Genomic DNA, 275,755 nt, shown 5'->3' on the forward strand with positions numbered 1-275,755 from the left:
AGGCAGCGGCTTAAGAAAACATCAAAAAAATCAGGGCAAACATGGAGAGGTAGAGCATATGCATAGGGTTGCCAGGTCCCTCTTTGCAACTGGCGGGAGGTTTTTGGGGTGGAGCCTGAGGAGGGTTTGGGGAAGGTGGGGACTTCAATGCTATAGAGTCCAATTGCCAAAGCAGCCATTTTCTCCAGGTGTACTGATCTCTATCGGCTGGAGATCAGTTGTAATAGCAGGAAATCTCCAGCTAGTACCTGGAGGTTGGCAGCCCTACATATGTGGCCTAGGGTTGCCAGCTCCGGGTTGGGAAATACCTGGAGATTTTTGGGGTGGGGTTTGGGGAGGGGAGGGACTTCAATGCCATAGAGTCCAATTGTCAGTGTGGCTATTTTCTCCAGGTGAATTGATCTCTATCGGCTGGAGAGCAGTTGTAATAGCGGGAGATCTCCAGCTAGTACCCGGAGGTTGGCAACCCTAATGCAGCCTTATGGTGGGGGGGGGGAGGGCTGCAGACCCCAGGGTGGGGCTGACCAGCAAAGAAGGAAGACAAAGCAACCTGTTCCACAAATAGGGTTGCCAGATCCCTCTTCGCCACCGGCAGGAGGTTTTTGGGGCAGAGCCTGAGGACGGTGGAATTTGGGGAGGGGAGAACTTCAATGCCATAGAGTCCAATTGCCAAAGCAGCAATTTTCTCCAGGTGAACTGATCTCTTTAGGCTGGAGATCAGTTGTAACAGCAGGAGTTCTCCAGCTAGTACCTGGAGGTTGGCAACCCTATCCACAAAAAGAATGGAGAGGGAGGAAGGAAAGGAGGCAGAACTGAGTCTCAACTAGGGTTATCAGCCATAGGGGAGGGCAGGGTTTGGGGAGGGGAGGGACCTCAGCAGGGTATAATGCCATAGAATCCACCCTCCAACACCGCCATTTTCAGCGGAACTGATCTTGGTTGTCTGGAGATCAGTGGTAATTTTGGGAGCTCTCTAGGCCCCCCCTGGAGGTTGGCAACCCTAGCTAAGTCAGCCAAATGCCACAACCAGATCCTGGAAAAATGTGCAAGGAATAGTGGGTATTTGGGTATTTTGAAAGTCTGCCTATATATTTTAATTGAGTTATTTATCCACCGTATTTCAACTATTAATGGTGGCTTTCTTTCCTACTGTAAAGCCAGTTTTATGCAGATGTAATTTTTTTTCGTAGGGGAAGATGCTAGACCTTTAAAAAAAATATTGTAAAGCAGCAAAGAGAGCCAAATTTCTTGCTTTCTTATGCAATAGCACCACCATCGGTTCATCTCTGATCAGCGAGGATTTCCTTCTGCGAGTAACATTTCTCTGTCCAGTAGAGTAACGTCTGACCGATATTACTGAATCCCTCGTCGTCTCACAATGTCTTCCTGCTGTCTGTTGCGAGTGAAGGATGCTGTGGCGCATGGGAATGGTGCATTGCTGGCCTTGGATGGCAGCCACGAATTGCGGAAGTAGGTGGACAGCTTTAACCACCTTCCCAAATTAACCTCAAAACAAAATGGAAGTCTCTTGCAAGAGCTGTGGCCTTGGAACAGTGCAGAGGTGGGACCTCTAGAGTTGCCAACCTCCAGGTAATAGCTGGAGATCTCCTGCTATTACAACTGATCTCCAGCCGATAGAGATCAGTTCACCTGGAGAAAATGGCCGCTTTGGCAATTGGACTCCTTGGCATTGAAGTCCCTCCCCAAACCCTGCCCTTCTCAGGCTCCACCCCAAAAACCTCCCACCAGTGGCAAAGAGGGTCCTGGCAACCCTAGGGACCGCCTCTCCTGGTGTACCCCCTATAGAACATTGTGTTCTACTAATTTCAATCTGCTGGTGGTCCCTGGCCCTAGGAGTGGGTGGCTGTCCTTGACAAGGGCCAGGGCCTTTTCAGTCCTGGCCCCAGCATGGTGGAACTCCCTCCCTAATAACATCAGGGTCCTGCCGGACCTTGAAGAGTTCTGCAGGGCCTGCAAGACGGAGTTATTCCACCAGGCCTATGGTTGAGGGCAACCACAAGTTGTCTTCAATTTGCTGGCCTCCCCACCTCCCCCCACCACTTAATTATTGAACTGCTCTGAATCTTCTAGCAACTGGTTTACTGATTGTATGCCATCGGTGGGTTAATTTCTTCTTATTATTGTTGTTTTAATACTTTTTATTAGTAGGGTTGCCAACCTCCAGGTACTAGTTGGAGATCTCCTGCTATTACAACTGATCTCCACCCAATAGAGATCAGTTCACCTGGAGAAAAGGGCCACTTTGGCAATTGGACTCTATGGCATTGAAGTCCCTCCCCCCTCAAAACTCTGTCCTCCTCAGGCTCCGCCCCAAAAACCTCCACATATTTCCCAACCCAGAGTTGGCAACCCTAATTATGAGATTGACTGTTTTTATCTTTTTATTGTAATGAACTTGTTGTGACCCGTCCTGAGCCCTGCCTTGGTTGGGGATTGAAGGCGGGCTAGAAATCAAAAAATAAAATAAAATAAATTGAGTAATGTGCATGCCTGGGATTGATAGAAATCAGGTGGAACCTGGATCTAGAGATAAAGGGCGAAAACGCATGGTTGCTTTATCCTCGTTTAATCCCTGTTTCATCCAGGGTTCAGCCTGGATCGATTGCGTGCGTTTCGCCTAATGTGCGTTCGATCCTGGCTAAAACAGGGATTAAAGGGGGATAAAAGGACCATGCGTTTTCGCCCATAATTAGCAGCAGATATAGGGTTAATTCAGGTTGAGTTCTCACAAACCCACATCAGGCTGTGATGCTTCAGACTGCAGGTGGGAGCACAAATGGCTGAACTCTTTTCTGGACAACAGAACTCCCCATTGTTTAGCACTCTAGAGGGAAGGAAGACTAGACCACAACCCTTTTCTCTAACATCGGGGCTTTTTGCCAGGGAAGCGATTTTTTTTCACACAAAGGATAATTTAATCATGACCTCCATCAATACTCCAAAACAGTGCACAGGTTTACCACTTTGGGGCCGAACTACAAAGGAGTTGGGAGTAGGATTGTTAAACTCCAGGTGGGGCCTGGAGATCTTCTGGAACAACCAACTGATCTCCAGACTACAGAGATCAGTTCCCCTGGAGAAGATGGTGGCTTTGGAGGGTGGATTTTCTGACATCACATCTCTGCTCTGAGGCCCCTCCCTAAACCCTAGGCCATTCCACAAAGTTGGGGGCTGCACAGAGAAAACTCAACTGCTGGCCACTGTTATAATTAACCCATTTGTAGGGTGGCACCTCAGAAGGCTTTGCTCAGATGGGATGCATTCAGTATCAGCTGGAGCCTCCAAGTTTAATTCGAGAGGAGCCACATGCAGAGTGCATTACAGAAGTTTATCCTCTAGGTTACCCTGGCATGGAGCCACCTGGCTAGGTTAGCCAAGTCGAGGCAGGAAGTGCGTGGTGTAGGGGTTAGGAGTGGTAGATTCTAATCTGAAGAACTGAGTTTGCTTCCCCACTCCTCCACATGAGCGGTGGACTCTAATCTGGTGAACCGGGTTGGTTTCCCCACTCCTCCACATGAAGCCAGCTGGGTGACTTTGGGCTAGACACAGCTGTCTTAGAGCTCTCTCAGCCTCACCTACTTCACAAGGTGTCTGCTGTGGGGAGAGAAAGGGAAGGTGATTGTAAGCCGCTTTCTTCTTAAAAGATAGAGAAAATCGGCATATAAAAACTACTCTTCTTTTTCTGCAGCTTCTTTAACTTGCTTCTCCGGTGACAATGCTGAGTCAGCTATAGCACCTGGGCTCTTAACTGAGTCATCAAAGGTCGGCTAAACCCCATGAAATGCAAGGAGCGCAGTAGCATTCAAGACCACAGCCTTTGCAACCAGCATCACCTTCACCTTGTTAGTATTCTTACCTTGCAAACGGTGCCATTTTGTGTATCTTGTTTGATCTTCCTCTGTACTATTGATTTAATTTTATCCATATTTTTGAACATTTCTGTAAATTTACAGGCACAAGTACCCACATTTTTGTACTACAATCAGTGGGGTTTTTTAAAAGGGACTTTTTTTTGTAGCTGAATCAGGCTGCTTTACGATCTTGTCTTGAAGCAGTCCTCTTGCCTCCCCCATTTTTAAACCAAACATGTTAACTGGTTTGTGCAGTCACAGGAAATTTTAAAATAAATGCAGGAGCTTGTTTAAAAGAAGAAGAAAAAGAAACAAGCCTTCCTTCAGAACCCGTGCTCCACAGTGATGCAGCTGCCAGACACTGAAATCAGAGTGAATGCCAAGCGTGGACCTAGAAATTTCCCTAGAGCACGGAATCCAAAGATTCTGTCGACTTTCATTATTTCCCATTCCAAGCAAGCAGCACTGTTCGACAGGAGTGGATCAACCTGGCCATGCCCCTGGAGTCTCCTTGACGTTTTTCCAGTGGGCAGACTTCTACTTTCTTACTCAACAGGCATAGTTATTTCTGGAGGTCAGCTGAAGATGATGCTGATATCTCTGTCATTGTTTATATTCAAGAAAAGGAGTCTCCCAAGACATACCTGGTTCAAATTGTACGGCACGTTCAAGGAGATGAGACAAGTACATTCCTCTACCTACTCCTGTATTTTATTTCATATTGGCTGCTACTGTTGCTGTACCCATGGATAGGGCTGTGGCTCAGTGGCAGAGCATCTGCTTGGCAGGCAGAAGGTCCCAGGTTCGATCCCTGGCATCTCCAGTTAAACGGACTAGGCAAGTAGGTGATGTGAAAGCCCTCTGCCTGAGACCCTGGAGAGCCGCTGCCGGTCTGAGTAGACTATACTGTCTGATGGACCAAGGGTCTGGTTCAGTATAAGGCAGCTTCATGTGTTCATGTGTTCAAGAACATGAGTGATGCCCTACTGGATAAGACCAAAAGGTCTGTCTAGTTTAGGGTTGCCAGACTCCAGGTGGGACCTGGAGTTCTTGTAGGATTACAGCTGATTTCCAGACTACAGGGATAAATCTCCTTGGAGAAAATGGCAGCTTCAGAGGGCAAACTCTATGGTATACCATAGATTCTAGGTGAAATCCTTCCCAAATTCCCCCTGCTCCAAATTTCTTAAAAATTGTTTCAATATTTTGTTTCAATTCCTGTGTCAAATGTTGATGTTGAAAGCATTTTTAGTGTCATGGGTAATCTATGGACAGATGAATGCTACAGATTAAGTGTTGTGTCAGTAAAAAGTTAACTTTGTGCTTGTTTTAATAAACCTTTCACTTGTTTAGAAGCAAAAGATGAGCTATTTAAAATTATTGGTTCTCGCAGGTTATCCGGGCTGTGTAACCGTGGTCTTGGTATTTTCTTTCCTGATGTTTCGCCAGCAGCTGTGGCCGGCATCTTCAGAGGAGTAACACTGAAGGACAGTGTCACTCCTCTGAAGATGCCTGCCACGGCTGCTGGCGAAACGTCAGGAAAGAAAATACCAAGACCACGGTTACACAGCCCGGATAACCTACAAGAACCAATGAACTCTGACCGTGAAAGCCTTCGACAATATTTAAAATTATATTTAAAATTATATACAAAACTGCGCATTCTAACATAGGGGTCCTCAGCATGGCACCCATGGGCACCATGATGCCCACAGACTCCTTTCTTGGTGCCTGTTATGATTGGGGACCCTGAACCCATGACAACTGTTTCTTTTCTTAAGAGGAGAGAGGATTTGGGGTGGAGCCTGAGAAGGGTGGGGTTTGGGGAGGGGAGGGACTTCAATGCCATAGAGTCCAATTCCCAAAGCAGCCATTTTCTCCAGGGGAACAGATCTCTGTCAGATGGAGATCAGTTGTAATAGCAGGAGATCTCCAGCCAGTACCTGAAGATTAGCAACCATAGTCCCTCCCCACCCTAAACTCCATCTTACTCAGGCTCTACCCCTAAACCCTCAGGAATTTTCCAACCCAGAGTCTGCAACCCTAAGTCGAGCCCACTTTTCCAGGGGCATCTGAATTTATTTATTTAATTCATTTATTCCCTGCCTTTCTCCCCAGTGGCGACCCAAAGTGGCTGACTTCATTCTCCTCTCCTCCATTTTATCCACACAACAACTCTGTGAGGTAAGTTAGGTTGAGAGAGTGTGATTGGCCCAAGGTTGCCCAGCAACCTTCCTTGGCACGAGTGGGGATTCGAACCTGGGTCTTCTACATACTAGTATGACAGTCTTAACTGCTACACCACACTGGCTCTCTGAAGAAGTGGTCTGTGAAAGCTCACGTTCAAATAAAATTAGTCTTGAAGAAGAAGAAGAAGAAGAGTTGGTTTTTATATGCCGACTTTCTCTACCACTTAAGGAAGAATCAAACCGGCTTACAATCACCTTCCCCTCCCTACAGCAGACACCCTGTGAGGTAGGGGGTGCTGAGAGAGCTCTATGAGAGCTGTAACTAGCCCATGGTCACCCAGCTGGCTTCATGTGGAGAAGTGGGGAAACCAACCTGGTTCTCCAGATCACCACCCCAAATCACTGCTCTTAACCACTACATCATGCTGGCTCACTGCCTGAAGACTCCAGTTTATTTTGCCAAGTACATCCTGCTGAATATTTCACTTTAGGTTTTTTCCCCCTCCTCACTGCAGCAGTCTGCCACCCCAACAAGCTACGCCATATTACAGACTATTTTCCCCTCAATTTCAAAAGCAATTTGCTCTATGGAAGGGAGAAAGACTGTTTCAGAAATAGTAATCTAAAGGACTCCTTGGGTGCATGGAGCTAATAATAATAATAATTAGCATTTATATGGGTCTTCTGAGTGTTTAAAGCACTTTACACTTTCTAGCAGTAATACTGTAGGGTACTTCAGCGTTTTTCCCGTATTGCAATGACAGGATGCTGCTGAGGCTGAAAGTTGTTATACTAAAGCCACCGTGAGAGTTCATGGCAAAGGTGAGATTCAAACGGGGGGCGGGGGGGCTCCGCCTGATTTGGTAGCTCCATTCTCTTAGCCGCTATGTGACACCATCCTGGCCAATGACTGGAAAATGACTGCGAATGACTTCTTGATTTCCCAGACTGCATATTCAAAGGAGGGGTGAGCATGGATTCCAGCAAAGGCCAGCAAGTAGATTTTTATAATTTAGAAAACTTACGCCACCCCCCCCCAAAAAATAAAGAATTGTGCATGGTCTAATCTATGGGTCCCTTGGCTTGCATAACACTCCTCTGATGTCATTGAGTTAATTACCCTGCTGAACATTCATTACAGTTAATGCCAAAAAAAAAAAAAAAGGCATCTCAGTTCAAGCTGAATTCATTTTTGTATATTTGAATAGCAATCATGAACTACTTGTCATGGTAACTGTGAGTGGAAAAAAATATGGGCTGATTATTATTTTTTTGCCTCAAGTTGCAGATGACTCACATCGACGCTTTAGGGTTTTTAAGGTAAGAGACATTCAGAGATAGTTTGCCATTCCCTGCCTCCGCACTGGCTGAGAGAATTCTGAGAGAACTGTGACTGGCCCAAGGTCACCCAGCGGGCTTCATGTGGGAGAGTGGGGGAATCAAACCCAGTTCTCCAGATTAGACTCCACTGCTCTTAACCACTACACCACACTAGCTCAAGTCTGTTCATAACGACCTTTAAAAGTGAAATACACAACTTTTTGCAATTAAAGAGCACTTGCAGTTATGTATGTGTTAAGTGCCGTCAAGTCGCTTCCGACTCATGGCGACCCTATGAGTTAAAGTCCTCCAAAATGTCCTCTTTGACAGCCTTTCTCAGATCTTGCAAATTGAAGGCTGTGGCTTCCTTTATTGAGTCAATCCATCTCTGGTTGAGTCTTCCTCTTTTCCTGTTGCCCTCAACTTTTCCTAGCATGACTGTCTTTTCCAATGACTCTTGTCGTCTCATGACGTGACCAAAATACGATAGCCTCAGTTTAGTCATTTTAGCTTCTAGGGTCAGTTCAGGCTTGATTTGCTCTATAACCCACTGATTTGTTTTTTGTTTTTTTTTTGGCAGTCCACGGAATCCGTAACACTCTCCTCCAACAACACATTTCAAAGGAATCTACTTTCTTCCTATCAGCTTTCTTCACTGTCCAGCTTTCACACCCATACATAGTAATAGGGAATACGATGGCTTGAATTAATCTAGTCTTGGTGGCCAGTGACACATCCTTACGCTTCAAAATATTTTCTAGCTCCTTCATGGCTGCCCTTCCCAATCTCAATCTCCTTCTGATTTCTTGGCTGCAGTCCCCCTTTTGGTTGATGGTGGAGCCAAGGAATAGAAAGTCTTGAACAATTTCAATTTCCTCATTGTCAACCTTAAAGTTGTGTAATTCTCCTTTAGTCATTACTTTTGTTTTCTTGATGTTCAACTGTAGTCCTGCTTTGGCACTTTCTCTTTTAACTTTCAGCAGTTGTCGTTTCAAATCTTTACTATTTTCTGCCAATAATGTAGTGTCATCAGCATATCTCAAATTATTAATGTTTCTCCTTCCAGTTTTCACTCCACCTTCATCTAAATCTAATCCAGCTTTCCTAATTACATGTTCTGCATATAGATTGAAGAAATAGGGAGATAAAATACATCCTTGTCTGACACCTTTGCCAATTGGAAACCATTCCGTTTCTCCATATTCTGTTCTGTGGCCTCTTGTCCAGAGTACAGGTTGCGCATCAAAACGATCAGATGTAGTGGCAGACCCATTTCCTTTAAAACCAGCCATAGCTTTTCATGATCCACACAGTCAAAAGCTTTGCTGTAATCTATAAAACACAAGCTGATTTTCTTCTGAAATTCTCTCGTATGCTCCAGTAACCAGCGTATATTTGCAATATGATCTCTAGTGCCTCTTCCTTTTCTGAAACCAGCTTGAACATCAGACATTTCTCGTTCCATATATGGTAACAGCCTTTGCTGTAAGATTTTGAGCATCACTTTACTTGCATGAGAAATTAATGCGATGGTCCGATAGTTGCTGCAATCTTTGATGTCTCCTTTCTTGGGAATTGGAATGTAAATGGATCGTTTCCAGTCTGTGGGCCATTGTTTTGTTTTCCATATCTGTTGGCATATTCTTTTATTCGGAACCTGACCAGAGTTAAATAAAGCAAACAGAGCACACCTCATTCCTTTCTGAAGATTTGTGCCTCTACCAAGAATTCTTAAACACATAGGGTACTAGGGCTGAGGTTCCCAATGGTAAGGTTGCCAGGCCGCAGGTCTTAATTATGTAAACTTCAAATTATCTGAGGGAAGTATAAAGGCCATTCACTAGCAAGCTGCCAACAGAACTGAAGAAAAATGTTCTGTTCCTTTAATACAGTATTACTGTGTAGAAATAGCTGACAAATTTGTGATGGGGAGGCAAGTGACATCCCATTAAACTTCTGTTAAAGAGATAGGAATATTTTTAACCTTCTGGTAGTAGGGTTGCCAGATCTCCTGTGGCCACTGGTGGGGGAATAGTATCATATCATTGGAAGGGACCATACAGGCCATCTATTCCAACCCCCTGCTCAATGCAGGATCAGCCACCCTATAGCATTGTTGACAAGTGTTCATGTGAACACATGAAGCTGCCTTATACTGAATCAGACCCTTGGTCCACTGAAGTCAGTATTGTCTACTCAGACTAGCAGTGGCTCTCCAGGGTCTCAGGCAGGGGTCTTTCACATCACCTACTTGCCTGGTCCCTTTAACTGGAAATGCCGGGGACTGAACCTGAGACTTTCTGCATGCCAAGCAGATGCTCTACCACCGAGACAGCTGCTGGTGAGACTGGATGGGGGGAAGGTTTGCAAGATCCAGTTTGACAAACTGGAGATTTGGGGACGCAGCCTGGGGAGGACAGGGACCTCAGTGGGGTACAAAGCCACCGAGTCCACCCTCCAGAGCATCAATTTTCTCTGTAGAAACTGATCTCTGTAGTCTGGAGATGAGCTTTAATTCCAGGGGATCCCCAGGTCCCACCTGGAGGCTGGCATCACTAGGTAGCTGGAAAGTTGAACAGGTTAACACTTGCAGAGTCTGTGTATTTATTAAACAAATGGCATTCCTAAACATCCCTACTAAGAAGTAAAGTCCCTCCGAGCACAAGTCAGGATTAATTCTTTTTTAAAACATATTTTATTATAAATTTTATAAAACAAACAAGACAATATCAAACATAAACATTCACAGTCTTTTTCACCCTTCTAGGCGTTCCAGTAAATAATTGCCTTTTCAAAAATTTGCATGTTATATCTTAAAAAGAAGTTAATCTTCTTAATACACTGTTCTATAACCATTGCTATTATATCTGCTTTAGTTATAATTGCATTCATGACTATTCCAAGTGCTTTCACATTCTCCACTTAAAGATTATACATTATTTATTATAGCTATTCTTAAGCTTATTAGTTAGGGTTAAGTCTGAGTAAAGATGTTTAGACTCCAGCAGTGCAATCCTAAACTGTTTTATACTCTTCTAAATCCATTAGGCCAAGAAAGGTGTAACTTTGCTTAAGACAGCACTGCAAAACTATTTCTATGCAAAGAATTTACGCCCAACAATTCTGTCAATCTTTAACCCGGAAGCTCCTCATCCTTCATTAGCCCCACATCTCTCTCTCTCTCTCTCAAGTCTCCATCTCCCAACTATACCTTCTTCCTGCCCCGCCCCACTCTCCCCTTATTGGTCCCTTCCCCCGCCCCCACCCAGCAGTCTCTTCCTCTATTGGTTGCCGCGCGTCGGCAAAGTAGCCGAGCCGGCTGGTCCAATTAAAAGAAAAAGCGCGAGGCGCGCCGCGCTTGGTCCTCGCCGCTGATTGGCCGAGGAGGGTGGAACGTCAAGGGAGGGGGGGGAGAAAGTTCGTTGGGAACGAGACGTTTAAAGATGGCGGCGGCGCAAAGCGAGCGGCTCTTCTGAGGGGGCCCAAAGCTGAGGCGGCTGAGGGAGAGCGAGAAGACGGAGGCGCCTCCGGCCCGTGCCTTCCCCTCACCTCGGCCCGGGGGCGGGCGGAGGAAGGCGACCAAACTAAGCCAAACAAAAAAGGGCGAGCCATTGAGGAGCGACTGCGGGGAACTCCGGGCATGGCCCAGGTGGGTGCCGGGCCTGTGGGGTCCGGCAGGGCGCGGTGAAGGACGGGTCCCGCGCGGCCTTCCCGGAGCGGCCGCTCCGCCTTCCTCGACGGCGGTGACGGGAGCGCGCGCCCAGGCCCGGCTCCTCTCACGTAGCCGGAAGGGGGGGTTGCGGCCCCCGTATCCGGCGGCGCCCGATTTGGGGAGCGGAGAAGCACCCTGGGGGCTTCTTTCTCTAACCCCCGGCTCCCGTCCTCAGGGAGATTCTCTCCCCCCCCCCTTTCTTTCTCCCTCCACCCCCCTTTCTTTCTCCCTCCACCCCGGCAGTTTTATACGGAAAGTGGGCTTGTCGCTGCCCTGTGCCTTTTCACGACTCTTGCAAACACGGGCTTTGCGTGCAAGCGGGCTCAGTCTGTTCGCTTGTTTATTCAGTCTCGGGTTTTTCTAAACAGACTCTTGTGGCACCTTTAAAGGCGTTAAGGCCATTTGTGCCTGGGAGGTTTGGCCTTGGGTTTGCCTCTCTGTAGATGCACATTTCTCCCCCATCCAAATTATCAAAACTCAAAAATAAGCCCCCATACAGAGTTTTGAGAACTCAGATGGGGGGGGGGGGAAATGTACATCTAGAGAGGGGCAAGTCCAAGGCAAAACCTCCCATGCATAAATGACCTAACTGATCTCATTTACAGCGAATACGCACAGGAGGTTTTGCCTTGGATTTGCCGCTCTCTAAATGCACATTTTCCCCATCCAAATTATCAAAACTCAAAAATAAGCCCCCATGCAGAGTTTTGAGAACTCAGATGGGGGAAAAAATGTACATCTAGAGAGGGGCAAGTCCAAGGCAAAACCTCCCATGCATAAATGACCTAACTGATCTCATTTACAGCGAATACGCACAGGAGGTTTTGCCTTGGATTTGCCCCTCTCTAAATGCACATTTCCCCCAGCTGAATTATCAAAACTAAAAAATAAGCCCCCATGCAGAGTTTTGAGAACTCAGATGGGGGGGGGGGGGAATGTACATCTAGAGAGGGGCAAGTCCAAGGCAAAACCTCCCATGCGTTTTTGCCCTTATACATTTTTACCTCACTTTGGTCCCACACTGGATACTCAAGATGAATGAAATAGACTTTTTTTAAAAAAATGCCACTTGTACAGAAATATACAACCCCACAATATAATTTAACGACAGGTGGTGAGCCTGGCTCGTTCTAGTTCTTGATGGTGCAGTTTAGGCAGGGCTGCTTTTTAAGTGCCCTTAGGCTGGAGTCTGTGAATGAGCCAGAGCTTAAAGTACCTGCTAAAAGAGGAGTGGCAGATGCTCAGGTCAGGTGTTCCTAATTTCCTCCCTTCTCAATTGTAATCTAACATTATATTGCATTGTAGTTAGTTCTGTTAGTATTTTACGGTTATTTAGCCTATAAGGTTGTGGAGTTTGTGCTTCAGTGACTCTGCTAAGTGTAAGATGCCACAATTTTAAAGAAAATTGCCACAGTTCACACGGCTACTTTTCTGGCTTTTCCAATTAAAGGGCAAGACCTCTGTACTAAGGCTTGAAGAGCCATCGCCAGCCAGAGTACACAACGCTGGTCTAGATGAGCTAGTGGTTTGACTCAGTATAAGAAGTGCTGTTGATGTTCCGGCTAAAGCAAACTGCGGCTGTTTGAGAAGGAATGCTGTCATTATTTTACTTTTCTTGAATTTATAGGCAGGGGTGGATGGGGCTGAACAGATGGTGTCACCCTTTCATTGCATGCTTTTGGCAAAATTGAGAATTCTGAGCTACAGTCTGGAATCTCAGGCTCTGTTTCTGACATCTCCGGGTTAAAAGAAATTTCATAACAAGGTTGGGGAGATCTTTGCTGTCATTCACACATGAGCCCGCACATACCTGGCTGTCATCTGAATTCTTGGCATGCAAGTGGTGGTGCTAATGGATATCAGATTATTACCACAGTGATTCTGCAGTCTGCATCACAGACTGTAAATGCTACTGGGTAATGCTACAGTACTTCTAAAATGAATGGCCTTCTTTGTATCCATCCCCACCTTTTGACTTTTTATCTAACAGCAAACAGGATGTTGTCGTTACTTGGTGGTTCCAGGGGTATTTTCCCAGCACTCAAGTTAGCAACCTCTTCTTTTTGCTACCTAGGAAAAATTACATTTTGCCACCCCCCCAAATCATGTTTGTTCTACTATTGAATGCTATTCAAATTGTTCAGAGACCTGCCAGTTCTTAGCTATATCCCTCAAGCATGGGAAGCCCTTCACTTAATTTTTCTACAAGGTGATGAACATCAATAAGGATATGAGCAACCAAAGCGATGTCATATCCAGAACCACTTCTGTGCTTCTCTCTAGTACTACTGAGGCTGTTGAATACTGCTCTCCTTAAGCACAGATGCATGTCTTTTTTAAAAAAAAACAACACAAATTTCTGCTTTTATCCTATATCTCTTGTGTTCATGACGTGCGAATGGGCTATTTATTTAATTTGCACCCCATCTTTCTCCCCAGTGGGGACCCAGAGTGGCTTACATCATTCTCCTTCCCTTCATTTTATTATCACAACAAATATGTGAGGTAGGTTAGGCTGGGAGAGTGTGGTTGGGCCAAGGTCACCCAGCAATCTTCCATAGCATGAGTGGGGAGTTGAACACAGATTTATTGCATCACAGAGATGAGATTGTCATTGTACCCCCAAAAAATCACCCAGATTTTAAGGATACTTATTTTAAAACAATACATACTGCCTTTTTCTGTCCTAAAGTGGTAATAGGTTACTTTGCCATTCTCCAACAATGGAAAATAAGGGTTTGCTAGATTGCGCCTTTATCTTGAATTATTATCTTGAATTATTATCTTGAATAATTTTTCCTCTAGCTTGCTTCCACCTTTCTTTGAATAAATTACTGTCCTTTCTGTGCCTCTTTCCCGGTCAGGTTGAGGCCACTTTCCTGTTCTACTAATGTCCCTCATGAGTGGCAATGTGAAGATTATTGGTGATCAGACTTTTAAAATCTGAATCTTGCAAAGTGACACCTTCTTGAGCACAAAGGGAGATTGCTTTGGTCCTGCTCTGGGCATATACACTTAGGGGTTACCTCAGTTGTATTCCCAGCGATGTATTAAGAGTTTGAAAATGTTATAAAAATACTGCTCGCACTTTCTATGTATTCCCACAGATGTATTAAGAGTTTGGAAACATTATAAAAAATACTGTTCTTACTTTGGCCCCTTTAGCTGTGAAGACATCTTCCAACCATTTATAAGCCGTGGTATCCAAAAACCCTTTTAAAATGATGTTGTTTATAACATTTTCAAATTCTTAATACATTGCTGGGAATACAAAGTGCAGTAACCCTGTTTGTCTCACAGGGACTCAAGGCAGATTACACATAGTTACACTGAGGCACATGTCCAAGTTTGTACTGAGCTTCAGGGCTGAGGGGGAATGTGAACTTGGGTCTCCCTATCGTAGCATTCTAACTACTAAACTATACTGGTTCTCATGGGGAGCATCATTGAAATATATCACCTCCTCCCCCCTACAAAGTTGGAAAGGCATCTCTTGTTGATGCTCTTCCTCATTGAGAGCAGGGGGCGAAATACATCTTTAAATGCATGCTTGCAACTCAAACAGTATTGGATCTTCTCCAAGCAGGATATTTCTTCAATTCTGCCTATATCCGAACAGCTGCACAGGTGTTAAAACAAAAATGGAAGCAGGCTCTTATCCCCTCTTTTATCCTTTTTTCTTCCCCACCTACCCAGGGTGACATTTGTGACTCCTCCCTCTCCCCCCCCCTCCATATGTTACTGTCATCTTTTCAAATGAATAAATTAATTTGTGGAAGGAAAACAAGAAAGAGGGATGGGATGGGTTGAGGTTGCTCCCCCCCCCCCGCAGTGATTCTTATGAAATATAGGGTAGTAGGTCTGCTTGGTAAGGGTTTGAGTTGAGCAGATTCCTCCGTCTGGGTTTTGCAGTATGGATGAGGAGAGTTCATTCCTTCATTCCCTGCTGGTAGGAAGACTTAGAAACCCTCCATTCAGGTTTCTATAAAGGGATTTGGAGAAATCAGTTAGCAACAGGTAAGAATATCCCGTCTATTTCCATGGTCACTGCAGGGAGAGTAGAAATACATATTTATTTAAAACTCTTTAAGGATCTTCTGTTCTGATGTAGGCTTCAAAAGTAGCCTTTTGGTAGAATTAGTTTTCAGAATTAGTCTCCTGGGCAAGATGCATAAAATATGTTTGCTTGATTTCACCCACTGAACATCAGTCAGTAGATAGAAGTCCTTCATGCAAGATAAATTTTATACACAGGCTTTATTACTTCCAGTTGGGCAAAGCACATGTAATTCATATGTACAATGTTGCCTGCAATATGCTGAGTACATAATGAAGCCCAGGATGGAGATTCTTTGGGTATTGTAGAGAATAGCATTAAGCATTATTTGTGCATTTCTTCTTTTAAACTGCTCAAAGTACCAGGGCATATATCTTCTATAATCTTTACAACAACCTGTAAGGTGTTGGCTTTTGTTGCTATGCCCTGGCATATTAAATATGGTGGGCTGAATCTTAGTGGATTTTAACTAGTACCAGCCAGTTAGTTCATAGCTGGAGCCCTTAACCACTGTGTGTTGCTGTTGGATGGTGTGCATTTTTGCACGTCAGGTTGGTGCAGTTTGAAAAGTCCAAATAAGAGACTTCTAGAATGGAGTGGCTGTGGTTTTTATACTATTGCAGTGAGTCATTGAAGTGCCCCTTTATGTAGGTTCTGAATTTCAGACTTCAGAATAAATAATCGTTGAGCCATTAGCTAGGTTTGCATGTCTGCCTACAAGTGTTGTATTTTGCTAATGAGTAGTCAAATGTTTCTTTGAGAAGAACATTTGTTTTGCTTTGAATTGTAAAGGAAATGAAGGTATCTTTGTAAAGCAAGATGATATATATGTGTGTCATTAGTTTTCCACAGTATTGTGGGCCAGTGATAGTTATTTGAAGTACATTTAGTGATCTCTTCTAAAGAATGGGAAAGAAGGCTTCTGCTGCGGCCTTATTAAAATGTTATACACATCATCTGCTTCAGTTGAATTCAGGAAGCACAAATGTCTGTAGAAGACGCTGCTGGTTGTGATACTGTTTAACAGCATGAAGGTAAAAGGGATGTCATTCTAAATTCTGTATTGTGGAATTCGCTTTACAATAGAACAATAGAAAGCTGAAGCTTCTCTGTGACAATACATTTTTGTCTTTATAGGTTGAAAGAAGACAAGGACACCTGCATGCGGCCAGTGAAGATGCTCTCTACTTGGACTTCAGCTATTTAAGCTGAATACATTGTGATTTCCAGTAATTGAGACAGTGATTCTGAAAGCTGTCTACATTAATGAAAAGAACAATGTAGTCAGCTTAACTGAATCATCAGTGTTGCATATTGAATAGAGCATGACAAAAATCTATCCTGACGGACTTCTGCATGTTAGGAATATAGATTAAAGCCTTGTTTTTTTAAATAAGTTTTAACTATGGAGATGTATGAAAATGCACCTCCCCTTCCAAAAGAGCCAGCAACAGAAGCCAGTGTGGAGAATGATTCTTGTCCCCCACCACTGCCGCCTAATGAACAGCCTCCACCACCTCCCCTGCAAACGTCCAGTGACGCAGAGGTAATGGACGTTGGCTCTGGTGGTGATGGACAGTCAGAGACCCCTGCTGGGGACCCGGGCACTGTCGACAGAACGCAGCTTCTCACAAAAGGATCTTCATGCTACAAAAGTCGTCTTATTGTAGATCCTAATAGTGACCAAAGTCCAAGAACTGCTCGTCATGCGCCTCCAGTTAGAAAGTTCACCCCAGATCTTAAGTTGCTTAAAGATGTAAAGATTAGTGTTAGCTTTACAGAAAGCTGCAAAAGCAAAGACAGAAAAGTTCTGTACACTGGAGCAAAGCAAGATTATGAGACAGATTCAGGCTTAGGTATTAATAATGTCAATGGTGATTTGCATGTTTGTCCTTTTGGGGGTAGTAATGGTCAAGCTATGCGGGTAGCTGGTGAAACTGATGACAAAAAAGATGATGAAAATGATATAGATCAAGAAAAGCGAGTGGAGTATGCAGTTCTGGATGATTTAGAAGACTTTACTGACAACTTGATGGAAATAGATGAAGAAGGAGGGTTTACATCAAAAGCAATTGTTCAGAGAGACAAAGCGGATGAAGAGACCTTGAATTATTCTTACGAGGTGAGATAATTTGATTTCTGAATAATGTATAGAAATGTACCTAAGGCAGGCATTTATCCAGGATTTATCCATGTATAAAATGTCTGTTTTCATAACTTTAATCTTGCAGTTAATTTTTCCTGTGCAACTTTTGTGGCTTAAAAATTCCTTAACAATACAAAAAAAATGCATTTAGAAAGTGCTAAAAGTGTATGATGTGCTGTGTTACATCTCAGTATACAGCCTTTTAAAATCTCCTTTGAGTAGTGGTAGTATTTATTAACATGGTCAACAACCAGCATAATTTAAAAAACACAAAGAATTGATAATAATTGTAAGCCTTTGAGCTTAAAAAAGTGCAAAGCTAGTAAAAATCAAAGTGGCCAAGTTTTCAATAAATTAATTACCTTGGAATTTGTGGGTGTCTAAATAAATCTTGTCTGGTCAGCATGGTTTCAAAAGGGGAGTAACTAGGGGCACAAGTATCTGACAATGTATCTTTCAGGATGAGTTTGATAATGATGTGGATGCTCTGCTGGAAGAGGGCCTTTGTGTTCCCAAGAAAAGGAAAATTGATGAGAAATATGCAGGGGAGAGTGACCATCAGTCTGATGGAGAGACGAGCGTGCAGCCTATGATGACCAAAATAAAAACTGTTCTTAAAAGTAAGTTGTACACATTAATTATTTCTAATGATGTACACGAAGGCAATGGCAAACCACCTCTGCCTTTCCTGTGCCTTGAATGCCCATGTTGGGGTCCCCATACATCGGTTGTGACTTGACAGCACTTTATATAAATATACACACACACATACACACACACGTAGGTATGTCTTCAGTTTGTAAACATATGGGAAGACAAGTTCTTAAAGTGAATGGATTCATAAGTTACATACATCAGGCCCTTCCAACTTCAGGCCCGCCATCTGTGTATTGTAGCTTGCTGGGTACTTGACGACAGGCTTGCAGCAAAAGAGGTCAATGAGATCCATGAGTGGAATGCAATACATGGCTGGTGGGATGTGTGTGGCTTGGCTGGTCATAGGTTGTGTGAGGCTTGCATTGTTGTGGTCTGTCTTAAAGATGGGTATTTCTGGTGCATATTGAGCACCAAGTTTGTGGAGGTAAAGATTCAGCAGCTTCAGTGAAAGCTGTGAGGGCACCATTGTTATGCTGTTACCAACGTGGTGTAGTGGTTAAGAGTGACGGTTTGGAGTGGTGGACTTTAATCTGGAGAACTGGGCTTGATTTCCCACTCCACATGAGCGGCGGATGCTAATCTGGTGAACTGGATTTGTTTCCCCACTCCTACACATGAAGCCAGCTGGGTGACATTGGGCTAGTCACACTCTCTCGGCCCCACCTACCTCCCAGGGTGTCTGTTGTGGGGAGGGGAAGGGAAGGTGATTGTAAGCCGGTTTGATTCTCCCTTAAGTGGTGGAGAAAGTCGGCATATAAAAACCAACTCTTCTAAAAATACAAGGAATTCAGAAAGCCATACAGGCATTGAAGCCATTCTGCTAAGAGAGCTATCTGTGGAATAAAAAAAACCTCTTGAAGATTCTCATGACTAACCACGATCCACTGCATGTTTACTTAGAAGTAATTCTTGCTGGGGCTAAGCAGGATTGCTGTCAAATAAACGTGCGTACAATTGCAGACTAATTAAAATTGATCTGTGATGTGGAAAAGGGTTGTAATGATCCGTTAATGCCTTCAGTCCTGCCAAAGAAGGCCATATAATACATACAGAAAATGAATGAACACATGTGAATGATAGTAATGACTGAAATAAGAAAACTGACTTCATTTTTCTCCTCCATGATGAAGGAACGATAGGTATGAAAGCGGCAGATGAAAAAGGATGATTAGCAAGGAGAAAGTTAAAAGCTTTAATCATTCACTGTTATAAGTAGTATGATTTAGGCTCTGGTAAAAGTAAAGTATAGAAAACCATCTAGCATTTGAACATTCATTTTTAAGCTAAGATGGTGATAAACCTCTCATCCACTGAACCATCTTGGCAGCATAACCTAAACTATCTGAAAGACACCTCAGATTCTGCTACCTTAAAAAAGACACATATTTTGTACTTCTTGAGAGAATTTTCAATTTCCCCCCACAGTCCTGGGTTGCAGTTGCCTTTTTCATTATGTTGCTCCCTTTTCTCTACTGGAACGAACATAGAGATGAACAATCTTAGATGTTCTTATCAGCATTCTAAAGGGAAGGGGTTAGTTTCTTTTGAGTGAAATGATTTTAGCTTTTTATGCTGCAGTTACTCTCACTGCTGAGAGGTAAAGGCCATCAAAGGTTTGGCTTCATCAAGTTTTGGAATCTGGAATACTTGTTTCAGTAATATACCAGAGCTAAAATAGTATTTGGAAAATATTTCAGATTTTAAAAATAAGTAGAGAAATCTTCAGTATTGTGAAAAATAAGTTTTCCACTATTTTGATTGATTTCTGTTTCATCGGTTTTGCTTTCATATGCTGCTTGCTGTTCAAAAGACAGTTTCACTCTGAAAGGCAAATTACCTGCCAACTTCAAATACCTAGTGGAAATAAATGTCATTTGAAGTGCTTTGTGAAGTAAAGTAAAGATTTATTATTACGGTCCTTAGACCAAAGATAAATTTTTTGCAGTTACATTGCCTTACCCAAGCCGGCAGTATAAAACAATGCATTTTGGTGCTTAGTGAAATTTGTCATGAGGCATTGGTGCCTTTGTATGAATGTGGAACCCTTTAATAGTTCTCAGTGCATTCCTAAGGAGAGTTACTCCAGTCTAAGCCCATTTATTTCAATGGGCTTAAACTGGAGTAACTCCTTGCCCAGTCTGAGTTGTAGAAGCTGCTTCTTGTTAGCACTGCCTGTTCTTTTGGGAGATCTTGGTATTAGTAACATGTTGGTTGGTCAACTACAGTGATTGGTTTAAAGGTACATTAATTTAGGACTGCAGCCTTTTAGTGTGTTTTTCTAAGGTTCCCCCCCCCTTTTTTTTTTTTTGGAAGCTGAGCTTGTTAAAAGTGAAGTTTTAAACAATGGGAGAAAACTTGAATTTACAAGTGGCTTTCTGTTTTATTTTTTAGGTCGTGGCCGCCCTCCTACAGAGCCCTTGCCTGATGGATGGATCATGACATTCCATAACTCAGGCATTCCTGTATATCTCCACAGAGAATCCAGAGTTGTTACCTGGTCCAGACCTTACTTCTTGGGAACAGGAAGTATAAGGGTATGGATCAAAACTCAGTAATTCTTTAAAAAATGAAATAACTAGGTTTTGAATGTTACTGTTCTTTGCTGGACTCACCAAACTACTTGGGTTACAAAGGTTTGGGCATGTCTAGTTTGGTATTGGGTCGTCCGTCCGTCCCCAGCAGATACATACATCTATGCCATATAACATTCTGCTTTGGGGTCTTTTTGAGTTCATGTGGAATGGTGGACTATGCAAGAAATGCCAACTGAAAGTCCCCATGGCATAAGGAGGGAAGGATCAGGTCTGTGAAATTTGACTTTGGTTCAGAGAGGTGGCATCATGAGGCATTGGTCATGAGGCATTGGTGCCTTTTGTATGGCTTGTATGAAGGTGGAACCCTTCAGTAGTTCTGAGTTGCAGCAGCTGCTTCTTGTTAGCACTGCCTATTATCTTGGGAGATCTTAAGTTTTTAGTAACATTTTGGTTGGTCAGCTACAGTGATTGGTTTAAAGGAACATTTCTTTAGGACTGTAGCCTTTCTTTCAAGAGAGTTTAAAATTTCATTTAATCATAACATCAGTTTCTCAGACATTAGTTCAAGGGTTAGCGTATTAGTTTTCTCCTTAGAAAAATGGTGACAAAACACAATCAAATTAGTTACCAAGATTAAAAAAATATAGGGTACAATCCATGAGATGCTGTCTTCATTATAAAATGAGCTTTTTTGGATGGCACTCTGATTACAATTCAGTAGCTGGACCTTCACTGAAAGGATGGGGAGAAAACTTGTCCCCATATGTCTGAGGGTAGTTCCTCATTTGTTTATATGTATGTTTTCCTTCCAGAAATTGCTGAAAATGTATGATCAACACACTTGAGAACTGTGGAGACCCAAACGCTATGCTAAAAATTCTCAGGATTTTGTAATGTTGCTAAATGATGGGGCAGTGTGTACAGCAACCTTTCAAAACCATTGTCAGATACTAGGCTTGGGCTTTGTGGTTCTCAGGTTTTGACTTGTACAATTATATTTGCAGAAACACGACCCTCCTTTGAGTAGCATTCCTTGTTTGCATTACAAGAAAATGAGGGAAAACGAGGAAAGGGAACAAAACAACGACATAACACCCAATGGTGAAGTATCGCCTGTAAAACCCGTGGATAAAACTTTAGAATCGGATTGCCAAGCAGAGGAGCCAGACTCCACCGGTGCTGATTCAGGAACTGTAGACGAGAAAGACCCTTCTGGGGGAGATGCAGCACAAGGCGCCTTAGGCCAAGTTAAGGCCAAAGTGGAAGTGTGCAAAGACGAATCAGTGGGTGAGTGCTGAAAACCGAGTGTCTTGGATCTCATTCACATTGGCAAACAGTGCTTTTGCGGACTTACTTATTTAGGATATTCCTGCGCCGTGGCTTCAGGGTCCTGTTCGAGGCGTCTTACAATTAAAACAACATCATAAAAACAAGCCATTGGCTACAAACAGCCTAAATACTATCCATACAGCAGAAGCAGACCATTGGAAAAGGTGAAACAGTAAGCCCCCTAATTAAAAGCCTGGGTAAAAAGATACGTTTTGGCCTAGTGCCTAAAAATAAGATAGGCACCAGTTAAACCACAAGGGGGAGGGCGTTCCAGAGGCAGGGTGCCACTGCAGAAAATGCCCTGTGTCTAGTTGCCACATGCCTCACCTCTGAAGGTGGGGGCAGAGAGAGACTTGAGAGGAGGGCAACAAAGATGGTGAGGGGTCTGGAGACCAAGTCCTATGAGGAAAGGTTGATGGAGCTGGGTATGTTTAGCCTGAAGAGGAGAAGGTTGAGAGGGGATATAATAACCACCTTCAAGTATTTGAGGGGCTGTCATATAGAGGATGATGCCAAGTTGTTTTCTGTTGCCCCAGAAGGCCGGACCAGAACCAACGGGTTAAAATTAAATCAAAAGAGTTTCCGTCTAGACATTAGGAAGAATTTTCTAACAGAGCGTTTCCTCAGTGGAACAGGCTTCCTCAGGAGGTGGTAAGCTCTCCTTCCATGGAGGTTTTTAAAAAGACGTTACATGGCCATCTGTCAGCAATGCTGATTCTGTGACCTTAGGCAGATGATGAGAGGGAGGGCATCTTGGGCATCTTCTGGTCACTGTGGTGTTGGGGGGGGGGGAGGTAGTTGTACATTTCCTGCATTGTGCAGGGGGTTGATGACCCTGGTGGTCCTTTCCAACTCTATGATTCTATTATTCTAAGTGGATCTTAACTGACAGTCTGGATAGTACAGGAGGAGGCAGTCTTTCAGATACCCTAGACCAAAACTATTTAGGCCTTAAGAGTAAGAATTGTATCCTGAAATAGATGGGTAGCCAGTTCAGATTCAGCAGAGGGCTGATATAATCGCTGTAACCAACCCCTGACGGCAATCTGGCTGCTACATACTGGGCCAAATGAAGTTTCCATACAATTTCCAAAAGCTTCCCCACATACAGCACATTATAATAATCCAACTTGGATGCAATCAGATCACCATCGCCAATCCAAGGATGTAATATGAGACACTAGGCAGTAGTCGTTTAGATCATTTGGGTCAACAGATTATTGCCTTTTCCAGGTAGGGCCTCACAACTGCCTGCTTGAAAGCATTTGGAACTTCTCACACTTTCAAAGAGTGCAATATTATCTCCTGGACTGGGTCAACCAACCCAGTCCATGCCCCCCCCCCCCATTGTGGCGGTGTGGGGCTGTTAGATTTCTAGTCCCACTGCAGAATTTTAATTTCCACGATTAAGAACATATACAATCCCTGCTAGAACAGTCCATCTAGTTGGGGTCAGGCAGAGCCACTCTAAGGGTATGGTGGCCAGAGTGTCTCTATTGTTTTCAGCAGGAACTGGTACTCGGAACTGTAATGCCTCCATTTAGACATGGCGGCTAATAGCTTTTGATGTGCCTATGATACATGAATTTGTCTAATCCCCTTTTAAAGCTGTTTTAACTAGTTGCTATAATTACAACATATAGCAAGTTAATTATGCATTGTGCGAGGAAGCACTTCTACCTGTGCAAGTATCATTGTTATAGAAATAATTACGCTTAAATTAGGCTAAGATTTCATGTGCAGAAGAGAGCTGTCAGGTTTTGGATGTGAGGGCTTCCAGTAGGTAGGGAAGAACTGAGCTGGTGGATCATATGTAACGTGGAACAATTGGATGGGTTTATTATTCTAGATCTGGAAGATTTCAGACACTACCTTGAAAAGCGTTTTGATTTTGAGCAAGTAACTGTAAAAAAGTTCAGAACCTGGGCAGAGAGGCGACAGTTCAACCGTGAGATGAAGAGAAAACAGGCAGAGTCTGAGCGGCCCATTCTGCCAGCCAATCAAAAACTGATTACCTTGTCTGTACAAGACGCACCTACAAAGAAAGGTAAGCTTTGAGGCTGTGGGAGTCTTGTCATGAGCTTCAAGATTTATTTGCCATTCACTGGGAGACTTCTGAGCACCAGATTTTTTTGTCTTCAGCTTTTTAGATTTGTGATGTTTGACTAATGAGAGTCCATTCAAATAGAAATGTCCTGGCTTGTAAAAAAACGCTTAGATTTGCAACCTTATGAATATGGTGTGTACTTTTGGAAACGACCTGAACCATTTAATTGCCAACTTGGAACTGAGAATGGGTAGTTAGGCTTGGCACATTTAGCCATTTGACTGGTCAAACTGTCAAACTTTCCATAATACCAAGAAGCCCACTACGTATGTGACAGCTTACCTTTTTTAATTTCATCGTGGTGTCATTTATTGGCAAGCGCAGAGAATGCTGCTTACTCCGTGCCCTGCAGCAGTCAGGAGCAAACCTGAGCAACATAGCAACATTTTCCTGATTCAGAGATACTTAAAATTATAGCAGGGTGACCAAGCAGGAAGAATTGATTACCTGCCCACCGATAACAGCTATCTTTAAAAACAGAATAGTTGCTGTTTAGCATTATTTTCCTCTGGAAACCGAAGTGAGCTGAGTAAAAGAACATGTCTATCTTAATTTCCAGAAATTTTACATCTCTAAGCATGACCTACGTGTAGAACTTTATTTTGAGGAACAGGACATGGTGGGGAGACAACTTGTTTAGATGGTTCTGCTCAGAAACAGGCATGAAACAAAGTATACCCCAATTATTGAACTTTACAGAAACAGGCATAATGATGTATCCAGATTATTGTAGCCTCTAGTCATCAGAATAGGTGCTTGCAGAAGATCTTCTCTTACTCTGAAGCAGGAAGTATTCTGAAAGTAAGGGACTCACACCCAGCTTACTGTCTTTCTGTACGATGGAACCCTCTTCTGTCTTGCATTTTAAGTTAGAACTCATCCTCAAAGTTGCTCTTAGTTTAGCATGCATTTGGCTCTGCTCCAAACAAAGAGGCTTGGCAGCTGAGCATGATCTTTCCCTAGTAACCTGTGTGTGAACAAGTGGTATTAGACTGACTTTGCGCTTAAGTACAAATAAGACGTTTAATCTGATGTTAAAGGTTGCTCTGCTGTTTGCAGCAGACATCTCGGAAGGACTCAACAGCATATCTGAAATGTCTTTCTCTAGAGTTTGTTATTAATCCCAATGGGAAGTCTGAAGTTTGCATCCTGCATGAATATATGCAACGAGTCCTAAAGGTTCGCCCTGTTTACAATTTCTTTGAATGTGGTAAGTCTTCAGAACAACATTTTTATAGACTGAATGGTTGACTGCAGTGTCTAGATTCTACCCTGTCATGGCGGATATCTTAATGGGCCAAGTATTTCAGAAAAGCTGACTGTACTGTGTAAGACTTTCTCGTTCACAGAATATATTCACATTCTAGTATAGAGGTGGGCAACTTTTTTGGCCCAGGTACCAAAAACATGGCATCTGCCTGATGGCAAGCAAAAAAAGATAGAAGGAAGGGACATACTTGGGAGAGGCTGCCAGCATCCCAGGGGCATGCCTTGGTCCTTTGGGCTGAGAACCAGTGCTGAGTAAAATGGTGTGCCATGCCGCTATTCAGCATGTATGGCAGGGGCTGCCTACCCCTGTTAGAGCATGGGCATTGCACCTAGAATATGCACGGTTTCATTTAAAAAATGATGGAGGTATGTCAGGAGAACATGACTCACTAACATGCAGGGTTCCCAATTCACAATATTAATGGCAAGTAAATTGTCTTTAAAGCTGCAAGGCATCAGGAAATTGACCTAATGAATATAGGGGCTACTAAATAATGAAATGTGCTCATTGGTAGCGGTAACTGGTATTACATCGTTCTCAGACTGTTCAGGTGCTAAATTATAGGCTAGCTGTTTTTCAAGAAGTTCTGTCACATGGCTTTGAAGAATGGTAATCATCTGTAAACCTGTGACAGAAGCAACTTGTTTGCGTAATATTATGGCCAAATGATGCTTCTGCATCACATGGGAAAGTTAATAAAGATCAGACACCTTGGCAATGTAGGTTGGGGTATGTTAAAATATTGTGGTTTCCAATTTTCTCTCTCCCTTCGTTGAAGAGAATCCAAGTGAGCCTTTTGGAGCCTCTGTCATTATTGATGGAGTGACGTATGGAGCAGGAACTGCAAGCAGCAAAAAACTGGCCAAGAATAAAGCTGGTAATGTAACCATATTGAAGTAACAGTAATTGAATATAGATGAATGAAGCGGTTAGGCTGCAACCTAAAGCGTGCATACTTTGCATATGCGTATAGTAACTTCAAGTAGTATCAATGGGGCTTACTCCTTAGGAAATGTCTGGTAACTTGCCCAATGTTTAAAATCAGCCTTTACCCTTAACTGGCAAAATTACAGAACTTATAAATGTTGAAGAAACATAGCGTTGTATTTGTTTGGTTAAAATCTGGAAAGTGAACGGGATTTCTTACAAGAGAGGACCTCTACTACAAAAAATAGTTCGAAAATTACTATTATCTGCCTTCTTAGGAGAAATCCAGATGTGCAGAATCCCATATTACAGCAGATCCCTAACCATTGCAATAACTTGTTCTACAGCCCGAGCTACACTGGAAATCCTCATTCCTGACTTTGTAAAGCAGACTTCTGAGGAAAAGCCCAAAGATAGTGAAGAACTAGAGGTATGATTTCCAGCACAGTCATATTGCTTTTAGTGGGACTTGACTCCGAAGTAGATGTACAGTGAGGGGAAAAAAGTATTTGATCCCCTGCTGAATTTGCCTGTTTGCCCTCTGACGAAGAAATGACCAGTCCATAATTTTAATGGTAGATCTATTGTAGCTGTGAGAGACAGAATAACAACAGGAAAACCCCCAGAAACCCAGAAGACAAAAGTCAGAGATTGATGTGCATTATAATGAGTGAAATAAGTATTTGATCCCTTTGCAAAAGATGACTTAGTACTTGGTGGCAAAACCCTTGTTGGCAATTACAGAGGTCAGTCGTTTCTTGTAGGTGGCCACCAGGTTTGCACACATCTCAGAAGGTATTTTGTCCCACTCCTCTTTGCAGATCCTCTCCAAGTCAGTAAGCTTTCGAGGCTGATGAGTAGCTACTCGAACCTTCAGCTCCCTCCACAGATTTTTGATGGGATTAAGGTCTGGAGACTGGCTAGGCCACTCCAGGACCTTAATGTGCTTCTTCTTGAGCCACTCCTTTGTTGCCTTGGCCATGTGTTTTGGGTCATTGTCATGCTGGAATACCCATCCTCAACCCATTTTCAATGCCCTGGCTGAGGGAAGGAGGTGCTCACCCAAGATTTGACGATACATGGTCCCGTCCATCGTCCCTTCGATGCGGTGAAGGTGTCCTGTCCCTTTAGCAGAAAAACACCCCCAAAGCATAATATGTCCCCCTCCATGTTTGACGGTGGGGATGGTGTTCTCTGGGTCGTAGGCAGCATTCCTCCTCCTCCAAACACGGCGAGTTGAGTTGATGCCAAAGAGCTCGATTTTGGTCTCATCTCATTTCACCCAGTTCTCCTCTGGGTCATTCGGATGTGCATTGGCAAACTGCAGACGGGCCTGTACATGTGCTGTCTTGAGCAAGGGACCTTGTGGGTTCTGCAAGATCTCAGTCCTTCACGGCGTAGTGTGTTACCAACTGTTTTCATGGTGACTATGGTCCCAGCTGCCCTGAGATCATTGACAAGTTCCCCCCGTGTAGTTCTGGGCTGTTTCATCATTGTTCTCATTATCATTGCAACTCCACGAGATGAGATCTTGCATGGAGCCCCAGACCGAGGGAGGTTGACAGTTATTTTGTGTTTCTTCCATTTGCGAATTATTGTACCAACTGTTGTCACCTTCTCACCAAGCTGCTTGGCAATAGTCTTGTAGCCCAGTACAGCCTTGTGCAGGTCTACAATCTTGTCCCTGACATCCTTGGACAGCTCTTTGGTCTTGGTCATGGTGGCTAGTTTGGAATCTGATGGATTGATTGCTTCTGTCGACAGGTGTCTTTTGTACAGGTACTGTAACGAGCTGGGATTACAGGTAAGACCTCTCCCTTACAGCAGGTGCTTCTAATCTCAGCTTGTTACATACAGTGAAGATACCAGGTAGCCTGACTTCTGGCTGGTTGATAGGGGATCAAATCTGGCAGGTTGATAGGGGATCGAATACTTATTTCACTCATTATAATGCACATCAATCTCTGACTTTTGTCTTCTGGGTTTCTGGGGGTTTTCCTGTTGTTATTCTGTCTCTCACAGCTACAATAGACCTACCATTAAAATTATGGACTGGTCATTTCTTCGTCAGAGGGCAAACGGGCAAATTCAACAGGGGATCAAATACTTTTTCCCCTCACTGTATGTATGATAGTATTTGTAATGGGTCTTGACCCGTGTACTTTCAAAAATTCAGTGTGAAAGTTGACTTTATTAAGGTTCTGTTTTTTTTATGTTGCCAAACATAATACATTTTCAAGACTGTCAAAAATTAACTTAAAACCAAATAACAAAGAAAAGCAGCTTTCTGATGAACAGTTTCTATGTACCGTTATCTTGGTGTTAATACTTAAATCCAAAATATACTAACCCTTCTGTCACTGGAGTTTGCAGATGCTTTCCTTTGATTCTTTTTTACTTCTAAAGATGTCGAAGCAAGAAAAAGAAAAGTCTGATGTCATTGCTTTACAACATTCTCTGCTATTGCTGTTTTTATCCAGAACCACCAAGAAATGTATAAATAATAGTACATGTAAACAAGTAATATTAGGTTTGCTTTTCTTTAAAACGGAGGATGGCATGGAGAACAAACTGATTGCTTACCTGAAATCTGGACTTCCCAAGTCATAAAGGACATCCAAAAAGCATCGGTATCATGTGGATATCTCAGTGGCACAATCCTTAGACTGTGTTGGGGCTAAGCATGGTGCCTTAGGAGTTAGTTCATTTAGGCTTTGTTTAACGTAAAAATTTAAATGTCTACCTTACTTCAAATCATTGTTGAAATGATTTATGATTTACCAATTTTGTTGTAGTATTTTAACCATATCAGTATTGAAGACTCACGGGTATATGAACTGGCCAGTAAAGCTGGACTCTTGTCTCCATATCAAATCCTTCATGAGTGCCTTAAAAGGTAAGGTTTGGCGAGCTGATAATGTGGCTTTATACATTAAGAGGTGCTAGTACATTAAAAACGGGAGAGGGTTGGCTCTTCCCCAAATGAGCTTCCTTTGCTCTTCCATCTGCCTTTAACCTGGCTGAAATAGTATCAGCCTCACACTTGGGAGACGTGTATGTGTGTCCCACGACCAATTTAAAAACCAGTGTTTCAGCTTTGATTGGACTGTAATACCAGTGCACTCCACATCGGAAGCGGAGTTTCAATAAAAGTGAACCTTCAGTCAATAGTCTCTTCTCTGCAGTCATGGAAGGTTACTTCACTGAGTGTGTGGGGTGATGCACCGGTATTTAAAAAAAAAAATGTTTACCTCTGGCACAGCTGTTTGAAAAGTTCAACATTTCAAAGTCCTGTTCAAATCAAAGTTGCGCATATTCTAATCTTCCAGTGAGATCATTGGGCTTTAATAGTGCTCAGTTTTGCCTGGATTCCTACAATGTCAGTCTTTGATTTTGCTGCTTCCTAATAATAAGGATCCGGCATTTTGTGGCTAGCTTGGTTCTGCACAAAAGGCAAGCTTTAGTGTTTGGGGGTGTGGTGGTGGGGAGGCTGTTTAAAACGTTGGGTTAAAAAAAAGTAATTGTTTAATTGGCCATATCCTAGACTGGGGGTGTATTTGATCAGACATACTCCAGTTATTGTTTATAAATTGCTTGGCTAAGACCACCACCCCTTATTCAATCTGTCTTTAAGAAACCATGGAATGGGTGACACATCCATAAAGTTTGAAGTGATTCCTGGTAAAAATCAGAAGAGCGAATATGTCATGACTTGTGGGAAGCACACTGTTCGTGGCTGGTGTAAGTATAATGGCTGGTTTGAATGCCTTTTAGAGGCGCTTTGTTCTTTTTGTTTCATAACACCTGCTTGTAAAGTTCTCGTGACTCAGGTTGCCAGTACTTTGGATGGAGGTTAGTACTTTAACTGCAGCTGTTTATCTCATGCTGAGAGACTAAAATCTTCTTGGTAAGACTTTGGTAATGCCCTGAGATCAGGAACAGAAAGGTGCAATACTGAAATTTTGACTAGATTACCGATAGTAGGTTTGCAAGCATTGTCTGCTCAGCCTGTAAATCGCTACTAAATGCACACACGACCCCTCCTTGACAAATGGCTCACTTGAAACCTTTCTAGTGACTGCTTTGTAGGGGCTGCTAAACCAGTGATTGAATCCTGTGGGGAGGGGGTTTGTTGAATTGAGGGAGAGTTTGATTACTATCCAGCATTCATTGATTTTTCTCCTGCGACTCTTGATACTATAATCAATGCGATTACCACTGCCAGCAGTCACTGTGGTTTGGATATTGTGGCACTGTTCTATCGATGCAACCTGTAACTCATCCAATAGAATGGCTTTTCTGTTTGTGAAAGAGGGGAAGGGTGGCTTTTGGTGGGTTCTGCTTCTGCCAGCTGAAGACTCCCAATTTATCCCTCATACTGTTCCTTTGGACCCACTGAGCCGGAGATAAATTTAGTCACGAATAACAGTAATTAAGCTTCTTCACCGGCTTACAATCACCTTCCCTTCCCCTCCCCACAACAGACACCCTGTGAGGCAGGTGGGGCTGAGAGAGCATGACTGGCCCAAGGTCACCCAGCTGGCTTCATGTGTAAGAGTGGGGAAACATCCAGCTCACCAGATTAGCCTCTGCCACTCACGTGGGAAGGAGTGGGGAGTCAAATCCGGTTCTCCAGATCAGACTCCACCACTCCAAACCACCACTCTTAACCATCACACCACTCTGAGCAAGAAGAGGCAGGCACAGCCTCGGAATTGCTCAGGAATTTTTATGAAGGTCAGCGAAGACTGAAGAGTTAGCTGTCTGCTTCATGCTTGTAAAAAACTGCCAGTCCTCTTAAAAAGTCCGATTAAGGCCTGATATTTCAACTCTGTTTTCATGGTATTTTTACGCAGGTAAAAATAAGCGAGTTGGAAAACAGTTGGCATCTCAGAAAATACTCCAGCTGCTTCACCCGCATGTGAAAAACTGGGGCTCGTTATTGCGCATGTATGGTAGAGAGAGCAGTAAGATGGTGAAACAGGTAAGGGTGATACACTTAGCTCTTCTTGCCTTCTCTTTGAAGATGGGTGTTCTTGGGGGGGGGATGCTTGTCTTTCTGCTGTCTCCTCTAAAAAATTAAGCTTCCATTAGGCTACCAAAACAGCAACTCCATCCCCTCTGCACAAAAGCTGTTTTGTTGTGAGGGTAGTGAATGTGATGCACCCTCCTCATGTGGCCAGTGTCAGATATCCAGTGTGTGTGGGGGGGGGGGTTCCTCTTAGTTCTCGCCTAAAATTGGATAGTCGTTACTGCTCTTCATTTTAAAATTGAGAAGCGGCAGAGCAGCTCTTCCTTTGCCTTTTTTTGCAGGAAACCTCTGATAAAAGTGTGATTGAGCTTCAGCAGTATGCCAAAAAGAACAAGCCAAATCTACACATTCTGAACAAGTTACAGGAAGAAATGAAGAAATTGGCGCAAGAAAGGGTGAGGGTGTTCTTACTGTTGACTTCTGAGAGCCCACGTGAATCTTTTGTTAGTGTAGATCCGTTTAATGAATTGCCTTCAAGGCTCAAGCACCGTAAATGTCCTTTAAGGGTTGGGTATTTACTTGGCTGTGTTTGTTTTACTCTTCCGCATGATATTTTTCCAACTATACATTTTTAAAATGTTTTTGCTTAGGTTTTCAAGTATTTCAGAAATGTGCGTCTGCTGAGGCTTTCGTCTGCGTGTCAATCAACCTCAGTAGAAATCCCTTATATATTAGGTGATAGAATCATAGAGTTGGAAGGGATCACCAGGGTCATCTAGTCCAACCCCCTTTACAGTGCAGGAAATTCACAACTACCTCTTCCCCCACACCCCCAATGACCCCTACTCCATGCCCAGACGATGGCCAAGATTCCCTCCCTCTCATGGTCTGCCTAAGGTAATAGAATCAGCACTGCTGACAGATGGCCGTCTAGCCTCTGCTTAAAACCTCCAGGGAAGGAGAGCTCACCACCTCCAGAGGAAGCCTAATTCCACTGAGGAACCGCTCTAACTATTAGAAAATTCTTCCTAATGTCTAGACGGGAACTCTTTTGATTTAATTTCAACCCGTTGGTTCTGGTCCAACCTTCTGGGGCAACAGAAAACAACTTGGCACCCTCCTCTATATGACATCCCTTCAAGTACTTTAAGATGGTTATCATATCACCCCTCAGTCTTCTCCTCTTCTGGCTAAACACACCCAGCTCCTTCAACCTTTCCTTATACGACTTGGTCTCCAGACCCCTCACCATCTTTGTTGCCCTCCTCCGGGCACGTTCCAGCTTGTCTACATCCTTCTTAAATTGCGGTGCCCAAAACTGAACACAGTACTCTAGGTGGGGTCTAACCAGAGCAGAGTAAAGCGATACCATCACTTCACATGTTTCTGGTACTCGCACTACATACAGGTAGTTTTAAGCAATCGGAATCCAGTTGTGTTTGCGAATAACCTTGCTGCGCAGCGGCTGCTTCCACAAGGCGATTACAGCAGTCACCCGCATGATAAAGCGGACTTTTACTGCTGCATTAAAATGATAACTCCTATTAAGAGACAGGGGTCCTGCATTTTTCAAGGCAACAACGTTGGTCCCCTCTCTGTCCTAACCTGGTGGGTGTTATGGACCACCTGTACCAAATTCCAGCTGTCTCCTATAGAAGTTAAAAATGCTGATTGCCCGTAAGGACCAAGATTGTGTATAACCCCGGCTGGCTTCTTATATTTTAGGAGGAAACACGAAAGAAGCCCAAGATGACGATTGTAGAGTCTGCTCAGCCTGGTAGCGAACCTCTCTGTACAGTTGACGTGTGACCAGAAGACACAAACAATTGGGGAGCAATAAACAAGCAGCAAGAGCTATTTTTTTTCCAACTATTATTTAAGAATTGGTTTGCTTCAGAATGCAAAACAACACAACAGTCCAAGCTGCTTCAAATATGCATTGTTCTTCATCAGGGCAATAGTACTTTTTTTTTTTTTGAGCTTTTAACCTCTGAGAGATGCACTTATACGAGAGAGCAAAAATCCCCGTTTGCGCCAGTGGACAGAGGGGCAAGCAGGCACATACGCAGGATAAGCTGAAGCAAGCCCCCCCCAACTATACATGCTGTCTTGAATGGATGTTTAAGTATCAAATTCAGAATGTCTATGTAAAAGGTGGAACGAATGTATAAGATAGGAATATAAACTGTACATGCTCTTGTATGAACGTGCTGTCATCTGTTTTTCTGAAGAGCTCCACTGCCTTTCAGCACATAACATGCACTGATAAGACACTTTTTGACAACTACAGTGAAGAAGTCGAAAAGCAATGTTCCTCTTGCCATAAAGGTTAGGCCAGTAGCACTGCTTTATTGTATTGTGGCAGGCTTCAGATTTCGAACATCCTGCTGCACCAGTGTTCTTTAAAGAAGGGTGCCCAACAGCACTGAAGCCCGCCTTTTAACTGGGATATCTCCCCCCCTTTCTAAAGCATAGTATGCTTGTTTACATACAAGACAAACTGAAAGAGTACCTGGCTGTTCATTTGCCCCCTACGATGAATTTCAGATGACTTGGGTGGGATTGACAAAGCACCCTGCATTCCTTCAGTCAATACATTTGGTGAGGCTTGTGGAAGCATCTTCCACAAAATGGTACAGCCATGTTTGGTGACTTGCCTCTAGCCAATCTTAAGCCCCCTCTTTAAAAAGCAATCTAAAAATGTACTGACAGTACAACACTTGAATAGAAATTTAATCCCACCCTCCTGGTCACCCTCCAATCGTATTGAATCAGGACTTCATTCTTTTGTTTTACATGCTCTTTTAAGAAAGAGAGAAATTCTTTACTTTGTGGCCTATCAGTGCTCATTTTTAAAAAAATCACTGGATTAACCTTTAAACATTATTTTAAAAACCCATCACAGGTTTTGTTTTTACTAAGTGTTTTTAGCATTGGCAGAGTAATTTCTGCTGTGGAACTATTAGAATGTAAATTTGGGATACATCAGAGAGGACTAAAGACTTTCTAAACAACTTGTATCAAGATGAAATAAAGAACACGAATATGCAAATTTTGTCTTGTATAAACTTTCTTAAGATGTGTAGTACTTGGTTGCATAAGCTATAAAGGGGCAGTCTATACCAGAGGTGTCAGACTCATTGTTACAAGGGCCAGATATGACATAAATGTTACTTGGCCGGCCTGTGCCATGCCTTGCCAGCCCAGATCAAGGGGGTGTGTGGCTGCCTTTGCTGGCTTGCAGGCCGATAAGAGCTCTCAAGGGACCAGATTCGGCCCGCGGGCCTCATGTTTGACACCCCAGGTCTATACAATCCAATGATTTACCCTAGAAATACCTCCTGTGCTCACTTTTCCACTCCAAAGAGGCTAGCAGGGGGGATCGGCAACTAATTCCACGCTGCTGATCTCAGCCTGTTTTTCTGAAGAACTTCTTAATACCGTATCTAATTGGCAGTAGGCGCATGCTTGTGAGATGAACATCTTTGCTAAATGGGTCCTGTTTTCAAGTTCTCCTTGCAGCAACGCGTAAGGAAAACAGTGCAGGAGAAAATGGTGGTATGGAGGGATCTTGCCTAAGATTTCCAGTAGGAGGCCGCCTGCTTGCATGAAGTGATTGGTACCAGCTTCTTAAAGAAGGTATGTTAGTCCTAGGAACCTTTCAAATTATACACGCCTTGTTGCTTTCCAGTCCGGAAGGCAAACCTTTATTAGTAGCTGCCCCCTACAATGAAATTTCAGATGACTTTGGGTGGGAAGGAAGCATCCTGCATTCCTTCAGTCTATGCATTTGGCGAGGCTTGTGGAAGGATCTTCCACAAAACTACCGCCATGTTTGGTGAACTCACCAAATTTCAACCCATTTGCCAGCGGTCTACAGTGCAGTGTATCAAATTCAGCCCAGCAAAGTATTTTCTAGGAGGGCCACTGTTCAGAATGCCAGGAGAGATTTTCCTCCCTAAATGGTTATGCATTTCTGGCATAAGTTACCACTTTTGAAATGGCTTTTTGAGATTCGCCTAATGTCTTCATGCCACTGGCATTGATAAAAAACTGCATGGCCTTGGGTAGGCTATGTGTAGATTCAGAAATCTTTGCATTTAACACAGTGCTAATGAACATTTGTCCAAACTGCTGAGCTGCATTTTGGGCCTCAGTAAGCAGATCACTTGCAAAGCTCGCTGGTGGAAGCTTACTGTTGGTGACTTTGGCTGTGTACTCCAGCACTGGCATATGCAATATACTTGCATTACCCTGAAAAAAAGTGTGTTCCTTTTATAGCATCTTTATCTGGCATCTCTCTTCTGAGATATGATGGCAGGTCATGTGACTATACGAATACTGCCTGTGTTAAATGCTTTTCTGAAAGACACCACGCCGATGCAGTAGTAAAATCCAGTTTGGCTTTTATTCAGTAGCTTTTTACATATTTGCATCATGTCTGGCTTGGGGGGGGGACTTTTAGGCAGTGCTTTTGCAACTATCCCCTTTGAATATTTGGAATGTTTTGCAATTACCTGTGCATTTTCCATGGAGGCCTCAATTCTAGAAATAATATTTTTAAAGTTTTGCCACATTGACCATCTTGCTTTTAGCCTTACCTCCGCCTGCCCGCATCTGACTCTTAGAAAGGTGGCCGCTGCCCTTAAAACATCAGACATGTCATTGTGAACCAAAGGCTAGTACCGATTATGCATTCTTTTACAACCAAGGGTATTTACTTGATGTGCTGCAGCCTCTTTGGGCAAGATGTTCAGATAAAGCGCAATAACTCCAGGAACAAACAATGTAACTGCTGTTGTCACTGTGAAGTATTCCTGTACTCTGATGTTTACTATTGTTTGAAGTGTACCTGTCTCGCATTTGCACATAAGCACAAGCTGCTACGATAGAGGGTAGATGGTTGCATTTAACTTACGCTTCTGCATGAATACTTATGCAGTGTGATTCAAGACATATCTGAAAAAAGTATGTATCTCTTGTAACGTGTGTGGGGGTTTTTTTCTAGTTAATCTTGAGTACCTAAAAGAAACTACTTTCAGTCTTGTTCTCTCTTCCCTCTCGTAAGATCCCTGTTTCTTGTGGATGGGAATAGGTTTTTTGCTTTGACTTGCGTTCTTGACAGGTGTGATGTTGATTTGAAGGATGAAATTGGTACTTCTCTGAATGTTTAAAGACAGGAAGTTATTAGAGCAGGCAAATCATATGCTACCTATTTAAATAAGCTGTAGCTCGTCTGAACATTAAATTTAAACTTGGGTCCTCAGCTACTGAAAACCGGCCTTGAAATATGCATAAGTAGTCCTGCTCCATTCTGACTCTTGTAGATTTGCTACCAGTGATCACACTTGCAAAACCTTTCTTTCTAGATATGATTACACCTCATACTAGTCTAATGCTTGGTTTTGGTAAGAATCCCAGGAATTAATTCGCTACCTAAAACTTGTATGGGAAAAGTTCCAAATTAGTCCTGTGCCATTTGGAACAACTTAGTGATCAACTGCAGTATTGTAATTCTTTTTTAAAAGAATGTGACCAACTCAATGTTACTGGTTGCTGTACGAATTGTATGTCGAGTGCAATTGCTTGATGCCAGTGCTCAGTTGGTACAACTATAAAGCCTCTCATTAAGCCTGTTCTAGGTCTTTTGAGTACATGTGTTTGGAAAAAAAAATTAGTTTCGAGCAATAAAGGTTGATTATTACATAAGAGTTTCTTGACTGGTACTACAGGTCTTTTCTTTTAAAGGAACAAACACTAAAAATTGTCACCCTACATTTCGCTGGAACATTTACCAGTACTTGATGTATACAGTAAAGGCTGTTGTCCAACATTCATGGGGAATGGGAGTTGCCAGTTAATCATACGCACTTGATCCTTCAGCTTATTCCTCTGTCTGGCCCTCTATCTGGAGAAATTTGCAGCCAACCACACATAATCCCCATTGGGACTGCCAAGGTGGCAAGCCTACATGCCTGGCAGGACCCTCCCATCCATGCAATGCAGCAGGTAGTGAAGCAAGCCAGCTGCCTGGGAGCCCTCTAGCTCCTGGCAGGCTGAGGGGAAAGGAGTTGGTTTTATATGCCGATTTTTCTCTACCACTTAAGGAAGAGTCAAACCAGCTTACAATCACCTTCCCTCCCCAGAACAGACACCCTGTGTGGTAGGTGGGGCTGAGAGAGCTCTAACAGAGCTGTAACTAGCCCAAAGTCACCCAGCTGGCTTCATGTGTGTAGGAGTGGGGAAACAAATCCAGTTCACCAGATTAGCCTCCGCCGCTCATGTGGAAGAGTGGGGAATCAAACCCGGTTCTCCAGATCAGAGTCCACCGCTGTTAACCATTACTCCATGCTGGCTCTAAGAAAAAACTAACAAGCCCTCTGCTTCTCACCTCATTGTGGGGGATAGGCTATTGTGCTATTTTTAATTTACAACTTCCATCATTATCCTACACAGGTCAGAACAAGGTAAGGGGAAGTTTACATCAATCCCCGCTAAGACCTAGGGAACACAACACACCTTTTTGGTAATGTGTATTATTTATTCGCCAGATGTTTTGCAAGAATCTTGCACTGCAATACAAGCTTTTGCAATGGTCCTTTAAAATTGGCACATCCTTCACATTCAAAAATAAAAATCACTTTGGCATCAAAGTTCAATGCCTGCTCATCCATAAGTATATATATACAAATATCTATATGTGCTAATAATAGGCATGATCCTCTGCAGGGGTCCTGGGACTTCAGGAAGATTATGTATCACCCCTTCAAGGGAAAAAGTGGTCTCTGGTACATAGTATTGACAGTAGAGTATAGCCATCATTTCAGATCTCCACAGATTAACTGCTTGTTCAGATTTTCCTCAGAGGCAACGTTTTGAAATAAGATGGCAAAAGAGTGATATAGAAGGAAACGGGTAATCATGCAAACGAGCACGCCTCTTTACCATCATTAGCTGGAAGATTCTTTTGCTGCGTTCTTTTCGGTTAAGTCAGTATCATCCTCTTCCATGGAAGCTTCTCTTAGTTTGATAGCTGGAATGTCAGCAGAATCTACTGATGCCTCAGAAGGTTTATCGCTAGAATGTTCTATTCGTTCAAAGTAGAGTAGCAGTTCACAGTGCATCGTTTGAGGGAAGAGGTCCACGGCCGTTGCTCTGACCGGACGGAAAGGGCTTCCCTTGACACGGTTTGAGGGAGCTCGACAAAGGCTACCAGGGAAAATAAAGCAGAGTATTAGTGCTTTGCTATGATAATTAGTGTATTCTTTCTTGGGCCTTGCATCTCCTTCAAAGCCCCTTGCAGTTAGCCCGGAAGACTCAATTGCCACTTAACCAATCCCAGAAGATTGTCACGATTAACCGCTTGAGAAACTACAGCCCCAGATCAACTTCTGGGATAAAAGTCCAGTAGAATTCAATGGAAACGCTGCCCCATTTGTACACTTACTCCACAAAGTTGTTCATGGCAGCTCGAGGATTGCAGGACACATAGATGAGCTTTTTTAAGTGTTCGGCTTTTCGGATTGCGAGAATTACTTTGGAATCTAGAAAACAGCATTCAAACAAAAACTGCAATTACATTGTTTAACTGCAACAGCAGTGCCTGAAATTAAACAGCTCCACCCTGTCGTTCTGCTCTGAGCATGTCTTCTAGCACTGCACTCATCCAACCTTCGCAACAGAACAACAGACAAAAGGGGTCAAAAGAAGACTACCCTACTAGCTACCAATGGTCTGCATTAACCAGTGCAGAGGAAGGTGGGGATGTGAGCAGGTGGCCAGCGAGCAGTTCTAGAATGATAAATTGCTACTGTTGCCAGGTTACAGCCTCTCCTTTTAATGTGTAAAATGAAGGTGGTTTGCCCTCTGGTGTTTGGCTAGCAAATTTCAATTATACCCTTTGAAGTCAGCCGGTCTTTCCAGGCCAAATGGAGTGGTGATGTTACCCTTTCCACCACAGTGTAAAGTGGCAAGGGGCCTGACCTGGATGCCTCAGGCTGGCCGGATCTCATCAGACCTCAGCAGCAAAGCAGGGTAGGCCCTGGTTAGAACTTGGAAAGGAGACCGCCCAGGAGGTCCAGGGTCGCTACGCAGAGGCAGGCAATGATAAACCACCTGTGTTTGTCTCTTGCCTTGAAAACCCCATGAGAGAATCACCATAAGTCAGTTGCGGCTTGACGGCACTTGACATACAACAAAGTTCTACTGCTGAGACACAGGGCAAGAAACAGCTTCCTTTAGCTCCCTTGCCAATGCTTAGCTACGTTTGTGTCCTGGAACGGGCCTCCACGGGGGTGGAATGACGGGGCGCGGGTGGAAGACTGGGCAGCCGGGACTCCTGCTTCTCCCAGGCACCTACAGGGACAAAGGAAGAGCCAGCAGAGCTGGTGCCACGGCCGCAGTGATGCCGAAGCTCCAGGGCCCCGCCCTAGCCAGGAAGATGCTCCCAGAAGCGTCCCGTGTCAAGAAACAGGACTTTCATGTTTTTTGGTGTCCTGAAAAACAATGGTTCAGGCTTAACAGTGAGAGGCAGAACATCAGGCCTCGGCTAATTTGGCAAGTTACACCTTATTGTAACGGTGAGAATGGTTTCACTTTTGCGTGAGGTATTTAGGGAGTGCAAAATGCTCTCACTTGGAGAAGGTCGGTAACTCCCTTTTTGCCTTGCCTTGGAGACATCTGGGGGCCATTTGTCTCCTAGCAACAAAATACTTTTAGTTCAGCTGCCAGGCCAGGTGCTTTCGATACTGCAGAGTCGACTTGCACTTCTGGCGTGGTCAGCTGAATGGGATTTACAATTTAGCAACATAGTGGTTTAGAATAATTGTTTTGACCTTTAATGGTACTGGCCAGGCCTTGGAGGTTTTTAACATAAAATAGACCATACGGCCATACAGACCGTGTGTCTTTGGGTAATGGCTGGTCCATTCCTGGAGTTCACCAAACGCTTGGTTTTCTTATCATCTGAGGGGGAACCTCTGCTGGAATGATTTTTGCATCCTGATACAATCAACTTGTTGCTGACAAAAAACGTCTTGTGAACCTGGTATTGTATGCCTTGCCAAAATTTGCCTAATTTTGAAATGTGTAGTAAGAATAAGTTTTATTATTTTCTTGCTTGTTTGCTTCTCTGAAACTTGGCTGTGGAATTGCAGCATTTGTGAATAAAACTTGTTAGCCTTTAAGTTGGCTTTTGTGACTTTTGTTCTGGTGGTTCCAAGCTAAATCTGAGTGCCTGAGGCCTTAAGGTTCGCTACCGCAGTTTTGTAATCTTGCTAGCAGGTAAAACCTCCACCTGCTGGGTCTCTACCTTGCAGGGTGAGCTTGTTTTGTGTTGCTAAGGAGCTGGCAGAAGCTTTGCCCTTAGGCTCTGCCGGCTGGAAAACCTTTTGAAGGGCTGGTGGCAGTTCTACCCGTTAAGCTCAGAGGGGAAGCTCTCTGAGCGAAGCGTTTTGTGTTGGCAGCAACTCTTGCCGGTTTGCATATTAGGGACCTTTGCCTGGCGGAGGCTGGCAAGGTGCCTTGCAGGGGGCAAGGTTGTTTGCATTTAGTTCCAGATAAAGAGTTCCTTCCTCGGGGCTAGGCTTTGAAGGTGGGAACTCTTTGACACCCCGCCCCGACAAACAGCTGAGAGTTGGGAGAGCGCGCAGGTCGGCCTACACGTGCCCGTTGGAGGCATGGACTCCTGAGGGGCGTGTCGGGGGCGGGTCCTCTCTGGCCTGGAGGAGATATAAGGCCAGAGAGGAGCCACAGCCAGGGAGGAAGGCAGCAAGCTGTTTACAGGGCTTAGCCCCCACAACAACCTGGCTGCATCCGAGGGAGAGGCAAGCGCTGACTCTCCCTCGTACTGGTCTGAGGCTGAGGAGGCTCCCTTGGCCTGGACCCTCCCCAGGGCAGAGACCCCAAGGGACACGGGGGCACAGGGGAAGCGTGACAATTTGCAGTGATCCCCAGTTGTATTAGTGAGACAGGGGAAATGGCAATGCCCCATTGACTGTTGCCCAAACAGCTCTTTATGTCACACACCTTCACTTCAGTTCAAACCACTCTACCAAAGGGTGGGGGGAATGAAGGTTAAACTCACGCAGCCCAGCTCGTGGTGGATCCACGATTGTAACAGAGTCTTGTAGCACTAAGGAGTTGACCAGGTAAGGAACAAGCTCTTCCGCCTTTCCCCTGTGGAATTCAACATTATTCAGTTCTGAAATAAAAAAAAAGAATTTCGACTAATCCTTCAGCATAAACGAGGCTGCGCCATTAGTTGCAGATACTTTTCTCTGCACTACCGTTCAATCAGCCCAGCTTTTCATTGTAGGTGCTCAAATCAATGGATCAAGGATCTTCTAAGGCCGTGTTGGCGAACCTATGGCACGCGTGCCAAGTCCGGCACACCGAGCTCTCTCTGTGGGCACGCGCGGGGGCGGCGGGGGCTTTGAAGGGAGCGTGGAGCCCCCCCTTCCCTGGACTCCCCGCTGCCCCCCCTTGCCGAGCTGGGAGGAAACCTCAGTATTCAGGTTAAATTGCCGTGTTGGCACTTTGCGATAAATAAGTGGGTTTTGGGTTGCAGTTTGGGCACTCGGTCTCTAAAAGGTTCGCCATCACTGTTCTAAGGCATAAAGGAAAGGTGCTGGATGGAAGTATAGAGAAGGCTTCCTTTGAAATACTTTGTTGCCTGGAAGAGCTTCACTGCCCCCACAAAAACCGGCATTTGCTACATTCAACCTACTCTGCATCCTTTACAGGACAATCTGCAGATTCACTGAAGATTCCAGCCTCCAAAGGTGCAAGCGCTTAGAGCCCTATCAAAATCAGGGACATGGTTCCTGAAGATTCCCATGTCTTAAGCTATAAGGCAAGGACACAATACAGTGGCCTTAACTGAAGCTAAGCCGGCCTTGTTCTGATCAGAGCTTTGATGAGAGGCTACCTGGGAACCATATGATAAAATAGTTCCAAGCTGCATTTAGGACTCGGTGTTCATAATCCTTGCACATGGGACACAAAATCCTTGAGCCTTATTTCATACATTGTAAACACACTGAAATCTGCCCTTTGATTCAAGTTTGAGAGATCAGCATGATGGATGTTTTCTTTTACCAACCATTAAGCAGAGCGTTCGCCCTGGCGTCTTCCACAGCTTCTTGGCAAAGCTCGATCCCAATCACCTTCTTCACTTTCTGCAGCGGAACCAAAGCAACAATGTGCAGTTTAGCAGCTGGTGGGGTAATGTAAGCGTACAGTGAATGTGGACCGCAGCCATCTCCCTGGACCCCAAGCTCAGCTCTCCCTTCTCTTGCAGCTTCTCTCTGTGAGGACTGCAGCTAATGACCCAATTTGCCCAGCCAGGCACCCAACAGCTCCTCAAAAGGTCAGGCCATTTTGTTTGGCAAGCTGTAACTCTAGGAGACGGGATGACTGGTTCACAGAGGTCTTTTAGCTTTGCTGTAAATTGGAACCACACACAGGGATGCAGTTCCAAACCAGGCGGTTCAACAGTCAGCTGCTGCAGTAATTCTTTGGATTGTAGGGGGGGAAAGGTGACTTTCTGCACTAAACCATTAAAAAAAAAAGGTGAGACTTTCCTGGGAAGCTAGAACAGCAGGAAAGAGAGATTGGTTGCATTTACTTCAACCCAAGATGCACAAAAAGAAAATTCAAGGGCCAGTTCACAGGTGAACCTCAGGTGATAATCTTGATTCAATTAGAAGCAGCACCATCTCTTTAACTGCTGGGAACCAAAATGAATGTTTGGAATTTTTCCAAACTAGAATCAGAGTTGGAAGGGACCACCAGGGTCATCTAGTCCAACCACCTGCACAATGCAGGAAATTCATAACTACCTCCCCCACACACACCCCAGTGCCCAGAAGATGGCCAAGATGCCCTCCCTCTCATGAACTGCCTAAGTTCATAGAATCAGCATTGCTGACAGAAGGCCATCTAGCCTCTGCTTTAAAACCTCCAGGGAAGGAGAGCTCACCCCCTCCCGAGGAAGCCTGTTCCACTGAGGAACCGATCTAACTGTTAGAAAATTCTTCCTAATGTCTACATGGAAACTCTTCTGATTTAATTTTAACCCATTGGTTCTGGTCCAACCTTCTGGGGCAACAGAATACAACTCGGCACCCTCCTCTATATGACAGCCCTTCAAGTACTTGAAGGTGGTTATCATATCCCCTCTCAATCTTCTCCTTTTCAGGCTAAACATACCCAGCTCCTTCAACCTTTCCTCACAGGACTTGGTCTCCTAAAAACTAAAAGAGCTTTAGCTAGCGAATCCTCTCAATACAGCCAGATGACTTTCTTACTAACATTGTCATCTCAGCCTCTTGAGAAAAAATTAGATTTAGGACTACATTTCTTTAAGAGGCTAATTCTCACCACCTCATCAAGTGTTATATGTCAGGAAACTGAAAAAAAAATCTATTCAAGGGTCAAGTCTGGAACCCCTTTTAAACTATATTGGAGTGATCCAGTATGTTTACTGAACTACCATCACCTGCATTTGGCTCACCTTGGCGAGGGAAATGCCAATCGATCCTGTTCCACAGCAGATGTCGAGCACTGTAGTATCCTGGCTGACCTGGGCCCAGTCTTCAATAGTAGAGTAGAGAACCTCAGCAGCTGCTGTATTTACCTAAGCATTCCCAACACACATAGACAGGCAGCGTTCAAGCAAGTCAGAACCTAAAACCATCAAGTTTTTAAATAAAAACAGCCCTTTCAAATGACAATCTGTGCAGAACTACAGAGAATAAAAATAAATCTACAGAGAAACAACAAATACAACGCACATGTATAAAAGATTTTAAAACATGACTACCCACACTTCTCTCAAGCAATGTCATTTCCAGAGGCTTAAAAAAGTAAGCAGCACACCCCTAAGGAATATGTGCAAATGCTACATCAGAAGTTGATGGGAAAAACCTCTTGAGAGCGGGAGCTGCAGTCGCTCGTCTGTTGCACAAGTGACTCTGTGCTCAGCATATACAAAGAAGACAGCATCAGCATGCCTCTGAGAGGGCCAGCTTAAGCACCACCCTAAAAGCACGCCGGGCACCCCAACTCCAGACACGCTGCTACAAACTGGTATGGCCAATATATAGGAATCCAGCCACTTCAAGGACACTGCAAGAGAGGTGGGTGGCATGAAAAGGGAGGCTCACGCCACGTCTTTCCCACAGGATGCTTCTGCCCCTCTCTCAGCGCAAGCCAGCCTGTGCATGCCGTCACATCTACTTCAGATATCTGGGAGCACCAGGTTAAAAATGCTTCCTTCAACTGGTGCTCAGAATTTAATCTATGCCAGGGGTGTCAAACATATGGCCTGGGGGCTGGATCTGGCCCCTTGAGAGCTCTTATTTGGCCCACAAGCCAGCCAAGGCAGCCCCCCACCCCCCATGGGCTGGCGAGGCATGGCCTGGCCCAATCAAGTGACATTTATGTCATCTGGCCTTCGTAACAAATTAGTTCAACACCCCTGATCTATACTCTATATCTACAGACACTCATTGCCTCATTACATTTCAAACGTTCTGTGCAAGTTGCTTCTCCGCTTGCTCACAGGGAACCATTAATTTCAGCTGCTAGTAAACGATTCTACAAAGCATTATCATTTACTTGGAAAAAGGCATGAGGAGAAATCCGGAACTTGAGCCCGAGAAGTTCTTCATATATGTACTTGTCGCCAGCAATGTGCTCTAAGGCCAAATCTTCACAATTAGGAGATTTTCTGGAAGGTGGAAAAAAATCAGAATTTAATGCCTCCTAATCTATTAACAGCATTCGGGTATAAGAGCTCAGATAGCCAAATAAAACAGAAAAGCTATACAAAAAAAATCTAATACATTTCCAGAATGCATTCCCTCCCATTTGTTCCGTATGTCTATAGATTCCACTGCATCTAATGGGTGCAGGACAGAACGGAGTTAAGCAAGCTCCAGTAGCATTTATTTCCACAGGGCTTAAGCAGGCACAGCTATGCACTGGCATGTCCATCAACTGTCTGACGCGATTGTTAAAACAAGCTTTTCGCCGGGGGAGTAGAAGCATCTCACACCAGTCAAAGGAACTGCATGTTGTTCCCACAAAGCAAGCACAAGGCCTGTAGCTGGAAGGACTTGGCCAGCGTGGTGTAGTGGTTAAGAGTGGTGGCTTGGAGCGGTGGACTCTGATCTGGAGAACCGAGTTTGATTCCCCACTCCTCCACATGAGTGGCAGAGGCTAACCTGGTGAACTGGATTTGTTTCCCCACTCCTACAGACGAAGCCAGCTGAGTGACCTTGGGCAAGTTACAGCTCTGTTAGAGCGCTCTCAGCCCCACCTACCTCACAGGGTGTCTGTTGTGGGGAGGGGAAGGAAAGGTGATTGTGAGCCGGTTTGATACTCCCTTAAGTGGTAGAGAAAGTCGGCATATAAAAACAATCTCCTCTTCTTCTTGGCAATGTTTCTGAACGTTCCTCCACAATCATTCTGGCCGTTTTGCTTAAGGATACAAGGCAGCCTTCTACCTGCTCCGGAAGTAGGAACACCTATTCCTGACTAACAAACATTAAATTGCTGGGAAGTTGGAACTAGGCTTCCATGAGATTTACTTCACATTGACCCAAAAAACCTTACCAAGTCACGTAATATTTAGTGTCCCCCCATCCCCCTAATATTTCTAGTTACTAGCCTAGAGAAATATTTTATCTCTCAGATTTTTATTCTGGTTTTCATTCAAAAACATTCAATTAAAATCCAGTACAGTGAACAAACAAAACCCAACAAACCTAATAATTAATACAAAAATAAGAGAGATAAACTATGCAGCCGGTTTCTCCAAATACAATCAGCAGTGTCAGTCTAGACAAGGAGTCCTCAACATGGCGACCATGAGCACCCTGGCCCTCCCGAGCGTTTTCAGAAAGCGGGTGGGGCCAGGCGGAGCTTCTGCCTAGCAGGGCTTCTGATTGGCTGTACAGATTTCTTTAAAAATGCTTTTGGCAGCAGCTGCCACCACAGCAAAAAGAATCTTCACTACATGACTGAAGGTAAGCCGTGTGTATGGAAGAAAATATTTTAAACTGTATGCTCATTTTAAAACAGTTTCTGCCTGTAATGTTGAAGATTTGTGCATAACCTCACTTTCTGATATTTTGTGACGGGCTCCACCTCCTGCAGCAGCCATTTTGTGGTTGAACCCACCACTCTGTGTCAGAATGCCAGAGGTGCCAACTAGCCCAAAAGGTTGGGGATCTCTGGTCTAGACCTTAGAAGCTTTCTGAAAAGGAGAACTCCTCACTTGAAGCAAGATGGCCATACATTCCTTCCAGGGAAAGCAGCTTCAGTTTTAAACATTTTTATTTTCCTTCATTTATACCCTGCCTTTCTACCTGGTGGGGACCCAAAGTGGCTTACGTTGTTGTCCTCTCCTCCTCAAAACAACCCTGTGAGGTAGGCTAGGCTGAGAGTATGTGACTGGCAAGGTCGTTACTATAGTAAAGATTCTACTTCCAGTACCAGGCTAAAATTTCAGATAGCAGGAGGCATACCTTCTGATATCCAGGGTTCAGACTGTTGAAGATTTTCAACAGCAAAGAGATCAGCACAGAGGCTGGTAACCTGCGCAACTCCTTAAGAGCCAGCCGGTATCTGGTCTGATGAAACGCCTCTGGTCAGACATTCTAATGCATTCTGGACTCCTAGTGGTGTCTGAACGCTCTTCAGAAGTGAGTTCTCGGTCGCACAAGCTGAACGTGCAAAGGGAAAAAGCAGACCTTAGCCATGCCAGCTTTCATTCAGCTACGCCTGGTTATTCTTTCAGCGAATAGCCCTACAGCCTTTCATGGCCAGGCTCTGAGCAGGCTGCGCTAGTGATGTTTCAAGCCACCCAAAGGAAGTCCCAGGAACAAAGCAGGACCAGAAACCAGATACACCTAGCTATGTTTGCATTGGAAATATGCAAGGCAAGATATATTTCCAGCGTCGCTTGAGCTTACTGCTCTTAGAAATGAATTTGCCAAGAGCATCAACAGTTGCTATTATGATGATGCTTAACTGTTGCTGAATTTACTTACTTTCACATTTAGCAACCTACTGCTGGCAAACTGACTGGTAGAGTCTCTGGGGCTTTGGTCAGATCCGGCAAGGCTCGCATTACTAATAGTCCTAAAAGGTAAATGTCCCCTGTGCAAGCACCGGGTCATTCCTGACCCATGGGGTGACATCACATCCCGACATTTACTAGGCAGACTTTGTTTTACAGGGTGGTTTGCCAGTGCCTTCCCCGGTCATCTTCCCTTTACCCCCAGCAAGCTGGGTACTCATTTTACCAACCTCGGAAGGATGGAAGGCTGAGTCAACCTTGAACCAGCTACCTGAAACTGACTCCTGCTGGGATCAAACTCAGGTCGTGAGCAGAGTTTGGACTGCAGTACTGCAGCTTACCACTCTGCGCCACAGGGCTCTTACCTCTAATAGTCCTAAGGGTGCTCATTTCACAAATGGCTGTGCAGTGTTTTGAACCGTTACCATATTTTATTACCATTTGATGGACCGCTGCTGCTGCACAAAATATACCCCAAAATTGTTGCCCATGCACTACAGCATCACAAGAAGAAAGGCTGCAGAAATTCTCTGTGAGACGCAGTGCTTACCTCTGCCCTTCCTCCACAAAATACAGAGAGGTGATTCCGCTATCTTTGCCAACGCCTTCTGTGAAGTACTTTGCCAAAGAGCTTTGTAGTTCAGTCAGCTCTTCTTTATTTAGTTTCTAGACGTTTCAGAAATAAAAAAGGGGAGAAAAGATGGTCGACCACCTTCCACGCTTAGAGGCTGCTGCTGCTAGTGCTGCGAAGGGTAACTGCATATGCAGATTTGTGCTGAAGAAGCCCCTGTGCATCCCAGGGCACATCTTCCTTTGGGGAGGGGCTGTGGCTCAGTGGTAGAGCATCTGCTTGGTTTGCAGACGATCCCAGGTTCAATCCCCAGCATCTCCAGTTAAAGGGACTAGGAAAGTAGGTGATGTGAAAGATCTCTGCCTGAGACCCTGGAGAATTGCTGCCGGTCAGAGTAGACAATACTGACTTTGATGGACTGAGGGTCTGATTCAGTATAAGGCAGCTTCATGTGTTCCTTTGAAAACTATGCCCCTGGAGTTCTCACATTGTAGCCTCAAGAATGTTAAAACCTCTCCAGCAAGACAAACTGAACCGTGAACAGTTTGGGAACTGTATTCTTTATTATAAACCCGCAATGAAGACTGTCCCTTACTACGAAAATCCTACTCAGTACCTGAGGATTGAAATAAGCAATAGCCATGATGTGAGCATTCCGGCTGGTGCGAACAGTTAGCTGTTTCCAGTGCCCATTGTAGGTTTCTGGGCTGTAAACGCTGTAAGGGGTGGACCTGCAAATTTCAAAGCCTCCATTACTAGACCTGAATTTGACACACACACTTCTGCTAAGGTGTAACATTATAAGTAGACAGGCTCTGAGCATGACCAAGAAACATTTCTTCTCAGCCTGACAAGAAAAGCTTCATGATTTTCAGATTACAATGCGTACAATCGTCAAATCACTTTGCCACAAATTTCTGTCTTGCACATTAATCAGATAATGAAGGATTCCACATACTGTCAGATTCAAGTGTATACTATTCTACAGTTTCCCTGCTAAGAAACTGGTATCTAATAGAAAGGCTCCTAGCTAGATTTCTTACCCCAGGGGTGGTGAACGTCAGGCCCAGGGGCCGTACAAGGCCCGCGAAATCCATTTGGTCAGGCCCTCCATGGGTCCTGGCTTATCTCTAGCTCAGAAGGATGCTGCCCTGCCTGAATCTCTTGGGCCCAGCTGGGGACGGCAGAACTCAAAAGCAAGTCGCTCTACGTGGCAGACACTTCGAGCCATCTCCGGCCGTGCCTCTTGGCTAAATGTTTGACCAAATATAGCAGGCTAATTTTTAAGTTGATAATTTTGTATGGCCCGCGAATGATGTCATAAATATCCAAATGGCCCTTGGCAGAAAAAAGGTTCCCCACCCGTCTTACCCTTTTTACATTTCAAGGGAGAGAGAGGAGGGGAAAGTTACCTGTCAGTTTCTGTTACTCAAGCTCTCCTTATATCAGATTTGAAGCCGAATGGTGGAGAAGAGCAATGGTTGGAATGAAACATAGAATTAGCACCATTTTAATGCATGATGCAGCTCCTTACCATGGATTTATAACCTGGTTAAAATCAGAGTTTCAATCCTTAAATTAGGAATGCACCACGCTTTGCATTATTTTATTTTACTTTTTTTGCCGCATGGTGACCCGTAGGGTTTTCAAGGCAAGAGGTGTTTGGAAGCGGTTTGCTATTGCCTGCCTTTGTGTAGCAACCCTGGACTTCCTTGGTGGTCTCTCATCCAAATACTAACCAGGGCCAACCCTGCTTAGCTTCCAAGATCAGACGAGAAAGGGCTAGCTTGGGCTGTCCAGGTCACGGCACAGTCTGCGTTAATCATAGCTAAAGGTGCTGTGGGAAGGAGAGTGCAATCTCACAATCCAACACTAATGCTAGTCAAGCATCAACACGTGAGATTTCCTATTCAGCCTCACCTGATGTAATCCTGAAAGGCCTTCACTACCTTTTTGGCAACCGCAGGAATGTGAACGGTCTCAAAGGGCTCCACGACTGCGCATGTCCCGCTTTTGTATTTGCTGAGGCGGAAGCCCACACTTTTATCTTCCTGGTTGGGGCCTATGCCAATCAAAAATTCACACTTGTTGCGATATTCGGTCTAAATGTAAAACGGGAGAAAGTTTAGAGTAACCCTCAAGAATTTGGTTTGCTGCTTCCCTTCTGAAACATCTGTTGTAAAAACCTCCCGTTTTTAATATTAGCAAGTCACGCTAAAGTCCATTAACTCTGTACTAAATTAGAAGAAGAAGAGGAGTTGGTTTTTATATGCCGACTTTCTCCAATACTTAATGGAGAATCAAACCGGTTTGCAATCACCTTCCCTTCCCCTCCCCACAACAGACACCCTGTGAGGTAGGTAGGGCTGAGAGAGCTGTGACTAGCCCAAGGTCACCTAGCTGGCTTCGTGTGGAGGAGTGGGGAAACAAATCCAGTTCACCAGATTAGCCTCAGCCGCTTATGTGGAGGAGTGGGGAATCAACCCTGGTTCTCCAGATCAGAGTCCACCGCTCCAAACCACCACTCTTAACCACTACACCACACTTTAGTTTAGGATAGATGTAGTTGTTATAATAGTATGTTAGATTCCTTTTCATTGCATTATTGTGTAGCATATTTAATATACCTTTTGCACCTTCTACATTTTTCGGATTTGTGCTAATTTCCAAAGCCTCCAGGTGGTGGCTGGAGATCTCCCGCTATTACAATTGATCTCCGATGACAGAGATCAGTTCCCCTGGGGAAAATGGCCGCTTTGGCAATTGGACTCTTTGGCATTGAAGTCCCTCCCCTCTCCAAACCCCGCCCTCCTTAGGCTCCACCCCCCAAAACCTCCAAGTATTTCCCAACCTGGAGCTGGCAACCCTAGTAGTGAGAGATGTTATGCCCAACCTGTGACGGTGATGCTTTCACCCCTTCCAGACAGCAACACAGGCCATTGTACTTCTCCTTCTGCACGAAAAGCCAGGGGAGCAGAGCTCTGTTGTTGTTTCCGATTTCCCTGGGGGGGGGGGGAAATGTTCTATTTGTTTATATTACACATTTGTATACCACTTGATAGTTATAATTGCTCATTATGTTCTCTAGATCTAATGAACAACGGAACATCTTGTCTTAGTGGAACAGTCATAAAGCAGTATGTGCCGCTTACACACGTACTGGAGAGAAAAGATGCTTCAGGCAGAAAAGCCACTGGCAAAATGATCAAGTGCACAATGCTAAGAAGAGTCAAATCCAGTAGCTCTTTAGAGACCAACAATATTTTCAGGCATGAGCTTTCGAGTCAAAGCTCTGATATCTGAAGAAGGGAGCTCTGATTCTGAACAGCTCATGCCCTGGAAATCTTGCTTTAACTAGCAGCCTTACACTTTCCAACACTCTTGTGCTATAGTTTAGCAACAGGGTCATAGTGCTATTAGCTACAAGGGCAGAAACTGGGGTTGTAGTTCTCCTGATAAGTCAGTATGATGCTGACCACGTTTGCTCAGAAGTCAGCCCTAACAAGTTCAGTAGGACTTCCAAGGGACCAGAGTCAGTTTACGATTGCAGCCTTAACCAGACTCCTCTGGCTTAGCAGTTTGGGGACTGCACTTCCCTACGTCTCAAAAGCCTCGAAGACGGAAATCAAACCATTATTGCAGCAACAAAATTAGGCTTACCGTGTCAATTTCAGCAGCACTTGCTCACATTCTTGCTTCTTCTTTGCCAGCTGTGCCTCATATGGTACATTCCACAAAGGAGTCACCACATCTGCTATCTGTTTACTAAGAGGCTCCTCTCTGCCATCTTTTGTCAAGGATGGGCACTTCGCTGCCTTCTGCTCTTTGACCCCCTCCCCTTCCTCTTCCTCCTCCCTTCTTCTCTTCTTCATGATGGGATCAGCCTTAGGCTTTGCAAGTCTGACGCTTAAGTTTCGGTTCTTCCACAAGACTCCGTGAAGGACCTTCATGGCTTTGTCTCGTTCCTCCTCACTCTTAAAGGTGACGAAAGCAAAAGTCTGTTTCCCCAACAGTTTTATCTTGTGAGGGTGAAGACCATACTTAGCGAGAAATTTCTTCACTTCATTAAAACCAATGTATTTTGGAAGGTTCTGAATTTCTACTTTATAAATCTCCGAAGTAAACAGGTCATCTTTAATATACCTGTACATGTTGGAAGTATCTGGTGTACCCTTTTTGTTACTTTCTTCCTCATCTTCCTTAGTTTCCTTCTCAGTCACGCTCTCTGTTTCCACAAATGGATCTGTACTTTGTTCATCAGCTAAGGGGGTGCCATTATTGTTTTCTTCCATAATTTGATTTATCCTGGGGAAATCATTTACAGAATTAACTCTCTGTATATTGTAGATGGGGCAGACCCTGGAATCAGTGTCTTTTTGCTAGGATTGACAAAAAAGGGAGAAATTAGCCATTTTCCTACTCGATGGTTTCACCAAGTCAGATTCGCTTTAATACTAAGGATGCCATCAACCATTTTTCCACCCGAGCCTTCTGCCTCCATTTTCAGTAGGCTCCAGTCCACTGGGAGGCAGGGTACATACACAACAGGGTAATACACTTACCTAAAGAAATGCAACCATGATTTAAAAAATAACTGCATTAACAGAAAAAAGAAGGGAAAACCAGAGAGAGCAAGGGTGGCAAAAAATCCCAACTTCACATATACACTGATGGGATCTGTGCTGGCAGCGACAGACCAAGAAAGAGATCTTGGGGTGGTAGTGGATAGCTCAATGAAGGTCAACCCAGTGTGCTGCTCCTGTAAAAAAGGCAAATTCCATGCTGGCCATAATTAGACGAGGAATAGAGAATAAATCTGCTGATATCATACTGCCCTTGTACAAATCTATGGTGAGACCACACCTAGAATACTGTGTACAGCTCTGGTCACCACACCTAAAAAAGGATATTACAGAGCTTGAGAAGGTGCAGAAAAGAGCAACCAAAATGATTAGGGGACTAGAGCAACTGTCCTATGGGGAGCGGTTAAGACGCTTAGGGCTGTTTAGCTTGGAAAGAAGGCGGCTAAGGGGAGACATGATGCTCATGTGGAGGAGTAGGGAATCAAACCTGGTTCTCCAGATCAGAGTCCACGCTCTTAAACACTAAATCAAAGCTTCTTAAACTGTGGGTCACGACCCCATATGGGGTCGCGTAACTGAATGTGGGGATCGCGAAAGATTTGGCAACAGTATAAATTTCTTTATGATTTATTATCAGCAAATGTTTGATGTGTATACCTATTTCTCGGGTGAAAAGGGGTCACGAGTGGGAAAATGTTTAAGCAGCCCTGCACTAAACCACGCTGATAACCTTTTTATCAGGACCAACCAAAATGACGCAAAAGGGGCGCAAAAACCAGTTGCGCCAAGCAGATCCTCACCACACAGCCTTCAAGGCGGCACAAGGTCTTATTTTTGCCGCCAGGGGCTAAACACGGGCTACCCTCCCCCCCAGGCCACAAACCGCGCCAGCAGAAGGCGTGGACTTAAAACCCCGCAACCACACTCCCTTTTTTAAAAAATAATTTTTATTTTTCTTCATTTAATATATCCATAAAAACAATATTATAATAATAAAGAGAAGAACAAATAGTATTCTAATTTAACAATGAAATGACTTCCCCCCTCTCCCTCTAAAATTAAAGTGTATAACCTTTTGCTAATCCCAATGTTATTTTGAATTAATCTGTTCTTGTCGTATCCAACATTATGAAATCAATACCTAATATAAAAATTAATGCAAATCCCTTGGCCCCTCTGCCCACCCCCTCGACCAGAGGCGCAACGCCACCCCCTTCCCCCCCCCCCAAAAAAAAGACAGGCCGCAGAAGCCGCGACAGGACGGGCGGAAGGGGCAGCCCCCCTCCCCTCCCCTCCCCTCCTCTCCTCTCCCCTCCCCTCCTCTCCCCTCCCCTCCCCTCCCCTCCCCTCCCCTCCTCCTCCGGCCCACCTGCTCTCCTCGTCCGCTCGCAGCCCCTCTGCGCGAGGAAAGGCCCGGCGAGCGGGGAAACGCGACGGGCAAGAGGCGGAGCTCTCGAGGAGCGGGCGGGGGGGAGAGACGGGGGAGGTCGCGTCATCAGTGTCGTCACCGCGCGACGGTTGGAAAGACGTTACTGGCGACGGTTGGAAAGACGTTACTGTCTCTTTGGTTGTTGTTGTTTTTTTAACGAAAAATGTCGTGTGTTTTTTTTTTTTAAGTGAAGTTTGTCCACCCATCAGTTTTTAAAAACCGACCGTAACTGCACTGTTTTCTTTCGGTCCTTTCTCCCTGCTCCGCTACCGCCCCCTCCCTCCCTCCCCTCCCCCCCCGGGCACAGTTTCTTTCCCCCCCACCGACTCCCCTTTCGCCACACGCGGGCGCCATTTTAAGCGACAGGAGAACCGGAGAAGCTGGGGCATGCGCCTTGGCCCCGGCGCAATGGCTGATGGGTAACATCCGGGAACTGAAGTTGAGGCCTACAACGCAGGCTGGGAAGGTGCGTAGGGTCGCCCGCCTCCAGGTATGCTGCCCTAAACTCCTTGGAGGAAGGACAGCATTTAAAATGTGATACAGGGGAACGTGACCTGGCTTGGACAGTCCATGTTAGCCCAATCTCATCACCTCTCAGATTACCCTTCGTGGGATATCTGATGTAACCTACAATTTGAAAATGAAGTATGTAGAAATATATGAAGGATGCTTAATGAAGGACTGGAGAATTGCTTAACTGCCAAGAATTTGAAACAGCCGTAAATTGGTGGCTTCTATCTGACTACATGATAATTGCCTTCAAAAAGAAGAATTTGTACTCACATCTGAGACAACTTTGAAAGATTTGATAAATTACTCTTATTGTACGTATGAACACTTATAGATGGCTTTTGTAGGTCTTTTTTGTACACTTTGTCTTGTGTTGACTTTATATTCATGTAGTAGCTTATAAAAAAAATTCGCACTTTATTTAAATTATTTTCGCTCCTGTACTGATTTCTAAATCTCCAGATACTTGTACAGTGGTGTCTTTGTTTCTCCCACCAGCCTCCAGGTAGCGGCTGGAGATCTGCTATTACATCTGATCTCCAATTGATAGAGATCAGTTCACCTGGATAACGTGGCTGCTTTGGCAATTGGACTCTATGGTATTGAAGTCCCTCCCATCCCCCGCCCTCCTCAGGCTCCACCCCAAAAACCTCCCGCTGGTGGGGAAGAGGGACCTGGCAACCCTAGGTATGTGTGTGTTTTTGTCGTGACCTGCCTCTCTTTTGCGTGCATGCAGATGCGCTACATTAGGTGGGGGAGGAGGCGATAATAGTCACGGAGTACCTTGCATGGTTCACTATAAGGGCCCAAGCACCAAGTGGGACCTGGAGATCTCCCGGAATTAGATCCGATCTCCAGGCGACAGATTACTTCCCCTGGAGAAAAATGGCTGCTTTGGAGGGCGCACTCTATTGCATTTTACCGTGTTGAGGTTCCTCCCCGCCCCAAACCCTATCCTCTCCAAAAAACAAATCAGTGGGTTATAGATCAATTCAAGCCTGAACCGACCCTAGAAGCTAAAATGACTAAACTGAGGCTATCGTATTTTGGTCACATTATGAGAAGACAAGAAGTTGAGGGCAGCATGAAAAGAGGAAGACCCAACAAGAGATGGATGGACTCAATAAAGGAAGCCACAGCCCTCAATTTGCAAGATCTGAGCAAGATAGGACATTTTGGAGGACTTTCATTCATAGGGTCGCCATAAGTCGGAAGTGACTTGATGGCACTTACACACACACATTTCCCAACAGGGATTTGACAGCCTCGGCTCACACAAGCTAATGTGTATGTTCTACTTTAAATTATCTGAACTCTTGCTAGAAGGTAAAATGACCAAACTGAGGCTCTCATACTTCAGTCACATTATGAGTCGCTGGAAAAGACAATGATGCTATAAAGTGGAAGGCAGCAGGAAAAAAAGACCCGACCTGAGATGGATTGACTCAATCAAATGAAGCCACAGCCCTCAGTTTGTAAGACCTGAGCAAGGCTGTTAATGACATTATGGAGGACATTGATTCACAGGGTCGCCATAAGTCAGAAACAACACTTAAAACATATACACAATGTGTATGAAATGCATTCAGCTCAGTGTTACTAAGAAAATAATAATATTGGCCTACCTTACAGGACTGCTGAAAGGTTTACAACCTAATATGTGGAAACAGCTTTGAACACTCTAAGGGCTATACAAATGAATTGTAAATATTATTCAAGCAAACATAGGTTTTGCTTCCTGCGCAGTCATACTTGCAAGTAAGCTCCCTTGAATTAAGTGGGGCTTGCTTCTCAAGTAAGTACACAGAAAGGATTTCAGCCTTCAGATCCTTTTGCATGTATTTACAGTGCCATCCTCAGTGGTTCTGATTACACCATTTTAAAACCATAGATTTAGAAGGACATAACTCTGCTTAGGATGGTTAACTACCATTTACAATGTGATCCTATGTATGTTTAATTGGAAGCCTGAGACCCTGGAGAGCTGATGCCGGTCTGAGTAGACTTTGATGGACCAAGGGTCTGATTCAGTATAAGGAGCTTCATGTGTTCATGTGCTGGGACCTGGAGATCTCCCAGAATTACAACTAATCTCCAGATTACAAAGATCAGTTCCCCTGGAGAAAATGGCTGCTTCAGAGGTTGGACTCTATGGCATTATAACTTGCTGAGCTCCCACTCCTCCCAAACCCTGTCCTCCCCAGCTCCACCCCCAAATTTCCTGGAATTTCCCAACCCGGAGTTTGCAACCCTATCCCCACTGCTTGTCCATGGCCCAGGCTTGTACACAGTGCATTTGCCCTCTTTTTGCTAACATCCTTGAATCAATTTACTCCTAAATTTGAATGGGAACAAAATATTGTCGAAGGCTTTCACGGTCAGAGTTCATTGGTTCTTGTAGGTTATCCGGGCTGTGTTGACCGTGGTCTTGGTATTTTCTTTCCTGACGTTTCACCAGCAGCTGTGGCAGGCATCTTCAGAGGAGTAACACTGAAGGACAGTGTTATATTCAGTGTTACTCCTCTGAAGATGCCTGCCACAGCTGCTGGCAAAACGTCAGGAAAGAAAATACCAAGACCACGGTCCACAGCCCGGATAACCTACAAGAACCATTGAATGGGAACATTTTCTGATTCAAATTTTCCCCGGGGAAAACCCCCTCCCATCACTGCTGACACCCTGAAGACATTTATGCACGAGAGGTTTTGCCTTGGATTTGCCGCTCAATGATGCACATTTCCCCCATCCAAAATATCAAAACTAAAAAATAAGCACACACACACACACACACCCCATGCAGAGTTTTGAGAATTCGGATGGGGAAAACGTGCATCTAGAGAGCAGCAGATCCCAGGCAAAAAATTTCCTTGCATAAATGGCCACTTACTCTAGCGTAAATTTGCGTGATCTTTGAAGTGCCGCTGTGCGTGTGTGTGTAAGTGCCGTCAAGTCGCTTCCGACTCACGGCGACCCTATGAATGAAAGTCCTCCAAAACGTCCTATCTTTGACAGCCCTGCTCAGATTCCTGCAAATGGAAGGCCGTGGCTTCCTTTATGGAGTCCACCCATCTCTTGTTGGGTCTTCCCTCTTTTCCTGCCGCCACTAGGCTCCTGTTTAATTTCGCCTTAAGAGAGCGCGGTTTTGGACCCTCGTGGAAACCCCCTTCGCTTTTGCAACGCCCTTGGGCAGTCGTCCGACACACACACACACACACCCAATCTGGAGAGGGAAACAACGACTCGACCCCTCCCGTCATTTGCTTGGCCTACGTTTCTCTCCTCTCCCTCCCCCGGCGGACAGGACGGCGGGCGGGAGGGACCAAAACCGCGAGGGAGAGCCAAGCGGGCAGAGCCAAGCCTCCTTTCCCATCATCCCTTGCGGCAACGGCGCGGGCAGCGGGAATGAGGTAAAAGTGGGCGGGGTCGGCGAGCGCGAGCGGAGCCCCAGCAGCGCGTAGCCGGCGAGCTAGGCCGCACGGAAGCCGGAGGAGGGAGCGAGCGAGCGAGGCGCGAGCCGGCCTGGGAAGCGACCGACCGACCGCCGACATCACCACCACCATATCCTCCACCTCAGCAGCGCCGCCATCTCTTGCTCTGCCCCGCCATGGCCGAGACGAAGGTGAGGCGAGAAAGCGGGACAAAAGCCCGAGCGGGGGATATATGGGGGGGGGAAAGAGAAGACCCCTGAGGGCGCGACCCTGAAGATGAGGAGGGGGAAGAGAGGGAGAAATTGGAGATCAGGCCCGAATCTAGGCCCCACCCCGTGCTTACTCCATGGCGGCGCCTCCTCCTCCTCCTCATCTTTTTAACGAGAAACGGTTCTTCTCAGTCACGAACCCGAAATAATATGTTGGGGGGGGGCTTCCGGGTATGTGAGGAGCGGCTGTGGGCGGCCTCGTAGGCATTTTGTGTCTCTTTCTTTCCCCCCCCCTTAAAAAGGAAGGCCTGAGCCGCTGCCTCTTAAACCCCCCCCCCCGGACACACGCGGGCAGCAAGGCCGCGGCGGCAACGTGTGCTGCGCGCGACTCGCGGTGTGTTGCTGCTGCTCTCGGAATGCGGAGCTCCCTAACGGTTTTTTTAAATGGGGGGGGGGCGCTTCTCTTTCTCTCCCCCCTCCCCTTCCAGAGAGGCGGCTTTGGTTTGTCCTACAAAACGCCTCCAGCAGAGCCTCTTCTTGGAACAGCTTAGCCAAATTTTTGTGCAATCAGCACATATAAAGTTCGGCCCCCCCGATGTTGGGCGACTGCAGTGAGGTTAGATCAAATCACAATTTGGTCGATTTTAGTCTATTGTAAATTAGTTGGAAATTTTAATTAGGAACGTTTTTGGTCGAGCTGCTGTAATTTTTTTTTTATCTTTTTGTATAAATGACGCATGTGTTTTACTGGCTTGTGCTGTATTAATAATCTGAAATGTGATATTTAAAAAAAAACACTGTGGCAAAAGGTTGGGAAGGATGTAGAGCTAAAGTGGAGATGTCTCTGGAAAATTCAGGCAGGGAATCCTGATGGCATTTGGTGCGTGTGTGCTTTTATTGTTGGGGGGGGGGCTGTAGGTTATGTTAAATCCATCCTGATGAACCGTTTTTTGAGAACTCCTGAGCTTGCATAGGGGTTGGGTTGGCTTTGGTAGAAGATATATGTGCCCGGGGGGGGGGGAGTTGCTTTGGGTGGACACGCATACCTGCGATCTGTGTGCAATTAAAAGCAGTGCATGTGCTGAAGAAGGAAATGAAAACTCTTTTTTTCCCCTCCCCAGGCAGGTGAAATGCATATGCTTACATGCACGGCCTTGTGGTACTGGCCAAAAAGGTTGATGGAGGCATAATTGTAGCCCTTGTAGCTGGATAGAAAATGCTGCATTTTGAAAAGTTGGATGCATTCCATGGAAGCTTTTGCCACAGTACATCTATTTGGATTTTAAGGGGTTGCACAGTTCCTGTTTGTGTGTGTGTGTTCTCCCCCCAGAATCTCCCCCTGCCGTTCAGGATGGGAAGAAGCAGCCAGCCCCACGTGATTCATAGCCCGTTCATGACTCGGAAAGTAATAAGAGAAGGCGGGGAGATGGTCTCTTTGCCCATCATTTGCTTAATTTTCCTCTTAACGGTATTCCTGCATGTTAGATGTAACAATTTCTAAGCCAATATGCTAGTCATCTGGAGTGCTTCTCTTTAATATTCTTCCAGCCCAATCTTGTGTGCATGTTGGTCAAAAGTAAGACCTTTCTGTCAAGTAATTTTACATAGGATTGCAGCATTGGACACTTGTTTTCTTTTCTGGGCATTTCTGTGTATATAAACACACTAAACAAAACACGGGAAGCTATTTGGTCTTGGCATGGTCATGTTCCTGCTTTAAACAGTTTGCCATAACACCGTTGTAGTTTTGAAAATAACCAAGATTTGTTTGCTTCCCAGAATTGTTTTACTGAGCTGCAAAATGTTAAATGTTTTCTGTTGAGCTTCATTTCTGTGTTAACTTTATGAAGACAGGTTCAGAGGGTAGCTGTGTTGGTCTGCAGTAGAACAGTTAAAATTGAGTTCAGTAACACTTTAGAGACTAACAACAGTTTTGGGGTTTAAGCTAAGGTGCTACAGGACTTGGATCTAACTGCTATAGGATAAGAGTAACTGTGATGTCATCCAGTTGTGTGGATTAAGATGCACTATGTTCTATACCATTGGAAAGTATTGGATTTGGACTTTCACTGCAAGAATAAGTTTATTTGAACAGGAAAACCTTCAGCTTCCGTTTTTGGACACTGGTAGCATGACCAAAGGAGCCCCGTGGCGCAGAGTGTTAAACTGCAGTACTGCAGTCACAAGCTCTGCTCACGACCTGAGTTCGATCCCGACGGAAGTCGGTTTCAGGTAGCTGGCTCAAGGTTGACTCAGCCTTCCATCCTTCCGAGGTCAGTAAAATGAGGACCCAGCTCGCTGGGGGTAAAGGGAAGATGACTGGGGAAGGCACTGGCAAACCACCCCGCAAACAAAGTCTGCCTTGGAAACGTCGGGATGTGTTCACCCCATGGGTCAGGAATGACCCGGTGCTTGCACAGGGGACCTTTATCTTTAGCATGACCAAACTTACAAAGTTACAAATGTTACAGTGAAAGGATAAAGCCCTTTCCTGTAAAACTATGACCTTGCGATCACACAACAGAATTGATTGGTAAAACGAAATAGTTTCACAAAATGCACCGTTAACTTTTGAAATTGCGCTGATATTTGCTGGGTTTAAAATGCATTAAGATAAGTTAATGAGAAGTAGGCCTTCAGCTATCTTTGCTGAAAGCTATTGGAACTTCAGTGCTCAGTAAACGTTGTACTTTTGTGCTGAGGCTTACGACTGTGGGAGCTGGTGCCTTCCTGCTGTGCTTGAAAGTTGAAATGGGACCTTCTCTCTGATACAGCAGGACTGCTTTTATGTTCTTAGAATACTGTGTTGAAACATTTCAGAAGCATCTATGTGGTCATGCGCGGGTTTGGTATAAAAACTCGAAGCTATATGTTAGGTTATATATAATCTGATGTGTTAGCACCCCAGAATCCTAGTTGAAATGTGCTTATTTCTAGTTGTAATTATGAACAGCTGCAGAGGTTAAAGCAAAGCGTGGTTACAACCTGTGAGGCTGGGCTTTGTTTCTTCCTGCACACCCTGGTTTCCCTTGACAATCTAAGAACAATTTCCATGTGTACCTGCTTTTACTTTCACCCTTTTTCTCTGATATGGCAGTATCAGTCCCCAAGTGCAAATTCTTTAACTGGCTGTTATGATCATGGAAGGCAAAGATATACAAATTTCCAGATATACAAATCTTTCTGGTCACAACTTTTATTGTTTCTCTGACTACATCATAGACTAGATGGGTAGAGAAAAGAGAATGGAGATGGGACTAATTACAGTGTTCTTTGGTATGGGCTGTGTTGATGTCATTTTGGCATTGATCAAATAGAGGATAGATCCTACATTAGTTCTGTCCTTTGACACAGCTATGGATCTATACGGAGGGAGGCATTGTGTTTTGGTATGTCGGGATCTGTTATAGGCAGGAATCCCAAGCTTATTAATGTGATATTTGGATATGCTGTTCTGTTTTGGAAAGTTTCAGCTAAGAGATGCAAAGCATTATAAATTAGTGAGGAAATGAAGTGTATATACTTATAAGATTGAATAGTAAAATAAAGGAAATGTCACTGATTCCAGAATGAAGTAGAGAAGTGTTTAATCAATTTACTACTCAATAAAATATGTCTGCATTCATAACTTGTTACATCTTATCTGAGAAATTGTAGAACATAGTAGTAACTGTTTTAAATGTTCTGTTAATGGCCTGTTATATTTGTGTTAAAAACAAATACATTGGGCCTTTAGCAGAATATTTGGAAGAACATATTAGCAGCTTTGCTTTTAATGCACCTTGTATGTTATGTTCCTCTTGAAAAGCCAGGTTCGCAGCTTGGGAGTGCCGTTGGACACAGCAGTCCCCTTAGAAAATCAGGTGGCTGCTGTGGTGCAGGGTGCTTTTGCCCAATTTCGGCTAATGCATCAGCTTCATCCGCTCCTGGCTCAGTCAGATCTAGCCACAGTGATCCATTCCTTAGTTGTATCTCGATTTGACTACTACAGCATGCTCTACTTGGAGCTACCCTTGAAGAGTGTTTGGAAGCTGCAGCCAGCGCAGCATGCTGTGATAAGACCACTGGTCAAGGGCAGCTACCAGGAGCACATGACCCCATAGTACAGCAATTACACTGGCTACCAGTCTGCTCCCGAGCCCAATTCAACAATCTGGTGGGCACCCGTGACAGGGTCTTTTTGGTGGCAGCCTTACATTTAAAGAGCACCCTTCCCATCCCCCTCACTTTTGATCTTCAGAAGGCAGTTTTATTTAGGACTGTATTTGACTAATTTAGTTTTTATTTATTGGCAGTCCTTATTGGAGATTTTAAATTGTGGTCTTCAATGAGTTTTTTTAAATAATTGTAAGCTTCCTTGAGTTCAGCAAGGTAGAGAGGTGGCTAATAAAATTTTGTATATAAAATAATAAATAAATAAATAAATAAATGTACTCTTTCCACAGGATGCACATGAGGAACATGACTCAACAACTGACAATGTAGATGATTCTAACCATGACCCCCAGTTTGAGCCCATAGTTTCCCTTCCTGAGCAAGAGATCAGAACTCTTGAGGAAGATGAGGAAGAACTCTTTAAGATGTAAGTAGAATGATGGTGGTATATTAATAACTCTCAAGGTGTTTTGGCAGAAGGTACTAATATACTGTGTGGGAAAGTATTCACCTGTAGGTGAGGCTGGCCAGTATGTCTGTTTGATTCACTACTCTGGTGTTATCTCTTTCTAAGCTCAGGGTGGGTGATTCTGCCTCTCTCCTATATTGGGTGTGATTGGATCATTCATCTATTCATAATGCAGAGGTTTGGTGGAATTTCCTGCTTTTGGTGGAGGCTGTCCATTGCATCTCCTCATGTATTACTGCTCTGGGCTGCCTCCTGAAGAGACGGATAACTGTGTTTTGTCTTATGGCTATTTGAGTGCTGGGTTTTGACTGTAACAAACATTTCAGTTCAATACTTTCCCATTTTTAAAATGCTGGTTAAATTTTGTTTCTGCTGTTGCGTTGGAAGCTCAGTGTAAAACTGCAGAACATTAAATAAAATAGTGCCAAGACTATACATGCATGAAAATGTTGTCAGTTCAATCTCCAAACAGTATAAGCCAATGTCATATTTTCATTTGGGTCACACTTGACAAAATTATCCTGAGTGCATCCAGGTACGCTAATAAAACAAAGGAAATAAGAAAGTAGAAGGAAAAAGCAAACAAGGATAGAAATTGGTTCTGTCACTGAAGGACAGTGTTACTCCTCTGAAGATGCCTGCCACAGCTGCTGGCGAAACGTCAGGAAAGAAAATACCAAGACCACAGTCACACAGCCCGGATAACCTACAAGAACCAATGAACTCTGGCCGTGAAAGCCTTCGACAATATTAAGGATAGAAATTGCTGCTGAAAAGGTGTTAGTGGACTGAGATGGAGGGGCGGGGAGCATTTGTATGCTATCCAGAGGACAATGTTAAAGTAGTGCATTGCAAAACAGGGTAGTGTGGTCATGCAGTAGAGGGTATTCACCAGTTTAAGATTTTATTCTGTCACAGTTCTCAGTCTGAACTCAACACTTAATCTTTCACTGTTGAATGTCAAACAGTTGGCTGTTTCATAATTGCAGTGTAAACCTCTTATCAGACCCAGAAAGACATCACATTTAAGGATGTTAAAGGCAGACTTGGATGCCTCCATCTTAAACCAGGAAGTCTACTACTGCTGTCCTAGTAAAGATTTAGTACAAAACGTGTATATACTCCATTGAGAGGAAATACTAGTCAATTCTTCTGGAGACTGGCTAAAAGACCCCCTTCAACATAATGCCTGGATAGAAGTTCTGCATAGAAACTAATTCATGGCTTTTTTTTCCTCCCCTGAAGGCGTGCAAAATTGTTCCGGTTTGCATCAGAAAATGATCTTCCAGAATGGAAAGAACGAGGCACTGGTGATGTAAAACTCCTGAAGCACAAAGAGAAGGGGACCGTTCGCCTCTTGATGAGGAGAGATAAAACCTTAAAGATCTGTGCAAATCATTACAGTATGTGATTTGGTACACTGTCTTTCTAGTATGGTATACTTATTAATTTCATGTATATACCTCTGTACAGTAAAAATAACATAACTGCAGTGACCTTTAAAGAGGCAAATATACGTGAGGCTTGGAGAGCACAACAAACATGTGAGAGGTGCATGTGAGGAAAACTTCTTTCTGTGCATATAACTAAAATATTTGCTGTACTTACAGAGCTGCAACAGAAAGGGGTCAAAAAGGTATTAGCAGAGGCCCTGCAGGTGCCAGTTTCTCATATCAATGCACAGAACCCAGATCACCCTATCCCTCAAGTAGAAAGGCTACATAAGCCTTTCTGCTTACATAGAGATGGGGCAGAGGGTGCCATTCTTTGCTTTTCTGGGGTTTTGAGGGAGGCGTCCTTTGGTTTGCAGGGAACCTATCCGTGGCTTCCATATATTTTCTGACCTGAATTAAAATATGCACAATAAATAGAAATGGTGACGTGGAATAACACAGTCTGAAGTTCAGAGCAGCTCTGCAGAGTATATAGGTACTAAAAATAGCGGCAACATATTGGGATGCAGATATGCATGGGTAATATCCAAATAGTTGTGTGTGTTTTTTTCTTCTTCCAAAAGTCAAGACTAGAGCCTTAACACTAACAATCTTGTGAAGTTAACTGACATGGTGAATTTCTGGGATAGAGTATGGATTTGTTTTAGTACTACCTGTCCCCAGTCAGTTTTATTCCCTGCTTTTCCTCCAGTTACGCCTTTAATGGAGCTGAAGCCGAATGCTGGCAGTGACAGGGCATGGGTGTGGAATACACATGCTGACTTCGCAGATGAGAGCCCCAAGCCAGAACTTCTGGCAATTCGGTTTTTAAATGCGGAAAGTAAGTTACGACAAAGCTATTTAATGTTGCAGTGCGTATATAAACTGTATTCCCTATTGCATTTTATTCTTCTAGCGATTGTTCCCTGTTACGAATGGACACTTTGACATGCAAGGTTGACTGTGGCATGTGGAGCACGTTGCATACCAAACCACTTACTCCTAGAAACCAGGCAGGCTCAAAGGAATAGGGATAAGAATTATGATGGACCACACGAGGCAGACGGAGAGAAGCAGACAAAATGGTTGTTTCTCCTTTTCTGTACCATGTTTGTTTTTTGCACTAATAGGACATGAGAAACTTAACAGCATCAAAGAAATGCTAATCATCGGTTTTTGTTTTGTCTTCTGTGGCTACCTCTTTTCCTGCTCTTGTTATTCCTTTCTTTTACTCAAGCTTTTATTTGTGTCCTGGCGTTCCATAAAGCGTGTCTAGGTAAAGGTAATCCCCTGTGCAAGCACCGGGTCATTACTGTCACATCATGACATTTACTAGGCAGACTATGTTTACAGGATGGTTTGCCATTGCCTTCCCCACTCGTCTACACTTAACCCCCAGCAAGCTGGGTACTCATTTTACCAACCTTGAAACCATGTTTAGTAGTGAAGATTTTTTTTACCACATTTTGAGTCTTGGAAACTCTGAGTTACCTATGGATGCGTAGTGTTAATGTTGAGTTGTGAGCTGCATCAGCTTCCAACAAGTCTGTCACTGGATCTTGCCGCTGTCACTGGGATACCATCTGAAGCATCTCAGGAGATTCACCCAAAATCTTAGTATCACTTAATGGAATGTATATTTGGTGTACTTTATTTGTATTCAAAATACAGTTTTTAATATAAGCATTTTGTATTATTTGTGTGCTTTGATGATACCTTTTAGGGGTGGATCTCTTGTATACTGTTACGAGAGGCATAGCTAGCTGTTGTATATAGGCCATACAGATGTGGGGGTATGTTCAGGAGCCTGTATCCCATTCTTAGTCTGGGCATGTTGCAAAACTTGAAGCGGGGCAGTAAACCTGACACAGACCTTCTAAGTAAACTGCTGCTTCTAAGCTTCTAGACCAGGGTTGTCCAGACTGCGGCCCCCATGCCACATGCGGCCCAGGACGGCTATGAATGCGGCCTAACACAAAATCGTAAAGTTACTTAAAACATTTTGAATCAGTTGGTGTTAGTGTATTTTATGTGCGGCCCAAGACAATTCTTCTTTCAGTGTGGCCCAGTAAAGCCAAAAGATTGGACACCCCTGTTCTAGACTATCAATGTAGCACTTGAAATAAAAAATACATTTTTTCTGATGAATGGTGTGCTGCTTCTGTCTACCATTGAACAACAGTGACCTCCTGTGGCCATGTATGCTACTAACAGTGGTATAACAGTAAGCCATCGGACAAGTCGGGTTTTTGAAGGTCATGTCCTTACCATATAAGAATCGTAATGTGTATTCAAATCTCTAAGTTACAGAATGGTTTGGAATCTTAAGCTTTACTGCACAAGTTTCCACTGCATTTGCTTGCAGGGAAGAGGCAGCCTACAGTTGATACTGAAAATGGCTTGCCTCTTAAACTCTGAGCGTCCGTGAAAGATGCCTTTTTTGCATATGCAGTATAAGATGATAGTTCAGTTTTCATATAGACACGAGTGTTTTCCCAGGCAATCTAAGATACTAGAAACAAACATTTTGAGTGGCTAGATTCATTGCAATGTGTTTGACTGTTGCTTTCTTAAACAGATGCACAGAAATTCAAGGCAAAATTTGAGGAATGTAGGAATGAAGTTGATAAAAAGTTAAAGAAAGGTAAGAAATTATTCTTGGCTGTGTCATTCTAATGAAGGAACATACAGTCAATTCTGAGTCCCTGTCTTTCAACACTAAGCCAAGCCTTTTGATCTCTCTATGCACTAGAGCCTTGCCCAGTGTAACCCATTATCTTCTTGCTCATACTTTGCAGATCACCAGTATCAGAAAGTTGCATGTTCTGTCATTTAAGTGTCCCTGGTTGCCCAGTTTTCAGCCTCCCAGCATTCTCTCCTTATAAAAAAAAAATTACTGGCAGGCAAATTGATGCATTGCAGAAGATAAAAAGCAAGTCTACAGATTTTTACACGCTGGTTTTTGAATAAATGAGTCAGCTTTCAGACTACATATTAAAATTACATGTATGAGCTTGCAAGAAGATGTTAGCAAGTTAAAGTGAAGTATGGTCAGGTTGGGGCTTCCTCTTAGCAACTGTTGTGTGTGCAGTGCCCACAGCTAACACATTAAAAGTCTTCAGTAATTGTAGGCAGGCTCACTCTGTGCTTGACTGCAATATTCAGTCAAGGTGCTTTTTCAGCCTGCTAGAGAGAAAATCCAGGATATTGTGAACACTTCTCTACTTGTGGAAATCCGTTTCAATTGATCTTGGTACATTTCTAATATCGGAGGCACTAATTCTGTAAACTTAATATTCTGCATTTCTGAGTTACTTTTGTAAAGTATTCAGTTTCAAAACAACACTGACTATAAAACTAACCATTTCAATGTAGTTGTGCCATAGATGGGTATGAATGTAGTAATAAGATGTTCTAAAATGGCTCATAGTTCTTTGCACCATTCTTTTTACAGGAATAGTCAGCTGCCACAAAGTGAAATTAAATCACTCTTGGCTGTTATTTCCAAAGCATTTTGAATGAGAATAAAAATCCAGCTTTTCTTGAGTTCGCAGTCACAGAGGGTTGGATCCAGCCAGCCTTTTCACTGTATCGCACACAATTCCCCTCCCCACTACAACCCCCATCCCATGTGGCATTTGTCCAAGCAGTTCCCAACACAGTATTTTTGGTGGTCAAATGGGACCCTCTTTTCCCTTTTTTAACAGTGGAAAAGCTGGTTGGTTCCAGCCCAATATTTGTTTTTAAGTTGTGACGTAAGGGGTTGAGCATATAGAGGCACACTGGAAGAAGTACATGCATTACAGAGATTAGTATTATCTTGAAGATACCTGGGGGAAAGCCACCATTTGTAATCTCGGTGCAGAGCCTATGGAGTCTGCAAAGCTGAAGGTTCCAGAACAAGCAGATCATAGAATCATAGAGTTGGAAGGGACCAATCATCTAGTCCAACCCTCTGCATAATGCAGGAAATTCACAACTACCTCCCCCCACACCCCTAGTGACCCCTACTCCATGCCCAGAAGATGGCCAAGGTGTCCTTCCTCTTGGGCCTTGTATTTTTTTTCCCTTAACTTTTAATTTTTTTTCTTTTAATTTTTTCTTAACTTTTTAATTTTTTACAAGGGACTTTATAAAGAACTGTATTTCACCATTCAAAGTTTTTTTCTAAGCTTTTGCCCTTTTTTGAAGAGGTCTTCAGAAGCAAACCTGATGGGTGGCACCAGTCTAGTGCCTGCACTGAATATCCGAGTTAATATGACAGCAGAGGCTATGTCCACATATTCTTAGATCCTGCGTTATAGCAGTCATCCACTTCTTGCATTGTCTTATTTACACAGGAAAATCCCACTGCATGTGATTGCCGTGACAGAGCTGTAGCACAATATCCAGTGATGTGAGGATGCAGCCTTAGTATAGCAGCTCTGCTTTTAGTGTGGGTCCTCCAGCTTCAGCTGGCTTTCATTTTTTGGGGGGGGGACTGCCCCTTCGTTCCTCTTACCTGCAGCGATACATTTTTATCTAACTCATATGTCTTACTACATTTAGACCCTTCCCTTTCTCTAAGGAACTCAAGATGCCTACATAGAGACATTTTATGACACCACCGTAGAGAGGTTATGCAGAAATGCCTTGGGTCATCGTATAAGTGATAGCTGAGCAGAGACGTTTCGATACGAGCCATGCTCACTAGCATCAGCACCATACAGGAATAAAATATATTTCTCTTGCATTTTTATTAACACACTTTCCTGGTGTCTTAACACCTCTTTTAGCAGGAGCAGACAAAAATGATAGCGCTGATAAGGTTGCTGAGAAATTAGAAGAACTTTCTGTAAAGGGAGAGAGCAAAGAACCTGAGAAGAAAGAAGTGAAGGAGGAAACTGAAGAAAAGCAATAAATCATCTTGGGCCTTGTATTTTTTTTCTTTTTCTTAACTTTTTTAATTTTTACAAGGGACTTTATAAAGAACTGTATTCCAACATTCGAAGTTTTTTTCTAAGCTTTTGCCCTTTTTTGAAGAGGTCTTCAGAAAAATTCATTCCCCAGTCATGAAAATGTACTGTGCTAAACTTTCTTTTCCATAGTGGAAACACTTATTTATAGTCATCCAAGAGAGTGAATAAAGCTTTGAAAAATGGGACAGAACTGAGTTTTCTATATGCTTCAGATGTGTGACTGCAGTTCTTACATTTTGGGTTTCTATTTTTGAGTGCATATCTTTAGATGAAATGTGGTATAACTGAATTCTTACCAATAGGAAAGGTGCAAGTAATAAAGATGTTTCTTGTATGTTGTGTCTGAAAGCTGTAATGACTGAAACAAGATACTTTTAATGCTAAGATTTGTTTTCCTTGTCATTAAACCTTGAGTGGCCAGCTATGTAAGTCTTGGATTCTCCGCTTGAAATAACTGTATTTTATTTTTGAGGTGTGCTCACTTAGTTTCTTCCTGTTCTTTTCAAAATCCTAGTGGCATACTGTTAGCTATACAGTATTTGCTCTGTGATGTTTGACTCTTTCAGACATCCACGACAGAATATCTCTGGACCTTTACATTAGAACAGGGGAAATACCTCAACCCTTCTTCCCTTTAAAAGACTCTTGCCGGTGTATTTGATATCAGTGTATTTGAAGGTTCAAGGGTCTTCTCTGTCTCTCTTTAGATACCTCCCCCTGTGAAAAGCCACCATAAGCGGATTCTTATATTGTCAAAGGGAAAGGTGATGCTCACCAAACTAATTTCAAAATAAATTAAACTTAATCATTACTGTCGGCTTGATTTAGTTCTTGGAACCACAAGAAGTTGTTTTTACAGAAAAGAGGGGACAGTACACTGAATTTTCACGTGCTTTTATCAGTCCTCTTGTGAATGGCAAATGCTTTGCTTCAGCCCTTCAATGTGCTGCCTCAGGACACATTTGCCCACTTCCCCCATGGTGCTGTGGAACACAGACAGGATGCTGCTTTAGTTGTCTTGTTTGTGGGCTTCCTAGAGGCACCTGGTTGGCCACTGTGTCAACTGACTGCTGGACTTGATGGGCCTTGATCTGATCCAGCATGGCTTTTCTTATGTTCTAATCCTTCTGCACCCTGACTGTTCATGCCTCTTCCACACATTTTGGGTACTCCACAACTGTAATTTGCTGCTGAAATCAGCAAATTAGGGCTCGCTTCTTGCACATGAGCCTGGAGTCTTTTTTGTGTAGAATGAGGGGGAAGGGGGAGGTGTCATACTATGCTACATTAAACAGGTGGAAATATTCTGTGCTTCTGGAGTTGGTTTTTATAAAAGCAAGAGTTTGCCCATATTTAACGTAACACATCATCTGTCCATCAATTACATAAGCTCAGAATCATGACTGATACAGATTTGTTCCAGAATTGAACTGAAGCCATATTGCTAGCCATATTTGAGTAGTAGTTCTAGAACTATAAATCATTAACTTATCTATGAAAAACGAGTATATTCAATGAGATGCTGTAATTGTGTATGCAGAAATCTTTTTAAACTGGAAATGAGCGTCATTCTTGGAATTCAGTTAACTGCAGATGGAAGCAGTAACCTTGCCTCTATTGAACCTGTATTATTGACATTGCTGTGAGTATCCATTTTGAGTGTACGAGTGCATTATGTCTTTATTGCTCTAGGAACAATGTACAATAAGACTTGTCTCCCTACATATGGCCTGAAACATTCTTTAGTTAAAACATCCTCCTTTTTAAAATGTATTTATAAAATACAAATGCGTATTTCCCAGCCAATGCAGTATGCATTTGAGAGCCAGTGTGGTGTAGTGGTTAAGAGTGTTGTGCTGGTATCTGGGAGATAGAATCCCCACTTGTACCATGGAAGCTCACTGGGTGACTTTTGGCCGGTCATACTCTCTCAGCCTAACCTCCCTCACACGGTTGTTGTGAAGATAAAATGGAGGAGAGAATGGTGTAAACAGCTTTGGGTCCCCACTGGGGAGAAGGGTGGGGTATGAATGAAGTAAACAAGATAAAAGTAAATTAAAAATTTGCCTGTGTGGTCCACCCAAAATTAAAATTCATGTCATATCAACGGTAGTGCTTGCATGTGCCATCCTCATTCTGCTCACCATTTGTGAATGTAAAATTTGAATTAAAATATGTGTTATGAATAGGAATTTCAAAATCATTATACTCAATAATTAGATAACAATAAAAAGGCAAAGTGTGCTGTTGAGTTGCAACCCACTCATGGTGACCCCAAGAAGTTCTACCTCATGGGGTTTTCAGGACAAGAGATGAGGAGAGATGGTTTGCCATTGCCTCCCTCTGCATAGCAGCCCCTTTTTTCCTTGGTAGTCTCCCATCCAAGTACTAACACCAGCCAGCGTGGTATAGTGGTTTGGAGCGGTGGACTCTGATCTGGAGAGCTGGGTTTGATTCCCCACTCCACATGAGCAGCGAACACTAATCTGGTGAACTGGATTTGCTTCCCAGCTCCTACACATGAAGCCAGCTGGGTGACCTTGGTCTAGTCACAGCTCTCAGCCCCACCTGCATCACAGGGTGTCTGTTGTGGGGAAGGGAAGGTGATTTTAAGCCAGTTTGATTCTTAAGTGGCAGAGAAAGTTGGCATATAAAAGCCAACTCTTCTCAGCTTCCAAGCTCTGATGAGATCAAGCTAGTCTGGGCTGTTAGGGCTCCTGTAGGTAACAAAAGTTGCAAGTATTGGTGGAAGTTTGAAAAACTTCTGAGGTGCCAGACTAACCAAGAACTGAAACAGATTGAAATTAAAATTCATTAATGAATTAAAAACTCGCTGTTATTTGCAAAGGTTCATTGACTCTTGTTGCCAAGTAATATCACTGTTCAGTTTCTAGAGTACATAGTCTTCTGACCGTATTGCGATTATGTAAATAAGAGAAATGCTGCAGAGACAATATTAAGCCATGTATGTAATGGAACCTTACAAATGGAATACAATTTGATGACAACAATGCTAATTGTTGCTCAGGAGCTCTTCACAATTTTCAACAACAAGTGAGTTGGGAAAAGAGGCATTCATGTCTGGCTTACTGTTTTTTTAAACAATTCTTTATTTTAAGTTTAGTTTATAATAACAGCAACAACAAAAATAAAAATACAACAGCAGTAGGTTAAAATACTACTACAGTCGAAATGTGTTCCAATACTTGGTCTATAGTGCATTAGTGCTTTTTATAGAAACCTTACCATTTGTTATATTCACTTAGCAGAAAATAAATGCAAATCATATGATAGTTTTGTGGGCATCGTTTACTTTGTGATGCCCCCTTCTCCATGTATTCTAAAAAAGGCAGCTATCTATTTTAAAAGTTTATAGAGTAAGATAAGTTATCTACTCGTTTAAGTTGTGAAGATCTAAAATTAAAAGGCCCCACACCTCATACCACTGCCCAATGGAAGGTATCTTAGATTTTTCCCATGTCTGGCTTACTTTTGAGCAAACGCTTGGGTCTGGTTCTTACACAAAAATACGTTTGGTGCTTTTTTTTTTTTTTAAGTAAACTTCAAAGAGCCTTTATTCCAGGATTTACAAAGAATGAAACAGTACAGGAATGGTTCTGGTAAACTAATTCAAAAAGATTTTAAAGTATCTTTTCATTATGTTTATCCCCTTAAATGCTCAAATAAGTGGTGCTAGGGTAATGGTAATACCAAGGCCCATCTGAGTCTAGGAATCTTACCATAACATTTCATAACCAAAAGGTGGTTCTGATCAATAAAATGGTTAATTTAGAACTAGATCCGAAAGAGCCTAATGCAGTATTGTAAGATTAGCTTTCCCCCCTTGTTCTTCTACTAGAACTATTGATATCATTATGAGGTGTTCATTATCAAGGGATTAACTTTCCTGGAGATCAGCTTATCTTTAATGCTCAACACAATCAAAACCTGGACATAGGCACAGAACAATGATGGAGGCCCACCACAGTGATTCACTACCTTCAAGTAGTTCAGATCACTGTAATAAAACAATTTTTGGTCTGTGAAAGATAATGCTTGATCCATGTTTTCTTATATTGATAATTAAGGGGGCAGCAAGAAGACATGGGAAATCTGAGCTTGTGAGCTGAAACTTTCATAAAGCTAGTGTGATTGTAGTCACCATTTAGTAGGCATAATTACAACAATCTGACAAAGGGAGCTTTGACTCTCAAAAGCTTACACCCGCAAAATCTTGTTGGTCTCTTAAGGTGCTACTGGACTTGAATCTAGCTGGAACTTAACATTCTCTCAGCTTAACCTGCCTCACAGGGTTGTGAGGATAAAATGGAAGAGATGAGAATAATGTAAGCCACCTTGGGTCTCTGTTGGGGAGAAAGGCAGGGTACAAATGAAATTAAAGTATTACAATTTTTATCCAGTTTTTCCTCCAAGGTGCCAGAAGGGCATACATAAAATTCTCTCCCATTTTATCCTTACGACCTCTGTGAAGTGGGTAAGGCTGAGAAACAGCGACTAGTCCCAGGTCATACAGTGAACCACATGGCTGAGTAGAGGTTTGAACCCATCTGCCTGGCCCGATGAAGCTTATACCCCAAAAATCTTGTTGGTCTCTTAAGGTGCTACTGGACTTGAATGTAGCTGGAACTTAACAGTCTTAAAGGTGAGTATCTCGGATTCTGAAAAGGAATGAATCAACATTGGTAATGTTGGGAGTTCATGGTTCTTTAGCACGGACTATCTGCAATGTTTTCTGCAGGTGGGTGTGCTCAACAATTTTCTTGTCTACCCAAGGTGGCCATTGTTAGCTTGAGGTTTTGTCCTGTTAGGGCGTCAAAAGTAAGGGGATCAGGTTGCACATACATGTCTGTCATGTGATGACTGGCATGTGAAAATGAGTCACTGCAAATGTCCCCCTTCCCCATTCCTTGTATTCTCCAATACTTCCTCAGACGCAGTGCTTCCAGTGGGTTCAGTTCCCTAGTTGTACTGGAGGTTTCTGGTGAGGTATCATAATTTACAGGAAGAGCACATGCTTCGAATGCAGAAGAATCCTAGTCGAGCTGGGCAAAGCTTTTACCCAAGACTTTTTATCAGGAGCCAGCGTGGTGTAGTGGTTAAGAGCAGTGGTTTGGAGAGGTGGAGTCTGATCTGGAGAACCGGGTTTGATTCCCCACTCCTCCACATGGGCGGCAGACTAATCTGGTGAACTGGATTTGTGTCCCCACTCCTACACACAAAGCCAGCTGGGTGACCTTGGGCAAGTCATGCTCTCTCAGCCTCACCTACCTCACAGGGTGTCTCTTGTGGGGAAGGGAAGGGAAGGTGATTGTACGCTGGCTTGATTCTGCCTTAAGTGGTAGAGAAAGTCAGCATATAAACCAATTCTTCTAAATAGCCAGTGTGGTTTAGTGGTTAAGAGTATCGGACCAGTATCTGGGAAACCTGGGTTTGAATCCCCACGTGCCATGGAAGCTTGCAGGGTGACCTTGGGCTAGTCACATTCCCTCAGCCTTTAATTTGTGTATACTGTTGTCAAGTGTATCTTAACTCTCCTGTTATAAACCACTATGAGAGTGTTAATGTAAAGAAGAGGATACAATTTTTCAAAAATTCAAAATAAAAACTAATGATTTAGTATGTTAAATAAACAGTGCCTGGCACACCCTCCATCATTTCACAAAGGGAGAAAGGAATATGCTTGCACTAGGTAAAGGTAGTCCCCTGTGCAAGCAGGGGCTGTAGCTCAGTGGTAGAGCATCTGCTTGGCATGCAGAAGGTCCCAGGTTCAATCCCCGGCATCTCCAGTTAAAGAGACTAGGCAAGTAAGTGATGTGAATGACCCCTGCCTGAGACCCTGGAGAGCTTCTGCTGGTCTGAGTAGACAATACTGACTGATGGACCGAGGCTCTGATTCATTATAAGGCAGCTTCATGGGTTCACTGGGCCATTACTGACCCATGGGGTGATGTCACATCCCGACGTTTACTAGGCAAACTATGTTTACAGGGTGATTTGCCGATGCCTTCCCCGGTCGTCTACACTTCCCCCCCCACCCCCGCAAGCTGGGTACTCCTTTAACCGAACTCAGAAGGATGGAAGGCTGAGTCAACCTTGAGCCGGCTACCTGAAACCGACTTCCGTTGGGATCAAACTCAGGTTGTGAGCAGAGCTTTTGACTGCAGTACTGCATCTTACCACTCTGTGCCACAGGGCTCTTGTACTACCCCATGCTTAAAGCAAAGATCGGCCCCTGTGTTTCCACTCCTCTCCACGCTATTTTGTTAGACTTAACTGTATTGAGCTGGTGGAGACAGCATCATGGGTGCCTGCACAAAATGCCTGCCATAAAGGTGGACTCAAAATGGTGGGAGATTCCAAGCCCAGCATCATCCTACAATGGAGGCCTCTACTTCTGAATGTGTGGTCTCTGAAGATGCAGGAGTCTCCCAGGCTCTTCTGAAGCATTATCCTCACCAAGGAGATGGATGAAAACTGGGATCGTCCCTTTGCTTGAAATAAGAAATGACTTGGGTTCAGTTTCAAAAGGAAGAAGAGGAAGTGGTTCCCAAGCCCAGAGATGTAAGAAAATCTGAGCCTATAGGCAAGTTGAGGGTGTATGGTGGGATACCCATGCTTCAAATGAGTTCACCACTTTGCTAATAAAGAAGAAGGGTTGGTTTTTATCTGCTTATTTTCTCTACCTTTTAAGGAGAATCAATATAAAAAAAAACCAAGGTGGCCATTAAAAGCAGCACACATATATCCGTAAGAGAGACCTCAGGCTATAAAACAGCTAAAAAAGTTTTTAAAACCCTTCAATAAAAGCCTGGGTAAAAAAATGCTTTGACCTGGCACCTCTGAAGGCAGGTCACATTATCTTAATGTGTTTTTGTAAGCTGCTTTGAGCAGGACTCTGGAGAAGAGGCATAAAAGTTCCCAATAATAAATAAAATGTATGCTACCTGGGCCCTGACCTGGATGGCCCAGGCTAGCCTGATCACATCAGATGTCAGAAGCTAAGCAGGGTCGGCCCTGGTTAGTATTTGGGTGGGAGACCACCAATGAATACCAAGGTTGCTGTGCAGAGGAGGAAGGCACTGGCAAACCACCTCTGTTAGTCTCTTGCCATGAAAACCCTAAAAAGGGGTTGCCATAAGTCGGCTGCGACTTGATGGCACTTTACACACCTACACACGCTACCCGGAGCTTCTTCAAGGAAAAGTGATATAAAGCAGACAGGTAGATATATAGATATATATTGTGTTGATTTAAAGCCAAGAGGAAGAGGGGAATTCTTTGGGCTACAGATAAATTTGGGGGGGGGGATTGTTCTGCATTATTACCAGCACTTAAAACATTTTCAGCACCCTCCTGCTGTGCTCTACATTGTGATGTAGAAGTCATGTGCACGCATGTCAATGCATGGCCACTGGAAGTAAGATGCATCTCTCCCCAGGCTCAGAAATGGAACTTAATTTTGAAGAGGGAGTGCGGAACCCTAAAGAATGGCAAGGCAAGCAGGGGACACTAACTGCATTTTAACAAAGCCTGCCCTCCTCCCCGCCAGCAAAAAGCAAGACAATCATTTACCAGAGATGGATGTCGGAAAAGAAGGACTGTCCCTGGTCATTAGTGATTGTTGGATTGTGGGGCGGCATACTTCACTGCTGTTGTAAGTGACTGCTGTTTGAGAGAGTTATGCGCAAAAAAGGTCTAGTCTGTGGCAGAGGGGATTATTCCAGATAAGCTCATTGCAGAGTTCCACCCTGGGACATGATGTATGCAGTGGAAAAGAACAGAAATGGTACCAGCAAAACAGTACTACACACATTTATTTATTTACTGCATTTATAACCTGCCTTTCTCCCAACGGGGGCCCAAAGCAGTTCACACTGTTAATTACACAATTCCATCCTCTGTTTTCTCCCTGTAAAGTAGGTTAGAATAAGGACATCCTGAATCCCACAGCAGTTTCCTTTTCCACTGCTGTGTTCTCCGGCATAACTTACCTGTCACACTTTTCCCAACATGAACTTACACTATTGCAGTGGGACACCCCCTCCCCCAGCGACTGCTGGTGGTTACCCTCATCTGTGCAAGTTATTCATGTATAGCTTCTCAGCTATACGCTTGCTGAGAAGCAGGAACTAGAAGCGAATGTTTTATTGTCCACCTTAATAGGACGCTTTTACACCCTTGTATTCCAACATGTGACTGAGTATGTGGGTACACAGGAATGTGGAGACTGACCTATGCACATAGGATTATATGTACAAGGTCAGGCTGTGATGATTTGGGATTAGGATACCGTACTTAAAGGATTGCCTGCTCCCATGTGTTCCTGTTGAACAATTAAGGTCTTCTAGACAGGTCGTTCTCTCAGTTTCCCACTCTTCTGAAGTCAGATAGGTGACCACAAAGGGATACAGCCAGTGTGGTGTAATGGTTAAGAGTGCTGGACTAGTATCTGGGAGACCTGGTTTCGAATCCCTGCTCGTGCCACGTGGGAACTCGCTGGATGACCTTGGGCCAGTCACACGCTCTCAGCCTAACCTACCTCACAGGGTGGTTGTGAGGATAAAGTGGAAGAGAGGAGAATGACTTAAACTGCTTTGGGTCCCCGTCAGGGAGAGAGGTGTGGTACAAAGGAAACAAACGAATACAATTTTGGATGTGGCAGCCTAATTATGCATCTCCTCCTATGGGCAGGCTTCCTTGGTGTCTACTCTTGATAGTTTTAGGTTCCAAGGTAGAAGTTTTCTCTTGGCCCTTTTTCTCTTTGATGTGGGGTGTGTTTCTAGAACCCACTGGCCAGCACCACTGAAACGGGCTTTTAATTGGGGTCTGACGTTCTTACATTCGTGTTGTTTTAATGTATTTTATTGTCCCCCCCCTCCCCAATTTATTGTCATCCAATTTTTGACCCTCTATGAGTTGTGGGTAATAAAAAAATTTAAATTGCTAACCCAACAAGAGATGGATTGACTCAATAAAGGAAGCCACAGCCTTCAATTTGCAAGATCTGAGCAAGAGGGTCGCCATGAGTCGATCCCCCCCCATGCACATTTCCCCCCACCTGAATTCTCAGGACTAAAAAATGAGCCCCATGTAGAGTTTTGAGAATTCGAATGGGGGAAATGTGCGTCTGGAGAGGGGCAAACCCAAGACAAAATCTCCTATGCATAAATGGCCTTCTTCATGGGAGGTTGTGCCTTAGATTTGCCCCTCTCTAGATGCACATTTCCCCCCACCTGAATTCTCAGGACTAAAAAATGAGCCCCCATGTAGAGTTTTGAGAATTCGAATGGGGGAAATGTGCATCTGGAGAGGGGCAACCCCAAGGCAAAATCTCCCATGCATAAATGCCCTTCTTCATGGGAGGTTGTGCCTTGGATTTGCCCCTCTCTAGATGCACGTTTCCCCCCACCTGAATTCTCAGGACTAAAAAATGAGCCCCCATGTAGAGTTTTGAGAATTCGAATGGGGGAAATGTGCGTCTGGAGAGGGGCAAACCCAAGGCAAAATCTCCTATGCATAAATGGCCTTCTTCATGGGAGGTTGTGCCTTGGATTTGCCCCTCTCTAGATGCACATTTCCCCCCACCTGAATTCTCAGGACTAAAAAATGAGCCCCCATGTAGAGTTTTGAGAATTCGAATGGGGGAAATGTGCGTCTGGAGAGGGGCAAACCCAAGGCAAAATCTCCTATGCATAAATGCCCTTCTTCATGGGAGGTTGTGCCTTGGATTTCCCCCACCTGAATTCTCAAAACTCTGCATGGGGGGCTTATGGTTGAGTTCTGAGAATATGGTTGGGGGGGGAAGCGCATCTGTGCGTGTTAAGCGCCCAGAAGTCGCTTCCGACTCCTGGCGACCCTATGAATGAAAGTCCCCCCAAAATGTCCTGCCTTTGACAGCCTTGTTCCGATCTTGCATCTCAAGAGCGGCCAGTCCCAGGCCAAACCTCCCGTGCATCAATAGCATCTCTCCCTCTCCGCAGTTCTACCTTAAGGGGCTGGTTGACATCAGCCGAGTGGGCCGGCCCGTGTGGGTGGGATTTCCTGCGCTGGAGAGGTCAGCTGTTCGCGGCCCCCTCTCCTCTCTCTCTCACTCCCTCCCCCCTTTCTGTCTCGGTCCCTCTTTTTTTTCTCCTCTCCCTCCTGCCCCCCGTCCCCCCCACCCCCCGGTCCCCTGCCTGCTCTCTGCATCGCCCAGCCCTGCGCGGCGGCTCCCTTCTCCCTCTTCCTCGGGCGGATCGGGCGGGGGGCCCCTCTTGGACTCTTTCGCGGGGGGGGGGGGATCTGGTCTAGTGATGTGTAAGCTACAGGATGCCCAACAGCATTGGAAAAAGGTTTAAACCCACGAAGTACATCCCGGTCTCCACCGCCGCTGCCTTACTAGTCGGATCCACCACTTTGTTCTTCGTTTTCACGTGAGTCGAAGGGGAGAGCCGGGGGGTGATGGGGGGCAGGGGAGGTTGGGGGGGGGGGGAAAGGCGAGAAGGGTGCAGTTGGCTGGGATGGATCCTGGAGGCCCTTTTCTTGGGGGGGGGATTGATGCTCTGAGCTTCCTCTTCTTGGGGTACCAGACTTTGCAGAGCTTGGTTCTGAGAGAGGCTGTTGGCTGGGATGGATCCTGGAGGCCCTTTTCTTGGGGGGGGGGTGATGCTCTGAGCTTCCTCTTCTTGGGGTGTCAGACTTTGCAGAGCTTGTTTCTGAGAGATGCTGTTGGCTGGGATGGATCCTGGAGGCCCTTTTCTTGGTTTTTTTTCTTTTTTGATGCTCTGAGCTTCCTTTTCTTGGGGTGCCAGACTTTGCAGAGCTTGGTTCTGAGAGATGCTGTTGGGTGGGGTGGATCCTGGAGGCCCTTTTCTTGGTTTTTTTTTTTTAATGCTCTGAGCTTCCTTTTTTTGGGGTGTCAGACTTTGCAGAGCTTGGTTCTGAGAGAGGCTGTTGGCTGGGATGGATCCTGGAGGCCCTTTTCTTGGGGGGGGGGTGATGCTCTGAGCTTCCTCTTCTTGGGGTACCAGACTTTGCAGAGCTTGGTTCTGAGAGATGCTGTTGGCTGGGATGGATCCTGGAGGCCCTTTTCTTGGTTTTTTTTTTTTTTTTAATGCTCTGAGCTTCCTTTTCTTGGGGTGTCAGACTTTGCAGAGCTTGGTTCTGAGAGATGCTGTTGGCTGGGATGGATCCTGGAGGCCCTTTTCTTGGGGGGGGGGGTGTTTGATGCTCTGAGCTTCCTCTTCTTGGGGTAGTAGAAAAGAGCAAGAGTCCAGTAGCACCTTAAAGACTAACAAAAATATTTTCTGGCAGGGTATGAGCTTTCGTGAGCCACAGCTCACTTCTTCAGATACAGCTAGGTACACGAAAGCTCATACCCTGCTAGAAAATATTTTTGTTAGTCTTTAAGGTGCTACTGGACTCTTGCTCTTTTCTACTACTGCAGACAGACTAACACGGCGACCCACTGTGAATTATCTTCTTGGGGTGTCAGACTTTGCAGAGCTGGTTCTGAGAGATGCTGTTGGGTGGGGTGGATCCTGGAGGCCTTTTTCTTGGGGGGGGGGATTGATGCTCTGAGCTTCCTCTTCTTGGGGTGCCAGACTTTGCAGAGCTTGGTTCTGAGAGAGGCTGTTGGCTGGGATGGATCCTGGAGGCCCTTTTCTTGGGGGGGGTGATGCTCTGAGCTTCCTCTTCTTGGGGTACCAGACTTTGCAGAGCTTGGTTCTGAGAGATGCTGTTGGCTGGGATGGATCCTGGAGGCCCTTTTCTTGGGGGGGGGGTTTTGATGCTCTGAGCTTCCTCTTCTTGGGGTAGTAGAAAACAGCAAGAGTCCAGTAGCACCTTAAAGACTAACAAAAATATTTTCTGGCAGGGTATGAGCTTTCGTGAGCCACAGCTCACTTCTTCAGATACAGCTAGATACACGAAAGCTCATACCCTGCCAGAAAATATTTTTGTTAGTCTTTAAGGTGCTACTGGACTCTTGCTCTTTTCTACTACTGCAGACAGACTAACACGGCGACCCACTGTGAATTATCTTCTTGGGGTGTCAGACTTTGCAGAGCTGGTTCTGAGAGATGCTGTTGGGTGGGGTGGATCCTGGAGGCCTTTTTCTTGGGGGGGGGGATTGATGCTCTGAGCTTCCTCTTCTTGGGGTGCCAGACTTTGCAGAGCTTGGTTCTGAGAGAGGCTGTTGGCTGGGATGGATCCTGGAGGCCCTTTTCTTGGGGGGGGGGTGATGCTCTGAGCTTCCTCTTCTTGGGGTACCAGACTTTGCAGAGCTTGGTTCTGAGAGATGCTGTTGGCTGGGATGGATCCTGGAGGCCCTTTTCTTGGGGGGGGGGGGTTTGATGCTCTGAGCTTCCTCTTCTTGGGGTAGTAGAAAACAGCAAGAGTCCAGTAGCACCTTAAAGACTAACAAAAATATTTTCTGGCAGGGTATGAGCTTTCGTGAGCCACAGCTCACTTCTTCAGATACAGCTAGATACACGAAAGCTCATACCCTGCCAGAAAATATTTTTGTTAGTCTTTAAGGTGCTACTGGACTCTTGCTCTTTTCTACTACTGCAGACAGACTAACACGGCGACCCACTGTGAATTATCTTCTTGGGGTGTCAGACTTTGCAGAGCTGGTTCTGAGAGATGCTGTTGGGTGGGGTGGATCCTGGAGGCCTTTTTCTTGGGGGGGGGGGGGATTGATGCTCTGAGCTTCCTCTTCTTGGGGTGCCAGACTTTGCAGAGCTTGGTTCTGAGAGATGCTGTTGGGCAGGGTGGATCCTGGAGGCCCTTTTCTTGGGGGCGGGATTTGATGCTCTGAGCTTCCTTTTCTTGGGGTGCCAGACTTTGCAGAGCTTGATGCTGAGAGATGCTGTGTGTGTTTGTCTATGTTGGAGGGGGGGTGCTCTTCTCCTCTCCCCTCCCTCTCCTTGCACACTCAAGATGTGCTTTCCCCAGAAGCCGCCACCAATACCACCATTTCGTGGCACAGCAGACTTCGGCAGCGGCTAGCTGTGTACATCCACAGCACCCAATTGGAAGCCCTTCTCCTGACTCAACCCTTTCTCTTCCCCCCTCCCCAAACCTGCTCCTGTGCGCAAAAGAAAGGGGGGGAAAGAGGAGGGAGGTGTCGGTATCTATTTGAGTGAGCGAGATGCTGGGAGCTGCAGAAAAGGTTTGGTGCAGTTAGCCCCAGGATCAGGTCGACGGGGGCCGGATTCTGCCTGGACCGCAAGAGAGAATCGGCCTGCCCTCCCCAGGAAATGTAGTGATGGGTTGTTAAGACTGAAAGGAATCCTTCCCAGACATGGTCAGAATAATTTGGCTGGATTGGTGTTCGAAACTCTGGGATGCATACACCACACCTCGCCGGGGGTTCCTTTGCTCTTTTGGACAATGTTTTTTCTTTGGGGGGGGGGAATCCTCCCGCCTCATAGAAACTGAAATGGTCCCCCTTGCAGCCCCAAGGCAGATGCATTCGTATGTGGTTCACGTAACCGTCTCCCTTTTCTGGTTTTTATCATCTGTGTGCTGACTTGACTGACAAGGTTTTTTTTAAAAAAATAAGCCAATTAAGACAAACCCGCAACGGTGGATGGCAAGCATTACCTTTTGCTTTGAAAAAGAAGATCTCTCCATGTATAATAACTTCTTCCGATCTCAGTAGCCCAACAGCCTCTTTAATGGGTCTAGAAAGTCTCCTAATGCATTCTTGAAAGTGTGCTTAGAGATGGGAATGCTTTCCAGTGGATATTCCGGGGGTGGGGGTGGGGTGGGGAGATTGAATCTTTGCTTATTATCCATCTGTGTGCAGTCTCAGTTTTTAAGGGTGATCTCGGGGGTGTTGCTAGCAATACCTAGGTGTGTGTGTTATTAAAAAAAAAACCATTAGCTTGGCTGCAAATAAATGTATGTGTGTTAGCGCCCAATACGAGTTGGAGTAATCCTTGGAGTAATCTTTCCTTAACGCTAAAATGGCATGTTTGGCTCAGGAGACGTTGGTGGCCTTGTCTGGTATAGTTGGATGTCCTTGGTTTGCAGGGGACGATGCTTATTTCATGAAAACTGCTCTTGAATAACTCGGCCTCGGCTTTGGTGCATGAGGACTGTGAATGCTAGCACTCCAAGAATTGGTCTCTTGCCCCCCCCCCCCATTCCTGACACTGCAGGTCCGTCTTCCACCTAATTATAGGAGATGTATACCTGCCCAGCTTGAACACGGCACCAGGAAAAGCTGACTTATTTGGCGACCTGAGTTCTGAGGCTCCAGGGCAAGATTCTTAGAGGCGTTCCAGCCTGTGACCTAGAAGCTTTGGTAACAGACATTTGTTCCCCAAGGGAAGGTGAGTCTTTAAGAGGAGCTTAGAACAGCTGTGAAATGGAATAACATGATAGGTCCATCGGTGGTTAGGAGCCATGATGGCTAAATGGAACCTCCATGTTTGAAGACAGTGTACCTCACAATACCTGTTTTGGGGGGCAACAAGAGGGACAGGCGTATAGACATTTCAGGGCATCTGATTGGCCCTAGGGTTAAGATGCCGGACTAGATGAACCTTGGGGTCTGACCCAGCAGGGCTGCTCTTGCATCCATGTGAGACACGGGATTGTTGCTTATATATTGACTGGGATATATTTACTTATTTAGGCATTTATTCATGAGGGAGTTGTCTGCTCAAGCAATGTTGGTGGTTGTGCCAGTTGTATCATAACTGCATTTTTCAGCTACCGTATGCACTTTATGGCGGCTTTACAACAGTTTTGCAGCGGTGTGATTCAGCAAGAGACACACCGCTTTTAGGCAGAAGCCAGTTGCTGTTTCATCTGGAGGGCATGGGAGGAGCTAAGTCAAAAGACAAGCAAGAGTGAGATGTTTTGTTGTTGACTGCACCTCTGTGAGTTTTGTCGTGAATCTCTAAGACAGATTTTTGTAAATAATCACGGGGCTATCTCAGCTTGTGCCTGCTGTTCCCTCAACACAACAGCAACAATGCTCAGGGATAAATGTTTGGTTTGCCCAGGAAGACCTGGCTGTTTTAGCAGATTCTTATGGTTTGTCCTGGGCTGAGACGGATGGAAGTTTAATGTAAACTGGAAATTTGAATCGTTTGCTCTGTGATGTTTTTAAATAGTATTTTATTAGTTTATGAGTGTTTTATGACTTATTTTATTTTTAGGATTGTTGTGCAGTACTTTTGAGTACTCTGTAGGATTGCATAAGTTTTTCATAAATAGTAGAAATAACAATATACTCCAGAGGTCTCAGGAGACTGGGAAAGACCACTGAGAGCTAACTACTCCCAAGCCCGTCAATTTAAGGTAGCTGTTTATTTGATTACATAGGGCAGGGTAGACTTGGTTGGGTGAATGAACACCTATTGTGCCATGGATAAGGAATAATTAACATGATTCACTGAATGCATATATGGATAGTATTTTGAATTGGTTCCTTCCTTCCCCTTCTGGGAGCCATTTATGTGAGGAGAAATACATGGAATCCACAGTGCTTGTCGACACATCCCTTAGAACTGTTTGGAGGAGATTTTAAGCAATAATCAATTGCATTTTTTACCCTGCCATTCCTCCAAGGAACTCAGGGTTCTTCCATTCACTGTTTTATTCTCCCAACAACCTTGTGAGGTAGGGAGGGAGGTAAGGATGAGAGAAGGCAGTGGCTGGCACAGAGTCATCTAGTAAGTTTCATGGCAGAGAGGGAATTTGAACCTAGATCTCCCTGAGCCTAATCTGGAGCCTAGATCTCAAGCTTCCCAGTCCAGGGAAATAAATCCGGTACTTGATAGTTGTGGGAATAAGCTCCAGAGGAAGCAAATATAATTGATGGTTGTGGGAATGAACCCAAGAGCAGATAAATATGATTTTTAAAAGCACATTTTCTTCCCCTTTCTTTAAGAACTCTGAAACAATGCCAGCGTGTGTCTAAACATCGAGAGAGACTTTACATCTTGAAGTTCAGTGAAATATAATATTCCCTCCTATCATAAAATGAAGCTTGCATTTGTACCAAGAAAGAGCTGTGTTGATCTTTCCACTGTGGTGGAAGAAGAGTTTTGTTTTTCAAATAACCATCTTGCATTTTCAGAAGTCAAATAAATCAAGCATTCTAGCCCACCTGACAGTTAAAAAGCTTTCTCCCATCTCTAAAGTCATAGCTACTTCAAAATGTTCACTGTTTGGTGCAAATAGCAGCCCCTTAATTGCTGGCGGAGGGGGAGTTCTAGATTGCACTACTGTTCCGTGGGCAATCGACCTTTAATTATAAAAGAACCAAAGTATGTCAAAATTCAGAGCAAGAGATTAAAAAAAATGTCTGTTTGCACAGCTGAAACTGTATAGTTTAACATTGCTGATAATTAACATGTTGACGAAAAATCCATAAAGATTCTGCAGCTCAAATACTGGCTTTTGTGAGTCCTTTATTAGGAAGAGGCACACATGAGGTCTCCCAGTATGTAATAAATATGCATAGGAGCTAGGGTTGCCAGGTCCCTCTTCGCAACCAACAGGAGGTTTTTTGGGCAGAGCCTGAGGAGGGCGAGGTTTGGGGAAGGGAGGGACTTCAATGCCATAGAGTCCAATTGCCAAAGTGGCTATTTTCTCCAGATGAACCAATTTCTATCAGTTGGAGATGAGCTGTAATAGCAGGAGATCTCCAGCTATTGCCTGGTGGTTGGCAACCCTAATAGGAGCACCCCTGCACTGGCATAAATTGGCACATGGTTTGAGCTTGGATTACCCCCCCCCCACACACACACACACACACACACTCTATAGACACCACAATCTGGATCTCTATTGGGCCCTCCTACAACCATTTTTAGGGCCAACTTACACATTTAAAGTGTGTACAACTGCAGCATCACGTGTACTTTGAGCTTCAGCTTGGAAACTTGTAGGTTAATTCAACAGTGTGCTTATTCTTGTGTGTCCTTTTTTTTTTTTTGCTGTCAAGTCACAGCTGACTTATGGTGACCCTTGGTGGGGTTTTCAAGGCAAGAGACGTTCAGAGGTGGTTTGCCATTGCCTGCCTCCACATCACGACTCTGGCATTTCTTGGAGATCTCCCATCCAAATACTAGCAAGGGCCAGCCCTACTTCGGTTCTGAGCTCTGATAAGATTAGGCTAGCCAGGTCAGGGCACTTGCTTAATTCCTTTTAATTATAAAGGTTTTTCTTGTTTAGGGGACTGGTCTTTCGTTGTGAAAACAGCTAACTAAAGATGGCCAAGCCTTACATAAAATATGCGATTTATTTCTCTCGGCCGTACTGAACAGGCAATTTCTAGGCAACCTGCTATATTCTATTTATCCTGCAGATCTCTGCACTGTGCACACTGTGTATGCACATTACCTTTGAATTAAAGTTTGCAGACGCGCAAGGGGCTTGCCACATGGGAGTGCTTTATCAGATCAGACGGCATGACAAGGGGAGTTAGCAATTTCTATCTGAAACTTTGCAATGTTAAGACTCAGGTCTAAAGAACTTCATAGCTTCTTCCACACACCCAAGGAAGCTTTGGACTTGTGTTTGTATTTTATGTAGATTTTTACACCCCATTTCCCCCCCAGTGGGGACCCAAAACTGCTTATAATGTTGTTCTCCCGTTCTCTGTTTTAATCCTCACAAAAACCACCCTGTGAGGTAGTTTAGGCCTAGAGGACACAATTAGATCACCAAGTTAGCTTACGTGGTAGAGTGGGGATTTGAACCTAAGTCTCCCCGATCTTACTCTAACGTGTAGGAGGAGGAGGAGGAGGAGAGTTGGTTTTTATGCCGATTTTCTCTATCTTTTTAAGGAGAATCAAACCGGTTTACAATCTCCTTCCCTTCCTCTCCCCACAACAGACACCTTGCGAGGTAGGTGAGGCTGAGAGAGTTCGAAGAGAACTGTGACTAGCCAACTGCATTTTTAAAAATGTGGTATTGAACAAATCAGTCTTCAGATACAGAGAAACATCCCTTTATTACTCATGACAGAGCTGCATAGTTATGCCAGGCTCCATGCTAGCTCATTGGTTCCTTTTGTCTACGCAAAATCCATCAGGTTTCAGTTCCTTTTCAATACCGTTTCATTTTGACCAAGCCCAACTGTGGATGGGTGCTCATTTTGCGGTGCAATCCTAAACAGAGTTACATGCTCCATTAAAGTCAACAACAGCAACAACAATAATTTATTTGCAGTCATAGACCATCAAATTAAACAAATTTGCATAGTTAAATAGTACAGGATAAAAACAAATACAAAATAGATTTGCTATTAAAATGGTTAAATAGTTAAAATAGTTAAACTGGTTAAAAATGGCAAGATTATCAAAGTGCATAGCTAATTAATATCCGAACAAATACTAAATGTGGGTAAAATTAGAATGCATGATAATAACCTAAAATTACAGAGACTAAAATGAGGAAGATAAATAAATAAACATGCATATTCATCCTGTGTGATCAAACAGTATTCATTCTCTATTTCCTTGGCTACTGTAGGTTCTTAAGCAAACTCTGCCTAATTTTAATTGCTAGCCAAGCAAACCTAGCCATGCTCCATTAAAGTCAAGGGGTTTGGAAGGGTGTACCTCTGTTTAGGATTCCACTCTTGTCCCATTGTGCTGGTTATCCATAGCTCTGCTCCTCTGTGCAATCTTTGTTTTCAATTGTTGCATATAATCTTAGCCAGATGGGGAAAAAGTCTGTGGAAGGGTCGTGGCTCAGTGGTAGAGCAGATGCTTTGTAGGCAGAAAGCCCCAGGTTCAGTCTCTGGCTTCTCCACTTAAAGGATCTCAGATTACAGCTGCCAGGCCACAGCTGGCAACCTCTGGGAGGAAGTAGGGGGGCGGGCAGTATTGTGCTGGCACTCTTGTATATCACTTTAATTGAAAACCAGAAGGGATATGGCGGATGCTCTATGGTTTTAGCACAGGCTTTTTGCAAAATACTAGAGCATCCGCCATTCCACTTCCCGTTTTAAATGGAAGTGACATAAGTGCGCTGGGTTCCCCCCTCCCCATTTCTCTGGTGCCAGTGGGCAAACTAGGGTTGCCAACCTCCAGGCAGTAACTGGAGATCTCCCGCTATTAAAACTGTTCTCCAGCTGATGGAGATCAGTTCACCTGGAGAAAATGGCCACTTTGGCAACTGGACTCTATGGCATAGAAGTCCCTCCCCTCCCCAAACCCTGCCCTCCTCAGGCTCCGCCCCAAAAACCTCCCACCGGTTGCGAAGAGGGACCTGGCAATCCTACCCATCACAGCCCAAACTAACCCCCAAAGTGCAAAGAGGGACCTGGCAGTCTTAGGGCAAACAGACGGCGGACCTGGCATCCCTATCTCAGATCCCTGTTGTTTGGAGAGGCTTTTCTTTCCCTGAGGGCCTGTAGAGTCACATCTAAGCAAAATGAGTAGATAAAACGAACCAATGGCAGTTTCACGTGTGAATAGAGTTACCAACCTCCAGACGGGGCCTGGAGTTCTCTCGGAATTACAGCTTGTCTCCAGATTACAGAGGCCAGTTCTCTTAGAGACAATGGGAGCTTTGGAGGGTGGCTTCTATGGCATCCCATCCCTGCTGAGCCCCCTCCCCTGCCCAGACTCTGCAGAAAAGAGCAACCAAAATTATCAGGGGGTTAGAGCAATGGCCCTATGAGGAACGGTTAAAACGCTTAGGGCTGTTTAGCTTGGAAAGAAGGCGGTTAAGGGGAGACATGATAGAGGTCTATAAAATTATGCATGGTATGGAGAGAGGGGACAGGGAGAAGCTTTTCTCCCTTTCTCATCATACTTGAACGTGGGGTCCTCTGCTGAAGCTGGAGGGTGAGAGGCTCAAAACAGATAAAAGGAAGTCTTTCTTCACACAACGCATAGTTAAATTGTGGAACTCCCTGCCCCAGGATGCGGAGATGGCTGCCAACTTGGAAGGCTTGAAGAGGGGAATGGACATGTTCATGGAGGAGAGGGATATTCATGACTACTAGTCAAAATGGATACTAGTCATGATGCATACCTACTATCTCCAGGATCAGAGGAGCATGCCTATTATATCAGGTGCTGTGGAACGCAGGCAGAATAATGCTGCTGCAATCGTCTTGTTTGTGGGCTTTGTGGAGGCACCTGGTTGGCCACTGTGTGAGCAGACTGCTGGACTTGATGGACCTTGGTCTGGTCCAGCATGGCCTTTCTTATGTTCTTATGCCTTCTCCAGACACCGTTCCCAAATCTTCAGGCATCTCCCAAGATAGACTTGTCAGTTTTATGTGTGAACAGGCGAAACATATGAACAATATGTTTCTGTAAAATGTCTTTCTTTCTTTTACCTGGGCAGCGCTGAACATTTCAGCCGCTAATGTTTTTAAAAGCCTAACTGTTGTACTCTCTCAAATGGATTGCTTTTGAGTGGAATGCCAGGCGATGGACTAATTCAGTCCGCTGGAAGACTAGGGTTTAATTACAGCGGTTGTTCAAACATAGCGTAGAAGTCACTTTATGTTAAAGGCTGCATAGCATTGACCGGGAAAGATAATCTCAGCATGGAGCCATTGAGAAACTTCCTTAGAATCATCGAGCATCCATTGAGGAGTCTTGGTGAGCACAAAAGAGTCATTGTAATCTTGCTCTGTTTTGGAGTGAAATTACATATTGGAGGATCCTAGACCCCCAAGGTCATGCATCCCTTTGGGGGGCACCTCCAGTTAGGAAAATGCAAGGACCAATTATTTTCTGGTAGCAATCCCCTTCGAGATGGAAGGCGGCATGGTACAGCCCAGGCTTGTCAGATCTTGGAAGCAAAGCAGAGGTAGTACTTGGGTGGAAGACAGCCAAGGAAGGCCTTGTAGAGGAAGGCAATGGCAAACCACCTCTGCTTCTCACTTGCCCTGAAAGCCCCTTGATGGAGTCACCATGGTTGGAGAACCAACATGGTGTAGTGGTTAAGAGTGGTGGTTTGGAGCGGTGGACTCTGATCTGGAGACCTGAGCAGGGAGCTTAAGATGGCTTCCTTCCAGTTGAGCCAGCAATGGTGTAATGGTTACAGAGCAGTGGGCTGTAATCTAGAAAACCGGGTTTGAAGCCAGCTGGGTGACCTTGGGCCAGTCACACTCTCTCACATCCACCTACCTCACAGGGTGTCTGTTGTTGGGAGGGGAAGGGAAGGTGATTGTAAACTGGTTTGAATCTCCCTTAAGTGGTAGAGAAAGTTGGCATATAAAAACCAACTCTTCCACTTCTTCCTCTTCTAAATCAGTTGTGATGGCATGTATGTATGTAGTAAGTAAGCCCCTCTTTTCCCACTCCTTGCAGAAAAGTTCCCCTCCATTTGTAGTTATCAATCTACCGAAGCTAGCTGAGGTTAAACACCATGATGACTGTCAGGAAAAGTTACCCCAGAGAAACAATCATCTGTCCACATCCAAATGGGCTACAGGGCTGTGCGGAACCCACTTCTTACTTTTTTGAACACTTACCTCCCTCAACTTGCAACTCAGCAGTCTATCTGGTGTGTGTTAACATCAGTTCATGTTTGACAAAGCAAGTGAGTTTTCTCCTTGGCCCCTTGGTGAGCTTTGTTACAAGGACCGTATGAATGGGCCCCGTGTGCTTAGGTAAGCTTGAGAAGTCTTTCTCTATATCCCATTGCCTTCAGGAGTGTGGTATGTACATGTGAAGGGCTTCCTCGGAGGTGGCACCCAGATGTTGGAATTTGCTCCCTTATGATGTACATCTGGCCCCTTCCTTTCAGAGTTTTGGAAGAAAAGGTAGAAACTAGCCTTTTATTGGGCGTTTACACTGACCTGATTTTATTCTGATATCTGATAACAGATCCTGATTCTGATGATTGTTTTAAAAAATTTTTGGGGGTAGTTTGTTATAGTTTTGTATCTTGTGGTACTTACTATTGGATCTTACAGTTTTTAAAACTTGTTCTCATCAGCTGCCATCAGCTGCCTTGATAGCACTGTTGAAAGGCAGGGTATAAAATGGTAAAATGAATAAATGCACAAATATCTCTAATTGCATCTGAGTATGCATTAGTGCACACACCTGCCCTGTATGTTCAGAGAAAGGTTTCCTCTTTCAACAGGTGGCATGCTCATTTGTCATGCAAAGTGTGTGTTGACCCATAGACAGAACAGAAATCTTTTCCTTAAAGCAGCCTGCAGTCAAAAAGAAGCCTTGGATTTAGCACTGCTGATTTGTTGGGTTACTAGATGTATAGAGACCTGCACACGCTGGGTCCAGTCAGTTTGCTTTGGCTCTTATCAATCGCACCAAAAATGATAAACGTGTATTACCTGAAGATACAAGCAAAAGAGAACAATGCAGGTCAAAATGAATACTAGCCATGGTGCATACCAATTCTCTATAGTATCAGAGGAGCTTGCCTATTATATTAGGGGCTGTGGAAAACAGGTAGGATAATGCTGCTGCAGTCGTCTTGTTTGGGGGCTTCCTAGAGGCACCTGGGTGGCCACTGTGTGAACAGACTGCTGGACTTGATGGGCCTTGATCTGATCCAGCAGGGCTTTTCTTATGTTTTTATGTGGTGATGGCTACCATCTTGGAATGCTTTAAGAGGGGAGTGGACATGTTCATGGAGGATAGGGCTATCCATGGCTACTAGTCAAAATGAATACTAGTCATGAGGCATACCTATTCTCTACAGTATCAGAGGAGCATGCCTATTATATTAGGTGCTGTGGAACGCAGGCAGGACAGTGCTGCTGCAGTTGTCTGGTTTTCCTAGAGGCCCCTGGTTGGCCACTGTGTGAACAGACTGCTGGACTTGATGGCCCTTGGTCTGATCCAGCATGGCCTTTCTTATGTTCTTATGCCTGTTATCTTAGGGGCTGTGGGACACAGGCAGGATAATGCTGCTGCAGCTGTCTTGTTTGGGGGCTTCCTGGAGGCACCTGGTTGGCCACTGTGTGTACAGACTGCTGGACTTGATGGGCCTTTGGTCTGATCCAGCATGACTTTTCTTATGTTCTTATGTTTGAGACAATAGAGAAACACAGTTGCTGTTTGATTTTTCGAGTCAGCTCTGCGATGAATGACCAGAGCAAGTGGTTTCAGCCTGGCAAGTGTTAGCACTGGGCGTAGCTCGGCCAGGTTAGGAGTTCAAGGCTGTGGAGTATGTTTATTAAAATTACACAGTAGGGAGTTGCCACGCTGAATATAGATTCTCAGATGACTTTCTATGAAGGCCATTTGATTTAAAAAAAAAAACATCAGCCACCCATCCTGCAGTTAGTGTGAGCAGGGCTCACCCGCAGTCACAACAGCCAATGTTGTCTCCAAACAATTTTCTGCAGATTTGCGGAATAGTCACAGAATCTGGCACAAAATTAGCGTTCTGGGAATTGCTTGTTCAATTCTTTTAAATTGAACAAGCAAGTTTTCAGCCTTTGTGGTTGGTACAGCTTGACAATTGGGAGGCTGTGTACGCTTGGAAACTTAGTCCTGAGCTGGGCCTTTGGTACCTGGGGATCGTCCATGGCTCAACTGGAAGCAGGGCTGCCTGTGACTCAGGGGCAGAGCATCTGTTTTTGATGCAGAAAGACTCAGGTTCGATCCCCAGCATCTCCATTTGGAAGGATTCAGGTAGGAGGTGAAGTGAAAGATCTGAGAGTTGCTGCCAGCCAGAGTAGACAACAGAGATCTTGATGGTCTGACTACGTATAAAACAGCCTTATAAGTAGGGTTGCCAACCTCCAGATAGTCTCAAATAACAAAATACCTGTGCTGGAAATCACGTAGTTACAAATAACAACAGCACGAAGGCTCACAATAAAGATTCATGCACTGATACACTGATTTCTGCAATTCTTGTTCATGTAATTTTTATAAGTAAATTAACCAAAAGCATTCAAAACATTGACATATACAGAGAATAACAAAAGCAACTAAGTCCCAAGAGGAACTAAAACTCCAGTCAGGGTAAGTGTAAACCTTAGCGAGGAAGTCCAATTGCCTTTCAGTTACACTCAAGTAGGTGATGTGGGGTGACATTCCCCAGTGGACTGTTTACAAAGAAAACATAGTTGAACCAAACAAAAATCAGAAAACTCAAGAAAAACAGTCTCCCATAGGAAAGGTATTCTTGCCATTTATTAAAGGAGTCACTGATAGGATGGAGAAACTTTTGAAAAAACATAACCTACAAACAGTGTTTAAACCCACCAAGAAAATACAACAAATGCTACGATCAGCAAAAGACAAAAGAGACCCCCTCACCTCTGCAGGAGTATATCGTATACCTTGCAGCTGTGGAGAAGTTTACATCGGGACCACAAAACGCAGCATACAAACAAGGATAAAAGAACATGAAAGATACTGCAGACTTGGCCAACCTGAGAAATCAGCAGTGGCTGAACATGGACTGACACAAACAGGACACAGGGTCTTATTCCAAGACACTGAAAGACTGGACAATTCTACCAACTATTTTGTCAGATTGCACAGAGAAGCCATTGAAATTCATAAACATCAGCACAACTTTAACAGAAAAGAGGAGAGTTTAAGAATGAATAAGGCTTGGCTTCCTGCCCTGAAAAACCTCCAGACAAAGACAACATTCAACAATAGCCATACAGATTAGTTTTGGATTACACACATTAACAGATCACTTCAGGATACAATGGTTCCATATTAACATACCATACCCTCATTAGCACATTATCTTGATACTTACAGGACAATACTTTTGCAGGACAATACTCAGCTCAAACCCAACCCCTTTCTGACTATATATTACTCTTCCTACACCCTTGACACTGAGAGACACTGTCCTTCAGTGTTACTACTCTGAAGATGCCTGCCACAGTTGCTGGCGAAACGTCAGGAAAGAAAATTCCAAGACCACGGTTACACAGCCCGGATAACCTACAAGAACCAATGAACTCTGACCGTGAAAGCCTTCGACAATATTTTAAAACATAGTGGATTTTGCAGAAATAAAACAAGGCGACACCTCTAGATTGGTGATCATTTCGCATATGTTGCTTCTTCAGTTGATCTTCTTGATAAGAATTCTATCCTTGCAGAGGCTTTTTTTGCCCCAGAAACAAAATAGAATTGTATGTCATTGCACGTAGCTTGTTATAAAGTTTTTGCACTTTGTTTAATAGTAATTTTGCTCCTGTACTAATTTCCAATTCTTTTGATATATGTACAGTGGTGTCTAAGTTTCTCCCCCAACCTCCAGGTACTAGCTGGAGATCTCCTGCTATTACAACTGACTTCCAGCCGATAGAGAGCAGTTCACCTGGAGAAAATGGCCGCTTTGGCAATTGGATATAACATTGAAATCCCTCCCTTCCCAACCCCTGCCCTCCTCAGGCTCTGCCCCTAAAACCTCCTGCCGGTGGCGAAGAGGGACCTGGCAACCCTAGGTATACGCTTTCACGATTCAAAGTTTGAAAGCATATACCCCCAAAATCTTGTTGTTCTGCTTAGGGATGACACCGAAAAGCATTCTTGCATTGACTCTCTCTGTGATAAATGCCTGGGTGGCATTTGAGTACTAATCAGGTCCCTCATTTGTCAAAAAACTGAAATTACTAAACTTGGGAAAGCTATTCCTCATTCTGGCTGCAGCTGCGCCTCCACTTAATATGCTTGACCTGGGCTGCCAGCAAATTCCCTTCTCATTCTTCCTAACAAACTGAGTCCTTAAGAATCTTTGGCAAACCAAAATAGCCGGCCAAACAGAGCGAAACGGTGCCTGCAATTAACTCCCTGCGAGCAGCCCGGACCCTTTGAGTCCTTGTATCGCAGTCAAAAAGATCTTGTATGGAATGCTGAACTATGCACATCAAAATATACTGGGCATTCCCCCCCCCCATTTATAAATAGAAGCCATTTATATGAAAATATTCAAAGTGGCTGGAAGCTTTTCCTTGACTGCTAGAAAAGGAAGTCTGGGAGTCTCTTGTTGGAACTTTTGTTGGCTTTCTCCCAGGTGGCAGGTTCGAAAGTGTTCAGTATTTATACAGGGCTTTTAAGTGTTCCAGGCACTTCGATTGCAGTCTATTGTTAACATCCTTACACCTGCCCTGCAAGGTAGATCATTGTTTATTATTTCCCTGTGGGGGTAGGGAGGTGGAGACCGAGAGAAAGTGGCTTGTCTAAGGCTGCTGGGTCAGGCCGTCGCAGAGGTGAGATTCAAACCCAGATCCGTAACTCAGGGCCAAACTAGAAAATATGGTGGCTGGGAGATCCATCGCTGGATCTTCTAAATGCTTTTTATTGGTAGGGTTGCGATGTCCCTCTTCGCCACTGGCGGGAGGTTTTTGGGGTGGAGCCTGATGAGAGCGGGGTTTGGGGAGGGACTTCAATGCCAGGGAGCCCAGTTGCCAAAACAGCCATTTTCTCCAGGTGAACTGATCTCTATCGCCTGGAGATCAGTTGTAATAGCAGGAGATTCCCGCCCGCTCCCCGGGACAGCCGTCTTAACGCATGGGCACGCTGGGCAGTTGCCCAGGGGCCCCACAAGCATAGGGGCCCCATGCTAATCTATTTATGTTGCATGGGGCCCCATGCTAATTATGTATGTTGTGACTTGCTGTCAATCAGTGCAGATGATGAACAATATTAATGTTAATTTGGGCTTGGATTAAGAATAAATACTGAAGTATAATGTAAGATATACAAGGGGTCATCTGCTGAAGCTCGAGGGCGAGAGAGTCAAAACAGATAAAAGGAAGTACTTTTTTCACACCACGCATAGTTAAGTTGTGGAACTCCCTGCCCCAGGATGTGGTGATGGCTGCCAGCTTGGAGGGCTTTAAGAGGGGAGTGGACATATTCATGGAGGAGAGGGGTATTCATGGCTGTTAGTTAGAATGGATACTAGTCATGCTGCATACCTAGTCTCTCTAGTATCAGAGGAGCATGCCTATTATTTCGGGTGCGGTGGAACACAGGTAGGATAATGCTGCAGTCGTCTTGTTTGTGGGCTTCCTAGAGGCCCCTGGTTGGCCACTGTGTGAACAGACTGCTGGACTTGATGGGCCTGGGTCTGATCCAGCAGGGCCTTTCTTATGTTCTTATGAGATCTCCAGCTATTGCCTGGAGGTTGGCAACACTATTTATTGGTAAATGGCAATTGAAAGGCCATCCCCTCATATACACACTTAGAATCAGGGCTGTGGTTTGGGAAAGGGGGTGTTCACCCCCCACACTGCCTAGTGGGATCCCCGGCAACCCTATATACTGTTTGAATGCTCATTTTAGATGGAGGGAGGCGGGGAGAGATTTAGTCCTTCCAACCCTCCATTAATTAATAACGAATACTCCCTGACCGACATAGGCACTATTTATAGCTGTGGAAAAGAGGAAAAACCACCTCTCTTTTACTGGTGTCTCCTGCCTTCCCCCCCCCCCCTTCTGTGGCTAAGATACAACACAGGAAGGTTGGGTTTGTTGGCTTCAGTTAGCAAGACCCTGTGGAGATGGAGCGGTAAAAATGCTTTTCCCTCTCACGCCGTGGCCCTGATGCAAATAGGGACGCTGCGTAGCAACGGTTATTAGTCTTTTTCGAAAACCTCTGGGATGATCCGATCATGAATTTTGACGCCTCGCGTCTGTTTTGGCCTCCTCTGGATGGATAACCAGACAGCTTTGGTCTTCCTTCTGGCTTCTAGCGCTTTAGTGTTCATAGGTGTGTGACAACAGGGATTTCAGAAAATGAACTTCAGGTGTCTTTGGGGGCGGGAGAAGACACTTGGTGTTGACAGGTCGCCCTAAAACAATTTCACACATGAAGCAGATGGAAAGCTGGGTTTGGGCTCCTGTGCGTGAGGCCGAGCAACGCTTAGGAAAAGGGTGGCGTTTGATTAGATCCTAGACGTAGTTGCACCTTTTGAATGATGGAGGGTGGTGTGACATTGTTGACCCGGCTTGCAAAATGGACAGTGAAACAATTGGTGTTGGTAACGAAACGAGGCACCATGCCGGTCCAGCTCAGAGGGGAGGCCGATGTACTTGTGAACAAAAACAGGTACTGGTTCTTTGGCTGTGAGGTGAGAAATGTGCCCTTCCCGCCTTCACTCCTCTGGAGACATCTGCGAGGGGCAAAAACGCATGGTCGCTTTAGTCTCCTTTATTCCCTGTTTCAGCCAGGATTCAGCCAGGATCGAACGCATGCATTTCGCCGAACGTGCGTTCGATCCTGGCTCAATCCTGGCTGAAACAGGGAATAAAGGAGGCGAAAGCGACCGTGCGTTTTCGCCCCTGTGGATTGAACCCTGATTATTTATTCCTGGTCTCCTCCCACCTCCATGTGGGTTGTCCGTCCTCACTTCACGAGCCTCTTCAGTGCTACTTTTTTTCTGTACGACGGCATCATTTATTCTGAAATAAACTTCTCTCAGCCTTTTAAAAATCCAGAAGGTGGTGCTTTTAAAAGCTAGAGTTACCCTTGAAAAATGCCACTCGCTTGCGATTGCTCGTCAGCTGTTCAAAACGTACCTCCGCAGTAGGGTTGCCCTCCTCCAGGTGGGACTTGGAGATCTCCAAGCGACAGAGATCAGTTCACCTGAAGAAAATGGCTGCTTTGGAGAGTGGACGATGTGGAATTATACCCTGCGAAGGTCTGTTCCCAAGCTTTACCCTCAATTCTCCAGGCGTGTCCCAACCCGGAGTTTGATGGCAACCCCCCCCCCAACCCAACCAAACCAAATTGGTAAACTATGGGCGGAAACGCACGGTCGCTTTAGCCTCTTTTATTCCCTGTTTCAGCCAGGATCGAACGTATGCATTTTCACCAAACGTGCCTTCGATCCTGGCTGAATCCTGGCTGAAACAGGGAATAAAGGCGGCTAAAGTGACCATGCATTTTTGCCCTTTCATTTTTTTTCACATTTTCTGGACACGGAATCATTTTGATTCTCCTCCATTGGGGTGCATTCACAAGATCACCCTACCACTTTGCATTTCGAGAGGGTGGCACTACAGATGGTCTGGTGAATCTGGTCTAAGAAAAAAACCAAAAAATCCCCGGCATCTGAAAATTAAACAGATTTGCCTGTTCTGCATGCCATGGGGTACTGAGATTCCATTCTTTGACTTTAGAAGAAGAAGAGTTGGATTTTTTTTTATATGCTGACTTTCTCTACCACTTAAGGGAGACTCAAACCTGCTTACAATCACCTTCCCTTCCCCTCCCCACAACCGACACCCTGTGAGGTAGGCGGGGCTGAGAGAGCTGTGACTAGCCCAAGGTCACCCAGCTGGCTTCATGGGTAGGAGTGGGGAAACAAAATCCAGTTTCGAACTCCCCCACCAGCTTCAGGGATCTCCTTTCAAGTCACATTGCACAAGGGCTAGTAACTTTCTTTACACGAAAGCTGAGATGTTAACACGTTGAATTCTTGTCCTTGTGTCAGTATTTATGAAGACATCCCTCATAACCTCAGGGAGAGGTTGTCTCTGCAGACCTTTACATTAACACGATCAAATGGCAGTTTTATTTTTTTATTATTTTTTTGAAGGGCGAATCATTTGCTTCTGACAGATCGTTCTCTAAGTGCTCCAGCTCTGCCTACTGTCTATGGCTTGTGTCTGCGGAGATACAATTAGTAGATCTGACATGGCTGGTCTCCGGTCACAATAATCCCTCCCCCCTTTTCAGGACGCTGTCCTCAAAAACGCCTCGGTCTGGTTTCTGGCAGATGAGTTTTTACTGCAGTTTCTGCTCTCTCTCGCTCTCTCTCTTTTTTTTTGAAACTGATTAAGCAGTACCTGTAATTACGGTCGGTTTTCTAGATGGAATTAGAGCTCCGAGTCCACAAATAAGGCCCGACGCTCCCAGCCTATTCTCTGGTCCCAGACAAGCTGCCCAGGAAAAGGACGCTAGGATCAAAATATATTATCAAACTAGGGTCAGTATTTGTGAACACAAACAGGAACGACTGTCAAGGGTTGCCGTTGTTCTGCTCGTTGAAAAGGCTTTGAAAGATTTTAATAACGGAGAGTAAAAAAAAAAACCAGGCCCATTTTCAATAATGTCTCCATCAGCAACTCTTTAACTCTTTTCAATCATGCTGATTTTCAAAGTAGGCTTAATATAATTTCCCCAGCCCCCATTTCTATAGTATTTTCTACTTACGGTATATAGACAACAGCCAACTTGCTGCTTTCTAATGTGTGGGAAGCATTCAGGCAGGTCATTTCCCCACCTACCCCCAGTAATGTGCATACAGCCTGAAGTGGTCCAGTCCCAGGAAGGCGGTAGGGTTGCCCACCTCCAGGTACTAGCTTAGGGTTACCAACCTCCAGGTACTAGCTGGAGATCTCCTGCTGTTACAACTGATCTCCAGCCGATAGAGATTAGTTCGCCTGGAGAAAATGGCTGCTTTGGTCTGCTCAAGATCAATTGATCAAGGAGCTTCTAAGGGATAAAAAAATGGCTGCTTTGGCAATTGGACTCTATGGCATTGAAGTCCTGTGAGGGCCATCTGGTTTTGGCTCTTATCTGTTTCTATCTCTACCCCTTTGAACTCGTACAAGCAGTTCGCACCTCTGTGTATCTTCCTGAGTTCCCCCCGCCTCGTCCTTCTTGCCCAGGTGCCGCCTCTCCTCCCCTGCTGTGCTTTCTGCCTTCACTCCCTCGGGCCGAGTCCGGCCTTGAAATGCAGATAGCCCTCACTGTCTCTCTGGGACTGTTTGATGTTTTATGCTGCACCGGTTTGCCTTGTAGCCTCCCATGCCTCCCATGCGTGTGAACCTTCGTGCCCTGTAGTAGATGGGTACTGTAACCCCGATAAGCTAGTCACTCGCAACTTTGTATCCATGAGCCTGTCTTCTCTACCTGAAGCCTTCAATAAATCTTTTGTTTCTGCATCCAAGTCTGAGCAATTGATTTGGCGAAGTTTGCCCAGCTAGGTTGGGGACTCTCACAAGTCCCTTCCCAAACCCCACCCTCCTCAGGCTCTGCCCCAAAAACCTCCTGCCGGTAACGAAGAGGGGCCTGGCAACCCTAACATGTGCTTTAGTGCATGTTTGAATTTGACCCCTGGAATTGCCAGGAGAACATCTTCTGGAGAAGGTCCTGGGAGAAGACAATAACAACGTAGTGCAGCCTCTGCAGCTGCACGGACTCCTGCCTACCATTTGCTTTTGTAGCGAAGTCATCAGCTGAAGTTTCAAGAGAATTTGTGGCTTAGAGGTGAGAGTAGGGTTGACAACTGCCAGGTAGTAGCAGGAAATCTTCTGCTAATTCAACTGATCTCCAGCTGATAGAGATCAGATCACCTGGAGAAAAATGGCCGCTTTGGCAATTGAACTCTATGGCATTGAAGTCCTTCCCCTCCCCAAACCCCCAAACAATGGCCATCCCACGATGTTTCTTGTGCACTGATAATCCTCAACCTTTCCAGTAGGAATCTGGAAAAAGAAGAAAAGAGGATTAATAGACTGTATGAATTAATACTTACCAACTACATACTTACCAACTGATGAAGATTTATATGAAAGAGGACAGTTACCGGAAGCCTGTCTTGATATTGTGATTTTGATATTGTGTTTTGATTTGATATCATGATTTGATTCTGTAAACAATCGAAATAGTCTTTGTGCATAAACAGAGCATTAATAAGGATTTATTCTTTATAAATTGTTTTCATTGGTCTTTGTGAAAATAGCCATAGTGATTGCTTACTGTTGACTAACCTCCAGGTTGTGGCTGGAGATCTCCCGCTATTACAACTGATTTCCAGGTGACAGAGATTGGTTCACTTGAAGAAAATGGCTCTTTGGAAGGTGGGCTCTATGGCATTATACCCCATTGAAGTCCCACCCCTCCCCAAACCCTGCCCTCCTCAGGCTCCACCCCACAAATATTTCTCAACCAGGAGCTGGCAACTCTCTCCTTTTGGCTGTGCCCAAACGGAGCTTGAAGGGGTTATTTCCCCAAAGCTGCTGCCCCATATAGAGTATTCTGTCCCTACCATCTTTTTGGTCTGGAAAACCCAGGCTCACTCTTTAAAAAAAAAAGAGCACTTCTAATTTGGCCCTAAGAGGCTCTGCTGGAAGGAAATGATTTTATACGCAGCCATCTCCCCAAAAGGCCTGTCATAAAAAAAAAACCATTGCAAAGATTTGTCATCTCCAAGCCCTTCCTTCAGTGCTAGAAATCAAACTAAGGTATTAGGACTCAGCTGCTCTTTTTAAGATAGATCTCTTACGCAGAGACATGACTTGGCAAAAGATTCCTAACCAAGCTTCCCCCAGTCTTTGTTTGAAAGTTTAATGCTATAACACTGTCATCGTTAAACATTCATTTATCTCATTCGACTCTGGCTAATTTTGCATGCCAAGCTCTGTTTCTTGGGCTGTCTTACAGGGCTAGTGGGGGAGACATAATCGCTACAACTTGTGTTTCAGGATATGAAAAATTAACGGCCCTTTTCTTCAAATCTCTAGCTTTAGCTTTTTTTGATTAATCCTTTTCTCCCCAGTACCGTAAGAGTCATATTTTTTTAACTAGCCTTAATAGCTTCTTTGTTTCCTTTCTATCATCCATGCGCCTTTGTTCTTTGTAGCTGGGTTGTGTTTAGGATAGGAAGGTCAGAGGCAGTCAGTGATGTTTGGAGTGGTGGACTCTCATCTGCAGAACCAGGTTCGAGTCCCCACTCCTCCACATGAGCAGCAGAGACTAATCCGGTGAACCGGGTTGGTTTCCCCACTCCTACACATGAGCAGCGGAGGCTAACCTGGTGAACTGGATTTGTTTCCCCACTCCTACACATGATGCCAGCTGAGTGACCTTGGGCTAGTCACACTCAGCCCCACTTACCTTACAGGGTATCTGTTGTGAGGTGGGGGAGGGAAACTGATTATAAGCCGGTTTGATTCTCCCTTAAGTGGTAGAGAAAGTCGGCATATAAAAACCAACTCTTCTTCTGATCAATTTTAGGTCTGCACTTTGCGTCAGTTACCTGATCATAATTTTTTTTCTGACGCTGACTATTTATGTGGAGCAGCTTGAAAGTCTTCCTGTACTGGGATATTGTGGCTTCAGTATCAGTACTGGGTTCAGTGTTAGAACATAAGAACATAAGAAAAGTCCTGCTGGATCACACCAAGGTCCATCAAGTCCAGTAGTCTGTTCACACAGTGGCCAACCAGGTGCCTCTAAGGAAGCCCACAAACAAGACGACTGCAGCAGCACCATCCTGCCTGTGTTCCACAGCTCCTAATATATTCGGCATGCTCCTCTGATCCTGGAGAGAATAGGTATGCATCATGTACTAGTATCCGTTCGGACTAGTAGCCATGGATAGCCCTATGTTGGTCTCGGGCAGCCCATTTCTGAGCCTTTTGGCAGCTGGGGATGGTGTTGCCAAGGTGCCGCCGCAGTGCCTCCAAAGAGCCTCTGAAAGGCTTCAAAAAGCCTCTTTTAATTAAAAAAATAAAAAATGGGGCCTTCCTTCCCCCCTTCCATTGCAAACAGCGAGGCTGTGCCCGGCAAAACCTAGCACAGCAACACTGTTCCTGGAGGGGGTGTTCCTGGCCTGGAGGGGCTGTGGAAGCTGGCTAATGTCAGCTCCACCCCCGGGAATGCCCCCCTTCGCCAGCACTGCATGTCTCCTCTGGGATTCATGTCCCAGAGAGACTGCGCCACCAGGGGAGCGGCATGCAGCTCTGCAGCGCTCAGGCGCTGATGGAACTGCCCCTGACGCCAGCATAAGTGCCTCTGGTCACGGAATAAGAAGCACTTACGCCGGCAGCAGTGTCACACCTAGGGTTGCCAGGTCCCTCTTTGCCATCGGCGGGAGATTTTGGGGGCAGAGCCTGCGGAGGGAGGGGTTTGGGGAGGGGAGGGACTCCAATGCCCTAGAGTCCAATCGCCAAAGCCACCATTTTCTCCAAGTAAACTAATCTCTATTGGCTGGAGATCAGTTGTAATAGCAGGAGATCTTCTGCTATTACAGGTAATAGCAAAAATAAACACCACTGCACTGATACCACAGGTAAGGATACCAAAATAAACACCACTGCACTGATACCACAGGTAAGGAAGAAAAGTGCAGGAACTGCTGGAATTACTGAGATGTAATGGACAACACACAAGTGTGACAAAGTGTATCAAAGTGTATCAAGTGTACAAATTAACATATAACAAACACACACTATAATACTTGTATAATACTTTGTATTATAGTGTGTGTTTGTTATATGTCAATTTGTACACTTGATACACTTTGTCACACTTGTGTGTTGTCCGTTATATCTCAGTAATTCCAGCATTACCTGGAGGTTGGCAACCCTAGTCACGCCGCCTCCTAAGCCCAATCGGCCCTGAAGCTCAGGAATGAGCCCTAAGGTGCTACTGTATAGATCTCTATAGATGTTGGTCTCTAAGGTAGTACTGGACTTGAATCTAACTCCTCTGCTGCGGACCAGCATGGCTGCCCTCCGAAACTGTCTTCCAGATGTGACGAGCAGGATAGTGAAAGACACAAAGCCAAAGCAGGAAGAGTGGAACAAAAAAACAACCACCACCTTCCAACAGATGAACTCCTGAATCATCGTCACAGACCTCTGATGAGCTGTGTTAATGGACGCTTTACTGCTCCAGCGGATTGCTAATGTTCTCCGTGCGAGACTTACGCCGACCAAATGAATGTTCGCTAGACCTTGCTCGAGGATCAAAGGCACAAAAAGGGCAAGATGCTCTTTTAAGGCTTCCTCACACTTGCTGTGTTTCCATTGCACTTCAGTGATTTGCTTTCCCTCCCCAGCAGAATTATTAGGCAACGGAATAATGTTTACCCGCAGGGAGTGACAGAAGTGCAGATGGTCTGAGCAGTTTGAAAAAAAACAACACACCTCGGATCAGGCTCCAGAGAATGAACTGGAGAAGGAAAGAATGCATAACTAGGAGGGCGGAGTGGAAGAGTGTCACCTTGTAGTGGTTATGCTACATCATTGTTTCCCTTTTAGGAAGAAGAGTTGGTTTTTATATGCCGACTTTCTCTACCACTTGAGAATCAAACTGGCTTACAATCACCTTCCCTTCCCCTCCCCACAATAAACACCCTGTGAGGTAGATGGGGCTGAAAGACCTCTGTGACTAGCCCCAAGGTCACCCAGCTGGTTTCATGTGTTGGAGTGGGGAAACCAACCTGGTTCACCAGATTAGAGTCTACCGCTAGGGTTGCCAACCTCCAGGTAGTAGCTGGAGATCTGCTATTATAGCTGATCTCCAACCGATAGAGGTCAGTTCCCCTGGAGAAAATGGCCACTTTAGCAATTGGACTCTATGACATTGAAGTCCCTCCTCGAACCCCGCCCTCCTCAGGCTCCGCCTCAAAAATCTCCTGCCGGTGGCAAAGAGGGACCTGGCAACCCTATCTACCGCTCATATGAAGGAGTGGGGAATCAAACCCGGTTCTCCAGATTAAAGTCCACCACTCCAAACCACTGCTCTTAACCACTCTTCTTCTTCCTCTTCTTCCTCTCCTCCTCCTTTCCCACACTGGCATGGGTTACTCCACCTCCATATTTATTCAACCATTTTCTATTTGTGTTGCCAGATTTTACCCACAGTGCACTGAAGGAAAAGCTATGTCAACAGCGACATGTGCAAAAAATAAAGTTTGCTCCGCCAGTTGTTGTTGTACTGTGTAGTAGCCGTGAAGGGATCCATCTTTAGCTAGGAAGAGCTGGCAAGAGCCAGTTGGTCTGCGATGAATTTTTAAACTGTCTCCTCCGATTCATGTTTGGTATATGCTACAGATTAACTTTCGCTCTGTCCTTATGTTTCATTTGCTTGAAAGGAAGTGCAATTCTTCCTTTGATAAATATACTCCTGAGCAGTCCTGCTTTTAGTGTGCCTTTGCCAGGCTTCTGGAAATAGCTTCCTATATATATACAGGAATGGGCAATGAATCATGGCAAGTCTCTCTGCTATTCTTTTCTCTTGCTCTCGTTCACAAGTAAGATCATCTAGTTGGCTCTCGTTCCACAATATAGCAGCTTTGGCAAGGGCTTGAAAAAGCACATTGCTCGTAACAGATAGTCATTTAAAATGGGGTTTCTTTGATCAGACAAATGAACACATGAAGCTGCCTTATACTGAACCAGACTAATGGCCCATCAAAGTCAGTATCGTCTAAGACCAGCAGCGGCTCTCCAGGATCTCAGGCAGGGGTCTTTCACATCACTTACTTGCCTAGTCCCTTTAATTGGAGTTGCCGGGGATTGAACCTGGGACCTTCTGCATGTCGAGCAGATGCTCTACCACTGAGCCCCAGCTCCTCCCCTAATCCTGGAGAATTTATGTGCTTGTCTTCTTGCTTGCTTTCTTGCACGTGGTAGCATTTTGGTAAGCGCCATGTAGGGTTCTTAAAGAAGCGCATTTGTTGGTACCTTGTTGAGCATCCCGAGAAGATAAGTCTATTTAATTCTGTCTTGGAAGGGAACAATTTTTTAATTCCTTATTGTATGATCCTGATTGTAGAGACAAGCCAATAGGGCTTGTGGCCTTTTCTTTCACTTAATGGCCTTGGGAAATTTTATTTATTTAATTTTAATTAAAACATTTCTGTGCTGCCTTTCCACCCAATTAGGGTCACCAAGGTGACATCCAAACATTAAAACATTTAAAGCATTAGAACGGGATTTAAACTATTTATAGGTAGAACTTGCTGTCAAGTCACAGCCAACTTATGGTGACCCCATACGGTTTTTAAGGCAAGAGATGTTCAGAGGTGGTTTGCCATTGCCTGCCTCTGCATAGCAACCCTGAACTTCCTCTGTGGTCTCCCATCCAAATTCTAACCAGGGCTGACCTTACTTAGTTTCCGAGATTTGATGAGATCTGACCTGGGGCATCCAGGTCAGGGTAAAATATTTATACAACGCGACATAAACCTGTAAACATGCAAACACAACAGAGTATAGGCAACTGGGCTATTTTAATAGTAGTTTAAATCTTACTTCTAATGTAGTTAGGGTTGCCAGGTCCTGCTTCGCCACCGGTGGGAGGTTTTTGGGGTGGAGCCTGAGGAGGGCCATAGAGTCCAATTGCCAAAGCGGCCATTTTCTCCAGGTGAACTGATCTCTGCCATCTAGTACCTGGAGGTTGGCAGCCTTAAATGTAGTGGATGTACTGTGATGAATCATTGTGGGGGTTATCTGGTAACCCTTCCTCTTGCATTTTTTGCATGAGCAGTAGTATTAGGCTGGCTCTAATTGCGGAATGTGGGAGATTCAGCAGAGCTTGAAAAAGCTCTGTTAGCTAATTCAAATGAACCTCATGTTAAGCTGCTGAATGTTGTTCCCCAGGGTTTTTATGCTGCGTGATTTTTTTAAGTTTTATTTTGTGAGCCGCCTCCAGCAGGTCTCTGGAGAGGCAGCGTATCACTTTTCTAAACTGGGATGGATCCAGAGTAAATCATCAAATGCTGGAATGGAACTTCTTCTGCCTCTCCCCTTGCCGGGGTTGCCAGGTCCCTCTTTGCTACCGGTGGGAGGATTTGGGGCGCAGCCTGAGGAGGGCGGGGCTTGGGGAGGGACTTCAATGCCATAGAGTCCAATTGCCAAAGTGGCCATTTTCTCCAGGTGAACTGATCGTTATTGGCTGGAGTTCAGTTGTAATAGCAGGAGATCTCCAGCTAGTACCTGGAGGTTGGTAACCCTACCCCTCGCACTGCAGTCCCCTGATGTTCACAATATACTGCTCTTGGGGGAATAGGGGGGTTGGAGGAATAACATGGGGGGTGTCGGCAGCAGGAAGGAGGAATCAGTGGGAACTGCCAATTTGGTCTGGAACCAGCCCAATGTTTACAATTGCATGAGTATGTGCATAGGTTAGGGTTGCCAACCTCCAGGTACTACCCGGAGATCTCCCGCTATTACAACTGATCTCCAGACGATAGAGAACAGTTCACCTGGAAAAAATGGCTGCTTTGGCAATTGGAATCGATGGCATTGAAGTCCCTCCCCTCCCCAAAACCTGCCCTCCTCAGGCTCCACCCCAAAAACCTCCCGCTGGTGGCGAAGAGGGACCTGGAAACCCTAGCACAGGTAGATTTTTTTTGGGTGAACCCCTGGTGGGGTTTTCAAGGCAAGAGACATTCAGAGGTGGTTTGCCATTGCTTGCCTCTGAGTATCTACCCTGGACTTCCTTGGTGATCTCCCACCCAAATACTGGCCAGGGTCGACCCTGCTTAGCTTCTTATAGCTGACGAGATCAGGCTAGCCTGGGCTATCCAGGTCAGGACGCATAGGTAGACAGTATGTAAAATATACACAATGTCTATTTTTGTGTCCTGAAGAACTGCTAATCCATTCCACAAATATGTTAGTCGTGCTGCATGTTGCCTAAAATATCTGTGTGTGTTAAGTGCCGTCAAGTCATTTCCAACTCATGGCGACCCTATGAATCAAAGTCCTCCAAAATGCCCGTATCTTTGACAGCTTCGCTCAGATCTTGCAAATTGAAGGCTGTGGCTTCCTTTATAGAGTCAATCCATCTCTTGTTGGGTCTTCCTCTTTTCCTGCTGCCCTCAACTTTTCCTAGCATGATTGTCTTTTCCAGTGTACGCTAAAATATCTACTGCGCTGCAAATAAAGCGTACATGTATTATGAATGTATATCCTTGTTGTATGCTTTGTAAGTGACCCTCTGATGTTACATCTGTCCCAGTAACCTCCCACAGCATCTGTCTACATCGATATTGCATTTTGTTTTCATTTTCTAGCAAGTGACCTATAGCAACCTTTTAACACTAACAAGGAATGACTGCATGTGTGCAACGGAAGCCCCAGGAAGCCAATCGTTGTGTAAGGCTGATGGCGGAGCGCTGTCAACCCAGGATGCAAATGTACAGGGAGGGTGGGGGGACACACACAGTCCTTAAAACTATGCCATGCTAAGAGTGTAAACCTAGCCATAAGCATCCTTGGGGCTAGGATTACCGGTTTATTATGACAATGATCATTTTCAGTTTCATTATTTCTACAGCACAACGCTGTTCGCATGTTGAGAAAACTGGGGCAGTTGCTGATAGCATTGATTTGATTAATGTGCTTATCCACAGTCCAAAATGGCTTAAAAACAAAACAAACCTCACAGCTGGAAGAAAAAAAAAATTGTATTTCATAGAACAGGGTTGTGAGAGAGTGAAGGTACTGGAGTGTAAGCAAGGGTGGTTGTTTTCATTATGTGTAGGGCCAACCTGTATACCTACCTGTATACCCTCGGATCAGCCATGCTTCCTTTTTTCATCATAACGCAAAAAGAGATTGGGGGAGCGGCATGATGACTAGGGTTTCCAGGTCCCTCTTCGCCACCAGCGGAAGGTTTTTGGGGCAGAACCTGAGGAGGGCGGGGTTTGGGGAGGGGTGGGACTTCAATGCCATAAAGTCCAAGTCCCTGTCAGCTGGAGATCAGTTGTAATAGCAGGAGATCTCCAGCTAGTACTTGGAGGTTGGCAACCCTAATGATGACATTGCTTCCAGCTAGGGTTGCCAGCTCTGGGCTGGGAAATTCCTGGAGATTTTGTGGGTGGAGCCTGGGGAGGGTGGGATTTAGGGAGGGAAGGGACCTCAGCAGGGTGTGATGCCCTAGAGTCCACCCTCCAAAGCAGCCATTTTCTCCAGGGGAACTGATCTTGGTTGTCAGAGTATTCTCACTTCCCATGTTTCCAACATGGGATTTAGTGATTCATGTTACAAACCAATACAAACATGATTTTGTATTGGTGGAGATTTTGGGGGTGGAGCCCGAGGAGAGGGGGGTTTGGCGAGGGGAGGGACTCCCATCCCATAGAGTCCAATTCCACACGCGGCCATTTTCTCCAGGGGAACTGATCTCTGTCGCCTGGAGGCCAGTTGTAATAGCAGGAGATCTCCAGCCACCACCTGGTGGTTGGCAACCCTACTGAAGCTGCAGGACAGAAAGGCTGGAGAGAAAGCTAATAAAGAAAGCGAGTGCCCATGAAGCAGGAGAGGCTTTGGGGGAAGGGGAAAAAAGAGCATTCTTTAGGCCATTTTAATGTTTTAGCAACTGAATGCCTGCCAGGCCTCATCCAGCGCTGACATTCTTGTAATAAGGGAAACGGCCATGTGTTAATAAGAGTGCTTTAATTTTTTTTAAAGGCACTGCTTATGACAATGAGTCAACATATAGCTTTATCAAGTGGGCTGCTACAAATACCGCTGCAATGTTAAAGGCTTTGTGTGTGTGTGTTTTCCCCTCTCTTTTTTGCTTTTTCATCCATCTGCTGGCGTTTCTGTTTTCTAAGCAAGTCCGGCTGCTGCTTCCTGCGGTTTATGATTTAAAACGATGCTGTATTATTCGGATGTGCAAGTGTATGGAAAGTAATTTAAGATAAAGGCCATGTTTTAATAGGACTGTAAATCTAGCTAACGTATTTAAAGGCAAGCAGCTTGCCCCGAGATCCTTCCGGCAGACCAACATCGCAATTTCCTTACAAAACAACAACAACAACGAACACAAACACCAACTATACAACACACACACACATGCACAGAGTCAAAAACCAAACTGTGTGTTGCTTTGACTTTACCGTTGAAAGTCAAACTGATGTTTTTAATATGGTCATTTCCGGCCAATAGCTGTTAGTGTTTAATTCTTGTGTGCGTAAATATATTAATATTTGGACAAAATCTTCAATTATTAATGTATTTGATCATTAACATGGTTTCCAAGGACAAACCTAGTCTAGCTAAGAGAATGAGCTATGATCCAGGAGGTGGCTGGTTCAAATTTTGCTCTACTTTACAGGGTAGGATTATACCAAGATATGTACATGTTGGCTCTGAACACTGGAAGTGCTACGTAAATTCTATGTATTATTTAAAGACTACAGTTGGAATCGAATGAAAATACAATGCATTGTGAGTCCTTTTAATTTTTTTTATTATTATTATTTTTTGCTGTCAAGTTGCAACCGACTTATGGCAACCCCATAGGGTTTTCAATGCAGGGGACATTCAGAGGTAGTTTGCCATTGTCTGGCTCTTTGTAGCAACCCTGGACTTCCTTGGTGGTGTTCCATCTAAATATTAACCAGGGCAAACTGCTTAGCTTCCGAGATCTGACAGGATCCAGCTATCATGGGCTATCCAGGTCAGAGGATCTGCTTGGCATACGAAAGGTCCCAGGTTCAATCCCTAGCATGTCCAGTCCAAAAGACAAGGTAGCAGGTGATGAGAAGGGTCACAACCTCTTGGGAAGGGAAGAGTCGCACAGTCCTGGTGCCAACCAACTGAGAAGCCCTTGAGCTCTATAGCCACCCTGTGTATTTCTGATGGGGAGGTAAGCATGATACATGATCTCTCTTGATTACCTAAGTGTTCAAATAGGATGAACATGTGAAACTGGCCGGATATTGAACCAGACCGTTGATACTTCAAGGTCTGTATTGTCTACTCAGACTAGTAGCAGCTCTCCAGGGGTAGAGATCTTTTTCTCCTAGTTTCCAGGAGGTTGGTGCAGGCTACCCAGTTCTTCGGGGCTTTGGGTTACATTGAGTTGACTGTGAATTGGTTTGTGGTTTTATTATTGGCCGATTATTGCTCCTTCTTTTTGTTTTTAGTGTTTGGTATGTATGTATTTAGCAGAGCGGCCATCTGCTGCTAGGTTTTGCTTTGTTCTTGGCTGGTTGACGTTGTGGTATGTTTTTTAAAATGTATTTTAAGAAGAGGAAGAGGAGGAGGAGTTGGTTTTTATATGCCAACTTTCTCTGCCACTTAAGGGAGAATCAAAGTGGCTTACAATCACCTTCCCTTCCCCTCCCCACAACAGACACCCTGCAAGGTAGGTGGGGCTGAGAGAGCTCGTAATAGAACTGTGACTAGCCCAAGGTCACCCAGCTGGCTTTGTGTGTAGGAGTGGGGAAACAAATCCAGTTCACCAGATTAGCCTCCGCCGCTCATGTGGAGGAGTGGGGAATCAAACCCGGTTCTCCAGATCAGACTCCACCGCTCCAAACCACCACCCTTAACCATTGCACCACGCTGGCTCTTTTAAATTGTTCGTTGATGGTTGCTCCTGTAAACAGCTTTGTGCCTCTTCTGGACCAATAAAGCGGGGGTTCAGATATTTTAAATAAAATAAATAATAGTGGCAGGGTTTTTTTAATTATTATTTTCTTCAGGATGCTGAAATGTCTAACTGCAGCGGCGAGTCTAAAAATGTACCATTGTCGCTTTGGAAAATGATTCTTAAAATAGTTGCGGCTCTCTCTTTCTTTTACTAACTGGAAACCTAAGGCCTGCAATCATGATGGAATTTTTGCTATTAATAAAGGAAGCGATATTCATCATAAAATTAGCCATTACCACGCGTATCGCTTTCAAAGCCAGCCGCGCTGCCGATAACTTACAACAACTTATACTCCTAACTAAACGTTAAATCTATTTTTGCATCTTTTTTGAGCTTAAATGAGTCATGGCCCAGCGTTACATAACTCCTCCAAAAGTCTGGAACAAAACCTGCAGGCTTGACTTTTTGAAAAACAAGCAGAACTGTACACGACAGACGCATCTTTCAGTGGTAGGAAGTGTACTTGTTGTGAGAAAATATGCAAGCTGGCTTTGTTAGTAGCTAGTGTGCCCTAAGACTTTTCTTCTGACATAGATTCTGCTTGGTGTAGTGGTTATAGTGTTGGACTAGGATCTGGCAGACCCCTGTTTCAATCCCCACTGCGCTGTGGAGGCTTGCTTGGCGATCTTAGGCCGGTTACCTATTCTCAGCCTAACCTACTTCACCGAGTTGTCGTGAGGATAAAACAAAGACGAGGAGAACAATGTAAACTGTTTTCAGTCCCCATTGGGGAGAACAGCATGATATAAATAAGTAAAACTGAGGGGATGACATGGCTAGGTGAAGATAAAATTACGGCAGGGACCAACTGCAGCCATGGCTGGAATCTGTGGGTTTGCAAACCTTAATTGCAATGTGGACTTCACATGATGCAGTTTCTTCCTCTAAGGGAATCATTCTGCATTTTTTTATCCAAGTCTCTCTTTCAGCCAGATTATTGCCACTGAGTTCCTCTGGCTGTTGCAGTTCCTGGAAAGACAGCTCCCCCCAAAAAACTTTTTGGCATGATCTGCCTCAAGTACTGGTTAGGGCTACCAACCTCAAGATGGGGCGTGGAGTTCTGCCACAATTACAAGTGATCTTCAGACATCAGTTCCCCTGGAAGAAATGCTGTGTTTACGGTGTTGCTTTTACTGAACAAGGTCTCTGAAGAGGCAGCGTAGAACCATAGAGTTGGAAGGGTCCACCAGAGTCATCTAGTCCAACCCCCTGCACAATGCAGGAAATTCACAACTACCTCCCCCCCACACCCCCAGTGACCCCTACTCCATGCCCAGAAGATGGCCAAGATGCCCTCCCTCTCATCATCTGCTTATGGTCATAGAATCAGCTTTGCTGACAGATGGCCATCTAATCTCTGCTTAAAAATCTCCAGGGAAGGGGTATGAGGTATGTGGAGGTATGTAGAGTGAGGGCAGTCATCCAAAGAATGAAAGGGCAAACCTGGAACCCTGTGAGGCTTATCTTGGCCCAGAGTTACCATAGTGCACCCCGTACGTGGTGTCTGATGTGGCCCAGCTAACCTAATAGCCAATTCCACTCTACATGGGCAGAAGCAACTTTCCCTGCAGCCATAACCTACAAGCCTCTACTGACCACTTTTCAAGGTGGCCAAAGGTTTCTGTCACTCTTGCAGCTGTGTGTTTCATCCTACCTCCTGAGCCTGATTGTATATTTCTTTGAAAATGTTGGCTTTTAGATGTAATTGTACCTGTACCCAAGTAATTGCTCAATTATGTAAAAATAAATGATACGCAGAAGGAGATTGCTAGCGAAGGTAGGGACGTGTTGTGTCTCCCATGGAATGTCCTGCCTGAAGCCTTATGATTCAGTAATGCTAATTCCTAGATGCTCAGTGTGAGGCCTTCGGGAGCTGTTGTGTGCATCTTTCATCTCTTCACCCTCCTCTAAAGTAAGCTGTGGGCATATTGGAGGCAGCTGATAAATAATGTACATAAATATATTTTAAAATACCCTTCAGCTGATATGTTTGTGGCCGCCACAAGTGGCCCAGCTCGTTCCTTTAGAAGCCTCACCCTTTCTGTTGCACTTAGGGTTGCCAACCTCCAGGTAGTGGCTGGAGATCTCCTGCTGTTACAACTGATCTCCAGCCGATAGAGATCAGTTAAAAAAGGTAAAGGTCCCCTGTGCAAGCACCGGGTCATTCCTGACCCATGGGGTGATGTCACATCCCGACGTTTCATAGGCAGACTTTGTTTACGGGGTGGTTTGCCAGTGCCTTCCCCAGTCATCTTCCCTTTACCCCCAGCAAGCTGGGTACTCATTTGACCGACCTCAGAAGGATGGAAGGCTGAGTCAACCTTGAGCCCGCTACCTGAAACCGACTTCCGTTGGGATCGAACTCAGGTCGTGAGCAGAGCTTGGACTGCAGTACTGCAGTTTACCACTCTGCACCACGGGGCCCAGAGATCAATTCCCCTGAAGAAAATTGCCACTCTGGCAATTGGACTCTATGGCATTGAAGTCCCTCCCCTCCCCAAACCCCACCCACCTCAGGCTCCACCCCAAAAACCACTCGGCAGTGGCGAAGAGGGACCGGGCAACCGTAGTTGCGCTAGGCGACCTTCCAGCCTAGCAAGAAGTTCTTTCCCGTTTGTGTTGTTCTGTATTTCCATCACTTGAAAAGGAAAGTGAGTGGTTTTTAAATGCTTCTAAATGCTCAGAGAAATATTGGTTCATCACTCGTGTGTGTGTGTGTTTGTGTATGTAGTGGAGGGGTAGGAAGTGGAAATGTAGATACTGAACCTCCAAATAAATAACAAATGCTAAATGGGTCAATTAGACTGTGAGGAGAGCTATTAAATGAAGTGTGCCATAGAAAATGGTTGTGTGTGTATGTCTCCCTCTTTTTTTTGATCAGTGGAAAGGATAACAGGAGCCACGCCACGCGATCGGTAGAAACACGTCGCGCAGCTCTGTGCTGTGTGAGCTTGCAGGGAAAGAATGTGATCTTTGGATGCCTCCTGCTCTAAATTCAAGGGGTTTGGGCACCCTGGGCAAACAGTGAAGTGGTGGCCTCCCCACATTCAGCAGAGAGAAAAACAAGAAGTCTAAACTAACCTTTCACTTACATGTATGAGTGTGTGTGAAGTGCTGTCAAATCGCAGCCGACTTATGGTAACCCCGTAGTGTTTTCAAGGCAAGTGGTTAAGCAGAGGTGGTTTGTCATTGACTTCTTCTGCGAAGTCTTCCTTAGTGGTCTCCCATTCCAGTACCAGCCCTGCTTAGCTTCCAAGATCCAATGAGATTGGGCTATACTATACTATTCCATGCCCTGACCTGGATGGCCCAGGCTAGCCTGATCTCGTCAGATCTCAGAAGCTAAGCAGGGTCAACCCTGGTTAGTATTTGGATGGCAGACCACCAAGGAATACCAGGGTTGCTGTGCAGAGGAAGGCACTGGCAAACCACCTCTGATAGTCTCTTGCCATGAAAACCCCCAAAAGGGGTCGCTGTAAGTCGGCTGCGACTTGACGGCACTTTACACACACACATACCATTCCATATTCCACTTTTCGCTTATAAGAGGTAACATTTCTTTTTAAATAGGAAAAAGGCATTCACTTTTATCTAATTTGGTGCCCCTTAAAGCCTGGTGCCTAGGAACCAGCTAATTTGGTTGGGCCAGCCCTGGTTCTAGCCCTGGTTTGGCCAGCCCTGGTTCTAGCCCTGGTTCTAGTCCAGGGAAAGATGGGCTATTAAGAAGAGAAGTAGGCAAGGAAGAAGAAATGCCATTGTACTTCCTCTCTGATGAGCTGTCTTTCCATATGTAGATAGTTTTGGAGAAGATACTATCCTCTGCTTGCATTCTGAATCGGCATAGTTCTGGAAAGGGTGTTAACACACAGTGTGGTATAATGGTTAGAACATTGGTCTTGATCTGGAAAGGCTCAAGCTTAACTCCCCATTTTGCCACGAACTTTATGACTTCAGTGACTGTAAAGGTAAAGGTCCCCTGTGCAAGCACCGGGTCATTCTTGACCCATGGGGTGACGTCACATCCTGACGTTTCCTAGGCAGACTTTGTTTACGGGGTGGTTTGCCAGTGCCTTCCCCAGTCATCTTCCCTTTACCCCCAGCAAGCTGGGTCCTCATTTTACCAACCTCGGAAGGATGGAAGGCTGAGTCAACCTTGAGCCGGCTACCTGAAACTGACTTCCGTTGGGATCGAACTCAGGTCGTGAGCAGAGTTTTTGACTGCAGTACTGCAGCTTACCACTCTGCGCCATGGGGCTCTTCAGTGACTGTAAAAGGGTTTAATTAAGACAAACTGGCACCTGGCAGGAGACTGGGAGTGGGAAGGGATATGTCAGAACGCTGGCTTGACAACACCTCTGAGCCGAACCTGGAAGTGATGTCATTGTATCGGCACGATGCTCTACAATTCACCAGAATCACCATGATTTTACCATAGAGTTTTTGGTGAGTCCTAGAGTGTGGCGTCAATGCATTGATGTCACTTCCTGATTCGCCCTGGAAATAACATCACTCCATCACTCTGTCAGCAATTTTTGAAGCATTTTCCCCCCTGCTGCCATACCGAGCGTCAGGGGTGTAGCTGGGAGATCTCCCATGATAGTGAGAGATTTGGCAGCCTTAGCTGTCAGTGACCTTGGACTGCTCACCTTCTCTCAGCCTCAGCTACCTCACAGGCTTATCAGTATAGAATGGGGGAGGACCACTAAGTTTAGATAACTGAAGAACCTAGTAAGCACGTTTCTTTGAATTAAAGATGCTGTGCATACAGCTACCTATGTGTTGCATTTATTAAAATTTATACACGAACCTAGTAAGCACGGTTCTTTGAATTAAAGATGCTGTGCATACAGCTACCTATGTGTTTCATTTATCAAAATTTATACACCTTGCTTTTTCTCCACAATGAGGCTTACAACATGTTTCTTTCCTCCTCCAGTAAGTCCATTTTAACCTCGCGGCAGCAACAACCCTGTGAGGTAGCTTAGGCTGAGAGAGACTGGCCCCAGTCACCCAGCGATCATTCATGGCAGGGTGGGGGGTTTGAACCTGGGCCTCTCATGGCCAAACCCGATCTTTCAGCGTCCGTGGGTCCGACCTGTGAACGACAACACCATTTTAGAGAGGAATTCAGCCATTTAAAAATGCCGCAAGGGCCCATGGCACAGTGGGGCCAGACAATCTTGTGCCTCCTATAGCTCCACAGCTTTCCAAGTGGTGAAACAGCCATGGAGAGGGGGCTATTTCAGCACTTGAAAAGGTGCGAGGGTGGGGACTGTTGCCTGATCCCACCATACCACAGACACCCACAGCATCTTTAAATGGCTGGATTCATCTCTAAAATGGCGCCTGCATCCGTCGGTTGGACCCGCGGTCACTGTAACACCAAGTTTGACCCTGAGAGCTAACTCTGACATCCTAACCACTATACTATGCGAGGTTGTCACTTGCTGAGGTAGTAGCAACTTGTGGGTGGGGAGGGTTACGTTGAAAAACTGACAGAGGGGAAAGGATTAGGCCCCTGTACCCACTGTCTCAATCCAATTCTTGGAACGGCCATTTATAGAAGTGTAGCACAATGCATCTCCAGCATCTCAGATAACAGAATGGGGCAGCCAGCGTGGTGTAGAGGTTAAGAGGGGTGGTTTGGAGCGGTGGACTCTAATCTGGAGTACTGGGTTTGATTCCCCACTCCACATGAGTGGTGGACTCTAATATGGTGAACCAGGTTGGTTTCCCCACTCCTCCACACGAAGTCAGCTGGGTGACCTTGGGCTTAGTCACAGCTCTCTTAGAGCTCTCTCAGCCCCACCTACCTCACAGGGTGTCTGTTGTGGGGAGGGGGAGGGAAGGTGATTGTCAAGCCAGTTTGATTCTTCCGTAAGTGGTAGAGAAAGCTGGCATATAAAAACCAACTCTTCTTCTTTAATGAGAGATCTATATTGGTGGTTGGAAGTTCACAAACTGGGACTTGGTATGGGGCACCTTAACAAAAAAGCTACCAAGAGCCAGGGGAGGGACTTCATGCTGCTTTCCGTTGTCCAAATGTTGTTCATGGAAGTTTGCCCACGAGCTGGCTTGTCTTTGACGAAAATCATATTGTAGGGATGATTTTGATCAGTGCCTGGTTGTGAGTCAGACGTGAGTAAACGATGGCCTGGTTTGCTTGGCCCACTCATGACTGACACACAGGAAGTCTCAGTTGTAAACCTCCGATTCCTGATCCTTTACAAAAAATGAAATAAATATTTTGCAAATGTGTTATTTTATTAACTTTTAGCCCATACTTTGGAACACCTGCATGCGGAAGCAACCTACAGGGAAGCCTTGGTGGGTATCCAGAGCTCGTGGTGTGTAACGGGGGAGCGATGCCTTTCAGGGTTTGACAGATTCTGTAGTTGACTCTTATCAGAAACTCTGGTCGTAATGCAAAGAAACAGCTCAGCAAGGTTTGGATGAGAAGGATGGAAGAAAGGACGTGAGCTGGAGATTTTCCTAGCGGAAAGAGGATCTTGGCATGCTGCCTGTAGCCACCAACAATATTCAGTTGGTTAACCCCATCCGGAAGGTCTTACGTAGGGCTTCTCAGCCAATCTGAGCCAAGAATGAATCAAGGCCTGCGCAAGGCCAGAACTAGCAGAGGCAGCTGAATGATTTCCAGCTCTTCTAAAACTTGATTTTTATTTACATTTTTAACCTACTTTCCTGCAAGGCACTCAGAGTGGCATTAGAGTTGCCATCTCCAAGTTGGGAAATTCCTGGTGATTCGGAGATGGAACCTGGGGAAGACAGGGTTTGGGGACTGGAGGGATCTCAGCAGGGTATAATATAGGAATGCCATCCTCCAGGTGGGACCTGGGGATCCCCCGGAATTATAACTCATCTCCAGACTACAGAGATCAGTTCCCCAGGGGAAAAAATGGATGCTTTGGAGGGTGGACTCTATGGCATTGTACCCCACTGAAGTCCCTGTCCTCCCCAGGCTCCATCACCAAATCTCCAAGAGTTCCCCCATATGGATCTAGAAACCTTATCCCCAATCCCCGCTGGTGGCCAGGGGGTAGCAGGCAACCCTAGTATAATACCATAGAGTCCACCCTCCAAAGCAGCCAATTTCTCTAACGGGAACTGATCTCTGTAGTTTGGAGATCAGTTGTAATTCCGGGAGATCTCCAGGCCCCAACTGGAGGCTGGCAACCCTAAGTGGCATACATGATTCCCCTCCTTTTATTCTCACAGCAACCGTTTAAGGTGAGTTAGACTGAGAGACTGACCTGAGGTCTCCCAGGGAGCCTCATTGCAGAGCAAGGATTTGAACTTGGGTGGTGTAGTGGTTAGGAGTGGTGGACTATAATCTGGAGAACCGGGTTTGATTCCCCACTCCTCCACATGAGCGGTGGACTCTAATCTGGTGAACCGGATTGGTTTCCCCACTCCTACACATGAAGCCAGCTGGATAACCTTGGGCTAGTCACAGTTCTCTCTGACCTCTCTCAGCCTCACCTAAAAGGTAGAGAAAATCGGCATATAAAAACCAACTCTTCTTCTTCCTCCTCTTCTTCTTCTTCTCCTCCTCCCTCTTCTCCTCCCTCTTCTCCTGCTCCTTCTCCCTCTCCCTCTTCTTTTTCCTCTTCTTCTTCTTCTTCTTCTCCTCCTCCCTCTTCTCCTCCCTCTTCTTCTCCTTCTCCTCCTTCTCCCTCTTCTTCTCCCTCTTCTCCCTGATTGAAAAAATTTCAAGCTTCTATACCACACTGGCCTTCCAGGCAGGTCAACTGAAGCCTTGGCCTCTGGGCTTCTTCCTAATCCTGCAGGGAGCAGACCTCAGTTAGAGGTTTCTAGACCAGAGAGGACCCCGAGTGTAAGTTTTGCTTTGCATTAGCAGTGAGTTCAGAGAGGCATATCCAGGAGATGCTGATGAAGCGGTTAGCACTTGGCAGTGGCTTGGAATGGCTGATGATGATTATAGCCACCAGCGATATCCATTTGACCTTACTGATGCTCTGTTGGACTCGGAATGAATTTATTAAGCAAAATGCCATCTTTTTAGCAGCGGGCTCAACAGAAACCACACAGCAGTCATTTCACATGGCCAGTGCGGTCTGCTTACATCATGCCTTCAGAATAAAGGAACTATTGTATGTTTTCGTGAATCCTAAGCCATTATCCTTTTCAGTATTACTTGCAGTGGAGCTCCTGTACAGAGTCTATGTGTGTATCTGTTCGCAGTCGTGACCTCTGTTTTTTCCATCTTTCCCAATTGCGTGGGGAGAGGCCTGCATGCAGAAAGTTGTGAATACAGGCACCCCCAATCAGGTTTTTAACTGCAGAAGCATAGGTCCCTCCTCCTCATGTGCATACCCTCACTCTACTTCAAGGAGGCCCAATGTGGTTCCTAAGGGCACCGCTGCACTTGCTGACACCTTACCTGGTGTCCACCAAGTGTTTTCAGAAAGTGGGCGAAATCGGTGGGGCTTTTGTCCAGCAGTAGGGTTGCCAGGTCCTTCTTCGCCACCGGCGGGAGGTTTTTGGGGTGGAGCCTGAGGAGGGCGGGGTTTGGGGAGGGGAGGGACTTCAGTGCCAGAGAGTCCAATTGCCGAAGTGGCCATTTTCTCCAGGTGGACTGATCTCTATCGGCTGGAGATCAGTTACAATAGCAGGAGATCTCCAGCTAGTTCCTGGAGGTTGGCAACCCTATCCAGCAGGGTTTCTCATTGGCCATTGGAGATCTGATTGGCTGTGCAGGGGCTGGTGTATTTATTCAGAGCATCAGTTCTTCCCTGTTGGCAAACAATACCGTTTGTTTTGACGAGGAGCAAAAACATAAGGTGAGAAAACCCACCGTATCCCAGAGTGATCCGGTCTTATAACTCCACCACAGGATGAACCAGAACTGCAATTTGCATGGCAGGCAGTGCTGAGACGCATCCATAATCCTGTATTGGAACCAAGACTGTTTTTACAAGGGACAGCTTGAGTGCTAAATTCAACCTGTTAACCTGGGGTTACTGGATTAATCCAGCTAATTACGACAACTCCTGGCCCCAATGAATGTCTGTTGGAACAGAGATTTTCGCTCTGGCTCTATGGAGCCCAAGCTGGTTAGAATCCCCTTTATTTTATTTCATTAAGGAAATTAAATCGACCCAGAAGTTTCCCCTGAACGATAAGTGAAGGGTTTTAACTCCAGGGAGTGGGTGCTGGCATTTTACATACTGCCAGCATTTTGTATTTGACAAAAGTTCTACATCAATTGCCCTTTGCTGTGGGGGCTGAAAATATCTTCGTGTCTTGTTCCATTAAATTTTATGGTAAGCTTGTCGGCCTGCGGCAATTTACAATGGAGAGCTTCAAATACAATTTGAGGAAACAAGGAATACACTGTTACGTCGTCCCCACTTTTTTTGAGCAGAGAGAGGTTCTGGGGGCGGCGCTGCCGTGTTTATTTTCCTTTTGGTGAGGGAGCGCTGGAGATCTTGTCGTACTGGCTTTATTTAAAATGTATAAGCAGAGAACATGGGAAACAAATGGGTACTCCTTTAGTGGGCAGCGGATCTCCAGAGAACAATTCAGTCCCTTTTTTCCATGGAAACAAAATTCTACTTCTAATGTCATGTTAAGCACTCCTCGCTTCTACTTGCTGTGAGAAATTCCAGAGGTAGTGATAGATTTCCTTTGGTCGAGAGAGCACTGGATGTGTACGTATTAGTGCATTCTTATTGTACCCTTCCTCCAAGGAGTTCAAGGGGGTAGCACACATATTCTCCTTTCCTCCAATGTGAGCTTTGGTGAGTTGGGCTCACATTGAAATAAATGCTGTTAGTCTTTAAAGAAGAAGACGACGAGTTGGTTTTTATATGCCGCCTTTCTCTACCACTTAAGGAAGAATCAAACCGGCTTACGGTCACCTTCCCTTCCCCTCCCCACAACAGACACCCTGTGAGGTAGGTGGGGCTGAGAGAGCTCTAAGAGCTGTGACTAGCCCAAGGTCACCCAGCTGGCTTCACGTGGAGGAGTGAGGAAACAAATCCAGTTCCCCAGATTAGCCTCCGTCGCTCATGTGGAGGAGTGGGGAATCAAACCCGGTTCTCCAGGTCAGAGTCTACTGCTCCAAGCCACCGCTCTTAACCACTATACCATGCTGGTGATACTGGACTTTTGTTTTATTTTGCCGACTTTTGCAATTATTTCAGACTGCAGGCAGACTCTGGTTTTTCCCTTAATTAAAAAACAAACACAAACCTGCCGCAGCAGGAGCTAGGTGGACCAAAGACCTTGTCTCAGCATAAAGCATCATTTTATGTACATAACACCTAATAGCGATTTCACAGACGTGACATTTGCAACCTCCACCTTTCGTCCTAATCTAACCAGTATTCTATTGCTTCTCCTCCGTTTATGCATGAGAGCACACAGTTCTTCCAAACACATGCAAACACATTCAACCAACTCAAACAAAAAACCCAGAAGGAGGCCATGATTGAATGCTGCTCCAAATGAGAACTGACAAGAATGAAATCGTGGTGCCAAGATACATGGTGTCGGAAGAATCACGTGAGCGCTGCAGAATCGGTCTCGTTCTAGGAATTGTGGCGCGATTACAATTAATTCTGTGATGTCTTTTGTACATGAACAATGTTCCTCTGTACTGTTTGTGAATCCTGGGTTGATTCTCCATAATCCACTTTACCCAAGGCTGTTTCTATGCTAAACCTCTAGGCAAGTACAGACAGCCTGCCTAATTTAGAATTTAGGGTTACTTTTGCAGGGGCAGAGAGAATTTCTTTTTGGAGGACTGACAAAGACTAGGTGCTTTACAGAAAACAAAAATAAGCTGACAGGAGATTAAGGGAGACTTGGAAATGGCTTTCAAGGAAGATTTGGGAACAGAGTCTAATTAGTCTGTGACATCTCAGCCCTAGGCATTAAAATGTTTTGAAGTGCAGCTGAGAGCAAAGAGACCTACCTGGATGAATGACCTTCCATAACTGCGGTCATTTCAACTGAAAGAACCAGGCAGTAGGTGATGTGAAAGACCTCTGCCTGAGACCCTGGAGAGCTGCTGCCGGTCTGAGTAGACAGTACTGACTTTGATGGACCAACAGGCTGAATCAGTATAATGCAGCTTCATGCATTCATGTGTTCCCTTCGTCATTTCTAGCCTTGGGCAGAAGATTTTGCTCAAGCGGCCTGATTATTTGTGGAAATATGCTCTGTGGGGCCGCACCCCTTGATTCCTCGGGAGTGGGGTTGCCGATCAGTCGAATTTGGTTCCTGTTACTTAGGACTGCATCCTTCAGTGGCTTCTGGCCCAACATGTGTCATTAGTTTGTGGATGACGCTGACTCACTCTTTCGTGTCCCTAAAAGGAGGAGATGAAGGAGGCCAAAGCCAATGCCAGGCGAAAGTGGAAACTCTGCCCAGCAGCCCTAGAAATTTGTCTGAAATTAGCCTCTCCATATATGATCGCAATCCAATGAAGCCAGGAATTACCTTCTCAAGTCCAAGTTCATTCATGCTTCTTCTCCTAGTCTCAAAATTCTGTTTAATTCATTTAAAACATGGATGGCTCCAAAGGAATTTGAAGCCGCTGGCCTTTTTGTGCATTTAATGACTCAGCAAAGAGGCTCTCTAGTTGACCCACAGTGCCTTGGGCAGTAGATTTCACTCAGTTGAGAGGGATTTTCACAAAGAGGTGGTATATCATGTGTGTGTGTGTTAAGGGCCGTCAAGTCGCTTCCGACTCATGGCGACCCTATGAATGGAAGTCCTCCAAAATGTCCTATCTTTGACAGCTTTGCTCAGATCTTGCAAATTGAAGGCTGTGGCTTCCTTTATTGACTCAATCCATCTCTTCTTGGGTCTTCCTCTTTTCCTGCTGCCCTCAACTTTTCCTAGCATGACTGTCTTTTCCAGTGACTCTTTTCGTCTCATGACGTGACCAAAATACGATAGCCTCAGTGTAGTCATTTTAGCTTCTAGGGTCAGTTCAGGCTTGATTTGATCTATAACCCACTGATTTGTTTTTTTTGGCAGTCCACAGAATCCGTAACACTCTCCTCCAACACCACATTTCAAAGGAATCTATTTTCTTTGATTATAGAATCTTATAAAGAGTCTATAATCATAGATTCTTATAAAGGAAGGGATTCAAAGAACTGTTCTGGCCACGTGGATGTGGATCACATAAAAAGATATAATGCACTTGGCTGATATCATGGCAGGCTTGGGACCCACAACAAAATAAATCAGTTTTCCGTGGTTTCTTTGAATGTTCCTTTCCCCCCCTGGATTGAAAAAGGCACCTGTGGGTTCGTCTGCTGCCTGCAGTCCAAAGCTGTATGAATCCCACGGTGTAGTAGAGTCTGCCGCTAATCACAGTCTCACAGAGAAGTCAGTCATCTGGTCCACTGATATTGTGGCTATTAAGCATAATTCTATTGTCGTTGTTATCCGCGGCTGACCAGAGCAGCCGTAAGAGCAACCGGTGGAGTTGGAACACGAATATGTATGTGTGATTTTTCCATGATCTGGTTGGCCCATGCTAATCCAAACTCAGGAGGGTCACCCTTGGTTATTATTTGGATGGGAGACCCCCAAAGAAGCCCAGGGACAAACCACCTCTGAACATCTCTTGCCTTGAAACCCTATGGGGTTGCCATAAGTCAGCTGCGACATGATTGCACTTTGCACCACCATTTGTAATTTCAGACCAGGGAATCACAGAAATGTGTGTGTCAAAGAACACTTCTCACTTTACCTCTCCTGCCCTGTTTATGTTAGGCTAAGGGAGTGTGACAGGCCCAAGGTCACCCAGCAGGCTCCCATGGCGTGAGTGGGGATTTGAACCTGAGTCTCCCAGATACTACTATGCCACCCTTAACCACTATACCACACTGGCTCTCATGGCTGTAGATCCCCAGTGTCATGTAGACTTTGTTCCCTAACAACCTTTTGTGTATTCCAAAACTTCTGCCTCCTTGGGCTAGTCACAGTTCTCTAAGTTCTCTCTGCCCCACCTACCTCCCAAGGTGTCTGTTGTGGGGAGAGAAGAAGAAGAGTTGGTTTTTATATGCCGACTTTCTCTACCACTTAAGGAAGAATCAAACCAGCTTACAATCACCTTCCCTCCCCCTCCCCACAACAGACACCCTGTGAGGTAGGTGTGGCTGAGAGAGCTGTGACTAGCCCAAGGTCACCCAGCTGGATTCATGTGTAGGAATAGGGAAACAAATCCAGTTCACCAGATTAGCGTCCGCTGCTCATGTGGAGGAGTGGGGAATCAAACTTAGTTCTCCAGATTAGAGCCCACCGCTCCAAACCACCACTCTTGACCACTGCAGAGGAAGGGAAGGAGATTGTAAACTGGTTTGATTCTCCTTAAAAGGTAGGGGAAATCAGCATATAAAAACCAATTCTTCTTCTTCTTCCAAACACTTTACTTAAATATGTATGTATTTACTGAAGTTACCTCTTCCCTCCTCCAAGCAACTTCCTTTGTTCTCAGTCTTTGTTGCTAAAGAGAGGCCTGGGCAGCTCAGGGGACGTAGAGGAAGGCCCGGCACAGGTAGGGTTTCCAGGTCCCTCTTCGCCGCCGGCAGAGGTTTTTGGGGCAGAGCCTGAGGAGGGCGGGGTTTGAGGAGGGGAGGGACCTCAGTGTCATAGAGTCCAATGCCCAAAGCAGCCATTTTCTCCAGGTGAACTGATCTCCATCAGCTGGAGATCAGTTGTATTAGCAGGAGATCTCTGGCTAGTACCTGGAGGTTAAGCCAAAATAAACACCTCTGTACTAGTACCAAAGGTAAGAAAGACAGTGCAGGAATCCCTGGCAACAATCAACACTGACACAACTAGTGAAACATCAAAGTGTATTCAGTGCAGTTAAAAGTGATAGAAGGACTAACAAAATATATACAGGTATTTACAAATAAAGTCCAATAGTCCACAAAGGTACACAGATCCAAAGATAACTGAATAAGCTGGTTGCATGAACTTATACAGTTATCGTTGGATCTGTGTACCTTTGTGGACTATTGGACTTTCTTTGTAAATACCTGTATATATTTTGTTAGTCCTTCTATCACTTTTAACTGCACTGAATACACTTTGATGTTTCACTAGTTGTGTCAGTGTTGATTGTTGCCAGGGATTCCTGCACTGTCTTTGGTACCTGGAGGTTGGCAACCCTAGGCTCAGGTGAGTTGTGAAAGGAGGAGGCAAAGCCCCTTTCCCAGGGCCGTTTTGTCCTTCCAGTCTGCCCTGAATGAGAATACCAAAGACAAACAGCAATTAGCTAGCTGTCTTTGAGACCGAATCACACTTGCGAGCTGATGGACACAAAAGCCGATTAAGAAGAGTCCGCGGTGAGGAGCAGCGTTGCTCTGTGGCCTCTACGGCATGGACCGGGACCTCCTTAGCCCTTCTCAGTAGCACAATTAAAAAAGGGGAAAACATAGCTGTCTGTAGTATCTCACTTTGCATGAGCCTTCTGTTAAACCAAGCAATTTTAATCCCTTGGTAGGCAATTCCTAGATAAGGCAAGGAGCGTAGCTAATCCTGTTGAATCGCTGGGGTCTGAAAGATTACCGTTTCAAACCAAAAGCCCTTGAGTGTCTGTTTTATGTAGCAGCAGGAAAGAGTATGTGTGTTTGAAAGAAATGGAGGTGATAGCGCTGTGGGCCTGTTGTATTGTATATAAAGAATAGCCTTTTCAAAGGCAAGACATTTTACTATACAAATCTGTGTACAGTAAAATGGCCGGCATTGACCTGTATATTCACCGGGTTGCCAACCACCAGGTACTAGCCGGAGATCTGATCTCCAGCCGATAGAGAGCAGTTCACCTGGAGAAAATGGCCGTTTTGGCAATTAGACTCTATGGCATTGAAGTCCCTCCCCTCCCCAAACCCTGCTGTCTTCAGGCTTCGCCCCAAAAACCTCCCACTGGTGGAAAAGAGGGACCTGGCGACCCTATATATTCATGAAATGAATATATTATCACAATCTACAGTGCAGTCACGTCTGCAATACTGTGTACAGTTCAGGTCCCTACCCTAGGGTTGCCAAATCTGGAATGGGAAATTCATTAGAGTTGCCAACCTCCAGGTGGTAGCTGGAGATCTCCTGCTATTACAGCTGATCTTCAGGTGACAGAGATCAGTTCACCTGGAGAAAATGGCCGCTTTGGAAGGTGAACTCTATGGCATTATACCCTACTGAAGTCCCTCCCCTCCCTAAACTCCTCCCTCCGCACCCCAAATCTCCAGGTATTTCCCAACCCAGAGCTGGCAACCCTAGAAATTCATGGAGATTTGAGGGTGGTGCCTAGGGAGGGTGCAGTTTGGTCAGGAGAAGGAGCTCAGCAGAATTGTGATACCATAGAGTGACCATTTTCTCCCTTGCCCCAAACTGAACACATGAAGCTGCCTTATACTGAATCAGACCCTTGGCCCATCAAAGTCAGTACTGTCTACTCAGACCTGCAGCGGCTCTCCAGGGTCTTAGGTAGAGGTCTTTCACATCACCTACTTGCCTAGTCCCTAACTGGAGATGCCAGGGATTGAACCTGAGACCTTCTGCATGCCAAGCAGATTCTCTACCACTGAGCCACAGCCCCTCCCCCATTTTGTTCAGGGCCAGCTTTGGGTAATCCACTGGTTGATTGAGAACGGGCTTGGTCTATTGTTTTCTTAGAAAAAATTGTTTTTTTCAACCCAATGTTGTATACAATTCCGCCTTCTGTGGGGTTGTTCAGGCCCTTAATGGTTTAAAATAATATTATTACAAAGGCCTTGAGCAACAAAGAATGGCAATCTGCAAATGGGTTTAACAAATAAACATCTATTAAATTTTGTCCTGTTGCTGTGATCTGTCTTTTATTGTTGTTATGCTACATTGATTTTATTTGCGCGTTTGTAATTTATTGAATTTTTTTATATTGAATTGTGATTTAATGCATTTTGGAAGCCTATAGCTGAGAAGCAGGATACAAATCTTTTCAACGAATAATAATAAATGCATTCCGCTGGCTCTTCCTTAAACCGCCTGCTACTGTGCTGTTTGCAAGTCCTCTAAATGAGGCTGTCAAATAAGAAGCCAAGGTCAAACACTCATGAAAGACAGTGTTGGTTTTGTTCTTTACCCATTGTGTTTATATCATACCATTACCAGTCTACCTTCTGCCAGTCTCTTTTTCCTTAGCCGAGGAAGATATTTATAAATATGTTTCCAACTAGGGTGCTTAACTGCAAATTAGCTCACATTATTTGCGTAGCAGAGCCTGGAATGTCTTGGCTGGCGGAAGAACATTCAATTAAGAGGCTAGCATAAATAGTCTTCTGGTCCCAAGGATTTCAGTTTGATCTATGGTGCCTTGAGTTGGCTCTTCGTGAGGAACAGCTGTTGCAATAGCTTTCCAAGTCCTAGTAGCTTGGGTGAAGCCTGAACGCATTCTTCACGGCAGTTCTTGTCAGTCTGGAGGAAGGGTGAGAAATTAGTGAGTGTCATTACCATTCCTTGAACTCTTTCTGCTAAAGACATTTTTTCCTGAAATCCTTATCTCCCTCTGCTCCTTCTGATGTTCTGAAGAACGTGCTGGTTTCATAAATGGCAGCGCATGCAGATACCTGTGCAGTTGCTGTGTGCCTGAGAACAAAGTATCTAATGCAGAACTGGATATCTGTTGTAGGATCTTACCAGGCTTAAGGCGAGGCCTGGAGTTCTCCTGGAATTAGCGTTGATCTCCAGACTACAGAGCTCAGTACCCTTGGAGGAAATGGCAGCTCTGGAGAGTGGAATCTTGTATCCCATAAAGTCTAGGAGAAATGGAAGTCCTAGAATGACATTGCACACTTACTGGTCTCCCTCGTTTCTCCAAACTCCAATACAATCTTGTTTCTCCCCTCAGCTGCCCCGAAATCTCCAGGAATTTCCCAAACCAGAGCTGCAACCCTAGATACCAACAACCAAGGCTTTAATGGGAAAAAAAAGAACCAATTTCTTAGCACTTCAACCACTTAAGGCCAAGCTTCACAATCAGTAGACTCAATGCTTGTTCTATGGCAGACTGCAAGTGGGAGATTGTATTGAACATAGAAAATTAGTATCCAGGGGGAAATGGGTTCTAAACCAACCACAAGGCCCCTTTTATGAGTTAATTCAATGATTCTCAAACATTTTGAAGTGAGGCTTTACTGCACAGTTTGTCATCCACCTAAATCACTGGCAATATAACTTTATGCTATTTTCATCCTCCTGAACATAAAATCTAGGAATCTCACATCTGTTAACACTGAACAAGTTGATGTTATTATTTTTCATATTTACTGTTTCTAAACATATAGCACTACTGAGCAACGATTGTATTTCATGGCCATTTTGTAGCCATAAAACCAAACTTGCCACTGAGCTTCCCAAAGCCTCTCTGTTCCTCCTGCTCCCTCCGGGTCTCTTAACAATCCACCTGCAAGAGAGTCGCAACCCACTTTTGGGTGCCAACCCACAGTTGGAGCCCCACTGAGTTGGTTGTTTTGTGTAAGGGTAATACAGGAGGAATTCCCTGACCTGGGAGGTCCAGGTAAGCCTGATCTCATCAGATCTGAGAAGCTAAGCAGAGTCGGCCCTGGTTAGTACTTGGATGGGAGACCACCAAGGAAGTCCACAGTTGCTACGCAGAGGCAGGCAATGTCAAACCATGATAGAGGTCTATAAAATTATGCATGTTATGGAGAGAGTAGACAGGGAGAAGCTTTTCTCCCTCTCTCATAATACTAGAATGCGGGGTCATCTGCTGAAGCTGGAGGGTGAGAGATTCAAAACAGATAAAAGGAAGTATTTCTTCACACAATGCATAGTTGAATTGTGGAACTCTCTGCCCCAGGATGTGGTAACGGCTGCCAACTTGGAAGGCTTTAAGAGGGAAGTGGACATGTTCATGGAGGATAGGGCTATCCATGGGTACTAGTCAAAATGAATACTAGTCATGATGCATACCTATTCTCTCCAGGATCAGAGGAGCATGCCTATTATATTAGGTGCTGTGGAACATAGGCAGGATGGTGCTGCTGCCGTCGTCTTGTTTGTGGGCTTCCTAGAGGCACCTGGTTGGCCACTGTGTGAACAGACTGCTGGACTTGATGGACCTTGGTCTGATCCAGCATGGCTTTTCTTATGTTCACCTCTGTTTGTCTCTGTAGCCTTGAAAACCCTACAGGACTGCGAAAAGTCAACTGCAACTTGACGGCACTTTCCACCAATATAGGAGGAATCTTTAAACATGCTGTCATGCCAATCATGTAGCTCAGCTCTGAAAATAAGCACACACCATGGCTAATGTCAATATATGTTATATTTTTCCAACACAGAACTAAGCTGGAAGATGTGCATGAATTATGATTGAAATGTTGTGCACATATTTTACTTTGGGAGGTGGGAAGTGACTGTTCAAAACAAAACAAAACATTGTGCACTATATTTTGTACACCGATGTGTGTGTATTTTCCTGCACAGAGGCTATTTCTGGCCTTTGAAATCTTTAATTTGAACCCGCATTAATCCACCTCTTGGTGCAAACAGCCTCTTGCCAGTTTCCACATGGTAAATATACAGTAGATATTCAGGCCAATGATTTTGTAAAACTGAATAATGCCATGTTCTTCCTAAGTGGAAGAAAGTGTGCTGGAGGCATTATTGGTACAGGTTGAGTATCCCTTATCCGGACATCCAGATTGATCTGAAAACCAGACCTTTTGAGCCAGCATGCAGGCTATGTGTATAAAGTATACATAAAACATTTTAATGGTTGCAAGGTCTCATTGACCAATTGGGACACCGCCTCAATTTTTAGCTATTATTGCTCTGTATGCATCAATTTAGCATAGTTTTATTGTGTATATTTATTATCAATCTAGCAATTTTTTAAACTTGAATTTTCTTTTTATTATGTATTTGTGTTATTGTTGATGTGTTTATAATGGGCTAAGCCTATATGCAAATAAAACCATTCATATAAAACATACATGAATTTCATGTTTAGACTTGGGTCCCATTTCCAAGATATCTCATTACGTATATGCAAAAATTCCAGTATTCCAAAATATGGAAAGTTCCGAAATATGGACCACTTCTGGTCCCAAGCAGTCCAGATAAGGGCTACTCATCCTGTACTTTGTAAAAAAAACCAACGTCTGGGCTGTTTTCAGATTTGCAATTTAAGAATAATGAAATTACTGAGGCAAGCAAAGCCAACACAAGTTCGGAAGCAATGTCAGGGCAGGGTGCCACGTCCAAGAAACCCAAAGCACAATAGGCTGTTTCTCCCCAGCCAAGGCTTCTGACAACAGAGCCGACTGTGAAAATGACTCTGTTTGCCGGCACCCACCTATGGCTCTGTTTGTGACACTGCTTTCCAGTGGAGCTCTAGGCATTCCATGTGGCTGGACAGACAGAAGAGGCTTGAAGGCAGGGGTGTCAAACATAAGGCCTGAGTGCCGGATCCAGCCCCTTGAGAGCTCTTATCCGGCCAGCGAGGCAGCCGAGGCAGCCATCCCCCCACTCTCGATCTGGGCTGGCGAGGCATGGCCCGGCCTGGCCAAGTGACTTTTATGTCATATCTGGCCCTCGTAGCAATTGAGTTTGGCACCCCTGCTTTAAGGGGTCATGGCTTCACATTGCCTGTGGCTGTTTGAAGCCATGATCCCTTAAAGCAGGGGTGTCAAACTCAGTTGTTACGAGGGCTGGATAGGACAGAAATCCACGCCATTATCCAATAGGTCTGAGAGGAGGGAGCGGCAGATTCCTGAAGGCCAGTCCTGTTCAGGAATCAGCCTCCGCTTCTGGAGATTCCATACAAGGATCTCCTATTGAAGCTGGTCAATTCAAATGGAGCAGAATCCCCGAAGGAGAAAGGGAATGGTTCCATCACGTCTCCCTTGCTCTTGGCTAGGGTTGCCAACCTCCCTCCAGGTGGGGCCCAGAGATCTCCTGGAATTACAACTTATATCCAGACTGCGGAGATCTGTTCCCATGGAGAAAATGGCTGCTTTGGATGGTGGACTCTCTGGCTGAGTTTCCTCCCCTCCCCAAACCCTGCCCCTCCCAAGCTTTACTGCTAAATTTCAAGGAATTTCCCAACAAGATTTTCGGGGTATGAGTTTTCAAGAGTCAGAGCTCCCTTTGTCAAATGACGAAGGGAGCTTTGACTCTTGAAAGCTTATACCTAGGACATCGTGTTGGTCTCTGAAGTGCTAGTGGACTTGAATCTGGCTCTTAGTAGTACGAAGGCACTGTTATGCGCTACTTCTCTGCTTTAACTGGGTTAGGATTGCCAGCTGTCACTTGGGAAATATCTGGAAATTTGGGAGGTGGAGCCTGGGGAGAGCAGGTTTTGGGAAGGGAAGGGACCTCAGCAGGGTATAATGCCAATAGAGTCCTCCCTCTGATGCATCCATTTTCTCAAGGGGAACTGATCTCTGTCATCTGGAGATCAGCTGTAATTCCGGAGGGATCTCCAGGCCTCACCTGGAGGTGGGCAACCCTAAACTAGGTATACCAGTGATGGAGCCAGAGATCTTCATGCAAAGCAGATGCTCTCCTGCTTGAACCGTTACTCCTCCCTGCACGCCACATAAATGAGTTGTGTCATCCATCCATAGCTTGTGATGCCCATTGTACCAGTTGACCGGTCTTCCTTTTCTTCTCCAGCTTGGCGTAGTGGTTAAGAGTGGTGGTTTGGAGCGGTATACTCTAATCTGGAGAACCAGGTTTAATTCCCCTGTCCTCCACATGAGCGGCGGAGGCTAATTTGTTGGACTGGATTTGTTTCTCCATTCCTACACATGAAGCCAGCTGGGTGACCTTAGGCTAGGCACACTCTCTCAGCCCCACCTATCTCACAGGGTATCTGTTGTGGGGAGGGGAAGGGCAGGTGATTGTAAGCTGGTTTGATTCTTCCTTAAGTGGTAGAGAAAGTTAGCATATAAAAAACAACTCCTCCTCTTCTTCTTCTCCTCCTCCATACAATATTCAGGAGGGATATCACAGAGCCCGCTCTCTCCTTATGGTAAATACAGAGCAGAGGTTTTACTTAGCTGTCCTTAGCTGAGCCATTCAGCTCTTTATCCTCCGCTGCTCAGCTGCGGTTTGGCTCTTGACTTAGGTAGGAAGGCAGACACAATAAGCATTAAGGATGAAGTCACACAGGAGTGTGCTAGGAAGGGAGGGGCCTCCTGCAAAGCATGTGTGTCTTTGCTTAGCATCCCTGGCGCTCTGTGCCCTGGCTGTACCACGCCATACCGTATGTAAGAAGTAATGCTATCTGTAATGTCTAAGGGGAAGATAAACATTACTGTAATTCCCAGGAGCCCTAATGAAAGCAAATCTCTCTGCAGCTCCAGCAGCTGGAAGAGCTTTAAAACTCTGAACTCTTTAAAGCACGGGGTGTTGGGTTTTTTCCCCTTAAAAATTACTCTCAATGATTTGCACCTGGGTCACTTTGCATGATGCAATTGCTTGCAGGTGCAAAGAAATCAATTTGAGGCAACCGTGGCTACATATCAAAGGGAAGCAGGTTGCTATGCCCGAGAGCTGCGTGCAGTGCTGTTGCCATTTTGAAAGGCATCTTGTTCCGCAGCTGGCTTTCAGTCAGAAGTCCTGGGCATCTGTGAGAGCCTTTGTCATCCTGAGTGGGGCTGTACCTTGGTGATCGAGCATCTTGCTTTGTAGGTAGAAAGTCGCAGGTTCAATCCCCAACATTCTTGTACATATAGGTCATTTATGCATGGGTACTTTCACTCACATTCACACACACACCCCGTCTCTCTCGGTTGTTCCTTGGAGTTATACATGAGTTTTCTGTCCATTGCTGCCAGCCCTCACAAATCTCAGACCTTCCCGTTCCTCTGTTAACCTGATACTTCCCTCTTCCCTGAGCTCAGCCCGGGTGAAATCCTCATGCATAAGGCAAAGCGTAGGACATGCAAGCTTGGTTTCTCTCACAGCCAATTACAAAGCAGCATGTCCAGGGGTGGGGATTCAAATACTTCCTGCTTCCTTGGAGCTCTTTCTGAGCAGAAGAAAGTCTTTTTAAAACTGAGGCTTGTATTTCTCCCTCCCCCCTTCTTTCAGATTGCTCCGTTTTTTGTTCTTAACGTGATTTTTTGGGGGTGGCAATTAGGTTGGGGGGGACTTTTCACTCACTACGCCAATTACGAAGCAGCATTTCAAGGGGTGGGGATTCAAATACTTCCTGATTTGAGCTTGGAGACTGCTGGTGGATAGACTCCCAACAGGAAAGGGTGGGTCCAGCAAGCAACGAACCTCAGGTAAAGCTCCCATGCATAAATGACCATAGTTAACTAGGAAGAGCAATGGACTGCCTGACCTCTGGAGAGTGCACAGCCTTTGATTTGGATTTCTCACCTAATTTTGTGTGGAAGTGAACCTTCTCGGTGGTGGTGGGGCAGATGAACAAAATAGGGTGCAGTTCCAAAAAGCCGTGAAGAACATCTTGAAAGAAAAACAAACCCAAGTTTGTTTTCAGTAGTAATACCAGAACTTTTACCCACACCAGTGGGGATAAGTCTGACTCTAGAGAAAAAGATTTGTGCTGTCAGTGGAATTTTTATTTTCTTTCCAGGATCATGTTGTAGGTGACATGAAAGACTGCTACTTGATACCCAGTGATCAAAAATCTTTTCATTGATTTAAAAAAGTGTTCCTGTTTAATTGTGTGCTGTGACATCTACCTGCATCAGCTAAACACAAAGCAAGAATGTCTCTTCTTTTAAAAACCTTTGTTGTAATAATATAACATATACACTATCCCTCTCTATATTTTTATTCCTCTTTTTCTCTGAGGAACTCAGAGCCATGTATGTGGTGCTTCTTTTGCATTTTGTCCTCACGACAATCCTGCAAGGTAGGTTAGGATGAGAGAGAGAGAGAGAGAGAGAGAGAGAGAGAGAGAGAGAGAGAGAGAGAGAGAGAGAGAGAGAGAGTGCTAACCACTATACCACCCTGGTTTAATCATGATAATAGAATATGAAACGTTTTACGCAAACATCAAAGTATGCAAATATAGAGAATCGAGCAGAAATGCCAGTGAACACACAACATGCTGGTATAATAAAGTACATACAAAGCCAACTGAAGAGCAGAACAAAGCGAAGCCATCCAGTAATATTTTTAAAAGTGATTACTTCTGTCCCAAACCTATTGCATTTGTGTTGGGGGAAGGGAAGAGACTGAGCCTGGATGAATGCTGTTAAGGGGATGCCAGATGTTATATTAAAACACAACCTTCTGGATCAGTTAATCCCTTGATAGCCTTAACTGGTGAATTAATTTCATCATAGAGGCAGGTCGCCACAATTCTGTATACCACATCTGGACATCAAAGGCATACTTAGCTTTCCAAAACTGAGCAATAACTTGTGAGGTTGCTAACATAAAGAAAAGAATTAATTTCATGCATAGCTGAGTACCTATGGCCTCTTTCAGAATACCCAGTAAAGCTAAATCAGGGTTGGGTATGTTTGCGTTTGCCATATTAGATGGCGGGGGTGGGTGTACCATTATCTCTACATCCTATCCAGCCATTGGGGAAGATGATTTAGAAATAGGTTGTGTTTTAAATGGATTTATATAGAATCACAGAGTTGGAAGGGACCACCAGGGTCATTTAGTCCAATACCCTGCACAATGCAGGAAATTCACAACTACCTCCCCCGTGCACCTCTAGTGACCCCTACTCCATGCCCAGAAGATGGCCAAGATGCCCTCCCTGGAGAGCCTCTACCAGTCAGAATAGACAATACGGATCTTGATAGACAGTAGCTTGACTCAGTAGAAGGCAGCTTCATGTGTGTAGTCATGCACTTTGCCAAAAAATGGGTGTCCCGAAAAACGTGCATGTTTGCACACTGTGCAGAAAGAGAGACTCTTTTCTCTTTCGCTGTTGGTTTCTGTCCTAAAACCCAGTCTAGCCAGAATTATCAAGAGGGCTTTGTGATGGATGGAAGGAAGGAAAGATACAAATGCAAAGTCCGTGCTCTAGGCACCGGGCTCTCTTGATGATCCTGTGAAGAGCCACCATGTATTTGAGCTGGAAGTGGTGGGGAGTGAACCATGTATCCAGAGCAGGTACTTTGGCAAAAAGCTAAGGTCCCTCTGCTTAACTTTTAGTGTGATGGCTGCATGGCTTTTGTGGGATGTCGTTATGAAGAATGAGCACACAGACTGTATCAATAGCTTGCCTTTGCAATGACAGCTTTTCCCCTTAGAACATAAGAAAAGCCATGCTGGATCAGACCAAGGTCCATCAAGTCCAGCGGTCTGTTCACACAGTGGTCAACCAGGTGCCTCTAGGAAGCCCACAAACAAGACAACTGCAGCAGCATTATCCTGCCTGTGTTCCACAGCACCTAATATAATAGGCTTGCTCCTCTGATCCTGGAGAGAATAGATATGCTTCATGATTAGTATCCATTTTTACTAGGATCCATGAATAGCCCTCTCCATGAACATGTCCGTGTTCCTTCTTCGTTAACTGTGCAGTGTAGACATGACCAAGGGGTTTGCATGTGTGTGTTTGTTGGTGTGCACATACATTAGGAAGAATGGAAGACCAGGAAGAGAAAATGTGATCCCTTCCTTCTATAACACCCTGCTTCTAAAACAGCATGAACTGATAGCTACCTGCGGTGGGCATTTGTGGAATTCTGCTGAAGAGATGTGAAATTGGGTGAAAATGGAAATACGCTGTTGCCGTGTGGCTAATTATCTCTTCCTCTCTTCTACTGGCTCCTGCTTCTGTCTGATCCCCTCTTTGGAAATGCTGAGTCAGTCTGGTGCTTAAGAGCTTGGAAAGCTGAGTCAGGTCCACAAGAGCTTGCCAAGGAGAGACCCAGTTTCTAAAGCTTGCGTGTCCTGATGCTATATGTTTAGAACTGGCCAGAGCCCAAGATGTCTTTGTGGATAACTCTTGCGGATCTAGCAGGGAGGATGGGAATGAGCGAGCGTTGCAGATGCATAAATTGCATATAGCACTGAAGCAGCTAGATGCAGAGAGCATAACCTAGATTCTAGAACAAGCTCCCCATAACATTTAGGATAGTAAGATCTTCTGCTAGCAGGAAGGCTCAGGCCAAGCCCATGTTAAGAACATGCCTGATTTCCCTTTGAAATCCAAAAGGCGAGAAAAAAGCTGAGTTTGCCCAAATATTGCCGTTTTTTGGCTAGACTGAGTCACACAGAAATATGGCATCTTATTGTCAAATCTGCTCGTTGATCCAAGACCAGAACGGTTTCTTTGGACCTATGTACACAAGTGTTATTTATCACTTTTGTATCCCACCTGTCTTCCCTGACACAGGGTGTCTGTTGTGGGGAGGGTAAGGTGGCTGTAAGTCAGCTTGATTCTTCCTTAAGTGGTAGAGAAAGTTGGCATATAAAAACCAACCCTTGTTCTTGTTCTTCTTGTTATTGTTGTTCTGTTCTTTTCTGCAGCCCCTGCTCAAAGCGATGGGGACTTGTAGTCCCCTTTCTGGGCTGGGAAGGTGGCCCTCAAGGCTGGAGTAGTCCCAATGCAGAGGGGTGCCCCCCCCCCGGCCATCAACCTACTGGGAATTTTCCTGGTGGCCATAATGGCCAATCCACCCTGCCACAAAATAACAAAAGCTTATTCCAGTGTAATTTTTGTGGCCTAGAGGCTGCTTCTTATGCCAGAATAAAATGTTGCCAAGTCTTTAAGGTGCCACAACTCCTGTTTATTTTTGCTGCAACAGACTTAACATTAGTTACCCACTTAGAATTATCACATCTAATGTAGTCCTTGATTGCTAGAGACTGGGTGGGGGCAGATGGCTGAGAGGGCCACCCTAAGCAGAGTTACACCTTTCTAAGCCCATCAACTCCAATGGAATTAGAAGGATGTAATTCTGTTTAGGATTCAACTGTGAGTCCTGCAGTATGACAGACCTAACAACTCATAGTAACAAAGTCCTGAAAAGTCCATCCAAGGAGAATGGTTCATCAGGGAGAGGGATTCGGGAACAGGGACTATTCAGTGGAAACGGGTGGTTGGGCCCTTTCACAAGAGCAAAATATGCCTATGATGCAGCATCCACCGTTTTAAGACTACGCAACCCATTATGCAAAACAATATCTGGGGCCTAGATTAAGCTAAGCAAAAGTTAGAGCGGTAAGCTTGCACAGAACGGGTTGCCTACTGCAGAAAACAGGATGCTGAACTAGATGGACACTTGCGGTGTCCTCATAAACAGAATGATGCCCTTCTCAATGTGATCTGGAGAACCGGGTTTGATTCCCCACTCCTCCACATGAGCGGTGGAGGCTAATCTGGTGAACTGGGTTGGTTTCTCCACTCCTGAACAGGAAGCCAGCTGGGTGACCTTGGGCTAGTCACAGCTCTCTTAGAGAATTGTCACCACCAGCTTGAGATATTCCTAGAGATCTGGGGACCGTGCTTGGGGCAGGTATAGTTTGGGGGTGGAAGGGAACTCAGCAGAAATGTGAGGCCGTGGAATCTACCCCCCAAAACTGCTGTATCCTCCAGGGGAATGGATCTTTGTAATCTGAAGATCAGTTGTAATTCCAGAACTCCAGGCCCCACCTGAAATCTGGGAACCCTGTTCTCAGCCCACGGACTTCACTGGATTTAGAAGGGTGTAACTCTGCTTAGGACGTCACTTTTACTCTCCTCCACAAAGGTTCTTATTAAACAGGCAATCATTCAGTTGGCCAACAGATGTCCTGAAGAAATCCTGTCTCTCAGATGACAAACAGGATCGGCAGTGGAATTCTTCCTCTTAAGGTTTCGAGTGCGGCTAATTGGGACAACTTGTTTGGAGATGAGTTCTGCTTTGGTTCAAGTATTTTACTTTGCACAAGTTTTTGCCATTATGAAGATAGCCGCAGGATTCCAGTGTCACAATTTCTTTTTGCCTAATTTCTGAGGCATTTCCTTGGCATTTTGCTGTCACATTGAGGTCACGGCTGTCAGGTTGGTTTAGTGTCATGACTGCAGCTTGTCTTTAACCTAACAGAGCCTTTGCAGCGGTCAGGTTAGGACTCTTGCTTATCTCGAGCCATTGGTGTCTTTAATGACTCTGGGCCGTGGATTTTAGCCACAATGACTAAATAGAACCTCCATGTATACAGGCAGTAAACCTTTGAATACAAATTGCTGAGGTGGGGGCATCAATAGGAGGAGGCTTTGGCCTCTGTGCCCTGGTTATTCTGATCCAGCAAGGTTCTCCTTCTCTTGTGTGCCTTAGTGCACAGGTAGGGTTGCCAGGTCCCTCTTCGCCACCAGCGGGAGGTTTTGGGGGTGGAGCCTGAGGAGGGTGGGGTTAGGGGAGGGGTCATAGAGTCCAATTCCCAAAGCGGCCATTTTCTCCAGGTGAACTGATCTCTATCAGCTGGATCAGACCAGTGGTCCATCTAATCCAGCATCCTGTTTCACAAAGCAGCCAACAAGTTGCCGACAAACAGGGCGCAGAGGCCGAGGCATTCCCCGATGTTGCCTCCTACCATTGGGTTTTCAGAGGTTTACCACCTTTGAATATAGAATATAGGCACTCCCCAAATACGATCCGGTGAGCACGCCAGGTGCTTCCGTTAATGTAATAAAATGCAACTTGCAACCCAAACCTTATTATGTTTACTTGGAAGTTCTATTGTTCTCAGTGTTTAGGACTGCAGCCAAAACTCACACAGAATATTCAAAAATTTTAAAAGGTGGCGGAACATATGATGCGGTATACTGAGTCGGATTTTGCCTGGCACATAACAGGAAGGGGCTTAAACTTTCCCTCCTATTCAGTTTTCCAAACCTCAAACAGCCCTTTTTACTTTGCTGGGAGATTTTTTTACATGGGAGAACATTAAAGATGTCTGAAGCGATACAGTCCGTTTTACTACCTTATGATTCTACCGCCTCATTTTGCCGTGCATAGAAGCTATGGTCCTTCACTACATCCTGAGGCAGTGAGTTCCACAAGTTAACAATGTTGTGCATGGCTGTGCCTTCCTTGGAGAAGCTGGTTGGGTTGTGACCCGTTGAGATTTGCTGATCTTGACAGAAGGATGTAGATTTAGGGTGAGTTTAATTTGAATGAAAGCCAGCATGGATGCATACCCAAAATGAACATATGGCTGGGATTTTTGTGGCATACTCCAATCGTTTAACTCTGCTGAAGCTCTGAAGATTGCAGGCGAGATTAGCACACTCCTTAGAACAACTCTATGTGGTGCGAAATCTTTTAGCTACATAGGAGATTGCAGGAGGGGAGTTATGATGTGCTAGGGGAGTGGTACGTCTTTTCCTTTTAATTACTGTTTACATTTCCTTCTTTCCACCCTATAATTTTTACATCTGCCTCTTTCTCCTTACCGTGCGACGATCCAACCCCCTCTAATTTTCTTCAGGGGACCACAGACAACAGTGGCTGACATAAACGCTAAAAATCGCAGATGTTTCAGAGTTCAGAGCAGGAAACAGACACAGTTTCATTTTTCCATCGCTCAGGGCCAAAATCAGTATTAGGCAGAGAGCTGCTCGTGGAAAAGAATAGTCTCAAATAGGGGACATTTCCTAACAATCATGCGGTTATTTGAAACAATGGGAGAGAGTAGGAGGAAAGCACACGAACATATGTCGAGTTTGGCGCATTTTGACAGGCTGGGAAACATTCATATATGTCAGGATTTATTTAATGTATCCTGCCCCTCCTTATTTTTCCTTACTTCAAAAACTAAACTAACAGTACAATCCTAAGCCCAGTTAGGTAAAGGGTAAAGGTAGTCCCCTGTGCAAGCACCGGGTCATAACTGACCCTTGGGGTGACGTCACATCCCGACCTTTACTAGACAGACTATGTTTATGGGTAGGGTTGCCAACCTCCAGGTACTAGCTGGAGATCTCCTTCTGTTACAACTGATCTCCAGCCGATAGAGATTGGTTCATCTGGAGAAAATGGCTGCTTTGGCAATTGGACTCTATGGGGCTCTAAGTCCCTCCCCTCCCTAAACCCTGCCCTCCTCAGGCTCCACCCCAAAAACCTCCTGCCGATGGTGAAGAGGGACCTGGCAACTCTATTTACTCGGTGGTTTGCCATTGCCTTTCCCTGTTGTCTACACTTTACCCCCAGCAAGCTGGGTGCTCATTTGACCAACCTCGGAAGGATGGAAGGCTGAGTCAACCTTGAGCCGGATACCTGAAACTGACTTCCGTCAGGATCGAACTCAGGTTATGAGCAGAGCTTTTGACTGCAGTACTGCTTTGGATTGTAAGTCAGTTTATTTTAAAAAAAATGTGTGTGTATGTGAAGTGCCGCCAAGTCGCAGTCTATTTATGGTGGCCCCATATGGTTTTCAAGACAAGAGATGTTCAGAGGTGGTTTTGCCAACACCTTTCCTGGTGTCCACCATGTGCTTCTAGAAAGTGGGCCGGGCTAGGCGGGACTTTTACTCAGCAGGGCTCCTGATTGGCTTGTGCAAGTTAAAAGGCGTCCTGTTAAACAGAGCTTTTGCCTGAAATGTTGAAGAGTTACTATTAGAGTTAAACATAATCTCACTCCCTGACCTCTTGTGGCTGGCTACACCTCCTGCAGCAGCCATTTGGTCATTATGCCTGTTGCCCTATGGCAGAACTCCAAAGGTACCCTCAGGCTCAAAATGTTTGGGGACCCTGCTCTAGCTGCTGAAGCCATACTAGTGCTATAGCGTATGTTTGCTTTGTATCCCTACAGCACTTAACCATAAACTAAGTGAAGAGATTGGGATATATCATGTTGCCTTCCTTCCGTCCTTGATATTGTGTGTGTAAAGTGCCGTCAAGTGGCAGTCAACTTATGGCGACCCAGGCAAGGGGCTTTCAAGGCAAGTGAGAAGCAGAGGTGGTTTGCCATTTCCTTCCTCTGCAGAGTCTTCCTTGATGGTCCCCCCTCTAAGTACCAACACAGCTTAGCTTCCGAGATTTGACAAGATCAGGCTATACCATGCTGCCTTCCCTCCCTCCCTCCCTCCTGGAAGATGCTTATGGGTGTATGTTAAAAGAGGATGGTTTCTGGCTGTCACTCACATGGACTCCCCCACAGATACACAAGCACACCTGACAAAAATAGCTCCTTTTCAAGGCTCTCCTCCCACATGTGTTGAAGGGTCCTAGCCATTCTGGGTTATGGCTAAGGGTTGCTAAGTCCCTCTTCACCACCGGCAGGAGGTTTATAAGGCAGAGCCTGAGGAGGGCCGGGTTTGGGGAGGGACTTCAATGCCACAGAGTCCAATTGCCAAAGTGGCCATTTTCTCCAGGTGAACTGATCTCTATCGGCTGGAGATCAGTTGTAATAGCAGGAGATCTCCAGCTAGTACATAAGAACATAAGAAAGGCCCTGCTGGATCAGACCAAGGCCCATCAGGTCCAGCAGTCTGTTCACACAGCGGCCAACCAGGTGCCTCCAGGAAGCCACAAACAAGACGACTGCAGCAGCACCATCCTGCCTGTGTTCCACCACACCCAAAATAATAGGCATGCTCCTCTGATACTTGAGAGAATAGGTATGCAGCATGGCTAGTATCCATTCTAACTAGTAATAGCCATGAATACCCCTCTCCTCCATGAATATGTCCCCTCCCCTCTTAAAGCCCTTCAAGCTTGCAGCCATCACCACATCCTGGGGCAGGGAGGTTACCTCCAGTAACCTCCAGTACCTGGAGGTTAAATACAACAAAACCCTATGCTCTTGTGAGTAGTACCTGGAGGTTGGCAGCCCTATTCTGGCTGCAGAAGCGCACCAGAACACAGCAGACAATAGTCAGGTGCTTTGCACATTAGAGTGATTTCTTATAGTTCCAGAGAAATGAGGGTTTCCCAGCTGTCACTACATACACTAGTCCATCTCTGTAAATGTCAGTTGCTCCGAAGATTAAAGGTTTTGTCCTGCTCTCATCCATGACTCAGTCTCACCCCACCCTCTTTTTAGCCTCACAACAAGTCTATGAGCTAGGTTAGAAGAGCGTAACTGGTCCGAGGTCACCCAGTGAATTCAGGGCAACTCGAACCCTGTTCTCCCAGGTCATAATCTGGTACTGTACCACACTGACTCATTTACTTTTTTAGATACATGCTAAAAAAAAAAAAAAAAAAAAAAAAAAAAAAAAAACAACCAAACTCCTATCTGCAAGATCCAGGCCAAACTTAGAATGTGTAAAGACATCTCAACACTTAGTTATTTCCAGCTAGGATTTTTGGGAAGGGCTGGCCTGCCCTTGAGTACTCCAGATAATGTTAGCAAAATTGGCTGAAACAGAAAGCAGGCGGCTCCTGCTAATGGACAGTGTCGCAAAGCTGCCCTGTGGGAACAACTGAAAATGCAGGACGATGCAACGATTTCCACCCAACAGGACATTGTGTGTGCATGCCAACTCCGGGTTGGGAAATTCCTGGAGATTTGGAGGTGGAGCCTGGGGAGGGAAGAGTTTCAGAAGGGGGGGGAGCTGAGCAAGGATGCGGTGCCGTAGAGTCCAAGAAAACTCCAGGCTCCACCCGGAGGTTGACATCCCTAGCACATACTGAGCTTCGGATGAGTGCTGACCCTCTCTAACTTCCTGAACATAATCTGCCTTCATTTTAGATGGCAGAGGCTGGCGTTTGTGTTGCCTCCTGATTCGGGTTGCCAACCTCTAGGTACTAGCTGGAGATCTCCCACCATTACAACTGATCTCCAGCCGCTAGAGATCAGTTCACTAGGAGAAAATGGCCGCTTTGGCAATTGGATTCTATGGCATCGGAGTCCCTCCCCTCCCCAAACCCCACCCTCCTTGAGCTCCCCCCCCCAAATCTCCTGGTATTTCCCAACCTGGAGCTGGCAACCCTACTCTCGATGGATGTTAATGGGGAAAACATACTGTAGGTCTCCCTATAACCAGGGCTGCTGAGTGACTCCATAGGGCCCCCGACAAAGGTTCCTTTGGGGTGCCTCTCACAAAACCCAGGCCAAGCCAAACGTGCTATGAAAATGAGCTACGTAATACACACATTTTTGTGGTCTCCAGGGGTGGTCAGGGGCCCTGGGATTTTGCCCCTGTAGTCTTCCTTCCCTCTCAGCAGGCCTGCATATAGGGTTGCCAACCTCCATGTGGGGCCTGCAGATCTCCCGCTATTGCAATTGATCTCCAAACAATAGAGATCAGTTCCCCTGGACAACATGGCTACTTTGGAGAGTGGACTTCATAGCATTGTACCCTGCTGAGGACCCTCCCCTCCCCTAACTCTCCCTTCCCCAGGCTCCACCCTCAAAATCTCCAGACGTTTCCCCACCCAGAGCTGGCAACCCTGTGTGTGTGCATGTGTTAAGTGCTGTCAAGTCGCTTCCAACTCATGGCGACCCTATGAATCAATGTCCTCCAAAATGTCCTATCTTTGACAACCTCTCTCAGGTCTTGCAAACTGAGGGCTGTGGTTTCCTTTATTGAGTCAATCCATCTCTTGTTGGGTCTTCCTCTTTTCCTGCTGCCCTCAACTTTTCCTAGCATGACTGTCTTTTCTAGTGACTCTTGCCTTCTCATAATGTGACCAAAATACGATAGCCTCAGTGTAGTCATTTTAGCTTCTAGGGTCAGTTCAGGCTTGATTTGATCTAAAACCCACTTATTTGTTGTTGTTTTTTTGTTGTTTTTTTTGGCAGTCCAGGGTATCTGTAACACTCTCCTCCAACACCACATTTCAAAAGAATCTACTTTCTTCCTGTCAGCTTCCTTCATTGTCCAGCTTTCACACCCATACATAGTAACAGGGAATACGATGGCATGAATTAACCTAATCTTGGTGGCCAGTGACACATCCTTACACTTCAGAATCTTTTCTAGCTGGAAACCCTACCTGCACATAATGTGCTGTGGGGCACATGACTACTTTCTCTTTTAGAAAGCATAGAACTAAGTCACCATTTTCCATTTCCACTGAATTTGTTCCTCTTTTGTAAGGAAAACACACACTCCTTAACTACTTGTATAAAGTTATTCTTGTAAGCGCCACCACCAATCCATGGACCTGGGGGGGAGGGGGGAAATCAGTAGGAAAACCTCCGAAAGTACTGTGACGAATGGATTTATTTTTGTGAGATTCACTCTGTGTGTTCCTAGCATTTGCTCTGAATTAAGGACACTTGAAAAGAATACAAAAATATAAAAATCCATATCGGGATGGAGTAATGGTGCTTCAAAAAGTGACGCATCCCGTCTATATGGGAACATTCATTGCTAAAAGTCTGACACTTGATAATAAAGTGGTTTGTATAAATGTACCCTAATATCCCACTCACAGGATTGATCACTCTCGGAAAAGCGCTGGGGCATAATGAAAGCTCTTCCAAATGCTGTCTGTCTTTCACTGAATCTCATTCTCATTTGTAAGAAAAGCAGGGAATGGGCTTTAAATCCAGTCCCTTTGAGGGGTGTCTTCTCACCCCCAGTTGCCAATCCAGAGGTAAGTGACAGAAGAATGACTCGAGAGAGGGGGGAAATTGGGCCAAACTAGATGTGATCAGAGAATCCGCATGTATTTATTCAAATGTACTCTACCCATGCATGTGAAAAGCTCGGCATTTTTAACCCAGAAAAGAACATCTCACTAAGAGGAGCTCAATCTCTCTCTTACTTTGGTCAGGTGCTCTCTGCAGGGCCGGGCTAGCAGAAAAGTGCTAACAGCAATAGATGCAGCAACGTATATTGTGTAAGAGGACAAGATTTAATTCCCCTCGGGACATGCTTCATTTTTTTAAAATTACAGATAGACACTACAAATTCATGCCTTTCACCTGAATGGGAAAAAGCATGATTAATATACATAGATCCTCCGGTCATATATGGGGGGCTCTTAGCTCTGACCATGGCTACTAGCTAGCGGTTCACTTTGAGGGTATCAGTGAGCCCCCTTCCCTGCCATGTCCCTTTAACATCTTGACTAGATAACTGCAATGTGCTCTGCCTGGGGCTGCCCTTGAAAAGTCTTCAGAAGTTCCAATTGGTGCAGAATGCTGCAGCCATGATGTGGACTAGAGTGGGTTGTAGGGACCCTATCACTCTATTCCTGGCTCCCCTACACTGCCTCCCAATTTGTTTCCAGGCCCAGTTATTAATAATAGTAATAATAATAATAGGGGAGGGGCTTTGGCTCAGTGGTAGACCATCTCCTTGGCATGCAGAAGGTCCCAGGTTCGATCCCCGGCATCTCCAGTTAAGAACCAGGCAAGTAGGTGATGTGAATAGACCTCTACCTGAGACCCTGGAGAGCCACTGCCAGTCTGCGTAGACAATACTGACTTTGATGGACCAAGGATCTCATTCAATATAAGGCAGCTTCATGTGTTCATGTGAGACCCTGGAGAGCCGCTGCCGGTCTGAGTAGACAATGCTGACTTTGATGGACCAAGGATCTGATTCAGTATAAGGCAGTTTCATGTGTTAAATAGTAAATAATTTTGTTCCAGTAAAGCCGGGGACAACTCGGTTCTGTGTCATCCCCCCGTTGCTTTCTGTTCAGGGGATCACGCTCATCTCGCGAGCACCGAGACCGCACCTCACAGTCAATTTGGCCCGGCTTGCTGTTCCGCGGGAAGGCTGTGCTGCCGTCATTCATACCCTGGGACCTTTTGTTAATGAAACCAGGGACATGTTGCCAAAGACAGAAGACCGTTTCCACCCAGCCCTTAGGGGAGAGGCACGTTGCCAGCTCCAGCAGCCAGGAAGGCAGAGCATTGTTGTCAAATCACTCGATTAAGTTTTCTTCTCATAGGCTTTTCCTTTCAGTATCGCCAAGCATGACATGTTATAAAACAGTTACGTACATTAAACAAGACTTGGCTGGCAGGGCTGAGCGCCTCCCCCCTTCCCCAGTACGGCTGCCCTCAGCTCTGTCGATGCTGGAACGAACGTTTGGCTTGATGGACAGCCAATACAGACTCCCAAGAAACCAACGAGAGAAAACAGGCTTTGCCAATGAATGTGCAAAGGGGAAGTGGAGTGAATAAAACGTTTTGGCGGACGAAGACCGATGGCGTCAGGGCGCATGAAAGACCATGGGCATGATATAGACAGAAGTTAAACCCTTGTACGAGCCTCCACAATCAGAGGCTGGAAAATGCCGGTGCCCAGAGATAATATTGGGGGATGGCCTCAGCCTCTGTGCCCTGCTGTCAACCCTCAAGAATAACTGTTTGCCCACTATGTGCCACAGGGTGCTTGACTAGAGCCAGCATGGTGTAGTGGTTAAGAACGGTGGTTTGGAGCGGTGGAGTCTGATCTGGAGAACCGGGTTTGATTCCCCACTCCTCCACATGAGCGGCGGAGGCTAATCTGGTGAACTGGATTTGTTTCCCCACTCTGACACACGAAGCCAGCTGGGTGACCTTGGGCAAGTCACTCTCTCTCAGCCTCACCTACCTCACAGTGTGTCTGTTGTGGGGAGAGGAAGGGAAGGTGATTGTAAGCTGGTTTGATTCTTCCTTAAGTGGGAGAGAAAGTCGGCATATAAAAACCAACTCTTCTTCTTCCTCCTCCTCCTCCTCCTTCCGCCTTCTTCCTCCTTCTTCCTCCTCCTCCTTCTTCTTCTTCCTTCCTCCTCCTTCTTCCTCCTTCCTCCTCCTTCTTCCTCCTTCCTCCTCCTCCTCCTCCTCCTCCTCCTTCTTCTTCTACCTCTACCTCTACCTCTACCATTGGCCTGATCCCCCGGGGCTCTTCTTACTTTCGTATGTCATGTCATTTTCAATGGGAGAACACCAAGCAAATGGAAGAAAACAGGGATCCCTGTCTTAATAATGCATTTTTGTGTTTATATTTGTCTTCTCTTAGGGGGGGAAAGAGCCTCCTAATAATGTGTTTTTAATTGCTGCCACCCAGTGCTATGCTGGTTCACGGACCATTAGAGTCCAAACGATTTTCTGTCTTGAAAGAGGCGCAGCGGAAGGGAGGGAAACGTAAATGGGTTCAGTGTTTCGTCCAGCCAGCCTGCCTCCACAGCAACGCAGCTTGCTGGCTTGACACGAATCCTATGGCACTGTTGGCTTAATGGCGTAGATCAATAGCAAAGGCCGTCAGGCCCTTTAAAAAAAAAAAAGGTTTGCAACAGGGCATCCCTGTTAGAAAGCAAGTCTGGCCTGGACACCTGAAAAAGGAGTAGACAAGAGCAAGAGTCCAGTAGCACCTTAAAGACTAACAAAATTTCTGGCGGGGTATGAGCTTTCATGAGCCACAGCTCACTTCTTCAGACCCAGCTAGAATGTGATTCCATCTATCCTTAAGCATAGAAGAGTGAATTAGACACACAATGGCGATGTAAATGTCAAAAACAAGTAAATGACATTAACAGGCATGATTGGATTAGGTGTGATGTGCAGAGGGGTCGTAGGCATGGAGAAATTAGCATTGGTAATGAGACAGGAATCCCAGATCTCTATTTAGTCCAGGAGAATGCATTGTTTTGAGCTTCATTATTAGTTGTAATTCAGGAGTCTCTCTTTCTAAAGGGTTGCTATTGATATATTGTGGGATATTGTGTTCTGAAATATGCAAGGACATGGCTGCAAGTATGCAGGGGTGATTTTGGTAAATCCCCACTCCACCCCCATCCCCTGCCGGTTGCCAGGGAGGAACCTGGCAATCTTAACCGTGCACTAAAAATTTGGACCTGGGCTCTGTCTGTATCACATAAACATGCATCTTCATGCGCACGCACAAGCACAAGCAGGATGACAGTCGGGATATCAGCTGTGACATGCTTTTGCATATAACACCCCCTGCCAAAAAACCAGCACAACAATTTCTGAGTGAAATAGTTTTGGTAGTACAAAGGCTGTATCTCAAAATACAGCATCTCCTGACTATACAATTAGTCTCTGGTAGTCTTACAATGCATTCCTAAGGAGAGTTACTCGAGTCTAAGCCCATTGAAATGAATGGGTTCAGACTGGAGTAACTCTCCTTAGGAATGCACTATTAATCCAGGCAGGGTCGGGCTGCAAGAGTGGCTATTTTGAAGTCTGGACAACTTATCTTGTCCTAACAAAACCTTCAGCTCCACATTTCCCCAAAATATCTTTTCTTCTTCAGTTGTGCTAATCCTGTAAACCTGAAAAGCGGCATGAACCACCCACCTCTCCCCAATAAATGACCGTTCTTTTCATGTTTTAAAAGGAGCAATTTATTTCGCTTTCTGATGGATTGCGTCCCCTCTTTCCGAAGCGAGAACGTACATCCAGCCTTTTCTTTTTCTCAAAAAGGGCAAACAGCTGCAACAAATCTATTCATCCCTCCCCAAATCCATTATGTGCAGACTGTAATCCTTTTCACACAACAGATGAGTGTGCGCAAGGTAGGGTGTAGGCTCAGGGCCGGTGCAGCTCCAACCTAGGCATATTCCTCCAAATTCTGTTTACACCAGGTATGCATGTGAGATTCACCATGCAATTAGAAAACCTGGAAGACCAGACCTGTGTCTGGAAAGGGCCGGGTAATTACACTGTTGCTTTTGATTTGCTGGTTGTGGGATTCGTCCACAAAGGGTTGTCTGGGTATGCCGTCATTAGGGAGGGGATGTGGATCAGTGACCGGCCGCCTACTTTGCATGCAGAAGCCCCAGGGTTCAAACCAAGGTAACAGGTGTTGGGGAAGACCTCTCTGCCTGAGATCCTGCAGAGCTGGTGTCAATCAGAAAATAAAACAACGGGGCTGCAGAGCTTTAACTAGGCAGCTTCGTAGTGTTCATAAAATTTTTGTAAGAGCTGTGATTCGGTAACAGGGTAGTGTAAGCCTTGGCGTTGCCAGTTAAAGGGGCAGGGAGCAGGTGTTCAGAAATAGGTGGGGTTCCTAGTTGCCCATCACCACTTCGAGCTACAGCGGAAGGGTGGAAATGGTGATGTCAGCTGTGTTGCTGCATCACTTCCAGGGAAAACCTGGAAGTGATGCAAGGTTGCTCTAGGACTCTCCAGAAACGTTATGGCTTTACCATAGAGTTTAGAGCAATTCCTAGAGCGACCCTGAGTCACTTCTGGGTTTTTCCTGGAAGTGACGTATGCATGAACACACATGACCACACAGAGCTGCCTTATACTGAATCAGCCCCTTGGTCCATCAGTCAGTATTGTCTACTCAGTCCGGTAGCAGCTCTCTGCTGTCTCAGGCTGAGGTCTTTCACATTACCTACAACCTGCTCCTTAACTGGAGATGCTGGGGATTGAACCTGGGACCGTCTGGGTGCCATGCAGATGCTCTAGCAGATGCCACAATCCCTCCCCCCTTTAGGGACACAGCCAACATTGCGCTCCCCCCCATGTAGTGTAGGGGTTAGAGTGTCAGACTAGGATCTGAGAAACCCAGGTTTGAATTCCCCCTCTTCCATGGAAGCTCACTGGGTGACCTTGGACTGGTCACTTCCTCTCAGCATAACCTACTTCACAGGACTGTTGTTATAGAAGGAGGAGGGCAGAACATTCTTGTAAGTTGCTTTGGGTCCCCATTGGGGAGAAAAGTTGGCTATCATTTATCAACAGAATAACTGGTTGGGCCACTATTATGAGACAGGATGCTAGACTAGCTGGACCACCGATCTGATCCAGCAGGGCTCGACTTACGTTCGTACGCTTAGGATGGCACTGTAAGACCCAGCTTCTCTTTCTCGCCCAAAGAAGCTATGAAGAAGTTTTGATAAGCATGGCAATTTTTTCACTAATGTTCCAACTGTACTTTACTGACTTTACTGTCAGGGTTGCTGTTTTTTGGGTGTTGTTTTTAACAGCAGCATTACTCTGAACGGTTTATTGTTCGGAGAGCTTGTCGGCCTAGAACATGCCTTGTAAAAACCCAGTCTGAACTCCACCTGTCTCACAAGGCCCAATTAATAGAAACAGAAAGTTGAGCAGACTCGTTGGACCTGGTTTATACATGCAAGAGAATGAGGTGGGAATTTGGCGGGGAAACCCGAAGGTGGTAAAATGCACCACTTGAGACAACAGGTGGTGGATTCCAACTTTGAGGGGAATTTTATAAAACAGCGATGTCAGCTGCATTGCTACATCACTTCCAGGGAAAAAAGCAGAAGTGACATACAAAGCTCTAGGACTCCGAGAAAGTCTATGGTCTTACCATAGAGTTTCCACTGATTCCTAGAGGTACTCTACGTCACGTCCGGGTTTTTCCTGGAAGTGATGTAGGGACGCAGCCTACATTGCACCCTCCGTGTCCCTGCCCCTATCCTCTCAGTGGCTGCCAGGCTGTGCCTGGCAACCTTACACCCCACGCATGTGTGAACTAAGCCTAAAGATGCAGTTCTAAGCGTTTTACCTGGGATTAACTCCTGTCAAACTGGAATTTACTTCTGAATATGCATGCACATGATTCCTTTGCAAGAATCAGCCTACAGGGGACTCTGGGAGTTGTGTGCTTTGGGCTTCTAGATGCGGTCAGTGAGTTCTGTGCTTGCTAGGGGCTAGATCTGGATACGGATTTTGGCACAAGAAGAGAGGGAGCTTAAGTAGGCTTGCCAATCCTTGGCTGGAACTTTGGAGGGGCGGGCACATCGAAAACTGGCATTGCACGGTGCCGCAACATCACTTCCAGTCATGTACCTGGACGTGACGACAACAGAGCGTGACACTCTAAGAATTCCCCAGATATGTATGGTTTTTACCATTTGGGAAATGCCTAGAACTTCGCATGATGTTGTGCCGTCACTTCTTGGTACGTATCTGGAATGTGGTGGTGGCACCACGCTACGCCAGTCCTTGTTCCATGGTTCCCATCTGAATCAGCCAGCGCATGTCTGGGAGGCATGGAGATTAAGTGATCTGTTTCAAATTGATTCAAAGTGATCGTTTTTGATCACTTAACTCATGAATGCTGAGCTTGCCCTTTACATACGGAGAATCCAAAAACACTTTTATTTCAGGTCTGCTAACTGGCATAACCAGGATGGGTAGATTTTCAAAAGATTTGCTACTTACTGTCTGATCTGGATAAAAATGCAACCTGTAAAACCACCCTTACTCTCCTGTTTCATATTTTTATCCTGCCCTTCCTATAAGGAGCTCAAGGTGGCATTCATGACTGTCCCTCACCTCAGTTACGTCCCTACAACAACCCTGTGAGGTAGATCAGGCTGAAAGAAAATGACTGGCTCAAGGTCATCCAGCAAGTTTCACGGCTGATTTGGTAGGGTTGCCAGGCCCCTCTTCACAACCGGAGGGAGGATTTTGGGGCGGAGCCTGAGGAGGGCGGGGTTTGGGGAGGGGAGGGACTTCAATGCCATAGAGTCCAATGGCCAAAACGGTCATTTTCTCCAGGTGAACTGATCTCTATCAGCTGGAGATCAGTTGTAATAGCAGGAGATCTCCAGCTAGTACCTGGAAGTTGGCAACCCTATGATTTGGGGATGTGAACCTTGTACTCTCAAGATCTAGTCTGACACATAAACATAACACCAGACTGATCCTTTGTGTTGGGGCAGCTGGGAAAATCAGAACAAAGTATGTGAAACCTATTGTTCTTCTTTGCGGCGGAGATAATTTAATTGAAGCTCCCTATAATAAATTGTATTTTTAGTGGCTCTGTTGTAATTCTGTTCTGTAAATGCAGCCGTTGTAATTAGCTCATTTGGGCTATCTGGGTGTCTGGGACACAGTCATAAAAACCTTGTGTGTGTGTGTGTGTGTGTGTGTGTGTGTGTGAGGAACATTCTTTCATGATGGCCTACGGTCCCGAGCAAATAAATAGAACTGAACTTCTTTTGTTCTGCCTAACTTTGGCATGACCTTGCATGTGGACAGGGTGTGTGAATCAGGTGCAAGAGATCAGCTTGGCTTCAGGGTGGTCTGTCCTCCTGCGGGAAGGAAGGACAGTTGCCTCGACATTGTGTGGGCTTCGTGGGGGTGAGGGACTGTTTGATTCTGAAATTATCTGGCAAGAATTGCAAATAGATTTCTGGGGTGCAATTCCAGGACGCTTCTGTGAGTTTGGTGCTGCTGATCTGCTTCCCTCATCCCTTCCGAACTCTCTCGACCTGTTTATGTGTCTGGTTTATCCGAAAGTCCTGCTTGTATTGTACAGCTGCTTGTGACTTTTTAATTTTATTTTAATAGTGGTGGTGGAAAAGAATTGAAGAAGAGTTGGGGGTTTTTATATGCCGACTTCCTCTACCACTTAAGGAAGAATCAAACCGGCTTGCAATCACCTTCCCTTCCCCTCCCCACAACAGACACCCTGTGAGGTAGGTGGGGCTGAGAGAGTGTGACTAGCTCAAGGTCACCCAGCTGGCTTCATGTGTAAGAGTGGGGAAACAAATCCACCAGATTAGCATCCGCCGCTCATGTGGAGGAGTGGGGAATCAAACCCGGTTCTCCAGAATATTGTCGAAGGCTTTCACGGTCAGAGTTCATTGGTTCTTGTAGGTTATCCGGGCTGTGTAACTGTGGTCTTGGTATTTTCTTTCCTGACGTTTTGCCAGCAGCTCTGGCAGGCATCTTCAGAGGAGTAACACTGAGAGACACTGTCCTTCAGTGTTACTCCTCTGAAGATGCCTGCCACAGCTGCTGGCGAAACGTCAGGAAAGAAAATACAAGACCACGGTTACACAGCCTGGATAACCTACAAGAACCGGTTCTCCAGATCCACCACTCCAAACCACCACTCTTAACCACTATACCACGCTGGCTCCAATGATGTCAAGTCACAGCCGACTTATGATGACCCCTTAGGGTTTTCAAGGCAAGAGAAATGGATTGCCATTGCCTGCCTCCACATGGGCTGAGAGAGTTCGGAGAGAACCGTGACTGGCCCAAGGTCACCCAGCAGGCTTCATGTGGCGGAGTGGGGAATCAAACCTGGTCCTCCAGATTAGAGTACGCCACCCTAGCCAGCATGGTATAGTGGTTAAGAGCGGTGGTTTGGAGCAGTGGACTCTAATTTGGAGAACCGGGTTTGATTCCCCACTCCTCCACATGAGGGCGGACACTAATCTGGTGATCCAGGTTGGTTTCCACACTCCTACAAATGAAGCCAGCTGGGTGACTTTGGGCAAGTCACAGCTCTCTTTGAGCTCTCTCAGCTCCACCTACCTCACAGAGTGTCTGTTGTGGGGAGGGAAAGGGAAGGTGATAGTAAGCTGGTTTGATTCTTCCTTACGTGGTAGAGAAAGTCAGCATATAAAAACCAACTCTTCTTCTTCTTCTTCTCCTCCTCCTCCTCCTCTTCCTCCACTACACTACACTGTGTCCCAACATCTAGTTGGACTCTTTGAAATGGTACCTCAAGTTACTCCAGTTGAACGCAGAGTGTTTCTTGCTAACTGGCAGTGTGGCAGATAAACCACGAAAGACCTATGTAAATGCAGTCAGATACCGGAGGAAATGGACCCAGAGCAGGATTCTGATGCTGGGGTTTTAAATCAAGGGGATTTATTCTCTGGGTTAGGGTGTGCAAAGCTGCCACCTTTATGGTATGCATTGCTCTTGGCTTCTTTGTGATGTTTAACTACAATCACTGATAGATGCTGAGCCGCGCTTTGCCCTGCCGAGCCGTCTGAGTAGGAGTGTCAGCTGCCTGGGTGAGATTGTTACTGCTGATTTTGCTGGAAGCACAATTTGTATTTTGTTTTGATTCCTTTTTGTTAAGCCCATGAATTCATTCAACCCTTGCTTTCAAATGTCACTGTTTTCATCACACAAGAAAAGAGCAAGAGTCCAGCAGCATCTTAAAGATTAACAAAATTTCTGGCAGGGGTATGAGCTTTTGTGAGTCTCAAGCTCACAGGTATCTGAAAAAGTTAGCTGTGACTCATGAAAGCTCGTACCTTGCCAGAAATTTTGTAAGTGTTTAAGGTGCTAATGGACTCTTGCTCTTTTTTACTGCTACAGGCAGACTAGCACAGCTACCATCATGATTCATCACAGAAGGTATTCCTGAAAATATTTAACCTGCTTTAAAAAAAAACCTCTGGTACACATGAAGCTGCCTTATACTGAATCAGACCCTTGGTCCATCAAAGCCAGTATTGTCTACTCGGACCGGCAGCAGCTCTCCAGGTCTCAGGCTGAGGTCTGTCACATTACCAACTTGCCTGGTCCCTTTAACTGGAGATGTTTGGAATTGAACCTGGGACCTTCTGCATGCCAAGCAGATGCTCTACCACTGAGCCATGGCCCCTCTGCAAAACCATCAGATAGTTGTCTTATACCGTCAGGCCATTGGCCCCAGTATTGTCTGCTATGATTGGCTATGGCTTTCCTGGGCCTTAGGCAGGTAGGAGTTTCCCCCATCACCTACTAATGGATTCTTTTAACTGGCAGTGGTAAAGGTTTGGAGTCAGGCAATGGTTCAGGGGTAGAGCGTCTGCTTTGTATGCAGAAGGTCCCAGGTTCAATCCTCAGCATCTCCAGTTAAAAAAAAAATCAGGTGGTAAGTGGTGTAAAAGACATCTTCCTGAGACCCTGGAGAGCTGCTTCCAGTTGGAGCAGGCAAGACTGACCTTGACAAACCAATTGTCTGACTCAGTAGTTAGGCACCTTCATGTGTTCAAAGATTGAACTCGGGACCTGCAGCATGTAAAGCTTGAGCACTACCACTGAACCTCAAAATGTAACATAAGATAATGGTCAATCTAAACCCAAATTATCTCCTTCCAGGCAGCTGCTCTCCACTGCCTTGGGCAGAGATTCTTAATGGGAGATGCCACTGCCTGAACCTGGGACCCTCTGCATGCCAAGCAGATGCTCTGCCACTAAGTTATGACCAGTTCAAGCAATGCATTTTATCTGGTGGTATTTTTTTACACAGGCTGTTACCGCACTAGGTATTCCCAGCGATGTAGTAAGAGTTTGAAAATGTTATAAAAAACATCGCTTTAAAAGGGTTTTTGGATGCCACGGCTAAAAATTGGTTGGAAGACATCTTCACAGCTAAAGGGGCCAAACAAAGTGCGAACCGTATTTTTTATAACGTTTTCAAACTCTTAATACATTGGTGGGAATACATAGAAAGTGCGAACAGTATTTTTTATAACGTTTTCAAATTCTTAATACATCGCTGGGAATACAAGTGCGGTAACAGCCTCAGACTTAAACGCAAACCATGGATAGCACCAAGTGTTGAGGGGTCCCACTAGGTACTCTAGTACAGGGCTTCTTAAACTTTTTCCACTCGTGACCCCTTTTCTCCCGAGAATTTTTTATGCGACCCCAGGTATATTGGTATATAAGATAGCTATACAAATCAAACATTTACTGATAATAAATCATAAAGAAATTTATTTTAAAACAAAATTTTTGTGACCCTTACATTTAGTTGTGTATGTGTGTGTTAAGTGCCGTCAACTCATGGCGACCCTATGAATCAGTGTCCTCCAAAATGTCCTATCTTTGACAGCCTTGCTCAGGTCTTGCAAACTGAGGGCTGTGGCTTCCTAAATTGAGTCAACCCATCTCTTGTTGGGTCTTCCTCTTTTCCTGCTGCCCTCAACTTTTCCTAGCATGACTGTCTTTTCTAGTGACTCTTGCCTTCTCATAATGTGACCAAAATACGATATTTAGCTACAGGACCCCATATGGGGTTGCGACCCACAGTTTAAGAAGCTTTGCTCTAGTAAGTCTCTGGCTACGTCTTCTCTAGGAAGCAACAGTCTGTGACTAGATTTTCCAGCGCTATCATAAAAAAAAGAATAGAGGCTTGGCACAGTGTGTGCCTTTCAGTCTAATTAGACGTAGCAGGGCAGGAACAGAAGGAGAAATCGAAGAACAGCAAGGATGGGAAAGGAAGAGCCGGGAAGCTGTGGAGATGCTGGTAAAGCAAAGCTAGGAGGCAGTTTAGTGTGTGTTGGGGGGGGGGGGTTGACAGATCAGAAACCAGAGAGCCAACCTGTCCCTTGCACAGTAACACAGCCTTACAGGAGGTGGCTACTATTTTTCGTTTTCAGTCCCTACTGACCACACTTTCCTCCCACCAACTTTAGAAAGCAAGACTCTCGTTGACCCCCCAGTATCAAAGAAGAATAAATCACCTGAAGTCCATGCATGTGTCAACCAGTCCAGGCTGATGAGTGGATTTATTCTGGAAGGGTTTTGCTCAGACCCAGAACACCTAAACCAGCGTGGTGTAGTGGTTGGAAGCTGTGGACTCTAATCTGGAGAACCGGTTTTGATTCCCCACTCCTCACATGAGTGGTGGATGCTAATCTGGTGAGCTGGGTTGGTTTCCCCACTCCTCCACATGAAGCCTGCTGGGTGACCTTGGGCCAGTCACAGTTCTCTCAGAACTCTCTCAGCCCCACCTGCCTCACAAGGTGTCTGTTGTAGGGAGGGAAGGGAAAGTGATTGTAAGTTGGTTTGATTCTTCCTTAAGTGGTAGAGAAAGTCAGCATATAAAATCCAACTCCTACTACTACTACTACATGTTGGAGGTCAAGAAGGACCTTGGGGTCACTGTGGCCTTTTATGCATGACTGTTTCCCTCGAGGTCACCCCTCCGAAGACTTCAGGTCTTTGTTTTGATTATGCATGCTATTTCCAACCGTCAGAGGTCGCCTCGCTCTCCCCCTGCGTTCCCCACATTTTGCCTGTGTTTTATCTCGAATTAGAAAATGCGAGCAAAATGCGAGGAAATGTGGGGGGAGAGCGAGGTGACCTCTGACAGTCGGAAACGGCATGCATAATCAACACAAAGACCCAAAATCGTCGGAGGGGTGACTGCAAGGGAAACAGCTATGCATAAAAGGCCTATGTTGACAGTCACAATGGGACACACAACAGGGTGGGGCCATAGCTCAATGACAGAGCACCTGCTTTGTATGCAAAAGGTCCCAAGTTCGATCCCTGGCATCCCAGATAAAAAGGACCAGGCAGTAGGTGACTAACTATTGAAAACTTGAGCGCTTAAGAGTGCAAGCGTTTTATGTTCATGTGTAAATGGACCGTTATGATTGCATGATCAAGAACGTTGGATTTGCCAGGTGAGTTTGTAGGGGCTTAGGAATGATCTCCTGGAGGCTCCCCGATGTCTTGTCAAGGGGTCTTGCAAACATTGGCTTTTGTCCCAACACCCCAAGATGGACTGTCTCTTTAGCAAAGACGCTTCAAACATTAGCGTCCTCAGAAACGGTAGCTGCTCCTCTGATGTGAATCTTCCCCCTACCACTTGACCCCTCACAAGTCTTGCTGCCAGTTGTTTGGAGACTTAATTGGGAACACCTCTGTTCCGTTGCATGGTTGAGGCGACAAGAATCCATAGTTTTCGCCTTGCGGCAATGTCAGATTCCCGCTGCAGTCAGATTGGTTTCACTAACCAAGTGACTGGGTGGCAGGAAACCGTGACAGGAAATAGAGCACAGAAAGCCACAATTAGCATTCACATTTGGGGAGCGGTGTGTGCGCAGGGGGGGAAGAGAACTTGGAAGATACAGGGAAGAGCAAACGAGATTTCGGTGGAAAAGCATCCTGACAGAGACATGCCGTTTGCATAATAAACACGAACTGAAGTGACATTGCGACAAGGCAAGTGTGCGTCTTTCGCTAATGCTCGGCAGAGAAGCATCAGCTGGCTGGCAGTGCGCTTAAGGAAGATATGCCGATGCAGATAAGCTCTTCCGTCAAATGCGGTCTCCTGGGTGTCTGATCATGAAGTGTGCTGCATTGGGTCTTTTCTTGATGCAGACCTATTCTCTCCAGGATCAGAGGAGCATGCCGAATATATTAGGTGCTGTGGAACACAGCTAGGATGGTGCTGTAGTCTTGTTTGTGGGCTTCCTAGAGGCACCTGGTTGGCCACTGTGTGAACAGACTGCTGGACTTGATGGGCCTTGGTCTGATCCAGCAGGGATTTTCTTATGTTCTTATAGCTCATCCACGCCCAGTCAGAAATCTAGGGAAGATGGGCTGTGGTAAAATTCTCCACCTGAAACTGTCATGTAGATAGATAATGTAGACTGGCTTTCCGTTCTGAGATGTATTGAATCTACTTACCAAAAACAAGAATTAAGGGCTCAACTAGCCATGAGGGTGGGAGATCCATGAGCAGATCTCCCCCTCATAGGGTTGCCAGCTCCAGGTTGGGAAATACCTGGAGATTTTGGGAGTGGAGTCTGAGGAGGGTGGGGTTTAAAGAGGGGAGGGACTTCAATCAGGTGTAATGCCTAAGGTTGCAGGATCGCAGGTATTGGAGGGCAGTTGCCCGCCAGTCAACCAGGCTGCTCGGAGCTGCTCAGCCGCATGTGACGTGATTATGTCACTCCCGGGTTTACCCCTGGAAGCGCCGCACCGCATGGGATACTTTAGCACTCAAACCCATAGCACTCAAAACGCATAGTGCTTGGGGGTTTGAGTGCTAAAGCATCCCACGCGATGCGGCGCTTCCAGGGGTAAACCCGGGAGTGACGTAATCGTGCTGTGTGCGGGATCACCACCCCCAGCCCCGCCCCCAGAGGCTCCCACCAGTAGAAAGGGGGGGGGACCTGGAAACCCTAGTAATGCCATACAGTTCACCTTCCAAAGCGGCCATTTTCTCCAGATGAACTGATCTCTGTTGTCTGGAGATCAGCTGTAATCCCAGGTCCCCAGACACCTAGAGGTTGGCAACCCTATCCACCTGTAATTTTTTAATGCAAATAGTGGCTTCAGGGCTTTCTGATTCAGATAGTGATTCATGGTGTAGAGGTTAGTGTGTCAGACGAGGATCTGGGAGCCCCAGGTTCAAATCCCCACTTTGCTGTGAAAGCTGACTGAGTGATGTTGGACCAGTTGCTCTCTTTCGGCCCAATCTTTCTGTAAGGAAAGACAAATAAAGAAGGGGAGAACGATATTGTAAGCAGTTTTGCATCCTTGATGGGGGAAATAAGCAAGTTGTTGATACCCAAAGAAATTGTAAAGAAATTGGTGGTGGGGGTAGCCAATTTGCCATCAGTCATGGTTGCTGTTGGTTCCACGGGGTGGGGGGGAACCCATAGAAATAGAAGTTTCCACTCTCTCCCTGGGGAAAATAGCCCTTGGAGAGTGATTGAGATCATGAAAACCCAGTCACAGTCCGAACTGGGTTCCCTCGCAACTGCTATTCACATATATATGTAAGTGCTGGGAATTCTCAATCGACTCATGGCGACCCTAGCAAAAGGTTTTCAAGGTAAGTGAGAAGCAGAGGTGGTTTGCCATTGCCTTCCTCTGCCGAGTCTTCCTTGGCGTTCCCCCATCTAAACACTGACCCTGCTTAGCTTCTGAGATCTGACGAGATTAAGCCATACCATGCCGCCTTCCCTCCACAGCTGCTATTAGCAATTATTTTAAACACGAACGAAACAGCAAGAGATCTGTTGTTGTGCCTGGCTTCACACAGAGGGCTTTCCTGCATGGCTTTTTTTCCTGTTGGTTCTGGCCCCGTATGGCTTTGGTTTATCCCGATTTTGATTTTTGAAAAGCTTATTTTGAGTCGGCTTTCTCCTGGTGCATAATGTTTCTGTCGGTTTTCTTTGTCCCCCGCACTCCCACCTACCTCCAGCCCTCTTTTTGATGATTAAATGGTTGAGTTTGGAAATCCTCGTTATTTAAGGCATGTGTGGAGAAAATAAACTGACTCCACAATTGTGAAAATGCAGAGGGAGGGCAGACATAAGGAAGAACTGTGTTCAAACCGATTCCAGTGCTTGCGGATTGTCTGCCAAGAAAATCAGGAGTAAGTCGAGCATGCGGAAAGGACCAGAAGAGTTTGCAGTTCTATGCATATTTATTATTTTATTTTAGATTGACATGTCCCACCCTCCCCAGCCGAAGCCGGGCTCAGAGCGGGTAACAACATTTAAAACCAACCTACAAACATAATAACAATTCATTCCATTAAAACAATAAAACAATCCTAAATCATGCTAAAACCATAGATAGTGCAATAAAAAGCAATTTCCGCTGAATAAGTTCTATTTAACTTAGTGGAAGTTGTTCTGAGCAAAACATAGGATCAGGGCTGATTCAGTCTCATGCAGCTGCAGAGGCGGAGTTATTGCTGAAAATCCCTTACATGCGGTCAGGGCTCCATGATAGGGCTTGTGCATGTATTCACAGGAACAGCTGAATCCCCTTTCCACATGGTTTACGACGCTTGCTTGGGAAGAGGCACTTGGGTTGACAGTTCCCCCCTGGCCTCTGGTGGGGGATGGGGGGTAGGGTTGCCAGATCCAGGTTGGGAAACTCCCGGAGATTAGAGGATGGAGCCTGTAGAGGACAAGGACCTCAGTGGGGTACAGTGCCATAGATTCCACCCTCTAAAGCATCCATTTTCTCCGGGGAACTTATCTCCGTAGTATGGAGATGAGCTGTTATTGCGGAGGATCTCCAGGTCTCACCTGGAAGCTAGCATCCCTAAGAGGCATGAGTCCTATCTCATGCAAACCTAGTTCAGACATTTCCACAATCAGGTAGAGCTCTGAACCCCTAAACAAGCTTTCTGACCATAGCTGTACCACTACTGTATGATTGGTCCTGGGTTTGGAGTTGGAGGTTACAACCTTCACCCAGCCTGACCAAGATACTTGGCCCAGTCCACAGTCTAAGGACCCAGATCCATTTCTCATTCATCTTCATACACAGACTTGGCTCTGAAAAGCACAGCCTGTTTTTTTTTGTCGGCGGTAGACCTTCTGGGTGGCATACAGAAGGTCCCAGGTTCAATCCTCAGCATTGCCAGTTAAAAAAGGATCAGGTACTTGTGATGTGAAAGACACCCACACCCGTGACTCACACAGAGGTGTGTGAAGGGGCTTCTGTGAAAGCAGGCAAATCTTGCCCTTATATTCTCTGAAAGGAATGCTCTGTGGATGAAAGAATGATGTGCCACTCTCTTTCAAGAGTCTGTTATCTGTAAACATGGAAAGGTAGGCAACGTTGGCCTTTTATTCTTGTTCTTCCTTTTCTTCCTCTTCTTCATCCTGTGTACTGCAAGCACCTTTTAGCATCAAGAGCCCAATTTAACGTAAAGCAAAGTTTTCTCACCGTAGTTATTGTGGACCGCAATACATAGGCCCTCTCAGCGTGCAGATTTGCCCCTCTGAAGAATGTGTTTGACAGTACAGCTTCTTATTAAGGAATGTTTTCGGAGCAGGAAAATTTTCTTGTAAAAATAGATGATCGATAGATGAGGCCTCCTAAATGGTCAGGGTTGCCTACCTTCAGGTGGGACCTGGAGATTTCCCAGAATTAGAAGTGATCTCTAGGTGACAAAGATTAGTTACCTTGGGCGAGTCACACTGTCTCAGCCCCACCTACCTCACAGGTTGTCTGTTGTGGGGAGAGGAAGGGAAGGTGAGTGTAAGTTGGTTTGATTCTCCCTTAAGTGGCAGAGAAAGTCAGCATATAATCTTCTTCTTCTTCCCCTCTCCACCTTCCCTCCCCCTCCCCACAACAAACACCCTGTGGGGTAGGTGGGGCTGAGAGAGTATCAGAGCTATAACTTGCTCAAGGTCACCCAGCTGGCTTTAGGAGTGAATACTCCTAAAGCTGCCTTATACTGAATCAGACACTTGGCCCATCAAAGTCAGTATTGTCTAGGCAGACTGGCAGCAGCTCCATAGGATCTCAGGCAGAGGACTCTCATAACACCTACTGCCTGATCCTTTTAAACTGGAGATGCCGGGGATTGAACCTGGGACCTTCTGCATGCCAAGCAGAAGCTCTACCACTGATCCACGGACCTTCCCAAAATCCACACAAATATACATGAACACAAGTGATGCTGCCTTCTACTGAATCAGACCCTTGGTCCATCAGGGTCAGGATTGTCTACTCTGACTGGCAGCAGCTCTCCGGGGTCTTGGGCAGAGGTCTTTCACATCACCTACTTCCTGATCCTTAACTAGATATGCCGGGGATCGAACCTGGGACCTTCTGCATGCCAAGCAGATGCTCTACTGCTGAGCCATGGCCCCTCCCCATGATAGGGTTGCCAGGTCCCTCTTTGCAGTCGGTGGGTTTTTAGGGGCGGAGCCTGAGGAGGGCGGGGTTTGGGAAGGGGAAGGTCTTCAGTGCCATAGAGTCCAGTTGCCCAAGCATCCATTTTCTCCAGGTGAACTGATCTCTATTGGCTGGAGATCAGTTGTAATAGGGGGAGATCTCCAGCTACTACCTGGAGGTTGGCAACCTTAGGAAAGGGGAGAAACCTCTGATAGAAGAAGAAAAAAAGTGCACAGCACCTGAGGTGGCAAGGCGTTTGTATAACAAATTGCAACAACTTCAAAAATATACAAAATATTTATTATAAAAGTTCAGTGAAATTGTGAATTTTGTATTGCAATACAGTTATAATGAGCAAAAACAGTAGCATTGATTATGTTACACAAAACCACAACAGTGACGGTATGCCGGCAAATATCCCATTTCAATATCTCTTCTTTGGACCTTGTGATTCTACAACAAGCAAAAATATAACAACTACAGCCATCACACAATGTCTACACATTACTGTTGTACAACCAGGTGCACTTTTCCCCCTTCTTCGCTATGAATCAAAACATTGTACATCTCCGCTACTGTTACATTTAATTATTTCCCCTGGGCCTTTCAGGGAAAGGTGGCTTCTATTCGGTTTTAATGCCTTTCCCCCCTGCAGCGCGTAAGGCAAGAGGTGCAGCTAATAAACTGGAACAGCTTTTCCAACAAAGACGCAGACTGTGTTACGTTTAATGATCTGCTGCCCTCCCCCTTCTTCCTGCCATTTCCCTGTTTATTAATACTCCTTGCACACTGTTTATGCTGCAAAAAAAAAAAAAAAATCTGGTTCCAGCAGGTTACTACAATGGAGCGATAGAGACCCTTAGCCGGGGCAAGGGTGTGTGAGCGGTGGCGCAGAGCACTCGGGAGGAGACATGGGTTCTCCTTAAGGCATTGCGTTGCTTCTACGTGGCTCTGCTGCAAAGGTAGGGAAGAGATATGCAGACACGCACCAGAATGGGCCATCCTTTGTGAAAATAGCAGCTAGGCTTGCCAGCTCTGGGCTGGGAAATTCCTGTAGATTTGGGGAGTGGAGCCTGGGGAGGGTGAGGTTTGAGGAAGGGAGGGAGCTCAGCAAGGAGGTGATGCCACAGGTTCCAGCCTCTGAAGCAGACATTTTCTCCAGGGGGACCGATCTGTGTTGTCTGGAGATTGTTTGTAATTCTGGAAGTCCTCCAGGTTCAGGGCTGCCAGGTCGCTCCTCGCCACTGGCGGGAACTTTGCGGGAGAGCGGCTGGCGGCTGTGATCGGCGCGCACAATACCCGGAAGCGATGTGGCCGCACTGGCAATCTCCTCTGAAACTCCATAGAGTAGCATTGCTAGAGCATCTGCATCACTTCTGGGTAAACCCGGAAGAGACATCAGCAGGTCGTGCACACCTGGTTTCAAAGAGGGACCTGGCAACCCTACGCACACACTGATCGTAGCCCCCCCTCCGCTGGCCCTTTTCCGTGCATCACTGGGCCGTTGGCAAGCCTATCCAGGCCCCAGCTGAAGGACAGCAACCCTAATAGTGGCTCACGTGTCTATTTTATTGCTCTATCTCTACATCCCCCCCTTTCTGCAAGGTGATCTGGGCAGCGTATGCATCCCTCCATTTTATCCTCACAATAATCATGCGAGTTAGATAAGGCTGAGAGAGTGGTTGGCCTAATTTCACCCGGTCAGTTTTGTGTCTGAGCAGGGATTTAAACCTCGGTCCCACCGTGCATTAGGGTTGCCTGGTCCCTCTTCGCCACCAGCGGGAGATTTTTGGGGCGGAGCCTGAGGAAGGCGGGGTTTGGGGAGGGGAGGGACTTCAGTGCTATAGAGTCCAATTGCCAAAGCGGCCATTTTCTCCAGGTGAACTGATCTCGATCGGCAGGAGATCAGTTGTAATAGCAGGAGATCTCCAGCTAGTACCTGGAGGTTGGCAACCCAACCCTGCATGTATGTGTGGTACGGACCTGTTCTTCTCCAGCTCACAATTTACTTTGTGAAGTTTTCTGTACATTAACAGTGCTGAACAAATAACTGGAACAGGAGCGGCCAAACGTACCGATCTTTAGACGTTCGAGGGTATATCTGCATGCTTTTTTGTTGTTACCTCTCACGTTCCACCTTAGAAAAATGTTATGATTGTATTCAGTGCGAATTTGGCCTTGTCAAAGACTAAATACTGTTCCATCATGGGGGAAAGGGGAGAGGTGGATGGAAGTTTGGCAGGACGGACAAAGACAGCAAAAGGAAATGCGATTAGCTTAGCTGTGTTAACCTCTTTCACTACTGGCTCTGCAAGGTCATCCAATCTCTTGATGCTCTTGAGTTCTCTGTGATCATCAGCACATGTAATTAGAATTGCTTCTCTCTAGAATATCCCCCCCAAAAAAATCCCAAAGAGACAGCGTAGCCTGGTTTCCTCCTCCCCAGTTTGTGATAAGACGTTCTTATTATCGTTCAAATGCATGCTCCGTCTCTCTTGAGCCAGTGGGAGATACAGAAGACAGGAGAGATTGATATTGAACCAGTATTGATTGGTGTAGGGTTGTGTCTGCTGTGATTTGCTCAACTCCTATAGGGTGTAAGGGAGACAAACCTGTGGGGTCATTTCTGGGGACCAGGAATTTCCCAACCCATAATTGGCAACCTTAGATGTCTGTGCGGAAGGCAAGTTGTGAGACAGATTCACGCTGCAGCTAAGAAGCCCACAAAGGCCTTTTATGCAGGGATGTTGCCCCACGGTCACCCCTGCCAACTGCTTTGGGTTTCCTTTTGATTCTACATGCCTTTTCTGCCTGTCAGAGGTCGCCTCGTTCTCCCTGTGCATTTTGCCCACATTTTCCAGATTCTGGCTAAAACAGCATCTGGAAAACACGGGCAAAACGTGTAGGGAGAGCGAGGCGACCTCTGGGCAGAAAAGGCATGCATAATCAAAAGGATGCCCCAAAACAGTCAGCAGTGACTATGGGGAAACGTGTCTGTATAACAGTCAGCAGTGACTATGGGGAAACGTGTCTGTATAAAAGGCCTAAGTCTGCTGTTTACACTGTTCAGTCTCCCTTTGGCTATGGAAGAGCCAATTTTCACTGAGGTGTGGTACCAGAAGGATCACAGGCCAAAGGTACAATTAGGGTAGTATGCTGTCCATATGGGCAGAATTTACGACTCTGTGGTCTGGGGCTTTTTCATTTAGAACCACAGAAGGGTGACATGATAGAAATCTACAAAAATATGCATGGTGCGGAGAATGTGGCTAGAGACAAACTTTTCCTGCTCTCCTCTAATGGTAGAACTTGGGGTCAGCGTATGAAACTGACAGATTAAAAGCCCTACTGTTTTACAGAATGGGTAGTTGGCTTGTGGAACTCACTGCCACAAGATGAACTGATGGAATTAAAAGGGGGCTGGTTGTACAAATTTACAGATAGGTCTGTTGCTGGCTATCAGCCAAGTATTAGAAGTGGGGAATCAATCCCAGTTCTCCAGATTAGAATCCATCGCTCTTAACCACTACACCATACTGGTCTCAATAGCTGGATTGGAATTTTAAGGCCAGAAGTATAATGCTTCTAACTATAAGATAAAAGGTAAAGGTCCCCTGTGCAAGCACCGGGTCATTCCTGACCCATGGGGTGACGTCACATCCCGACGTTTATTAGGCAGACTTTGTTTATGGGGTGGTTTGCCAGTGCCTTCCCCAGTCATCTTCCCTTTACCCCCAGCAAGCTGGGTACTCATTTTACCGACCTCGGAAGGATGGAAGGCTGAGTCAACCTTGAGCCGGCTACCTGAAACCAACTTCCGTTGGGATTGAACTCAGGTTGTGAGCGGAGTTTGGACTGCAGTACTGCAGCTTACCACTCTGTGCCACGGGGCTCTTAACCATAAGATACTGGGAAGCTATTAAGAGCTGAGGCTGCTTTCTGCGGGCCCTGATTTTGGACACTGTTGGAAACCAGATGCTAGATGGACTATTGGTCTGATCCAGAATGGCTGCAATGTAAGATCCATTTCTATGCACAAACAAATGGTAATGCAAAAGAACTAAAATCCCTTGTGCAGTATTCCTTAATACAAACTGGACTTCATGCCTCTAAACTGGGATGGGCTACTTAGAAATGATGCGCCAATGCATTCTTCTTTGGCTTGAGTTGCACTGTTTTGTGTTTGTGGTGTGGAACGCTGATCAGGCTCCATACTGGGGGCACTTCTGTGTCAAGCGTGGTTTTTTTTTTAAATAAATCAATTTGCCTTTCCCTGATCTACCAAGCGTACATCTCTAGGTTTTGGAACACATCCAGGTTGTAATGGAAAGCTCACTGCAACCCATCAGATCTTATTAAACCTCAGAGAATTTCTACCCGGCGCACTTGATTTGAATAATTAAACAAGTTTAAGTCAGATAGATGGATTTGAACCTCAGAAGGGTGGCTTCTTGCCAGGTTTTCCTAGAAGAGACTTACACAACCTAATTTCTTTCGGAAAAGAAAGAAAGAATCTCTAGTAATGAAGAGCTGTAAGGGAAGGCGGCGTGGTATAGCCTGATTTTGTCTGATCTCGGAAGCTAAGCAGTGTCAGTACTTGGAAAGGGAGACCACCAAGGAAGACTCTGCGGAGGAAGGCAATGGCGAGCCACCTCTGCTTCTCACTTGCCTTGAAAGCCCCTTGCTAGGGTCACCATAAGTCAACTGTGACCTGATGGCACTTTGCACACACAACTGAGAGCTGCATCCAGCATGATTTCTGCCAGAGGTTGGTGGAGCTGAGCAGGCTACTGTGTTTTCCCTCCTTGACATTGCCTAGAGTTCCTCCTCTTTCTGCGCTGCAACCAAAATGATCAGGGGACTAGAGCAACAGCCCTATGAGGAGTGGTTAAAACGCTTAGGGCTGTTTAGCCTGGAAAGAAGGCGGTTAAGGGTAGGCATGATAGAGGTCTATACAATGATGCATGACATGGAGAGAGTGGTCAGGGAGAAGCTTTTCTCCTTCTCATAATACTAGAATGTGAGGTCATCTGCTGAAGCTGGAGGGTGAGAGATTCAAAACAAATAAAAGGAAGTATTTCTTCACACAATGCATAGTTAAATTGTGGAACTCCCTGCCCCAGGATGGAGTGATGGATGCCAGCTTGGAAGGCTTTAAGAGGGGAGTGGACATGGTCATGGAGGTGAGGGCTATTCATGGCTACTAGTTAAAATGGATGCTAGTCATGATGCAAACCTATTCTCTCCAGGATCAGAGGAGCATGCCAAATATATTAGGTGCTGTGGAACACAGGCAGGACGGTGTTTGTGAGCTTCCTAGAGGCACCTGGTTGGCCACTGTGTGAACAGACTGCTGGACTTAATGGACATTGGTCTGATCCAGTATGGCTTTTCTTATGTTTATATGTTCTTATCACTGTATCCACCTTTACAGCCTTAAGGATAGCATTCTTGGTCTCCTGTGACTGACAAGTCTCCCCAATCCAGCAAAAGGCTAGACTCACATGAAGAAGTGGGTTCCCCCAGCTGGATGGGGAACTGTGTGTACCAATCGTGTCCTTTCTGCAGACAGGATTCCCCTTCCTAAGCCAGTGGATGGGGACTGTGCACATTAAAAAGAAGAAGAAGAAGAAGCAGTGATTTCACTAACCGGAGGTTCAGACAGGGGAGTAGATCTGAGCTTTGTCTTTCCTGCTCTCCCTTCTCCACCTAAAGCAATCACCTCATCAAAGTTATTTCTCTACATTTGTATCTCTGCATTCAAATTTGTTATCTAGGCACAGAAATCAAGTTAGTTATCATTACCATCAATTAGTCTCTACTTTTGTTCTGCTTATTGTTAATATTAAACCTCAACATATTTGTAAAATAATTTCCACTGTTCATAAAACTGCTCATAGTTTTATCTCATTACTTGCATTTGTCATGTTGGTCGTTTTCGCCATAGTGGCGCATTCCATCAATTTTTCTTTCCATTCTTCTATGTCTGGGAGAAGTGGTTGTTTTCATTTCCTCGCCAAAACTATTCTGGCGGCGGTTGTAGCGTACGGCAAAGTGCAATTGATGCACTGGCGGAAGGAGTTGTGTCGATGGCACGGTTGGGAAGGCCCTGCCATTTCCTGGTTGCACTGACATTTTAAAACAGGGGTGGGGGACCTTTTTTCCCGCCAAGGGCCATTTGGATGTTTATAACATCATTCGTGGGCCATACAAAATTATCAACTTAAAAATTAGCCGACCAAGCCCCAAGCAGGCAGCTGCCCCAGATGAACCCCCCCCCCGGCATGGGCAAGCAGGCAGGCATCCAACCAGTGGCACACTCAGGGTGGGGGAGTTCCTTTTCTCGGCAAAACAAACTCACATCCGCCTTGAACAGAGGCTATTCCTGTCCGCGGGAGGGGGCGGATCACCAGTCTTAGATACTTCTGAGCTAGAGATCTGCCAGGACCCACAAAGGGCCAGACCAAATGATTTTGCGGGCCTTAAACGGCCCCCTGGCCGGACGTTCCCCACCCCTGTTTTAAAATTTCCTGCAGCTCAGCTCCACCCCCCTTTATTTTTAAAATGCTCTGAAACTGCAGACTAGGAGATGTTTGTTTAAATTGCTGATTTATATCAGGGAACGGAGAGCATGAACTCATAAGCGTTGTGCGGTTTTGCTTGAGGATATGGAATAATTGTTATTTTTCAGCTCTGTTTGTGCATGTCTGGGAAATCATTTGAAAGATCGATTTTTTAATAGAGCAATTGGTGGGATTGCAAAGAGGAAACGAGATCAGGAAAATATTAGTTGAAGGCTCAGTTGGGGTTCTTCCATTGGCCAGGAAGCAGCAGAATAGTTCTGGCAGATTGGCCATTAGTGCCACCAGGAAAGTCTCAGCCTGACCTTCTTCACCGGGTTGTTGTGAGGATGAAACCAAGAATCATATATGCTGTTCTGAGCTGCTAGGAGGAAGGGTGGAATAAAAATGTTATGGAGAGATAATGGCCGAATGTTGAACTAGGGATAAGGTATGAGCCCCTTAATGTTCCTGTCTGTAACATTTCAAAGATACCTCCTCGAAGATGGAGCAACGTGGGCCTCTCAAGAGAGAGAAAACGAAAGTCCAGTGGCGCTTTAAAGACTAACAACATTTATTTCCAATATGAGCTTTCATGAGTCTCCCCAAGGCTTCAGTGCTTCTGTATGGAAAGCCCTAGCCCATATTTTCCCTCAAACATGTAGCAACGCCCCTGCAGAGCAGTGCCTTTTGATTCTCTGGGCTGTTTTGAACTTTGAAGGGCAACTGAATCACTTTGACCACCTCGGCCAGAAATGTTTGGGCAAGCAATGCTATTATTTTGTCTTTTTATTTTGGATTGTTTTTGTCTGTTTATTTTGGATTCTTTAGCCTGCTTTGCCTCCTTGTGGTTTACGGTACCAAAAAACAGAAAGAGCCAGTGTGGTGTAGTGGTTAAGAGTGGCAGATTCTAATCTGGAGAACAGGGTTTGATTCCCCGCTCCTACACATGAGTGGCGGGCACTAATCTGGTGAACCTGGTTGGCTTCCCCACTCCTTTACATGAAGTCTGCTGGATTACCTTGGGCTAGTCACAGTTCTCTCTGAACTCTCAGCCCCACCTACCTCACAAGATGTCTGTTTTGGGGAAAGGAAGGTGCTTGTAAGCCTGTTTGAATCTCCTTAAAAAGTAGAGAAAAGCGGGGTATAAAAACCAATAATAATAATAATGATGATGATGATGATATAATAATAATATAATAATAATAATATAATAATAATTCTAATATTTAGACCCAGGTTACATAACTAGTCCACCTGCCATCAATAGAGTAATGAGGGGGGTTAGGGAGCATAACAGGGGGCAATAACTCTGCCCTTGAGGACAAATGTCTCTCTCCAGGCTCTTCCTTCCTTCCAAGAGGCAGATTCCCTTTAAGTTTCCACAGGATGGAGGGGCGAGACAGAGCAGGTGGCCCTATTACCAGTAGTTGCTTTCTTGCAGTTTTACAGCATTATGAGTCACTGGAAACAAACCACCTTCCACTTCAGCCAGTTTGCCACACATGTATTGTTGTGACCCCAATGGTCGTAGGGTCCAATGAAGACAATAAGGAGGGGGTTGGATAAAACTACACCTCTTTATTTTGGCCAAAGCAATAGAACCGGGTGCACAGACTCCAAACCAAACCGAGTCGGGAGAATGCCACACCCGAGCAAGGGGCAAACAGTATGTTTTATACCTTGATGGTGGTTACATTCCATTAAAAGATACATTCAACCATACAAGTCTCTAGCAGCATCATTGAGTATTAAAGATACAAAGTCAGCACTTTCCCTTCCGCAAGCGCGTCTAACAAGTCCTTCGCTCTATCGAAGAACAAAGCAATCTATAGGAATCAGAGAGTTCTTTGTGCGCACGAACGGGCAAGGAGGGAGGGAGGGAGGACTCTGTCCTTGGGCAGAGACACTCTAATCGGGCTGTGTGTGTGTGCTGTTTGTGCTTTCAGACAGTGGAATGTGAGTGTGTGGGTTCTGTGTCTGTTTCCAGACAGTGAAGTGTGTGTGTGTGCTTATGATTTTCACGGACACAACAGTATCAAGGACTCAGCAAGTGTTCTCAGCATTTTGTGCTCTTGGGGTATATTGAGTTCTCATCAAACCTAGGGTTGCCAGGTCCCTCTTCTTTTGGGGGCAGAGCCTGAGGAGGGTGGGGTTTGGGGAGGGGAGGGACTTCAATGCCATAGAGTCCAATGGCCAAAGCGGCCATTTTCTCCTGGTGAACTGATCTCTATCGGCTGGAGATCAGTTGTAATAGCGGGAGATCTCCAGCTAGTACCTGGAGGTTAAGAAATCAAAAGTCTGCACTTGTGTAAAGCTCAATGAAGCACATATACAGCAATTGCAGACTTTTGATTTCTTACTCTCCTGTTTTGTACTTGTAGCCCTATTTTGAATACTAAGTACCTGGAGGTTGGCAACACTACATCAAGTCAGTTTCTTGGAGTTCCCCCCTTTCTTTTGGTTAATTACACAATTGCACATATTCATGTGGGGGGCTCTGAGTAACTAGAGGCCCCTGCCTTGTTTGAAGGTGGGCTGATTCTGCGTCTTTTCTGACTGGCTTAGGTGGGGGATCAGCTGCTTTACTATCAGTTGGAGCGATTATAGTGAGGCACAGAAATTTCATTCGTGCGGCGTTCGCAACACAATGATTAGCTGGGTCGACACTGGGCAGTTTTCATTCGAAGCGGAAAGCTTGAATCGGTTTTTGCCTGGAACTGGAGTTCAGCCCCGACAGAACCCGAATCCGAGCTCCGACTTCCTGTTTGAAAGCCAAATTGGTTCGACGTACTGATTGTGCTTCCTGAGCAGTACAAAGGTAGGCGTTAATTGTGGAATTGCTGTTTCCATACACACACACAAAACCCCCTCAAAATGTGGTAGCGAGAGATTAAGCGGCTTTCCTATTGTTTTTATGAGTCTTGTTTTATGACTCATGACATTTCCCCCTCGTTGTCATTTTCTAGGGCAATTGGTTCTAAATATGGTAATGTGTTTACATAAAGTGAAAACTTCAAAAGGAATTGAGACTACAAGTAACACTCCAGAGTGTGTTATGCTTTGCATTAATTAGATTTATCTCCCAAGCGCATCCTCGAGTTTCAGTAGGCTGTTAGGCCATTTTGCAGACGTAGAACCTAAACGACAGAGATGCCGAAGAGTGTGCGGTACAGCTAGGGTTGCCAACCTGCAGGTGGTGGCTGGAGACCTCCTGCTACTACAACTGATCTCCAGCCGATAGAGATCAGTTCCCCTGGAGAAAATGGCCGCTTGGGCAATTGGACTCTATGGCGTTGAAGTCCCTCCCCTCTCCAAACCCTGCCCTCCTCAGGCTCCGCCCCCAAAAGCTCCAGGTATTTCCCAACCCGGAGCTGGCAACCCTAGCCACAGCTAAAATAAAATGGCAAGGTTCCCTTAGAAGCAGCCTAGCCATGGTTGGGAGAAGTGTCATGTTTTTCCAAAATGAATATTAGCACCACACCTTTATAAGGATCTGTTTATGTGACACCAAAAAGGGGGAAAGCTTTTGAGTTTAACAGAACTCCTCTTCAGGGTGGATGTTAAGCCAAAAAGGGGGAGGGGGTAGAAAAAAAATATGTAGAGGGACAGGATGAAAAAAATCCCCATTTCCAGCAGATATAGTGGCAGAAGGGTTAATATAGAGTTATTTTGGTTAATACTGAAAGATATTAGTTAAAACTCAGCATTTAAAAAGCCCCAGCCCAACATGAAAACATAGATAATAAAAAGAGCACCGACAGCTTAAAACAACAGTTCCCAGGCTAAAATAGTGTTTAAAAATCATCCCCATTAAAATCCTGGGTGAGCAGAATTAGGAAGAATTTTCTAACCGTCAGAGCAGTTCCTCAGTGGAACAGGCTTCCTCGTGAGGTGGTAAGCTCTCCTTCCCTGGAGGTTTTTAAGCAGAGGCTAGATGGCCATCTGTCAGCAATGCTGATTCTATGACTTTAGGCCGATCATGAGAGGGAGGGCACTTTGGCCAATGGGGGGGGGGAGGTAGTTGTGAATTTCCAGCATTGTGCAGGGGGTTGGACTAGATGACCCTGGTGGTCCCTTCCAACTCTATGATTCTATGAGGGGGAAAAAATATGGGAAACATTTTAGCCTGGGGCCTAAAAGAAAGAAATGTACGTACCAGGCGAGCCTCAAGTGGAAGGGCATTCCACAAGTGGCACCTTCAAATTTGACAAATTTATTGTGACATGTCCTTGCAAACTGTAAGATCCTATTTGCTAATCTCTTGAATGCTGTGTTATCCTGTGATGAAGGCTGGTGGCAGGAATAAGGTGCACACAAGGAAATGGGTCATCTTGAATCAAAGCAGCAAAGTGGTATTTGAGGGGTCGCTCCGTGCCAATTATGCCTAGCCAAACTCCCTTCCTTCCAAAAATCCACTGTTCGTAGAACTTAGGGGAACAGAGCTCTTCTTTCAACTTTCAGAAAGGACAGTATCGTCAAAAGTTACTCTGGCAAAGTGACTTTCTGGGTTTTTTTTTAAAGTTGCCCTAGGGTAAATAATGAGTCTGTGGCAGAACTAAGCTTTGAACCCATGTCCAGGTATTTATTTGATTATAAAGCACATCAAACGCTAGGAGCTGTACAGCGATTGTGTTGAAAAGAACAAACTTTGCCTCAGGCTTACAAACCCAAAAAGCAGACCAGTTGGTACATGAAAAGCAGTGGGAATCAGGGGAAATGAAGAGTAGAGGTCAAAGGCCTGAGAGAAAAGAAAACCCTAAGTAAAGTAAAGGTTGGGGCCTGAGGGGGCTTAGGAGAACTGGGGGGCCCTCCTCTCACAAGACCCAACCCTACTTGAATATTTCGTTTTCATTTAAAGAAAAAGTATCTAGCCCATTTAACTGTAATATAAGGAGGGGAAAGAGATATAAGAAGAGATATAGGAAAAGAGATGGAGGTAGTATTCTACCCCGTTGTTCACAGAAAAATAAATTTCAGCTCCTGTCTGACACTGGCAAGCAACAAGCTTTCTTATTTGTACATTAAAAATAAAATGGCTACTTAGTAGGATATGATGTTAATATTGATGAACATATCAAGCAACCTGTCCTGCTGTGAGCCCCCCACCCCTCAACATGGTGGGGTGGTGGTTAGGAGCAATGGACTCTAATCTGGAGAACCGGGTTTGATTCTCCACTCTTCCACATGAGTGATGCACTGTGTGAACACACTGGTGGACTTGATGGGCCTTGGTCTGGTCCAGCAGGGCCTTTCTTATGTTCTTATGACTCTAATCTGGAGAACCGGGTTTGATTCTCCACTCTTCCACATGAGTGATGGACTCACTCTTGTTTGTGGCTTCCTGGAGGCACCTGGTTGGCCACTGTGTGAACAGACTGCTGGACTTGATGGGCCTTGGTCTGATCCAGCAGGGCCTTTCTCATGTTCTTATGACTCTAATCTGGAGAACCGGGTTTGATTCTCCACTCCTGCACGTGAAGCCTGCTGGGTGACCTTGGGCCAGTCACAGTTCTCTCTGAACTCTCTCACCCCCACCTACCTGTCTGTTGTGGGGAAAGGAAGGGAATGATTTTGTAAGCTGGTTTGACTCTCCTTAAAAGGTAGAGAAAGTCAGCATATAAAGCCCAACTCTTCTTCAGTTTCCCCAGCACTCAAATATATATCTATGAGCCTGCAGTGAAGAGAATATATAACAGTTATAAAATATAATGCTCTCGTCTTCTAGGTTGTGAGCATTACTGTTAGCCTGGTTGGAATCTCAACAACAATCCAGCTGGAACAGCTTTTGGCATACTACTGTGTGCCTCATCGTACCTTTTGGTTTTTATGAGAGCGAAATTAGCATTTTTAATGCAGGGGACCTTCATTTTTTATAGCAGTGTAAATAAATGAGATCTTCTCTGTGGGACTTGGGGAGTCTTCCAAATGTCTAGCATGCCAAGTGAGCCGCGGCTGTACGAGGAACTCAAAATCAAATTGTCTGACAGTTAACTTTTGAGCGCTCCAAGGTTGCTGGCTAACTCTCTCATTATCCTTGTGATTAGGTACCTTGGTTGCGGCTCCAGGTACAACCTTCCTGACTGTAATTTTTAGATTTATTTTCTTTTGGATGGAGCCAGGAAGTGCTCAAACTTTGATCAGGGAAGCAGTGGAGGGAAAGAAACAACCGAAAATCTCCCCCCTGTAGCTGCTTTTCTAATGAAATGAATCCTTTCCCCTAAGCTGCTTTCTGACATGCAGAGGGAAATATTCTGAATCCATATCTGTTTTTCGAAGTAGGAAGACAAACTGTTTGAGTGCGGCAGTTGTTGGCAGACAAATGGGGATTGTTGACAGAGTTCAAATGGGAAGGAAAATAAGGCTGCGCCGGTAAGTTGGAGGGGAGAAAGAGGAATGAGGTCCAAGAAGGTGAAATAAACTACTCTCCTTTATACCTTGTTTCTCCTTTCCCACCCCCTCCTAACAAAGCTCAAAGCCATACCGTTTTGCCTCAGAAAATCTCTATTTTTATATAATTTGTCCCTTATGCAAATAAAACCTGTGATTCTTTGGCTGCTTCTATGTGGAAGTTTTTTCTCTGCTTCAGTTTTTAAACTGGAGCATTTTTTTGGGGGGGGGGGAAGAATCTACATGGCATCATGCTCTTATCATGCTCCAGTCATCCTTTCCCCTTTCCTGGTACGCTCTTTCCAAAATCTGCTTTTCTCCAGTCTTTTTTTGGAAAGGAGAATTGTCCATGCGTGTCTGGATGAGAAGGTACGCATTTTCAAAGATCCCACCTATAATACTGCCATCTTCCTTCCGCTGGCACTTTTCAGACACTGTTTTCCTGCTGTGCCACCGAAAGTCTTTTGGGGTCTTTAAAAAAAACAGTAATTGCTATAGCACTATAATGCTGTAGTGCTGTAATGCTATAGCAAACGGCCGCTGATAGAGGGAAACGCCTCTGCTTTTGCAGCAGCAATGGATGTGAAATGGAGAATCCTCAACATATTTATTTACCCATTTGTACCCCACATTTCTCCCCACCAGGTCTCCAGATTGGCTTACATTGTTCTCCTCCATTTTACCCTCACAACATCCCTAGGCGGTAGGTCAGTCTGAAAGTGTATTACTGGCTCAACGTCTCTGCTAAAATCCTTATTTTAATGAATAAGAGGGGCCACAGCCTCTCCTCTTTTGGTGTCCTTTATATGAAAAAGGCACATTTGCCGCAATAGACAGCAGCCTCTCTCATGCTGACTTACGATGATACAGAACTCCTGTAAAACTGCCATAATTCTGGAAAATGTAATGTGATTCTTGAAAGTATGAGGTTTTAAATCCCTTTTTCACTGTCCTCTCCTCTATTGGTTTGTCTCCCAAGGACTCTAATTACTTCTTGGTGGGAAAGCAGGATTGTTCAGAAAGGACTCATTAATGTTGTTGACTTCGTGGGGATTCTTTAGCAAAACAGCCAGTTTTATGGATGTGTTTCGTTTTATTCTTTGTTGACTGTTACGGCCTGAGGCAGCGGTTGGCAGCCTTTGGGGCCAGAAAAGACTACTTCCACCTGTGAAAACGATGGTGTGCCTGAGACCCAAGTTCCGGTGGCACTGCCAGTGCCTTGGATAGGCCGTCCCTTGGGTAGAGAACTGCCCCTGCGTGCCAGACGATCAGGACTGGCACACAGTTGTTTTGCACACTCGCCAGAGTTTGTCCACCCATGGCTTAAGCTCAACAATCAAACTCTTCCATTTGATTTCTGCCTAACTTACCCTGCGGGATTGCAGTGAAGACAGAGAGCCAACGTGGTGTAGTGGTTAGAGTGTCCGACTAACATCTAGGGGAGCCAGGTTTGGATCCCTGCTGTGCCATGGAAGCTTGCTGGGTGACCTTAAGCCAGTCATGTTCTCTCGGCCTAACCTACCTCACAGGGTTGTTGTGAAGATAAAATGGAGGAGAGGAGAATGATGTAAGCCACTCTGGGTCCCCATGTAGGCAGGGTATAAATGAAGTACAAAAGGCAGGGTATAAATGAAGGGCAAAAATACTGTTAAGACTAGAGAAGCTCATGGGCACCATATTGAGCTCCCTGGAGAAAGGGCAGAAATGCAAATATGGGAAATAATCTGAGCATCCCTCTCTTCTTTTCGTTTGTGCCAGTTGCTGAAGGAGCATAAGAACATAAGAAAGGCCGTGCTGGATCAGACCAAGGTCCAGTGGCCAACCAGGTGCCAGCACACTACACATTACACAGACAAAGAAGCCCTTGACTGTGCAGCGAGCGAGCGAGCGAGCTCCCTTTTGAAGCGCGCTCTGCCAAATGTGAGGGTGAAATCAGGTTTTAACAGGCAGCCGCATGTGACAGTTCCTGGAGGAAAGGGGTTGAGAGAGTGGGGTGTGTGTGATAAAAGCTATACAAAGGGTAAGATTAGCATATCCCAGTTCCCCAAGTGAATTTGCATGTTATGCAAATTGCATGCTAGGAAAATTTTCTCCTAACCAAGTTGGTAGTACACTTTAATCCTGTGTCACTGCCTGTCAAACCAACACAATACATTCCTGGTTGATTTTTTTAAATTAATTTAATATGAAATAATAATCGCAATTCAAAAAATAATAATTGGAAGGGTGGCTTTATCCTTTCAGAAGTGTTAAGGCAAATGAAACATAATTTTGTTTTATGCAAAGAACAAATTAATTTTATACTTTTCATGGTGGCTAAATGGAACCACCATGTTCAGAGATACTGTACCTCTGAATTCCAGGGGGCTTGGGGTCAACAACAGGGGCTTTTATGTCCTACTTGTGAATCTTCCGTAGCCTTTGGTCACTGGGAAACAGGATGCTGGCATAGATGGACCTGATCCAGCAAGATTCTTCTTATTTATGTATGTTAACACCCTATAGTGGAGGGAAAAAATATCAAAAAGAAGGGAAATAAAACAAATCCGAGGAAACTGTATGGTGCTGAGAGAAAATTCTGGCAATAGGGATGATATTCAAGAGCTTGAAATGAATATGTTTAATACTCTTATTTTATTTTATTTTTAACCTGGCAATTTTGTTTCTGCAACTGCATCTCTCAGAGTTTTTGCAGCTTCTAATCTTTCGCAGTGTACTTGATACCCTGTCAAATAAATTCCGGGAAACAAATTATACAAGGAACAGCAAAAGGGTGGAGACCAGAAACTCTGGCCGATGCGTATGGTGATTCACTGTGTCCTTTATTTAAACTCCTACGGACTTGTTAAAATATGCGGCTGCAATAAACTGACAAAATTGTTTATGCTTATAGGTTTCCTTCCATTATGCAGCAGTGGAGATGACAATTTACCATCACCAAATATCCCATTAAGTTCTCCCTGGGTAGCTAATTACCTGTAAATGAACCTCCACTCGTTGTTTTCATGGTTAGCTTGTCATTCTTTTGTCTACCCTCTTGGCTGATTGGCTGTAGGGCAAGGAAGCCTGTCTGGAAATGTTCGGCGAAGCTACGCCTGAATTTGGATGTTGCGTTGCCATTGGTTTTTAAACCATGGCTTGGGATTTATACACACAGGCACACCATGTTTTAAGTGTCAAATCATCTGCTCTTTCTCTTGTGTCTCTGTGCAGGTGCCCCTGGTTAACAAGAGCCGTCTCCCCAGCCATCCCTCTGTACAATGGACTTGTGTTTCTTTTTGTCCTTGCGAACTTCAGCATGGCGACATTCATGGACCCGGGAGTTTTTCCACGAGGTAAATGGGTGTGTGTGGGAAGGAAGGAAGGAAGGGATGAAAAGAAAATAGTGACCAACCAAATTCTCCCCAAGTTATCCAGAGCTCTCCTGCTCCCTCAAAGGGTGTGGCTTTTTCTCCTTTCTTGCGAGTTGGGTCTGGAAGATGCCATCTATTTCCAGAAGGTGACATCTCTCTTATTTCCTTCAGTTCCCTTCTTAAAATCTACCCATTCCACGAAGCATGATCCCTGTGCTTGGCATGGTTCCCTTCGCATAGTGCAGCTAAACTGAAGTACCTCTAATGGGAATTAATAAATATTCTTTCCCTGTTTATCTTCTGCCTTTCCTGTCCTTTTCTTTTTTCCCTGAGTTAAGTTTTAAACTGTAACCTCGTTGCAACAGAGACTCATCCTTTTGGACTCTGTAGATTAAAGGACAATTCCACCTACTCTCAGTCTTTTCATCAGTAGCTTTACTAGTATTGGGGCTGCTGTCTGATTCAACAAATCTGAGCATCCTGAACTGTAGACGATTAAACTGATTGACAGTGCAGTCCTAAACAGAGTTACTCCAGTCTAATCCCATTGAAATGAATGGACCTAGACTGGAGTTAACTCTCTTTAGGATTGTACTGTAAATCTTCATGAATATTCTTATGAGGTATGAGGAAACATCAGGTTATTTAGGAAAACAGAGCCATGTTTTCGTTTTTAGGAGATCTTGACATGTGGTGCCATCCTCCAAGAAGAGGCATTTCCCCTCTCACAAAAGAAGGAATGCCTTTTCCAGATCTCAGTTGCCATCTACAGTTTTTCTAAGTTCTACAATGAAAAATAATTTAAAAACTGCTAGCTGATGTTTAGGGGCCCTTTTTAGTCAATCAAAATGTTATTGGTTGAGCATTTCAACTGATGAACTGACTAAAAGTAGCAGTCCTAATTAACAGCAGTAATAATAATGATTAATCCGTCTATTTACGGGCTTGCTTTTGGCCACTGTTTAGCTGTCTTATATAAGGATGAATTCCTAACACAAACCATATTTCTGTATTCTTCATTGTTTATTTCATGCGGACAGTGACTAAGACTTCTGACAGCTCTGTGTACGTTTGAACATGTGCAACGTTGCCAGTTTTGATCACATTTGATGGGCAGCTGGTAGGGGCAAACATTCTATGCAGCATTTAAAACCGTTTTCTGTTTTATTTCATCCTCCGGCACATTTCCAGAAACATCTCTCCTAGCCTTGGGCAGCTCTCCCTTGTGGATTTTCTTATCTGCGTCGGAGAGTGCTGTACTTGGCTATTAATATGATACATGCCAGTTTTCTTCTTTTTCAACTTAAAAAGGAAAAAAAAAACACCAATATGTCACACAGGCTTCCTGAGAGTTCATGTACAATGAAACAAATTGGACCAGGAGCAGAAGCTTTATATATAGGAACTAACACTAGATGTGGGGAGAGCAGACCCTTGGTAAAATTGGGTATTCTGTTGAACCTTAGAACATACACATGAATTTGCCATATACTGAATCAGACCATCGGTCCATCCAGGTCAGTATCATCTACTCAGACTGGCAGCAACTCTCTAGGTTCTCAGGTGGAGGTATTTCACATCACCTACTGTGTGGGTAAGGTGCCATCAAGTCACAGCCGACTTATGGCAACCCAGTAGGGTTTTCAAGGCTAGAAACTAAAAGAGGTGGTTTTCCATTGCCTTCCTCTGCATAGTCATCCTGGACTTCCTTGGTGGTCTCCCATCCAAGTACTAACTAGGGCCGACCCTGCTTAGCTGTTGAAATCTGATGGGATCTAGCCTGGGCCATCCAGGTCAGGGCCATCACCTACTACCTGATGGTTTCAACTGGAGATGCCTGGGATTAAACCTGGGACCTTCTCCATGCCAAGCAGATGCTCTTCCACTGAGCCATGGCCCCTCTCCTAAGAAATACGAACACATCTGAAGCTGCCTTATAATGAATCAGACCATCGGTCCATGAAGGTTAGTACCGTCTACTCAGATTGGCAATGGCTCCCCAGGCAGAGGACTTTCACACCACCTACTGCCTGGTCCTTTTTAACTGGAGATGCCTGGGATTGAACCTGGGACCTTCTGCATGCAAAGCAGAGGTTCTTCCATTGAGCCACAGCCCCTCCCTTGAAATCCATAAAGCTAGAGAGGTGGGATGAACCTTCCCCCTATCCACCCCTTGTAGTTGTTTTTGCCCCAGCGGGTCTCCAAGACCCCTGCCAGTAAAGCAGTTCCCCTCACCCTCCCACCCATCCATTCCCCACCATAAATGAACAGTCCAGTCTCTCTTGCCTGTGCTTTATAGGACATTGGCAGAGGATGGAACTGGGTCATGCCGCGTTGCTCCTTTGCTGGTTCACTTCGCTGTCAATAATCTGTCCTGGTGTTGTTGTTTTTTTGTTGTTGTTTCTGTGCTCTCTTGAGCAGCAGATGAAGATGAGGATAAAGATGACGACTTCCGAGCTCCGCTGTACAAGAACGTGGAGATCAAAGGGATCCAAGTACGGATGAAATGGTGTGCCACTTGCCACTTCTATCGCCCTCCCCGCTGCTCGCATTGCAGCGTCTGTGACAACTGTGTGGAGGTAAGAATGTGCACCCCCCACACAAACACCACCTCTTTTGATCATTATGGCCAGTGCCAGTTGGTGCAGCTACTTGGATTGGATGTGGTCCAAGTCCCTGTCCATATTTAGATGGGTGAATAGCCTAGTATTCATTGGTCTTTTATGCATGGGTTGGATCTCCCTGCTTGGACCTGGGTTCATCGCACATTAAAGTAACCCGGGTTGGGGAAAACTATGCATTGGCTTGAATGATCAGGGATGAAACTGTGTGCTAATGGAACCATGAATACAGAAAAACAGTCTCCCAAGCTCAAATCAAGTCCCACCCCTTTAAATACTGCTCTGTAATTGGCTTACTTCACAGTGCTCCCCGTGAGAGAAGATTTCCTTCTCCCCAAACCCAACTGCTGCATAAAAAAGCCTTTTAAGAACAAAAAATTGAGGTACCTGAAAGAAGCGGGGGGGAGGGGGGGAGAAATCCAAGCCTCATTTTAAAAAAGCCTTTCTTTTGCTCAGAAAGAGCTCCGAGTAGCAGGAAGCAGGAAGCACTTGAATCCCTGCCTCTTTACCCACTACTTTGTGATTGGCTGTGAGAGAAGCCAATCTACTCCCCCCCCCCCTGTTTAACCATCAGCATGCTGCTTTGAGGAGGGGGTTGGAAAAGGGTGGGGTGTGAAAGCTCAACCTGAGAACGGAGTATGCATGCTCTGTGACTCCGGAATGATCCAGGATGAACGGTTTAATTAGGGCCAGAAGAGAAATGGGAAAAACCGGGTTCGTTTTGCGTCGAACAGCGTTGAGCTTCCAAGGAATTAAATATCGTGCATACTGAAAAATTTGATCCTGGCTGAAACGGGGAAAAAAGGAGGTTAAAGCAACCATGCATAAAACACCATAGAAAAGTAGAAACATAGAGCTGGACAGGACCCCCAAGGGTCATCTAGTCCAACCCCTGCACAATGCAGAAAATTCACAGCTACCCCTACACACTTCCCCAGTGATCCCTACTGTCTGCCCAGAGGAAGGCAAAAAATCTCCAGGATCCCTGGGCCAATCTGCTTGGCTCTCGCAGCTCTTTCTTACATGCCCAGGGTAATGCTGATTGCTACTTTGGGGAAAGGAAGGTACACATCTTGCCATCCCTGACTAGCTATAAAAGCCAGCATTGCCACATTATTAAGCTATATCCCTGATTGGTTCCAACAGGATGACCTTGCGACATTATTAAACTATATCCCTGATTGGCTACAACAGACAGGCTTGCCACATTATTAAGCTATGATTGCCTACAGGCACAGCCGTTAATATCTCTTGAGTCAATAAACTGTGTCCTCAAACACTTCATTGCTTCATTGATTTCTTTCATTGTGTGTGTGTGTGTGTGTGAATATCCGCTGTACCTTTTGCATTTCCACCTAGACACTTGGTCACAATGAAGTACTTACTATTGCGTTCCCATTTAGAGGCTGTCAGTACGCCAAGGGCTGTTATTCAGCTCTTTCATTCGCATTGTGGTTCTAAATTTTCACAATTACGCTGTAAAGCGCAGCTCTGTTGTTGCCAGACAATAGTAAACAATCAAGCCTGATTTAGGGGCCAATTCACACAACTGTTCTATATATAACACAAGCCTAGCCTAAACCCCGCCATGCATTCGATGACAAACAGGTTGTATTTAATTTGGCTCTGAGAATTTGTGGGATCTGGAGGGGGGGAGTCCACGTGCATTGATTCACCTGTCTGTCAGGTCAAGCATGTTCAGTTGCCATCCCAGTGGCAGGGGATGGGAGGTAGGGTTGCCAGATCCAGGTTGGGAAACTCCTGGAGATTTAGTGATGGAGCCCGGGGAAGGCCAGGACCTCAGTGGGATACAATGCCACAGAGTCCACCTTCCAAAATGACCATTTTCTCCAGGAGAACTGATCTCTGTAGTCTGGAGATTAGCTGTAATTCCGGGGGATCCCCAGCTCCCACCTGGAGGCTGGAATCCCTACAAGCATAGTGAGGTTGGGTGACCTTTATTAGGGAATAACATTTTTCCTACACTCTTCGATCTGCAAGTCAAACCGGCCCTGAGAGGTAGAGTCTAAACGACAAGCCCTGCGGGGCGATTAGGAGCCGTTTGTGCTGTTGACACGCTGATTAAGCCCCTAGCGGCAAAAACTTGCAGAACAATTCAGAAGGTGTTCCCATTTTCCTTTCTGGCTGAGAAGACTTCTTCAGAAGCTATACTTAATTTCTTTTTAGCCTTATGGGCAAAAAGAATGAAACTGTAATTGATGCACTACTTGAAAACTGTGAAACATTGATATGTGCAATTAAGAAAAAATAACTTTTTGATGTATATTGACAGAATTTTTATGTTTGTATTGTCTATACTATTTGTTTTGTTGCACTTTGGGTGGTAATTCACATTTGTCACATTGTCAATTAGCATTATCTATTTAATATAGTTTTTGTACTTGAAATATATAGAGAGCCTTGTGCTGTTTTTTCTTGCTAACCGCTTAGCTGTAGCATAGGTGTATTTTTCCTTCCAACCTCCAGGTAGGGGCTGGAGATCTGGAATTACAACTGATCTCCAGACTACATAAATTGCTTATTTATTTGTTTGTTTAAAACATTTACTGCACTTCTCATGGAGAAAATGGCTGCTTAAGAGGGTCAGCTCTATCGCATTATACCCTACCCAGGTCCCTCCCCTCCCTAAACCCTGCTCTCCCAGGCTCCACCCTCAAATCTCCAGGTATTTCCGAACCCAGGGTTGGCAACCCTATCTTACACTGATGGTCTTGCCGCTTTAAACACATATGTTAGCTTGTCTTGTAATTTGTCTTTCCCCCCCTGTTCTACACTCCCAGACGAACCACATTATTTTCTTTTACTAGGAATATTTGCTGTTAGATTCGAGTGATGTTATCATCTTATTGTTATCCACTGACTGAATGACTGAAAAGTTTTGATCATACATGTAATACGCCTTGAGTGCCAGTGAGAGCTGTGGACTATAACTGAATATAACAACAACGACAGCAATAAAGAACTTCTGACACAAATTACCCCTCTATTTCCTGACAGCGTAGTGCAGTGGTTAAGAGCGGTGGTTTGGAGTGGTGGACTCTGATCTGGAGAACTGGGTTTGATTCCCCACTCCCCCACGTGAGCGGTGGACGCTAACCTGGTGAACTAGATTTGTTTCCCAACTCCTACGCATGAAGCCAGCTGGGTGACCTTGGGCTAGTCACACTCTCAGCCCCACCTACCTCACAGGGTATCTGTTGTGGGGAGGGGAAGGGAAGGTGATTGCAAGCCGGTTTGGTTCTGCCTTAAGTGGTAGAGAAAGTTGGCATATAAAAAACCAATTATTCATCTTCTTTATATATGGACAAATGGCAGTGTGGATAAGTAAACATGGAACAACCACCCTTCCCATCTGGCCCTAAGCGTACATCTGGATTTGTATTATTTCGCTTGGTTGTAATCACATGGCTTTGGGGGGGGGTTGGATTGTACTTTGTACCTCTGCTAACTGCAGTCTCTATCTGAAGTCGGGGAAAAGACAGTGGCTCACCATGCACAGAGGGTTTTTATGAACTGCGGAGCAGTTGATTGCGTCTCCCCCACTCCACCTGTGCGCACCACAGCCAGACCAAAAAGGAATTCCCTTGCCATTTCCCTTTTTCAATAAAAGGCCTAAAGAATGAGGTTTCACTCCCAAAGTTTCCAGAGCTGCACATAACTACTTTTGTTCTTGGAACAGTTGTGTTTTGCCGATTGCCTCGTTATTTTTTATGATTCAAGAGGGAAGAGATAAAGTGCTGGGGGTTTTTTTTGTTCACAAAACATTCCAACGCGTATAGTGTTTTTACAACAAAAAATGAAGAAAAGGAAACATTTTGCGATTGCTGGGAGGTAGTGATTTAAGGAGAAAAAAACAGTCGTTGGGCTGAGCAGAATTGTGAGCTACGCTCGATACGACCAAAGCAGTTTTAGAAATTATGTGCTCTCGAGGACTCTTTTTGTTTTCGATATATGATTTAGGAAATCCTGAACATGTGTTAGCAATTCTTACAGGGGTATGGATATGACTAAAGGTTTAGCTTCTGACAAATTCTGTGTATGGTGTTCGTAAGGGAGGGGACTCCAACCAGGAACTCTGCCAATGGGAGCCATGGTACTTAGTAGGGTTGCCAACCTCCAGATACTAGCTGGAGATCTCCTGCTATTACAGCTGATCTCCAGACAATAGAGAACAGTTCGTCGTTTGACGGAGTTTAGAATTTATTTTATTGCCATAGCAAAGGTGGTGGATATAAAATGGATGAGCGTTAAGTTAGAGAAAATGTAACTTATTTGGTATGTTTATATGCTGTTCTCCGCATTAAGATCCCAAGAAAATCGACACAAACAGATAAAATTAGTGATTTTTCTAGGGCAGAAAATCAGATTGGGGAAGGATTAAGGAGTCACTGTGTTGAATTTAAAACCGATAACTGGAAGCCAGAGATAGACCCATTATTGCTTCAAAGGCTTTACCAGTCACTGTTTCATATTTTTACGCTTTTCTTCAAAACGCTTGAGATCTAGAAACTTAGCTTACTTTCCAAATAATCTCCAGAGCTGAGATGCTCAGACCAATGCCCATTTCACCAACTAGTTTGTTTTGGTTCTTACCCTTGCTTACATATTGGGTATAACTTTTGGATCACGTTGCTTCTTTTGGATGTTAACACTTTTGTCTCATTCTCTCCTCTCTTTACAAGGATTTTGACCATCACTGCCCTTGGGTTAATAACTGCATAGGACGGAGGAACTACCGATATTTTTTCCTTTTCTTGCTGTCCTTAAGCGCCCACATGGTTGGAGTGTTCACTTTTGGGCTCATCTTCGTTTTAAACCACGCGGAAAAACTGGGGGCGGTACACACTGCCATCACGTATCCTTCTTTCGGCACGTGGGATGTTCACAGCTGCACTAGAAGTACTGGGCTGCATTGGGATTGTGTAAGCTTAGTTGCTTTCCTTCAGTATTATTCTGTTACCCGCTCTGAAGCCCTTGCTCTCTGGCCTATGGCAAGTTCTCTCTCTGAGGTGGCTTGTCTCACACCATCCCACAAATGTAGGTCTTCTTTGTAGGGCCAAACCAGACCCGCTGTGAAACACCCGTGGATCATGTCTTCCGTGGATTTTTAAAAATGCTTATTTGCAGCCCCAGAAAGCTACTTTGAAGAACGCTGAGGGAAGAAGGTGTTTATTTCCTTTCAAGAGGCCCTTTTAGCTTTGTAGTGCCATGTTCAGCAGCTTTACACCCTTCTAAGTGCATTGAGCACTGACCTGAATGGCCCAGGCTAGTCAGATGTCATCAGATCTTAGAAACTAAGCAGGGTTGGCCCTGGTTAGTATTGGATTGGGTCATTACTCAGAGGACGGCAATGGCAAATCACCTCTGAACACCTCTTGCCTTGAACATTTTGAGGGGTCGCCACAAGTCGGCTGCAACTTGACGACACTTCCCGTTCAAATTGGTGGGATGTCACTCTGTTTAGGATTGCTTTTTAATTTGCAGAAGAGAGATGGGAGGAAGGGGTCAAATGCTCTCTTTCCCTTAGCAATTCTCCCTCCCCATATTTTAAATTGCAAACAGCAGCAGGGCTCCAGATCAAATTGGGGCAAGGAGGATTAACCATTTCCTCTGTGTCTTTTTCTGCATTTGCAACACTTCTTCATCCCTGGGGCTTCTGTTTGCCTTGTGTGTGAGTGTGTGTGTGTAAAGTGTCATCAAATTGCAGCTGATTTATGGCAATCCTATAGGGTTTTCAAGGCAAGAGACATTCAGAGATAGTTTGCCATTGTCTGCTTCTGCCTAGCAACCCTGGGCTGCTTTGGTGGTCTCCCATCCAAATACTAACCAGGGCCGACCCTGCTTAGCTTCCCAGAACTGATGAGATCAGGTTAGCCTGGACCATTCAGGTCAGTGCAGGGACAGAAATATATAAGCACCTGGACTCTGCAGGTGTGTGGGGTAGAGATGGCATACTGTGAGAGAGTTAATCTCAGTGCCTCCGGCAGTCCTGATCCAAACTCTTCCTCCACACCTCCCCAGCAGTTATTTGCAGTTTACAGAACGGCAGGGGGAAAATCCATGAATCTCCTGTTGCTACTTCTCATTAAACTCTGAGATGGCAGATGGGAGCTCACATGGCCGCGTGATGTTCTGCCATATGAAAAGAAAAGAGAGAACTTGCCCCTGAAAAATGCATCTGTAGAGGCGATGGAGAAAGTTCTTCCTCAAAGCCCTCTGCAGAGGATGTGGCTACCTAATCAGCGGCTACCATTTCAGTGTAGGTGAGGCCCTCAGCCAAATGCCTTCTGCCAGTCCCCGAGCACACCAACACCACCTTGTTCTCCTCCACTCCAGTTGTCCCTACCTCATTCAGGCAGAGGCAGGAAGCAGGTGGTTGGCTGCTTGCAGGGGTGGATTAGCCATTAAGCAAAATAAGCAGGTGCTTAGGGCACTTAGGGAAGGGGGGCGCCATAGAAATTTTCCATTGCTGGATTCACCATGGACAGTATGGTGCAAAACTGCAAATGGTGCAGCTGAACCAGGGTCCACAAAAAGGGCCCCCCACAATAAATGAAAAAAATTACATGCATACAAAGACTAAAAAAACAACAACCAGCATCAAAAATTTTTACTCTTATCCTTAAAAAAACACACACATAAGGATGAAGAAAAAGTGGAAACTGAGAATAATCACACTAGGCTCAATATATATACACATACATACATACATACACACACACACACACACACACACACACACACATATAAATAATTTAATATTAATTGTTGGGTTTTTTACATATATATGGGGGCACCAAAATCTTTTAAGTGCTTAGGGCCTCAAAAGGTCTTAATCTGGCCCTGGCTGCTTGTTATCACCATCACTTGCCTGGCAAGGGGCCAGTGATGGTGGCTAAGAGCAGCTGACGTCACCACCAGACAGTCGCTAAGGAAGGGGCAGCAATTGCTGTTCTTCCTCCAAGTTCTCGTCACTTCTCCCTTGTTTGAACGGGACTGGAGGTGTCCTAATTGCCCTGGGATGGGCCAGTCCTGCCAATGTCACAAAGCACCGGCAGCGTAAGCAGTGGTGGATGCTGCTGCTGTGTCGTGGTGAGTCAGGGATTGATGGTGGACCTCCCAAGGCTCCAGGCCTTGACAGCAGCCATAGGATGCCAACCCCTGATGCCAGCCTTGTATGGTGGATGCATGATGGTGGATCTGGGAATGCACATCAAACCACAACATTAGGGTTGCCATATACCTGTGTCCCTAACCTAAGCTGTGTCCCAGGGGTCCTGGGACCCTATCTCTTGCTAGATGCCTTGGACCAGAAGAACCTGGACCTGCTGAGGGTGGGTAATCTCCCATCCCCAGTGGGCGTTGACTGCCGGCATGCCAGTAACCAACAGGAAAACTTTTTTAATGTCATCAGCAGCGGTATGATATCAATTCCAGAAAAAAGGAAGAGATGCCATGCCTCTCTAGGAATCGCCAGAAAATGTCCACACACACACACACACACATGTGCCCCCTGGTTGCTGGGCCTCCTACTCTACGTTAAGGTGACATGCTTGTGTGGTTGGTGTCGGGCACCGACACCATAAAAATATAGTCTGTATGAAGGTCTACCATGAACATGGACTCCTACTGTTATTGTTAACCATTTCTGTAAAATTCTAGAGCTTCCCGGTTTAGCACAGTTCATCGTTTTCACCGAAACTGAAAAGGTTAGGTTTCTCCAGATCTCCTTCTGAAAGGCTCTGACATGCTTTCCATTCTCTTCCAGTCATTTCTGTCCTAATTTAAATGCTAGACTTTCCTTAACATTGGGGACACAGTATGGCTGTCATGTGTGTGGCTGGGTTGTTTTTTATTCCGGTCATCGGCCTCACAGGCTTCCATATTGTTCTTGTGGCCCGTGGACGCACAACCAACGAACAGGTAAGGAGGTAATTTATATGTTTAAGCATTGGGGACGTGACTCCATGTTAGAGCACATGCTTTTCGTGCAGAAAGCTCCAGGCTCAGTTTCTAATATCACTAGTCAAAAGGTCTTGGTTAGCAAGTGTTGGGGAAGACTTTTATCTAACCTGCCAATCAGAATACTGTAAGATGGCCCAGTGGGCCGACAGTATAAGGCAACTTCATGTATCTTCGTCTCTTTATGTTCTCTGCAGAGATTTGGGGTATGAGCGTAAGAGAGACAATTATACCCTTTTGGAGAAGGTCAGAGACAGGATGAAATGTTTCATTCAGGTTCTTAAAGGTTTAACACTGTTTCCCTCCCAATCTACCCCTATCTGAAATGCTAGAAAAATTCCTGTTCTACAATCCACTGTCACTTCCATGTTCAGTGGCTTTAAGCCTCTGAATACCAGTTGCTGGAAGGCAAACAGCTGGGAAGGGCTATTGGAAGAGGGGCTGTGGCTCAGTGGTAAAGCATCTGCTAGGCATGCAGAAGGTCCCAGGTTCAATCACCGGCATATACAGTTAAAGGGACTAGGTGAATAGGTGATGTGAAAGACCTCTGCCTGAGACCCTGGACAGCCACTGCCGGTCTGATTGGCCAATACTGACTTTGATGGACCAGCTTCATGTGTGTTCATGTGCTTTCATGCCGCACTTGAGGGCTTCCTTAGGAACATCTGGTTGGCCACTGTTGGAAAGTGGATACTGGAGAAGATGGACCTTTTGATTTTATCTGGCGGGGCTCTTTTTATGATACTGAAAACAAGAGATCAGCAGGCATTCTGTAGATGTCCTAATGGAAGCTTTTCTTACCTTTTCAAAGTCGTATGGTTATTGTAATTGCAGGTGACAGGTAAATTCCGTGGAGGAGTGAACCCTTTCACTCGAGGATGCTGCGGTAACGTGGAACATGTTCTCTGCAGTCCTCTGGCACCCAGGTAAACTTGGAGGAGAGGAATATAAAAGCTAGTTATTAACCTAAGCTGTGTCCCAGGGGTCCTGGGACCCTATTGCTTGGCAGATGCCTTGGACCTGAAGAACCTGGGTTCAAATCCATTGTTTGCTGCTAACATGTTGCTTGCTTCACATATTAATTTGCAACATCATAACCGCTGAAGAACTGGTTTCATATGGCCACAGCCCCACCTCAAAGTGGGAAGGTGGTAATCCCAAAGTTTGGCTGGATTGGATAGCTGGTTTCTGTACTAGTATCAGATAGGCAGGTAGGGATGCCAGCCTCCAGGTGGGACCTGGGGTTCCTCCAGAATTACAGCTCATTTCCAGACTACAGAGATCAGTTCCACTGGAGAAAATAGATGCTTTGGAGGGTGGACCTGGCAACCCTATGACAGGCTGATGTAAGTACTAATTAAGCCCCATTAGGGAGAAAGGACAGGTACCTGTTTTGTCTAAAGCTGCCAGGAAAGGGGGAGGGTTTTTCAATTTAGGAAAGAGTGGGGGGGAGTTAACTTCTCCTCCCCCAGTGCTATGGCTCAAAACATATTCCTCTCTTGTCCCCCCTGCAGGGAGAAAGGTTTTGTCTCCTCTCTTTCTTTGCTGTGTCTCGCTTTATCGACTTCAAAGAGTTCTCCTGGAATTACTACTGATCTCCAGACCGCAGAGACCAGCTTTCCTGGAGGAAATGGTGGAGGGTAGACTCCATGGTGGTACTAGGGTTGCCAACCTCCAGGTCCTAGCTGGAGATCTCCTGCTATTACAACTGATCTCCAGCCAATAGCTATCAGTTCACCTGGAGAAAATGGCCCCTCTGGCAACTGAAGTCTATGGCATTGAAGTCCCTCCCCTCCCCAAGCCCCACCCTCCTCAGGCTCTGCACCGAAAACTTCCCACCCATGGTGAAGAGGGACCTGGCAAACCTACGTAGGACATCCTCACTGGGGATGTAGCTCAGTGGTAGAGCGCATGCTTTACATGTATGAGGCCCTGGGTTCAATCCCCAGCATCTCCACTTTTGGGGAGGGGCTGTGGCTCCGTGGCAGAGCATCTGCTTGGCATGCAGAAGGTCCTAGGTTCAATCCCCAACATCTCTAGTTAAAGCGACTAGGCAAAGAGGTGATGTGAAAGATCTCTACCTGAGACCCTGGAGAGCTGCGGCCAATCTGAGTAGACGATACTGACTTTGATGGAACAAGGGTCTGATTCAGTATAAGGCAGCTTCATGTGTTCATGTGACCTTCCTCCCCAACCCACACTCTGCCCTTCCCACACGGTCCCCCGCACCCAGATCTTCAGGAATTTCCCAAGACAGTTGGCAACCCTAGTTGTGCTGCTTTTCTAGTGGCAGAGAGTTTTTAATATCAGGGTGTATTCCATGATCCTCTGTGGCCTTCCACCTGCAAGTCGAAATGTTACGGTCCAGCCTACCACTTCAGCATTTTTCCTCTTCCTTCCCACCTCATTCTGCCATGTGTGTAAATCAGCCCAAGCTCTCATGTACTCAAATACATTTCCTCCCCGTCCCCTTTTAATTGATTTTGCTGGCTAGGAATTGCTTATCTGATGAAATTCAGTATCCAGGCAGATCCATATCAGCTGTGATCTTTGCAGCAATTATTCTTCTGGTCTCAAAGATTCTCCCTCTCCTGTGACACCAGTCTGCCTTTCCACAAGATTCTATCCACTGTCAGAACAAAATTAACGTCCCTGAAGTTCTTTGCTCCTTAGCATTATAATGGGTGGAAGGCAGTGGTGGTTTTCAATCTCCTTGACAGTTTTCAGTATTATGAAATAGGTACGATTTCCCACTTGGCAAAAAAAAAAGAAAAAAAAGTGTATGTGATATGGAATAGATTCTTTTTAAAAATGTACTCTCACTGATATACTCAGAATCTGCACAGAGTGGCTGAGATGCAAAGTCTGTTTCACACTGAATCCACTCACCACAGTGAGTTGCCATTTCACGCACACTCTGACCTGTTGGTAACAAATGTGCTTGCAAGAGGGGCTGCTAGATGTGGTCAGCTGCAGGATAAAAAGGTAAAGGTCCTCTGTGCAAGCACCGGGTCATTCCTGACCCATGGGGTGACGTCACATCCCGACATTTACTAGGCAGACTTTGTTTTATGGGGTGGTTTGCCAGTGCCTTCCCCAGTCATCTTCCCTTTACCCCCAGCAAGCTGGGTACTCATTTTACTGACCTCGGAAGGATGGAAGGCTGAGTCAACCTTGAGCCGGCTACCTGAAACCGACTTCCGTCGGGATTGAACTCTGGTTGTGAGCAGAGTTTGGACTGCAGTACTGCAGCTTACCACTCTGTGCCACGGGGCTACAACTGCAAAATGCTAACACATTTTACCTGCAGCTGGACCTGCTTCCAGTGAGGTTGATTTGCATCAATGGCTATTAGCCATGATGGCTAACTGCAGCTTTCTCCTTCAGAGGCGGGTGGGCAGGGGACCTTCATGCCTTTCTTGATGGCTTCCTAGAAGCATTAGAATGGCCATCTCCAGAAAATGCTGCTCCTGGGTAATAGAGGACTCTGAGGAATGACCTGGGAGGGTCTGTGGTGGAAAGGAGGAATCGGTAGGAATTGTCAGGGCAGTCTGGATCCAGTTCTCTCATTCAAAATCTCAGTGTAACAGAAATGACCATTTCGAAATGCTTCTTCCAGCTATGCAAACAAAATGCAGGTTGGATTTTTTCTTCTTGCCTGTTTGCCAAGAGTATTTTGCTTGTTTTTTTAAGAAGAAATGTTTAAATAATTCCTAAGGTACATTGTTGACCCAAAGAAGAAGCAGCCCGTAAGTGTGAAACCACCTTTTCTGAGACCAGATTTAACAGAGCGGCAGATTACGGTCAAGATAAGTGACAACGGCATTCAAGCCAACCTCAACCGGAGCAAGGTAGGGCATTTTTGATGTTTTGGGCACCTGACTCCTCCTTGCTTGGCCTCCAAGGCATTCAAAACTTCCAGACCTGGGAAGAAGGGGCCAGAGAATACCCTAGCCAGCCTCTGATATTCCAAAACCATCAACTGAACAACATCTCAGGCAGAGGTGGTGGGGGATATTATATTGGGGGAGGGGGAAGAAAAAGATAATGGATTGGTTCCAGCCAACTTTTCAGCCAACTGGTGAAAATGGGAGACAAGGTTTCCCTTTGACCACCAAAAAGGCTATACTGGTGATCATGGGACCTGCAGTGAGTTGAGAGTTGTTATAAGGAATTAGGTGAGTGAAAAAGCTGGTTGGATACAACCAATGAGATGTTTTAAGTCACTTTGAGGACCCAAAAGCAGGCTATCAATTTAATAAACAAATAACTGCCCATTCCATTTAGGATTTTTTCTTAATTGTAAGCTGTTCTTTTGCCACTCTTTTAGATTGAGGTGTTTTTTTTTAACTCAGTGATGATTTGCTATGTTTTAAATTTACGATTGGAATCTGTCTCCAAAGCCCTCGGGGCTGAAAAACAGGACATAGCTGAGTGGGATCTGACCCACTTTTCTACTCAATATCTCCAGATCCCCCTCCACTCTGTGGGGCTTTTCCCCATGCCGGTCCCGTGATCCTTGGAATAGCCTTTGGGTGATAAAAAGGTGTCCCTCTGGCCTCATTTGTTGATGAAAAGCTGGTAGGTTCCAGCAAATTGTTTTAAACAAATCAATACATGACTTAACATCCACTTTGTAGTCTGCAAGACGCTTGCTCTGTAAGAGCCTCAATACATTTTAGGATTCTTCTGCTGTAAATAACATGTGGATTGTAGTCCAGGACAGAAAACACATTTTTGAAACAGAAGATAGTTTCTAGTTTTGGAAGATGAGTGGAACAAATCTGTTTCTGGAGGAAAACAAGAATTGTGCTTAAGTCAAGCCTCTTTGAACAGAACTACATGTTACTGGTGGGGTAACTTTTAAAGAGAATGCAGCCTCTGAGGCTGAGATTTAAAGGGGGAGACCGGCATGCGGGAGAGAGGCAATTTAACTCTTTCCTCTTGTGCTGTTTTCCCACTGAAAATTACCATTCCACTTGCTTGGGAATGGTGATTTTCAGTGGAAAAGACAGCAAGAGGGGAAAGAGTTAATCCTCCCCTCTTCCTGAGTGGTAGTTTTCTGTTAAAAAGATATAAAGAGGCATGCATAATCAAGAGGTATGCAAAAAAGCATAGTTGCATCCTTATTTTAAAATTCTTTGGATGAGGACTTCTAGTTGGAATCTGATACCTGCAGGAGCTGGGGGGGGGTGGCCCTCGAAAAAGGCCTAAGCTCCACCCATCTAAAGGATGGAGGGAAACAGAGGCAGCCTGCTTCCTCCTCACCTTACGAGGGTGGGCCAGACATTGCCCCTCTGCCACTGGGCTGGGCCAACCCAGATGGGGGGCATTGGACCACCAGGAAAAGTCCAGGTGACTATAACAGCCAGGGTATCTGGACCAACGTTTGGATCTTTAAGGGTGCCTATTCCGCATTACAATTATTTAGTACATCGCTCATTCAGTACATATTAGAATTCCCCTCTCCGCACATTGAGCAAGCCTGGGAAAGTGTAGGGAAGTTAAAAAAATGTAACCGCCCTGGTTGTAAGTACAATAAAGGGGATTGGAATATGCCAAGGAAACCATTAATATGCATTAATTCTCAATGCATTAATATTAATAATATTTATTGCATTAATTACATTTTAACACAATATTAATACAGACTTACTGCGTTAAACATTAATGTTTCAAGATTTAAAAAGTGGAGTCCCCCCCCACACACACACACAGAGACACACACACACTTTCCAAGGCTTGCTGGAGTGAAGCATAGAGCAGAGACTCAGATATGTATTACAGTGCAATCCTAAACAGAGAACTCGGTTACTAGACCTCTGAGTTATGGAGATATAGAATCATAGAGTTGGAAGGGGCCATACAGGCCATCTAGTCCAACCCCCTGCTTAATGCAGGATCAGTCTAGACCAGGGGTTCTCAACAAGGGGGGAATTCCCCCCCAGGGGGAAATTTTAGGGTTCCGTGAGTGGGGGGAATTGGGACCACTATTCAGCAAAGTGTGTTGTCGATTATATACAATCTGTAAAATTGTAGGGTTTTTTTTTTTTAGTTAGACTATTTTGGGAAGGGGGAATGATATTCTGAACAATGGTGAAAGGGGGGAATGGAGCAAAAAAGGTTGAGAACCACTGGTCTAGAGCATCCCTGACAAGTGTTTGTCCAGCTTAAAGACTGCCAGTGAGGGGGAGCTCACCACCTCCCTAGGTAGCTGATTCCACTGTCAAACAACTCTTACTGTAAAAAAAGTTTTCCTAATATCCAGCCGTTGATATAGTTGAAATAGTTGAAAATAGTTGAAAAGAGATCAAGAAGCTCTAGTATTCAGGGATGTACGGAGCAATCCCATGAATCAGATTAAGAAGTCAGCTGATAAGGATGTCCGCGGGTAAATTGTGCGCATGGCTAAATATTTTCAGATGCATCCCTGCTGGGAAGTAATTCCATAATATTATTCCGTGGATGCACAATGAGAAGTCAGAACCTCAATTTGAAGGGGTTTGCTTGACTTTTGAGCTCTGCTGCCTTATAGTAGATGTGCAATGCCCTCTGGACCTTGAGAGGATATTAATTTCCTTTTTTTTTGTTATTTTTTCAGTCTAAAATTAGCTTGGAAGGGCTGGAAGACAAAAACCTGGATATCCAACCACCTCTACCACCCAAAGGAGATTCCAGCAAATACAGTGAATTGGGGAGCAGCGAAGGTATTGGGGCTTTACTTTTGAAGCCAGAGAAAATACTGGTGAGGATTCTCCGTTTTGCATTTGTTGCCCCTGTTAAGGCAAAGGCTTGGAGCATCCGCATGAGGATTTTCTACACAGTTGCCACCGTTAGCTGCCATTTTCCCTGCATTTCTTCCCTGCCATGCTGCCGAAGGGCTTTATAAAAATCACTGAATGGTATATTATTACAGTACCCTAGCAATTACCAGCATGGTGTAGTGTTTAGAGTGTTGGCCTAGGATCTTGGAGACCAGATTCAAATCCCCACTCTGCCATGGAAGCTTGCTGGGGTGACCTTGGGCCAGTCACACACACTTTCGGCCTAACCTACCTTGCAGGGTCGTTGTGAGGATAAAATGGAGAAGTGGAGAATGTTGTAAACTGCTTTGACTCCCCATTGGGGAGAACAGTGATATGAATGAAGCAAATACCTGCTCACTGATTGGCCAAGCGCTGAGCTCATCCTGGACAGGTGCATCATAGCCATGCATACTTGCTTTGGCCTTAAACACAGATATTCTTATGTCTCCGGGCTTTGAAATCTCTTACTGTGGCCATGCTGAGTGCACATCCTCCCCGTTCTGGAGAAAGTGAAACCCAACACCATTTCTTCCCTATAGCAAGGAGATGATCCCCCATGGTAGGGGCTGTGGCTCAGTGGTAGAGCATCTGCTTGATATGCAGAAAGTCCCAGGTTCAATTCCCGGCATCTCCAGCTAAAGGGACTAGGCAAGTAGGTGATGAGAAAGACCTCTGCCTGAGACGCTGGAGAGCAGCTGCATGTCTGAGTAGACAATACTGACTTTGATGGACCAAGGGTCTGACTCTGTATAAGGCAGCTTCATGTGTTCATGTGGTAGGCATTTCGTGGTGGCACATCCATATGCATCCATTTCAGTTCATCTTGAAAATGGACATGCGTGTTTTCTTTTCTTTCTTTCCCTAGAGAGCAGCCTTTCGCCCAAACTGATCAGCCCTCCCACACCAGCAATGTACAAGTATCGCCCAGCTTTCAGCAACAATCCTAAAGTACACTATCATGGAGCATCTGAACAGGTGAGACTATTTAAAGTGGTTAAGAAAGGTATCTCCCATAAGAACATAAGAAAAGCCATGCTGGATCAGACCAAGGCCCATCAAGTCCAGCAGTCTGTTCACACAGTGGCCAACCAAGTACCTCTAGGAAGCCCACAAACAAGACGACTGTAGCAGCAGCATCTTGCCTGTGTTCCACAGCACCTAATATAAAAGGCATGTTCCTCTGATCCTGGAGAGAATAGGTATGCATCATGACTAGTATCCATTTTGACTAGTAGCCATGGATACTCCTCTCCTCCATGAATATGTCCACTCCCCTCTTAAAGCCTTCCAAGTTGGCAGCCATCACCACATCCTGAGACAGGGAGTCTCACAATTTAACTATGTCCCAAATGACATGGTCTTGCGGCATCTTTTGCAGCTAACAAGTTTTTTATTCCAGCGTAAACTGCCATGAGCTTCAACCCATTCATCAGATGCATGTCATTGACCCTCAAAAGGCAGACATATATAAACACCCACATTTATGGAGGAAAAATAAAGTTGTAAATTTGACTGGTTATGAATCAGAGTGGATTTAAGTGGTAATTACTAGCTTGAGAGAAACTGGATTTCGTGTCCTCAAGATGACTTTCTGTATGAAAATACTGTGGGTAGCTTGTTAGAACCAGTTATTCATGTAACCACAGTCTATTCATTTTGACAAGCTTTTGATAGCCAAACTGGTAAATTTCAATACCTGGGCCATATTGTAAGTAAGAGTGGATTAATTGGTAGATCTGTCTCTCATGCTTTAAAAAAAATGACATCATTTATTGTTTGGATGTTCTTAGCACTTTGCTCTATTGCTTTAATTAGTTTGTAAACAGCCTTGAATTGTAACGGAAGCAAGGCTATAAATACTTTCAGCATAATCCTTGAGATGTGTCAAAGATTTCTCCTTGGTTCTACTCAGGGATTAATTCCCAGGAATTACATGGCTAATCGATTCAAACATAACTTCCTTCTTCTCACTCTCATACTTTAATGATGTGGCTAACAAAGGGAGCTCTGGCTCATGAAAGCTTATTCCATGATAAATCTGTTTAGAGTTTAAGGTGCCAGAAGACCCTGTGTTGATCTGGTTACAACAGAGTGACATAGCTACCTCTCTGGAGTTTAGAGATCCCAGTACTTACCATTTATATAGTGTGTGGCTAGCTTTTAGGAGCAGGAATTCAATACATACCATACTACAAAAAACTTCTGTGAAAGATCATCACACATAAACCAGAAGTTCTTGCTCTTGGAAGAATATGAAATAGTGCATAAAACCCTTCTCGTATGTTGCCCTGCTCATAAGAGTAGATTATGAAATATTGCATAAAACATGAAATATGAAAATATGAAATGTTGCATAAAAATACTCATATATTGCCCTGCTCATACGAATAGATTACATAGTTGAGACATTATGCTTGTACACTGGTTGCTAGAAATAAGATATAAATCATCCTTACCTGTTATTAAAAATTTTAATTGTGCAGTTTAATTCGGTAAAACAATTGTTTAATGAAACACATGGCTTTACATAACCTTCATAATAAAATATATTGTAATGTGTAATCAAAAGGTTTTACTCCATTTATGCCTCTCGTTCTGTGAGTATGACATGGGTACAATCTCAAGCATCTCAGTGAGGGTTACTGTTAAGGGTCTAGAACCTCATAAGTGTCCACTGACCTTCTTACAGGTAAGTTCTCCTTTTGGGATGAAAGCCCTCCATGAAATTTCAGGTGTGTCCGGAGGCACACGGTTTGGATATGTGACCACTATCATGTTTAGTTTGCCTTTTATTTCTGATTGGCTGGAGGATCTTTTTTCTTCCATGGAGTAATACATATGTCTTGGATCCAATACCTTGTTTCCACTCATGCTTCCTTAATTCATAATGGAGGCAGTTCTCTGCTGTGGAGCAGGCATTCTCTGTGTGCTAGGCTTTTACCATCAATGCTAGGCATATACCATCAATGTCCTTCAATGAGCTGAAAAATGCCTGGGACCTAAGTAATACATACTCCACAGTGGAGGGCCACCTCCACAACAGACAAAGGAAAAGCACGTGGAAGCCTTATATGGGATCCAAACCTAAGCCTTCGATGATTGCCCTTTTAACTTTGAAAACGGGGGCAGACACCCATCAAGAAATCCCGCTTCAAGAGGTTGCTTTTTTTAGTTGGACTCTTCCCCGTAACGGCTCATCCATCTTGTCGCCCGACTGAGAGCTTTTGAAAGGCAGACTCGCAGTGTGCTATTACTGAGCCGAGCGGCCCGCAGCTGAAAAGATTACCTCGAGAGCTTCACCTTATTACCTGACAAATGGCTTCAGTGCTCCTCTCGTTCAAAATATTATACTTTTATACATGCTTCAGTTGGTATCGTACCGTCTGGGGAACTGGGTGGATGGAAGAGAATGCTGGCATAAAAAAGGGCTCTGTGTAACCTTTTAAGTTGCCAGTTAGGATCAGGAGTGCAGTACATATCGAGAAGGGGCTTCGGCCTTCTTGCCTGCACAGTTTTCACACCCCGAAGCAGTCCCAGGATAATGCTATTGGGTCTCTTGGGGAAACCCATGGATATCCCAGAGAACGCATGGGTTTCTCCAAATACTGCCCATTGGGACTGTTTCAGGTTGAGAAAATGGTGCAGGAGTGAAGGCTGAAGCCCCCTATCTGTGTACACTGTGGTTCTGCTCTTAATTAAATTCTGGACAGACAAGAATTGAGAGCCCACAGCTCAAGTGTGAATGTGATACATCTGACACAGGGAGGGGACCCAGATCCAACTTGTATACCACATTCCATAATGGAATGGAGCTTTGGGGGGCCCCGATTTGTGAGCATTCAGTGTGTGCATGCAATAATGTCCCTTTCAGGGTAAACCTGGAAGCACTGAGGTTGCTGTAGCGCATCCCTAAACAAAACTATGGAGTTTTTGGAGAAATGCGCTAGACGCTAGAGCATCTCCATCAAACCCAAATGTTATGGGGGCACTCTAGCATATTCCTCCAAAAACTCTATGGTTTCCATAGAGGGTTTTTTTGAGGGATTCGCTAGAGCATCCCTATGGCTTCCAGGTTTACCTTGGAAGGGACATTATTGTGCCACACCACGCAGCATGCTTGTGGGGATTGTCTCCCCCTTTGGCTAGCCTGTTTCCCCCACTGGCCAGCTGAGGGGCAGCAGGCAGGCCTGTTAATTGGCGGGAGCTGGGTATGTTTAGCCTGAAGAGGAGAACACTGAGAGGGGATATGATCACCATCTTAAAGTACCTGAAGGGCTGTCATATAGAGGATGGTGCTGAGTTGTTTTCTGTTGCTCCAGAAGGTTGGACCAGAACAAATGGGTTGAAATTAAATCAAAAGAGTTTTCATCTAGACATTAGGAAGAATTTTCTAACAGGTAGAGTGGTTCCTCAGTGGAACAGGCTTCCTCGGGAGGTGGGCACCTTGGCCATCTTCTGAGCATGGGGTCACTGGGGCTGTGTGGGGGAGGCAGTTTTGAATGTCCTGCATTGTGCAGGGGGTTGGACTAGATGACCCTGGTGGTCCCTTCCACGTTTCTATGACCTGGCAACTCTAATGTTGACTGTAAAGAAAAGGGGGAAATGGGCCCATTTAGCAAAGAGAAGTTCAAAGAGTATCACAGCCTGGATTCTACCTCCCTTACTCTGGCCCTGCTGCCTTATCTCTCTGTTATATACCTCTTTTTCAGATCTCTATACAGGATGGTCATAAGCAAGCAGTCGTCATGGAGGAGAATGACGGCAGCCTTGATTACCAGTCAGAACCGAGCATCGATATCCCCAGCTATCGGAAGAGTTCCCTTCACAAGACCTACCAGTCATCTCCGCTCCAAATAGACTCCTTTGCTGTCAACTCGAGGTCTTTGAGCCTAAAATCTGCCAGCCGGCGAGGGATAGACAAAGTGCCCCTCCACCACCTGAAGTTGGAAGGGGCTGCCTCCACACCTTACAAGAGCATCTTTGCCCCCAATTCTTTGTCGAACAGGAACGGAAGTTTGTCTTACGACAGTTTGCTCAACCCTATGTCCCCTTCGGGGAGGAGGTGCGTAGCTCATTCTGCTGTGGGGTCCGTCGGGTACCACTCACCATATTTGTCTGCCAAAATGTGCCACCTGCGGGGCAGAGAGCTACAGCGCCAGCCTCCGCAGAGTTTCAGCCCCGTGCTGGGCAGCCCGGCCTCGCACCCACGCGACCCCTCGCCGGTGCGCTACGATAACCTGTCGAAAACCATCATGGCGTCCATTCAGGAGAGGAAAGAAATGGAGGAGAGGGAGAAGCTCCTCCACTCTCACCCAGACTCCGTGTATGCAGACTCGGGGGTGTACGACACCCCGAGCTCTTACAGCCTTCAGCAGGTCAGCATGCTGGCGGAAGACCCTCGCGGCATCGTCTTGAGATACGGCTCTAGAGACAATCTGATGACCGCAAGCAGTTTTAGCGCGAGGAACCCTGTCCGGCAGGCCTCGGTTACGTCCCTCTCCAGTGCAATGACCAGAACATCAAGGACTTCCACTCCTTCAATACAAGCTGACCTAGCCAATAACAATGTCCAGGCCCATCAAGCATTGCAGGGCAGGGTGAACAACGGCTCTTTCAAGTCTCCGGGCCACCAAGTCCCATCGTCCCCCAGTGGGATATCCAGGTCACCCTCATATGGCCCAAAAGCTGTCTCATTTGTTAACGCTGTGGAAATAACAGAGGCACAACCAATGGGGACTCCAAGGTATGCACAGCTTCCTTACTACTGTTGTTTTTCAACTGTGGTAGTGTTCTTCCTTTCCTCCTTTGCAGAGATATTTTTCTTCTAACATTCAGGGATTTTTTTATTTTTTTTTGCAGGGGAAGTATTATTAAATTTTGGGAAATTGAAAAGCGGCATGCAGATTAGTATCCAGCGTGGTGCGATGGTTTGGAGTGGTGGAGTCTGATCTGGAGAACCATGTTTGATTCCCCTCTCCTCCACATGAGTGGTGGAGGCTAATCTGGTGAACTGTATTTGTTTCCCCACTCCTACACTTGAAGCCAACTGGGTGACCTTGGGCTAGTCACACTCTCTCAGCCCCACCTACCTCACAGCGTGTCTGTTGTGGGGAGGGGAAGGGAAGGTGATTGTAAGCCGGTTTGAGTGGTACAGAAGGTTGGCATATAAAAACCAACTCTTCTTCTTCTTCTTCTTTTCCTCCTTCGCAGAGATATTTTTCTTCTAATGTTCAGGGATTTTATTTTTATTATTTTGCAGGGGAAGTATTATTAAATTCTGGGAAATTGAAAAGCGACATGCAGATTAGTATCCAGGGATACTGAAGTGTGAATAGTGGTGAAAAGCCATGAAAAGTAATCTATTTCTAGTCTGCTGCTGGAGAAATGCAGTTACGCAAACTCATGGTGCATGCATGCTCATTGTGCAAGGCACAACGTAAAAGCCAGTTGTCATGTGTGACAATCCATGTGCTGATTGCTATAGGGTCAAAATGGCAGCTGGATCAGTCTGGCAAGGTGGGCGTTGGAGGGAGACAAGGGGATAGAACAGTATCCATTACACAGTGGACAGTAGTCCCAAAGCTACATTATTAGTATCACATTTTACCACAGAGAGGAGAAATTCTGTATTAACCCACAAGCTGAACTTCCAGTAAACACCGATAACCACCATTCCTAATACATTTCGATGGTTACAGAATGACGTTGCTCAGTATCGTGCCTTTATCCTTGCACCCACCCTACAAGGTAGTTTAGGCTGCGAGAGGAGCCTTTTAGGCGTGGCTGTTTCTCTCGCAGTCACCCCTCCAATGACTTCGGGTCTTTGTTTTGATTATGCATGTCGTTTCTGACCGTCAGAGGTCGCCTCACTCTCCCCCTGAGTTTCCCCGCGCTTTGCCCATGTTTTCAGGGACCTGTTTTATCTCATGTTTGGAAATGCGGGCAAAATGTGGGGAAACAAAGGTGGAGAGCGAGGCAACCTCTGACCTGGAGAAAATGGCTGCTTTGGAAGGTGGACTCTATGGCATTGTACCCCATGAAAGTCCCTCCCCTCCCCAAACCCTGTCCTCAGGCTCCACCCCCAAAATCTCCAAGTATTTCCCAACCCGGAGCTGGCAACCCTACTTCACCCCGAGATAGGGTTGCCAACCTACAGGTACTAGCTGAAGATCCCCCGCTATGACAACTGATCTCCAGCTGTTAGAGATCAGTTCACCTGGAGAAAATGGCTCCACCCCCAAAACCTCCCGTTGGTGGCAAAGAGAGACCTGGCCACCCTACCCCCAGATCTCCAGGAATTTCCCCACCTGGAGTTGGCAATTTTAAGCACATTTCAGAATTTCAGCCTGGAAATGAGATCTCTGTAACCATTTTACTTGTGCTTGGGACATTCTCTGATGGCAGCCTGGCAACGCGCTTGAGAAAGATCTCCGAAATTCTTAGGTAGCTCCCAACCCACCCCTTAGCAATCACGGGACAGAGTAATGCAATCTTGTGTTTTGAGTGCCGTAACAGCTATTAACCACCAGGGTGTAGCTAACTCGTTTGCTTAATGCTAACAGGCTTTGATGAGAGAGGTGGGGGTCGCTTTGATCTCCTGTCGTTAATAATAAGGAGCGCAATGGGAATGGACCTCTATTATCCTACATGCTACAAGAAATAATGAGAAAGGCCTCTGTTTCTAACCTGCCCCGGTAAACTCTCGAGAACCCCTTAGCTAAAATTGCTGAGTGCATCATACATCTTGTGGCGAAAAGGAAATGTGCTTTTGAAACGGAGATGTTTGATTGTGAAGTTACCTTTGAAAACATTTTAGCATGTTAAAGCGATTACATTCCAGAATGTATTGTGGAACGCAATTAGATTAAGTAGCAATTTTTAAGCAATCGGGAAGGAGTGACTGGCGGGCTGGAGGAGGCGGTCCGAAATTTGAAAAATAAAACTAAGGACCTGACCTTTAAGGATGAGTAATGCAGGATGTTGCCCTGACCTGGAGGGCCCAAGTGAGACTGATCTCGTCAGATATCAGAACCTGAGCAGGGTTAGTCCTGGCCAGTACATGGATGGGAGACCACCAAGGAATACCAGGGTCGCTATTAGGGTTGCCAACCTCCAGGTACTACCTGGAGATCTCCTGCTATTACAACTGATCTCCAGCTGATAGAGATCAGTTCACCTGGAGAAAATGGCCACTTTGGCAATTGGACTCTATGGCATTGAAGTCCCTCCCTTCCCTAAACCCCACCCTACTCAGGCTCCACCCCAAAAACCTCCCAACGGTGGCGAAGAGGGACCTGGCAACCCTAGTTGCTATGCAGAGGAAGGCAATGGCAAACCATCTCTGTTACTCTCTTGCCTAGAAAACCCTACTGGGCTACCTTAAGTCAGCTGTCACTTGACAGCACTTTACGCACACCCGCAGTTAGGGTTGCCAACTCTGGGTGGGAAATACCTGGAGATTTGGGGGGATGGAGCTTGAGGAGGGTGGGGTTTGCGTAGGGACTTCAGTAGGGTATAATACCATGTCCACCTTCTAAAGTGGCCATTTTCTCCAGGTGAACTGATCTCTGTTGCCTGGAGCTCAGTTGTAATCCCAGGAGATCTCCAGCCACTTGGAGATTGGCAACCCTACCCACAATGTAGAAGGTTGCCCTGACCTGGAGGGCCCTGATCTTGTCCGATCTTAGAAGCTAAGTGGCGTTGTCCCTAGTGAGTATTTGGATTGGAGACCACCAAGGAATTCCAGCATTGTTATGTTTTATTTGTTTTATTCTTGTGTGCTTTGAAGAATCAGGACATAAACAGCTTCCAAAATGTTTGTGTGGAACTTCTGATGACTGCTGATCCCTGTCTGCTCACTCCCGACTTGCTTGTTTTGCTTCCAATACAGGGAGGACATCCAGTTGAAGACAACTCACAGTAAAATTAATGGACAGCCGAAAGGAATTTCAAGGGTGGAGTGTCGACTAGGGTCAACGCCGAGCCCCCAGGGCCCCCCAGTCAGTCCTGCGAGACACTCAAATGTTAAGAAAGTGTCTGGAGTGGGTGGAACAACCTACGAAATTTCCGTATAAAAAGGAATTCGCGAAATAAAGAGCCATCCGCAAAACCAGCCGTGAAGCTAGGTGCACTGTGAAAACTCAGATAATAACGCCAACAGGAAGAGGAAGAGGAGGAGCAGCTGACGGTGTCCTTTCTGTTTTGTTTCGTGGGGTTGGTTGGTTTTTGTTTTTAAATTTAAAAAGACTCCACTTTTCTTTTTTAAAAAGAATTTGGCCAAAAACCAGCTGCAGCCTTATTTGTGAAGAAAAAACTTTGTACAGCTAATTGGAAAATCTCTCCGACAGGCAGTTGGGAACCAGCCGAACCAGTCGACAGATGCGCGGCACCATGAGCCAGAGATTACTCTTGCTTTTTGTGGAAGAGAATGGAAAAGCCATTGTGCGTTTGTCTGTCCATCAAATCCTGTCATGTAGATGTTGTACTGTGATCTAAAAACAGTTTGATCGGGCTCAGTGGCTCTTCCCGTCCTGTCCCTCCAAGTTTGATGGCAAGCGATATGATAGAAAGACAGAGTTAAATAGCTTTTTTCCCCATCGTATAAATTATGAATACTAGATTTCTTGAAAGAGGTTGCTATTGTCCCAGAGCAGCAAATAAAAATGGCTGCCATTTCATTTTAAAAAGGTAAAGGTCCCCTGTGCAAGCACCGGGTCATTCCTGACCCATGGGGTGACGTCACATCCTGACGTTTCCTAGGCAGACTTTGTTTGCGGGGTGGTTTGCCAGTGCCTTCCCCAGTCATCTTCCCTTTACCCCCAGCAAGCTGGGTGCTCATTTTACTGACCTCGGAAGGACTGAAGGCTGAGTCAACCTTGAGCCGGCTACCTGAAACCGACTTCCGTCGGGATCGAACTTAGGTCGGGAGCAGAGCTTGGACTGCAGTACTGCAGTTTACCACTCTGCGCCACAGGACTCTTCACCGATTCATTTTAGAGGAGGAAATAGATTCATGTGGGTTTTCACATAAGGGTTGCCAGGTCTTACCTGTGCTCTGGCGGGAGCCCAATCCATGCAGCCATTCGGAGCAGTTTACCCAGGAAGTGCTGCGTGCATGCGGGGCACTCTAGCAATTTCCCTCTGAAAACTCTCTAGAAAACATAGAGTTTTCAGAGGGGAGATTGCTAGAACGTCACCAGTACTTCTGAGATAACCCGGAAGTGCTGGTGGTGCGGTGCGCACGGCGCATGCCGATCACCCCCTCCCTCCCAGCTGGCCTACTTCCACCCACCAGCCAGAAGAAGGCCAGCGGGCAGCCCAGTGAGTTGGTGGGCAATTTCCCATCCTCACCGGGCAATTGGGAACCCTAGTTTACATGCACACGAGAAGAGGCCTGATGATCAGACCAAACATCTATCTAAACCAGCATCCTGTTTCCCATAATGGCTGGCCAGATGCTTTCAAAAAGCCCACAAGAAGGGATAACACAACAGCCCTCCTCTGCAGTTGCCCATGGCCACCCTGTCAGGCTATCTGACAACCCCCTACCCTAGCAACAGGTATATGGAGGTACATCGCCTCTGAACTTGGAGATCCCCTGTAGCCATTACGGCTAAGCCTTTGATAGATCTCTCTTCCACGAATGTGTGTAATCCCTTTTTAAAACTATGTAAGCTAGAGGCCATCATGCCATCTTGTGGCGATGAATTCCACAAATTCATCATGCATTGTAGGAAGCAGCCGTTTCTTTTTGTCTGTCCTGAATCTGCTGTCTATTAGTTTCAGTATTATGAAAGAGGGTGGACAAATGATCTCTGTCCACTTTCTCCACACCACACTTTAAGGTATACCGATCTGTTCCCTCCTTTGGAATGAATGGGAAAAGCTCTTGCGAACAAGGAATCCTCGTACATGTGCGCACGCATGGGTTTCTGAGTCAGCAGGGCCCAAGCCACGTCAGTTGTGTTCCTCTTCAGTTGAAGGGGGCCACGGGTCCTTTGACCACCATGCACTCTTTTAACGAGTGTCTTCTGAGCAAGGGAAGGAGAGAAAGTGGTTTTGAGGTATCCCGTTACCCTTTGCCACTGTGTAATAAATTCTGTGTCCATATGAGTTTGTCTTTCATGTAAAAGAACCGTCACACAAAGAAGCAACTTTCATTCCTCCTTGGATCATTATTTTTTTTAAAAGCCTATCGTGATCAGAGAAAAGGAACCCTCAAATATTCCGCTGGTAATCCGTTATGGTAAACAGCCGTTCTTCCTTGTTTGCTTTTCTGGAGACAGGCTGTAATACGGTGTATTGTCTCGCACTGGTGCAGTGTGTATCTTCTCAGTGCAAGGTTATTATGGTCTGTTGAAATTTTCTCTGTGTGTATGTGTGTGTGACTGATTGTGTGTGATTATCAGCCAACCACATGCCTGTAAGAGATACAAACTTGTTGCCTGCCTGATGACCAGTGAGTTTTCATGAGCCCTAAATATGTTGACAGCAGGCATGTATTTTCCATTGCTGATGTTCATTGCACCTGGAGTTCCTCCAGAGTAGAGCTGATTTGAAAATGGAGGCGAGAAATCCGCAAGCAAGTTACTTGCAAAAATTCAGAATGTTTTACTAAGCAGTATCCCCCCCCCCCCCAACTTTCTCGGTCATGGGTGCTGCTGGATTTTTGGTATTATAGAGAAAAGCAATGTATAAAAAAAATTTTTTTTAAGGAAACTGATACGCACATTATTGCCTTAAATGTCATTGACAAAGAGTTATGATTTGCATATTTTTTTTAAAAAAAGCATCCCTCTGGGTTTAATTTTGAAAGTGAAATTTGAAAAAGTTCAAGGTCTTCTAAAATTGAATTAGGATTGCAGAATTCTTGTGGAGTTTCATGTCAGCTCTAATCCAGACAGCTCTAATATCAGGGGTTGAGCGAGTGTCTTATTTCAGCGCTTGCAAGTCCAGACCACTGGCAGCAGCCACTGATTCTTTGCAGGTCCACAGCGCTGGCAGCGATTGAAATAGCTTTGGCCGTCGGTGTAGCTTGCTTTCCATACTTGCTGCTGGGGTCTTCTGGCCAGTGAGTTCCAAACAAACTAACAACCTCTGACCAACCAAATTATTACCGTGTATCAAGTGACCTCCACAGAACTCTTCTTCAAGCTCAGTGTTCAAATACAGACGGAAGAAGAATTCTGTGAACTTGGAGGTTGTCTCTCTAGTCTGTGATACGTTGGTTGGTCCTAATGAAAAGGTATTACACTGTAACTGTTTGATTCCCCCTCCCCCTCTCTAATGCACCAGCAAAGCTTCCTGTGATCTTTGTTCTGGTAAAAGAAGTAGCTGTGCTTTCCCCGAACACTTTGTGCTCCTCTGATTGACCACTACAGCGTCCTGTCAAGAGTGTGGGATGCTTCTGTCAATGCAAGTTCTAATCCTAAACAGAGTTATACCTAGGGTTGGCAACCTCCAGGTACTAGCTGGAGATCTCCTGCTATTACAACTGATCTCCAGCTGATAGAGATCAGTTCACCTGGAGAAAATGGCTGCTTTGGCAACTGGACTCTATGGCATTGAAGTCCCTCCCTTCCTCAAACCCCACCCTCCACAGGCTCCGCCCCAAAAGCCTCCAGCCAGTGGCAAAGAGAGGCCTGGCAACCCTAGTTCCATGCTTCTAAGTATCTTGAAGTCAGTGGGTTTAGAAGGTGTAACCCTATTTAGGATTGCACTGTAGGTCACTTTCCTTTCTTCGCGTCTCAGCTTTATTGCTCCCTGCTGGCGCTTTTGAAGGGGAAAAAAGGAAATGCTTTGGGTTTCCATCCAATGTTAATGAATTCAAAAGCGGCTAAGGATCCTAAGGGGGGGAGAGGGGGAAGCCGTAAGCATTCTAGTTGCTGCTGCAGAGAAGTCCGTGAACTGTTGCATGGGAATGTCATAAGATTTTACACCCTAGTGGCAAAGAAACATCACTGAGCACCCACAGCTTTTTAATCTATTTCCTCAAGTCATCTTGGTGTGCCATAGTACTGACCATATTATGTGTACAGAGACTGCGGGCTTGTGGGGGGCGGGGGATCCAGTTAAAGACTGCAATCATAGGGTCATTTCCCATGTTACCATTTCAAGAGGCAGAAGCGTTCTTGTGAATTATCGCTACATCTGCAGGTAAGTACAGGTACGTTGTCGGAATGGCTCCCTCTGTGGGAACATTTTTGTGTAAGTACTGGATGTGCATCAGGAAGACATGGCCTTTCTGCAGCAAGCTGTAATATGCGGCATGCAGTTCCCATGACCCTTCCATTTGAGGATTTGGGGAATGCAGAACTGTGCTGAGACAGATGCTCATGCACGTGCCTGCATCAAGCATTACATCTTGTGCGTGCGTGCACAGAATTTCCAGGCTGGAGTCTGAATTGCCCCTTACTTCCATCTTAGGATCACAGCCTGGGTCTGGGTATCCCCAGCACAATCTAAGGGGGAATATAATTGGGATTTCAGCAGCACTGTTGTTGACTTCCAGGTATTTCAGATTAATTGAGCTGTAGATCAGGCTTGACAGTGCACAGAAAATTAGAAACTATCTTACGTGGCTTTGGTTAAATTACCAGGGGCCTTTCCAACAGGAGCTTTGAAATGATGCTGTGTGTGTGTGACACAACTACTCGGTGCAGGGGCTACCCCAGTGTGGGTGGGGGCTTCTCCCCAATTCAGAGGGCATGTAGCCTGCAACAGTGCAGGAATGAGGGACAGAACTGCCCCCTTTCCCTGGGCTGGAAGCCTAATATCTGATCCTATGCTTATCCTTGCACATATGTTTGGATTGTCAATGTACTTAAAACAACTCGTTTAGGGGAAAGACAGATGTCATGTGTTCAGAGCGGTGAGACCGATATGGTAGCTCCACTTTAGTCTAAATGTATCTACCACTCTCTAGAGCAGTGGTTCCCAAACATTTCGGGCCACCGCCCCCTTGGTTGAACGAACTCAACCCCAGCGCCCCCTACCCTATCCTATAAAAAGCATTAGTCAAAACAGGCGTTTGCATGACTCACTAAAGAAGATAATAACAATAAAATTTCAGAACGGTTACAATTAATTGCACGTCTATTCAAAATCAAATTAAAACATTTTAGTTCAAATTTATCCAACAAAACTGATGAACTTGATCCAGTGGTACCAGCTCTTCATAGTCTGGGGAAAAAATTCTGATAGTTTCCACCAAATTCGCCAGCATGGTGCCATAGCTTGATCTATTGTAAATTAATGAACGGGCCCGCCTCTAGCGCTCCCCTGCTGCCCCCTTGCCTCTTAGTGCCCCCCTAGGTAATCCCACCGCCCCCCCCAGGTGGTGGTAGTGCCCACTTTGGGAGCCACTGCTCTAGAGTCAAATTCTGCAAGGTGGGAGGAACAATTCTGCAAGCTTTTAGCCTGGTGCTGGCCTCCCATGATATCACCAGGAAACCCCCCTCCCCCCAATCCCTTAAGTAGTGTTGCACTTTCAAAAAAGGGTGTTTTAAAAATTAGCAAGTCAGATGAACACATAAAAAGTAATTAGGGGGAGAAGCATGGGGAAAGTGAAGCTATGCCAGTGTTCGATGTGTTGGTAGGCATCCCTGGCTTCAGTTGTCCAATGAGATCCAGCCAGGGTTGCAAGCCCGTTATTAGGATATGGTCCATTTTTGTCATTTCAGAAATAAAATACTTCCCTCCCTTTCGTAAATCATGAGGTTATGTGTATGAGATAGGATTTTTTTTTTTGGGGGGGAGCATATTACAGACCCAGAGAAATAATGCTTGGGCCCTGAATTAGATACCATTATATTCTAAGACTCTAATAGTAAATAAAGGCTAAATTCTGAGCAAGCACTGAGTCTTTGCTTCTGTCAGGAAGGGGAAAAGGAGAAGAGCATCTAGACCTATAAAATACTTTCTCAGACTCATTAATTCTTTAAAACACCATCTTTTATTTGTATGTGGGTGGGAAAACCCCTCTATTTCAAACCATTTATTGCCAGGGTGAATTAGCTATCAAGCAAGTGATGGAGAAAGTAACAAGAAAATGATGATGTAAATGAATGCCCTGGGGTTGCATCTCATTAGGTTACGATGTAAGAGGGATCCATACAGACATAAATTGCAGGCAGCAGCTTGTTAAATCTAGACACAAGACTCCTCTGGGATAAGGAGATACATTTCATATTAATAGGCTTATGATAGCCCTAGATATTTTTTTTCTTTGAGGTTTGCATTTAAAATAGCACCACTGGATTGGAGACATCGGTAAATTATTCAAATCTTCCTGGAAGTTGACGTAGAGAGATTACCATAACCGAAAATGGCAGATGCAGCCAGTTCAGATCTACTTTCTTGCTAATGCCTTGATTCTAAATACATTAACTTGAAAGGAAAACCATTCAACTTCAGCAGAATTTTAATATGAGCGCACTTACAAACGGGTTTGCCAGATTGCACACCAGAGTCTCCTGCTTGTAATTAGCTATAGAATCAGGAGACTTGTGGGAGTGGGCAGGGCAACTGGGACTCCCACCCCAGAAGGTGGGAAAGGAGTGGACCAGAAGGGGAGGGGCTGTGGTTCAGTCGCAGAGCATCTGCTTTGCATGCAAAAGGCCCTAGGTTCGATCCCCGGCATCTCCAGTTAAAGGGACTAGGCAAGTAGGTGATGTGAAAGACTTCTGCTTGTGACCCTAGAGAACCGCTGCAGATCTGAGTAGACAATACTGACTTTGATGGACCAAGGGTCTGATTCAGTATAAGGCAGATTTCGTGTGTTCAAGGTGCTAGGGATGCCAACCTCCAGGTGGGACCTGGGAATCCCCCAGAAGTAAGGAGGTGGACAGGCAGAGGAAACCCCTGTTGTCTCATCTCCAGATTCAGACTTCAAGATATAGGGCAAGAATTTCTGGGTTACAACCTGGCTGTGGATTGGAACCTAAACTTTCGATCCTGCATAGCACATGGGTTAAGGTTTGCAGCAGGCTGGGGAAAACTGTCAGGTCACAGACATCAGAAGTATAAGTTGGCACACTGGTGCATTTTTAAACAGGGCTGATGCATCTTATGATAGGTCATGGGTACTAACTTCGCTGTTGATCCAAAGGGCTTTTTTCTGACAAAGGCGATTTGACGGCTTCTCGCAATACTGTTTTGTTCCACTTTGAAGAAGCAAAAGGAAACAGTTGGTTTAAATGGATTCAACGGAGGTTTTTGTTTTAAAAAAACATAAATTCGGGGCTATAGACATACCCCAAGGTATTGGGTAGAAAAATTGTATTGGGTAGAAAAATTCCAACAAAAGCATGGTTGCAGAAACCATGGTGTTTAACAATACTAAAATATCCAGAGTTTGAAAAGACACTTGGGTGTGAGACATATTTCTTCAGCGTAGATTCACCCCTCCCCTTTTGCATATTGAATAGCTCACACCAGTATGGTTCCTTTACAAAGCTATACTATTCAAAAATTTGGAACAATAAATGCGATGTTTGGAACCTAAGTTATTAGACAATTAGCACAAATATTCATGATTTATAAAGGAAAACGTCTAAAACATCTAAAATTCATAATTTCTAATGTTTTTGTTATCTTGGAGAATTTTTCAACATCATAAGTATATCCCTCTGTGGTGTGGTAAATATTCTCCAAGTTATCAGGTAAGGGCATTAGGTTGTCACAAAATACTGTATCTCTCTGGAGTACTTAAAATGGTTCCCTGGATCAGTGTTTTCTTAATAAACCCATGGGGTATTTTTTACCCCAATGTGTTAAATGGGCTTGGGGTAAAAACAAATACCCCAATGGGCAAAATGCATGGGTTTCTGAGAGTGTTTTATAACTCAGGCACCTTTTATGTTTACAGAAAGCAAACTGTAAGTGGTAACTGGCTGTACTTTGGGGACATTGTCCCCTACTGTACAGATTACAGTGTCCTAAGAAGACACAGTGGTGCAACCATTTCTCTATGCATGCTGTTAACAAAAGGGCAGCTGGGATAGGAAACTCACCCCAAGGCCTTTCCCCAATGTTGCCCCTGGCCCTGGTATTCAGACATTTATTGACTCGGAACATGGGAGGTTCCCTCTTTGTCACCATGGCTAGTAGCATTCCTCTTCTTGATGTTGAGTGTCATGTGTTTCAGGACTAGGGTTGCCAGGTCCCTCTTCACCACTGGCGGCAGGTTTTTGGGGCAGAGCCTGAGGAGGGCGGGCTTTGGGGAGGTGAAGGACTTCAATGCCACAGAGTCCAATTGCCAAAGCAGCCATTTTCTCCAGGTGAAGTGATCTCTGTCGGCTAGAGATCAGCTGTAATAGTAGGAGATCTCCATCTAGTATCTGGAGATTGGCAACCCTATTCAGGACAAATAACACCGACCTACCCGTGGCACTTGGCAAGATTGCCGAATAAAATTATTTTATCATATTTTTCATCCTGATCTTCAAACGAGCTCAGGGCACTGCATTCAGTGCACCTCTCCCCCATTTTGTCCTCTTAACAACCCTGTGAGGAAGGTTAGGCTACGAGTTAGTAACTGGCCTGTGGCTGAGTGGAGATCTGAATACAGATCTCTCGGCTTGAAGTGCCTGCACTCTGGCCAGTATACCCCTTGCCTCTCCACTTTTCCTGGACTGTAGTACTGAACCATATCAGGACTAGGGTTGCCAGGTCCCTCTTCACCACCAGCGGGAGGTTTTTGGGGCGGAGCCTGCAGAAGGCGGGGTTTGGGGAGGGGAGGGACTTCAGTGCCATAGAGTCCAATATCCAAAGCGGCCATTTTCTCCAGGTGAACTGATCTATATCAGCTGGAGATCAGTTATAATAGCAGGAGATCTCCAGCTAGTATCTGGAGGTTGGCAACCCTACTGGCATCCCTAGCACCCCATATAGTTCAAGCTGGCAGAGCTCCTACCCAGTTAATTTTTGCAGGTCCTTTTTGGGTGACACAAACAAGGCTGGGCTCACTACATTCCCTGGTTTCTGCTCAGGTAAATTAGACGCAGGTCTTTTGGGAGAATCACAGAACAACTACAGATTAGCCTGAACATTGTTACTGCAACCTGCCCCCCTCCCAGTTCTTCTCCATATTAAAATAATGCCCTGCTCCCGTCATAATGAATGAATGATCCGCGGCAAATTAATGTTTTGTCTCTTGTGTTGACTGTGCACTTAAAAAGATCTCATGCCCGTTCAAACAAACATTAACATTTAATTGTGGATTTTGCACTGAAGTCTACATTCGGTTTAAGGAAGCAGCAAGAGTTCTGCATGACAAATCCAGACTGGGCTGTCATTTCATTTTAGTATCACCATGCATTTCATCTTAGGTGAGCTGCAGTTTTATATCTTTGAAGTCACTCTATGGGTGTGTGTTGAACGGTTGACATTTCTGGCATTCCATGCCTTTTATATTTGCAACAAAATGGGAGGGTGGCTGGATTTCCTTTTGTTTTCGTTTGTTTTTAACTTGAAGCCTTAATATTTTACTTCTTTGTCTGATTTAGCAATGGAGGGGGAAGTGATTCAGAAACACTCCTGTTCTGCCACCTTTTTGCTTGGGTGTAACGCTGGAATTTGCCCAGATATGCTAAAAAAGCAGACAGGGAAGACAAAGGGCTTTTTTTTTTTTTGCGCGGTGTTACGGGAGGGCAACAAAGAATTCCTTAGGGATGTACATTTTGTGGGAATGGCGGATCAGGCTTCGGAGATGTCTTCAAGAGGTATCAGAGATTCCCAAGGCCTTTATTACTTTGTATATAAAAAGTGAAATAAAATAATCCTTCTTTTGGTAGGTAACCTTGACTGTAAAAAAAAAAAACTATGCAGATGTATGCTTTAATGTTGAAAATCTGATATGCAGCAAAGATGGCTTGCTGAAAAAGCAAACCCCGAGTTGTGTAAATATTTGCCCAGGATTATTGTGCTATTGGGACTCTAAGGGAGCCTCTCCAGGGGATGCGCACACATGCCTGCAGAAGGGACCTAGTGGTGGCCACGCAATGTTCGATTTAGTCAGTCTACGAGCAAGTCTAGGCAGAGAGAGACCACGGGAAGAATGGACTGGAGGCAATCTTGCTACTAAGTGCACGATTTGAGAACCTTGTGTCGAGATATCTTAACAGTCTGTATTTCACCTGTTCTACCTTGAATTTTTGGAATGTATCTGTGCAGGCTTTGTGGAGCTCCTTCTGTAATTCTCATTTCTGTAGCTCTCAATTACATATGTATATATTTTTCAGCTTTTCGAGTTGTGGTGTTATGGCTTCAAATGACCATTTCTGCATTCTAGTGACCATGCTAAGGGGTTTTGAGGCTCTGGAAACAGAGTGCGCAATTGCCCTGCAGAGATTATTGCCATACGGTGTACGATATAAGGAACTGCACTGTACTTGGACAAACCAGTGGCCTATCTAGCCAAATTGTCTATTGTAATGAATGAACACTCCTCTGAATTATGAGGAGTGCCCTTGAACATTCAACAATTATAGAATGCTCAAAATTGTTATGATTTTTTTTTTTTTTGCAAATGTTTTGCCCATGCAACATTCTCACACTGGTTTTCCACAGCTGTATCTGTTCCTCTCCCCCTATCTTCTGTACATGAACGCATTAAGCTGCCTTATACTGAATCAGACCCTTGGTCCCCCCAAGCCAGTATTGTCTACTCAGACCGGCAGCGGCTCTCCAGGCTCTCAGGCAGAGGTCTATTCACATCACCTACCTGCCTAGTCCCTTTAACTGGAGATGCCAGGGATTGAACCTGGGATCTTCTGCATGCCAAGCAGATGCTCTACCACTGAGCCACAGCCCCTCCCCATCTAGTCCACATGACAGGGGGGAAATTGTCATACAAAAGAAGTATATTCGAAATGTGGTTGACAATTAGATGATGTGCTACTTGCCTACGAGAACTCTGGCCTATATGCAGTCCAAACAAAACAGCAAATTTTGAGCATGGTGTACTCAGCCAGCCTCCAAGCTGACTGTCCCCACACACCCCAACCCCGTGCAGAGAGACAGCTATCAGAAATAGTGTTCATTTTAAGCTGTGAACAAATCATTAATCTCATTGTATGTGACAGACATTGATTTAACAGAAAGTGCACATTGTGAGCAAGGTAAGTTCCATTTTTTAAAAAACATCTTGCTTGTAAAAATTAGAATCATTGCTAATTCTGGTGGTTGCTCTTTGGATCTTGAGCAGAGGGCTTTGCCAGTCCAGCTAAAATTATTTTAAAACTGGATATTCAAAAAACCTGGGACTTTTACCACTGAAGTTCTACATAACACTTTCCCTCTGCTCAGAGGTACTTACAGCCCATTCCTGAGCTGAGGCGTACGGGGACAGCGGGGAAGAGGCACAGCAGCGCCTCTTCCTAAGCCGTTTCCCTGACACTGTTTAACAAAACAAAAAAAGCCGTTTTGCGGCTTTTTTGGGTTTGTGTGTGTAAAGTGCTGTCAAGTCACAGCCGACCTATGGCGACCCCATTTGAGGTTTTCATGGCAGGAGACTAACAGAGGTGGTTTGCCAGTGCCTTCCTTTGCACAGCAACCCTGGTATTCCTTGGTGGTCTCCCATCCAAATACTAAACAGGGCTGACCCTGCTTAGCTTCTAAGATCTGACGAGATCAGGCTAGCCTGGGCCATACAGGTTAGGGCTTTTTTGGTTTAACTGGGGCTTTTCGCCCCATTGAAAAGACCGAGGCTGTGCCTGCTAAATAGCAGGTGCAGCAACACTATTCCGGCTGCTGGCGCAAGTGGCCGAAAGTGGGTAGGAAGCCGACCAAGCGGTGGCTCCTCCCCCTGGAACGCCCCCGGAACGCCCCCCCCCCCCTGTGCTGGTGTGGCCTCTCCACGCCATTGCCGGCGCCACGGAGAGGCCGTGCTGGTGGAGGCGCAGTCCCACGGTGCTTGACCGCTGGCGGGACTGGCCTTGCCGCCGGCGTGAATGCGTGTAATCACGTGATTACACGCATTTACTCTGGCGGCAAGGTCACACCACCACCTATCGACTTTCAGCCCCATTCTCAGGAATGGGCTGTTAGCGTTGGAATGAATGGACTTTGCAATGCCTCTTAGTACTAGTCCACACCAGGACTTCAGAGGGGCGATAGAACTAGAAAGATCGATAGGTCTGGATTCTGTATCCTTCAGTTGTCTGCCCTGATCCTGTCCCTTTGTTTGCCTAGATGGTAATTCTCAGGGAAACTTCCTTCCAGCTGACCCGTCTCTCTTCTTCCTGCCTTATTTGTCTGACCATCATGAGGGCAAGGTGTGGTCTCTACAGTCTCTCTCCATTCTAGCAAAGGTAGATAGGTAACCAGCATGCTAACTCTGCTATTTGCTATCCAGTATGGCAGGGATCCTCCAGCCTTTTTGAGCCCATGGGCTCCTTTAGAACTCTGACAGTGTGGTGGAGTATCACCTACTCTGACTGGCAGCAGCTCTCCAAGGTCTCAGGCAGAGAAAGGTCTTACCCCAACACCTCCTACCAGATGCCTTTTAACTGGAGAAGCAGGGGTTGAACCTAGGTGTTACTACTGAACAACTTTGCCAACAACTAGCTCAACTGGCTAGTGGTGAACCAGTCCCTGTCTCTCAGCCGAACCTGCCTCACAGGACTGTTGTGAAGATAAAGGGCAAGGGATGATGTTTACCACTTTAGACCTACTGGAGAAAGGATAGGTTAAACTTATTGTAAGACCACCTATAGTGGTGTGGAATGATATAGTATAGCCTGATCCCGTCAGATCTGAATCTAAGTAGGGTTGGTACTCGGATGGGAGAACACCAAAGAAGACTTCGCAAAGGAAGGCTATGGCAAACCACCTCTGCTTAATCATTTGCCTTGAAAACCCTGTGGGGTTGACAGCACTTACACAAGCCCACCTATAGAGTCTAACGGGTGTGGGATAGGATTCACACTTGGTTCTCCTTCACTAGATGATTCTGGCTACTCTTGGGTACAACAAACAAGACTGGTGAGCTGCACATTGCATGACTATGCACAGATAGTCCCACCTTTATATACAGTGCCATGTCTTTGGCTGATTCCACATTTTCAACCTTGTAGAGTTGAGAGAATCACAGGTTATGTTATGAAGAGTGCCATAGTTAGATTGTGCGTGAAAAACTGCCCTTACTATTTCATAAGCATTCAGAATTCCCTTATGGCAGGGGTGGGGAACCTTTTTTCCGCCAAGGGCCATTTGGATATTTATAACATCATTCGCAGGGCATACAAAATTATCAACTTAAAAATTAGCTGACCAAGCCCCAATCAGGCAGCTGCCCCAGATGACACACACACCCCGGCACGGGCAAGCAGGCAGGCTTCCAAGCGATGGCGCACTCGCCCACCTGGTGGCACAGGATAGTCTGTTGCACCAGCAGGGTGCACCCGTACAGCCACATGCCGGAGTTGCTCCTGCTCCGCATGGTAGGAGTCAGATTCTACAGCCGGCTCTTGCTACCTCCGCCTGCAGGGATGAAATGAGAACACACTGGCTAAGAACCACCCCCCGCACGTGCATTCTGGCCCTGCCTCTTTCAACCCCCTCCATTGTCTCCACTTCCACCCGCAGCCCTTTTGTAGTACAGAGGGAATATGTTTCTCCATGGCCCAGATGGGAAAGGGTTAATACAGTTTCTTGGGCGGTCCTAGCAGCTCCATAGCTAGCGACTCTTCTGCAAGGGGGGAAAAGGTTCCTTTTCTCACCAAAACAAACTCACATCTGCCTTGAATAGAGGCTATTCCTGTCCGCAGGAGGGGGTGGATCGCCAGTCTTAGATCCTTCTGAGCTAGAGATCTGCCAGGACCCATGAAGGGCCAGACCAAATGATTTTGCGGGCCTTAAACAGCCCCCGGGCCTGATGTTCCCCACCCCTGCCTTATGGCCACCATGGATTTGGGCAATGGCAAACTAATAGAGCTAGTTTAGAAACTCATTTGATTTAAAGGCTGGAAAATGTAACATATGTAGAAGTGTTAATTAAAAACAGAACCTGCAGAATATTTTGGTTTTTTAAAATCAGGGTCTGTTGTCTTAATTTCTGCTCCCCCTTGCATTCTCTACACTCTATAATTCCCCTCCCCTACAATATGTTTGCATAACACACAATATGATCTAGTTCTGCTGAGTGCCAATCATTGTCAGATTAAAAAAAATTTGGCCCAAGATATTCATAAATTGCCAATAGTGTAAATGATTTTGCATGCTTGATGGATCTATTTTTAACTAGCGCTCAAATTATACACTGTCTGAGCCTGCGAAACAGACGGGCTCGCCATTGTAAGCCTTATACAATACATTCATGCTAAACCTTTCAGAGTTGGAACAGAACCCATTATAAAAAGGTTGAGATGATTTTGTGTCTGAGAATTATATCTTGGCAGTGTTCCTCAATCTGTTTCAACATTTTAAGGCAGGCCAGAGAAACCGAATGGCTTTTCTGAAAGTGAGAGGGTTGCTTTTTGGGGAAAAAAAATACACTCTCTGTATTTGATTACATATAAAACTCATGTGGTTTGAAAAGGTCAGGGATTAGCTCGTCCTTGCAGCAGAGAGAGAGCAAAATGAGCCAAAGCTTAATCCTATGATTCAAAGCATTTAAGTGTGGACTGAGAGTTTTATGACACCTCTTTAAACTATTTGAATGTTTTTAATTTTAACAAATTTGCAATATGATTCGGGCATGTTCCTGACTCCCTAGGGCAGCTTTACAACATCTTAGGCCAGGGGTGGGGAACCTTTTTTCCGCCAAGGGCCATTTAGATATTTATAACATCATTCGTGGGCCATATAAAATTATCAACTTAAAAGTTAGCTGACCAAGCCCCAAGTAGGCAGCTGCCCCAGATGACCCCCCTGGCATGGGCAAGCAGGCAGGTATTCAACCGGTGGCACACTCGCCCACCTGGTGGCACAGGATGGTCTGTTGCACCAGCCGGGCGTAGCCATCCAGCCACATGCAGGAGTTGCTCCTGCTCCGCATGGTCGGGGCGGGATTCTACAGCCGGCTTCTGCTACCTCCGCCTGCAGGGATGAAATTGAGGCACACTGGCTAAGAACTCGCCCCCCCCCGCGCGTATTCTGCTCCTGCCCCCTTTAACCTCTCTATTGTCGCCACTTCCGCCCCCAGCCCTTTTGTAGTACAGAGGGAATAAGTTTCTCCATGGCCCGGATGGGAAAGGGTTAACACAATTTCTTGGGTGGTCCTAGCAGCTCCATAGCTAACGACTCTTCTGCAAGGGGGAAAAAAGGTTTCTTTTCTCGGCAAAACAAACTCACATCCGCCTTGAATAGAGGATATTCCTGTCCGCGGGAGGGGGCAGATCGCCAGTCTTAGATCCTTCTGAGCTAGAGATCTGCCAGGACCCACGAAGGGCCAGATCACATTATTTCGCAGGCCTTAAACAGCCCCCAGGCCTGACGTTTCCCCACCCCTATCTTCAACTAATGTAAGAAACCTTTCAGCCTCCCACCAGAGAACATTCTTGAGCTCAGAAGAAATGCATCCTGAGAGTCTTTCCTCCACTACTGGGGGCCAAATGGGACGAAAAATGAGATTGCGGCCGTACTATGGCGTGGCAGGTGTAACCCTTCTTGTTTGACCAACTGGATGTCCCAGAATATCTCATTTGGTTCTGGCCAGAGCACATCTACAAGTAAGGCTGAGTTTATACATGTTCCAGAATGAGGTGATAATCAGGTGCTAGAATAGACCGTGCCTTAGACCAGTGGTATTCAGCCCATGGGAAGGGACTTTTGGGTGGGTTGCACAGACTGTCCTGATGGATGTCAATCCCTATGTAGCAAGCATATTTTGGCTACCTTTTGGAAGAGCTCACTGACTAGACAGCAGGGGGGGTTATGTCCCCTGCCTCTCTTTGCACACGTGCTGAGAAGAGCAGCAGGACAGTGAGGCAAGATCCCTCAGCAGCGGAGAGGATTTCTTCACGGCTCTGACCCCATGGTTTGTTCCTCACTACGGTATACCTAGTGGTTAGCGTCTGGCGAAGAAGCTTGCTTGATGACCTTGGGCCAGTGATGCTCTCTCAGCCTAACCTACATCACAGGGTTGTTGTGGGGATAAAATGGAGGAGGGGAGAATGGTGTTGTAAGCCACTTTGGGTTCGGGGAGAAAAGCAGGAAATAAACAAATTAATATTGTGTCTCCCTTCCTCAGATCTTTTGATCTGCTGCCCATGATCCTGGCTTTTGAGACATTTCAGCAGTCTCAATAACTACGGCTCCCCCTTTTCTTCTCACGACTCCAATATCACGTGACTTCCTGTCTCATTCTTGAAGCTCAGTGGGTACTGGATCAAGAGAGGTTGGAGACCACTATCTACTGCCTCCTGGTGGGTGAGAACATGGTAACCATTCATCTGCTTTGCTGGTTTCCTGTTTGCAGGGCGTTTTTCAACTAGGGAAACATTAGGCCCTGCAGTCTGAAGAGATGCACTCCATTCTACGCATCTTGCATCATGTGTAGACCAGACTTAAAGATGATTCACATGTTACAAAGTCCTTGGATCCCCCATGTGGCTGCCACGAGGACTTTTGACCAGTCATGCCTTATGAGTGCCATGTAGGGTTGCCAGTTCCCTCTTCGCCTCTGGCGGGAGGTTTTTTGGGTGGAGCCTGAGGAGGGCAGGGTTTGGGGTGGAGAGGGACTTCAATGCCATACAGTCCATTTGCCAAAGTGGCCACTTTCTCCAGGTGAACTGATCTCTATCGGCTGGAGATCAGTTGTAATAGCAGGAGATCTCCACCTACTACCTGGATGTTGGCAACCCTAATTCCATGCTGAAAACTCAACTCCTAGGTGCGTGCAGGTCTGATTCGGATCATGATTGCAGCACATGAGGAGAGGGGCTTCACCTCCTCCATCATTTTCTCAGCCCGAAATCATCACAAGAAGCCATTATATGCTCCATTGGGGAAATACGCATGTACTGATGGCTATGTGTCATTTTCCTCAGTGTGGCAAATATCAACTCCCCAAGGGCCATTTCAGGTCAGGAAATTGCTATGGGAGGAAAACTTATGTGGAATCTTTCCACGGGCCACAGTCCTGATCTGGTTTGCTATGTGAACAAGGCATATCCCAAGTGGATTACAAAAGCCACACAACAGGGCTGTGGCTCAATGGTAGAGCATCTGCTTGGCATGCAGAAGGTCCCAGGTTCAATCCCTGGCATCTCCAGTAAAAGGGGCTGTTTAAATTTCCTCATGTGCCCCTTGTGTACTTCCATAGAATTCTGGCAGCATGAGAGCAGGGCGCAAGCTCTAGGCTCGGGAAGTAAAGGGAAGCAAGCAGCTTTCACTGCTGCTGAGCTAAAAGTGACCATTCTCTTGCACAAGAAGTTCAAAGGGGGACTCCAATGTGAAAGTGCTGCATTAGAATTCATTGAGAAGTTTAATACCATCTCCCAAAGACTTAACAAGGAAGGACCTGGGAATCTTCAGCCGCTTCAAGTATCTATCAGCTCAGCAAAACTAGGGAGGTTGGGGGTGTCACCGTTTTCTTGATTACTGGTACATTTGAATTTTACACAATGACCTCTCATTCTGTGCTTTCTGAATTTTGTGACCCTACCTCTTTCCTCTTTCATAACCTCATCTGATAAAGTGGGGTTTGGCCAACAAAAGCTTATGCTAGAATTAAAAGATGTGTTAGTCTCCAAAAATGTCCGGTTTGATTTTGCTGTGACTTAACACAGGTACCCTTCTGGGTTTACAGGTTCCTTCTTTTCAGCTATGGGATGTGGGAGATTTAGGTTCACTGAGTCCTCCAGATTCAAAAGCAAATCGGTTTTAACTAATCAGGAATAGCTGAAGGCAGCAGGAAAAGAGAAAGACCCAACATGAGATGGATTGACTCAGTGAAGAAAACCACGCCCCCCAGTTTGCAAGACCTGAGCAAGGCTGTTAACAAGAGGACCTTTTGGAGGTAATTAATTCACAGGGTCACCATAAGTTGGAAAGGACTTGACAGCTCTTAAGACACCCTCAGGAATACAATTTACAATTTACACTATTCAACAACTATTTATTCTACACCCAGTTCTTTTGTACCTGACAAATATCTAACCTCTAGAGGTCAGTGTTGTTCTTTTAAAAAACTTGAAAGCAAAAGGAATTCGACTGCAGCCACTAAAAAATCCCAGGCTCCTTAGCCTTGGGTTTGAAGAATGCCTCCCTGGATTCATCTACATCATTCAGCACACAATGTTTGGCACTAACTGTGCAACCTTCACCTCTTCTTCTCCCACCCCTTTGGTAACAGTTAGCACAGACATATACATCACACTGATGCAGCTCTCTCCGTCATTTTTTGTGTGGCCTTGTAACCCTGGCAACAGAAGAAAGGAAACAGGAACACATTCCTTCCCTGCAAACTGTTAGTCTCCAGTCCTTTGCTCTGGACTACAGATCACACCCCATTGTCCAATGTACTTTTTAAGATCCTTAGTCCCAGCATTGTGCCTTTAGTGTTCAGCACGCTTCACACACATTATGTTGGTGTAATCCTCCCCAGCCCTGCTCTGGATGGCCCAGGATAGCCTCATCTCATCAGATCTCAGAAGCTAAACAGAGTTCGCCCTGGTTAGTACTTGGATTGGAGACTACCAAGGAAGTGCAGCGTTGCTACGCAGAGGTAGGTAATGGCAAACCACCTCTGTTCGCCTCTTGCCTTGGAAACACTACAGGGTCTCCAGAAGTCTGCTGTGACTTGATGGCACTTTCTACCACCAATGCTTCCAACATCCTTATATTGGGCTGCATCAACAGAAGTATAGTCCAGATCACGCGAAGTGATGGTATCGCTTTACTCCGCTCTAGTTAGACCTCAACTAGAGTACTGTGTTCAGTTTTGGGCATCACAATTTTAAAAAGATGTAGACAAGCTGGAACGTGTCCAGAGGAGGGCAACAAAGATGGTGAGGGGTCTGGAGACCAAATCCTATGAGGAAATGTTGAAGGAGCTGGGTATGTTTAGCCTGAAGAGGAGAAGACTGAGAGGGGATATGATAACCATGTTCAAGTACTTGAGGGGCTGTCACATTGAGGATGGTGCCGAGTTGTTTTCTGTTGCCCCAGAAGGTTGGACCAGAACCAATGGGTTGAAATTAAACCAAAAGAGTTTCCGTCTAGACATTAGGAAGAATTTTCTAACAGAGCGGTTCCTCAGTGGAACAGGCTTCCTCGGGAGGTGGTAAGCTCTCCTTCCCTGGAGGTTTTTAAGAAGAGGTTAGATGGCCATCTGTCAACAATGCTGATTCTGTGACCTTAGGCAGGTGATGAGAGGGAGGGCATCTTAGCCATCTTCTGGTCACTAGGTGTGGGGGGGAGGTAGTTGTGAATTTCCTGCATTGTGCAGGGGGTTGGACTTGATGACCCTGTCCCGGGACGGGCCTCCCGGCCAGCTCCCGGGCCGCTACCTCCCCAAGGCAGAACCCCCGGGCCCCGGGACACTCACCGGATGGGCGGGGGAGGCGCGCTGAGGCGGCCGAGCCCTTGGGGGGAGTCGGGGGGGGCCTCATCGCCGGTTCCCTTCTTCCCCCAGGCAACCAGCGGGACGAGGCGCGACGGCCCGGGAGAGAGGCGGCCCGGCCAGGAGCAGCCAGCCCCGACGCAGCCGGAGTGACGCGGCCCGGCGAACCCCGCCCCTCTCCCCAGCTGATGGTCGGGAGGGCGCGGCCGGGCCGAGGGAGAGCCGCCGCAGCCGCAGGCGAGCTCGTTAGAGCCGGCAGGGGCGGCTACTCAGCGAGGAGGGGGGAGGGGGGAGGAACGGGGGCGGTAGCGGGGAAGGGGCGGGGACTCTCTGGCCGGGGAAGGTTAAGAAGCGAGAGGGGAGCCGGGGCCGGGGAGGAAGCCAGAGAAGGGTTGCAGTGAGGCCGAAGGAGGTTTTTGGCCAGCAACCTGGCAACATCCGAGGAGGAAGAAAGTGCTGACTTCCCCTCGGACGAGTCTGAGGCCAGCAAGGCTCCTCCGCTTCCACCCCTCTCCAGGGCAGAGACCCCAGGGGCTACTGGGGGCCAGACGCGGCGCGACAGACCCTGGTGGTCCCTTCCAACTCTATGATTCTATGATATAAGGTGGAACAGTATTACTGTCAACATATTACAGAGTTGGGGCTGGTGTGGTTGAGGCACAATACCTTGGCTATCTAGTGAGTTCTTAGCAGAGATGAGATTTGAACTGGGAATCTCATGTCCATTCTTGTACTCTGGATGCTGCACCAGCACCAAAAGCTTTGGGGTCCTACGCATACCAGTGAGGAAGGAGAGAGGGTGACAATTTGAGGGAGAGGTTTATTAGATGAGATGTGAGTTAATACTTGTGTTTCGGCGTGCCCCTCCATTTGAAGCCAAAACAACAGTCTTGCGGCTCCTTAAAGGCTTAACACATTTACAGGGCCCATCTTCTGATAATCACAAACAGAAAAAGAAGAAACATGTGTGTGTGTATGTGTGTGTGTGTGTGTGTGTGTGTGTGTGTGTGTGTGTGTGAAAGATGAAGCCACACAGTCGAAGAATCTAAGACAGGGGTTGGCAAACCGCGGCTCACGAGCCGCATGCGGCTCTTTGGCCTGTTGAGTGTGGCTCTCCGAACTTGGTTTGGAGCCCCTGCTTTAACGCCCGCTCGCGCCGGCAGCCGGGCTGCGGAGCCGGCGCGCCTGAGAGAGAGAGAGAGAGAGAGAGAGAGAGAGCGTGAGAGAGCAGGCGAGCGGGCGCGCTGTCTCTCCCCCCCCCCACCGTGGTGAATGGCCGGGTCCCCCTTGTCCTTGCCCTCAATCTAGCCGCGCGATTGCTGGGCGGGCGGCTCAGCGGTTCCTAGCCCGCCCTGCCCGCCTATCAGCTGTTGGGCGGGGCGGGCTTCCTTTGGCGGCGCGTCCCTGACTAAAGCCTCCCCTCCCCTCTAGCCGCGCGATTGCTGGTCAGGCGGCTCGGCGGTTCCTGGCCCGCCCCGGCCACCTATCAGCTGTTGGGCGGGGTGGGCTTCCTTTGGCAGTGCGTCCCCGGCTAAAGCCTCCCCTCCCCTCTAGCCACGCGATTGCTGGGCGGGCGGCTCGGCAGTTCCTGGCACGCCCCGCCTGCCTATCAGCTGTTGGGTGGGGCGGGCTTCCTTTGGCAGCGCGTCCCCGGCTAAAGCCTCCCCTTCCCTCTAGCTGCGCGATTGCTGGGCGGGCGGCTCGGCGGTTCTTGGTTCCGCCCATCAGCTGTTGGACGGGGCGGGCTTCCTTTGGTGGCACGTCCCCGGCAGCGGCGCTGGGCCGTGGTGCCCTGTCTTCTGCAGCTCCGTAAGTGGAGGGTGGCGGGAAAGCCCCGGGGTGCGAGGTGGGGCCCCCGACCCGGGACACACGTAATGGTACAACTCAGGGTCGTCTGCTGAAGCTGGAGGGTGGGAGATTCAAAACTGATAAAAGGAAGTATTTTTTCACAAAACGCGTGGTTAAATGGTGGGACTCCCTGCCCCAGGAGGTGGTGATGGCTGCCAACTTGGAGGGCTTTAAGAGGGGAGTGGACCTGTTCATGGAGGAGAGGGCTATCCATGGCTACTAATCAAAATGGATACTAGTCATGATGCATGCCTATTCTCTCCAGGATCAGAGGAGCAGACCTATTATATCAGGTGCTATGGAACGCAGGCAGGACAATGATGCTGCACTAGTCTTGCTGGTGGGCTTCCTGGAGGCACCTGGTTGGCCACTGTGGGAACAGACTGCTGGACTTGAAGGGCCTTGGTCTGATCCAGCACGGCCTTTCTTATGTTCTCATGTGTTTACTGCGTCTGTGAATCTAGAGAAAAGTTTGCTCACATTGTTCACATTAAGTGTTTGTCAGTCATTGTCATGATTTAATTTTATGGACACCTTACTTACTTTTTTCCCTCCTCAGAGGCCATGTCTACCCACTGGCTTTCTTGGCAGTAGACCTGGACTCCAAGGAGGGGAAAAAGTCCCCCTTCAGAGGCCAGGTCCACCAATTGGCTTCTATGGGCCTCCGGAGGCCAGGTCTACTGCCAAGAAAGCCAATGGATAGACCTGGCCTCCCAATGGGACTCAGCTGGAGGCCAGGTCTACCAATAGGCTTTTATGGTGGTAGACCAGGCCTCCAGACGAGGACTCCAGATGGGGAGGGGAAAATGGCAGGGACTTACAATTTAATTTTTATCAATAAATAAGATCACTATTAAGTATGATATCAAGTTTTATTCAGTGTACCTATAGTTTAATTAAGACTTAAAACTTTAATTAAAGTTTATTAAGTTAATAAACAGTGTACCTACCTATATAGTTTAAGAAATTTGGCTCTCAAAAGAAATCTCAATCATTGTACTGTTGATATTTGGCTCTTTTGACTAATGAGTTTGCCGACCCCTTATCTAAGAGACTGGTGAATTACATTATGATTCCGAACACAAATGAAATCAAGATGCAATTTTAAAAGAGAGAGAGACAGGGCCTTTTCTCTGGCAGCACCCCATCTTTTCGGTGGCAGCATCTCAAGGCTCACCAGGCACCTACTTGACTCTCTTTTAGGCACAAGGCTAAAATATATCTCTTTACCAAGGCTTTTAATTAGGGGTTTATCTTATCAGTTTAATGGTCTCCTCTGTTTCATGGAATAATTTTTGCGCTGCTTGGGTTTTTTTAAAATTAACATTCAGCTGCATTCCACTGTGTGTGTGCATAAATATTTACTTTATATTTTACATTTATATTTTACAGGAGCCATGAACCAACAAATCATGCTCTGTGTGCTTGGTACGGCCTTTCATCAGTAGAGAGCTTTGAATTACCTTCATCCTTAGGAATGTGTTTTCTAGTTACTAAGATCACAAGACCTAGAACTTGCTTAGAAACAGCCAATATCTATAGGTTATGCTAATTAGAGTGAAGTAGACACTTAATGTGCTTTTGTGTATCAATCTGCTTGTCAGCAGCCATGGGCCTGCCCCATGCGAATGCATAAATGATACCGACTTTACTTTGTTTCTCGGGTGAGTAACTCTGCACATCTTATTTGTGGGTTATTTCACCCCCGGGTCTGTGTTTAGCTAAATAAAGAACTGTTGCTCTTTTTAACCTCCTTCTAGTTGTCTTCACTGGACTCTATAAGACAACCAGGGCACTTCACAACGCCATCGAGTCCAGTTGCCGAAGGCGGCCGTTTCCTCCCTGCCAGCCGACGACCTCAATCGGCTGGAGGTCAGCTGTCATAGCGGGAGGTTTCCAGCTAGTACCTGCAGGTTAGCATGGGAATTTGGTACAAAAATGCACAAAAACAGGTTGCAAAATAGCAAATGTATAATAAGCGATGGATGTAAGTATATATTTTTATTATATCATGAGTATTGGTGGCTAAATTATTGGTCCTATTTTAAATAATATATTTGAATGTAGGATATACTATGGGGCTGAAGAAACTTATGTGAAGCGGCCGTCCCCCATTTTCTTGGATTTATACCTATATTGGATATCCTGTGGAACTGATTACCTTTGAAATCCAGAAGAGGACTTTCACCTCCAGATGTATACTACAAGACTTTTCCATACTTACCTGTCAATTTGTATATATTGAGCTACTTAGTTGTTAAGTTTTCATATTGTACACTTGTCTTCTCCTTTCTAGCTTCATCACTTATGATGCATTTGCTGTTTTGCAACCTGTTTATGTGCATTTTTGTACCCAAATCCCCGTGCTAATTTCCAAACCTTTTCGGTCCAGGCACGGAGGCGCCCTTTGTTTTGGATTCGCTTAGTACCTGGAGGTTGGCAACCGTATCCACAGGCTCCAAACGTCCAGGGACACCCCGCAGGCCGGACTCGGCGACCGTTAGGGCCCTGAAAGACCGTTAGGGCCGTTTCCACTCCGCCCGCCCGGGCTTCGAGAAGCTGCGCTCAAAACCGCCCCGCCCCCCGCCCCCCGCCCCCTCAGAGCCGCGGAGGAATCTTGTCCCGCGCCGCGCTCCGTCCAAGGCGGGAGCGGGCCCGCTCTCCTGGCCTGGGCCTGCCTCGGCAGGGCGGCGCGGCGCGGCGAGGGGGCGTGACGAGGCGGCCGGCCGGATCAGACGGGCGCTGCCTTCCCCTCGCCCGCTCCCCATGGCCTTCCGGCGGGTCGTGGCGGTGACGGCCGCCGCCTGCGGGCTGGCGGGCGGCTCCGTCCTCCTCTCCTCGCTCGCCATCGGGAAGCAGCCGCCGCCGCAGCCGCTGTTGAGCAAGGCCGGCGGCGACGCTGCGGAGCCCGCCTCGGCTTCTCCCGCCTCGGCTTCTCCCGCGGGGCTGCTGCTCCTGCCTTCGCCGGCCGCCTCTTGCCCCGCCGCCCCCGGCTGGCTGGAGAGGAGCAGCAACGGCTGCGGCTACTGGGACAACAACTGGGACAGGTACGGAGGGGGAGGCCGGGTTCGCGCGTGCCGCCTGCGGCCGCGTGTCACGCGGGGGTTGCCAGCCTCCAGGCGCCGGCTGGAGATCTCCCGCGGTCGCAACCGATCTCCAGCCGAGGGAGCTCAGTTCCCCCTGTGGGAGAATTTGTGGGGGAATGGGAGGCATGGGCAATATATTGTCCAAATGAATTTACGTTGGGAAGTATTGAAGGTTATGTTTTGTTCTAATTGAATTGATCGAGGTCGAAATATTGTTAAGATTAACGATTTAGATTTCAAGAACTGTAGTCAGATCTATATATGAAGTATTGAAGGTTATGTTTTGTTCTGATTCAATTGATCGAGGTCGAAATAATATTAAGATTAACGATTTAGATTTCAAGAACTGTAGTCAGATCTATATATGAAGTATTGAAGGTTATGTTTTGTTCTGATTCAATTGATCGAGGTCGAAATAATATTAAGATTAACGATTTAGATTTTAAGAACTGTAGTCAGATCTATATATGAAGTATTGAAGATTATGTTTTGTTCTAATTCAATTGATCGAGGTCGAAATAATATTAAGATTAACGATTTAGATTTTAAGAACTGTAGTCAGATCTATATATGAAGTATTGAAGGTTATGTTTTGTTCTAATTCAATTGATCGAGGTCGAAATAATATTAAGATTAACGATTTAGATTTTAAGAACTGTAGTCAGATCTGTATATGAAGTATTGAAGGTTATGTTTTGTTCTAATTCAATTGATCGAGGTCGAAATATTGTTAAGATTAACGATTTAGATTTTAAGAACTGTAGTCAGATCTATATATGAAGTACTGTATTGAATTAGAAATTAAATGCAAAGGTGACAATAAAGTTATCAATAAGATAGAGGAGGTGAGAGGGGAAATCAGTGTAAATATTTGAATTAATTAGTTTTCTAGAATAGCGATATATTGTTTATATGATATAATTATGTTAATGAATTATGGAAATTATTGTACTATAAAAAACAATTAAAAATGTTATATATATATATATATATATATAAAAGAGATCAGTTCCCCCTGGAGAAAATGGCGGCTTTGGCCATTGGACTCTACGGCATTGAAGTCCCTCCCCAAATCCCATTCTCCACAGGCTCCACCCCCAAAATCTCCCATCGGTGGTGAAGGGGGACCTGGCAACCCTAGCGTCAACCCGCCCTTGATGTGCATTCCTGAAGACACAGGGGGCTTGAAATGCTCGTCTGCACGGCTCCTGAATTACGGGGAGCGGGGCAAGAACAGGATGCCGTGTTCAGTGCCGGTGTCTTAGGTTCTGATGTGCGAAGAATCAAAACACGTGCATTAAAATGGTTTATCGAGTTACGGATGTCTGCGCCCTTGCCTGAGGGCAAAGCGGAAGCAGCGTTGGGTAAGGTGTGGGAGAAACAAAACCACTTGCATCAAACATCTGGTTTCTGTTTTGTTAGTACAGGTTGAGTATCACTTCTCCAGACAGCTTGGGGACCAGAAGTGGTCCGTACTTCGGATCTTTTCTTGTATTGCAGTGGTTCCCAAACTTTTCGGGCCACCGCCCCCTTGGTTCCACAAACTCAACCCCAGTGCCCCCTACCCTATAAAAAGCATTATTCAAAACAAGGGTTTGCGTGATGCACTAAAGAAGATAATAGCAATACAATTTCAAAACAGTAACAATCAATTGCTCATCTATTCAAAACCAACTAAAACGTTTTAGCTGAAATTCATTCAACAGAACTGATGAACTTGATCCAGTGGTACCAGCTCTTCAAAGTCTGGAAAAAAATTCTGATAGCTGCCACCAAATTTGCCGGCATAGTGCCATACGCACCACTGTAAATTAGTGAACAACACAATTGAAGGGGCCCACCTCTAGTGCCCCCCTGCTGCCCCCTTGATAGCTTCCACCAAATTTGCCAGCATGGTGCCATATGCACTATTGTAAATTAGTGAACAACACAGTTGAAGGGGCCCACCTCTAGCAGCCCCCTGCTGCCCCCTTGCCTCTTAGTGCCCCCGTAGATAATCCTACCGCCTCCCAGGGGGTGGTACTGCCAAATCTGGGAACCACTGGTATATTGGAATATTTTGGATTTTTTGCTTTTACATAATGAGATACCTTGGGGGTGGGACCCAAATTCATTTATGTTTTATATACACTTTATACACATAGCTTGAGTGTAATTTTAAACAATATTTTTTAATAACTGCGTGTACAGTGAACCATCAGAAAGCAAAGGTGTAACTATCTCACCAGAATACCTGTATCAGCTGTTGAACAAGAGCAGCAACTGACTAACAACAGCAGGCTTTCAGTCTCCACCTAAGATACAGTGTACCCTGTATTTTATTTTTTTTAGGCGAGAGGAAACATTGAAAGCAGGCAGCATGAATCTGCCGGCATGATGGCTTGAAGGGTCTGGTTTTCGGATCAGTCTGGATATGGGATGTCTGGATAAGGGATACTCTACCTGTATGACTACTAGCCGTGCATGGATCTCCCCTCCAAAAATCTGTGTAATCCCCTTTCAAAATTTCCTTGCCAAGGACCAAAACCCGTATGCCCATTTTAATTTCGCTTGCCTGGCTATTAGTCGCTTGGGTACAAGTGCAGTTTCAAGCTACCTGCTTTCCAAAGAGAAGAAACTTCATAAGCAGCTTCGAATGCACTGGTACTGGGGTTTTGAAGTGATTGGTGGCTAGATGAAAAGGTGGCTTACAAACATGTTTCACCTTTCCTGCCCTTTATAGTGGGCCTGCTATGGCAAGCCAGTTGGAAATGTCTGTCAGTGGCTACTAGCCATGATGATTTAATGGAACCTCCACAGCCAGAGACAGTAAACCTCTGAATACCAGTGCTAGGAAGCATCATTGGTGGAAAGCCTTGATCTTTATCTCCTGTCTGTTGGCCTTGCGGGACAGCTAGATGGGTACTTTGTGAAGCAGGATGCTGGATTAAATGAAACTTGGTCTAATCCAGCAAGAAAATTCATATGTTCTTAATTTCTTCTGGAGTGGCAAGGGGGGATGTGTTCTTTGTGTGTTCTGAGATTCCTTTTAATTATTGCCTGGTTACACTAATATAGTCTATGGTGACTATACTCACTGTATCGCTTCAAGGATATTTTTTTAGGGTTCTTTAATTACATAGCAGTGTGGCATTTAACTGTGCTTGAAAGAGTTCTACTGCTTAAATTTTAAGAGACTGCAGATTCTAAGTGGAATTGCACTCTTCTAAACCCATTGACTTCTATGGTTTTAAAGGGGTGTGACACTGCATAGGGTTGCACTGCATGTGTAGGATTTGCATATCTAATATCAAAAGGTAAAGGTAGCTCGGGTCATTCCTCACCCATGAGGTGACGTCACAGCCCAACGTTTACTAGGCAGACTGTGTTTGCGGGATGGTTTGCCATTGCCTTCCCCAGTCGTCTACACTTTACCCCCAGCAAGCTGGGTACTCATTTTACCGACCTTGGAAGAATGGAAGGCTGAGTCAACCTTGAGCTGGCTACCTGAAACCGACTTCCGTCGGGATCGAACTCAGATCATGAGCAGAGCGTTTGACTGCAGTACTGCAGCTTACCACTCTGTGCCACGGGGCTCCTCTATATCTATAATTAACTAGACTTGTAATTTTTAAAAATTACATTTAATTTTGTAAAAATCCATTTTATTTTTAAAAGCATTTGATTTTTATCCACTCTGGAGGTATGTCCGTGATTTATTCTGGGTGGGTTATGGCTGTTACCCAGCCAGCTAAAGAAATTTTAGTCAAATAATATGCTATGCCTGTGTCTGGATCAACAGGCATTCTAAATTAAGCCCTTTACGATACCAAACTATTATTATGATTGCAGTGTCTATAAAGATGAGTGAAAAACTTTGGCACACACATATTCTTTTTCTGTGTTTTCCTGCAAGTTTTTTAGTGTGTGTTCAAGATCATCTAATTCAACTGTCTGCCTCTGTTAAATAGCACCCTTATCACCTGGTACTAACAATCAGGATTTACTTAATCCTTCCAACTGCTCATATGGTTGAAATGTGGATTCTAATCTGCATTGGCTTTTCTTAGTGTGGCATTGCATGGTTGCCTTTGCACTTTAAATAATTAAAACAGGGTGTGTGTGAATATGATCCTTGGTATGAGTTGTGTAACTTGTATTCCAGTTTATCTCACAGGCTCAGGGTGCCTGAAAATATATGCATTTACATTTTAATGCCATCTCTTCCTGTAAAGGGCTCTGATTCCTAATTTTTCTTTCTTCGCAACAACCTTGAGACATTATGACTAGTCAAGTCTCCCAGTAAACTTTGTGGCAGAGTGGGGATTTGAACCTGAGTCTTTCTCTAGTCATAAGTCCAACATTCTACCCACTTCACCATGCTGGAATCTAATTTGCTGGGTGGTACATAGCACCAGGGTATGGTTGAAAGGCTCATGATGCTAAAGAGGTATGGGTCTAGTTAGAATCTGTATGAAAGATCTGTGTACGGTAATTCAAGTTGCTGGATAAAATGAGTTTTTAATTTATTATCTTCCACTGAAACCCCTCCCCAAACAGCTCATGTATAGTGTGTGTCTGTGGTTTGGGCTTGCAAACAGTCAGGAGGATGGCTTGCATGTATATGACAGAATACTTTTCAAAAACAAAACATCTGTTCATATTGCAGCAAACAATAAATACAGCAAACACAGCGCATCTAATTAATATTAGGAATCCCAACTGTGTTTTTCTGTCTGTTTGCTGCTGTGAAGGAACATGGCTACTCCCCGCAATTTGTCCTTGCTTCAGGGCACAACTGTAGTATGAGTGAGCCCTAATGAAGTGTGAGCTGCTGTTTACATTTGCGCCTTGGTGGTTGAAATGATGTTGTGCCTGGGGTGGAGGATGGAAATTGGGCAGTGTACTAATAATCTCCCGTAGGAAGAGGATTCATTCAGTTAAAATCCAAGGCAATTTAAATTAGTGTAGACCTACAATTTTGGTTTAAACACCCCTGTCCTTAAAAACAATCCTTCTAAGATATAACCCATCAAACATAATTTATTTCTAATTTAATACATTTTTTGACAACTCTGCTGTTAATTTCTTTAGATCCTTGAATCCCCAGTAATAGGTTGTATATATAGAGAGAGCACTTTTTACTTGAGGATTTAAGAATGATGGTCATAACTGTCATCTCCCAAATAATAACTTTGCATAGATTTCTGTATTAGCTCCTTTGTTTCTGGAGATGCCATTTGGGTTCACCTTCAGAGTTGGGGACTGAATTTATGGCACGACTTTGTCTTCCAAGTGTTCAAAATGATGTAGGATAAACTTTAGAACATGGTTGCGTTGAGGTTTTGGAAATTGGAAGTCTAAGCTTTGGTTTTTATTAAGCTCCTCTCTGGAGATATGCAGGCAAATTATTTCCACAGTTTAATAACACTAAATATGACCAAAATTCCTTCAGGCTTTTAATTTCCTAGCGGGCTGGGGCTGGGGCTTGTTGTGGGAAGTGTGGGTGAATGTAAGTGATAGGCTTATTACAGACTAGTTATGTGGTGACATCTTGATACCCTGGTTATTCCTCTCTGTGGCATAGCACTATAGATTCCCAACTAACCTCCTGGGGGGGGGGGAATGTGTCTCCCGCTTCAAATTATACTAAATATATGCCTAATTCTATAGGGATGCTACTTTTGAGTAGGAAAAAGTACTTTTTGCATCATTCATTCAGCAGAATGTGAATTCTGATTATTTTTGTTTGTTCTTTTGCAGAGAAACTGTCCATTTTGGCCAATGTAAATGACAGAAGGGCATTGTGGGCATATGGTAGCGTGTAAATAATGTGCAGGTGGATGAACCTTGGCAGTATGGCTAAGGGGTTCTGTGATGTTATTGGATGGATATGAGAAGACCGAGTTTAGCACCGGGGTTTCTTGCAGGGACTAATTTGCTTTTCTAAGGAGTGGTCCATTGTTGTTTCATTCCCTTGTATTTCCTCTCATTTGATTCATAGTATTGTGTTTTGGCCATGCCTTTCTATCACTTACACTGGCTAAACTGGATAGATTGGTTTGTCTCCAAGCCCCTGATCAACCTCGTCACTCTCCTCTGCACCGGCTCCATTCTGTCCTCGTCCTTTTTGAAGTGAGACCTCCAGAACTGCACACAGTAGGCCAGGTCTTTATTGAGAATCAGCATCTCATCCTATGTCCCTATTCAGCCCCGGGAGGTCCATTGTTCTGAACTTGTGAACTTGTCCATTGTTCTGAACCTGTGTTCTGCAATGTAACACAGCATACTTTGTCCTTGTAATTCCCTTCCCCTACCCTTCTGCTGTTTGTAGCTCTGGGTATAAATCTCTGCTAGCTGAGTGTAACACTTCATCTAGCAAAATGGCTCTGGCTCATGGGAAAACCAATCCCATGATAAATTTGTTTGTCTTTGAGGTACCAAAAGGAGTAGACATGCCCTGTGACTAATCTGTGAAATATGGAAGAGTCCCTCATCTTAGCTTGAGGAGAAAAGTTTAGCTTGATCTCGAAAGCCAGGGAGGGGAAGTTACTCTGCAAGAATTAATGGGGGAGGAAAAAAATAACAGATGAATCACTTCTATACTGTCATGATAAACAATTTTATAAATAGTACTAGAGAGTCTGGCATGACATACTGAACACAATGTAGTAGCTTCTGAGGCTGTTCATTGCTTTCCACAGTGTAAAAACCCCCCAAAGCCAAACCATTTAGAAAAACTGGCAAAATGCTTTTGATTTTGTAACTTTTTTAAAAGCATGGTTTTGGAAGCCTGCCCACGCTTTCTTATCTCCAGCCTGTCTGTTATAATTTGTGTAAAGGAATACTTATAAATATGAAGGACGCTGCTTGGCTTGGGACATAAGATATTCTTGGTAAATGTGACTGGGTTAAATAGCAACTGCGTGTATTTGCAATGATGTCACCTTGGGGATTAAGAAAGATAGATCCTAACCATCATATTATATGTTCGCACATTTCAAGTACAATCCTGAAAGGGGGGGTAGATCCATGGCAGCTGGGAGCAGCGGAGCTGTACCACCTCCTCAGAGGCTTTCCCTTCACCGTGGAGCCAAAAAAGCATTAAAAAAAGTAAAATAAAGAAAAAAGGGGGGAAATGCCACAAAGCGAGGCTGCTCCACCAAAAAAGGTGGCACAGCCCTGCTGCCACTCATGGGGACATTCCCAGGGCGAAAGGGCTGTGGAAGCTGGCTAAAGGCAGCTCCACCCCCAGGAATGCTCCCCCCCCCCCCACGCCGACGCAGGCTTTCTGTTCCTGGAAAACCCTGTGGGATGGCTGTGCTGGCGGCAGATTATATTTTATATTTTGTTATATTTTAGTTTTTCAACATAGTGGAATACTAAGTAGAAGATAAATAGATGGATGTGCTAGTATAGAACTACTTTCCAGCAAACCTCAAATATAGATTGGGCATGTACCGTGGTGGAAATCCCTTGTTGTAGGCTTTTTGGCTGCCACCTAATTCTATTCCGCAAACTAAAGAGATTAGTGGTTCTCGTATAAGATCTGTTTGTGTGCTTAATAAAATTTTGAGACCCAAGAAATTTAGTGCCAAGAACTCTCTTTGCTGTACTGCTAAAAGCCAAGACAGCAAAGGGAAATGAAAAATGAGCTGGTATAAGCAAAGTGAGGGATTAAAGGTCTTTAGGTTTTAGCTTCTAGCACTATCAGTCTGGATTATTATTTTTTTTACTACAGATCAGGCACAAGATAATGCAACCAGATTGTTGCATTAATGGTCCAATGAATATGCATCAGCTAATAGTTCCAGATACTGGGAAGCTTAACATTCGTTCCATACCTGTGTTCTTTCACAACAGCTTCTCCTCACAACTCCTCCTAAATGGCGAAACACGTTTGTAATTGGTATGTCTTAATTGGTATGCATAATTGGTATGCATAATCCTATTGTGATATTGCACGGTGCTGGACAAAGGTCAAAAATCCCTTGGGTTGGTTGCACCCAAAGCTCTTTGGGCATTTCTAAGTCAAATAGTTCTTTGGAGATCTGTGACAGGGCAGAGAACCCTACCTCTAAAACCACTAATGACACCATGATACTCATGTTTATTTTTGTTTATTATTTTCTCTTCAGGCTTGCAAACTACTGCCAGGCCAGCTTGTCCCTCTCTGTCCTCTCTTTCAAAACTTGGAGATTAGACTTGAATGCATATAGATGCCATATGCTGAGTCAGACCACTGGTCTATCAAGCTTAGTCAGTATTTACTCTGACTGGCAGCAGCTCTTCAGTTTGTTGACTTACATATCATTTAGTACCTCATTTTTATCTTTTTCTTTTTTTCTAACTGGAGATACCGAGGATTGGACATGGGAACTTCTGCATGCCAAGCAGATGCTCTGCCATCAACCCATCTCCAATTAATGGAGGTGTTTGTGGGCTAAGTGTTGTCAAGTCACTTCTGACTTATGGCAACCCTGTGAATTAATTACCTCTAAAATGGCATATTGTTAACAGCCTTGCTCAGGTCTTGCAAACTGAGGGCCATGGCTTCCTTGATTGAGTCAGTCCCTCTCATGTTGGGTCTTCCTCTTTTCTTGCTGCCTTCAGCTTTTCCTACCATTATTGTCTTCTCCAGTGAGTCTTCTCATAATGTGACCGAAGTACAATAGCCTCAATTGGGTCATTTTTAGCTTCTAGGGACAGTTCAGATTTGATCTAGAACCCACTTATCTTTTTGGTGGTCCATGGTATCCATAAAATCCTCCTCCAACACATTTCAAACGAATCAGCTTTCTTCATTGTCCAACTTTCACAGCCATGTATAGTAATGGGGAATAGTGTAGTATGAATTATCTTGACCTTGGTCACCAGTGACCAGTGACACTTGAGAATTGTCTGAAGGGTGATTGGAGATGTTGGTGTAGTCCAAGTTGTAGCTCATGTACTTGGCTGCAAGAACCCGTACCACCAAAACAAATACAGCTGAGCGTGTTCAGTCACCCTAGTGTGTATTGGTACAAGGCAATAACTTTTAAAATTGCTTTCAGGAGAGAACCTGTGGCTCTTATTAATCTGAAGAAGAAGAATGAAGAGACTGGGGAACAGGAGCTCTCATCTCGCCTAAACCACTATAAAGCAAAAGCTACTAGGCACATATTCCTCATACGCCACTCACAGTACAACTTGGATGGGCAAGTGGATAAAGACAGAACTCTGACTCATTTGGGTGTGTATGTCTGGAACTTTGCTGGATTTTGCATGCTTCATACCGGAGAGACCTTGTGCTTGCTGTCAAACGGAACCTATAGGATCTGTGTTACAACCTGTGAAGATTCTTTGAACCTACGTTAGAAACAAAGTCTGTTCCTGTGTTATTTAGGTATTTGAAGCGTGATAGTAGATAAGCCATGTAAACTACTACTCTGGGAGCAATCACTTGCACTCTGCATGCCCAGACACTTAATTGTGGTTTATTTTACGTAGAAAATTTTAGGCAACCTCTCCAGAGACCTGCATGAGGTGGTTCACGAAGTGAAAATAAAATGATCTAAACACTAAATCCATCGCAGACATAAAAACAGTATTCAGCAACAGAAGATCAGTTTAGTAGGGCACATAAAACAACACTTGGATCAGTGCTAGCTTCTTCCCTTATCCTCTAAAACTAGGGGTCAGAACTAGTTACAAAGGCAAATCCCATGGTTCAGCTCTGTGTGTAGCATATTGCTGAGTAAAGCTGTTAGGAGTAGTGGTGGGAGAGATTGTCAACGCAGAGCTCCACCCCAAAGTATAAAAGTCCATGTGCTTTCTTAATGCTGGAGAAGGGGCCAAGGCAGTGCATGCAGCTACTACCATCCAGCTCAGTGCTAAATGGGTGAGGCAGTGTGTGCGTAAACTGCCATCAAGCCACAGCTTACTTATGGCAACCCTAGCAAGGGCTTTTAAAGCAGCTGAGAAGCAGAGGTGGTTGGCATTGCCTTCCTCTGCAGAGTCTTCCTTCTTGGTGGTCTCCCTTCCAAGTACCAACACAGCTTAGCTTCCAAGATCTGATGAGATCGGGCTATACCATGCTGCCTTCCCTATCTGTGAGGTTTTAGTTGGTCCTAATAAAGGTTTTTGTTGTTGCTTTTGGTTTTTTCTCCCAGTGGGCCCACACCACTGTTTGCCTTTTCTGTCTCCTTGAGAAATGGTGACTTGTTCTTTGAATGTTTCATTATTGTCAAGCCTGGATGATCATCTTTAAGAGTGGGAACTCTTGGAATAAGAGCAAGGAACCTTCCCTATACCTTTAGGAAAACAAGCTTCATGCTAATCTCCATATCTTGCAACTGGTAGTAGATGATGCAATCCCTTTATTAATTAACAAGGGTTGTGAGAGAAGTATCAAGAAAAACAACATACTTGCATGAAATCTTGCTTAGGCTTGGGAATAGGTGTAACAGTTTCTTTTATCCAGGAGGATGAAGAATGCAAGCAGTGAGAGTGGTAATTCTTATTCTGAAAACGCTGCATATTTTTGTGTATAGACAAAAGGGGTAGATGCTATTCCAGTGTTGTTTTTCTGTGAAAAGTGCCAAAATAGCTGAAAATATTAGCAACTCATACGTAATCCTGCTCCTTAGGCCGTGAGCAAGCGGAGCTGACAGGAAAAAGGCTAGCAAGCTTGGGACTGAAATTTGATAAAATTGTACACTCCTCTATGACCAGAGCATCTGAAACAACCGACATCATCAGCAAGCATCTTCCTGGTGAGTGACTCCTGTCGGGGTATAATTTCTGCTAAATTTCTTGTATGCCTTTCAGCCAGTTGTAATCTAGAACCAGCAGGTTGGATGCTGTACAAAGCGCTGGACCAAAGCATGTGTGCAGTTCTGCATCTTGCTTCTGCTTGGGGAAGGGGAAGAACAGCTTTGAATCAAGTTTTTTTCTCATGGCACATTGCAAGGCATAAACAGCCCTTTTGCATGTAGAAGACCCAACCCGTTTGTGACAAACCCTGGTCACATAATAAACTTTTCCAAAGGCCAAAAAGGTGAGCTGAAAATGAAGGAAAAGGCTGCAAGTTCCTATCTGCACTCTTTTGTTGTTGTTCTTAGTTCACTTTTTGGACTCTTATCCTCCCACTTAAGCTTTATTATGGTTTTGTCCTAACTGATTGCATGCTCAGTCTGGAACAGTTAAGTACTGTTTGTTTGGCCTGCCCTGTCCTTTAACCAGAGCAATAACTAGACTTACAGTGAGGGGAAAAAGTATTTGATCCCCTGCTAAATTTGTCCATTTGTCCTCTGACGAAGAAATGACCAGTCCATAATTTTAATGGTAAGTTTATTGTAGCTGTGAGAGACAGAATAACAACAGGAAAACCCCCAGAAACCCAGAAGACAAACGTCAGAGATTGATGTGCATTATAATGAGTGAAATAAGTATTTGATCCCCTATCAACCAGCCAGGTTAGGGTTCTGCTGTCAACAGAAGCAATCAATCCATCAGATTCCAAACTAGCTACCATGACCAAGACCAGAGAGCTGTCCAAGAATGTCAGGGACAAGATTGTAGACCTGCACAAGGCTGGACTGGGCTACAAGACTATTGCCAAGCAGCTTGGTGAGAAGGTGACAACCCTAACCCTAACTGTCAACCTCCCTCGGTCTGGGGCTCCATGCAAGATCTCATCTCGTGGAGTTGCAGTGATCATGAGAACGGTGATTGAGCAGCCCAGAACTACACGGGGGGAACTTGTCAATGATCTCAGGGCAGCTGGGACCATAGTCACCATGAAAACAGTTGGTAACACACTACGCCGTGAAGGACTGAGATCTTGCAGAGCCCGCAAGGTCCCCTTGCTCAAGACAGCACATGTACAGGCCCGTCTGCAGTTTGCCAATGCACATCTGAATGACCCAGAAGAGTACTGGGTGAAAGTGTTGTGGTCAGATGAGACCAAAATCGAGTTCTTTGGCATCAACTCAACTCGCCGTGATTGGAGGAGGAGGAATGCTGCCTACGACCCCAAGAACACCATCCCCACCGTCAAACATGGAGGGGGACATACTATGCTTTGGGGGTGTTTTTCTGCTAAGGGGACAGGACACCACCGCATCGAAGGGACGATGGACGGGACCATGTATCGTCAAATTTTGGGTGAGCACCTCCTTTCCTCAGCCAGGGCATTGAAAATGGGTCGAAGATGGGTATTCCAGCATGACAATGACCCAAAACACACGGCCAAGACAACAAAGGAGTGGCTCAAGAAGAAGCACATTAAGGTCCTGGAGTGGCCTAGCCAGTCTCCAGACCCTTAATCCCATCGAAAATCTGTGGAGGGAGCTGAAGGTTCGAGTAGCTACACATCAGCCTCGAAATCTTACTGACTTGGAGAGGATCTGCAAAGAGGAGTGGGACAAAATACCTCCTGAGATGTGAGCAAACCTAGTGGCCATCTACAAGAAACGACTGACCTCTGTAATTGCCATCAAGGGTTTTGCCACCAAGTAATAAGTCATCTTTTGCAAAGGGATCAAATACTTATTTCACTCATTATAATGCACATCAATCTCTGACTTTTGTCTTCTGGGTTTCTGGGGGTTTTTCTGTTGTTATTCTGTCTCTCACAGCTACAATAGACCTACCATTAAAATTATGGACTGGTCATTTCTTCGTCAGAGGGCAAACGGGCAAATTCAGCAGGGGATCAAATACTTATTTCCCTCACTGTATTTTCATGTAGTCGTGACAAATATGGTCAAGGACACCAGCTTTGTAACTCCGGTGGCTCCTGTAACTTTAATAGTGGAGCAGACAACACAATTATCAGTGAGGGCAGCTTGTCATGTTCCAGGTTGTTTGAAAATCAGTTCTTGGTGGAAATTTCCTATGGCAAAACGCACATTGGCTCCAGCGTTGAAAGGTCGGCTAACTCTAATGTCGGTGACGATGAGACTGATTGGTGGAGTTTGATATTGGGCTAGTGATCTCCTGTGACAGATGTCTTCTAAAAGTGCACAACTCCCTTTAAGGGGCAAGAGGCTCGAAGGATGGAGGTCCCCATTTAAGACATGCTCTGATGAAGGACTCGAAAGGTTTCATGACATACAGCTAGCATGAGTACATTAAAACAAATATGTGCACACTTGGGATGGCTTTCAGGAACAAAGAATGACTGCAATACAGCACACTCAGTAGTGGGGAGGCAAAACAAGGACCAGCTGTCATACAGGAAAGATTTCAAAACACCACTGAACGTCAAGCCTTGGAGAAGGAAGATAATAACGTCATCCCAGGTAGTGACAGCAATGTGCCCTACAGGTTTGGCTAGAAAGGTTAGGAGCTCCACCTTAGGTTTGCTCTGGAGTGTCTGTGGGCCTTTAGGAGTGGATGCTAGTGATGGTCAAAAATGCATGAGGAGGAGGATTGGTTTTTATATGCCGACTTTCTCTACCACTTAAGGAAGAATCAAACCAGTTTACAATCACCTTCCCTTCCCCTCCCCACAACAGACACCCTGTGAGGTAGGTGGGGCTGAGAGCGCTCTAAGAGAGCTGTGACTAGCTCAAGGTCACCCAGCTGGCTTAGTGTGTAGGAGTGGGGAAACAAATCCAGTTCACCAGATTAGCGTCCGCCGCTCCTGTGGAGGAGTGGGGAATCAAATCCAGTTCTCCAGATCAGAGTCCGCTGCTCCAAACCACGGCTCTTAACCACTATTCCACACTGGCTCCACACTGATGAAACCACTAGAAGCTTGATAAAGCAAACCTGTGAAAGCTCAAATTACAGGAATCTCCACATTCAGAGGCAGTTAACCTCTGAATCCCAGTGCCAGGAGGCAACTTCAGGGGAAGGCCTCTGCCTCTGTGCCATTGTTGGACCTCCAGAGGAACTGGTTGGCCACTGTATGAGATGGGATGCTGGACTAGATGGACCACTAGTCTGATCCAGCAGGGCTCTTATTATATTCCTATATTCTTAACCACAGAGAAACCTTAGGGAATGTAGTGTGGCTTATTGGTGAGTGAGAAGCGGCTTTGTGGACTTATATGTCAAGATATAACTGCTTTAAATAAAATGAAGAGGTGGTGTTGGAAGCTGTAGGAGGACAGAGTGGAAAGGCAATGATAGGCTAAGATAGGGTAGGATCCCGTCAACAGACCGTGTCTGCTAATCCCATGGCCTTTGTAGGATTTTGTGTTGGGGGTGGCACCTGAAGAGAGGCTGAAAAAGTCTCTTGCAGAAATTGCGATGTACGTCTGGGCGCAGAGGCTTGCTTTGCAACGCTCGTGTGTTTTGCTCCTCAGGGGTGAAGAAAGTGAGCACTGACCTGCTGCGTGAGGGAGCTCCTATTGAGCCAAACCCTCCCATCTCTCACTGGAAGCCGGAAGCTGTGGTAAGAGTTTTGGATGACTAATTGCTACGGCAGCGTTGTAATCTTGTGCAGTTCTTCAAAATAGCTAAGGCAGATTTTCTCAGTCTTGTGTGGACCCACTGAACATGTGTTCCTGGAGCGCCGATTCCCTTAAATCACATCCCATTTGTCTCTTAATCTGGCCTGGGTTGGAAGCTGAGTAGCTTTTTATTCCAGTGAATGGGGCCCACACCAGTCAAGGTCACACATGAAGCTGCCTTATACTGAATCAGACTCTTGGTCCGTCAAAGTCAGTGTTGTCTACTCAGACCGGCTCTCCAAGGTCTCAGGCAGGGGTCTTTCACATCACCTTACTTGCCTGGTCGTTTTCACTGGAGATGCCAGGGATTGAACCTGGGAACTTTTTCATGCCAAGCAGATGCTCTACCACTGAGCCATAGCCCCTCTCCTTAAGTCTTGCTCTTCTGTGACCTTTGTAAATCAAAGAATATAAGGAAAGAAGATGTATGTATGAAATTGGTTCTTGTAGGTTATCCGGGCTGTGTGACCGTGGTCTTGGTATTTTCTTTCCTGACGTTTCGCCAGCAGTTGTGGCAGGCATCTTCAGAGGATTAGCACTGAAGGACAGTGTCTCTGTGTATGAAATTGCTTCCTGAAGGTCATTGAGGGCCCTCAGTACCTGCAAACCTAGTATGTTGAGAGTCCTGTAGTCCCTGTGAGTAGGCGGGTCACTACATTCAGTACCATCTGAAGCCTCCTGTCTTGAGAGGCAGCTCCCTGTGGACTGCGTTGTCACAGTCCAGAAATTTTTAGTGTGGCCAATAGTCCTTAGGGTTTGACCGGAAAAGACCGAATACTTTTCAGCCTCTGACTCTCACCTTGAAAGGTGAAGATGAAAAAAACATTCTCTTTAAATATATATATCCATGCCAAATGACCTTCCGTCTGCCCTCAGCAGTATTATGAAGATGGGGCTCGCATCGAAGCTGCATTTCGAAACTACATTCACAGAGCTGACGTGAAGCAGGAAGAGGACAGCTACGAAATCTTTGTCTGTCACGCCAATGTCATCCGGTATATAGTATGCAGGTAATTATGGGACTGAAATAATCGGTGGGGTGGGTGGGAAGAGTACCTGCAGAGAGAGTGGCTCTTCAATTGGGTTAGGGCATTGCACAGCAGTCAATTAACGCTGGGCAATCAGATGCATTTTGCAGGTCTGAGGTATTTGGCGAGGATCAGTGCCCACTATTGTATGAACAGCTGCCCACACAACATATGATTGCCGGATTAATTTTTAAGCTTGTGCTCTAATCCCTGTTTTTGAGTAGGGATTTCAAAATAACAGTCCTTCCATACTAAATTAATTTTGATGTTAAAAGTGGAAAAGCATGAGGACATAAAGCTTTCTCCTCTTGCTCTGGCTTGCAGAAGTTCCAAATCATCTACCAAAGTAATAGGTTGTCTCCTGGTATTCTGTACAGTGCCGTACAGGCTGAGTATCCTTTATCCGGACTGCTTGGGACCAGAAGTGGTCCATATTTTGGAATATTTGCATATACATGAGATATCTTGGGGATGGGACCCAAGTCTAAACACAAAATTCATTTATGTTTTATATTTGTGTTATATACACTTTAAAATTACATTCAGGCTATGTGTATAAACAATATTTTAAATTGGCGTGCAGAGGGCCTGTGCGTAACGCCTGCATGCCGGGTCAGTCTGGATATCAGATGTCCAGATAAGGGATACTCAACCTGTATTATTAACAGGGTAGAAACTCAACCTGTATTATTAACATTCTAGACCCCCATACTTTCTGAATGATCTGTCCAGGAGGTGCCTGCTGCCTTGGAGAGTCAGAATAAATTTCTTTAGAACAGCCAGAACATCTCACATTAAACAATACAAAAAAGCATAGTTGAAACAGGATAAGAATTAATTATTGATCATACAGCTCAGAAACCTTCTAGCTCCTAAATGGGCTTTCCCTCCTGGCTTCTCAACACACCTTTTGCGAAGCAGTGACTGTTCCTGGCATTGTTTCCTGTTCACTCTGCCACGTGCAGCACAGCAAAACTGCACATCTGTGCCTTCTTGGAACTATGCTGAAGGTGTAAACAGACAATTACCTGTGTTGGAAGGACAGCAGCGAGAGCTGTTGTAATGGTTAAGGAGGCAAAAACAGTGCAGGGGTAACTGTAGTTATGCTGTGTGCTCTGAATGGTCTTGTATTGAAGCTCTGGAGAATGGAAATGTGTTGAGGAGCACTTCTGCAAATAGACTGAGTCACAGAACCTAGCATGCTCATGCATTTGTTAAAGGAATTTAAGATTGTGTTCAGTATGCCATATTTGATGTGATTGCAGGAGCCACCTAGAAGCAGTAACTTTATACTAAACAGCATGTTCACTCCAGCCCCCTTTTGAGGCAGAAAATGCTTTGTGTCAAAAACACCCACCTGCCTTTTTTAGTAATTAACAGAAGTTGAGAAGAGGCAGGTGGGCAGGTAGTTGAACTTCAGTCCTATCCTAGCAATGTGTTCAAATGAGACCTGAAATCAAAGGCAAGAGGTTACCTAATGTCTACTACAGGTGGCCCCTTTTTAGGTACAGATTTGGTTTGAAGCGTGGCCTTTGTGCAGTGGACTGTTCTTCTGTAACCTCTCATCAGATCATGGCTCTCACCCCACACAGAGAGGTTGGAAATCATTTTAAGCATTAGGTCCAGTACTGTAAAATGTAAATCTGTTAGCTTTTACTAGCGCCTTCTATCTTGTATGTGAGAAAACCCACAAACTACTTGACATCCTTTCCCGGTAATCATGCCCATCTGTTAAGTTAAATGCAAAATTAGCAGTGGGGTGTCTGCTTGTGTGTGGTGGATGCATTTAACCAGCACACCAACTTTCAAGCTCTCTCACAGAGTTGTCCTGGTCTGATGTGTGCAAACAGAACTATTGGCTTCCTGATAAATACCTCTGGATTAGTTCAGATCATGACAGTAACTGCTTTTCCCCCTCTCTGTGCGTATGTGTAGAGCGTTACAGTTTCCTCCTGAAGGCTGGCTTCGGATGTCTCTCAACAACGGCAGCATCACTCACTTGGTGATCCGTCCTAGCGGCAGAGTGGCGCTTCGAATGCTCGGGGACACGGGGTTTATGCCTCCAGAGAAAATCACACGCACCTGAGTGAGCGCAAGGATGATCTTTCTGGAGCCACCTGGAGACCACCTCTGCACACATGCAGCTGTGGCTGAAAGCTGTGGCTTGGTAGGATATTGCGTTTCAAAACTCTGCTTAACAAAACAGCTACCCCCTGCCTCACTTCCGCGTCAGCGCGAAGGCCTTCCTTCCGGCATGGAAAAGGGCACACATGGAGACACGGCATTGTTGACGCAATCCGCCAAGCGCTGCTGGACATCCTCTGGTCAACTTGCTGGACTCTCCCGCTCCATTGAAGTGAATGGAACTGCTGCACCAGTGCTTGACTAAAGGGAGACAAAAAGACAGGGATCTACCTACTTAGGAGCTGACATGAGAGTAAGCCTTGCTTTGCTGCAATAGGAGCACTCCTCTGGCTTCTAACCAAAGCTTTTTCCTGTGCACAGAGGATTCTTTCTCCCTCTGCTGGGAGAGCAAGTACCCATTCTTTATTCCATCAGTAAATTACAAACGATTGTGGTGTCTTAAGTAAATACTAAGGCTGGACCTGTGGGAGGGGGGAGTGGCGTTGCGTCCAAGCGTAGCTGAACTTTTAATAGCTTTAGGACTTGTGTGCTGTTGCTCTCTCTAACTCTTCCTGCACCTATCAGCTGCATCTGGTAAGAATATTATAAAAGAAAAGAAACTAAGATTATGGGGCAGCAGTGTCTCCTCTCCCCTGTACCTCTTCATGTAAACTAAATGGTGTCTGGGAAGATTAACTCTTCTGTGCTACTTTGGGTAAAGGTGATCAAAGACAAAATGCCACTGCCCTTTCCTCTCTCACCCCCCACAGCTGAAATCTTTTAAACAGGTGAGCCCTTTTGCCTTACACATGTCCCGTCACCGTTAGGCTAAAGCTTCCACCAGGCCCGGCCCAACCATTGTGGCTGACTACTTGCATTGTTCGGTCACCTTAGGTTAGAGAGCACATCTGAGTCCACTTGGTGCTATTGTATTAAACTAAAAAATAATTGAGTGAACCTCTTCCCCCTTAAGAGCACAATCCAGCATACTTCTGAATCAGACTTGAGGTAGGTGACACAGTTCTTGGGGAAGCTTCTTGCCTCGCAACTTGGTGCACACTTAGAAATGTGACCCAGGACCAGTTTGAGGGGGGTGGGATTAAGATTCTTCTGTGCTTGTGAAAAATGGTGGTGGTCTGTCTTTAACCAATGCAAAAAAAAATTATGAATAACTTTGTAAAATGCCTGAACAAAAATAAAAATTTTGTCCTAAGAGTCGTTGAAGCAACAGTCCTCATTGAATGTCATTCTTGACTTTCTTGTCCATACATCAGTCCTGTAAGATTGGAATTATTCCTACACACCAGATGACGGAAGGTGTACGTCTCCTAAAACTTTCTGGTTAAGTTTACGGTGGAGGTAAGAATTGAGATGCTTCCTGGGCCCCACAGACAGCTGTCTTAGCTTCTCTTTGGTATTTGGTCTGAATCTACCAATGAATATACATTTTCAATTAATTGCAAGACAAGAGACAATATCAGAGTTCTGTATGAAAACCAAAGGCCTAACAGTTACTGTAGCTGCTTTTGGATGGCAGCAGAGGGTTGCCTGCTGTGTGTGAAGCAACGCCTGGTGGTAGTTGGCCACTAGCTTCCCATCCACACTGCCTAACACTGCTTGCACCACTCACTACCACTCCTTGGGTTGCCACCAGGGCACAGTCAGCAACTTGGAGCTGGTCCATAGCGCCGATGTGAAGTCTGCACTCCTCCCCCGAGTGTGGAACAGCTGCCATCATGTGCACAACATCAGGCAGATGTCCCATCCACCACTACCCCCCGAAAAGAGTTGGTTTTTATACGCTGACTTTCTCTACCTTTTAAGGAGAATCAAGCTGGCTTACAATCTCCTTCCCTTCCTCTCCCCTCAGTAGACACCGTGTGAGGTAGGTGGGGCTGAGTTTGGAGAGAACCGTGACTAGCCCAAGGTCACCCAGCAGGCTTCATGTGTAGGAGTGGGGAAACCAACCCGGTTCACCAGATTAGAGTCCGCTGCTCATGTGGTTGAGTGGGGAATCAAACCAGATTAGAATCCACGGCTCTTAACCACTACACCATGCTGGCTCTCCAGCGTGCTGGACGAGTGCTGCAGTTGAGGCAGGGTGGAAGTAGTCCAAAGAACAGGGCTTTGGTGAAGACTGACATATATACAAACTGACTACTAATGGTTTGTTTTAAATAAGCAAATTTAATAAGGTGGTTAAAAAGTTATGTAACACATTGACAAAAAAGATTCGTGTGAATTCTAGTCACATTAATATTACTCTAACACCAACCCTTTGGACCCCTCCCCACCAACACACAAGTGTTAACAGAGTTTGTGCTCCGATAATTACACTTAAATACAAAAAAAAATTCATACATATCACAAGGGCAAAGAAAAGAAAACACTGGCAGTTTAAGTTTGTTCTAAGTGAACACTTTCTATTTGTTGACACAGTTGTAAGAGGACTCATTAATGTGCTTAGCGGTTGGCCATACAGAGCTACGGTAAGAGCAGTACCGTCCGGTTTTCAGCTTTGTCAAAGATACAAAGTGAAGTGGGGAATGGTTCTTCCTAGCCAATTACTCAAGTCAAGCTTGGATTTCTTAGCTGAAACCACAATAAGGGATTTCTAGGAACTGAATTCTAACATTGGCAATGCCCCCCCCCCCCAGGAATCTTTGGGAAACTTCCCTTTCACATTATTGCAGAGATGAAATCCCTAAAAGTTAGCTTGTCTATGTGAACGACAGCACCCTTGCACTCTGCTTTGCTACTTAATGAGCAAAACGTGAGACTTGCTAATTCAGAGGGAAATCTAGGACAGAACCAAAAAAACTAAAGCCGCTTGCACCATATTCAATTATTCAAAATTAAGAAATGATACATAATAAAAGGGCCACCCAAACTGCAAATACATTCATTAGTTTACATCTAGGCCAGCTATATAACCTATGATTTAAAATAAATATACTGTGTACCAAAAAGCTGTTTACGGCTTCTCCAAACAATAAAAAAAAACAGCTTAAAAACACTTCACCCAAAAGTGTTGGAAAGTTAAAATTAACCGAAGTGCTCACATAAGGGAATAGCACTTGTTACTAAACATAAAAATATGTTACAAAAGGCACTAATAAAATTGGAAGAGCCTTAAGTGCGGTTCTGGAGTTCTGGTGCCAAAACCGCCAACAGTTAGGAACATTATAGAAAATGGTCAGTATAACCTCCATCACTTTCTCTTCAAGCACTCTGCTGGAAAAAGTACCTCTTTCTAGATATTCTCGAGAACATATAACAATGGGTATTTATGTGCAGTTACAGAATTATGCTGCTAAGAAAGGCTCATCAGTACAACAACCAAAATAGATATGGGCTCATTCCTAAAAATGCCGGATCTTTAGCTCCCAGAGAAATTATGGAAGTATTCTAGCGAGACCCCCTTCTGTTACCTATTCTAGACATTTCAAATAAACCAGTTCCAAAAGAATCTGTTCCCATACTATGATAATAAACGAGACCGCAACAGATTGCTTGGAAATTTTTGTAATGTTATTGCTAATATTGATTTTTTATGTGGGAACTGCGAAGTCTGCCTATGACTGATGCATTGGGGGGGCAGGAGAATCTATTCAAGCAAAACCTAAACATCACCATTAATTTCTAACATTAGATTTTCTTAAGTTTTAGCGTTGGATACTTAAGTGATCATAGTCTGCTTTTTTTAACCAACACTAATTTTAATTAAACAGACAAATTTATGGATGACTATGTTCACTGAGAAACAGTTCAATTTTCAAGAAGACGGAAAAAAACATTTCTCTCTCTCTCATCTCAACTGGAAGACTATTCTTAGTATACAACTTGGTATCTTGCGTGCTCAGTACTCTACAGCTGCTACTATGAAAAGGTTATGAATGTGGAGAAGTTGGGGTGAAGCAGACTTGGTGACAAGCTCTTCTTGTTCTAGAAAAGGCCATCCTTTCTAGCCAGGATTATGTTTAGGGATGTTTTAGTTCTATTGTTCAGAAGGAGACCCTCTCTCTACTAACACATTACTGACCTACAAGTCACCAATAAGCCATCTACTAAATGGAATGAAGACATATGCTGTGAACAGCCCGTTCCTCCAAGGAGAACAAAAACATATCATATCAGTGTTTCAACACCTTAATTTTTCCTTCAGTTTTAAAAAAACAAAACAACTTTAGTTATAAAAAGAGTCCTATTCTAATGAGTTGGTGCTCCTGAAAAGTGATGCAGTTTGGATAACAGAATGTGGTTCACGTATGCTGGGCTGTACCTTCCAGGGCTCACAAATTCAGGAGAAAAATTGGCAGCGGCTGTGCTGTACTTGCCAGGGCTACTGAATACCAGAGAGTTCCTTCCTGGGCTACAATGTAGTGGACCGCCAGATGGGCTTGGAGCCGTTTGTCGTTTGAAGCAACTTTTCAGTGCTGGAGTTGACCAACTGGAGGGGGGGGAAAGCAAGAGTTTTTATATTTTAAGATGGCCCCAAAAGAAGAAGAAACGTTTAAATGTAGGAAGCAGCCAGGTTGGACCTCTTTCAAGTAAATATTTTGAAAATGCCATGAGACTGGTTAACGTACTGATGCTCAGGTACCAAGATACAACATCATGATTCCCAAAGTGGGCAGTATCACCCCCTGGGGGGGCAGTGGGATTACCTAGGGGGGCACGAAGAGGCAAGAAGGCAGCAGGGGGGCACTAGAGGCAGGCCCCTTCAACTGTGTGGTTCACTAATTTACAATAGATCAAGCTATGGCACCATGCTGGCAAATTTGGTGGAAACTTATCAGATTTTTTTTTTCCAGACTCTGAAGAGCTGGTAACACTGGATCAATTTTGGCAGTTCTGTTGAATAAATTTCAACCTAAAAGTGTTAATTTGATTTTGAATAGATGTGTAATTAATTGTTATTGTTTTGAAATTTTATGGTTATTATTTTTTTTAGTGAGTCATGCAAACTCCTATTTTGAATAATGCTTTTTATAGGGTAGGGGGGCGCTGGGGTTGAGTATGTGGAACCAAGGGGGCGGTGGCCCGAAAATTTTGGGAACCACTGAGCTAGATCAATACTGCCTACTGTACTCTGACAGTACCTCAGCCAGAGAAAAGGTCTTCCCGACACCTTCTGCTTGTGATCCTTTACCTGGCAATTAAGCTGGGAATTCTACTCCAGCTGGAGGTTTACCACCCACCCATTATGAGATCAGACAAATGGAATAAAAAACAAACGGCCAGCCACCCATTTCACTGAAGACAATACGTAATTAAGTTGTCTTAAGGAGACCTTGTCTAGGCCATTTTTATTTGGAAACCAAGAATTTTTTTTAGTTGTATGGGCCTGTTAATACTCAGCAATCCTGGCTGACTACCAAAGTTGCTTCAGTGACAAAGATCACAAAACTAGTTTTAAAAAAATTATAGAGTGGTGGCTTGTGATGCCTTAAAGATGAAATGGGCTTGAGTTTATGAACGTTTCTGCCACCAGTTACCACATTTACCCAAAAGGAAGAAAACCCTGAATGTAAAACAATCCCCCTTTAAAAAAGGTTACATAAAAGTTTTATTACTATACATAATTGTGTTTTGTGCATGAATTTAAGATGGCCTCTTTCTTGTCTTCCTTTCAAGTAAATATTTTGAAAATGCCATGAGACTGGTTAACGTACTGATGCTCGGGTACCAAGATATATCATCATGAAAGTTTATGGCCTTTTAAGCAGGATGATTGATGCACTAATCAGTCACAGATGAGTAAATACTCCACCCAGGAAGGCAGTCAAACTGCTCTCCAAACTGTGGTTGCTACCCTGAAAGAAAGATCCAACTCCTGGGAAAGGAGCAATGAAATGTATTGAGCTAAAGATGCAGTGTTACTTTTTTAGCTCTGCCTTCTCACCTTACACCACACTAACAGTGGGACTCATGCAGCATAGGTGAGGCTTGGCCCTCGAGGGCCCACACAGCACTACATGGCAACACCCAGCTGACCAACTTGCACCCATAAACTTGAGCGTACCTTTGCCGGTCAGAAGGAGAGTAGGACTGTATGGAAATGGTCCACTTGTAAATAGTGGGGTATCTTTGTGGGTCAATCTCTACTCCATGTAGAGCTGTTAACACATCGTTGTCCAACTTGGATGGCTTCTCACTAAAAAGAAAGAACTAGGTCAGGGGAAAAAGTCCTAGCAGCAGCTCACTGCCCCACTATTCCAAATGGATCCTGCAACATTTTTACATCTGTTCACACCTTAATGATATGATACGTTATGGCACAACTAGATTTGGCTGACCAACAGTTTAAAAAGTGCCTCTGAGGAACCATCCCTAAGGTTACTGGGTTGAGGTAGATAATTGGGTCGAAAAAACAGAGCCTGCTCAACCAAGGAAGCTAGTGTATGTTATGTCTTCTGCAAACGCTTAAGAATTGAACTACAAATAAGCAGAGTCCATTCCCAATACTTCAGGTTAAAAACCTGTGACTCCCAACACCCCAGAATGTGAAATTAAATGTTTAAATGCATATGCCCATAGACACACACACACATTATGGAGCACACAAAAGAAGGGGCCAGCTTACCCTAAGAGAAACAGCTTCTTGGTTCTTTCAGCTGAGGGTGGAGTCCTTGAGAGGCTTCCTACAGACATCTCAGGTTCCAGTTCAGAATCGCAAAGCTGCTTTGTCTCTGTGCTCCAGACATCGATTTCTGCTGACGGTCTTCCATCTAGCGGCGTCTTCTCTCCTGTCCTTACCTTTGTATCCTCCGTCCTTCCAGCAACGGCACCCATCTTACTCGGGTGGTCCCTGTGTTTCCTAGGCTGCCTCGTACTTTCCTTCTGAAATCTCTCGTTCTCGCTTTCTGTAACGGCTTGTCTTGTCTTCCCTGTTGAACATTCGTCTCCCACTGTCTGGTCCTGACAAGCCAGCTTATCAAATTCTTCCAATAAATTAGAGACGGGCAACAGAAGGCGCTCTTCTGCCCCTCGACTGGAATGCCTCCTGTGAGCGCTTACTGTCCTATCGCTCGTTGCAGGGCTACAGCATCCGTTTTTACTGGCCGGACCCCCGTTCTCATAGTGCCCGTTGGAGACATCTGCCGTTGGTATTATCCCTCCCGTGTGTGCAATGGAGAGGATGTCACGCTCCGAACCACCAACGTCAGTGATTGTTGGTTCGCTGGACACGTTTGCCCGGCTGTAATTCCGAGCTGCATTCTGCCGGTTCTTCACTTCTTCCAAGCTCATGTCATCGTCGTCTAAAAAAGCTCCAACAGAAATGGAGTTGCAGCTTTTTTTACCTTTGCCTAGAAAATAAGACAGAAGAACATGAGTAGTCGATGGCCCATTTGACACAGATTTTACTGGTTTTGTAGCTTAATCTTTCTATTGTGTTTTACTCTACAGGGCTCCCCTAGCCTGACTGGAAAAAAGCAAGAATCCCCCTCCTGTGAACATACATTTTGCAGTGCAAAAGAAATAAGCCCACTCACACTGGCACTGCCAGCTGGTGCTTGGATCAAATATATAACACTATATATTTTTTAAATTTGCTTAAATTATTTATGTGCCCACCATTCTCCTGACAGCTCAGAACCCAAGTTAGGTAAGGGAGAGACAGTGGCATTAATTAACTAATTAAAACATGTATACCCCATCTTTCCTCATGGTTACAGGCAGCTTGGAGCATACTATCCCTTGTAGAGTTGCATAACCAAACGTTGCCCCTTAGTCTTCTTGCTTGCTTGCCATGTCAGATTGAGCACGGAGGGTAGGGTGATATAACCTCTTTCTCTACTGGTATCCTTCATTTCCTAAGAAACTGCCTTGGGAGGTAAGCAGCAGTGCCAGAACTCACACGCTTGGGCACCAATGCTTACTTGAATCAAGGCATGAGTGAGAATTGCATGTGACTTTTTAGGAAGCAGGCATCTTTCCCTCAATAGGCAAGTGACAGGAACATTGTTTTCCAATTTTGAAGCTGTGCAGCTTCTGAGCAAAGCCCATGCAACACATGACTGAGAGCCCACCCAGCCTTCGGATGAGGTGGCTATTCCGTCTGTTCTAGCTGTGGCTTAGGGAAGCTCCCAGCCAGAATGAATGAAGCTGAGCCAGTCTTCACTTATATACTCTATTTCAGCCTTCCCCTCAGCCCACGTAGCTATCAGCGGCCCTATCTCAGCACCAGATGGCACACACCCAGAGCTGACTCTGTGGTGAGGAAAAATGCACTTAGGGTGACAGAGTTGTGCTTTCGCACACCACTTAATCTGTGCTGTGTGGCACCTTTGCCTCACACGACTTGTCCGGTAATTAACCGAGTCCCAGTGAGAGTTTTAACTATACAAGCAAGATCAGAGTCACGTAGCACTTTAGACAACAACAAGATTTTTGGGGTATAAGCTTTCGAGAGTCAAAGCTCCCTTTTGACAGAGAAGCTTCGGCTATCAAAAGCTCAACCCCCACCCACCCCCAAATCTTGCTGGTCGGTCTCCAAGGTGCTGCTGGACTTGAATATAGCTGCTCTACTGCAGACCAACACAGCTATGCTCTGAAATTAACTATACAAATAACGTTTTGAAAACACAGATATGCAGAGAGATAACACATTCTGCAGTTTAGTAAAGATCATGGCTTCATGAATATGGCAGAATGGACTTTGGCTCAGAGGGTGCTTAAGCCACAAGAAATGTGTTAGTTTTTTCAGGTGTTGCAAAGCAGAATTTTTGCTGTGAGAGATGAATTCTCAGGTATTTATACTTGCTCTGCCATAGAGCTCAGTGAGTCATCTTAAACTAGTCACGCTCTCTCAGCCTAACCTTCTTTGGTTGCGAGGACAAAACAGGGGAGGGGAGAGCTACATATAGTTCCCTGAGCTCTCTGAAGAAAGAGCAAAACAAACGGACAAACAAACGAGTAATGGAATTATTAGAAGGTCCTAAAAAAGTGGTCTGTATTCCTATCAAACTTTAGCATTTTTCTCCAGGCCACAAAAGATTTCTAAAAGATGTTTTGCTTTACCAGAAAGTTGGGTAGTTTTGTGCCTGTTGTGGGTTTCATTCTCCCCCGTTTCCTGCTGAGCTTTATCGCTCATTTCCCGTTGGTTCAGGTATTCTTCTAGAGTTCTTAACCCCTCCTGGGAAGACAGATCAACAAAACAGCCCAGAAATTCCCAGTATTCAACCCACGGGAACCCCAGTTCATGAGCTAACTCCCTGCAATAAATAAGATAGAATGAATCATTTGTGAAAACATCAAACAAGACAAGTTTACTGAACATGCTTTTAAAAACGAGCCAGCCCAAAAGACTGGATAAGAAATTCTTTTAGCACAACTGAGTTATGTACCATCACAAGCTTACACTCAGCTTAATTATTACATATAATTCTCACATTAAAAAATTTGGCAGGACTTCCAGTGTCCTGTTGCCAAAACAAATGAGCATGGGGGAAAATGGTGCTTTTTAATTCAAGAAATGCTCCCTTCTCCAAAGATAACACCGCTATATGGTAAAAACATATAAACAGGCTCTAAATGTAAAAGACTTAAGTGTACATGCTACATCCTTTTAATGGAACTTTTTTTGGAAAAGCGTGTAATGTTATTTTTAAAAGCACCTGTACAGTATATAGGTGTATGCACCAAATTTGCTAGTAACCAAGAATTTGTTGCTAGGTTCACTGCAATAACAAGTAGCTGTCAATGACGGAACCAGTGCCAAGGAGAAGGAATCAAGGTGGATTCAAGTGATGGGTGGCAGAGGGGAGGTAGCGAACAGGTGGGAGAATAACAAGTTCCTGCAATCTTCTTGCTAAAGGCATAGGTCATTATCAAGCATTCACTGAGCATTCTCAGGTTATGAGTTAAAAAGAGCAAGTGTATTGGCCTTCAGATATTGCTTGCAGGCAATCAGATCCAGGAGCAAGGGGGCGTGAATGAGAAAGAAACTGACCTATTGCATCCTTTGAAATCTTTCAAAAGAGGCTCCAAGCTTCTGTAAAAAGGAGCTGATCTCTGTTAATTCTTCCAATCCACTAACAAGGCACAGCGTCATCTCCACTGCACCTATAAGACCTGACTGATTTTTACTATTTCCTCCGCCTATAGGGAAAGTCCGAAGAACCATAAGACAGATTGTTGTTCTCCTCCTTTAAGTGACTCGTCATTATGATCTTCCAATCTGCTGGTTTTTTTATTTATATTTGTATGTATAAAACACACAGGCACATGATATGAGAGGATGAGCATACACACACACACACACACCCCACTCTGCCTACTACTATATTGATTCATACTGTGAGGCTGTTTCATACCTTCCAACTCTTTCAATCCCTCTTTCCAGATCAGATTTCCGAAGATTGTGAAAAAATCCTGCTCTCTCTCGAGGCGGAGTCTTCCAAAGCCTGCGAAAGTCTTCTGCCTTTAAAACAAACCAACAAACATTTATTCAGCACTGCTGCCAGTAATTATATAAGGAGCCCCGTGGCGCAGTGGTAAGCTGCAGTATTGCAGTCCAAGCTCTGCTCACGACCTGAGTTCAATCCCGACGGAAGGCGGTTTCAGGTAGCTGGCTCAAGGTTGACTCAGCCTTCCATCCTCCCGAGGTCCCTAAAATGAGTACCCAGCTTGCTAGGGGTAAAGGGAAGATGACCGGGGAAGGCACTGGCAAACCACCCCATAAACAAAGTCTGCCTAGTAAATGTCGGGATGTGACGTCCCCCATGCACAGGGGACTACCTTTACCTTTACCAGTAATTATAACGAAATCTTGTCTCTTCTTAAAATAAGAAATAAACTATCTTTCCAGAGCTCCAGAAGTATCTAGCTTCAATCATTAAGAAAAATCATATAAAACCTAACTTAAAAAAACAGAACAAACCTAGGGCCTCTTCTGATATTTCCTTTGGGCATAGCGCTTTATGATCCACCTCAGAAACCCTGAGTCACATGGGAGGGATCCACAACGTGGCCACTTCCAATGCCCCAATTTCTAGGAAGAGCTCTAGACTTTTAAGCAAACTTTACCTAAATCTGAGAAATAACTTTGTGTTTGTGGAGTCAGGCGCTCCAGGCCAGGTAAGAAAAGCTGGAATTGCATCCAGTTTCACGGTGACCTTTTTTTATTCATGGTCTAAACATGGACAACATCTGCGTATGATTTCCATTACCTTGGAGGGGCTCATTGGGCCAGCATAAGCCCTCACTGTTAACACAGGATCTTTAGGGCTGCCAACATATCTGGGTAAAGAAGCACTTGGGCTGTCCTCTGTCTGGTCAGGTGACCAAGGTGCTCCAATCACAGGTGCTGAGGCGTTATCTTCTGCTCGAAAGAGCGGCACATAATACTGACCTAAGACACAAGTAAATGTAACATACTTAAATAATGTTTGCATCTGTTTGCTCACGAATTTCAAACAGGAAGTTTTGAAACCACAATGTATGCACAAGCATGATTAGTTTGATACCAGATCACTTAATGGTCCTACACAGATAGGCATCAAGTTTCAACATCGTCTTGCCTCATTTACCAAAACAACTCGTACCATGCCATTACATAATACAAACATGACAGAATTAGAAAAATTGTTTGGCATTGCATTGGCAGAACTTGCAAAAAATACCCCCGAGATCAAAGTTCTAAATACAAACCTTTCAAGTATTCCCTGATTTTCTCTTTCAGTTCCGCAGGTTTATTTTTGCTCCTCTCGCAAATTACCTGTAGGAAAAAGTGTGATACACCAGTTAACGGTAGCTCTCATTTTGTACTCCTGTATGCCCTTGGTGGAGGGAACAGAAAGCACATTCTCAGCCATCTACACAAGCATAATATAACCAAAGAATTTCACTTAAGTGTGCCAAGTGGATGATGCCATTGCAGACACACCACTGAGAGCAGATTCTAAAGTGTGTGTGTTAAGTGCCGTCAAGTCGCCTCCGACTCATGGCGACCCTATGAATCAATGTCCTCCAAAATGTCCTATCTTTGACAGCCTTGCTCAGATCCTGCAAATTGAGGGCTGTGGCTTCCTTTATTGAGTCAATCCATCTCTTGTTGGGTCTTCCACTTTTCCTGCTGCCCTCAACTTTTCCAAGCATGACTGTCTTTTCCGGTGACTCTTGTCTTCTCATGTGACCAAAATATGATAGCCTCAGATTCTCAAGACCCACTAGCTATGGACAGCTGTCAACCCAAGCAGACAAAAAGCCCACCCCATGTCCCATCGTCACACACATATACATTCCATCATAGCAAACGCATTCTCTTCCACACTTTTACCTCAGCCTGTTCCTTATTCCAACCCCAAGAATGACAGTTAGGTGCCATTGTTCATGGTAACTTTGCTGTCAACATGGTTAGATCAGTCCACTAGTAAGCACAATTTCAGAAGGGCTTCAAAATTACTGACACACAAGGGTTTATATGCTGAAATAAGTTTTGTTAGCCTTTGCGATACCAGTTATCAGGCGCTTTATTAAATGCTACATTTGAGATCCAATGTGATGTAGTGGTTACAGCGTCAGACTAGGATCTGGGAGATCCAGCTTCAAACCCTCACTTTGCCAGAGAAGCTTGCTAGGCAACCGTGGGCTTGTCACACACAATTAGCCTCTCTTTACCTTGCAGAGTTGTTGTGGAAAATAAAATGCTGGAAAAGAGAATGTAAGCTGCTCTGAGCTGAGAAAGGCAGGGAATAAATGAAGTAAAATAAATTAATGAATTTAATGCTTTCAGTGGTGAACGGCCAGGTTGTAATCTGTATGCTACATGTGTTACTCAAGAAACCTTTGAATTTGTAACCAGTGGGTTATTTCCTTACATGTAGTTGATCTTTTTTTTTTTTTTAATGAAACCCAGTAACTCAAATACATTTGAAGAACAACTTACGTCTGCTGGCATTTGTTCATACTTGTTCTTCGGGTGCTTTTCAATATCTGGGTGCGAGGTAAGCACACTAACCACCTCTAGGCTCCCAAACTTGCAAGCAAAATGCAAAGGTGTGTCAAAACCCTACAAGAAAAAAGAAGAAGCAAACCTATGTATTAATATTCTGGAGCCTTGAAAATTCCTGTGAACTGTTTGTATCTCAAAAATTCTATCCAGGATGAGATCGGAAGCAGACCCTGGGCTCTCCCCACCCCACCATCCCTACAATTACAAGTAAATGACTGAACCAGCTAGAAGCTTGGGAGCCACATAATCAGCAAATAAATTATATATGGAATTTCCCCCTTCAGCAGGCTTATTCTGCACTCCCACATGCCGATTCACACAAAAAGAAGCTGCAATCCCACACCAGCATGGAGAGCCAGAATCGTGTAGTGGTTAAAGTGTCAGACTAGCATCTGGGAAACTCGGGTTTGGATCCCTGCTCTTCAGTGGAAGCTTACTGGCTGACCTTGGGCCAGTCTCTCTCAGCCTGTCTTGACTTCACAAGGTTGCTACGGGGAAGATAAAATGGAGGTGGCGAGAAGGATGTTGTAAGTTACTTTGGCTCCCAATTGGGGGCATGCCCAGAACAGTCTAAAATGTGCACTGCAGCACATCCCTTTGTTAAAGGAACAGCTGCTTTTGCTATTGTAACAGGAAACTAAAAACTTACCACTTTGTCGGGTGTATTAAGATAGAGATCGACAATGTATTTGATACGTTTCTGTAACATGATCATATCATCATCCGGGTACATCGTCCGCATAAATTCAGGATTTTCCAAAGTGTCCAGCAGCAACCGGCAGATACCAGGCTGATTCTCCTTGGCTGCCACATGCATGACATTGTATCTGCAGCCTTCCTAAAAGGGGGGCGGGGGAGATACATATTCACCATACACGAAATCTAACAATTTGCTTCCTAATATTGTCGAAGGCTTTCACGGTCAGAGTTCATTGGTTCTTGTAGGTTATCAGGGCTGTGTGACCGTGGTCTTGGTATTTTCTTTCCTGACATTTCACCAGCAGCTGTGGCAGGCATCTTCAGAGGAGTAACACTGAAGAGAAGCCAAAGGAGAGACACTGTTCTTCAGTGTTACTCCTCTGAAGATGCCTGCCACAGCTGCTGGCGAAACGTCAGGAAAGAAAATACCAAGACCATGGTCACACAGCCCGGATAACCTACAAGAACTAATTTGCTTCCTGTTTGACAAAAAATATACAAGTCTTTTTTTAATTTGAGGAGAGCATGTCAAAACTGCACAATGGAACTGGTTTTACAATCTGCATAGTCACCTAACGAAATGCTGTGCTAAGGCTATGAGGCTTAACCGTCACGAAAAGGATCAATTAGAAAGCATGACATCAAGTTAACATCTCTGAGCTAGCAAACTGGTGGTGTTAGGAGTCACTGCAGTAAAAAGAGCAAATCCAGTTAGATGAATCATTCACCCTGCCAGCATTATCCAGAGCTGAAAAATTGTAGTAACAAGGCTATGGGGGATTCACCAAGTCCTACAGGAAATGCTTTTAGTCCCAGAAAAGCTGCATTTTATTATTGGCTGTTCAAGGAGTCCCCATCATTGGATGACCATTCCCTTCAGATACGCATTCAACTTCTATGATTCTACCATAGGATGAAAGGAGTTGTCTGCTTCTACAGATTGTGAATTGGATCCAAACACCTTCAAGCAGAAGTCACAGAAAAGATCTTTACTCTTCCTGCTACTCCCTCCCCCCAAAAACCATCCTTTAAAAGGACTCCACTGTATGGAATGTGGCATGTGGAAAGGGGACTGTAGTAGGAATTGGTAGAAATCCCCTCCCCCCACTCTTGCATGATCAGAGCAAGAATTTGCCAAAGAGTGAGGGGGTGTGAAATTTCCACCAATACCTCCTTTAGTCCCCGTGTTTCACTTCAGTGTGTTTCTGAGGATTCCCCCACTTCAGGGGTAGGTTTTTAAGAGGTGAAGGAACCAACTTATCATGACGCAAATTAAGCTCTTGCTTCAACAGGACTGCTTTGTACTTCAACTTCTTGCTTTCTGGCCTTTATATATAAAGGCACGTTAGTTTAATTTTTGCATACATAATTGTGGCCCAAACACCATAAAGTAATTGCCCCTCACCCTAATGCCAAGATTTATTGTGCCACTGAAAAAGGAGCCAAAGTTAGTTCCGTGGTCTTACCGCTCCACTTAATAGGCACTGTCCTGTTGCTAGTCACTAGGATGGACCATTTGTGACAAGTGGACTTAGAGATCATTTCCTTCTCTCCTCAATTTTAAGTTACACGGCAGGTCTCACCAATGAAATGAGAAATGAACAAAACCCTTGGATGCACTCATGTCACTTCCACTGCAGGTTAGGCTCACTGAAAAACAACTGATGAGAGCTTCTCCCCCCCTTACTTAAATCCCTCTTTTTAAATTTAGGTTATTTTCAAACCCAGAGAATACTTTTAAAAAAGATTAAACCTGGGGTTTTCAGCATTTTTGAGATTCAGAAAGCTGCACAAAAGTATTCTAGAGCTAACATTTTGCCCATTCATTCCTTGTTCAGCTGTATTTCAAAGTCAAAACCCTTTAATGGCATAAAAAGAGTATAGCTGTATTTCTAAAAACATTCCTCTTGGTTACGCAGAGTAGAAAAAAGGTGCAAACGGATTATACTTGTATTTGCATTTCGGCAAAAGCAAGACAGGCAATAGCTCTACCTGGACAATTGTTGGGTTGTCACCAGAACCAATGAGATAGCGAGGATTACTCCAGATAAGTTCCAAGAATGCAGTTTCATCTCCTTTTTCAACAGCTTTCCGAAGTTTGGCAGTAAGATCCTGCGTACGGGGACTTTTAAAACTGTTGGCTCTCTCTTTACTAACTGTTTCCATCTCAGGAGAGCATAACCCATCTATCAAAATAAAAATAGAATTTTATTGCTGAGGGATTCTTGCTAAAGGAGGTGGCTGCCAAATCTTCTCAGCCACAATCTTTTCATGGGGGTGGATCCAACCCCTATCGTATCATTCCACTGAGAAAAGTCTGAAGCTTTACTCCAGTGTAAAGATCCCTCCTTCAACTGAAGTTGCTCTTCCGTTAAGAGGAAGAGACACTTAAGTTGGAGGAAGTCTCTATTGGCTGGAGAAAGGATCCTTGGGGAGGGTTGGATCCACCCCACTGTATATAAAAGGAAAGGGGCAGGCCACAGTGCAGATAATGAAAGCAGCAAAACTGGCCACCCCAGAAAAAAAATAAGCACCAGTTACTTACAGGACTCCACGTATGATGAAAAATATGACTAACTTAATGAAAAGAAAAAAATGCTTTCAAACCCCTGCACGCTGAGGCCTGGAAAAGATCTAGAAGGGATGAATTCTTGAGAACAGAGGGAGAAAAAAATCTGCTTGCTCAACCCCCTGAAAGAATACTAGAGGGGGTGAATTAGGGCTGACACTTCCAAAATGTGGCCTCTTCCAGGTCCCTCACCTGGTACATGTATTATAAAAATCCACCACATTTTCTTCAAACAAAACAAAAATCAGTAGACTAGACACTTCAAGTTGAACTAATGTAACATTCAAGAATATTTAAGATCTTTCCATTCACTTAGGGATTCACATGCTCCAAATCAGCAAACTTTTCAAAATTGTTTTCAAAGATGGAAGGCAAAGCTGGCAGTAATTGCAACAGACTCAACCCTGGAAGTCATTTAACAGGCTCCAGAATTGGACCACATTTAAGCTTCCACTTACCTTTGTTAAAAACGGGGCAAACCTTCACAGGAGACAAGGATAAAGAGGACTTGGTTGGAGATGGGAAATAATCACATATTCCTTTAGCAAATTTCTCTGCATCTTCCCTGTTTGAGAAAGCTTTAAACCGTGAGCCTTTTATCATTTTAACAGCTTGCAAAGCTTCCTTTTTATCATCATACACATGCACTTTCTCTGGAACAGAAAACAAGAAAATCAAATTAATTTCTCTCCATGACTACAGTTGTCAAGGTCACACGACTTCAATAGGTCTGGCCTTGTAAGCTTTGCTTCCACACTCAGCTTGACTACCTAACACCATAGCAATCTGCAACAGAAGACACTCAAACCAGCCTTCAAACTGGCCTACTCTCAGGAAGAGGCTGAAATTAAGGAACAATAACAAGTCCTGGTTTTGATTTACTGTATAGTCACATCTCTGCAAATTTTTCAGGGTCTACTGCTAGGAGGAGGCCAAAGAGCGCAAGAGTTGCAGAGCACTCTGTTCCTTTGATACAGAAAACTTTGCTTGATAGGAATTATCCTCATCAAGGCAATGATGCAATCCCCTGTCCTTTCCCCGTCAGCAAGAAAGCAATCACACTGCGACCAAGGGCAAGTCTCTGAAGCATTCCAAATTATTTCACTTTTACATTACTCAGTATAATCTTGATAGCATAACAGAGACTGAAGCATAGAACTATAGTACATTATATCAGGAATGTAGATAAAATACTCTCTCTACTTTGGCCCACTGGAACAGGTTTGCTTTTTTTTGTAGTAGAGCCATCATGCCATAACATTTATACACACACACACACACACATATATATACATATACACACACACACATATGTATATATATAAATAAATAAGTACATATTGCTATGTTTGGTATAAACACACATATATAAACATATATAAACTCTTAGTTTTGAGTGGTATAAGGCCCCTCGCGAAGTGACACTTCCGGTTGTAAAGTGGAAGTGACGTGCTGGCTTAGTGTGAGTGGAAAAGGGCCACTTGCGATGCGGCACTTCCGGTTATAAAGTGGAACTGACGGGTTGCCCCCCCAACCCTCAGCTGGTCGGCGGGTAGAGGGATGTATTGCCGGGGGGTTTGGCCGACACACACATACCAAACATAGCAATCTGTGAGAGAGAGAGAGAGAGAGAGAGAGGAGAGAGAGAGATTTTCTCTCTCTCTCTCTGTTTCGCCAGCAACTGTGGCAGGCATCTTCAGAGGATTAACACTGAAGGACAGTGTCTCTCACTGTCAAGTGTGTAGGAAGAGTAATATAGAGTCAGAAAGGGGTTGGGTTTGAGCTGAGTACTGTCCTGCAAAAGTAATGTGCTAATCATTGTCCTGTAAGTATCAAGATAATGTGCTAGAATTACTTGGCGAAACGTCAGGAAAGAAAATTCCAAGACAACGGTTACACAGCCCGGATAACCTACAAGAACCAATATATATATTTGTTTATACCAAACATAGCAATCTGTTTCTTTAGTACAAGAACTGCCAATGCAATCTACTCCAAAAATAAGCACTGAACCTTGAGAAACCAAGTTTCCGTTTTCACGCTGAACAATATTTATCGTGTCCCTGCACAAAAAAGGGCTATCTTCTCAACAGTTCATTCTCAAGTAATTCTAGCAACCTGCAGTTGCTCTCAGGCCAGGCATCTGAGGGGAAAAGGCAGCTGATACTGATGAGAGCCATCTCCCTGCTACGTTTAATGGGACGCCAACAAGATGCGGAGGAGTTTCTTTCACCTGAGCTACATTCGGCTTATGGATGCTTACTTTGACAATACATTATTTCTCCTGCTTGCCCATGCTCTAAAGTGAAATGAGCAACCCGATCAAGAAACAGGAAACGAGATAGACCAAAATAGGCCTACTTTCAAGTGCCTGCATAGAAGAATTTAGGGACCTTCATGAAAGCACAAAAATAGTTTGTCCAAACTCTGATAATCAAGGCAAAGGGCAGAATAAGCTGGCTGTCTTTTGACCTAGAACTCACATAGTTATCTGTGCCTTCTCACACTTTGGTCTAGCTGGGTTCCTATAATATATTGGGGTCACAGACATAACCATCTTTTGTACAGAAGCTACTACTACTTTTCCAAAAAGGGTCCCTTACCAACGATGCAAAAAATACAGAGACTAAAAAAATCAGTTTCAACCATGAGTCAAGGCAAGTCACCAGCATAGTATAAAAACTGAGACGACAACAGGCAGAACAAAATGATGGATTAAGCGATGATAAACAGCCATAGAGAAATAATTTGGCTAACGATCCCCATTCAAAGCACCTCAGCCAAAGATTACTCACAGTTCATCAAGGAGAATGACATGAATTCTTTTGAGACATTCACATTTGGTATTCTTGCGGAGGTTTTCCAACATGTATTTATACACTGTAGAATAAATCATCTAAAAAGGATTCACCACTTCCACCACCTCAAAAGTAATCCCCCACAGAAAGTAATGGGTGATCAAGAGCCAGTGTGATGTAGTGGTTATGAGTGGCGGACTCTAATCTGGAGAACTGAGTTCAATTTCTCACTCTGCCACATAAAGCCTGCTGGGTGACCTTGGGCCAGTCACAGTTCTCTCAGAACTCTCTCAGCCCACGTGGAGGCAGGCAATGGCAAACCACTTCTGAACGTCTCTTGCCGTGAAAACCCTACGGGGCCCCCATAAATCAGCTGTGACTTGCTGTCCCTTTCCACCACCACAACTGTGATCAGTCTCAATTCTGAGTCTGCCTGAAGAGCTATTAACCCTTTGTTGTCAGCGATTATTTTTCATGACACCACATCTTGAAAGGGCAAAAGTAGCTTCCTATTCTCATGATTATAAATTTCGCAGCATGCGTTGAAAAGGTTCCAGAAATTACTTTCATTTACTTCCTACTTTATTTATGCCCCACCTTTCTCCCAAATGAGGACCCAAACCAGTTTACACTGTTCTCTCCTCAACTGTATCTTCACAACAACCCTGTGAGGTAGGCTAGGTTGAAAGTGTGCACTAGCCCAAGTTCATCCAGAAAGCTTCCATGGAAGAGCAAAGATTTGCACCAGATTCTAGCCCGTCCCTCTAACCTCTATACCGCACCGGCTTCATGCCAGGTCAGCAGTAAGTCACTTACCTTCTAAATCCTAAGCATTTAATATTGTTAAAAGAAGTCATACATTTTAATTTTGAGAAAATTAATAAAAGAATTAGTTACATCAACAGCACAGACCGTATTTGTTAGAAATGCTAAGAAGCTTAAGTCATCAAAAGCTTGTCAGATTTTCCTTCAGCGCATGCACTACCTTTAAAGTTTACCCGCATTACATTGCCAGAAATGAAAAATAAATTACCATTTCTTGCCAATATATCATCATAAACTGGACATACTCCATAGTATTGTTGGGGTTCCTTAGAAAGAATCTGCGAACTTGTTGGAGAAGCCATTCCTGTTGCTTCACGAATGGATCCAGGACCCATCTTGTGCATTAGGGCTTCCTCTTCTGGTGGGTTCAAACCCATACTGTACCCAAAATCAGCATCTTCTGAGGAGCTTACATGACCATTTTGATTCACTGGAGGTTTGCTTGTTTCTAACTGGCTATTATCAGATGCTGCAGGTACACCATTTGAAACAGAGGCTTCTCCTTGCTCTTCCCATAGTGATTGGGCCAACCTTTTTTCAAAAACTGACCTAGTGGTTAGTGTAATAGGCCCACATTTCTGTCCAGCCTTGACAATTTCTTCTCTGAGTTCATCAGGAGTTAGCTGCTTCAGTTGTGACAATATGTTGTCCATTGTTATTACCCCTAGAACTGGGGAAAAAAATCCAAGTGAATAATCTACACCAAGGCCTGTCCCAACACTGTATTTGAAGACTGAGGGTGAGTATTAAAGATCTTCCTTAAATATGGGAAGTTTGGTCTTACCCCAGGACAGATAGTTAAGAGTGAAGCGGCAACTAAGATTATACAACCTTGTGGCAAGTTTTAAGCCCCTCCAAAAGCAGAAAGAACAGAAAACTAAAATGTCTCCAAGAAAAGACCCTTTGACACACGACACTTGTGTGTGCTTCTCTGGGAAGCTCTGCTCCCATTTTAAGAACTCTGCACACGTGCTACAAGCTCTCACCAAGCTGCTCAAGCATCTTATTAAAGCCAGGCATAAAGACAGCACTGCTGAAAACAACCCTTGAGAATACTTTTTTTGCTACCTGCAAGTCATGAGGGAAATTTTTTAATCAGGTGCCAGGATAGGGAGCTCTTACAGAAAGACCTAACAATGCCTGTTTATCCAGTAGTTCAACACAGAGATGGCCACACGTAACAGGTAGGAAGCTTTCAGCAACCGGCTGCTTCAGGTCACCATGTTCACAGCTCCTGTATTTTGTTTGTGACAATCAGAGCATGAATTTGAACCATTTTAAAAAGCAAGCGTTGAGACACAGCAACTAGAACTCCATTCCTAACAACTGGCACTTTCAATCCCCATCTCTGATTTGCATCATTCACTTTTACACGACTTTGGTCATTATGTTCTTTTAGCTCCTTATTGCAGTTGACAGTTTTTATGCATCGGATACTATATTATGGCTACTCTCTTAATAATGTTAATTCTACTTTGTGTTTTTAATTCTGACAGAAGACACCTACATAGCTGAACAGTGCAGGATGTGCTTACAAGCACTCTCATGGGGCTGGGGGACAAGACAGGATTTAGTCCCCTAGTGTTAAACTCTGTTAATTTCTTCCACAGCGGTCGGCATAAATTTAAAACCAGTCATTAAGCACCATCTCTAATACTCAAATTAACGTTCCATCTCTAGCGCCGTCTTATGCCAGAGGGAAAATTAGATTTGTTCTTTCAGAACAAAGAAATATGCTTAAAAGTTTGGATAAGGGCTTCATAGTAGCTCCATAAATGTAATAATTACCTTTTAGCATCCTAGAGCACTAACAATTCTGCTCTGCAAGCAAAAATTCACATAAATATTTTAATGAAATAAATGTTTTATTCTTTGCAGCTTAAAGACCAGCTGGGTGTTTCACATTAAATATCTTTCAGAGAGATACTTTTTTTGAAAATGCCCAATAGTTATATTCTACACCTATCCAAAATGTAAAGCAGGCACCTTAAAAGCTACCAAATTCATTGTGGTATGAATTTTCATGAGGTCCAGCCGACAAACGCTTATACCACACAATAAACATTGTAACACTTAAAATATCACAATTCTGTTGCCATGTTGCAACAGGCTGAAACGGCGGCTGTCACTCTGGAATAAAATACTAGCAGGGCAATCCTGAACAGATTTACACCTTTCTAAGTTCACAGAAATCAACAGGCTTAGAAGGGAATAAATCAGTTTAGGACTGCACTGCAGGTCCCACAAGATGCTCACATAATTATTTCCAAAATGGTACATAACTACTTGTTTTTAAAAAACTGTTATAACTAGATCTATCATTTTGTACTCTGATTCAGTTTCCCCTAGCTATAAAGCAGACAACCCATAGTATATAACAGGGGTCTCCAACCTTTTGGAGTCTGCAGGCACCTTTGGAATTCTGACACAATGAGGTGGGCACAGCCACAAAATGGCTGCTACAGCTTTCCTTCAATCGCAAAGTGAATATCTTTGCGATGCGGTGGCAACTGCTGCCAAAGCAGGATTTTAAAAAACCTGCACGGGCAACCAAATCTCCAATGGCCAATCAGAAGTCTTTTTAGGCAAAAGCCCCGCCTGGCCCCATGCACCTTCTAAAAGCCCTTGGCAGGCACCAGGAAAGGTGTCTGTGGGCGCCTAGGCACCCTTGGGCACAACACTGGGGACCCCTGATATATAACAAGAGGTGCATGAATGTCAATACTCTTGAAGACTGCATTGTTTGCTCAGTGCATTAAGGAACTTGGTTTTGTGGATACAAGGTTAAGTCCCTTCCTTGGATAAGCAAAGAAGCTGTGTATGGTACAGCTAAAACACTAATACTTAATATTTATAGGGCTATGAAACAATAAATTAGATAAGTCGAACAAGAGTGCCCCCAACTCTCTCCATTTAGCACAGCATCTAATGTTAGCAGCAAGCATACTGAGCGTCATTTCAGATCTTAGTCATGAAGCATCTGGCAAGAAGCTTGAGCATCTACTTCTTCTTCCCTATTTAAAAATAGAATGAATCAGACGCAATCAACCAACCATAAAAGGACATGGGGGGGGGGGGGAAACTGGAACAGGGCATGCGAACGAGATGAAAATAGAATATAAAAATATGAGGTATATTCTACAATTCAACCAATTATCTCCGTTTTTAGAACACTATAACACTATTTTACGGTCCATGTTCCCAGCAAACTGAGCGATTTCAAGCAGCTGAGATTCAGTGTTAATATACTAAGCAAACTGGATCCGGCTTAAAATTATTTTTAAGGAACTATCAGAGTAACACAATTGTTGCCTGGTGGTTCGTGAAGGAGACAAAAATGTAAGACTCCTTAGATGTCTGCCATTAACAAGAAGACTGTTAACAGCAGACAACTTTCCACAAACAGAAGCTTGTACACAGTTACCATTTCCCCTCTAAAATGCACAGTTGTGTGGGAATTTTTCCAAGCATCCTAAGGCACATTCTCATTTCACTCTGTGCAATCCTGTAGTCCAACACCACCCATACCTGAATCTGAGTATGCTGTAAAACGTCATCGTCCCCGCCCAATCCTCTTCAACGCACAGGGGTTCAGCAGCAGAGATTCCTTTAAAAAAGTCATACTGCTGGCTGACAGAATTTGTTACCGTGTCTAGTGCTGAAAATCTAAGTGCACTTGCTTGGGAGGAAATCCCACTGAACTCTGAGACTTGCTACCAAGTAGAAAGGCACAGAACTGGCCTGCTTAGATTTCCTTATCTCATACAACTCTGTGCACAAGAGTCCCTAATTGTGAGTACAAGATAGTCAGGACTGGTGTCTTGACAAGTACTAAAATAAAGAAGCAATTGTTATTCATACTCACTCAAACTAGTCTCCAGGCAGAAGATTTTTTAAAAATTTTGAGCAGCATCCAGCAACTTTAGGCATCAACAACAGGGCTATTATTTGATTAAAGAAATTTTACTCACAATCCTACACATATAGCTGTGAAATGTGCTAGTATTTAAAGTGACACAAAAGACAGTTTTTGGGTTAGTGGGTATACTGAAGCTTGCTACCTAGACCACCCCTTCGGGATGTTCCATAGGAGTATCCTTATTAGTATGTTGCAGCACCAAAAGGCTCAAACCCATATAAGAGTCTGCCTCAATAAATCTGATCAAGGTTTAAGGTGCTACAAGAATCACTTGGTTCCCCCCTTTAAAGAGTGTGTCTTTTCTCATAACACGATGTACTGATTTAAGTTAAGGCTGCAACGAGGTAAATAGGTTGGAAACCTTTTTATCTATTAAAGACGTACCCTGACTAATAGGGCAGCAGGTTTTTAAAAAATATATATTTTGGATAGTAATTGCGGATGGCAAATACTGTCAAAGAAGAGGCATTCCTTCCTCTCTTTCCCATGGGAGATTATGCTTGCTGTGGCAGATGTGTGTGTCATTTCAGATGAAGAGGGCTTTTGCTTCAGAACCATTAGGAGCATGTCCCATTCAACAAAATGAAATGTGCTTCAGAGTAAACACTGTTATACTGTGAAAAGTCAGAGCTATCTGTGCTGGTTCCTTTTGGATGAGGAAGCACTGGAGACTTACCGGTACGTTGTTTCTGTACTTGCTTTATTTGTAAGTACACAAGTAGAGAAGATGGAGGCAGATGGGAGACCACACCCACTACCCCACACCAGATACTTAGAGTTCCTGCACCTCAGAGGTATTTCAGGCAAACAAAGCTGCCTCTTTCTCTCTTTGTCTATTCCAGCCTCAAACTGCTGCTTGGAGGGACCAACTTCTGCAACTTCTTATGTGACAGAGCCATTAACGGACCATCTTCTAATAATTAACTCCCACTCAGGGAACCGCATTTGTTAAGAAACATAGAACTTGGTCCCTAGCAGGTGTATACTTTAGGACAACCCACTCACAGTCGTTTTATTCCAGCATACATAAGCTTTCATACACAAACGTCCATTTCGCCATATCTCCAGACCCCAGGCGTCCTTCCCTTTGAAACAGAAAAAAATTGCATTGCAGAATCCATTTTAGATTCTTGCAGCAGAACCCCCCACCCACCCCAGAGATGAGATGTAATTCCAGGAGATCCCCAGGCCCCATGTGGAGTCTGGCACCCCTATGCACGACATCCAGCACTACATGAATTCCAGTCTGTGCTGGAATGAAAATGTGTTGAGGTGCCACAGAACACCTGCCTATTTTTTATTTATCTTTTTGATCTCAGCAGCCTAGCACCGACTACCCGTTCGAAATTTGCGATCATAGGGTGGTCGTTAGAGTCAGCCCAAGTCTATTAAGACTCCGTTCTGCCAGCAACCTCCGGCCATAAGACGGTCGTTCTGGTTGCCTCACCTACCTCACAGGGCTGTGGTAAGGGAAAAGATAGGCACGCAATTTGCCCTCTTCAGAGGGAAGGCTTGATAACACATGAACACATGAAGCTGGCTTATACCGAATCAGACCCTTGGTCCATCAAAGTCAGTATCTGTCTACTCAGATCGGCAGTGGTTCTCCAGGGTCTCAGGCAGGGGTCTTTCACATCACCTGGAGCACTTTCACCCACGCCAAATAATGCACTTTCAAGGCACTTTGCAGCAGGATTTTACTGTGCGAAATGACAAAACCCACCTGCAAACGATCGTTAAAGTGCATTGAAAGCGCATTATTCAGCATGTGTGAAAGCACCCCTACTTGCCTCGTCCCTTTAACTGGAGACGCCGGGGATTGAACCTGGGACCTTCTGCATGCCAAGCAGATGCTCTACAAACTGAGCCACAGCTCCTCTCCTAACAACGGGGCAGCCACATAGGGAGATGCCTTAAAGGGGCAGCCACATAGCGAGATGCTTTTGTGGGTGGTTGGGTGGGTGGGGGGAGGTAGCTGTGAATTCCTGCATTGTGCAGGGGGTTGGACTAGATGACCCTGGTGGTCCCTTCCAACTCTATGATTCTAGGAAAAGAATGAATGCTCTATCGGAGGGGGGGAAGGGGGTGCGTTTGCAGGAGGGAGGTGGTCTTTGTTCCCCCTTCCTCAGCGCGTCTCCGCAGGACGCCCCTCCCTCCCTTTCTCTCACCTTGGCGGCTCCCGCGGCTGCTGGGGTTCTCCTCAGGCGCAGGAGTCGGGCAGGCCGGGCCGGCCCCTGCTCCAGGGCCTCGGCGGCCACCGGCTCTCCTGTCCCGCAAGCGCAGCAGCAAGCCCAGGGTGCCGATCACGGCGCAGGCAGTCAGCAGTTCCCAGCCCGACCACCCCGCCAGCGCCGCGGCCGCCGACGACATCCACCACTCCATGCCTCGACCCCACACGCCGGCCCGACTAGCCGGACCCGAACGCCCTTTAGGGACCGGAGAAGTACCTCAGGAGCGGCCTCCCGGCTTCCGTCGCCTCTTCCCCCCTCCCTCTCGCGCACGCGCGCCGACCCCTTCCCCGAGCTAGAGGACCCCTCACCGCCACTCGGGACGCCTCAACTCCTCTCCAGCCACTACCACACCCCGGGTTGTCTAGTGTACTGCCTGTCTGAAATTCAGGAAAATGTCTTTCCTATCCCCCAATTAATCTTTGCATTACTGTTTCAAGGCCGCTCTTAACAGCCGCCGCCTGACAGGGCCGTGCCACGAACTAGAACCACGTCCCCCGCTAAATCTGAGGCTGTCTATTCCTATGCCTGACGGAAACCGTCATACAAAACGAACAGGCGGTTTGCCAAATCGCTTCCTCACGAGGAAGTAAGCCCCCCCCCCCAAGGCCTCTCCCTCCCGGATACTCCTCGCGGTTTCTGACAGGGACCTAGCAAACAAACAAACAAAAAAGAACGGCGGAAGAGCACTTCGTAGCTACGCGACGTGCTGCCCAATAGCAGCGAGGAACGTCGCAGGGTTTTTTTTTTGTGTGCGTGTGTGCCGTGTTGCATGATGGGAAAGGAATGCCGGGTCAGGAGCTGGGATCGCGGCCGCTTGTGAGGCCACGCCCCCTTTCCCCAAAGAGGGGAGGAGTCTGCGTGCGTAGGTGAGGAGCTGCGGCTCGCGCTGCCTGCGAAGGTTCTCCGGTTGCCGTGGCAACACCCCCCCAGAGGAAGTCCAGGGGACGGCAAGGGATGGCGCTCAAGGAGCTCTTGCGTGTGTTTAGGAGGCTGAAGTTGGTTCCTTATTCCCAGTTCGTTCCCTATTCCCAGTTCCTTATTCACATTTCCTAGTTCCTCAATGATTTTGAGGACAATTCACAAGCTTTGCACCCCGAAATATGGATTGGACCACCACATATCATACACCCCCACATTCAGGGGACTGTGCTCTTCCAGATGGCGCATGCTGGGTCCTGGTCCAAAGTCCGGTTCTTGTGCCAGCAGCTCCCAAGTGGGGTGCCCCCCCACCAATACACATACAGACACTGCACCCCAAAATAATGGTCCAATCCATATTTTGGGGTGCAAAGCTTGTGAATTGTCCTCAAAATCATTCAGGAACTAGGAAATGGGAATAAGGAACTGGGAATAGGGAACGAACTGGGTATAAGGAACCAACTTTGGCCTCCTGTGTTAAGTGCCGCCAAGTCGCTACCGACTCATGGTGACCCTATGAATCTATTAGGTTTATATATATTTGGTTAATATAGCAGAGTTTGCCCAGTCATGGAAGCGAGATACTGAGTTCAGTAAAAAAAAAAAATCAATCCTCCCAAGAAGTAAATTGCAAAAAAGTAACTTACATTTATTCAAGTAGATTCTGTTCACGTTCTTGTTGCAGTTGATAAAAGAAATAGAAAGCCTAATCTAAAGAATACATTTTCCCTATACAAGTGGCTACCTAATCCAGCATCACGTGCATGCAGGTATGATATATTGTTTCTGCAAGAGAGACCTGTAGAAACGTCTGCCTCTGTGCAGGTCCATGTGGAAAAGGGTGAGAGACAATGGCTACTAAGAGAAAAAGGAGGAGCGGTCAGAGGGGGAGTCCCCAGGTCCAGACAAAGAGGAGCATCCCATTCAAGAGACAACACCGACACACTTAGAGTAAATTAGCGCCCCTCAATGTCCAGGCATGCTGAGTCGCTCTCACTCCAACAGAATCAATGTCCTCCAAAATGTCCAATCTTTGACAGCCTTGCTCAGATCTTGCAAATTGAGGGCCGTGGCTTCCTTTATTGAGTCAATCCTTCTCTTGTTGGGTCTTCCTCTTTTCCTGCTGCCCTCAGCTTTTCCTAGCATGACTGTCTTTTCTAGTGACTTGTCTGCTCATAATGTGACCAAAGTAGGACAGCCTCAGTTTAGTCCTTTTAGCTTCTAGGGTCAGTTCAGGCTTGACTTGATCTATAACCCACTGATTTGTTTTTTGGGCAGTCCACGGTATCCGTTAACACCCTCCTCCAGCACCACATTTCAAAGGAATCTACTTTCTTCCTATCAGCTTTCTTCAATGTCCAGCTTTCACACCCATTGCATCACCATTTTTGGTTCCTAGTTGACTAAAGCAAGCCAACGCAAAGAACAAGGACAAAGCAGTGAGAGGTTTTTTGCAGGGGGGATGGATAAGAACGGGCCACGGCTATTGAAAATACTTTTGCCCCGCAGATAGCAGTGTTCAAAAAAAACCCGGAAGCGATTACTGTGCGCTATCCTTTCCCCCTTTTTCTTTGTATAAGTGATGCTGGATCTCGATTTGCCATGTGGCTTTTTATTTTGCAATGAGGCAGCCCTTGGCTGGGTTGGCTCATGCAAGGTAATGGCAGTGGGGGGATGGACTATACTACTACAGACTAGAGGTGCGGCACTTTGGAAGGGGGGGGGAATAGAAAACCATCATAGCAAGGGTGAAACGTCTCATTCAGCACTTCGCCTGTTGTACAGACTTTCTGATAATGGAGAGGATTTTTAAAAAGAAGAGCAGAACGTGATTCCCCACCCCACTAGTGGCACAGTCCATTACACAGATGCACTCAGCGGCATATATACAAAGCCTCCCTTTCAAGCATTGCAAGTGGCTTACATCAGCCATGGCTTGTTCCTGTGGGAGGCACGTAGTCGAATGAAGGGCACCATTTCAGGCTGCGAGGTCGAGGGAAGCTATTTTTGAATTCTGTACCTACTCAAAGACTTCTTGAAAGTTAAAAAAAAATCTGCCCAGCAAGAGAAAAACAAGTAAATAATTCAGCCTTTCTGCTAGTTTTCCATATGCAGGGAGTTTT

General features: G+C 45.2%; 6 protein-coding genes and 2 non-coding genes across 9 annotated transcripts; 6 read left to right on the forward strand and 2 right to left on the reverse strand.

Moving 5' to 3' along the window:
• Positions 1–10,978: 10,978 nt before the first annotated feature.
• DGCR8 (DGCR8 microprocessor complex subunit) lies at positions 10,979–33,121 on the forward strand. Of its 2 annotated transcripts, XM_056859533.1 has the most exons (14): positions 10,979–11,030; positions 16,288–17,272; positions 17,757–17,916; positions 20,345–20,487; positions 21,492–21,774; positions 23,666–23,863; positions 25,032–25,133; positions 25,972–26,070; positions 26,468–26,550; positions 28,916–29,016; positions 29,755–29,861; positions 30,977–31,104; positions 31,434–31,547; positions 32,818–33,121. In XM_056859533.1, exons 2-14 carry the CDS (start codon positions 16,556–16,558, stop codon positions 32,899–32,901), a joined length of 2,319 nt encoding a protein of 772 aa, XP_056715511.1. In that variant the 5' UTR covers positions 10,979–11,030; positions 16,288–16,555; the 3' UTR covers positions 32,902–33,121. The 2 variants fall into 2 exon arrangements, with proteins under 2 accessions (XP_056715511.1, XP_056715510.1); XM_056859532.1 differs by lacking the exon at positions 10,979–11,030 and having other exon boundaries at positions 16,224–17,272.
• A 4,889-nt stretch (positions 33,122–38,010) lies between these two features.
• On the reverse strand, positions 38,011–53,732 carry TRMT2A (tRNA methyltransferase 2 homolog A). The gene is made up of 12 exons (XM_056859469.1): positions 53,703–53,732; positions 51,411–52,055; positions 50,644–50,752; positions 49,671–49,852; positions 48,367–48,481; positions 47,730–47,845; positions 44,713–44,824; positions 43,607–43,729; positions 42,194–42,269; positions 41,177–41,293; positions 38,540–38,636; positions 38,011–38,301 (listed from the first exon to the last, which is right to left on the reverse strand). The coding sequence occupies exons 2-12, from the start codon at positions 52,040–52,042 to the stop codon at positions 38,043–38,045; spliced, it is 1,938 nt and encodes a 645-aa protein (XP_056715447.1). The 5' UTR covers positions 52,043–52,055; positions 53,703–53,732; the 3' UTR covers positions 38,011–38,042.
• Positions 53,733–57,840: 4,108 nt separating this feature from the next.
• On the forward strand, positions 57,841–69,388 carry RANBP1 (RAN binding protein 1). The gene is made up of 6 exons (XM_056859285.1): positions 57,841–57,891; positions 62,355–62,491; positions 63,779–63,936; positions 64,679–64,807; positions 66,545–66,610; positions 68,742–69,388. Exons 1-6 carry the CDS (start codon positions 57,877–57,879, stop codon positions 68,864–68,866), a joined length of 630 nt encoding a protein of 209 aa, XP_056715263.1. The 5' UTR covers positions 57,841–57,876; the 3' UTR covers positions 68,867–69,388.
• On the forward strand, positions 67,098–67,229 carry LOC130486645 (small nucleolar RNA SNORA77). The gene has a single exon (XR_008933764.1). It is a non-coding gene; the product is annotated as a small nucleolar RNA SNORA77 (small nucleolar RNA).
• Positions 69,389–79,240: 9,852 nt separating the features above from the next.
• Positions 79,241–204,855, forward strand: ZDHHC8 (zinc finger DHHC-type palmitoyltransferase 8). The gene is made up of 11 exons (XM_056859382.1): positions 79,241–79,357; positions 178,150–178,271; positions 180,711–180,868; positions 185,614–185,786; positions 188,752–188,854; positions 189,728–189,819; positions 192,612–192,744; positions 195,495–195,600; positions 196,565–196,674; positions 200,409–201,442; positions 204,590–204,855. The coding sequence occupies exons 1-11, from the start codon at positions 79,254–79,256 to the stop codon at positions 204,771–204,773; spliced, it is 2,319 nt and encodes a 772-aa protein (XP_056715360.1). The 5' UTR covers positions 79,241–79,253; the 3' UTR covers positions 204,774–204,855.
• TRNAV-UAC (transfer RNA valine (anticodon UAC)) lies at positions 190,779–190,850 on the forward strand. The gene has a single exon. It is a non-coding gene; the product is annotated as a tRNA-Val (tRNA).
• Positions 204,856–228,820: 23,965 nt separating the features above from the next.
• On the forward strand, positions 228,821–246,724 carry PGAM5 (PGAM family member 5, mitochondrial serine/threonine protein phosphatase). The gene is made up of 6 exons (XM_056859581.1): positions 228,821–229,101; positions 238,173–238,351; positions 239,748–239,873; positions 243,417–243,505; positions 244,440–244,573; positions 246,527–246,724. Exons 1-6 carry the CDS (start codon positions 228,821–228,823, stop codon positions 246,675–246,677), a joined length of 960 nt encoding a protein of 319 aa, XP_056715559.1. The 3' UTR covers positions 246,678–246,724.
• Positions 246,725–250,908: 4,184 nt separating this feature from the next.
• On the reverse strand, positions 250,909–272,719 carry ANKLE2 (ankyrin repeat and LEM domain containing 2). The gene is made up of 13 exons (XM_056859381.1): positions 272,652–272,719; positions 266,773–267,228; positions 263,400–263,594; positions 262,365–262,558; positions 260,323–260,511; positions 259,608–259,730; positions 258,371–258,437; positions 257,890–258,071; positions 257,035–257,141; positions 255,740–255,933; positions 253,302–254,025; positions 252,741–252,872; positions 250,909–251,165 (listed from the first exon to the last, which is right to left on the reverse strand). Exons 2-13 carry the CDS (start codon positions 267,215–267,217, stop codon positions 250,925–250,927), a joined length of 2,793 nt encoding a protein of 930 aa, XP_056715359.1. The 5' UTR covers positions 267,218–267,228; positions 272,652–272,719; the 3' UTR covers positions 250,909–250,924.
• Positions 272,720–275,755: the final 3,036 nt, after the last annotated feature.

The sequence above is a fragment of the Euleptes europaea genome, chromosome 13, assembly GCF_029931775.1.
Source record: "Euleptes europaea isolate rEulEur1 chromosome 13, rEulEur1.hap1, whole genome shotgun sequence".
Taxonomy (NCBI): domain Eukaryota; kingdom Metazoa; phylum Chordata; class Lepidosauria; order Squamata; family Sphaerodactylidae; genus Euleptes; species Euleptes europaea.

Excerpts from the sequence above, each read along its gene's own strand:
- ANKLE2 (XM_056859381.1), bottom strand. The coding sequence starts at position 267,217 with ATGGACAACATATTGTCACAACTGAAGCAGCTAACTCCTGATGAACTC. Across the intron at positions 262,559-263,399 it reads TTGCCCCGTTTTTAACAAAG|ATGGGTTATGCTCTCCTGAG; the intron begins GTAAGTGGAAGC and ends TTATTTTGATAG. Across the intron at positions 251,166-252,740 it reads TCTCCTTCTGACCGGCAAAG|TTGGTCAACTCCAGCACTGA; the intron begins GTACGCTCAAGT and ends CCCCCCCTCCAG.
- TRMT2A (XM_056859469.1), bottom strand. The coding sequence starts at position 52,042 with ATGGAAGAAAACAATAATGGCACCCCCTTAGCTGATGAACAAAGTACA. Across the intron at positions 48,482-49,670 it reads GCCTTTCAGGATTACATCAG|GTCCACCCCTTACAGCGTTT; the intron begins GTGAGGCTGAAT and ends TGAAATTTGCAG. Across the intron at positions 47,846-48,366 it reads TTGCTTATTTCAATCCTCAG|AAACTAAATAAAGAAGAGCT; the intron begins GTACTGAGTAGG and ends TGAAACGTCTAG.
- ZDHHC8 (XM_056859382.1), top strand. The coding sequence starts at position 79,254 with ATGCCCAACAGCATTGGAAAAAGGTTTAAACCCACGAAGTACATCCCG. Across the intron at positions 189,820-192,611 it reads TGCAGTCCTCTGGCACCCAG|GTACATTGTTGACCCAAAGA; the intron begins GTAAACTTGGAG and ends ATAATTCCTAAG. Across the intron at positions 195,601-196,564 it reads TGAATTGGGGAGCAGCGAAG|AGAGCAGCCTTTCGCCCAAA; the intron begins GTATTGGGGCTT and ends TTCTTTCCCTAG.
- DGCR8 (XM_056859533.1), top strand. The coding sequence starts at position 16,556 with ATGGAGATGTATGAAAATGCACCTCCCCTTCCAAAAGAGCCAGCAACA. Across the intron at positions 26,071-26,467 it reads ACTGGCCAAGAATAAAGCTG|CCCGAGCTACACTGGAAATC; the intron begins GTAATGTAACCA and ends CTTGTTCTACAG. Across the intron at positions 31,548-32,817 it reads AGAAATTGGCGCAAGAAAGG|GAGGAAACACGAAAGAAGCC; the intron begins GTGAGGGTGTTC and ends CTTATATTTTAG.
- RANBP1 (XM_056859285.1), top strand. Across the intron at positions 63,937-64,678 it reads GATCTGTGCAAATCATTACA|TTACGCCTTTAATGGAGCTG; the intron begins GTATGTGATTTG and ends CTTTTCCTCCAG. Across the intron at positions 64,808-66,544 it reads TCGGTTTTTAAATGCGGAAA|ATGCACAGAAATTCAAGGCA; the intron begins GTAAGTTACGAC and ends TTTCTTAAACAG.
- PGAM5 (XM_056859581.1), top strand. The coding sequence starts at position 228,821 with ATGGCCTTCCGGCGGGTCGTGGCGGTGACGGCCGCCGCCTGCGGGCTG. Across the intron at positions 229,102-238,172 it reads TGGGACAACAACTGGGACAG|GAGAGAACCTGTGGCTCTTA; the intron begins GTACGGAGGGGG and ends AATTGCTTTCAG. Across the intron at positions 238,352-239,747 it reads CAGAACTCTGACTCATTTGG|GCCGTGAGCAAGCGGAGCTG; the intron begins GTGTGTATGTCT and ends CCTGCTCCTTAG.